Genomic DNA, 288358 nt, shown 5'->3' with positions numbered 1-288358 from the left:
TTGCTTTTTTGGTGGTTCCGTTGCTTTTCTGTGCACCCAGAAGAGAGCCTATTTGTAAAGTTCAAATGAAAGATATCGCTAAGCCCTAAGAATTGGTGAAAGGTCAAGGTCATTGCAAGATAGCGTGACGGTATGGTAACAAGCAGGTTTAGGGTTCGAGTCACGGAAATATGTTTATTCTCCATTTGAAATTCAGCGTAAATGCTCAATTGTAACGGTTTTTCAAGTTTGAATAGGAAAGTCAGTTTTGGCGGGAATGTTACAAATTTCGATAATATGCAAGATGCAACAATACACTACAACAATCAAAGCAAGAGAAGCTAATCGCAACGGTTAGAGTAAGTTTTTTAAAGCAAAAATGGCAAGCATGCCCGTTCCGTTGCTTTTTTGGTGGTTCCGTTGCTTTTTTGTGCACCCAGAAGAGAGCCTATTAGTAAGGTTCAAATGAAAGATATCGCTAAGCCCTAAGAATTGGTGAAAGGGGAAGGTCATTGCAAGATAGCGTGACGGTATGGTAACAAGCAGGTTTAGGGTTCGAGTCACGGAAATATGTTTATTCTCCATTTGAAATTCAGCGTAAATGCTCAATTGTAACGGTTTTTCAAGTTTGAATAGGAAAGTCACTTTTGGCGGGATTGTTTCAAATTTCGATAATATGCAAGATGCAACAATACACTACAACAATCAAAGCAAGAGAAGCTAATCGCAACGGTTAGAGTAAGTTTTTTAAAGCAAAAATGGCAAGCATGCCCGTTCCGTTGCTTTTTTGGTGGTTCCGTTGCTTTTCTGTGCACCCAGAAGAGAGCCTATTTGTAAAGTTCAAATGAAAGATATCGCTAAGCCCTAAGAATTGGTGAAAGGTCAAGGTCATTGCAAGATAGCGTGACGGTATGGTAACAAGCAGGTTTAGGGTTCGAGTCACGGAAATATGTTTATTCTCCATTTGAAATTCAGCGTAAATGCTCAATTGTAACGGTTTTTCAAGTTTGAATAGGAAAGTCAGTTTTGGCGGGAATGTTTCAAATTTCGATAATATGCAAGATGCAACAATACACTACAACAATCAAAGCAAGAGAAGCTAATCGCAACGGTTAGAGTAAGTTTTTTAAAGCAAAAATGGCAAGCATGCCCGTTCCGTTGCTTTTTTGGTGGTTCCGTTGCTTTTTTGTGCACCCAGAAGAGAGCCTATTAGTAAGGTTCAAATGAAAGATATCGCTAAGCCCTAAGAATTGGTGAAAGGGGAAGGTCATTGCAAGATAGCGTGACGGTATGGTAACAAGCAGGTTGAGGGTTCGAGTCACGGGAAATGTTTGATTCTCCATTCGAAATTCAGAGTAAATGCTCAATTGTAACTGTTTTTTCAAGTTTGAATTGATAAGTCAGTTTTGGCGGGAATGTTTCAAATTTCGATAATATGCAAGATGCAACAATACACTACAATAATCAAGGCAAGGGAAGCTAATCGCAACGGTTAGAGTCAGTTTTTTAAAGCAAAAATGGCAAGCATGCCCGTTCCGTTTCTTTTTTGGTGGTTCCGTTGCTTTTTCTTGCACTCATAAATCAACATTTTTGTCTGCTTCAAATGAAAGATATCGCTAAGCCCTAAGAATTGGTGAAAGGGGAAGGTCATTGCAAGATAGCGTGACGGTATGGTAAAAAGCAGGTTTAGGGTTCGAGTCACGGGAAATGTCTGATTCTCCATTTGAAATTCGGTGTAAATGCTCAATGTTAACGGTTTCTTCAAGTTTGAATTGAAAAGTCAGTTTTGGCGGGAATGTTTCAAAATTCGATAGGATTCAAGATGCAACAACGCACTACAATAATCAAAGCAAGAGAAGCTAATCGCAACGGTTAGAGTCAGTTTTTTAAAGCAAAAATGGCAAGCATGCCCGTTGCGTTTCTTTTTTGGTGGTTCCGTTGCTTTTTTTGCACCCAGAAAAGTGCCTATTTGTAAGGCTCAAATGAAAGATATCGCTAAGCCCTAAGAATTGGTGAAAGGGGAAGGTCATTGCAAGATAGCGTGACGGTATGGTAACAAGCAGGTTTAGGGTTCGAGTCACGGAAATATGTTTATTCTCCATTCGAAATTCAGAGTAAATGCTCATTTGTAACTGTTTTTTCAAGTTTGAATTGAAAAGTCAGTTTTGGCGGGAATGTTTCAAATTTCGATAATATGCAAGACGCAACAATACACTACAATAATCAAAGCAAGGGAAGCTAATCGCAACGGTTAGAGTAAGTTTTTGGAAGCAAAAATGGCAAGCATGCCCGTTCCGTTGCTTTTTTGGTGGTTCCGTTGCTTTTTTGTGCACCCAGAAAACAGCCTATTTGTAAGGTTCAAATGGAAGATAGCTCTAACCCCTGAGCCACGGTTACAGAGGAAGGTCATTGCAGGATAGCGTGACGGTATGGTAATAAGCAGGTTGAGGGTTCGAGTCACGGGAAATGTTTGATTCTCCATTCGAACTTCAGAGTAAATTCTCAATTTTAACGGTTTTTTCAAGTTTGAATTGAAAAGTCAGTTTTGGCGGGAATGTTTCAAATTTCGATAATATGCAAGATGCAACAATACACTACAATAATCAAAGCAAGAGAAGCTAATCGCAATGGTTAGAGTAAGTTTTTTCAAGCAAAAATGGCAAGGATGCCCGTTCCGTTGCTTTTTTGGTGGTTCCGTTGCTTTTTTGTGCACCCAGAAAAGTTCCTATTCGTAAGGTTCAAATGAAAGATATCGCTAAGCCCTAAGAATTGGTGAAAGGGGAAGGTCATTGCAAGATAGCGTGACGGTATGGTAACAAGCAGGTTTAGGGTTCGAGTCACGGGAAATGTTTGATTCTCCATTCGAAATTCAGAGTAAATGCTCAATTGTAACGGTTTTTTCAAGTTTGAATTGAAAAGTCAGTTTTGGCGGGAATGTTTCAAATTTCGATAATATGCAAGATGCAACAATGCACTACAATAATCAGAGCAAGGGAAGCTAATCGCAACGGTTAGAGTCAGTTTTTTAAAGCAAAAATGGCAAGCATGCCCGTTCCGTTGCTTTTGGTGGTTCCGTTGCTTTTTCTTGCACTCATAAATCAACATTTTTGTCTGTTTCAAATGAAAGATATCGCTAAGCCCTAAGAATTGGTGAAAGGGGAATGTCATTGCAAGATAGCGTGACGGTATGGTAACAAGCAGGTTTAGGGTTCGAGTCACGGGAAATGTTTGATTCTCCATTCGAAATTCAGTGTAAATGCTCAATTTTAACGGTTTATTCAAGTTTGAATTGAAAAGTCAGTTTTGGCGGGAATGTTTCAAAATTCGATAGGATTCAAGATGCAACAACACACTACAATAATCAAAGCAAGAGAAGCTAATCGCAACAGTTAGAGTAAGTTTTTTAAAGCAAAAATGGCAAGCATGCCCGTTCCGTTGCTTTTTTGGTGGTTCCGTTGCTTTTTCGTGCACTCATAAATCAACCTTTTTGTCTGCTTCAAATGAAAGATATCGCTAAGCCCTAAGAATTGGTGAAAAGGGAAGGTCCCTGGAAGATAAGTTAAACGTGACGTAATCGGGAGGTGTAGTGTTCGAGTCACTTTAATATTTTTATTCTCCATTGTAAATTCAGAGTCAATGCTAAATTGTAACGGTTTTTCAAGTTTGAATAGGAAAGTCATTTTTTTGCGGGAATGTTTCAAATTTAGATAATATGCAAGATGCAACAATACACTACAATAATCAAAGCAAGGAAAGCTAAGCGCAACGCTCTGAGTAAGTTTTTGGAAGCAAAAATAGCAAGCATGCCCGTTCCGTTGCTTTTAGGTGGTTACGTTGCTTATTTGTGCACCCAGAAAAGTGCCTATTTGTAAGGTTCAAATGAAAGATATCGCTAAGCCCTAAGAATTGGTGAAAGGGGAAGGTCATTGCAAAATAGCGTGACGGTATGGTAACAAGCAGGTTTAGGGTTCGAGTCACGGAAATATGTTTATTCTCCATTTGAAATTCAGCGTAAATGCTCAATTGTAACGGTTTTTCAAGTTTGAATAGGAAAGTCAGTTTTGGCGGAAATGTTTCAAATTTCGATAATATGCAAGATGCAACAATACTCTACAACAATCAAAGCAAGAGAAGCTAATCGCAACGGTTAGAGTAAGTTTTTGGAAGCAAAAATGGCAAGCATGCCCGTTCCGTTGCTTTTTTGGTGGTTTCGTTGCTTTTTTGTGCACCCAGAAAAGAGCCCATTTGTGAGGTTCAAATGAAAGATATCGCTAAGCCCTAAGAATTGGTGAAAGGGGAAGGTCATTGCAAGATAGCGTGACGGTATGGTAACAAGCAGGTTTAGGGTTCGAGTCACGGGAAATGTTTGATTCTCCATTCGAAATTCAGAGTAATTGCTCAATTGTAACTGTTTTTAAGTTTGAATTGAAAAGTCAGTTTTTGCGGGAATGTTTCAAATTTCGATAATATGCAAGATGCAACAATACACTACAACAATCAAAGCAAGAGAAGCTAATCGCAACGGTTAGAGTAAGTTTCTTAAAGCAAAAATGGCAAGCATGCCCGTTCCGTTGCTTTTTTGGTGGTTCCGTTGCTTTTTTGTGCACCCAGAAGAGAGCCTATTTGTAAAGTTCAAATGAAAGATATCGCTAAGCCCTAAGAATTGGGGAAAGGTCAAGGTCATTGCAAGATAGCGTGACGGTATGGTAACAAGCAGGTTTAGGGTTCGAGTCACGGAAATATGTTTATTCTCCATTTGAAATTCAGCGTAAATGCTCAATTGTAACGGTTTTTCAAGTTTGAATAGGAAAGTCAGTTTTGGCGGGAATGTTACAAATTTCGATAATATGCAAGATGCAACAATACACTACAACAATCAAAGCAAGAGAAGCTAATCGCAACGGTTAGAGTAAGTTTTTTAAAGCAAAAATGGCAAGCATGCCCGTTCCGTTGCTTTTTTGGTGGTTCCGTTGCTTTTTTGTGCACCCAGAAGAGAGCCTATTAGTAAGGTTCAAATGAAAGATATCGCTAAGCCCTAAGAATTGGTGAAAGGGGAAGGTCATTGCAAGATAGCGTGACGGTATGGTAACAAGCAGGTTTAGGGTTCGAGTCACGGAAATATGTTTATTCTCCATTTGAAATTCAGCGTAAATGCTCAATTGTAACGGTTTTTCAAGTTTGAATAGGAAAGTCACTTTTGGCGGGATTGTTTCAAATTTCGATAATATGCAAGATGCAACAATACACTACAACAATCAAAGCAAGAGAAGCTAATCGCAACGGTTAGAGTAAGTTTTTTAAAGCAAAAATGGCAAGCATGCCCGTTCCGTTGCTTTTTTGGTGGTTCCGTTGCTTTTTTGTGCACCCAGAAGAGAGCCTATTTGTAAAGTTCAAATGAAAGATATCGCTAAGCCCTAAGAATTGGTGAAAGGTCAAGGTCATTGCAAGATAGCGTGACGGTATGGTAACAAGCAGGTTTAGGGTTCGAGTCACGGAAATATGTTTATTCTCCATTTGAAATTCAGCGTAAATGCTCAATTGTAACGGTTTTTCAAGTTTGAATAGGAAAGTCAGTTTTGGCGGGAATGTTTCAAATTTCGATAATATGCAAGATGCAACAATACACTACAACAATCAATGCAAGAGAAGCTAATCGCAACGGTTAGAGTAAGTTTTTTAAAGCAAAAATGGCAAGCATGCCCGTTCCGTTGCTTTTTTGGTGGTTCCGTTGCTTTTTTGTGCACCCAGAAGAGAGCCTATTAGTAAGGTTCAAATGAAAGATATCGCTAAGCCCTAAGAATTGGTGAAAGGGGAAGGTCATTGCAAGATAGCGTGACGGTATGGTAACAAGCAGGTTGAGGGTTCGAGTCACGGGAAATGTTTGATTCTCCATTCGAAATTCAGAGTAAATGCTCAATTGTAACTGTTTTTTCAAGTTTGAATTGATAAGTCAGTTTTGGCGGGAATGTTTCAAATTTCGATAATATGCAAGATGCAACAATACACTACAATAATCAAGGCAAGGGAAGCTAATCGCAACGGTTAGAGTCAGTTTTTTAAAGCAAAAATGGCAAGCATGCCCGTTCCGTTTCTTTTTTGGTGGTTCCGTTGCTTTTTCTTGCACTCATAAATCAACATTTTTGTCTGCTTCAAATGAAAGATATCGCTAAGCCCTAAGAATTGGTGAAAGGGGAAGGTCATTGCAAGATAGCGTGACGGTATGGTAAAAAGCAGGTTTAGGGTTCGAGTCACGGGAAATGTCTGATTCTCCATTTGAAATTCGGTGTAAATGCTCAATGTTAACGGTTTCTTCAAGTTTGAATTGAAAAGTCAGTTTTGGCGGGAATGTTTCAAAATTCGATAGGATTCAAGATGCAACAACGCACTACAATAATCAAAGCAAGAGAAGCTAATCGCAACGGTTAGAGTCAGTTTTTTAAAGCAAAAATGGCAAGCATGCCCGTTGCGTTTCTTTTTTGGTGGTTCCGTTGCTTTTTTTGCACCCAGAAAAGTGCCTATTTGTAAGGCTCAAATGAAAGATATCGCTAAGCCCTAAGAATTGGTGAAAGGGGAAGGTCATTGCAAGATAGCGTGACGGTATGGTAACAAGCAGGTTTAGGGTTCGAGTCACGGAAATATGTTTATTCTCCATTCGAAATTCAGAGTAAATGCTCATTTGTAACTGTTTTTTCAAGTTTGAATTGAAAAGTCAGTTTTGGCGGGAATGTTTCAAATTTCGATAATATGCAAGACGCAACAATACACTACAATAATCAAAGCAAGGGAAGCTAATCGCAACGGTTAGAGTAAGTTTTTGGATGCAAAAATGGCAAGCATGCCCGTTCCGTTGCTTTTTTGGTGGTTCCGTTGCTTTTTTGTGCACCCAGAAAACAGCCTATTTGTAAGGTTCAAATGGAAGATAGCTCTAACCCCTGAGCCACGGTTACAGAGGAAGGTCATTGCAGGATAGCGTGACGGTATGGTAATAAGCAGGTTGAGGGTTCGAGTCACGGGAAATGTTTGATTCTCCATTCGAACTTCAGAGTAAATTCTCAATTTTAACGGTTTTTTCAAGTTTGAATTGAAAAGTCAGTTTTGGCGGGAATGTTTCAAATTTCGATAATATGCAAGATGCAACAATACACTACAATAATCAAAGCAAGAGAAGCTAATCGCAATGGTTAGAGTAAGTTTTTTCAAGCAAAAATGGCAAGGATGCCCGTTCCGTTGCTTTTTTGGTGGTTCCGTTGCTTTTTTGTGCACCCAGAAAAGTTCCTATTCGTAAGGTTCAAATGAAAGATATCGCTAAGCCCTAAGAATTGGTGAAAGGGGAAGGTCATTGCAAGATAGCGTGACGGTATGGTAACAAGCAGGTTTAGGGTTCGAGTCACGGGAAATGTTTGATTCTCCATTCGAAATTCAGAGTAAATGCTCAATTGTAACGGTTTTTTCAAGTTTGAATTGAAAAGTCAGTTTTGGCGGGAATGTTTCAAATTTCGATAATATGCAAGATGCAACAATGCACTACAATAATCAGAGCAAGGGAAGCTAATCGCAACGGTTAGAGTCAGTTTTTTAAAGCAAAAATGGCAAGCATGCCCGTTCCGTTGCTTTTGGTGGTTCCGTTGCTTTTTCTTGCACTCATAAATCAACATTTTTGTCTGTTTCAAATGAAAGATATCGCTAAGCCCTAAGAATTGGTGAAAGGGGAATGTCATTGCAAGATAGCGTGACGGTATGGTAACAAGCAGGTTTAGGGTTCGAGTCACGGAAATATGTTTATTCTCCATTTGAAATTCAGCGTAAATGCTCAATTGTAACGGTTTTTCAAGTTTGAATAGGAAAGTCAGTTTTGGCGGGAATGTTACAAATTTCGATAATATGCAAGATGCAACAATACACTACAACAATCAAAGCAAGAGAAGCTAATCGCAACGGTTAGAGTAAGTTTTTTAAAGCAAAAATGGCAAGCATGCCCGTTCCGTTGCTTTTTTGGTGGTTCCGTTGCTTTTTTGTGCACCCAGAAGAGAGCCTATTAGTAAGGTTCAAATGAAAGATATCGCTAAGCCCTAAGAATTGGTGAAAGGTCAAGGTCATTGCAAGATAGCGTGACGGTATGGTAACAAGCAGGTTTAGGGTTCGAGTCACGGAAATATGTTTATTCTCCATTTGAAATTCAGCGTAAATGCTCAATTGTAACGGTTTTTCAAGTTTGAATAGGAAAGTCAGTTTTGGCGGGAATGTTTCAAATTTCGATAATATGCAAGATGCAACAATACACTACAACAATCAAAGCAAGAGAAGCTAATCGCAACGGTTAGAGTAAGTTTTTTAAAGCAAAAATGGCAAGCATGCCCGTTCCGTTGCTTTTTTGGTGGTTCCGTTGCTTTTTTGTGCACCCAGAAGAGAGCCTATTAGTAAGGTTCAAATGAAAGATATCGCTAAGCCCTAAGAATTGGTGAAAGGGGAAGGTCATTGCAAGATAGCGTGACGGTATGGTAACAAGCAGGTTGAGGGTTCGAGTCACGGGAAATGTTTGATTCTCCATTCGAAATTCAGAGTAAATGCTCAATTGTAACTGTTTTTTCAAGTTTGAATTGATAAGTCAGTTTTGGCGGGAATGTTTCAAATTTCGATAATATGGAAGATGCAACAATACACTACAATAATCAAGGCAAGGGAAGCTAATCGCAACGGTTAGAGTCAGTTTTTTAAAGCAAAAATGGCAAGCATGCCCGTTCCGTTTCTTTTTTGGTGGTTCCGTTGCTTTTTCTTGCACTCATAAATCAACATTTTTGTCTGCTTCAAATGAAAGATATCGCTAAGCCCTAAGAATTGGTGAAAGGGGAAGGTCATTGCAAGATAGCGTGACGGTATGGTAAAAAGCAGGTTTAGGGTTCGAGTCACGGGAAATGTCTGATTCTCCATTTGAAATTCGGTGTAAATGCTCAATGTTAACGGTTTCTTCAAGTTTGAATTGAAAAGTCAGTTTTGGCGGGAATGTTTCAAAATTCGATAGGATTCAAGATGCAACAACGCACTACAATAATCAAAGCAAGAGAAGCTAATCGCAACGGTTAGAGTCAGTTTTTTAAAGCAAAAATGGCAAGCATGCCCGTTGCGTTTCATTTTTGGTGGTTCCGTTGCTTTTTTTGCACCCAGAAAAGTGCCTATTTGTAAGGCTCAAATGAAAGATATCGCTAAGCCCTAAGAATTGGTGAAAGGGGAAGGTCATTGCAAGATAGCGTGACGGTATGGTAACAAGCAGGTTTAGGGTTCGAGTCACGGAAATATGTTTATTCTCCATTCGAAATTCAGAGTAAATGCTCATTTGTAACTGTTTTTTCAAGTTTGAATTGAAAAGTCAGTTTTGGCGGGAATGTTTCAAATTTCGATAATATGCAAGACGCAACAATACACTACAATAATCAAAGCAAGGGAAGCTAATCGCAACGGTTAGAGTAAGTTTTTGGAAGCAAAAATGGCAAGCATGCCCGTTCCGTTGCTTTTTTGGTGGTTCCGTTGCTTTTTTGTGCACCCAGAAAACAGCCTATTTGTAAGGTTCAAATGGAAGATAGCTCTAACCCCTGAGCCACGGTTACAGAGGAAGGTCATTGCAGGATAGCGTGACGGTATGGTAATAAGCAGGTTGAGGGTTCGAGTCACGGGAAATGTTTGATTCTCCATTCGAACTTCAGAGTAAATTCTCAATTTTAACGGTTTTTTCAAGTTTGAATTGAAAAGTCAGTTTTGGCGGGAATGTTTCAAATTTCGATAATATGCAAGATGCAACAATACACTACAATAATCAAAGCAAGAGAAGCTAATCGCAATGGTTAGAGTAAGTTTTTTCAAGCAAAAATGGCAAGGATGCCCGTTCCGTTGCTTTTTTGGTGGTTCCGTTGCTTTTTTGTGCACCCAGAAAAGTTCCTATTCGTAAGGTTCAAATGAAAGATATCGCTAAGCCCTAAGAATTGGTGAAAGGGGAAGGTCATTGCAAGATAGCGTGACGGTATGGTAACAAGCAGGTTTAGGGTTCGAGTCACGGGAAATGTTTGATTCTCCATTCGAAATTCAGAGTAAATGCTCAATTGTAACGGTTTTTTCAAGTTTGAATTGAAAAGTCAGTTTTGGCGGGAATGTTTCAAATTTCGATAATATGCAAGATGCAACAATGCACTACAATAATCAGAGCAAGGGAAGCTAATCGCAACGGTTAGAGTCAGTTTTTTAAAGCAAAAATGGCAAGCATGCCCGTTCCGTTGCTTTTGGTGGTTCCGTTGCTTTTTCTTGCACTCATAAATCAACATTTTTGTCTGTTTCAAATGAAAGATATCGCTAAGCCCTAAGAATTGGTGAAAGGGGAATGTCATTGCAAGATAGCGTGACGGTATGGTAACAAGCAGGTTTAGGGTTCGAGTCACGGGAAATGTTTGATTCTCCATTCGAAATTCAGTGTAAATGCTCAATTTTAACGGTTTATTCAAGTTTGAATTGAAAAGTCAGTTTTGGCGGGAATGTTTCAAAATTCGATAGGATTCAAGATGCAACAACACACTACAATAATCAAAGCAAGAGAAGCTAATCGCAACAGTTAGAGTAAGTTTTTTAAAGCAAAAATGGCAAGCATGCCCGTTCCGTTGCTTTTTTGGTGGTTCCGTAGCTTTTTCGTGCACTCATAAATCAACCTTTTTGTCTGCTTCAAATGAAAGATATCGCTAAGCCCTAAGAATTGGTGAAAAGGGAAGGTCCCTGGAAGATAAGTTAAACGTGACGTAATCGGGAGGTGTAGTGTTCGAGTCACTTTAATATTTTTATTCTCCATTGTAAAATCAGAGTCAATGCTAAATTGTAACGGTTTTTGAAGTTTGAATAGGAAAGTCATTTTTTTGCGGGAATGTTTCAAATTTAGATAATATGCAAGATGCAACAATACACTACAATAATCAAAGCAAGGAAAGCTAAGCGCAACGCTCTGAGTAAGTTTTTGGAAGCAAAAATAGCAAGCATGCCCGTTCCGTTGCTTTTAGGTGGTTACGTTGCTTATTTGTGCACCCAGAAAAGTGCCTATTTGTAAGGTTCAAATGAAAGATATCGCTAAGCCCTAAGAATTGGTGAAAGGGGAAGGTCATTGCAAAATAGCGTGACGGTATGGTAACAAGCAGGTTTAGGGTTCGAGTCACGGAAATATGTTTATTCTCCATTTGAAATTCAGCGTAAATGCTCAATTGTAACGGTTTTTCAAGTTTGAATAGGAAAGTCAGTTTTGGCGGAAATGTTTCAAATTTCGATAATATGCAAGATGCAACAATACTCTACAACAATCAAAGCAAGAGAAGCTAATCGCAACGGTTAGAGTAAGTTTTTGGAAGCAAAAATGGCAAGCATGCCCGTTCCGTTGCTTTTTTGGTGGTTCCGTTGCTTTTTTGTGCACCCAGAAAAGAGCCCATTTGTGAGGTTCAAATGAAAGATATCGCTAAGCCCTAAGAATTGGTGAAAGGGGAAGGTCATTGCAAGATAGCGTGACGGTATGGTAACAAGCAGGTTTAGGGTTCGAGTCACGGGAAATGTTTGATTCTCCATTCGATATTCAGAGTAATTGCTCAATTGTAACTGTTTTTAAGTTTGAATTGAAAAGTCAGTTTTTGCGGGAATGTTTCAAATTTCGACAATATGCAAGATGCAACAATACACTACAACAATCAAAGCAAGAGAAGCTAATCGCAACGGTTAGAGTAAGTTTCTTAAAGCAAAAATGGCAAGCATGCCCGTTCCGTTGCTTTTTTGGTGGTTCCGTTGCTTTTTTGTGCACCCAGAAGAGAGCCTATTTGTAAAGTTCAAATGAAAGATATCGCTAAGCCCTAAGAATTGGGGAAAGGTCAAGGTCATTGCAAGATAGCGTGACGGTATGGTAACAAGCAGGTTTAGGGTTCGAGTCACGGAAATATGTTTATTCTCCATTTGAAATTCAGCGTAAATGCTCAATTGTAACGGTTTTTCAAGTTTGAATAGGAAAGTCAGTTTTGGCGGGAATGTTACAAATTTCGATAATATGCAAGATGCAACAATACACTACAACAATCAAAGCAAGAGAAGCTAATCGCAACGGTTAGAGTAAGTTTTTTAAAGCAAAAATGGCAAGCATGCCCGTTCCGTTGCTTTTTTGGTGGTTCCGTTGCTTTTTTGTGCACCCAGAAGAGAGCCTATTAGTAAGGTTCAAATGAAAGATATCGCTAAGCCCTAAGAATTGGTGAAAGGGGAAGGTCATTGCAAGATAGCGTGACGGTATGGTAACAAGCAGGTTTAGGGTTCGAGTCACGGAAATATGTTTATTCTCCATTTGAAATTCAGCGTAAATGCTCAATTGTAACGGTTTTTCAAGTTTGAATAGGAAAGTCACTTTTGGCGGGATTGTTTCAAATTTCGATAATATGCAAGATGCAACAATACACTACAACAATCAAAGCAAGAGAAGCTAATCGCAACGGTTAGAGTAAGTTTTTTAAAGCAAAAATGGCAAGCATGCCCGTTCCGTTGCTTTTTTGGTGGTTCCGTTGCTTTTTTGTGCACCCAGAAGAGAGCCTATTTGTAAAGTTCAAATGAAAGATATCGCTAAGCCCTAAGAATTGGTGAAAGGTCAAGGTCATTGCAAGATAGCGTGACGGTATGGTAACAAGCAGGTTTAGGGTTCGAGTCACGGAAATATGTTTATTCTCCATTTGAAATTCAGCGTAAATGCTCAATTGTAACGGTTTTTCAAGTTTGAATAGGAAAGTCAGTTTTGGCGGGAATGTTTCAAATTTCGATAATATGCAAGATGCAACAATACACTACAACAATCAATGCAAGAGAAGCTAATCGCAACGGTTAGAGTAAGTTTTTTAAAGCAAAAATGGCAAGCATGCCCGTTCCGTTGCTTTTTTGGTGGTTCCGTTGCTTTTTTGTGCACCCAGAAGAGAGCCTATTAGTAAGGTTCAAATGAAAGATATCGCTAAGCCCTAAGAATTGGTGAAAGGGGAAGGTCATTGCAAGATAGCGTGACGGTATGGTAACAAGCAGGTTGAGGGTTCGAGTCACGGCAAATGTTTGATTCTCCATTCGAAATTCAGAGTAAATGCTCAATTGTAACTGTTTTTTCAAGTTTGAATTGATAAGTCAGTTTTGGCGGGAATGTTTCAAATTTCGATAATATGCAAGATGCAACAATACACTACAATAATCAAGGCAAGGGAAGCTAATCGCAACGGTTAGAGTCAGTTTTTTAAAGCAAAAATGGCAAGCATGCCCGTTCCGTTTCTTTTTTGGTGGTTCCGTTGCTTTTTCTTGCACTCATAAATCAACATTTTTGTCTGCTTCAAATGAAAGATATCGCTAAGCCCTAAGAATTGGTGAAAGGGGAAGGTCATTGCAAGATAGCGTGACGGTATGGTAAAAAGCAGGTTTAGGGTTCGAGTCACGGGAAATGTTTGATTCTCCATTTGAAATTCGGTGTAAATGCTCAATGTTAACGGTTTCTTCAAGTTTGAATTGAAAAGTCAGTTTTGGCGGGAATGTTTCAAAATTCGATAGGATTCAAGATGCAACAACGCACTACAATAATCAAAGCAAGAGAAGCTAATCGCAACGGTTAGAGTAAGTTTTTTAAAGCAAAAATGGCAAGCATGCCCGTTCCGTTGCTTTATTGGTGGTTCCGTTGCTTTTTTGTGCACCCAGAAGAGAGCCTATTTGTAAGGTTCAAATGAAAGATATCGCTAAGCCCTAAGAAGTGGTGAAAGGGGAAGGTCATTGCAAGATAGCGTGACGGTATGGTAACAAGCAGGTTTAGGGTTCGAGTCACGGAAAAATGTTTATTCTCCATTTGAAATTCAGCGTAAATGCTCAATTGTAACAATTTTTCAAGTTTGAATAGGAAAGTCAGTTTTGGCGGGAATGTTTCAAATTTCGATAATATGCAAGATGCAACAATACACTACAATAATCAAAGCAAGGGAAGCTAATCGCAACGGTTAGAGTAAGTTTTTGGAAGCAAAAATGGCAAGCATGCCCGTTCCGTTGCTTTTTTGGTGGTTCCGTTGCTTTTTTGTGCACCCAGAAAACAGCCTATTTGTAAGGTTCAAATGGAAGATAGCTCTAACCCCTGAGCCACGGTTACAGAGGAAGGTCATTGCAGGATAGCGTGACGGTATGGTAATAAGCAGGTTGAGGGTTCGAGTCACGGGAAATGTTTGATTCTCCATTCGAACTTCAGAGTAAATTCTCAATTTTAACGGTTTTTTCAAGTTTGAATTGAAAAGTCAGTTTTGGCGGGAATGTTTCAAATTTCGATAATATGCAAGATGCAACAATACACTACAATAATCAAAGCAAGAGAAGCTAATCGCAATGGTTAGAGTAAGTTTTTTCAAGCAAAAATGGCAAGGATGCCCGTTCCGTTGCTTTTTTGGTGGTTCCGTTGCTTTTTTGTGCACCCAGAAAAGTTCCTATTCGTAAGGTTCAAATGAAAGATATCGCTAAGCCCTAAGAATTGGTGAAAGGGGAAGGTCATTGCAAGATAGCGTGACGGTATGGTAACAAGCAGGTTTAGGGTTCGAGTCACGGGAAATGTTTGATTCTCCATTCGAAATTCAGAGTAAATGCTCAATTGTAACGGTTTTTTCAAGTTTGAATTGAAAAGTCAGTTTTGGCGGGAATGTTTCAAATTTCGATAATATGCAAGATGCAACAATGCACTACAATAATCAGAGCAAGGGAAGCTAATCGCAACGGTTAGAGTCAGTTTTTTAAAGCAAAAATGGCAAGCATGCCCGTTCCGTTGCTTTTGGTGGTTCCGTTGCTTTTTCTTGCACTCATAAATCAACATTTTTGTCTGTTTCAAATGAAAGATATCGCTAAGCCCTAAGAATTGGTGAAAGGGGAATGTCATTGCAAGATAGCGTGACGGTATGGTAACAAGCAGGTTTAGGGTTCGAGTCACGGGAAATGTTTGATTCTCCATTCGAAATTCAGTGTAAATGCTCAATTTTAACGGTTTATTCAAGTTTGAATTGAAAAGTCAGTTTTGGCGGGAATGTTTCAAAATTCGATAGGATTCAAGATGCAACAACACACTACAATAATCAAAGCAAGAGAAGCTAATCGCAACAGTTAGAGTAAGTTTTTTAAAGCAAAAACGGCAAGCATGCCCGTTCCGTTGCTTTTTTGGTGGTTCCGTTGCTTTTTCGTGCACTCATAAATCAACCTTTTTGTCTGCTTCAAATGAAAGATATCGCTAAGCCCTAAGAATTGGTGAAAAGGGAAGGTCCCTGGAAGATAAGTTAAACGTGACGTAATCGGGAGGTGTAGTGTTCGAGTCACTTTAATATTTTTATTCTCCATTGTAAATTCAGAGTCAATGCTAAATTGTAACGGTTTTTCAAGTTTGAATAGGAAAGTCATTTTTTTGCGGGAATGTTTCAAATTTAGATAATATGCAAGATGCAACAATACACTACAATAATCAAAGCAAGGAAAGCTAAGCGCAACGCTCTGAGTAAGTTTTTGGAAGCAAAAATAGCAAGCATGCCCGTTCCGTTGCTTTTAGGTGGTTACGTTGCTTATTTGTGCACCCAGAAAAGTGCCTATTTGTAAGGTTCAAATGAAAGATATCGCTAAGCCCTAAGAATTGGTGAAAGGGGAAGGTCATTGCAAAATAGCGTGACGGTATGGTAACAAGCAGGTTTAGGGTTCGAGTCACGGAAATATGTTTATTCTCCATTTGAAATTCAGCGTAAATGCTCAATTGTAACGGTTTTTCAAGTTTGAATAGGAAAGTCAGTTTTGGCGGAAATGTTTCAAATTTCGATAATATGCAAGATGCAACAATACTCTACAACAATCAAAGCAAGAGAAGCTAATCGCAACGGTTAGAGTAAGTTTTTGGAAGCAAAAATGGCAAGCATGCCCGTTCCGTTGCTTTTTTGGTGGTTCCGTTGCTTTTTTGTGCACCCAGAAAAGAGCCCATTTGTGAGGTTCAAATGAAAGATATCGCTAAGCCCTAAGAATTGGTGAAAGGGGAAGGTCATTGCAAGATAGCGTGACGGTATGGTAACAAGCAGGTTTAGGGTTCGAGTCACGGGAAATGTTTGATTCTCCATTCGAAATTCAGAGTAATTGCTCAATTGTAACTGTTTTTAAGTTTGAATTGAAAAGTCAGTTTTTGCGGGAATGTTTCAAATTTCGATAATATGCAAGATGCAACAATACACTACAACAATCAAAGCAAGAGAAGCTAATCGCAACGGTTAGAGTAAGTTTCTTAAAGCAAAAATGGCAAGCATGCCCGTTCCGTTGCTTTTTTGGTGGTTCCGTTGCTTTTTTGTGCACCCAGAAGAGAGCCTATTTGTAAAGTTCAAATGAAAGATATCGCTAAGCTCTAAGAATTGGGGAAAGGTCAAGGTCATTGCAAGATAGCGTGACGGTATGGTAACAAGCAGGTTTAGGGTTCGAGTCACGGAAATATGTTTATTCTCCATTTGAAATTCAGCGTAAATGCTCAATTGTAACGGTTTTTCAAGTTTGAATAGGAAAGTCAGTTTTGGCGGGAATGTTTCAAATTTCGATAATATGCAAGATGCAACAATACACTACAACAATCAAAGCAAGAGAAGCTAATCGCAACGGTTAGAGTAAGTTTTTTAAAGCAAAAATGGCAAGCATGCCCGTTCCGTTGCTTTTTTGGTGGTTCCGTTGCTTTTTTGTGCACCCAGAAGAGAGCCTATTAGTAAGGTTCAAATGAAAGATATCGCTAAGCCCTAAGAATTGGTGAAAGGGGAAGGTCATTGCAAGATAGCGTGACGGTATGGTAACAAGCAGGTTTAGGGTTCGAGTCACGGAAATATGTTTATTCTCCATTTGAAATTCAGCGTAAATGCTCAATTGTAACGGTTTTTCAAGTTTGAATAGGAAAGTCAGTTTTGGCGGGAATGTTTCAAATTTCGATAATATGCAAGATGCAACAATACACTACAACAATCAATGCAAGAGAAGCTAATCGCAACGGTTAGAGTAAGTTTTTTAAAGCAAAAATGGCAAGCATGCCCGTTCCGTTGCTTTATTGGTGGTTCCGTTGCTTTTTTGTGCACCCAGAAGAGAGCCTATTTGTAAGGTTCAAATGAAAGATATCGCTAAGCCCTAAGAAGTGGTGAAAGGGGAAGGTCATTGAAAGATAGCGTGACGGTATGGTAACATGCAGGTTTAGGGTTCGAGTCACGGAAAAATGTTTATTCTCCATTTGAAATTCAGCGTAAATGCTCAATTGTAACAATTTTTCAAGTTTGAATAGGAAAGTCAGTTTTGGCGGGAATGTTTCAAATTTCGATAATATGCAAGATGCAACAATACACTACAATAATCAAAGCAAGGGAAGCTAATCGCAACGGTTAGAGTAAGTTTTTGGAAGCAAAAATGGCAAGCATGCCCGTTCCGTTGCTTTTTTGGTGGTTCCGTTGCTTTTTTGTGCACCCAGAAAACAGCCTATTTGTAAGGTTCAAATGGAAGATAGCTCTAACCCCTGAGCCACGGTTACAGACGAAGGTCATTGCAGGATAGCGTGACGGTATGGTAATAAGCAGGTTGAGGGTTCGAGTCACGGGAAATGTTTGATTCTCCATTCGAACTTCAGAGTAAATTCTCAATTTTAACGGTTTTTTCAAGTTTGAATTGAAAAGTCAGTTTTGGCGGGAAATTTTCAAATTTCGATAATATGCAAGATGCAACAATACACTACAATAATCAAAGCAAGAGAAGCTAATCGCAATGGTTAGAGTAAGTTTTTTCAAGCAAAAATGGCAAGGATGCCCGTTCCGTTGCTTTTTTGGTGGTTCCGTTGCTTTTTTGTGCACCCAGAAAAGTTCCTATTCGTAAGGTTCAAATGAAAGATATCGCTAAGCCCTAAGAATTGGTGAAAGGGGAAGGTCATTGCAAGATAGCGTGACGGTATGGTAACAAGCAGGTTTAGGGTTCGAGTCACGGGAAATGTTTGATTCTCCATTCGAAATTCAGAGTAAATGCTCAATTGTAACGGTTTTTTCAAGTTTGAATTGAAAAGTCAGTTTTGGCGGGAATGTTTCAAATTTCGATAATATGCAAGATGCAACAATGCACTACAATAATCAGAGCAAGGGAAGCTAATCGCAACGGTTAGAGTCAGTTTTTTAAAGCAAAAATGGCAAGCATGCCCGTTCCGTTGCTTTTGGTGGTTCCGTTGCTTTTTCTTGCACTCATAAATCAACATTTTTGTCTGTTTCAAATGAAAGATATCGCTAAGCCCTAAGAATTGGTGAAAGGGGAATGTCATTGCAAGATAGCGTGACGGTATGGTAACAAGCAGGTTTAGGGTTCGAGTCACGGGAAATGTTTGATTCTCCATTCGAAATTCAGTGTAAATGCTCAATTTTAACGGTTTATTCAAGTTTGAATTGAAAAGTCAGTTTTGGCGGGAATGTTTCAAAATTCGATAGGATTCAAGATGCAACAACACACTACAATAATCAAAGCAAGAGAAGCTAATCGCAACAGTTAGAGTAAGTTTTTTAAAGCAAAAATGGCAAGCATGCCCGTTCCGTTGCTTTTTTGGTGGTTCCGTTGCTTTTTCGTGCACTCATAAATCAACCTTTTTGTCTGCTTCAAATGAAAGATATCGCTAAGCCCTAAGAATTGGTGAAAAGGGAAGGTCCCTGGAAGATAAGTTAAACGTGACGTAATCGGGAGGTGTAGTGTTCGAGTCACTTTAATATTTTTATTCTCCATTGTAAATTCAGAGTCAATGCTAAATTGTAACGGTTTTTCAAGTTTGAATAGGAAAGTCATTTTTTTGCGGGAATGTTTCAAATTTAGATAATATGCAAGATGCAACAATACACTACAATAATCAAAGCAAGGAAAGCTAAGCGCAACGCTCTGAGTAAGTTTTTGGAAGCAAAAATAGCAAGCATGCCCGTTCCGTTGCTTTTAGGTGGTTACGTTGCTTATTTGTGCACCCAGAAAAGTGCCTATTTGTAAGGTTCAAATGAAAGATATCGCTAAGCCCTAAGAATTGGTGAAAGGGGAAGGTCATTGCAAAATAGCGTGACGGTATGGTAACAAGCAGGTTTAGGGTTCGAGTCACGGAAATATGTTTATTCTCCATTTGAAATTCAGCGTAAATGCTCAATTGTAACGGTTTTTCAAGTTTGAATAGGAAAGTCAGTTTTGGCGGAAATGTTTCAAATTTCGATAATATGCAAGATGCAACAATACTCTACAACAATCAAAGCAAGAGAAGCTAATCGCAACGGTTAGAGTAAGTTTTTGGAAGCAAAAATGGCAAGCATGCCCGTTCCGTTGCTTTTTTGGTGGTTCCGTTGCTTTTTTGTGCACCCAGAAAAGAGCCCATTTGTGAGGTTCAAATGAAAGATATCGCTAAGCCCTAAGAATTGGTGAAAGGGGAAGGTCATTGCAAGATAGCGTGACGGTATGGTAACAAGCAGGTTTAGGGTTCGAGTCACGGGAAATGTTTGATTCTCCATTCGAAATTCAGAGTAATTGCTCAATTGTAACTGTTTTAAGTTTGAATTGAAAAGTCAGTTTTTGCGGGAATGTTTCAAATTTCGATAATATGCAAGATGCAACAATACACTACAACAATCAAAGCAAGAGAAGCTAATCGCAACGGTTAGAGTAAGTTTCTTAAAGCAAAAATGGCAAGCATGCCCGTTCCGTTGCTTTTTTGGTGGTTCCGTTGCTTTTTTGTGCACCCAGAAGAGAGCCTATTTGTAAAGTTCAAATGAAAGATATCGCTAAGCCCTAAGAATTGGGGAAAGGTCAAGGTCATTACAAGATAGCGTGACGGTATGGTAACAAGCAGGTTTAGGGTTCGAGTCACGGAAATATGTTTATTCTCCATTTGAAATTCAGCGTAAATGCTCAATTGTAACGGTTTTTCAAGTTTGAATAGGAAAGTCAGTTTTGGCGGGAATGTTACAAATTTCGATAATATGCAAGATGCAACAATACACTACAACAATCAAAGCAAGAGAAGCTAATCGCAACGGCTAGAGTAAGTTTTTTAAAGCAAAAATGGCAAGCATGCCCGTTCCGTTGCTTTTTTGGTGGTTCCGTTGCTTTTTTGTGCACCCAGAAGAGAGCCTATTAGTAAGGTTCAAATGAAAGATATCGCTAAGCCCTAAGAATTGGTGAAAGGGGAAGGTCATTGCAAGATAGCGTGACGGTATGGTAACAAGCAGGTTTAGGGTTCGAGTCACGGAAATATGTTTATTCTCCATTTGAAATTCAGCGTAAATGCTCAATTCTAACGGTTTTTCAAGTTTGAATAGGAAAGTCACTTTTGGCGGGATTGTTTCAAATTTCGATAATATGCAAGATGCAACAATACACTACAACAATCAAAGCAAGAGAAGCTAATCGCAACGGTTAGAGTAAGTTTTTTAAAGCAAAAATGGCAAGCATGCCCGTTCCGTTGCTTTTTTGGTGGTTCCGTTGCTTTTTTGTGCACCCAGAAGAGAGCCTATTTGTAAAGTTCAAATGAAAGATATCGCTAAGCCCTAAGAATTGGTGAAAGGTCAAGGTCATTGCAAGATAGCGTGACGGTATGGTAACAAGCAGGTTTAGGGTTCGAGTCACGGAAATATGTTTATTCTCCATTTGAAATTCAGCGTAAATGCTCAATTGTAACGGTTTTTCAAGTTTGAATTGAAAAGTCAGTTTTGGCGGGAATGTTTCAAATTTCGATAATATGCAAGATGCAACAATACACTACAACAATCAATGCAAGAGAAGCTAATCGCAACGGTTAGAGTAAGTTTTTTAAAGCAAAAATGGCAAGCATGCCCGTTCCGTTGCTTTTTTGGTGGTTCCGTTGCTTTTTTGTGCACCCAGAAGAGAGCCTATTAGTAAGGTTCAAATGAAAGATATCGCTAAGCCCTAAGAATTGGTGAAAGGGGAAGGTCATTGCAAGATAGCGTGACGGTATGGTAACAAGCAGGTTGAGGGTTCGAGTCACGGGAAATGTTTGATTCTCCATTCGAAATTCAGAGTAAATGCTCAATTGTAACTGTTTTTTCAAGTTTGAATTGATAAGTCAGTTTTGGCGGGAATGTTTCAAATTTCGATAATATATAAGATGCAACAATACACTACAATAATCAAGGCAAGGGAAGCTAATCGCAACGGTTAGAGTCAGTTTTTTAAAGCAAAAATAGCAAGCATGCCCGTTCCGTTTCTTTTTTGGTGGTTCCGTTGCTTTTTCTTGCACTCATAAATCAACATTTTTGTCTGCTTCAAATGAAAGATATCGCTAAGCCCTAAGAATTGGTGAAAGGGGAAGGTCATTGCAAGATAGCGTGACTGTATGGTAAAAAGCAGGTTTAGGGTTCGAGTCACGGGAAATGTCTGATTCTCCATTTGAAATTCGGTGTAAATGCTCAATGTTAACGGTTTCTTCAAGTTTGAATTGAAAAGTCAGTTTTGGCGGGAATGTTTCAAAATTCGATAGGATTCAAGATGCAACAACGCACTACAATAATCAAAGCAAGAGAAGCTAATCGCAACGGTTAGAGTAAGTTTTTTAAAGCAAAAATGGCAAGCATGCCCGTTCCGTTGCTTTATTGGTGGTTCCGTTGCTTTTTTGTGCACCCAGAAGAGAGCCTATTTGTAAGGTTCAAATGAAAGATATCGCTAAGCCCTAAGAAGTGGTGAAAGGGGAAGGTCATTGCAAGATAGCGTGACGGTATGGTAACAAGCAGGTTTAGGGTTCGAGTCACGGAAAAATGTTTATTCTCCATTTGAAATTCAGAGTAAATGCTCAATTGTAACAATTTTTCAAGTTTGAATAGGAAAGTCAGTTTTGGCGGGAATGTTTCAAATTTCGATAATATGCAAGATGCAACAATACACTACAATAATCAAACCAAGAGAAGCTAATCGCAACGGTTAGAGTAAGTTTTTTAAAGCAAAAATGGCAAGCATGCCCGTTGCGTTTCTTTTTTGGTGGTTCCGTTGCTTTTTTTGCACCCAGAAAAGTGCCAATTTGTAAGGCTCAAATGAAAGATATCGCTAAGCCCTAAGAATTGGTGAAAGGGGAAGGTCATTGCAAGATAGCGTGACGGTATGGTAACAAGCAGGTTTAGGGTTCGAGTCACGGAAATATGTTTATTCTCCATTCGAAATTCAGAGTAAATGCTCATTTGTAACGGTTTTTCAAGTTTGAATAGGAAAGTCAGTTTTGGCGGGAATGTTTCAAATTTCGATAATATGCAAGATGCAACGATACACTACAATAATCAAAGCAAGAGAAGCTAATCGCAACGGTTAGAGTAAGTTTTTGGAAGCAAAAATGGCAAGCATGCCCGTTCCGTTGCTTTTTTGGTGGTTCCGTTGATTTTTTGTGCACCCAGAAAACAGCCTACTTGTAAGGTTCAAATGGAAGATAGCTCTAACCCCTGAGCCACGGTTACAGAGGAAGGTCATTGCAGGATAGCGTGACGGTATGGTAATAAGCAGGTTGAGGGTTCGAGTCACGGGAAATGTTTGATTCTCCATTCGAACTTCAGAGTAAATTCTCAATTTTAACGGTTTTTTCAAGTTTGAATTGAAAAGTCAGTTTTGGCGGGAATGTTTCAAATTTCGATAATATGCAAGATGCAACAATACACTACAATAATCAAAGCAAGAAAAGCTAATCGCAATGGTTAGAGTAAGTTTTTTCAAGCAAAAATGGCAAGGATGCCCGTTCCGTTGCTTTTTTGGTGGTTCCGTTGATTTTTTGTGCACCCAAAAAGTTCCTATTCGTAAGGTTCAAATGAAAGATATCGCTAAGCCCTAAGAATTGGTGAAAGGGGAAGGTCATTGCAAGATAGCGTGACGGTATGGTAACAAGCAGGTTTAGGGTTCGAGTCACGGGAAATGTTTGATTCTCCATTCGAAATTCAGAGTAAATGCTCAATTGTAACGGTTTTTTCAAGTTTGAATTGAAAAGTCAGTTTTGGCGGGAATGTTTCAAATTTCGATAATATGCAAGATGCAACAATGCACTACAATAATCAGAGCAAGGGAAGCTAATCGCAACGGTTAGAGTCAGTTTTTTAAAGCAAAAATGGCAAGCATGCTCGTTCCGTTGCTTTTGGTGGTTCCGTTGCTTTTTCTTGCACTCATAAATCAACATTTTTGTCTGTTTCAAATGAAAGATATCGCTAAGCCCTAAGAATTGGTGAAAGGGGAATGTCATTGCAAGATAGCGTGACGGTATGGTAACAAGCAGGTTTAGGGTTCGAGTCACGGGAAATGTTTGATTCTCCATTCGAAATTCAGTGTAAATGCTCAATTTTAACGGTTTCTTCAAGTTTGAATTGAAAAGTCAGTTTTGGCGGGAATGTTTCAAAATTCGATAGGATTCAAGATGCAACAACACACTACAATAATCAAAGCAAGAGAAGCTAATCGCAACAGTTAGAGTAAGTTTTTTAAAGCAAAAATGGCAAGCATGCCCGTTCCGTTGCTTTTTTGGTGGTTCCGTTGCTTTTTCGTGCACTCATAAATCAACCTTTTTGTCTGCTTCAAATGAAAGATATCGCTAAGCCCTAAGAATTGGTGAAAAGGGAAGGTCCCTGGAAGATAAGTTAAACGTGACGTAATCGGGAGGTGTAGTGTTCGAGTCACTTTAATATTTTTATTCTCCATTGTAAATTCAGAGTCAATGCTAAATTGTAACGGTTTTTCAAGTTTGAATAGGAAAGTCATTTTTTTGCGGGAATGTTTCAAATTTAGATAATATGCAAGATGCAACAATACACTACAATAATCAAAGCAAGGAAAGCTAAGCGCAACGCTCTGAGTAAGTTTTTGGTAGCAAAAATAGCAAGCATGCTCGTTCCGTTGCTTTTAGGTGGTTACGTTGCTTATTTGTGCACCCAGAAAAGTGCCTATTTGTAAGGTTCAAATGAAAGATATCGCTAAGCCCTAAGAATTGGTGAAAGGGGAAGGTCATTGCAAGATAGCGTGACGGTATGGTAACAAGCAGGTTTAGGGTTCGAGTCACGGAAATATGTTTATTCTCCATTTGAAATTCAGCGTAAATGCTCAATTGTAACGGTTTTTCAAGTTTGAATAGGAAAGTCAGTTTTGGCGGAAATGTTTCAAATTTCGATAATATGCAAGATGCAACAATACACTACAATAATCAAAGCAAGAGAAGCTAATCGCAACGGTTAGAGTAAGTTTTTGGAAGCAAAAATGGCAAGCATGCCCGTTCCGTTGCTTTTTTGGTGGTTCCGTTGCTTTTTTGTGCACCCAGAAAAGAGCCCATTTGTGAGGTTCAAATGAAAGATATCGCTAAGCCCTAAGAATTGGTGAAAGGGGAAGGTCATTGCAAGATAGCGTGACGGTATGGTAACAAGCAGGTTTAGGGTTCGAGTCACGGGAAATGTTTGATTCTCCATTCGAAATTCAGAGTAATTGCTCAATTGTAACTGTTTTAAGTTTGAATTGAAAAGTCAGTTTTTGCGGGAATGTTTCAAATTTCGATAATATGCAAGATGCAACAATACACTACAATAATCAAAGCAAGAGAAGCTAATCGCAACGGTTAGAGTAAGTTTTTTAAAGCAAAAATGGCAAGCATGCCCGTTCCGTTGCTTTTTAGGTGGTTCCGTTGCTTTTTTGTGCACTCATAAATCAACCTTTTTGTCTGCTTCAAATGAAAGATATCGCTAAGCCCTAAGAATTGGTGAAAGGGGAAGGTCATTGCAAGATAGCGTGACGGTATGGTAACAAGCAGGTTTAGGGTTCGAGTCACGGAAATATGTTTATTCTCCATTTGAAATTCAGCGTAAATGCTCAATTGTAACGGTTTTTCAAGTTTGAATAGGAAAGTCACTTTTGGCGGGATTGTTTCAAATTTCGATAATATGCAAGATGCAACAATACACTACAACAATCAAAGCAAGAGAAGCTAATCGCAACGGTTAGAGTAAGTTTTTTAAAGCAAAAATGGCAAGCATGCCCGTTCCGTTGCTTTTTTGGTGGTTCCGTTGCTTTTTTGTGCACCCAGAAGAGAGCCTATTTGTAAAGTTCAAATGAAAGATATCGCTAAGCCCTAAGAATTGGTGAAAGGTCAAGGTCATTGCAAGATAGCGTGACGGTATGGTAACAAGCAGGTTTAGGGTTCGAGTCACGGAAATATGTTTATTCTCCATTTGAAATTCAGCGTAAATGCTCAATTGTAAAGGTTTTTCAAGTTTGAATAGGAAAGTCAGTTTTGGCGGGAATGTTTCAAATTTCGATAATATGCAAGATGCAACAATACACTACAACAATCAAAGCAAGAGAAGCTAATCGCAACGGTTAGAGTAAGTTTTTTAAAGCAAAAATGGCAAGCATGCCCGTTCCGTTGCTTTTTTGGTGGTTCCGTTGCTTTTTTGTGCACCCAGAAGAGAGCCTATTTGTAAAGTTCAAATGAAAGATATCGCTAAGACCTAAGAATTGGTGAAAGGTCAAGGTCATTGCAAGATAGCGTGACGGTATGGTAACAAGCAGGTTTAGGGTTCGAGTCACGGAAATATGTTTATTCTCCATTTGAAATTCAGCGTAAATGCTCAATTGTAACGGTTTTTCAAGTTTGAATAGGAAAGTCAGTTTTGGCGGAAATGTTTCAAATTTCGACAATATGCAAGATGCAACAATACACTACAACAATCAAAGCAAGAGAAGCCAATCGCAACGGTTAGAGTAAGTTTTTTAAAGCAAAAATGGCAAGCATGCCCGTTCCGTTGCTTTTTTGGTGGTTCCGTTGCTTTTTTGTGCACCCAGAAGAGAGCCTATTAGTAAGGTTCAAATGAAAGATATCGCTAAGCCCTAAGAATTGGTGAAAGGGGAAGGTCATTGCAAGATAGCGTGACGGTATGGTAACAAGCAGGTTGAGGGTTCGAGTCACGGGAAATGTTTGATTCTCCATTCGAAATTCAGAGTAAATGCTCAATTGTAACTGTTTTTTCAAGTTTGAATTGATAAGTCAGTTTTGGCGGGAATGTTTCAAATTTCGATAATATGCAAGATGCAACAATACACTACAATAATCAAGGCAAGGGAAGCTAATCGCAACGGTTAGAGTCAGTTTTTTAAAGCAAAAATGGCAAGCATGCCCGTTCCGTTTCTTTTTTGGTGGTTCCGTTGCTTTTTCTTGCACTCATTAATCAACATTTTTGTCTGCTTCAAATGAAAGATATCGCTAAGCCCTAAGAATTGGTGAAAGGGGAAGGTCATTGCAAGATAGCGTGACGGTATGGTAAAAAGCAGGTTTAGGGTTCGAGTCACGGGAAATGTTTGATTCTCCATTTGAAATTCGGTGTAAATGCTCAATGTTAACGGTTTCTTCAAGTTTGAATTGAAAAGTCAGTTTTGGCGGGAATGTTTCAAAATTCGATAGGATTCAAGATGCAACAATACACTACAATAATCAAAGAAAGAGAAGCTAATCGCAACGGTTAGAGTAAGTTTTTTAAAGCAAAAATGGCAAGCATGCCCGTTCCGTTGCTTTATTGGTGGTTCCGTTGCTTTTTTGTGCACCCAGAAGAGAGCCTATTTGTAAGGTTCAAATGAAAGATATCGCTAAGCCCTAAGAATTGGTGAAAGGGGAAGGTCATTGCAAGATAGCGTGACGGTATGGTAACAAGCAGGTTTAGGGTTCGAGTCACGGAAAAATGTTTATTCTCCATTTGAAATTCAGCGTAAATGCTCAATTGTAACAATTTTTCAAGTTTGAATAGGAAAGTCAGTTTTGGCGGGAATGTTTCAAATTTCGATAATATGGAAGATGCAACAATACACTACAATAATCAAACCAAGAGAAGCTAATCGCAACGGTTAGAGTAAGTTTTTTAAAGCAAAAATGGCAAGCATGCCCGTTGCGTTTCTTTTTTGGTGGTTCCGTTGCTTTTTTTGCACCCAGAAAAGTGCCAATTTGTAAGGCTCAAATGAAAGATATCGCTAAGCCCTAAGAATTGGTGAAAGGGGAAGGTCATTGCAAGATAGCGTGACGGTATGGTAACAAGCAGGTTTAGGGTTCGAGTCACGGAAATATGTTTATTCTCCATTCGAAATTCAGAGTAAATGCTCATTTGTAACTGTTTTTTCGAGTTTGAATTGAAAAGTCAGTTTTGGCGGGAATGTTTCAAATTTCGATAATATGCAAGATGCAATAATACACTACAATAATCAAAGCAAGAGAAGCTAATCGCAATGGTTAGAGTAAGTTTTTTCAAGCAAAAATGGCAAGGATGCCCGTTCCGTTGCTTTTTTGGTGGTTCCGTTGCTTTTTTGTGCACCCAGAAAAGTTCCTATTCGTAAGGTTCAAATGAAAGATATCGCTAAGCCCTAAGAATTGGTGAAAGGGGAAGGTCATTGCAAGATAGCGTGATGGTATGGTAACAAGCAGGTTTAGGGTTCGAGTCACGGGAAATGTTTGATTCTCCATTTGAAATTCAGTGTAAATGCTCAATTTTAACGGTTTCTTCTCGTTTGAATTGAAAAGTCAGTTTTGGGCGGGAATGTTTCAAAATTCGATAGGTTGCAAGATGCAACAACACACTACAATAATCAAAGCAAGAGAAGCTAATCGCAACGGTTAGAGTAAGTTTTTTAAAGCAAAATTGGCAAGCATGCCCGTTCCGTTGCTTTTTTGGTGGTTCCGTTGCTTTTTCGTGCACTCTTAAATCTACCTTTTTGTCTGCTTCAAATGAAAGATATCGCTAAGCCCTAAGAATTGGTGAAAGGGGAAGGTCCCTGGAAGATAAGTTAAACGTGACGTAATCGGGAGGTGTAGTGTTCGAGTCACTTTAATATATTTATTCTCCATTTGAAATTCAGTGTAAATGCTTAATTTTAACGGTTTCTTCAAGTTTGAATTGAAAAGTCAGTTTTGGCGGGAATGTTTCAAATTTCGATAATATGCAAGATGCAACAATACACTACAACAATCAAAGCAAGAGAAGCTAATCGCAACGGTTAGAGTAAGTTTTTTAAAGCAAAAATGGCAAGCATGCCCGTTCCGTTGCTTTTTTGGTGGTTCCGTTGCTTTTTTGTGCACCCAGAAGAGAGCCTATTAGTAAGGTTCAAATGAAAGATATCGCTAAGCCCTAAGAATTGGTGAAAGGGGAAGGTCATTGCAAGATAGCGTGACGGTATGGTAACATGCAGGTTTAGGGTTCGAGTCACGGAAATATGTTTATTCTCCATTTGAAATTCAGCGTAAATGCTCAATTGTAACGGTTTTTCAAGTTTGAATAGGAAAGTCACTTTTGGCGGGATTGTTTCAAATTTCGATAATATGCAAGATGCAACAATACACTACAACAATCAAAGCAAGAGAAGCTAATCGCAACGGTTAGAGTAAGTTTTTTAAAGCAAAAATGGCAAGCATGCCCGTTCCGTTGCTTTTTTGGTGGTTCCGTTGCTTTTTTGTGCACCCAGAAGAGAGCCTATTTGTAAAGTTCAAATGAAAGATATCGCTAAGCCCTAAGAATTGGTGAAAGGTCAAGGTCATTGCAAGATAGCGTGACGGTATGGTAACAAGCAGGTTTAGGGTTCGAGTCACGGAAATATGTTTATTCTCCATTTGAAATTCAGCGTAAATGCTCAATTGTAACGGATTTTCAAGTTTGAATAGGAAAGTCAGTTTTGGCGGAAATGTTTCAAATTTCGATAATATGCAAGATGCAACAATACACTACAACAATCAAAGCAAGAGAAGCTAATCGCAACGGTTAGAGTAAGTTTTTTAAAGCAAAAATGGCAAGCATGCCCGTTCCGTTGCTTTTTTGGTGGTTCCGTTGCTTTTTTGTGCACCCAGAAGAGAGCCTATTAGTAAGGTTCAAATGAAAGATATCGCTAAGCCCTAAGAATAGGTGAAAGGGGAAGGTCATTGCAAGATAGCGTGACGGTATGGTAACAAGCAGGTTGAGGGTTCGAGTCACGGGAAATGTTTGATTCTCCATTCGAAATTCAGAGTAAATGCTCAATTGTAACTGTTTTTTCAAGTTTGAATTGATAAGTCAGTTTTGGCGGGAATGTTTCAAATTTCGATAATATGCAAGATGCAACAATACACTACAATAATCAAGGCAAGGGAAGCTAATCGCAACGGTTAGAGTAAGTTTTTTAAAGCAAAAATGGCAAGCATGCCCGTTCCGTTTCTTTTTTGGTGGTTCCGTTGCTTTTTCTTGCACTCATAAATCAACATTTTTGTCTGCTTCAAATGAAAGATATCGCTAAGCCCTAAGAATTGGTGAAAGGGGAAGGTCATTGCAAGATAGCGTGACGGTATGGTAAAAAGCAGGTTTAGGGTTCGAGTCACGGGAAATGTTTGATTCTCCATTTGAAATTCGGTGTAAATGCTCAATGTTAACGGTTTCTTCAAGTTTGAATTGAAAAGTCAGTTTTGGCGGGAATGTTTCAAAATTCGATAGGATTCAAGATGCAACAATACACTACAATAATCAAAGAAAGAGAAGCTAATCGCAACGGTTAGAGTAAGTTTTTTAAAGCAAAAATGGCAAGCATGCCCGTTCCGTTGCTTTATTGGTGGTTCCGTTGCTTTTTTGTGCACCCAGAAGAGAGCCTATTTGTAAGGTTCAAATGAAAGATATCGCTAAGCCCTAAGAATTGGTGAAAGGGGAAGGTCATTGCAAGATAGCGTGACGGTATGGTAACAAGCAGGTTTAGGGTTCGAGTCACGGAAAAATGTTTATTCTCCATTTGAAATTCAGCGTAAATGCTCAATTGTAACAATTTTTCAAGTTTGAATAGGAAAGTCAGTTTTGGCGGGAATGCTTCATATTTCGATAATATGGAAGATGCAACAATACACTACAATAATCAAACCAAGAGAAGCTAATCGCAACGGTTAGAGTAAGTTTTTTAAAGCAAAAATGGCAAGCATGCCCGTTGCGTTTCTTTTTTGGTGGTTCCGTTGCTTTTTTTGCACCCAGAAAAGTGCCAATTTGTAAGGCTCAAATGAAAGATATCGCTAAGCCCTAAGAATTGGTGAAAGGGGAAGGTCATTGCAAGATAGCGTGACGGTATGGTAACAAGCAGGTTTAGGGTTCGAGTCACGGAAAAATGTTTATTCTCCATTTGAAATTCAGCGTAAATGCTCAATTGTAACAATTTTTCAAGTTTGAATAGGAAAGTCAGTTTTGGCGGGAATGTTTCAAATTTCGATAATATGCAAGATGCAACAATACACTACAACAATCAAAGCAAGAGAAGCTAATCGCAACGGTTAGAGTAAGTTTTTTAAAGCAAAAATGGCAAGCATGCCCGTTCCGTTGCTTTTTTGGTGGTTCCGTTGCTTTTTTGTGCACCCAGAAGAGAGCCTATTTGTAAAGTTCAAATGAAAGATATCGCTAAGACCTAAGAATTGGTGAAAGGTCAAGGTCATTGCAAGATAGCGTGACGGTATGGTAACAAGCAGGTTTAGGGTTCGAGTCACGGAAATATGTTTATTCTCCATTTGAAATTCAGCGTAAATGCTCAATTGTAACGGTTTTTCAAGTTTGAATAGGAAAGTCAGTTTTGGCGGAAATGTTTCAAATTTCGACAATATGCAAGATGCAACAATACACTACAACAATCAAAGCAAGAGAAGCTAATCGCAACGGTTAGAGTAAGTTTTTTAAAGCAAAAATGGCAAGCATGCCCGTTCCGTTGCTTTTTTGGTGGTTCCGTTGCTTTTTTGTGCACCCAGAAGAGAGCCTATTAGTAAGGTTCAAATGAAAGATATCGCTAAGCCCTAAGAATTGGTGAAAGGGGAAGGTCATTGCAAGATAGCGTGACGGTATGGTAACAAGCAGGTTGAGGGTTCGAGTCACGGGAAATGTTTGATTCTCCATTCGAAATTCAGAGTAAATGCTCAATTGTAACTGTTTTTTCAAGTTTGAATTGATAAGTCAGTTTTGGCGGGAATGTTTCAAATTTCGATAATATGCAAGATGCAACAATACACTACAATAATCAAGGCAAGGGAAGCTAATCGCAACGGTTAGAGTCAGTTTTTTAAAGCAAAAATGGCAAGCATGCCCGTTCCGTTTCTTTTTTGGTGGTTCCGTTGCTTTTTCTTGCACTCATTAATCAACATTTTTGTCTGCTTCAAATGAAAGATATCGCTAAGCCCTAAGAATTGGTGAAAGGGGAAGGTCATTGCAAGATAGCGTGACGGTATGGTAAAAAGCAGGTTTAGGGTTCGAGTCACGGGAAATGTTTGATTCTCCATTTGAAATTCGGTGTAAATGCTCAATGTTAACGGTTTCTTCAAGTTTGAATTGAAAAGTCAGTTTTGGCGGGAATGTTTCAAAATTCGATAGGATTCAAGATGCAACAATACACTACAATAATCAAAGAAAGAGAAGCTAATCGCAACGGTTAGAGTAAGTTTTTTAAAGCAAAAATGGCAAGCATGCCCGTTCCGTTGCTTTATTGGTGGTTCCGTTGCTTTTTTGTGCACCCAGAAGAGAGCCTATTTGTAAGGTTCAAATGAAAGATATCGCTAAGCCCTAAGAATTGGTGAAAGGGGAAGGTCATTGCAAGATAGCGTGACGGTATGGTAACAAGCAGGTTTAGGGTTCGAGTCACGGAAAAATGTTTATTCTCCATTTGAAATTCAGCGTAAATGCTCAATTGTAACAATTTTTCAAGTTTGAATAGGAAAGTCAGTTTTGGCGGGAATGTTTCAAATTTCGATAATATGGAAGATGCAACAATACACTACAATAATCAAACCAAGAGAAGCTAATCGCAACGGTTAGAGTAAGTTTTTTAAAGCAAAAATGGCAAGCATGCCCGTTGCGTTTCTTTTTTGGTGGTTCCGTTGCTTTTTTTGCACCCAGAAAAGTGCCAATTTGTAAGGCTCAAATGAAAGATATCGCTAAGCCCTAAGAATTGGTGAAAGGGGAAGGTCATTGCAAGATAGCGTGACGGTATGGTAACAAGCAGGTTTAGGGTTCGAGTCACGGAAATATGTTTATTCTCCATTCGAAATTCAGAGTAAATGCTCATTTGTAACTGTTTTTTCGAGTTTGAATTGAAAAGTCAGTTTTGGCGGGAATGTTTCAAATTTCGATAATATGCAAGATGCAATAATACACTACAATAATCAAAGCAAGAGAAGCTAATCGCAATGGTTAGAGTAAGTTTTTTCAAGCAAAAATGGCAAGGATGCCCGTTCCGTTGCTTTTTTGGTGGTTCCGTTGCTTTTTTGTGCACCCAGAAAAGTTCCTATTCGTAAGGTTCAAATGAAAGATATCGCTAAGCCCTAAGAATTGGTGAAAGGGGAAGGTCATTGCAAGATAGCGTGATGGTATGGTAACAAGCAGGTTTAGGGTTCGAGTCACGGGAAATGTTTGATTCTCCATTTGAAATTCAGTGTAAATGCTCAATTTTAACGGTTTCTTCTCGTTTGAATTGAAAAGTCAGTTTTGGGCGGGAATGTTTCAAAATTCGATAGGTTGCAAGATGCAACAACACACTACAATAATCAAAGCAAGAGAAGCTAATCGCAACGGTTAGAGTAAGTTTTTTAAAGCAAAATTGGCAAGCATGCCCGTTCCGTTGCTTTTTTGGTGGTTCCGTTGCTTTTTCGTGCACTCTTAAATCTACCTTTTTGTCTGCTTCAAATGAAAGATATCGCTAAGCCCTAAGAATTGGTGAAAGGGGAAGGTCCCTGGAAGATAAGTTAAACGTGACGTAATCGGGAGGTGTAGTGTTCGAGTCACTTTAATATATTTATTCTCCATTTGAAATTCAGTGTAAATGCTTAATTTTAACGGTTTCTTCAAGTTTGAATTGAAAAGTCAGTTTTGGCGGGAATGTTTCAAATTTCGATAATATGCAAGATGCAACAATACACTACAACAATCAAAGCAAGAGAAGCTAATCGCAACGGTTAGAGTAAGTTTTTTAAAGCAAAAATGGCAAGCATGCCCGTTCCGTTGCTTTTTTGGTGGTTCCGTTGCTTTTTTGTGCACCCAGAAGAGAGCCTATTAGTAAGGTTCAAATGAAAGATATCGCTAAGCCCTAAGAATTGGTGAAAGGGGAAGGTCATTGCAAGATAGCGTGACGGTATGGTAACATGCAGGTTTAGGGTTCGAGTCACGGAAATATGTTTATTCTCCATTTGAAATTCAGCGTAAATGCTCAATTGTAACGGTTTTTCAAGTTTGAATAGGAAAGTCACTTTTGGCGGGATTGTTTCAAATTTCGATAATATGCAAGATGCAACAATACACTACAACAATCAAAGCAAGAGAAGCTAATCGCAACGGTTAGAGTAAGTTTTTTAAAGCAAAAATGGCAAGCATGCCCGTTCCGTTGCTTTTTTGGTGGTTCCGTTGCTTTTTTGTGCACCCAGAAGAGAGCCTATTTGTAAAGTTCAAATGAAAGATATCGCTAAGCCCTAAGAATTGGTGAAAGGTCAAGGTCATTGCAAGATAGCGTGACGGTATGGTAACAAGCAGGTTTAGGGTTCGAGTCACGGAAATATGTTTATTCTCCATTTGAAATTCAGCGTAAATGCTCAATTGTAACGGATTTTCAAGTTTGAATAGGAAAGTCAGTTTTGGCGGAAATGTTTCAAATTTCGATAATATGCAAGATGCAACAATACACTACAACAATCAAAGCAAGAGAAGCTAATCGCAACGGTTAGAGTAAGTTTTTTAAAGCAAAAATGGCAAGCATGCCCGTTCCGTTGCTTTTTTGGTGGTTCCGTTGCTTTTTTGTGCACCCAGAAGAGAGCCTATTAGTAAGGTTCAAATGAAAGATATCGCTAAGCCCTAAGAATAGGTGAAAGGGGAAGGTCATTGCAAGATAGCGTGACGGTATGGTAACAAGCAGGTTGAGGGTTCGAGTCACGGGAAATGTTTGATTCTCCATTCGAAATTCAGAGTAAATGCTCAATTGTAACTGTTTTTTCAAGTTTGAATTGATAAGTCAGTTTTGGCGGGAATGTTTCAAATTTCGATAATATGCAAGATGCAACAATACACTACAATAATCAAGGCAAGGGAAGCTAATCGCAACGGTTAGAGTAAGTTTTTTAAAGCAAAAATGGCAAGCATGCCCGTTCCGTTTCTTTTTTGGTGGTTCCGTTGCTTTTTCTTGCACTCATAAATCAACATTTTTGTCTGCTTCAAATGAAAGATATCGCTAAGCCCTAAGAATTGGTGAAAGGGGAAGGTCATTGCAAGATAGCGTGACGGTATGGTAAAAAGCAGGTTTAGGGTTCGAGTCACGGGAAATGTTTGATTCTCCATTTGAAATTCGGTGTAAATGCTCAATGTTAACGGTTTCTTCAAGTTTGAATTGAAAAGTCAGTTTTGGCGGGAATGTTTCAAAATTCGATAGGATTCAAGATGCAACAATACACTACAATAATCAAAGAAAGAGAAGCTAATCGCAACGGTTAGAGTAAGTTTTTTAAAGCAAAAATAGCAAGCATGCCCGTTCCGTTGCTTTATTGGTGGTTCCGTTGCTTTTTTGTGCACCCAGAAGAGAGCCTATTTGTAAGGTTCAAATGAAAGATATCGCTAAGCCCTAAGAATTGGTGAAAGGGGAAGGTCATTGCAAGATAGCGTGACGGTATGGTAACAAGCAGGTTTAGGGTTCGAGTCACGGAAAAATGTTTATTCTCCATTTGAAATTCAGCGTAAATGCTCAATTGTAACAATTTTTCAAGTTTGAATAGGAAAGTCAGTTTTGGCGGGAATGCTTCAAATTTCGATAATATGGAAGATGCAACAATACACTACAATAATCAAACCAAGAGAAGCTAATCGCAACGGTTAGAGTAAGTTTTTTAAAGCAAAAATGGCAAGCATGCCCGTTGCGTTTCTTTTTTGGTGGTTCCGTTGCTTTTTTTGCACCCAGAAAAGTGCCAATTTGTAAGGCTCAAATGAAAGATATCGCTAAGCCCTAAGAATTGGTGAAAGGGGAAGGTCATTGCAAGATAGCGTGACGGTATGGTAACAAGCAGGTTTAGGGTTCGAGTCACGGAAATATGTTTATTCTCCATTCGAAATTCAGAGTAAATGCTCATTTGTAACTGTTTTTTCAAGTTTGAATTGAAAAGTCAGTTTTGGCGGGAATGTTTCAAATTTCGATAATATGCAAGATGCAATAATACACTACAATAATCAAAGCAAGAGAAGCTAATCGCAATGGTTAGAGTAAGTTTTTTCAAGCAAAAATGGCAAGGATGCCCGTTCCGTTGCTTTTTTGGTGGTTCCGTTGCTTTTTTGTGCACCCAGAAAAGTTCCTATTCGTAAGGTTCAAATGAAAGATATCGCTAAGCCCTAAGAATTGGTGAAAGGGGAAGGTCATTGCAAGATAGCGTGATGGTATGGTAACAAGCAGGTTTAGGGTTCGAGTCACGGGAAATGTTTGATTCTCCATTTGAAATTCAGTGTAAATGCTCAATTTTAACGGTTTCTTCTCGTTTGAATTGAAAAGTCAGTTTTGGGCGGGAATGTTTCAAAATTCGATAGGTTGCAAGATGCAACAACACACTACAATAATCAAAGCAAGAGAAGCTAATCGCAACGGTTAGAGTAAGTTTTTTAAAGCAAAATTGGCAAGCATGCCCGTTCCGTTGCTTTTTTGGTGGTTCCGTTGCTTTTTCGTGCACTCTTAAATCTACCTTTTTGTCTGCTTCAAATGAAAGATATCGCTAAGCCCTAAGAATTGGTGAAAGGGGAAGGTCCCTGGAAGATAAGTTAAACGTGACGTAATCGGGAGGTGTAGTGTTCGAGTCACTTTAATATATTTATTCTCCATTTGAAATTCAGTGTAAATGCTTAATTTTAACGGTTTTTTCAAGTTTGAATTGAAAAGTCAGTTTTGGCGGGAATGTTTCAAATTTCGACAATATGCAAGATGCAACAATAGACTACAATAATCAAAGCGAGGAAAGCTAATCGCAACGGTTAGAGTAAGTTTTTGGAAGCAAAAATGGCAAGCATGCCCGTTCCGTTGCTTTATAGGTGGTTCCGTTGCTTTTTCTTGCACTCATAAATCAACTTTTTGTCTGCTTCAAATGAAAGATATCGCTAAGCCCTTAGAATTGGTGAAAGGGGAAGGTCATTGCAAGATAGCGTGACGGTATGGTAACCAGCAGGTTTAGGGTTCGAGTCACGGAAATATGTTTATTCTCCATTTGAAGTTCAGCGTAAATGCTCAATTGTAACGGTTTTTCAAGTTTGAATAGGAAAGTCCGTTTTGGCGGGAATGTTTCAAATTTCGATAATGTGCAAGATGCAACAATACACTACAACAATCAAAGCAAGAGAAGCTAATCGCAACGGTTAGAGTAAGTTTTTTAAACAAAAATGTCAAGCATGCCCGTTCCGTTGCTTTTTTGGTGGTTCCGTTGCTTTTTTGTGCACCCAGAAAAGAGCCCATTTGTGAGGTTCAAATGAAAGATATCGCTAAGCCCTAAGAATTGGTGAAAGGGGAAGGTCATTGCAAGATAGCGTGACGGTATGGTAACAAGCAGGTTTAGGGTTCGAGTCACGGAAATATGTTTATTCTCCATTTGAAGTTCAGCGTAAATGCTCAATTGTAACGGTTTTTCAAGTTTGAATAGGAAAGTCCGTTTTGGCGGGAATGTTTCAAATTTCGATAATGTGCAAGATGCAACAATACACTACAACAATCAAAGCAAGAGAAGCTAATCGCAACGGTTAGAGTAAGTTTTTTAAAGCAAAAATGGCAAGCATGCCCGTTCCGTTGCTTTTTAGGTGGTTCCGTTGCTTTTTTGTGCACTCATAAATGAACCTTTTTGTCTGCTTCAAATGAAAGATATCGCTAAGCCCTAAGAATTGGTGAAAGGGGAAGGTCATTGCAAGATAGCGTGACGGTATGGTAACAAGCAGGTTTAGGGTTCGAGTCACGGAAATATGTTTATTCTCCATTTGAAATTCAGCGTAAATGCTCAATTGTAACGGTTTTTCAAGTTTGAATGTTAAAGTCTGTTTTGGCGGGATTGTTTCAAATTTCGATAATATGCAAGATGCAACAATACACTACAACAATCAAAGCAAGAGAAGCTAATCGCAACGGTTAGAGTAAGTTTTTTAAAGCAAAAATGGCAAGCATGCCCGTTCCGTTGCTTTTTTGGTGGTTCCGTTGCTTTTTTGTGCACCCAGAAGAGAGCCTATTTGTAAAGTTCAAATGAAAGATATCGCTAAGCCCTAAGAATTGGTGAAAGGTCAAGGTCATTGCAAGATAGCGTGACGGTATGGTAACAAGCAGGTTTAGGGTTCGAGTCACGGAAATATGTTTATTCTCCATTTGAAATTCAGCGTAAATGCTCAATTGTAACGGTTTTTCAAGTTTGAATAGGAAAGTCAGTTTTGGCGGGAATGTTTCAAATTTCGATAATATGCAAGACGCAACAATACACTACAATAATCAAAGCAAGGGAAGCTAATCGCAACGGTTTGAGTAAGTTTTTGGAAGCAAAAATGGGAAGCATGCCCGTTCCGTTGCTTTTTTGGTGGTTCCGTTGCTTTTTTGTGCACCCAGAAAACAGCCTATTTGTAAGGTTCAAATGGAAGATAGCTCTAACCCCTGAGCCACGGTTACAGAGGAAGGTCATTGCAGGATAGCGTGTCGGTATGGTAATAAGCAGGTTGAGGGTTCGAGTCACGGGAAATGTTTGATTCTCCATTCGAACTTCAGAGCAAATTCTCAATTTTAACGGTTTTTTCAAGTTTGAATTGAAAAGTCAGTTTTGGCGGGAATGTTTCAAATTTCGATAATATGCAAGATGCAACAATACACTACAATAATCAAAGCAAGAGAAGCTAATCGCAATGGTTAGAGTAAGTTTTTTTAAGCAAAAATGGCAAGGATGCCCGTTCCGTTGCTTTTTTGGTGGTTCCGTTGCTTTTTTGTGCACCCAGAAAAGTTCCTATTCGTAAGGTTCAAATGAAAGATATCGCTAAGCCCTAAGAATTGGTGAAAGGGGAAGGTCATTGCAAGATAGCGTGATGGTATGGTAACAAGCAGGTTTAGGGTTCGAGTCACGGGAAATGTTTGATTCTCCATTTGAAATTCAGTGTAAATGCTCAATTTTAACGGTTTCTTCTCGTTTGAATTGAAAAGTCAGTTTTGGGCGGGAATGTTTTAAAATTCGATAGGTTGCAAGATGCAACAACACACTACAATAATCAAAGCAAGAGAAGCTAATCGCAACGGTTAGAGTAAGTTTTTTAAAGCAAAATTGGCAAGCATGCCCGTTCCGTTGCTTTTTTGGTGGTTCCGTTGCTTTTTCGTGCACTCTTAAATCTACCCTTTTGTCTGCTTCAAATGAAAGATATCGCTAAGCCCTAAGAATTGGTGAAAGGGGAAGGTCCCTGGAAGATAAGTTAAACGTGACGTAATCGGGAGGTGTAGTGTTCGAGTCACTTTAATATATTTATTCTCCATTGTAAATTCAGAGTCAATCCTAAATTGTAACGGTTTTTCAAGTTTGAATTGAAAAGTCAGTTTTGGCGGGAATGTTTCAATTTTCGATATTATGCAAGATGCAACAATACACTACAATAATCAAAGCAAGAGAAGCTAATCGCAACGGTTAGAGTAAGTTTTTTAAAGCAAAAATGGCAAGCATGCCCGTTCCGTTTCTTTTTTGGTGGTTCCGTTGCTTTTTTGTGCACCCAGAAAAGTGCCTATTTTTAATTTTCAAATGAAAGATATCGCTAATCCCTGAGAATTGGTGAAAGGGGAAGGTCATTGCAAGATAGCGTGACGGTATGGTAACAAGCAGGTTTAGGGTTCGAGTCACGTTAAATGTTTGATTCTCCATTTGAAATTCAGTGTAAATGCTTAATTTTAACGGTTTCTTCAAGTTTGAATTGAAAAGTCAGTTTTGGCGGGAATGTTTCAAATTTCGACAATATGCAAGATGCAACAATAGACTACAATAATCAAAGCGAGGAAAGCTAATCGCAACGGTTAGAGTAAGTTTTTTAAAGCAAAAATGGCAAGCATGCCCGTTCCGTTGCTTTTTAGGTGGTTCCGTTGCTTTTTCTTGCACTCATAAATCAACTTTTTGTCTGCTTCAAATGAAAGATATCGCTAAGCCCTTAGAATTGGTGAAAGGGGAAGGTCATTGCAAGATAGCGTGACGGTATGGTAACCAGCAGGTTTAGGGTTCGAGTCACGGAAATATGTTTATTCTCCATTTGAAGTTCAGCGTAAATGCTCAATTGTAACGGTTTTTCAAGTTTGAATAGGAAAGTCCGTTTTGGCGGGAATGTTTCAAATTTCGATAATGTGCAAGATGCAACAATACACTACAACAATCAAAGCAAGAGAAGCTAATCGCAACGGTTAGAGTAAGTTTTTTATAGCAAAAATGGCAAGCATGCCCGTTCCGTTGCTTTTTTGGTGGTTCCGTTGCTTTCTTGTGCACCCAGAAAAGAGCCTATTTGTAAGGTTCAAATGAAAGATATCGCTAAGCCCTAAGAATTGGTGAAAGGGGAAGGTCATTGCAAGATAGCGTGACGGTATGGTAACAAGCAGGTTGAGGGTTCGAGTCACGGGAAATGTTTGATTCTCTATTCGAAATTCAGAGTAAATGCTCAATTGTAACTGCTTTTTCAAGTTTGAATTGAAAAGTCAGTTTTGGCGGGAATGTTTCAAATTTCGATAATATGCAAGATGCAACAATACACTACAATAATCAAAGCAAGAGAAGCTAATCGCAACGGTTAGAGTAAGATTTTGGAAGCAAAAATGGCAAGCATGCCCGTTCCGTTGCTTTTTTGGTGGTTCCGTTGCTTTTTCGTGCACTCATAAATCAACCTTTTTTTCTGCTTCAAATGAAAGATATCGCTAAGCCCTAAGAATTGGTGAAAAGGGAAGGACCCTGGAAGATAAGTTAAACGTGAAGTAATCGGGAGGTGTAGTGTTCGAGTCACTTTAATATTTTTATTCTCCATTGTAAATTCAGAGTCAATGCTAAATTGTAACGGTTTTTCAAGTTTGAATAGGAAAGTCAGTTTTGGCGGGAATGTTTCAAATTTCGATAATATGCAAGATGCAACAATACACTACAACAATCAAAGCAAGAGAAGCTAATCGCAACGGTTAGAGTAAGTTTTTAAAGCAAAAATGGCAAGCATGCCCGTTCCGTTGCTTTTTTGGTGGTTCCGTTGCTTTTTTGTGCACCCAGAAGAGAGCCTATTAGTAAGGTTCAAATGAAAGATATTGCTAAGCCCTAAGAATTGGTGAAAGGAGAAGGTCATTGCAAGATAGCGTGACGGTATGGTAACAAGCAGGTTTAGGGTTCGAGTCACGGAAATATGTTTATTCTCCATTTGAAATTCAGCGTAAATGCTCAATTGTAACGGTTTTTCAAGTTTGAATAGGAAAGTCAGTTTTGGCGGGAATGTTTCAAATTTCGATAATATGCAAGATGCAACAATACACTACAATAATCAAAGCAAGGGAAGCTAATCGCAACGGTTAGAGTAAGTTTTTGGAAGCAAAAATGGCAAGCATGCCCGTTCCGTTGCTTTTTTGGTGGTTCCGTTGCTTTTTTGTGCACCCAGAAAACAGCCTATTTGTAAGGTTCAAATGGAAGATAGCTCTAACCCCTGAGCCACGGTAACAGAGGAAGATTCCTGGAAGATAAGTTAAACGTGACGTAATCGGGAGGTGTAGTGTTCGAGTCACTTTAATATTTTTATTCTATGCTAAATTGTAACGGTTTTTCAAGTTTGAATAGGAAAGTCAGTTTTGGCGGGAATGTTTCAAATTTCGATAATATGCAAGATGCAACAATACACTACAATAATCAAAGCAAGAGAAGCTAATCGCTACGGTTAGAGTAAGTTTTTTTAAGCAAAAATGGCAAGCATGCCCGTTCCGTTGCTTTTTTGGTGGTTCCGTTGCTTTTTCGTGCACTCATAAATCAACCTTTTTGTCTGCTTCAAATGAAAGATATCGCTAAGCCCTAAGAATTGTTGAAAGGGGAAGGTCATTGCAGGATAGCGTGACGGTATGGTAAGAAGCAGGTTGAGGGTTCAGTTACGGGAAATGTTTGATTCTCCATTCGAACTTCAGAGTACATGCTCAATTGTAACGGTTTTTTCAAGTTTGAATTGAAAAGTCAGTTTTGGCGGGAATGTTTCAAATTTCTATAATATGCAAGATGCAACAATACACTACAACAATCAAAGCAAGAGAAGCTAATCGCAACGGTTAGAGTAAGTTTTTGGAAGCAAAAATGGCAAGCATGCCCGTTCCGTTGCTTTTTTGGTGGTTCCGTTGCTTTTTTGTGCACCCAGAAAAGAGCCTATTTGTGAGGTTCAAATGAAAGATATCGCTAAGTCCTAAGAATTGGTGAAAGGGGAAGGTCATTGCAAGATAGCGTGACGGTATGGTAACAAGCAGGTTTAGGGTTCGAGTCACGGGAAATGTTTGATTCTCCATTCGAAATTCAGAGTAAATGCTCAATTGTAACTGTTTTTTCAAGTTTGAATTGAAAAGTCAGTTTTGGCGGGAATGTTTCAAATTTCGACAATATGCAAGATGCGACAATACACTACAATAATCAAAGCAAGGGAAGCTAATCGCAACGCTCTGAGTAAGTTTTTGGAAGCAAAAATAGCAAGCATGCCCGTTCCGTTACTTTTTTGGTGGTTCCGTTGCTTTTTTGTGCACCCAGAAAAGTGCCTATTTGTAAGGTTCAAATGAAAGATATCGCTAAGCCCTAAGAATTGGTGAAAGGGGAAGGTCATTGCAAGATAGCGTGACGGTATGGTAACAAGCAGGTTTAGGGTTCGAGTCACGGAAATATGTTTATTCTCCATTTGAAATTCAGCGTAAATGCTCAATTGTAACGGTTTTTCAAGTTTGAATAGGAAAGTCAGTTTTCGCGGGATTGTTTCAAATTTCGATAATATGCAAGATGCAACAATACACTACAACAATCAAAGCAAGAGAAGCTAATCGCAACGGTTAGAGTAAGTTTTTTAAAGCAAAAATGGCAAGCATGCCCGTTCCGTTGCTTTTTTGTGCACCCAGAAGAGAGCCTATTTGTAAGGTTCAAATGAAAGATATCGCTAAGCCCTAAGAATTGGTGAAAGGGGAAGGTCATTGCAAGATAGCGTGACGGTATGGTAACAAGCAGGTTTAGGGTTCGAGACACGGAAATATGTTTATTCTCCATTTGAAATTCAGCGTAAATGCTCAATTGTAACGGTTTTTCAAGTTTGAATAGGAAAGTCAGTTTTTCCGGGAATGTTTCAAATTTCGATAATATGCAAGATGCAACAATACACTACAACAATCAAAGCAAGAGAAGCTAATCGCAACGGTTAGAGTAAGTTTTTTAAAGCAAAAATGGCAAAAATGCCCGTTCCGTTGCTTTTTTGGTGGTTCCGTTGCTTTTTTGTGCACCCAGAAAAGAGCCTATTTGTAAGGTTCAAATGAAAGATATCGCTAAGCCCTAAGAATTGGTGAAAGGGGAAGGTCAGTGCAAGATAGCGTGACGGTATGGTAACAAGCAGGTTTAGGGTTCGAGTCACGGAAATATGTTTATTCTCCATTTGAAATTCAGCGTAAATGCTCAATTGTAACGGTTTTTCAAGTTTGAATAGGAAAGTCAGTTTTCGCGGGATTGTTTCAAATTTCGATAATATGCAAGATGCAACAATACACTACAACAATCAAAGCAAGAGAAGCTAATCGCAACGGTTAGAGTAAGTTTTTTAAAGCAAAAATGGCAAGCATGCCCGTTCCGTTGCTTTTTTGTGCACCCAGAAGAGAGCCTATTTGTAAGGTTCAAATGAAAGATATCGCTAAGCCCTAAGAATTGGTGAAAGGGGAAGGTCATTGCAAGATAGCGTGACGGTATGGTAACAAGCAGGTTTAGGGTTCGAGACACGGAAATATGTTTATTCTCCATTTGAAATTCAGCGTAAATGCTCAATTGTAACGGTTTTTCAAGTTTGAATAGGAAAGTCAGTTTTGGAGGGAATGTTTCAAATTTCGATAATATGCAAGATGCAACAATACACTACAACAATCAAAGCAAGAGAAGCTAATCGCAACGGTTAGAGTAAGTTTTTTAAAGCAAAAATGGCAAGCATGCCCGTTCCGTTGCTTTTTTGTGCACCCAGAAGAGAGCCTATTAGTAAGGTTCAAATGAAAGATATCGCTAAGCCCTAAGAATTGGTGAAAGGGGAAGGTCATTGCAAGATAGCGTGACGGTATGGTAACAAGCAGGTTTAGGGTTCGAGTTACGGAAATATGTTTATTCTCCATTTGAAATTCAGTGTAAATGCTCAATTGTAACGGTTTTTCAAGTTTGAATAGGTAAGTCAGTTTACGCGGGATTGTTTCAAATTTCGATAATATGCAAGATGCAACAATACACTACAACAATCAAAGCAAGAGAAGCTAATCGCAACAGTTAGAGTAAGTTTTTCAAAGCAAAAATAGCAAGCATGCCCGTTCCGTTGCTTTTTTGGTGGTTCCGTTGCTTTTTTGTGCACCCAGAAGAGAGCCTATTTGTAAGGTTCAAATGAAAGATATCGCCAAGCCCTAAGAAATGGTGAAAGGGGAAGGTCATTGCAAGATAGCGTGACGGTATGGTAACAAGCAGGTTTAGGGTTCGAGTCACGGAAATATGTTTATTCTCCATTTGAAATTCAGCGTAATTGCTCAATTGTAACGGTTTTTCAAGTTTGAATAGGAAAGTCAGTTTTGGCGGGAATGTTTCAAATTTCGATAATATGCAAGATGCAACAATACACTACAACAATCAAAGCAAGAGAAGCTAATCGCAACGGTTAGAGTAAGTTTTTTAAAGCAAAAATGGCAAGCATGCCCGCTAAGCGCTAAGAATTGGTGAAAGGGGAAGGTCATTGCAAGATAGCGTGACGGTATGGTAACAAGCAGGTTTAGGGTTCGAGTCACGGAAATATGTATATTCTCCATTTGAAATTCAGCGTAAATGCTCAATTGTAACGGTTTTTCAAGTTTGAATAGGAAAGTCAGTTTTGGCGGGAATGTTTCAAATTTCGATAATATGCAAGATGCAACAATACACTACAATAATCAAAGCAAGAGAAGCTAATCGCAACGGTTAGAGTAAGTTTTTTAAAGCAAAAATGGCAAGCATGCCCGTTCCGTTGCTTTTTTGGTGGTTCCGCTGCTTTTTCGTGCACTCATAAATCAACCTTCTTGTCTGCTTCAAATGAAAGATATCGCTAAGCCCTAAGAATTGTTGAAAGGGGAAGGTCATTGCAGGATAGCGTGACGGTATGGTAAGAAGCAGGTTGAGGGTTCGAGTCACGGGAAATGTTTGATTCTAAAATCGAACTTCAGAGTAAATGCTCAATTTTAACGGTTTTTTCAAGTTTGAATAGGAAAGTCAGTTTTGGCGGGAATGTTTCAAATTTCGATAATATGCAAGATGCAACAATACACTACAATAATCAAAGCAAGAGAAGCTAATCGCAACGGTTAGAGTAAGTTTTTGGAAGCAAAAATGCCAAGCATGCCGTTCCGTTGCTTTTTTGGTGGTTCCGTTGCTTTTTTGTGCACCCAGAAGAGAGCCTATTTGTGAGGTTTGAATGAAAGATATCGCTAAGCCCTAAGAATTGGTGAAAGGGGAAGGTCATTGCAAGATAGCGTGACGGTATGGTAACAAGCAGGTTGAGGGTTCGAGTCACGGGAAATGTTTGATTCTCCATTCGAAATTCAGAGTAAATGCTCAATTGTAACTGTTTTTTCAAGTTTGAATTGAAAAGTCAGTTTTGGCGGGAATGTTTCAAATTTCGATAATATGCAAGATGCAACAATACACTACAATAATCAAAGCAAGAGAAGCTAATCGCAACGGTTAGAGTAAGTTTTTGGAAGCAAAAATGCCAAGCATGCCGTTCCGTTGCTTTTTTGGTGGTTCCGTTGCTTTTTTGTGCACCCAGAATAGAGCCTATTTGTGAGGTTCAAATGAAAGATATCGCTAAGCCCTAAGAATTGGTGAAAGGGGAAGGTCATTGCAAGATAGCGTGACGGTATGGTAACAAGCAGGTTTAGGGTTCGAGTTACGGAAATATGTTAATTCTCCATTTGAAATTCAGCGTAAATGCTCAATTGTAACGGTTTTTCAAGTTTGAATAGGAAAGTCAGTTTTCGCGGGATTGTTTCAAATTTCGATAATATGCAAGATGCAACAATACACTACAACATTCAAAGCAAGAGAAGCTAATCGCAACGGTTAGAGTAAGTTTTTCAAAGCAAAAATGGCAAGCATGCCCGTTCCGTTGCTTTTTTGGTGGTTCCGTTGCTTTTTTGTGCACCCAGAAGAGAGCCTATTTGTAAGGTTCAAATGAAAGATATCGCTAAGCCCTAAGAATTGGTGAAAGGGGAAGTTCATTGCAAGATAGCGTGACGGTATGGTAACAAGCAGGTTTAGGGTTCGAGTCACGGAAATATGTTTATTCTCCATTTGAAATTCAGCGTAAATGCTCAATTGTAACGGTTTTTCAAGTTTGAATAGGAAAGTCAGTTTTGGCGGGAATGTTTCAAATTTCTATAATATGCAAGATGCAACAATACACTACAATAATCAAAGCAAGAGAAGCTAATCGCAACGGTTAGAGTAAGTTTTCTAAAGCAAAAATGGCAAGCATGCCCGTTCCGTTGCTTTTTTGGTGGTTCCGTTGCTTTTTCGTGCACTCATAAATCAACCATTTTGTCTGCTTCAAATGAAAGATATCGCTAAGCCCTAAGAATTCTTGAAAGGGGAAGGTCATTGCAGGATAGCGTGACGGTATGGTAAGAAGCAGGTTGAGGGTTCGAGTCACGGGAAATGTTTGATTCTCCATTCGAACTTCAGAGTAAATGCTCATTTTTAACGGTTTTTTCAAGTTTGAATTGAAAAGTCAGTTTTGGCGGGAATGTTTCAAATTTCGATAATATGCAAGATGCAACAATACACTACAACAATCAAAGCAAGAGAAGCTAATCGCAACGGTTAGAGTAAGTTTTTGGAAGCAAAAATGGCAAGCATGAACGTTCCGTTGCTTTTTTGGTGGTTCCGTTGCTTTTTTGTGCACCCAAAAAAGAGCCTATTTGTGAGGTTCAAATGAAAGACATCGCTAAGCCCTAAGAATTGGTGAAAGGGGAAGGTCATTGCAAGATAGCGTGACGGTATGGTAACAAGCAGGTTTAGGGTTCGAGTTACGGAAATATGTTTATTCTCCATTTGAAATTCAGCGTAAATGCTCAATTGTAACGGTTTTTCAAGTTTGAATAGGAAAGTCAGTTTTCGCGGGATTGTTTCAAATTTCGATAATATGCAAGATGCAACAATACACTACAACAATCAAAGCAAGAGAAGCTAATCGCAACGGTTAGAGTAAGTTTTTGGAAGCAAAAATGGCAAGCATGCCCGTTCCGTTGCTTTTTTGGTGGTTCCGTTGCTTTTTCGTGCACTCATAAATCAACCTTTTTGTCTGCTTCAAATGAAAGATATCGCTAAGCCCTAAGAATTGGTAAAAGGGGAAGGTCATTGCAAGATAGCGTGACGGTATGGTAACAAGCAGGTTTAGGGTTCGAGTCACGGGAAATGTTTGATTCTCAATTCGAAATTCAGAGTAAATGATAAATTATAACGGTTTCTTCAAGTTTGAATTGAAAAGTCTGTTTTGGCGGGAATGTTTCAAATTTCGATAATATGCAAGATGCAACAATACACTACAATAATCAAAGCAAGAGAAGCTAATCGCAACGGTTAGAGTAAGTTTTCTAAAGCAAAAATGGCAAGCATGCCCGTTCCGTTGCTTTTTTGGTGGTTCCGTTGCTTTTTCGTGCACTCATAAATCAACTTTTTTTCTGCTTCAAATGAAAGATATCGCTAAGCCCTAAGAATTGGTGAAAAGGGAAGGACCCTGGAAGATATGTTAAACGTGAAGTAATCGGGAGGTGTAGTGTTCGAGTCACTTTAATATTTTTATTCTCCATTGTAAATTCAGAGTCAATGCTAAATTGTAACGGTTCTTCAAGTTTGAATAGGAAAGTCAGTTTTGGCGGGAATGTTTCAAATTTCGATAATATGCAAGATGCAACAATACACTACAATAATCAAAGCAAGAGAAGCTAATCGCAACGGTTAGAGTATGTTTTCTAAAGCAAAAATGGCAAGCATGCCCGTTCCGTTGCTTTTTAGGTGGTTCCGTTGCTTTTTCTTGCACTCATAAATCAACCTTTTTGTCTGCTTCGAATGAAAGATATCGCTAAGCCCTAAGAATTGGTGAAAGGGGAAGGTCATTGCAAGATAGCGTGAGGGTATGGTAACAAGCAGGTTTAGGGTTCGAGTCACGGAAATATGTTTATTCTCCATTTGAAATTCAGCGTAAATGCTCAATTGTAACGGTTTTTCAAGTTTGAATAGGAAAGTCAGTTTTCGCGGGATTGTTTCAAATTTCGATAATATGCAAGATGCAACAATACACTACAACAATCAAAGCAAGAGAAGCTAATCGCAACGGTTACAGTAAGTTTTTTAAAGCAAAAATGGCAAGCATGCCCGTTCCGTTGCTTTTTTGGTGGTTCCGTTGCTTTTTTGTGCACCCAGAAAAGAGCCTATTTGTGAGGTTCAAATGAAAGACATCGCTAAGCCCTAAGAATTGGTGAAATGGGAAGATTATTGCAAGATAGCGTGACGGTAGGTTGAGGTTGAGGGTTCGAGTCACGGGAAATGTTTGATTCTCCATTCGAAATTCAGAGTAAATTCTCAATTGTAACTGTTTTTTCAAGTTTGAATTGAAAAGTCAGTTTTGGCGGGAATGTTTCAAATTTCGATAATATGCAAGATGCAACAATACACTACAATAATCAAAGCAAGAGAAGCTAATCGCAACGGTTAGAGTAAGTATTTTAAAGCAAAAATGGCAAGCATGCCCGTTCCGTTGCTTTTTTGGTGGTTCCGTTGCTTTTTCCTGCACTCATAAATCAACCTTTTTGTCTGCTGCAAATGAAAGATATCGCTAAGCCCTAAGAATTGTTGAAAGGAAAAGGTCATTGCAGGATATCGTGACGGTATGGTAAGAAGCAGGTTGAGGGTTCGAGTCACGGGAAATGTTTGATTCTCCATTCGAACTTCAGAGTAAATGCTCAATTTTAACGGTTTTTTCAAGTTTGAATTGAAAAGTCAGTTTTGGCGGGAATGTTTTAAATTTCGATAATATGCAAGATGCAACAATACACTACAACAATCAAAGCAAGAGAAGCTAATCGCAACGGTTAGAGTAAGTTTTTGGAAGCAAAAATGGCAAGCATGCCCGTTCCGTTGCTTTTTTGGTGGTTCCGTTGCTTTTTTGTGCACCCAGAAAAGAGCCTATTTGTGAGGTTCAAATGAAAGATATCGCTAAGCCCTAAGAATTGGTGAAAGGGGAAGGTCATTGCAAGATATGCGTGACGGTATGGTAACAAGCAGGTTGAGGGTTCGAGTCACGGGAAATGTTTGATTCTCCATTCGAAATTCAGAGTAAATGCTCAATTGTAACTGTTTTTTCAAGTTTGAATTGAAAAGTCAGTTTTGGCGGGAATGATTCAAATTTCGATAATATGCAAGATGCAACATTACACTACAATAATCAAAGCAAGAGAAGCTAATCGCAACGGTTAGAGTAAGTTTTTTAAAGCAAAAATGGCAAGCATGCCCGTTCCGTTGCTTTCTAGGTGGTTCCGTTGCTTTTTCGTGCACTCATAAATCAACCTTTTTGTCTGCTTCAAATGAAAGATATCGCTAAGCCCTAGGAATGGGTGAAAGGGGAAGGTCATTGCAAGATAGCGTGACGGTATGGTAATAAGCAGGTTGAGGGTTCGAGTCACGGGAAATGTTTGATTCTCCATTCGAACTTCAGAGTAAATGCTCATTTTTAACGGTTTTTTCAAGTTTGAATTGAAAAGTCAGTTTTGGCGGGAATGTTTCAAATTTCGATAATATGCAAGATGCAACAATACACTACAACAATCAAAGCAAGAGAAGCTAATCGCAACGGTTAGAGTAAGTTTTTGGAAGCAAAAATGGCAAGCATGAACGTTCCGTTGCTTTTTTGGTGGTTCCGTTGCTTTTTTGTGCACCCAAAAAAGAGCCTATTTGTGAGGTTCAAATGAAAGACATCGCTAAGCCCTAAGAATTGGTGAAAGGGGAAGGTCATTGCAAGATAGCGTGACGGTATGGTAACAAGCAGGTTTAGGGTTCGAGTTACGGAAATATGTTTATTCTCCATTTGAAATTCAGCGTAAATGCTCAATTGTAACGGTTTTTCAAGTTTGAATAGGAAAGTCAGTTTTCGCGGGATTGTTTCAAATTTCGATAATATGCAAGATGCAACAATACACTACAACAATCAAAGCAAGAGAAGCTAATCGCAACGGTTAGAGTAAGTTTTTGGAAGCAAAAATGGCAAGCATGCCCGTTCCGTTGCTTTTTTGGTGGTTCCGTTGCTTTTTCGTGCACTCATAAATCAACCTTTTTGTCTGCTTCAAATGAAAGATATCGCTAAGCCCTAAGAATTGGTGAAAGGGGAAGGTCATTGCAAGATAGCGTGACGGTATGGTAACAAGCAGGTTTAGGGTTCGAGTCACGGGAAATGTTTGATTCTCAATTCGAAATTCAGAGTAAATGATAAATTATAACGGTTTCTTCAAGTTTGAATTGAAAAGTCTGTTTTGGCGGGAATGTTTCAAATTTCGATAATATGCAAGATGCAACAATACACTACAATAATCAAAGCAAGAGAAGCTAATCGCAACGGTTAGAGTAAGTTTTCTAAAGCAAAAATGGCAAGCATGCCCGTTCCGTTGCTTTTTTGGTGGTTCCGTTGCTTTTTCGTGCACTCATAAATCAACTTTTTTTCTGCTTCAAATGAAAGATATCGCTAAGCCCTAAGAATTGGTGAAAAGGGAAGGACCCTGGAAGATATGTTAAACGTGAAGTAATCGGGAGGTGTAGTGTTCGAGTCACTTTAATATTTTTATTCTCCATTGTAAATTCAGAGTCAATGCTAAATTGTAACGGTTCTTCAAGTTTGAATAGGAAAGTCAGTTTTGGCGGGAATGTTTCAAATTTCGATAATATGCAAGATGCAACAATACACTACAATAATCAAAGCAAGAGAAGCTAATCGCAACGGTTAGAGTATGTTTTCTAAAGCAAAAATGGCAAGCATGCCCGTTCCGTTGCTTTTTAGGTGGTTCCGTTGCTTTTTCTTGCACTCATAAATCAACCTTTTTGTCTGCTTCGAATGAAAGATATCGCTAAGCCCTAAGAATTGGTGAAAGGGGAAGGTCATTGCAAGATAGCGTGAGGGTATGGTAACAAGCAGGTTTAGGGTTCGAGTCACGGAAATATGTTTATTCTCCATTTGAAATTCAGCGTAAATGCTCAATTGTAACGGTTTTTCAAGTTTGAATAGGAAAGTCAGTTTTCGCGGGATTGTTTCAAATTTCGATAATATGCAAGATGCAACAATACACTACAACAATCAAAGCAAGAGAAGCTAATCGCAACGGTTACAGTAAGTTTTTTAAAGCAAAAATGGCAAGCATGCCCGTTCCGTTGCTTTTTTGGTGGTTCCGTTGCTTTTTTGTGCACCCAGAAAAGAGCCTATTTGTGAGGTTCAAATGAAAGACATCGCTAAGCCCTAAGAATTGGTGAAATGGGAAGATTATTTCAAGATAGCGTGACGGTAGGTTGAGGTTGAGGGTTCGAGTCACGGGAAATGTTTGATTCTCCATTCGAAATTCAGAGTAAATTCTCAATTGTAACTGTTTTTTCAAGTTTGAATTGAAAAGTCAGTTTTGGCGGGAATGTTTCAAATTTCGATAATATGCAAGATGCAACAATACACTACAATAATCAAAGCAAGAGAAGCTAATCGCAACGGTTAGAGTAAGTATTTTAAAGCAAAAATGGCAAGCATGCCCGTTCCGTTGCTTTTTTGGTGGTTCCGTTGCTTTTTCCTGCACTCATAAATCAACCTTTTTGTCTGCTGCAAATGAAAGATATCGCTAAGCCCTAAGAATTGTTGAAAGGAAAAGGTCATTGCAGGATATCGTGACGGTATGGTAAGAAGCAGGTTGAGGGTTCGAGTCACGGGAAATGTTTGATTCTCCATTCGAACTTCAGAGTAAATGCTCAATTTTAACGGTTTTTTCAAGTTTGAATTGAAAAGTCAGTTTTGGCGGGAATGTTTTAAATTTCGATAATATGCAAGATGCAACAATACACTACAACAATCAAAGCAAGAGAAGCTAATCGCAACGGTTAGAGTAAGTTTTTGGAAGCAAAAATGGCAAGCATGCCCGTTCCGTTGCTTTTTTGGTGGTTCCGTTGCTTTTTTGTGCACCCAGAAAAGAGCCTATTTGTGAGGTTCAAATGAAAGATATCGCTAAGCCCTAAGAATTGGTGAAAGGGGAAGGTCATTGCAAGATATGCGTGACGGTATGGTAACAAGCAGGTTGAGGGTTCGAGTCACGGGAAATGTTTGATTCTCCATTCGAAATTCAGAGTAAATGCTCAATTGTAACTGTTTTTTCAAGTTTGAATTGAAAAGTCAGTTTTGGCGGGAATGTTTCAAATTTCGATCATATGCAAGATGCAACAACACACTACAATAATCAAAGCAAGAGAAGCTAATCGCAACGGTTAGAGTAAGTTTTTTAAAGCAAAAATGGCAAGCATGAACGTTCCGTTGCTTTTTAGGTGGTTCCGTTGCTTTTTCTTGCACTCATAAATCAACATTTTTGTCTGCTTCAAATGAAAGATATCGCTAAGCCCTAAGAATTGGTGAAAGGGGAAGGTCATTGCAAGATAGCGTGACGGTATGGTAACAAGCAGGTTTAGGGTTCGAGTCACGGAAATATGTTTATTCTCCATTTGAAATTCAGCGTAAATGCTCAATTGTAACGGTTTTTCAACTTTGAATAGGAAAGTCAGTTTTGGCGGGAATGTTTCAAATTTCGATAATATGCAAGATGCAACAATACACTACAACAATCAAAGCAAGAGAAGCTAATCGCAACGGTTAGAGTAAGTTTTTTAAAGCAAAAATTGCAAGCATGCCCGTTCCGTTGCTTTTTTGATGGTTCCGTTGCTTTTTTGTGCACCCAGAAAAGAGCCTATTTGTAAGGTTCAAATGAAAGATATCGCTAAGCCCTAAGAATTGGTGAAAGGGGAAGGTCATTGCAAGATAGCGTGACGGTATGGTAACAAATAGGTTTAGGGTTCGAGTCACGTTAAATGTTTGATTCTCCATTTGTAATTCAGTGTAAATACTTAATTTTAATGGTTTCTTCAAGTTTGAATTGAAAAGTCAGTTTTGGCGGGAATGTTTCAAATTTCGATAATATGCAAGATGCGACAATACACTACAATAATCAAAGCAAGAGAAGCTAATCGCAACGGTTAGAGTACGTTTTTTAAAGCAAAAATGGCAAGCATACCCGTTCCGTTGCTTTTTTGGTTGTTCCGTTGCTTTTTTGTGCACCCAGAAAAGTGCCTATTTGTAAGGTTCAAATGAAAGATATCGCTAAGCCCTAAGAATTGTTGAAAGGGGAAGGTCATTGCAGGATAGCGTGACGGTATGGTAAGAAGCAGGTTGAGGGTTCGAGTCACGGGAAATGTTTGATTCTCCATTCGAACTTCAGAGTAAATGCTCAATTTTAACGGTTTTTTCAAGTTTGAATTGAAAAGTCAGTTTTGGCGGGAATGTTTCAAATTTCGATAATATGCAAGATGCAACAATACACTACAATAATCAAAGCAAGAGAAGCTAATCGCAACGGTTAGAGTATGTTTTTTAAAGCAAAAATGGCAAGCATGCCCGTTCCGTTGCTTTTTTGGTGGTTCCGTTGCTTTTTCGTGCACTCATAAATCAACCTTTTTGTCTGCTTCAAATGAAAGATATCGCTAAGCCCTAAGAATTGTTGAAAGGGGAAGGTCATTGCAGGATAGCGTGACGGTATGGTAAGAAGCAGGTTGAGGGTTCGAGTCACGGGAAATGTTTGATTCTCCATTCGAACTTCAGAGTAAATGCTCAATTTTAACGGTTTCTTCAAGTTTGAATTGAAAAGTCAGTTTTGGCGGGAATGTTTCAAATTTCGATAATATGCAAGATGCAACAATACACTACAACAATCAAAGCAAGAGAAGCTAATCGCAACAGTTAGAGTAAGTTTTTGGAAGCAAAAATGGCAAGCATGCCCGTTCCGTTGCTTTTTTGGTGGTTCCGTTGCTTTTTTGTGCACCCAGAAAAGAGCCTATTTGTGAGGTTCAAATGAAAGATATCGCTAAGCCCTAAGAATTGGTGAAAGGGGAAGGTCATTGCAAGATAGCGTGACGGTATGGTAACAAGCAGGTTGAGGGTTCGAGTCACGGGAAATGTTTGATTCTCCATTCGAAATTCAGAGTAAATGCTCAATTGTAACTGTTTTTTCAAATTTGAATTGAAAAGTCAGTTTTGGCGGGAATGTTTCAAATTTCGATAATATGCAAGATGCAACAATACACTACAATAATCAAAGCAAGAGAAGCTAATCGCAACGGTTAGAGTAAGTTTTTTAAAGCAAAAATGGCAAGCATGCCCGTTCCGTTGCTTTTTTGGTGGTTCCGTTGCTTTTTTGGTGGTTCCGTTGCTTTTTTCTGCACCCAGAAAAGAGCCTATTTGTAAGGTTCAAATGAAAGATATCGCTAAGCCCTAAGAATTGGTGAAAGGGGAAGGTCATTGCAAGATAGCGTGACGGTATGGTAACAAGCAGGTTTAGGGTTCGAGTCACGGGAAATGTTTGATTCTCAATTCGAAATTCAGAGTAAATGATAAATTATAACGGTTTCTTCAAGTTTGAATTGAAAAGTCAGTTTTGGCGGGAATGTTTCAAATTTCGATAATATGCAAGATGCAACAATACACTACAATAATCAAACCAAGAGAAGCTAATCGCAACGGTTAGAGAAAGTTTTTTAAAGCAAAAATGGCAAGCATGCCCGTTCCGTTTCTTTTTTGGTGGTTCCGTTGCTTTTTGTGCACCCAGAAAAGCGCCTATTTGTAAGGTTCAAATGAAAGATATCGCTAAGCCCTAAGAATTGGTGAAAGGGGAAGATCATTGCAAGATAGCGTGACGGTATGGTAACAAGCAGGTTTAGGGTTCGAGTCACGGAAATATGTTTATTCTCCATTCGAAATTCAGAGTAAATGCTCAATTGTAACTGTTTTTTAAGTTTGAATTGAAAAGTCAGTTTTGGCGGGAATGTTTCAAATTTCGATAATATGCAAGATGCAACAATACACTACAATAATCAAAGCAAGGGAAGCTAATCGCAACGGTTAGAGTAAGTTTTTGGAAGCAAAAATGGCAAGCATGCCCGTTCCGTTGCTTTTTTGGTGGTTCCGTTGCTTTTTTGTGCACCCAGAAAAGAGCCTATTTGTGAGGTTCAAATGAAAGATATCGCTAAGCCCTAAGAATTGGTGAAAGGGGAAGGTCATTGCAGGATAGCGTGACGGTATGGTAAGAAGCAGGTTGAGGGTTCGAGTCACGGGAAATGTTTGATTCTCCATTCGAACTTCAGAGTAAATGCTCAATTTTAACGGTTTCTTCAAGTTTGAATTGAAACGTCAGTTTTGGCGGGAATGTTTCAAATTTCGATAATATGCAAGATGCAACAATACACTACAACAATCAAAGCAAGAGAAGCTAATCGCAACGGTTAGAGTAAGTTTTTGGAAGCAAAAATGGCAAGCATGCCCGTTCCGTTGCTTTTTTGGTGGTTCCGTTGCTTTTTTGTGCACCCAGAAAAGAGCCTATTTGTGAGGTTCAAATGAAAGATATCGCTAAGCCCTAAGAATTGGTGAAAGGGGAAGGTCATTGCAAGATAGCGTGACGGTATGGTAACAAGCAGGTTGAGGGTTCGAGTCACCGGAAATTTTTGATTCTCCATTCGAAATTCAGAGTAAATGCTCAATTGTAACTGTTTTTTCAAGTTTGAATTGAAAAGTCAGTTTTGGCGGGAATGTTTCAAATTTCGATAATATGCAAGATGCAACAATACACTACAATAATCAAAGCAAGAGAAGCTAATCGCAACGGTTAGAGTAAGTTTTTGGAAGCAAAAATGGCAAGCATGCCCGTTCCGTTGCTTTTTTGGTGGTTCCGTTGCTTTTTTGTGCACCCAGAAAAGAGCCTATTTGTGAGGTTCAAATGAAAGATATCGCTAAGCCCTAAGAATTGGTGAAAGGGGAAGGTCATTGCAAGATAGCGTGACGGTATGGTAACAAGCAGGTTTAGGGTTCGAGTCACGGAAATATGTTTATTCTCCATTTGAAATTCAGCGTAAATGCTCAATTGTAACGGTTTTTCAAATTTGAATAGGAAAGTCAGTTTTGGCGGGAATGTTTCAAATTTCGATAATATGCAAGACGCATCAAAACACTTCAACAATCAAAGCAAGAGAAGCTAATCGCAACGGTTAGAGTAAGTTTTTTAAAGCAAAAATGGCAAGCATGCCCGTTCCGTTGCTTTTTTGGTGGTTCCGTTGCTTTTTTGGTGGTTCCGTTGCTTTTTTGTGCACCCAGAAAAGAGCCTATTTGTAAGGTTCAAATGAAAGATATCGCTAAGCCCAAAGAATTGGTGAAAGGGGAAGGTCATGCAAGATAGCGTGACGGTATGGTAACAAGCAGGTTTAGGGTTTGAGTCACGGGAAATGTTTGATTCTCAATTCGAAATTCAGAGTAAATGATAAATTATAACGGTTTCTTCAAGTTTGAATTGAAAAGTCAGTTTTGGCGGGAATGTTTCAAATTTCGATAATATGCAAGATGCAACAATACACTACAATAATCAAACCAAGAGAAGCTAATCGCAACGGTTAGAGAAAGTTTTTTAAAGCAAAAATGGCAAGCATGCCCGTTCCGTTTCTTTTTTGGTGGTTCCGTTGCTTTTTGTGCACCCAGAAAAGCGCCTATTTGTAAGGTTCAAATGAAAGATATCGCTAAGCCCTAAGAATTGGTGAAAGGGGAAGATCATTGCAAGATAGCGTGACGGTATGGTAACAAGCAGGTTTAGGGTTCGAGTCACGGAAATATGTTTATTCTCCATTCGAAATTCAGAGTAAATGCTCAATTGTAACTGTTTTTTCAAGTTTGAATTGAAAAGTCAGTTTTGGCGGGAATGTTTCAAATTTCGATAATATGCAAGATGCAACAATACACTACAATAATCAAAGCAAGAGAAGCTAATCGCAACGGTTAGAGTAAGTTTTTGGAAGCAAAAATGGCAAGCATGCCCGTTCCGTTGCTTTTTTGGTGGTTCCGTTGCTTTTTTGTGCACCCAGAAAAGAGCCTATTTGTGAGGTTCAAATGAAAGATATCGCTAAGCCCTAAGAATTGGTGAAAGGGGAAGGTCATTGCAAGATAGCGTGACGGTATGGTAACAAGCAGGTTGAGGGTTCGAGTCACGGGAAATGTTTGATTCTCCATTCGAAATTCAGAGTAAATGCTCAATTGTAACTGTTTTTTCAAGTTTGAATTGAAAAGTCAGTTTTGGCGGGAATGTTTCAAATTTCGATAATATGCAAGATGCAACAATACACTACAATAATCAAAGCAAGAGAAGCTAATCGCAACGGTTGGAGTAAGTTTTTGGAAGCAAAAATGGCAAGCATGCCCGTTCCGTTGCTTTTTTGGTGGTTCCGTTGCTTTTTTGTTCACCCAGAAAAGAGCCTATTTGTAAGGTTCAAATGAAAGATATCGCTAAGCCCTAAGAATTGGTGAAAGGGGAAGGTCATTGCAAGATAGCGTGACGGTATGGTAACCAGCAGGTTTAGGGTTCGAGTCACGGGAAATGTTTGATTCTCCATTCGAACTTCAGAGTAAATGCTCAATTTTAAAGGTTTTTTCAAGTTTGAATTGAAAAGTCAGTTTTGGCGGGAATGTTTCAAATTTCGATAATATGCAAAATGCAAAAATACACTACAATAATCAATGCAAGGGAAGCTAATCGCAACGGTTAGAGTAAGTTTTTGGAAGCAAAAATGGCAAGCATGCCCGTTCCGTTGCTTTTTTGGTGGGTTCGTTGCTTTTTTGTGCACCCAGAAAACAGCCTATTTGTAAGGTTCAAATGAAAGATATCGCTAAGCCCTAAGAATTGTTGAAAGGGGAAGGTCATTGCAGGATAGCGTGACGGTATGGTAAGAAGCAGGTTGAGGGTTCGAGTCACGGGAAATGTTTGATTCTCCATTCGAACTTCAGAGTAAATGCTCAATTTTAACGGTTTTTTCAAGTTTGAATTGAAAAGTCAGTTTTGGCGGGAATGTTTCAAATTTCGATAATATGCAAGATGCCACAATACACTACAATAATCAAAGGAAGAGAAGCTAATCGCAACGGTTAGAGTAAGTTTTTTAAAGCAAAAATGGCAAGCATGCCCGTTCCGTTGCTTTTTTGGTGGTTCCGTTGCTTTTTCGTGCACTCATAAATCAACCTTTTTGTCTGCTTCAAATGAAAGATATCGCTAAGCCCTAAGAATTGTTGAAAGGGGAAGGTCATTGCAGGATAGCGTGACGGTATGGTAAGAAGCAGGTTGAGGGTTCGAGTCACGGGAAATGTTTGATTCTCCATTCGAACTTCAGAGTAAATGCTCAATTTTAACGGTTTCTTCAAGTTTGAATTGAAAAGTCAGTTTTGGCGGGAATGTTTCAAATTTCGATAATATGCAAGATGCAACAATACACTACAACAATCAAAGCAAGAGAAGCTAATCGCAACGGTTAGAGTAAGTTTTTGGAAGCAAAAATGGCAAGCATGCCCGTTCCGTTGCTTTTTTGGTGGTTCCGTTGCTTTTTTGTGCACCCAGAAAAGAGCCTATTTGTGAGGTTCAAATGAAAGATATCGCTACGCCCTAAGAATTGGTGAAAGGGGAAGGTCATTGCAAGATAGCGTGACGGTATGGTAACAAGCAGGTTGAGGGTTCGAGTCACGGGAAATGTTTGATTCTCCATTCGAAATTCAGAGTAAATGCTCAATTGTAACTGTTTTTTCAAGTTTGAATTGAAAAGTCAGTTTTGGCGGGAATGTTTCAAGTTTCGATAATATGCAAGATGCAACAATACACTACAATAATCAAAGCAAGAGAAGCTAATCGCAACGGTTAGAGTAAGTTTTTGGAAGCAAAAATGGCAAGCATGCCCGTTCCGTTTCTTTTTTGGTGGTTCCGTTGCTTTTTTGTGCACCCAGAAAAGTGCCTATTTTTAATTTTCAAATGAAAGATATCGCTAATCCCTGAGAATTGGTGAAAGGGGAAGGTCATTGCAAGATAGCGTGACGGTATGGTAACAAGCAGGTTTAGGGTTCGAGTCACGTTAAATGTTTGATTCTCCATTTGAAATTCAGTGTAAATGCTTAATTTTAACGGTTTCTTCAAGTTTGAATTGAAAAGTCAGTTTTGGCGGGAATGTTTCAAATTTCGACAATATGCAAGATGCAACAATAGACTACAATAATCAAAGCGAGGAAAGCTAATCGCAACGGTTAGAGTAAGTTTTTTAAAGGAAAAATGGCAAGCATGCCCGTTCCGTTGCTTTTTAGGTGGTTCCGTTGCTTTTTCTTGCACTCATAAATCAACTTTTTGTCTGCTTCAAATGAAAGATATCGCTAAGCCCTTAGAATTGGTGAAAGGGGAAGGTCATTGCAAGATAGCGTGACGGTATGGTAACCAGCAGGTTTAGGGTTCGAGTCACGGAAATATGTTTATTCTCCATTTGAAGTTCAGCGTAAATGCTCAATTGTAACGGTTTTTCAAGTTTGAATAGGAAAGTCCGTTTTGGCGGGAATGTTTCAAATTTCGATAATGTGCAAGATGCAACAATACACTACAACAATCAAAGCAAGAGAAGCTAATCGCAACGGTTAGAGTAAGTTTTTTATAGCAAAAATGGCAAGCATGCCCGTTCCGTTGCTTTTTTGGTGGTTCCGTTGCTTTCTTGTGCACCCAGAAAAGAGCCTATTTGTAAGGTTCAAATGAAAGATATCGCTAAGCCCTAAGAATTGGTGAAAGGGGAAGGTCATTGCAAGATAGCGTGACGGTATGGTAACAAGCAGGTTGAGGGTTCGAGTCACGGGAAATGTTTGATTCTCTATTCGAAATTCAGAGTAAATGCTCAATTGTAACTGCTTTTTCAAGTTTGAATTGAAAAGTCAGTTTTGGCGGGAATGTTTCAAATTTCGATAATATGCAAGATGCAACAATACACTACAATAATCAAAGCAAGAGAAGCTAATCGCAACGGTTAGAGTAAGATTTTGGAAGCAAAAATGGCAAGCATGCCCGTTCCGTTGCTTTTTTGGTGGTTCCGTTGCTTTTTCGTGCACTCATAAATCAACCTTTTTTTCTGCTTCAAATGAAAGATATCGCTAAGCCCTAAGAATTGGTGAAAAGGGAAGGACCCTGGAAGATAAGTTAAACGTGAAGTAATCGGGAGGTGTAGTGTTCGAGTCACTTTAATATTTTTATTCTCCATTGTAAATTCAGAGTCAATGCTAAATTGTAACGGTTTTTCAAGTTTGAATAGGAAAGTCAGTTTTGGCGGGAATGTTTCAAATTTCGATAATATGCAAGATGCAACAATACACTACAACAATCAAAGCAAGAGAAGCTAATCGCAACGGTTAGAGTAAGTTTTTAAAGCAAAAATGGCAAGCATGCCCGTTCCGTTGCTTTTTTGGTGGTTCCGTTGCTTTTTTGTGCACCCAGAAGAGAGCCTATTAGTAAGGTTCAAATGAAAGATATTGCTAAGCCCTAAGAATTGGTGAAAGGAGAAGGTCATTGCAAGATAGCGTGACGGTATGGTAACAAGCAGGTTTAGGGTTCGAGTCACGGAAATATGTTTATTCTCCATTTGAAATTCAGCGTAAATGCTCAATTGTAACGGTTTTTCAAGTTTGAATAGGAAAGTCAGTTTTGGCGGGAATGTTTCAAATTTCGATAATATGCAAGATGCAACAATACACTACAATAATCAAAGCAAGGGAAGCTAATCGCAACGGTTAGAGTAAGTTTTTGGAAGCAAAAATGGCAAGCATGCCCGTTCCGTTGCTTTTTTGGTGGTTCCGTTGCTTTTTTGTGCACCCAGAAAACAGCCTATTTGTAAGGTTCAAATGGAAGATAGCTCTAACCCCTGAGCCACGGTAACAGAGGAAGATTCCTGGAAGATAAGTTAAACGTGACGTAATCGGGAGGTGTAGTGTTCGAGTCACTTTAATATTTTTATTCTATGCTAAATTGTAACGGTTTTTCAAGTTTGAATAGGAAAGTCAGTTTTGGCGGGAATGTTTCAAATTTCGATAATATGCAAGATGCAACAATACACTACAATAATCAAAGCAAGAGAAGCTAATCGCTACGGTTAGAGTAAGTTTTTTTAAGCAAAAATGGCAAGCATGCCCGTTCCGTTGCTTTTTTGGTGGTTCCGTTGCTTTTTCGTGCACTCATAAATCAACCTTTTTGTCTGCTTCAAATGAAAGATATCGCTAAGCCCTAAGAATTGTTGAAAGGGGAAGGTCATTGCAGGATAGCGTGACGGTATGGTAAGAAGCAGGTTGAGGGTTCAGTTACGGGAAATGTTTGATTCTCCATTCGAACTTCAGAGTACATGCTCAATTGTAACGGTTTTTTCAAGTTTGAATTGAAAAGTCAGTTTTGGCGGGAATGTTTCAAATTTCTATAATATGCAAGATGCAACAATACACTACAACAATCAAAGCAAGAGAAGCTAATCGCAACGGTTAGAGTAAGTTTTTGGAAGCAAAAATGGCAAGCATGCCCGTTCCGTTGCTTTTTTGGTGGTTCCGTTGCTTTTTTGTGCACCCAGAAAAGAGCCTATTTGTAAGGTTCAAATGAAAGATATCGCTAAGTCCTAAGAATTGGTGAAAGGGGAAGGTCATTGCAAGATAGCGTGACGGTATGGTAACAAGCAGGTTTAGGGTTCGAGTCACGGGAAATGTTTGATTCTCCATTCGAAATTCAGAGTAAATGCTCAATTGTAACTGTTTTTTCAAGTTTGAATTGAAAAGTCAGTTTTGGCGGGAATGTTTCAAATTTCGACAATATGCAAGATGCGACAATACACTACAATAATCAAAGCAAGGGAAGCTAATCGCAACGCTCTGAGTAAGTTTTTGGAAGCAAAAATAGCAAGCATGCCCGTTCCGTTACTTTTTTGGTGGTTCCGTTGCTTTTTTGTGCACCCAGAAAAGTGCCTATTTGTAAGGTTCAAATGAAAGATATCGCTAAGCCCTAAGAATTGGTGAAAGGGGAAGGTCATTGCAAGATAGCGTGACGGTATGGTAACAAGCAGGTTTAGGGTTCGAGTCACGGAAATATGTTTATTCTCCATTTGAAATTCAGCGTAAATGCTCAATTGTAACGGTTTTTCAAGTTTGAATAGGAAAGTCAGTTTTCGCGGGATTGTTTCAAATTTCGATAATATGCAAGATGCAACAATACACTACAACAATCAAAGCAAGAGAAGCTAATCGCAACGGTTAGAGTAAGTTTTTTAAAGCAAAAATCGCAAGCATGCCCGTTCCGTTGCTTTTTTGTGCACCCAGAAGAGAGCCTATTTGTAAGGTTCAAATGAAAGATATCGCTAAGCCCTAAGAATTGGTGAAAGGGGAAGGTCATTGCAAGATAGCGTGACGGTATGGTAACAAGCAGGTTTAGGGTTCGAGACACGGAAATATGTTTATTCTCCATTTGAAATTCAGCGTAAATGCTCAATTGTAACGGTTTTTCAAGTTTGAATAGGAAAGTCAGTTTTTCCGGGAATGTTTCAAATTTCGATAATATGCAAGATGCAACAATACACTACAACAATCAAAGCAAGAGAAGCTAATCGCAACGGTTAGAGTAAGTTTTTTAAAGCAAAAATGGCAAAAATGCCCGTTCCGTTGCTTTTTTGGTGGTTCCGTTGCTTTTTTGTGCACCCAGAAAAGAGCCTATTTGTAAGGTTCAAATGAAAGATATCGCTAAGCCCTAAGAATTGGTGAAAGGGGAAGGTCAGTGCAAGATAGCGTGACGGTATGGTAACAAGCAGGTTTAGGGTTCGAGTCACGGAAATATGTTTATTCTCCATTTGAAATTCAGCGTAAATGCTCAATTGTAACGGTTTTTCAAGTTTGAATAGGAAAGTCAGTTTTCGCGGGATTGTTTCAAATTTCGATAATATGCAAGATGCAACAATACACTACAACAATCAAAGCAAGAGAAGCTAATCGCAACGGTTAGAGTAAGTTTTTTAAAGCAAAAATGGCAAGCATGCCCGTTCCGTTGCTTTTTTGTGCACCCAGAAGAGAGCCTATTTGTAAGGTTCAAATGAAAGATATCGCTAAGCCCTAAGAATTGGTGAAAGGGGAAGGTCATTGCAAGATAGCGTGACGGTATGGTAACAAGCAGGTTTAGGGTTCGAGACACGGAAATATGTTTATTCTCCATTTGAAATTCAGCGTAAATGCTCAATTGTAACGGTTTTTCAAGTTTGAATAGGAAAGTCAGTTTTGGAGGGAATGTTTCAAATTTCGATAATATGCAAGATGCAACAATACACTACAACAATCAAAGCAAGAGAAGCTAATCGCAACGGTTAGAGTAAGTTTTTTAAAGCAAAAATGGCAAGCATGCCCGTTCCGTTGCTTTTTTGTGCACCCAGAAGAGAGCCTATTAGTAAGGTTCAAATGAAAGATATCGCTAAGCCCTAAGAATTGGTGAAAGGGGAAGGTCATTGCAAGATAGCGTGACGGTATGGTAACAAGCAGGTTTAGGGTTCGAGTTACGGAAATATGTTTATTCTCCATTTGAAATTCAGTGTAAATGCTCAATTGTAACGGTTTTTCAAGTTTGAATAGGTAAGTCAGTTTACGCGGGATTGTTTCAAATTTCGATAATATGCAAGATGCAACAATACACTACAACAATCAAAGCAAGAGAAGCTAATCGCAACAGTTAGAGTAAGTTTTTCAAAGCAAAAATAGCAAGCATGCCCGTTCCGTTGCTTTTTTGGTGGTTCCGTTGCTTTTTTGTGCACCCAGAAGAGAGCCTATTTGTAAGGTTCAAATGAAAGATATCGCCAAGCCCTAAGAAATGGTGAAAGGGGAAGGTCATTGCAAGATAGCGTGACGGTATGGTAACAAGCAGGTTTAGGGTTCGAGTCACGGAAATATGTTTATTCTCCATTTGAAATTCAGCGTAATTGCTCAATTGTAACGGTTTTTCAAGTTTGAATAGGAAAGTCAGTTTTGGCGGGAATGTTTCAAATTTCGATAATATGCAAGATGCAACAATACACTACAACAATCAAAGCAAGAGAAGCTAATCGCAACGGTTAGAGTAAGTTTTTTAAAGCAAAAATGGCAAGCATGCCCGCTAAGCCCTAAGAATTGGTGAAAGGGGAAGGTCATTGCAAGATAGCGTGACGGTATGGTAACAAACAGGTTTAGGGTTCGAGTCACGGAAATATGTATATTCTCCATTTGAAATTCAGCGTAAATGCTCAATTGTAACGGTTTTTCAAGTTTGAATAGGAAAGTCAGTTTTGGCGGGAATGTTTCAAATTTCGATAATATGCAAGATGCAACAATACACTACAATAATCAAAGCAAGAGAAGCTAATCGCAACGGTTAGAGTAAGTTTTTTAAAGCAAAAATTGCAAGAATGCCCGTTCCGTTGCTTTTTTGGTGGTTCCGCTGCTTTTTCGTGCACTCATAAATCAACCTTCTTGTCTGCTTCAAATGAAAGATATCGCTAAGCCCTAAGAATTGTTGAAAGGGGAAGGTCATTGCAGGATAGCGTGACGGTATGGTAAGAAGCAGGTTGAGGGTTCGAGTCACGGGAAATGTTTGATTCTAAAATCGAACTTCAGAGTAAATGCTCAATTTTAACGGTTTTTTCAAGTTTGAATAGGAAAGTCAGTTTTGGCGGGAATGTTTCAAATTTCGATAATATGCAAGATGCAACAATACACTACAATAATCAAAGCAAGAGAAGCTAATCGCAACGGTTAGAGTAAGTTTTTGGAAGCAAAAATGCCAAGCATGCCGTTCCGTTGCTTTTTTGGTGGTTCCGTTGCTTTTTTGTGCACCCAGAAGAGAGCCTATTTGTGAGGTTTGAATGAAAGATATCGCTAAGCCCTAAGAATTGGTGAAAGGGGAAGGTCATTGCAAGATAGCGTGACGGTATGGTAACAAGCAGGTTGAGGGTTCGAGTCACGGGAAATGTTTGATTCTCCATTCGAAATTCAGAGTAAATGCTCAATTGTAACTGTTTTTTCAAGTTTGAATTGAAAAGTCAGTTTTGGCGGGAATGTTTCAAATTTCGATAATATGCAAGATGCAACAATACACTACAATAATCAAAGCAAGAGAAGCTAATCGCAACGGTTAGAGTAAGTTTTTGGAAGCAAAAATGCCAAGCATGCCGTTCCGTTGCTTTTTTGGTGGTTCCGTTGCTTTTTTGTGCACCCAGAATAGAGCCTATTTGTGAGGTTCAAATGAAAGATATCGCTAAGCCCTAAGAATTGGTGAAAGGGGAAGGTCATTGCAAGATAGCGTGACGGTATGGTAACAAGCAGGTTTAGGGTTCGAGTTACGGAAATATGTTAATTCTCCATTTGAAATTCAGCGTAAATGCTCAATTGTAACGGTTTTTCAAGTTTGAATAGGAAAGTCAGTTTTCGCGGGATTGTTTCAAATTTCGATAATATGCAAGATGCAACAATACACTACAACATTCAAAGCAAGAGAAGCTAATCGCAACGGTTAGAGTAAGTTTTTCAAAGCAAAAATGGCAAGCATGCCCGTTCCGTTGCTTTTTTGGTGGTTCCGTTGCTTTTTTGTGCACCCAGAAGAGAGCCTATTTGTAAGGTTCAAATGAAAGATATCGCTAAGCCCTAAGAATTGGTGAAAGGGGAAGTTCATTGCAAGATAGCGTGACGGTATGGTAACAAGCAGGTTTAGGGTTCGAGTCACGGAAATATGTTTATTCTCCATTTGAAATTCAGCGTAAATGCTCAATTGTAACGGTTTTTCAAGTTTGAATAGGAAAGTCAGTTTTGGCGGGAATGTTTCAAATTTCTATAATATGCAAGATGCAACAATACACTACAATAATCAAAGCAAGAGAAGCTAATCGCAACGGTTAGAGTAAGTTTTCTAAAGCAAAAATGGCAAGCATGCCCGTTCCGTTGCTTTTTTGGTGGTTCCGTTGCTTTTTCGTGCACTCATAAATCAACCATTTTGTCTGCTTCAAATGAAAGATATCGCTAAGCCCTAAGAATTCTTGAAAGGGGAAGGTCATTGCAGGATAGCGTGACGGTATGGTAAGAAGCAGGTTGAGGGTTCGAGTCACGGGAAATGTTTGATTCTCCATTCGAACTTCAGAGTAAATGCTCATTTTTAACGGTTTTTTCAAGTTTGAATTGAAAAGTCAGTTTTGGCGGGAATGTTTCAAATTTCGATAATATGCAAGATGCAACAATACACTACAACAATCAAAGCAAGAGAAGCTAATCGCAACGGTTAGAGTAAGTTTTTGGAAGCAAAAATGGCAAGCATGAACGTTCCGTTGCTTTTTTGGTGGTTCCGTTGCTTTTTTGTGCACCCAAAAAAGAGCCTATTTGTGAGGTTCAAATGAAAGACATCGCTAAGCCCTAAGAATTGGTGAAAGGGGAAGGTCATTGCAAGATAGCGTGACGGTATGGTAACAAGCAGGTTTAGGGTTCGAGTTACGGAAATATGTTTATTCTCCATTTGAAATTCAGCGTAAATGCTCAATTGTAACGGTTTTTCAAGTTTGAATAGGAAAGTCAGTTTTCGCGGGATTGTTTCAAATTTCGATAATATGCAAGATGCAACAATACACTACAACAATCAAAGCAAGAGAAGCTAATCGCAACGGTTAGAGTAAGTTTTTGGAAGCAAAAATGGCAAGCATGCCCGTTCCGTTGCTTTTTTGGTGGTTCCGTTGCTTTTTCGTGCACTCATAAATCAACCTTTTTGTCTGCTTCAAATGAAAGATATCGCTAAGCCCTAAGAATTGGTAAAAGGGGAAGGTCATTGCAAGATAGCGTGACGGTATGGTAACAAGCAGGTTTAGGGTTCGAGTCACGGGAAATGTTTGATTCTCAATTCGAAATTCAGAGTAAATGATAAATTATAACGGTTTCTTCAAGTTTGAATTGAAAAGTCTGTTTTGGCGGGAATGTTTCAAATTTCGATAATATGCAAGATGCAACAATACACTACAATAATCAAAGCAAGAGAAGCTAATCGCAACGGTTAGAGTAAGTTTTCTAAAGCAAAAATGGCAAGCATGCCCGTTCCGTTGCTTTTTTGGTGGTTCCGTTGCTTTTTCGTGCACTCATAAATCAACTTTTTTTCTGCTTCAAATGAAAGATATCGCTAAGCCCTAAGAATTGGTGAAAAGGGAAGGACCCTGGAAGATATGTTAAACGTGAAGTAATCGGGAGGTGTAGTGTTCGAGTCACTTTAATATTTTTATTCTCCATTGTAAATTCAGAGTCAATGCTAAATTGTAACGGTTCTTCAAGTTTGAATAGGAAAGTCAGTTTTGGCGGGAATGTTTCAAATTTCGATAATATGCAAGATGCAACAATACACTACAATAATCAAAGCAAGAGAAGCTAATCGCAACGGTTAGAGTATGTTTTCTAAAGCAAAAATGGCAAGCATGCCCGTTCCGTTGCTTTTTAGGTGGTTCCGTTGCTTTTTCTTGCACTCATAAATCAACCTTTTTGTCTGCTTCGAATGAAAGATATCGCTAAGCCCTAAGAATTGGTGAAAGGGGAAGGTCATTGCAAGATAGCGTGAGGGTATGGTAACAAGCAGGTTTAGGGTTCGAGTCACGGAAATATGTTTATTCTCCATTTGAAATTCAGCGTAAATGCTCAATTGTAACGGTTTTTCAAGTTTGAATAGGAAAGTCAGTTTTCGCGGGATTGTTTCAAATTTCGATAATATGCAAGATGCAACAATACACTACAACAATCAAAGCAAGAGAAGCTAATCGCAACGGTTACAGTAAGTTTTTTAAAGCAAAAATGGCAAGCATGCCCGTTCCGTTGCTTTTTTGGTGGTTCCGTTGCTTTTTTGTGCACCCAGAAAAGAGCCTATTTGTGAGGTTCAAATGAAAGACATCGCTAAGCCCTAAGAATTGGTGAAATGGGAAGATTATTGCAAGATAGCGTGACGGTAGGTTGAGGTTGAGGGTTCGAGTCACGGGAAATGTTTGATTCTCCATTCGAAATTCAGAGTAAATTCTCAATTGTAACTGTTTTTTCAAGTTTGAATTGAAAAGTCAGTTTTGGCGGGAATGTTTCAAATTTCGATAATATGCAAGATGCAACAATACACTACAATAATCAAAGCAAGAGAAGCTAATCGCAACGGTTAGAGTAAGTATTTTAAAGCAAAAATGGCAAGCATGCCCGTTCCGTTGCTTTTTTGGTGGTTCCGTTGCTTTTTCCTGCACTCATAAATCAACCTTTTTGTCTGCTGCAAATGAAAGATATCGCTAAGCCCTAAGAATTGTTGAAAGGAAAAGGTCATTGCAGGATATCGTGACGGTATGGTAAGAAGCAGGTTGAGGGTTCGAGTCACGGGAAATGTTTGATTCTCCATTCGAACTTCAGAGTAAATGCTCAATTTTAACGGTTTTTTCAAGTTTGAATTGAAAAGTCAGTTTTGGCGGGAATGTTTTAAATTTCGATAATATGCAAGATGCAACAATACACTACAACAATCAAAGCAAGAGAAGCTAATCGCAACGGTTAGAGTAAGTTTTTGGAAGCAAAAATGGCAAGCATGCCCGTTCCGTTGCTTTTTTGGTGGTTCCGTTGCTTTTTTGTGCACCCAGAAAAGAGCCTATTTGTGAGGTTCAAATGAAAGATATCGCTAAGCCCTAAGAATTGGTGAAAGGGGAAGGTCATTGCAAGATATGCGTGACGGTATGGTAACAAGCAGGTTGAGGGTTCGAGTCACGGGAAATGTTTGATTCTCCATTCGAAATTCAGAGTAAATGCTCAATTGTAACTGTTTTTTCAAGTTTGAATTGAAAAGTCAGTTTTGGCGGGAATGATTCAAATTTCGATAATATGCAAGATGCAACATTACACTACAATAATCAAAGCAAGAGAAGCTAATCGCAACGGTTAGAGTAAGTTTTTTAAAGCAAAAATGGCAAGCATGCCCGTTCCGTTGCTTTCTAGGTGGTTCCGTTGCTTTTTCGTGCACTCATAAATCAACCTTTTTGTCTGCTTCAAATGAAAGATATCGCTAAGCCCTAGGAATGGGTGAAAGGGGAAGGTCATTGCAAGATAGCGTGACGGTATGGTAATAAGCAGGTTGAGGGTTCGAGTCACGGGAAATGTTTGATTCTCCATTCGAACTTCAGAGTAAATGCTCATTTTTAACGGTTTTTTCAAGTTTGAATTGAAAAGTCAGTTTTGGCGGGAATGTTTCAAATTTCGATAATATGCAAGATGCAACAATACACTACAACAATCAAAGCAAGAGAAGCTAATCGCAACGGTTAGAGTAAGTTTTTGGAAGCAAAAATGGCAAGCATGAACGTTCCGTTGCTTTTTTGGTGGTTCCGTTGCTTTTTTGTGCACCCAAAAAAGAGCCTATTTGTGAGGTTCAAATGAAAGACATCGCTAAGCCCTAAGAATTGGTGAAAGGGGAAGGTCATTGCAAGATAGCGTGACGGTATGGTAACAAGCAGGTTTAGGGTTCGAGTTACGGAAATATGTTTATTCTCCATTTGAAATTCAGCGTAAATGCTCAATTGTAACGGTTTTTCAAGTTTGAATAGGAAAGTCAGTTTTCGCGGGATTGTTTCAAATTTCGATAATATGCAAGATGCAACAATACACTACAACAATCAAAGCAAGAGAAGCTAATCGCAACGGTTAGAGTAAGTTTTTGGAAGCAAAAATGGCAAGCATGCCCGTTCCGTTGCTTTTTTGGTGGTTCCGTTGCTTTTTCGTGCACTCATAAATCAACCTTTTTGTCTGCTTCAAATGAAAGATATCGCTAAGCCCTAAGAATTGGTGAAAGGGGAAGGTCATTGCAAGATAGCGTGACGGTATGGTAACAAGCAGGTTTAGGGTTCGAGTCACGGGAAATGTTTGATTCTCAATTCGAAATTCAGAGTAAATGATAAATTATAACGGTTTCTTCAAGTTTGAATTGAAAAGTCTGTTTTGGCGGGAATGTTTCAAATTTCGATAATATGCAAGATGCAACAATACACTACAATAATCAAAGCAAGAGAAGCTAATCGCAACGGTTAGAGTAAGTTTTCTAAAGCAAAAATGGCAAGCATGCCCGTTCCGTTGCTTTTTTGGTGGTTCCGTTGCTTTTTCGTGCACTCATAAATCAACTTTTTTTCTGCTTCAAATGAAAGATATCGCTAAGCCCTAAGAATTGGTGAAAAGGGAAGGACCCTGGAAGATATGTTAAACGTGAAGTAATCGGGAGGTGTAGTGTTCGAGTCACTTTAATATTTTTATTCTCCATTGTAAATTCAGAGTCAATGCTAAATTGTAACGGTTCTTCAAGTTTGAATAGGAAAGTCAGTTTTGGCGGGAATGTTTCAAATTTCGATAATATGCAAGATGCAACAATACACTACAATAATCAAAGCAAGAGAAGCTAATCGCAACGGTTAGAGTATGTTTTCTAAAGCAAAAATGGCAAGCATGCCCGTTCCGTTGCTTTTTAGGTGGTTCCGTTGCTTTTTCTTGCACTCATAAATCAACCTTTTTGTCTGCTTCGAATGAAAGATATCGCTAAGCCCTAAGAATTGGTGAAAGGGGAAGGTCATTGCAAGATAGCGTGAGGGTATGGTAACAAGCAGGTTTAGGGTTCGAGTCACGGAAATATGTTTATTCTCCATTTGAAATTCAGCGTAAATGCTCAATTGTAACGGTTTTTCAAGTTTGAATAGGAAAGTCAGTTTTCGCGGGATTGTTTCAAATTTCGATAATATGCAAGATGCAACAATACACTACAACAATCAAAGCAAGAGAAGCTAATCGCAACGGTTACAGTAAGTTTTTTAAAGCAAAAATGGCAAGCATGCCCGTTCCGTTGCTTTTTTGGTGGTTCCGTTGCTTTTTTGTGCACCCAGAAAAGAGCCTATTTGTGAGGTTCAAATGAAAGACATCGCTAAGCCCTAAGAATTGGTGAAATGGGAAGATTATTGCAAGATAGCGTGACGGTAGGTTGAGGTTGAGGGTTCGAGTCACGGGAAATGTTTGATTCTCCATTCGAAATTCAGAGTAAATTCTCAATTGTAACTGTTTTTTCAAGTTTGAATTGAAAAGTCAGTTTTGGCGGGAATGTTTCAAATTTCGATAATATGCAAGATGCAACAATACACTACAATAATCAAAGCAAGAGAAGCTAATCGCAACGGTTAGAGTAAGTATTTTAAAGCAAAAATGGCAAGCATGCCCGTTCCGTTGCTTTTTTGGTGGTTCCGTTGCTTTTTCCTGCACTCATAAATCAACCTTTTTGTCTGCTGCAAATGAAAGATATCGCTAAGCCCTAAGAATTGTTGAAAGGAAAAGGTCATTGCAGGATATCGTGACGGTATGGTAAGAAGCAGGTTGAGGGTTCGAGTCACGGGAAATGTTTGATTCTCCATTCGAACTTCAGAGTAAATGCTCAATTTTAACGGTTTTTTCAAGTTTGAATTGAAAAGTCAGTTTTGGCGGGAATGTTTTAAATTTCGATAATATGCAAGATGCAACAATACACTACAACAATCAAAGCAAGAGAAGCTAATCGCAACGGTTAGAGTAAGTTTTTGGAAGCAAAAATGGCAAGCATGCCCGTTCCGTTGCTTTTTTGGTGGTTCCGTTGCTTTTTTGTGCACCCAGAAAAGAGCCTATTTGTGAGGTTCAAATGAAAGATATCGCTAAGCCCTAAGAATTGGTGAAAGGGGAAGGTCATTGCAAGATATGCGTGACGGTATGGTAACAAGCAGGTTGAGGGTTCGAGTCACGGGAAATGTTTGATTCTCCATTCGAAATTCAGAGTAAATGCTCAATTGTAACTGTTTTTTCAAGTTTGAATTGAAAAGTCAGTTTTGGCGGGAATGTTTCAAATTTCGATCATATGCAAGATGCAACAACACACTACAATAATCAAAGCAAGAGAAGCTAATCGCAACGGTTAGAGTAAGTTTTTTAAAGCAAAAATGGCAAGCATGAACGTTCCGTTGCTTTTTAGGTGGTTCCGTTGCTTTTTCTTGCACTCATAAATCAACATTTTTGTCTGCTTCAAATGAAAGATATCGCTAAGCCCTAAGAATTGGTGAAAGGGGAAGGTCATTGCAAGATAGCGTGACGGTATGGTAACAAGCAGGTTTAGGGTTCGAGTCACGGAAATATGTTTATTCTCCATTTGAAATTCAGCGTAAATGCTCAATTGTAACGGTTTTTCAACTTTGAATAGGAAAGTCAGTTTTGGCGGGAATGTTTTAAATTTCGATAATATGCAAGATGCAACAATACACTACAACAATCAAAGCAAGAGAAGCTAATCGCAACGGTTAGAGTAAGTTTTTTAAAGCAAAAATTGCAAGCATGCCCGTTCCGTTGCTTTTTTGATGGTTCCGTTGCTTTTTTGTGCACCCAGAAAAGAGCCTATTTGTAAGGTTCAAATGAAAGATATCGCTAAGCCCTAAGAATTGGTGAAAGGGGAAGGTCATTGCAAGATAGCGTGACGGTATGGTAACAAATAGGTTTAGGGTTCGAGTCACGTTAAATGTTTGATTCTCCATTTGAAATTCAGTGTAAATACTTAATTTTAATGGTTTCTTCAAGTTTGAATTGAAAAGTCAGTTTTGGCGGGAATGTTTCAAATTTCGATAATATGCAAGATGCGACAATACACTACAATAATCAAAGCAAGAGAAGCTAATCGCAACGGTTAGAGTACGTTTTTTAAAGCAAAAATGGCAAGCATACCCGTTCCGTTGCTTTTTTGGTTGTTCCGTTGCTTTTTTGTGCACCCAGAAAAGTGCCTATTTGTAAGGTTCAAATGAAAGATATCGCTAAGCCCTAAGAATTGTTGAAAGGGGAAGGTCATTGCAGGATAGCGTGACGGTATGGTAAGAAGCAGGTTGAGGGTTCGAGTCACGGGAAATGTTTGATTCTCCATTCGAACTTCAGAGTAAATGCTCAATTTTAACGGTTTTTTCAAGTTTGAATTGAAAAGTCAGTTTTGGCGGGAATGTTTCAAATTTCGATAATATGCAAGATGCAACAATACACTACAATAATCAAAGCAAGAGAAGCTAATCGCAACGGTTAGAGTATGTTTTTTAAAGCAAAAATGGCAAGCATGCCCGTTCCGTTGCTTTTTTGGTGGTTCCGTTGCTTTTTCGTGCACTCATAAATCAACCTTTTTGTCTGCTTCAAATGAAAGATATCGCTAAGCCCTAAGAATTGTTGAAAGGGGAAGGTCATTGCAGGATAGCGTGACGGTATGGTAAGAAGCAGGTTGAGGGTTCGAGTCACGGGAAATGTTTGATTCTCCATTCGAACTTCAGAGTAAATGCTCAATTTTAACGGTTTCTTCAAGTTTGAATTGAAAAGTCAGTTTTGGCGGGAATGTTTCAAATTTCGATAATATGCAAGATGCAACAATACACTACAACAATCAAAGCAAGAGAAGCTAATCGCAACAGTTAGAGTAAGTTTTTGGAAGCAAAAATGGCAAGCATGCCCGTTCCGTTGCTTTTTTGGTGGTTCCGTTGCTTTTTTGTGCACCCAGAAAAGAGCCTATTTGTGAGGTTCAAATGAAAGATATCGCTAAGCCCTAAGAATTGGTGAAAGGGGAAGGTCATTGCAAGATAGCGTGACGGTATGGTAACAAGCAGGTTGAGGGTTCGAGTCACGGGAAATGTTTGATTCTCCATTCGAAATTCAGAGTAAATGCTCAATTGTAACTGTTTTTTCAAATTTGAATTGAAAAGTCAGTTTTGGCGGGAATGTTTCAAATTTCGATAATATGCAAGATGCAACAATACACTACAATAATCAAAGCAAGAGAAGCTAATCGCAACGGTTAGAGTAAGTTTTTTAAAGCAAAAATGGCAAGCATGCCCGTTCCGTTGCTTTTTTGGTGGTTCCGTTGCTTTTTTGGTGGTTCCGTTGCTTTTTTCTGCACCCAGAAAAGAGCCTATTTGTAAGGTTCAAATGAAAGATATCGCTAAGCCCTAAGAATTGGTGAAAGGGGAAGGTCATTGCAAGATAGCGTGACGGTATGGTAACAAGCAGGTTTAGGGTTCGAGTCACGGGAAATGTTTGATTCTCAATTCGAAATTCAGAGTAAATGATAAATTATAACGGTTTCTTCAAGTTTGAATTGAAAAGTCAGTTTTGGCGGGAATGTTTCAAATTTCGATAATATGCAAGATGCAACAATACACTACAATAATCAAACCAAGAGAAGCTAATCGCAACGGTTAGAGAAAGTTTTTTAAAGCAAAAATGGCAAGCATGCCCGTTCCGTTTCTTTTTTGGTGGTTCCGTTGCTTTTTGTGCACCCAGAAAAGCGCCTATTTGTAAGGTTCAAATGAAAGATATCGCTAAGCCCTAAGAATTGGTGAAAGGGGAAGATCATTGCAAGATAGCGTGACGGTATGGTAACAAGCAGGTTTAGGGTTCGAGTCACGGAAATATGTTTATTCTCCATTCGAAATTCAGAGTAAATGCTCAATTGTAACTGTTTTTTAAGTTTGAATTGAAAAGTCAGTTTTGGCGGGAATGTTTCAAATTTCGATAATATGCAAGATGCAACAATACACTACAATAATCAAAGCAAGGGAAGCTAATCGCAACGGTTAGAGTAAGTTTTTGGAAGCAAAAATGGCAAGCATGCCCGTTCCGTTGCTTTTTTGGTGGTTCCGTTGCTTTTTTGTGCACCCAGAAAAGAGCCTATTTGTGAGGTTCAAATGAAAGATATCGCTAAGCCCTAAGAATTGGTGAAAGGGGAAGGTCATTGCAGGATAGCGTGACGGTATGGTAAGAAGCAGGTTGAGGGTTCGAGTCACGGGAAATGTTTGATTCTCCATTCGAACTTCAGAGTAAATGCTCAATTTTAACGGTTTCTTCAAGTTTGAATTGAAAAGTCAGTTTTGGCGGGAATGTTTCAAATTTCGATAATATGCAAGATGCAACAATACACTACAACAATCAAAGCAAGAGAAGCTAATCGCAACGGTTAGAGTAAGTTTTTGGAAGCAAAAATGGCAAGCATGCCCGTTCCGTTGCTTTTTTGGTGGTTCCGTTGCTTTTTTGTGCACCCAGAAAAGAGCCTATTTGTGAGGTTCAAATGAAAGATATCGCTAAGCCCTAAGAATTGGTGAAAGGGGAAGGTCATTGCAAGATAGCGTGACGGTATGGTAACAAGCAGGTTGAGGGTTCGAGTCACGGGAAATGTTTGATTCTCCATTCGAAATTCAGAGTAAATGCTCAATTGTAACTGTTTTTTCAAGTTTGAATTGAAAAGTCAGTTTTGGCGGGAATGTTTCAAATTTCGATAATATGCAAGATGCAACAATACACTACAATAATCAAAGCAAGAGAAGCTAATCGCAACGGTTAGAGTAAGTTTTTGGAAGCAAAAATGGCAAGCATGCCCGTTCCGTTGCTTTTTTGGTGGTTCCGTTGCTTTTTTGTGCACCCAGAAAAGAGCCTATTTGTGAGGTTCAAATGAAAGATATCGCTAAGCCCTAAGAATTGGTGAAAGGGGAAGGTCATTGCAAGATAGCGTGACGGTATGGTAACAAGCAGGTTTAGGGTTCGAGTCACGGAAATATGTTTATTCTCCATTTGAAATTCAGCGTAAATGCTCAATTGTAACGGTTTTTCAAATTTGAATAGGAAAGTCAGTTTTGGCGGGAATGTTTCAAATTTCGATAATATGCAAGACGCATCAAAACACTTCAACAATCAAAGCAAGAGAAGCTAATCGCAACGGTTAGAGTAAGTTTTTTAAAGCAAAAATGGCAAGCATGCCCGTTCCGTTGCTTTTTTGGTGGTTCCGTTGCTTTTTTGGTGGTTCCGTTGCTTTTTTGTGCACCCAGAAAAGAGCCTATTTGTAAGGTTCAAATGAAAGATATCGCTAAGCCCAAAGAATTGGTGAAAGGGGAAGGTCATGCAAGATAGCGTGACGGTATGGTAACAAGCAGGTTTAGGGTTTGAGTCACGGGAAATGTTTGATTCTCAATTCGAAATTCAGAGTAAATGATAAATTATAACGGTTTCTTCAAGTTTGAATTGAAAAGTCAGTTTTGGCGGGAATGTTTCAAATTTCGATAATATGCAAGATGCAACAATACACTACAATAATCAAACCAAGAGAAGCTAATCGCAACGGTTAGAGAAAGTTTTTTAAAGCAAAAATGGCAAGCATGCCCGTTCCGTTTCTTTTTTGGTGGTTCCGTTGCTTTTTGTGCACCCAGAAAAGCGCCTATTTGTAAGGTTCAAATGAAAGATATCGCTAAGCCCTAAGAATTGGTGAAAGGGGAAGATCATTGCAAGATAGCGTGACGGTATGGTAACAAGCAGGTTTAGGGTTCGAGTCACGGAAATATGTTTATTCTCCATTCGAAATTCAGAGTAAATGCTCAATTGTAACTGTTTTTTCAAGTTTGAATTGAAAAGTCAGTTTTGGCGGGAATGTTTCAAATTTCGATAATATGCAAGATGCAACAATACACTACAATAATCAAAGCAAGAGAAGCTAATCGCAACGGTTAGAGTAAGTTTTTGGAAGCAAAAATGGCAAGCATGCCCGTTCCGTTGCTTTTTTGGTGGTTCCGTTGCTTTTTTGTGCACCCAGAAAAGAGCCTATTTGTGAGGTTCAAATGAAAGATATCGCTAAGCCCTAAGAATTGGTGAAAGGGGAAGGTCATTGCAAGATAGCGTGACGGTATGGTAACAAGCAGGTTGAGGGTTCGAGTCACGGGAAATGTTTGATTCTCCATTCGAAATTCAGAGTAAATGCTCAATTGTAACTGTTTTTTCAAGTTTGAATTGAAAAGTCAGTTTTGGCGGGAATGTTTCAAATTTCGATAATATGCAAGATGCAACAATACACTACAATAATCAAAGCAAGAGAAGCTAATCGCAACGGTTGGAGTAAGTTTTTGGAAGCAAAAATGGCAAGCATGCCCGTTCCGTTGCTTTTTTGGTGGTTCCGTTGCTTTTTTGTTCACCCAGAAAAGAGCCTATTTGTAAGGTTCAAATGAAAGATATCGCTAAGCCCTAAGAATTGGTGAAAGGGGAAGGTCATTGCAAGATAGCGTGACGGTATGGTAACCAGCAGGTTTAGGGTTCGAGTCACGGGAAATGTTTGATTCTCCATTCGAACTTCAGAGTAAATGCTCAATTTTAAAGGTTTTTTCAAGTTTGAATTGAAAAGTCAGTTTTGGCGGGAATGTTTCAAATTTCGATAATATGCAAAATGCAAAAATACACTACAATAATCAATGCAAGGGAAGCTAATCGCAACGGTTAGAGTAAGTTTTTGGAAGCAAAAATGGCAAGCATGCCCGTTCCGTTGCTTTTTTGGTGGGTTCGTTGCTTTTTTGTGCACCCAGAAAACAGCCTATTTGTAAGGTTCAAATGAAAGATATCGCTAAGCCCTAAGAATTGTTGAAAGGGGAAGGTCATTGCAGGATAGCGTGACGGTATGGTAAGAAGCAGGTTGAGGGTTCGAGTCACGGGAAATGTTTGATTCTCCATTCGAACTTCAGAGTAAATGCTCAATTTTAACGGTTTTTTCAAGTTTGAATTGAAAAGTCAGTTTTGGCGGGAATGTTTCAAATTTCGATAATATGCAAGATGCCACAATACACTACAATAATCAAAGGAAGAGAAGCTAATCGCAACGGTTAGAGTAAGTTTTTTAAAGCAAAAATGGCAAGCATGCCCGTTCCGTTGCTTTTTTGGTGGTTCCGTTGCTTTTTCGTGCACTCATAAATCAACCTTTTTGTCTGCTTCAAATGAAAGATATCGCTAAGCCCTAAGAATTGTTGAAAGGGGAAGGTCATTGCAGGATAGCGTGACGGTATGGTAAGAAGCAGGTTGAGGGTTCGAGTCACGGGAAATGTTTGATTCTCCATTCGAACTTCAGAGTAAATGCTCAATTTTAACGGTTTCTTCAAGTTTGAATTGAAAAGTCAGTTTTGGCGGGAATGTTTCAAATTTCGATAATATGCAAGATGCAACAATACACTACAACAATCAAAGCAAGAGAAGCTAATCGCAACGGTTAGAGTAAGTTTTTGGAAGCAAAAATGGCAAGCATGCCCGTTCCGTTGCTTTTTTGGTGGTTCCGTTGCTTTTTTGTGCACCCAGAAAAGAGCCTATTTGTGAGGTTCAAATGAAAGATATCGCTACGCCCTAAGAATTGGTGAAAGGGGAAGGTCATTGCAAGATAGCGTGACGGTATGGTAACAAGCAGGTTGAGGGTTCGAGTCACGGGAAATGTTTGATTCTCCATTCGAAATTCAGAGTAAATGCTCAATTGTAACTGTTTTTTCAAGTTTGAATTGAAAAGTCAGTTTTGGCGGGAATGTTTCAAGTTTCGATAATATGCAAGATGCAACAATACACTACAATAATCAAAGCAAGAGAAGCTAATCGCAACGGTTAGAGTAAGTTTTTGGAAGCAAAAATGGCAAGCATGCCCGTTCCGTTGCTTTTTTGGTGGTTCCGTTGCTTTTTTGTGCACCCAGAAAAGAGCCTATTTTTGAGGTTCAAATGAAAGATATCGCTAAGCCCTAAGAATTGGTGAAAGGGGAAGGTCATTGCAAGATAGCGTGACTGTATGGTAACAAGCAGGTTTAGGGTTCGAGTCACGGAAATATGTTTATTCTCCATTTGAAATTCAGCGTAAATGCTCAATTGTAACGGTTTTTCAAATTTGAATAGGAAAGTCAGTTTTGGCGGGAATGTTTCAAATTTCGATAATATGCAAGACGCAACAAAACACTACAACAATCAAAGCAAGAGAAGCTAATCGCAACGGTTAGAGTAAGTTTTTTAAAGCAAAAATGGCAAGCATGCCCGTTCCGTTGCTTTTTTGGTGGTTCCGTTGCTTTTTTGGTGGTTCCGTTGCTTTTTTGTGCACCCAGAAAAGAGCCTATTTGTAAGGTTCAAATGAAAGATATCGCTAAGCCCTAAGAATTGGTGAAAGGGGAAGGTCATGCAAGATAGCGTGACGGTATGGTAACAAGCAGGTTTAGGGTTCGAGTCACGGGAAATGTTTGATTCTCAATTCGAAATTCAGAGTAAATGATAAATTATAACGGTTTCTTCAAGTTTGAATTGAAAAGTCAGTTTTGGCGGGAATGTTTCAAATTTCGATAATATGCAAGATGCAACAATACACTACAATAATCAAACCAAGAGAAGCTAATCGCAACGGTTAGAGAAAGTTTTTTAAAGCAAAAATGGCAAGCATGCCCGTTCCGTTTCTTTTTGGTGGTTCCGTTGCTTTTTGTGCACCCAGAAAAGCGCCTATTTGTAAGGTTCAAATGAAAGATATCGCTAAGCCCTAAGAATTGGTGAAAGGGGAAGATCATTGCAAGATAGCGTGACGGTATGGTAACAAGCAGGTTTAGGGTTCGAGTCACGGAAATATGTTTATTCTCCATTCGAAATTCAGAGTAAATGCTCAATTGTAACTGTTTTTTCAAGTTTGAATTGAAAAGTCAGTTTTGGCGGGAATGTTTCAAATTTCGATAATATGCAAGATGCAACAATACACTACAATAATCAAAGCAAGGGAAGCTAATCGCAACGGTTAGAGTAAGTTTTTGGAAGCAAAAATGGCAAGCATGCCCGTTCCGTTGCTTTTTTGGTGGTTCCGTTGCTTTTTTGTGCACCCAGAAAAGAGCCTATTTGTGAGGTTCAAATGAAAGATATCGCTAAGCCCTAAGAATTGGTGAAAGGGGAAGGTCATTGCAAGATAGCGTGACGGTATGGTAACAAGCAGGTTGAGGGTTCGAGTCACGGGAAATGTTTGATTCTCCATTCGAAATTCAGAGTAAATGCTCAATTGTAACTGTTTTTTCAAGTTTGAATTGAAAAGTCAGTTTTGGCGGGAATGTTTCAAATTTCGATAATATGCAAGATGCAACAATACACTACAATAATCAAAGCAAGAGAAGCTAATCGCAACGGTTGGAGTAAGTTTTTGGAAGCAAAAATGGCAAGCATGCCCGTTCCGTTGCTTTTTTGGTGGTTCCGTTGCTTTTTTGTTCACCCAGAAAAGAGCCTATTTGTAAGGTTCAAATGAAAGATATCGCTAAGCCCTAAGAATTGGTGAAAGGGGAAGGTCATTGCAAGATAGCGTGACGGTATGGTAACCAGCAGGTTTAGGGTTCGAGTCACGGGAAATGTTTGATTCTCCATTCGAACTTCAGAGTAAATGCTCAATTTTAAAGGTTTTTTCAAGTTTGAATTGAAAAGTCAGTTTTGGCGGGAATGTTTCAAATTTCGATAATATGCAAAATGCAAAAATACACTACAATAATCAATGCAAGGGAAGCTAATCGCAACGGTTAGAGTAAGTTTTTGGAAGCAAAAATGGCAAGCATGCCCGTTCCGTTGCTTTTTTGGTGGGTTCGTTGCTTTTTTGTGCACCCAGAAAACAGCCTATTTGTAAGGTTCAAATGAAAGATATCGCTAAGCCCTAAGAATTGTTGAAAGGGGAAGGTCATTGCAGGATAGCGTGACGGTATGGTAAGAAGCAGGTTGAGGGTTCGAGTCACGGGAAATGTTTGATTCTCCATTCGAACTTCAGAGTAAATGCTCAATTTTAACGGTTTTTTCAAGTTTGAATTGAAAAGTCAGTTTTGGCGGGAATGTTTCAAATTTCGATAATATGCAAGATGCCACAATACACTACAATAATCAAAGCAAGAGAAGCTAATCGCAACGGTTAGAGTAAGTTTTTTAAAGCAAAAATGGCAAGCATGCCCGTTCCGTTGCTTTTTTGGTGGTTCCGTTGCTTTTTCGTGCACTCATAAATCAACCTTTTTGTCTGCTTCAAATGAAAGATATCGCTAAGCCCTAAGAATTGTTGAAAGGGGAAGGTCATTGCAGGATAGCGTGACGGTATGGTAAGAAGCAGGTTGAGGGTTCGAGTCACGGGAAATGTTTGATTCTCCATTCGAACTTCAGAGTAAATGCTCAATTTTAACGGTTTCTTCAAGTTTGAATTGAAAAGTCAGTTTTGGTGGGAATGTTTCAAATTTCGATAATATGCAAGATGCAACAATACACTACAACAATCAAAGCAAGAGAAGCTAATCGCAACGGTTAGAGTAAGTTTTTGGAAGCAAAAATGGCAAGCATGACCGTTCCCTTGCTTTTTTGGTGGTTCCGTTGCTTTTTTGTGCACCCAGAAAAGAGCCTATTTGTGAGGTTCAAATGAAAGATATCGCTAAGCCCTAAGAATTGGTGAAAGGGGAAGGTCATTGCAAGATAGCGTGACGGTATGGTAACAAGCAGGTTGAGGGTTCGAGTCACGGGAAATGTTTGATTCTCCATTCGAAATTCAGAGTAAATGCTCAATTGTAACTGTTTTTTCAAGTTTGTATTGAAAAGTCAGTTTTGGCGGGAATGTTTCAAATTTCGATAATATGCAAGATGCAACAATACACTACAATAATCAAAGCAAGAGAAGCTAATCGCAACGGTTAGAGTAAGTTTTTGGAAGCAAAAATGGCAAGCATGCCCGTTCCGTTGCTTTTTTGGTGGTTCCGTTGCTTTTTTGTGCACCCAGAAAAGAGCCTATTTTTGAGGTTCAAATGAAAGATATCGCTAAGCCCTAAGAATTGGTGAAAGGGGAAGGTCATTGCAAGATAGCGTGACGGTATGGTAACAAGCAGGTTTAGGGTTCGAGTCACGGAAATATGTTTATTCTCCATTTGAAATTCAGCGTAAATGCTCATTTTGTAACGGTTTTTCAAATTTGAATAGGAAAGTCAGTTTTGGCGGGAATGTTTCAAATTTCGATAATATGCAAGACGCAACAAAACACTACAACAATCAAAGCAAGAGAAGCTAATCGCAACGGTTAGAGTAAGTTTTTTAAAGCAAAAATGGCAAGCATGCCCGTTCCGTTGCTTTTTTGGTGGTTCCGTTGCTTTTTTGGTGGTTCCGTTGCTTTTTTGTTCACCCAGAAAGAGCCTATTTGTAAGGTTCAAATGAAAGATATCGCTAAGCCCTAAGAATTGGTGAAAGGGGAAGGTCATGCAAGATAGCGTGACGGTATGGTAACAAGCAGGTTTAGGGTTCGAGTCACGGGAAATGTTTGATTCTCAATTCGAAATTCAGAGTAAATGATAAATTATAACGGTTTCTTCAAGTTTGAATTGAAAAGTCAGTTTTGGCGGGAATGTTTCAAATTTCGATAATATGCAAGATGCAACAATACACTACAATAATCAAACCAAGAGAAGCTAATCGCAACGGTTAGAGAAAGTTTTTTAAAGCAAAAATGGCAAGCATGCCCGTTCCGTTTCTTTTTTGGTGGTTCCGTTGCATTTTTGTGCACCCAGAAAAGCGCCTATTTGTAAGGTTCAAATGAAAGATATCGCTAAGCCCTAAGAATTGGTGAAAGGGGAAGATCATTGCAAGATAGCGTGACGGTATGGTAACAAGCAGGTTTAGGGTTCGAGTCACGGAAATATGTTTATTCTCCATTCGAAATTCAGAGTAAATGCTCAATTGTAACTGTTTTTTCAAGTTTGAATTGAAAAGTCAGTTTTGGCGGGAATGTTTCAAATTTCGATAATATGCAAGATGCAACAATACACTACAATAATCAAAGCAAGGGAAGCTAATCGCAACGGTTAGAGTAAGTTTTTGGAAGCAAAAATGGCAAGCATGCCCGTTCCGTTGCTTTTTTGGTGGTTCCGTTGCTTTTATGTGCACCCAGAAAACAGCCTATTTTTAAGGTTCAAATGGAAGATAGCTCTAACCCCTGAGCCACGGTTACAGAGGAAGGTCCCTGGAAGATAAGTTAAACGTGACGTAATCAGGAGGTGTTGTGTTCGAGTCACTTTAATATTTTTATTCTCCATTGTAAATTCAGAGTCAATGCTAAATTGTAACGGTTTTTCAAGTTTGAATAGGAAAGTCATTTTTGGCGGGAATGTTTCAAATTTCGATAATATGCAAGATGCAACAATACACTACAATAATCAAAGCAAGAGAAGCTAATCGCCACGGTTAGAGTAAGTTTTTTAAAGCAAAAATGGCAAGCATGCCCGTTCCGTTGCTTTTTTGGTGGTTCCGTTGCTTTTTCGTGCACTCATAAATCAACCTTTTTGTCTGCTTCAAATGAAAGATATCGCTAAGCCCTAAGAATTGGTGAAAGGGGAAGGTCATTGCAAGATAGCGTGACGGTATGGTAACAAGCAGGTTGAGGGTTCGAGTCACGGGAAATGTTTGATTCTCCATTCGAAATTCAGAGTAAATGCTCAATTGTAACTGTTTTTTCAAGTTTGAATTGAAAAGTCAGTTTTGGCGGGAATGTTTCAAATTTCGATAATATGCAAGATGCAACAATACACTACAATAATCAAAGCAAGAGAAGCTAATCGCAACGGTTAGAGTAAGTTTTTGGAAGCAAAAATGGCAAGCATGCCCGTTCCGTTGCTTTTTTGGTGGTTCCGTTGCTTTTTTGTGCACCCAGAAAAGAGCCTATTTTTGAGGTTCAAATGAAAGATATCGCTAAGCCCTAAGAATTGGTGAAAGGGGAAGGTCATTGCAAGATAGCGTGACGGTATGGTAACAAGCAGGTTTAGGGTTCGAGTCACGGAAATATGTTTATTCTCCATTTGAAATTCAGCGTAAATGCTCAATTGTAACGGTTTTTCAAATTTGAATAGGAAAGTCAGTTTTGGCGGGAATGTTTCAAATTTCGATAATATGCAAGATGCAACAAAACACTACAACAATCAAAGCAAGAGAAGCTAATCGCAACGGTTAGAGTAAGTTTTTTAAAGCAAAAATGGCAAGCATGCCCGTTCCGTTGCTTTTTTGGTGGTTCCGTTGCTTTTTTGGTGGTTCCGTTGCTTTTTTGTGCACCCAGAAAAGAGCCTATTTGTAAGGTTCAAATGAAAGATATCGCTAAGCCCTAAGAATTGGTGAAAGGGGAAGGTCATGCAAGATAGCGTGACGGTATGGTAACAAGCAGGTTTAGGGTTCGAGTCACGGGAAATGTTTGATTCTCAATTCGAAATTCAGAGTAAATGATAAATTATAACGGTTTCTTCAAGTTTGAATTGAAAAGTCAGTTTTGGCGGGAATGTTTCAAATTTCGATAATATGCAAGATGCAACAATACACTACAATAATCAAACCAAGAGAAGCTAATCGCAACGGTTAGAGAAAGTTTTTTAAAGCAAAAATGGCAAGCATGCCCGTTCCGTTTCTTTTTTGGTGGTTCCGTTGCTTTTTTGTGCACCCAGAAAAGCGCCTATTTGTAAGGTTCAAATGAAAGATATCGCTAAGCCCTAAGAATTGGTGAAAGGGGAAGATCATTGCAAGATAGCGTGACGGTATGGTAACAAGCAGGTTTAGGGTTCGAGTCACGGAAATATGTTTATTCTCCATTCGAAATTCAGAGTAAATGCTCAATTGTAACTGTTTTTTCAAGTTTGAATTGAAAAGTCAGTTTTGGCGGGAATGTTTCAAATTTCGATAATATGCAAGATGCAACAATACACTACAATAATCAAAGCAAGGGAAGCTAATCGCAACGGTTAGAGTAAGTTTTTGGAAGCAAAAATGGCAAGCATGCCCGTTCCGTTGCTTTTTTGGTGGTTCCGTTGCTTTTATGTGCACCCAGAAAACAGCCTATTTTTAAGGTTCAAATGGAAGATAGCTCTAACCCCTGAGCCACGGTTACAGAGGAAGGTCCCTGGAAGATAAGTTAAACGTGACGTAATCAGGAGGTGTAGTGTTCGAGTCACTTTAATATTTTTATTCTCCATTGTAAATTCAGAGTCAATGCTAAATTGTAACGGTTTTTCAAGTTTGAATAGGAAAGTCATTTTTGGCGGGAATGTTTCAAATTTCGATAATATGCAAGATGAAACAATACACTACAATAATCAAAGCAAGGAAAGCTAAGCGCAACGCTCTGAGTAAGTTTTTGGAAACAAAAATAGCAAGCATGCCCGTTCCGTTGCTTTTAGGTGGTTACGTTGCTTTTTTGTGCACCCAGAAAAGTGCCTATTTGTAAGGTTCAAATGAAAGATATCGCTAAGCCCTAAGAATTGGTGAAAGGGGAAGGTCATTGCAAGATAGCGTGACGGTATGGTAACAAGCAGGTTTAAGGTTCGAGTCACGGAAATATGTTTATTCTCCATTTGAAATTCAGCGTAAATGCTCAATTGTAACGGTTTTTCAAGTTTCAATAGGAAAGTCAGTTTTGGCGGGAATGTTTCAAATTTCGATCATATGCAAGATGCAACAATACACTACAACAATCAAAGCAAGAGAAACTAATCGCAACGGTTAGAGTAAGTTTTTGGAAGCAAAAATGGCAAGCATGCCCGTTCCGTTGCTTTTTGGTGGTTCCGTTGCTTTTTTGTGCACCCAGAAAAGAGCCTATTTGTGAGGTTCAAATGAAAGATATCGGTAAGCCCTAAGAATTGGTGAAAGGGGAAGGTCATTGCAAGATAGAGTGACGGTATGGTAACAAGCAGGTTTAGGTTTCGAGTCACGGGAAATGTTTGATTCTCCATTCGAAATTCAGAGTAAATGCTCAATTGTAACTGTTTCTTCAAGTTTGAATTGAAAAGTCAGTTTTGGCGGGAATGTTTCAAATTTCGATAATATGCAAGATGCAACAATACACTACAATAATCAAAGCAAGAGAAGCTAATCGCAACGGTTAGAGTAAGTTTTTGGAAGCAAAAATGGCAAGCATGCCCGTTCCGTTGCTTTTTTGGTGGTTCCGTTGCTTTTTCGTGCACTCATAAATCAACCTTTTTTTCTGCTTCAAATGAAAGATATCGCTAAGCCCTAAGAATGGGTGAAAGGGGAAGGACCCTGGAAGATAAGTTAAACGTGAAGTAATCGGGAGGTGCAGTGTTCGAGTCACATTGATATTTTTATTCTCCATTGTAAATTCAGAGTCAATGCTAAATTATAACGGTTATTCAAGTTTGAATATGAAAGTCAGTTTTGGCGGGAATGTTTCAAATTTCGACAATATGCAAGATGCAACAATACACTACAATAATCAAAGCAAGAGAAGCTAATCGCAACGGTTAGAGTAAGTTTTTTAAAGCAAAAATGGCAAGCATGCCCGTTCCGTTGCTTTTTAGGTTTTTCCGTTGCTTTTTCTTGCACTCATAAATCAACCTTTTTGTCTGCTTCAAATGAAAATATCGCTAAGCCATAAGAATTGGTGAAAGGGGAAGGTCATTGCAAGATAGCGTGACGGTATGGTAACAAGCAGGTTTAGGGTTCGAGTCACGGAAATATGTTTATTCTCCATTTGAAATTCAGCGTAAATGCTCAATTGTAACGGTTTTTCAAGTTTGAATAGGAAAGTCAGTTTTGGCGGGATTGTTTCAAATTTCGATAATATGCAAGATGCAACAATACACTACAACAATCAAAGCAAGAGAAGCTAATCGCAACGGTTAGAGTAAGTTTTTTAAAGCAAAAATGGCAAGCATGCCCGTTCCGTTGCTTTTTTGGTGGTTCCGTTGCTTTTTTGTGCACCCAGAAGAGAGCCTATTTGTAAGGTTCAAATGAAAGATATCGCTAAGCCCTAAGAATTGGTGAAAGGGGAAGGTGATTGCAAGTTAGCGCGACGGTATGGTAACAAGCAGGTTTAGAGTTCGAGTCACGTTAAATGTTTGATTCTCCATTTGAAATTCAGTGTAAATGCTTAATTTTAACGGTTTCTTCAAGTTTGAATTGGAAAGTCAGTTTTGGCGGGAATGTTTCAAATTTCGATAATATGCAAGATGCAACAATACACTACAATAATGAAAGCAAGAGAAGCTAATCGCAACGGTTAGAGTAAGTTTTTGGAAGCAAAAATTGCAAGCATGCCCGTTCCGTTGCTTTTTAGGTGGTTCCGTTGCTTTTTTGTGCACCCAGAAAAGTGCCTATTTGTAAGGTTCAAATGAAAGATATCGCTAAGCCCTAAGAATTGGTGAAAGGGGAAGGTCTTTGCAAGATTGCGTGACGGTATGGTAACAAGCAGGTTGAGGGTTCGAGTCACGGGAAATGTTTCATTCTCCATTCGAAATTCAGAGTAAATGCTCAATTGTAACTGTTTTTTCAAGTTTGAATTGAAAAGTCAGTTTTGGCGGAAATGTTTCAAATTTCGATAATATGCAAGATGCAACAATACACTACAATAATCAAAGCAAGAGAAGCTAATCGCAACGGTTAGAGTAAGTTTTTTAAAGCAAAAATGGCAAGCATGCCCGTTCCGTTGCTTTTTTGGTGGTTCCGTTGCTTTTTTGTGCACCCAGAAAAGTGCCTATTTGTAAGGTTCAAATGAAAGATATCGCTAAGCCCTAAGAATTGGTGAAATGGGAAGGTCAATGCAAGATAGCGTGACGGTATGGTAACAAGCAGGTTGAGGGTTCGAGTCACGGGAAATGTTTGATTCTCCATTCGAAATTCAGAGTAAATGCTCAATTTTAACGGTTTTTTCAAGTTTGAATTGAAAAGTCAGTTTTGGCGGGAATGTTTCAAATTTCGATAATATGCAAGATGCAACAATACACTACAATAATCAAAGCAAGAGAAGCTAATCGCAACGGTTAGAGTAAGTTTTTTCAAGCAAAAATGGCAAGCATGCCTGTTCCGTTGCTTTTTTGGTGGTTCCGTTGCTTTTTCGTGCACTCATAAATCAACCTTTTTGTCTGCTTCAAATGAAAGATATCGCTAAGCCCTAGGAATGCGTGAAAGGGGAAGGTAATTGCATGATAGCGTGACGGTATGGTAATAAGCAGGTTGAGAGTTCGAGTCACGGGAAATGTTTGATTCTCCATTCGAAATTCAGAGTAAATGCTCAATTGTAACTGTTTTTTCAAGTTTGAATTGAAAAGTCAGTTTTGGCGGGAATGTTTCAAATTTCGATAATATGCAAGATGCAACAATACACTACAATAATCAAAGCAAGAGAAGCTAATCGCAACGGTTAGAGTAAGTTTTTGGAAGCAAAAATGGCAAGCATGCCCGTTCCGTTGCTTTTTTGGTGGTTCCGTTGCTTTTTTGTGCACCCAGAAAAGAGCCTATTTGTGAGGTTCAAATGAAAGATATCGCTAAGCCCTAAGAATTGGTGAAAGGGGAAGGTCATTGCAAGATAGCGCGACGGTATGGTAACAAGCAGGTTTAAGGTTCGAGTCACGTTAAATGTTTGATACTCCATTTGAAATTCAGTGTAAATGCTTAATTTTAACGGTTTCTTCAAGTATGAATTGAAAAGTCAGTTTTGGAGGGAATGTTTCAAATTTCGATAATATGCAAGATGCGACAATACACTACAATAATCAAAGCAAGAGAAGCTAATCGCAACGGTTAGAGTAAGTTTTTTAAAGCAAAAATTGCAAGAATGCCCGTTCCGTTGCTTTTTTGGTGGTTCCGTTGCTTTTTCGTGCACTCATAAATCAACCTTTTTTTCTGCTTCAAATGAAAGATATCGCTAAGCCCGAAGAATTGGTGAAAGGGGAAGGACCCTGGAAGATAAGTTAAACGTGAAGTAATCGGGAGGTGTAGTGTTCGAGTCACTTTAATATTTTTATTCTCCATTGTAAATTCAGAGTCAATGCTAAATTATAACGGTTATTCAAGTTTGAATAGGAAAGTCAGTTTTGGCGGGAATGTTTCAAATTTCGATAATATGCAAGATGCAACAATACACTACAATAATCAAAGCAAGGGAAGCTAATCGCAACGGTTAGAGTAAGTTTTTGGAAGCAAAAATGGCAAGCATGCCCGTTCCGTTGCTTTTTTGGTGGTTCCGTTGCTTTTTTGTGCACCCAGAAAAGTGCCTATTTGTAAGGTTCAAATGAAAGATATCGCTAAGCCCTAAGATTTGGTGAAAGGGGAAGGTCATTGCAAGATAGCGTGACGGTATGGTAACCAGCAGGTTGAGGGTTCGAGTCACGGGAAATGTTTGATTCTCCATTCGAACTTCAGAGTAAATGCTCAATTTTAACGGTTTTTTCAAGTTTGAATTGAAAAGTCAGTTTTGGCGGGAAAGTTTCAAATTTCAACAATATGCAAGATGCAAAAATACACTACAATAATCAAAGCAAGGGAAGCTAATCGCAACGGTTAGAGTAAGTTTTTGGAAGCAAAAATGGCAAGCATGCCCGTTCCGTTGCTTTTTTGGTGGTTCCGTTGCTTTTTTGTGCACCCAGAAAACAGCCTATTAGTAAGGTTCAAATGGAAGACAGCTCTAACCCGTGAGCCACGGTTACAGAGGAAGGTCCCTGGAAGATAAGTTAAACGTGACGTAATCGGGAGGTGTAGTGTTCGAGTCACTTTAATATTTTTATTCTGCATTGTAAATTCATAGTCAACGCTAAATTGTAACGGTTTTTCAAGTATGAATAGGAAAGTCAGTTTTGGCGGGAATGTTTCAAATTTCGATAATATGTAAGATGCAACAATACACTACAATAATCAAAGCAAGAGAAGCTAATCGCAACGGTTAGAGTAAGTTTTTTAAAGCAAATATGGCAAGCATGCCAATTCCGTTGCTTTTTTGGTGGTTCCGTTGCTTTTTCGTGCACTCATAAATCAACCTTTTTGTCTGCTTCAAATGAAAGATATCGCTAAGCCCTAGGAATGGGTGAAAGGGGAAGGTCATTGCATGATAGCGTGACGGTATGGTAATAAGCAGGTTGAGGGATCGAGTCACGGGAAATGTTTGATTCAAATTTCGATAATATGCAAGATGCAACAATACACTACAATAATCAAAGCAAGAGAAGCTAATCGCAACGGTTAGAGTAAGTTTTTTAAAGCAAAAAAGGCAAGCATGCCCGTTCCGTTGCTCTTTTGTGCACCCAGAAAAGTGCCTATTTGTAAGGTTCAAATGAAAGATATCGCTAAGCTCTAAGAATTGGTGAAACGGGAAGGTCATTGCAAGATAGCGCGACGGTATGGTAACAAGCAGGTTTAGGGTTCGAGTCACGTTAAATGTTTGATTCTCCATTTGAAATTCAGTGTAAATGCTTAATTTTAACGGTTTCTTCAAGTTTGAATTGAAAAGTCAGTTTTGGCGGGAATGTTTCAAATTTCGATAATATGCAAGATGCAACAATACACTACAATAATCAAAGCAAGGGAAGCTAATCGCAACGCTCTGAGTAAGTTTTTGGAAGCAAAAATGGCAAGCATGCCCGTTCCGTTACTTTTTTGGTGGTTCCGTTGCTTTTTTGTGCACCCAGAAAAGTGCCTATTTGTAAGGTTCAAATGAAAGATATCGCTAAGCCCTAAGAATTGGTGAAAGGGGAAGGTCTTTGCAAGATAGCGTGACGGTATGGTAACAAGCAGGTTGAGGCTTCGAGTCACGGGAAATATTTCATTCTCCATTCGAGATTCATAGTAAATGCTCAATTGTAACTGTTTTTTCAAGTTTGAATTGAAAAGTCAGTTTTGGCGGAAATGTTTCAAATTTCGATAATATGCAAGATGCAACAATACACTACAATAATCAAAGCAAGAGAAACTAATCGCAACGGTTAGAGTAAGTTTTTTAAAGCAAAAATGGCAAGCATGCCCGTTCCGTTGCTTTTTTGGTGGTTCCGTTGCTTTTTTGTGCACCCAGAAAAGTGCCTATTTGTAAGGTTCAAATGAAAGATATCGCTAAGCCCTAAGAATTGGTGAAAGGGGAAGGTCATTGCAAGATAGCGTGACGGTATGGTAACAAGCAGGTTTAGGGTTCGAGTAACGTTAAATGTTTGATTCTCCATTTGAAATTCAGTGTAAATGCTTAAGTGTAACGGTTTTTCAAGTTTGAATAGGAAAGTCAGTTTTGGCGGGAATGTTTCAAATTTCGATAATATGCAAGATGAAACAATACACTACAATAATCAAAGCAAGAGAAGCTAATCGCAAAGGTTAGAGTAAGTTTTTTAAAGCAAAAATGGCAAGCATGCCCGTTCCGTTGGTTTTTTGGTGGTTCCGTTGCTTTTTCGTGCACTCATAAATCAATCTTTTTGTCTGCTTCAAATGAAAGATATCGCTAAGCCCTAGGAATGGGTGAAAGGGGAAGGTCATTGCAGGATAGCGTGACGGTATGGTAATAAGCAGGTTGAGGGTTCGAGTCACAGGAAATGTTTGATTCTCCATTCGAACTTCAGAGTAAATGCTCAATTTTAACGGTTTTTTCAAGTTTGAATTGAAAAGTCAGTTTTGGCGGGAATGTTTCAAATTTCGATAATATGCAACATGGAACAATACACTACAATAATCAAAGCAAGAGAAGATAATCGCAACGGTTAGAGTAAGTTTTTTAAAGCAAAAATGGCAAGCATGCCCGTTACGTTGCTCTTTTGTGCACCCAGAAAAGTGCCTATTTGAAAGGTTCAAATGAAAGATATCGCTGAGCTCTAAGAATTGGTGAAAGGGGAAGGTCATTGCAAGATAGCGCGACGGTATGGTAACAAGGAGGTTTAGGGTTCGAGTCACGTTAAATGTTTGATTCTCCATTTGAAATTCAGTGTAAATGCTTAATTTTAACGGTTTCTTCAAGTTTGAATTGAAAAGTCAGTTTTGGCGGGAATGTTTCAAATTTCGATAATATGCAAGATGCGACAATACACTACAATAATCAAAGCAAGAGAAGCTAATCGCAACGGTTAGAGTAAGTTTTTTAAAGCAAAAATGGCAAGCATGCCCGTTCCGTTGCTTTTTTGGTTGTTCCGTTGCTTTTTTGTGCACCCAGAAAAGTGCCTATTTGTAAGGTTCAAATGAAAGATATCGCTAAGCCCTAAGAATTGGTGAAAGGGGAAGGTCATTGCAAGATAGCGTGACGGTATGGTAACCAGCAGGTTTAGGGTTCGAGTCACGGGAAATGTTTGATTCTCCATTCGAACTTCAGAGTAAATGCTCAATTTTAAAGGTTTTTTCAAGTTTGAATTGAAAAGTCAGTTTTGGCGGGAATGTTTCAAATTTCGATAATATGCAAAATGCAAAAATACACTACAATAATCAATGCAAGGGAAGCTAATCGCAACGGTTAGAGTAAGTTTTTGGAAGCAAAAATGGCAAGCATGCCCGTTCCGTTGCTTTTTTGGTGGGTTCGTTGCTTTTTTGTGCACCCAGAAAACAGCCTATTTGTAAGGTTCAAATGAAAGATATCGCTAAGCCCTAAGAATTGTTGAAAGGGGAAGGTCATTGCAGGATAGCGTGACGGTATGGTAAGAAGCAGGTTGAGGGTTCGAGTCACGGGAAATGTTTGATTCTCCATTCGAACTTCAGAGTAAATGCTCAATTTTAACGGTTTTTTCAAGTTTGAATTGAAAAGTCAGTTTTGGCGGGAATGTTTCAAATTTCGATAATATGCAAGATGCAACAATACACTACAATAATCAAAGCAAGAGAAGCTAATCGCAACGGTTAGAGTAAGTTTTTTAAAGCAAAAATGGCAAGCATGCCCGTTCCGTTGCTTTTTTGGTGGTTCCGTTGCTTTTTCGTGCACTCATAAATCAACCTTTTTGTCTGCTTCAAATGAAAGATATCGCTAAGCCCTAAGAATTGTTGAAAGGGGAAGGTCATTGCAGGATAGCGTGACGGTATGGTAAGAAGCAGGTTGAGGGTTCGAGTCACGGGAAATGTTTGATTCTCCATTCGAACTTCAGAGTAAATGCTCAATTTTAACGGTTTCTTCAAGTTTGAATTGAAAAGTCAGTTTTGGCGGGAATGTTTCAAATTTCGATAATATGCAAGATGCAACAATACACTACAACAATCAAAGCAAGAGAAGCTAATCGCAACGGTTAGAGTAAGTTTTTGGAAGCAAAAATGGCAAGCATGCCCGTTCCGTTGCTTTTTTGGTGGTTCCGTTGCTTTTTTGTGCACCCAGAAAAGAGCCTATTTGTGAGGTTCAAATGAAAGATATCGCTAAGCCCTAAGAATTGGTGAAAGGGGAAGGTCATTGCAAGATAGCGTGACGGTATGGTAACAAGCAGGTTGAGGGTTCGAGTCACGGGAAATGTTTGATTCTCCATTCGAAATTCAGAGTAAATGCTCAATTGTAACTGTTTTTTCAAGTTTGAATTGAAAAGTCAGTTTTGGCGGGAATGTTTCAAATTTCGATAATATGCAAGATGCAACAATACACTACAATAATCAAAGCAAGAGAAGCTAATCGCAACGGTTAGAGTAAGTTTTTGGAAGCAAAAATGGCAAGCATGCCCGTTCCGTTGCTTTTTTGGTGGTTCCGTTGCTTTTTTGTGCACCCAGAAAAGAGCCTATTTGTGAGGTTCAAATGAAAGATATCGCTAAGCCCTAAGAATTGGTGAAAGGGGAAGGTCATTGCAAGATAGCGTGACGGTATGGTAACAAGCAGGTTTAGGGTTCGAGTCACGGAAATATGTTTATTCTCCATTTGAAATTCAGCGTAAATGCTCAATTGTAACGGTTTTTCAAATTTGAATAGGAAAGTCAGTTTTGGCGGGAATGTTTCAAATTTCGATAATATGCAAGATGCAACAAAACACTACAACAATCAAAGCAAGAGAAGCTAATCGCAACGGTTAGAGTAAGTTTTTTAAAGCAAAAATGGCAAGCATGCCCGTTCCGTTGCTTTTTTGGTGGTTCCGTTGCTTTTTTGGTGGTTCCGTTGCTTTTTTGTGCACCCAGAAAAGAGCCTATTTGTAAGGTTCAAATGAAAGATATCGCTAAGCCCTAAGAATTGGTGAAAGGGGAAGGTCATGCAAGATAGCGTGACGGTATGGTAACAAGCAGGTTTAGGGTTCGAGTCACGGGAAATGTTTGATTCTCAATTCGAAATTCAGAGTAAATGATAAATTATAACGGTTTCTTCAAGTTTGAATTGAAAAGTCAGTTTTGGCGGGAATGTTTCAAATTTCGATAATATGCATGATGCAACAATACACTACAATAATCAAAGCAAGGGAAGCTAATCGCAACGGTTAGAGTAAGTTTTTGGAAGCAAAAATGGCAAGCATGCCCGTTCCGTTGCTTTTTTGGTGGTTCCGTTGCTTATATGTGCACCCTGAAAACAGCCTATTTTTAAGGTTCAAATGGAAGATAGCTCTAACCCCTGAGCCACGGTTACAGAGGAAGGTCCCTGGAAGATAAGTTAAACGTGACGTAATCAGGAGGTGTAGTGTTCGAGTCACTTTAATATTTTTATTCTCCATTGTAAATTCATAGTCAATGCTAAATTGTAACGGTTTTTCAAGTTTGAATAGGAAAGTCAGTTTTTGCAGGAATGTTTCAAATTTCGATAATATGCAAGATGCAACAATACACTACAATAATCAAAGCAAGAGAAGCTAATCGCAATGGTTAGAGTAAGTTTTTTCAAGCAAAAATGGCAAGCATGCCCGTTCCGTTGCTTTTTTTGGTGGTTCCGTTGCTTTTTTGTGCACCCAGAAAAGTGCCTATTTGTAAGGTTCAAATGAAAGATATCGCTAAGCCCTAAGAATTGGTGAAAGGGGAAGGTCATTGCAAGATAGCGTGACGGTATGGTAACAAGCAGGTTTAAGGTTCGAGTCACGGAAATATGTTTATCCTCCATTTGAAATTCAGCGTAAATGCTCAATTGTAACGGTTTTTCAAGTTTCAATAGGAAAGTCAGTTTTGGCGGGAATGTTTCAAATTTCGATCATATGCAAGATGCAACAATACACTACAACAATCAAAGCAAGAGAAACTAATCGCAACGGTTAGAGTAAGTTTTTGGAAGCAAAAATGGCAAGCATGCCCGTTCCGTTGCTTTTTTGGTGGTTCCGTTGCTTTTTCGTGCACTCATAAATCAACCTTTTTTTCTGCTTCAAATGAAAGATATCGCTAAGCCCTAAGAATGGGTGAAAGGGGAAGGACCCTGGAAGATAAGTTAAACGTGAAGTAATCGGGAGGTGCAGTGTTCGAGTCACATTGATATTTTTATTCTCCATTGTAAATTCAGAGTCAATGCTAAATTATAACGGTTATTCAAGTTTGAATATGAAAGTCAGTTTTGGCGGGAATGTTTCAAATTTCGACAATATGCAAGATGCAACAATACACTACAATAATCAAAGCAAGAGAAGCTAATCGCAACGGTTAGAGTAAGTTTTTTAAAGCAAAAATGGCAAGCATGCCCGTTCCGTTGCTTTTTAGGTTTTTCCGTTGCTTTTTCTTGCACTCATAAATCAACCTTTTTGTCTGCTTCAAATGAAAATATCGCTAAGCCATAAGAATTGGTGAAAGGGGAAGGTCATTGCAAGATAGACTGACGGTATGGTAACAAGCAGGTTTAGGGTTCGAGTCACGGAAATATGTTTATTCTCCATTTGAAATTCAGCGTAAATGCTCAATTGTAACGGTTTTTCAAGTTTAAATAGGAAAGTCAGTTTTGGCGGGAATGTTTCAAATTTCGATAATATGCAAGATGCAACAATACACTACAATAATCAAAGCAAGAGAAGCTAATCGCAACGGTTAGAGTAAGTTTTTGGAAGCAAAAATTGCAAGCATGCCCGTTCCGTTGCTTTTTTGGTGGTTCCGTTGCTTTTTTGTGCACCCAGAAAAGTGCCTATTTGTAAGGTTCAAATGAAAGATATCGCTAAGCCCTAAGAATTGGTGAACGGGGAAGGTCTTTGCAAGATAGCGTGACGGTATGGTAACAAGCAGGCTTAGGGTTCGAGTCACGGAAATATGTTTATTCTCCATTTGAAATTCAGCGTAAATGCTCAATTGTAACGGTTTTTCAAGTTTAAATAGGAAAGTCAGTTTTGGCGGGAATGTTTCAAATTTCGATAATATGCAAAAAGCAACAATACACTACAACAATTAAAGCAAGAGAAGCTAATCGCAACTGTTAGAGTAAGTTTTTTAAAGCAAAAATGGCAAGCATGCCCGTTCCGTTGCTTTTTTGGTGGTTCCGTTGCTTTTTTGTGCACCCAGAAGAGAGCCTATTTGTAAGGTTCAAATGAAAGATATCGCTAAGCCCTAAGAATTGGTGAAAGGGGAAGGTCATTGCAAGTTAGCGCGACGGTATGGTAACAAGCAGGTTTAGGGTTCGAGTCACGTTAAATGTTTGATTCTCCATTTGAAATTCAGTGTAAATGCTTAATTTTAACGGTTTCTTCAAGTTTGAATTGAAAAGTCAGTTTTGGCGGGAATGTTTCAAATTTCGATAATATGCAAGATGCAACAATACACTACAATAATGAAAGCAAGAGAAGCTAATCGCAACGGTTAGAGTAAGTTTTTGGAAGCAAAAATTGCAAGCATGCCCGTTCCGTTGCTTTTTTGGTGGTTCCGTTGCTTTTTTGTGCACCCAGAAAAGTGCCTATTTGTAAGGTTCAAATGAAAGATATCGCTAAGCCCTAAGAATTGGTGAAAGGGGAAGGTCTTTGCAAGATAGCGTGACGGTATGGTAACAAGCAGGTTGAGGGTTCGAGTCACGGGAAATGTTTCATTCTTCATTCGAAATTCAGAGTAAATGCTCAATTGTAACTGTTTTTTCAAGTTTGAATTGAAAAGTCAGTTTTGGCGGAAATGTTTCAAATTTCGATAATATGCAAGATGCAACAAAACACTACAACAATCAAAGCAAGAGAAGCTAATCGCAACGGTTAGAGTAAGTTTTTTAAAGCAAAAATGGCAAGCATGCCCGTTCCGTTGCTTTTTTGGTGGTTCCGTTGCTTTTTTGGTGGTTCCGTTGCTTTTTTGTGCACCCAGAAAAGAGCCTATTTGTAAGGTTCAAATGAAAGATATCGCTAAGCCCTAAGAATTGGTGAAAGGGGAAGGTCATGCAAGATAGCGTGACGGTATGGTAACAAGCAGGTTTAGGGTTCGAGTCACGGGAAATGTTTGATTCTCAATTCGAAATTCAGAGTAAATGATAAATTATAACGGTTTCTTCAAGTTTGAATTGAAAAGTCAGTTTTGGCGGGAATGTTTCAAATTTCGATAATATGCAAGATGCAACAATACACTACAATAATCAAAGCAAGAGAAGCTAATCGCAACGGTTAGAGTAAGTTTTTGGAAGCAAAAATGGCAAGCATGCCCGTTCCGTTGCTTTTTTGGTGGTTCCGTTGCTTTTTTGTGCACCCAGAAAAGAGCCTATTTGTGAGGTTCAAATGAAAGATATCGCTAAGCCCTAAGAATTGGTGAAAGGGGAAGGTCATTGCAAGATAGCGTGACGGTATGGTAACAAGCAGGTTTAGGGTTCGAGTCACGGAAATATGTTTATTCTCCATTTGAAATTCAGCGTAAATGCTCAATTGTAACGGTTTTTCAAATTTGAATAGGAAAGTCAGTTTTGGCGGGAATGTTTCAAATTTCGATAATATGCAAGATGCAACAAAACACTACAACAATCAAAGCAAGAGAAGCTAATCGCAACGGTTAGAGTAAGTTTTTTAAAGCAAAAATGGCAAGCATGCCCGTTCCGTTGCTTTTTTGGTGGTTCCGTTGCTTTTTTGGTGGTTCCGTTGCTTTTTTGTGCACCCAGAAAAGAGCCTATTTGTAAGGTTCAAATGAAAGATATCGCTAAGCCCTAAGAATTGGTGAAAGGGGAAGGTCATGCAAGATAGCGTGACGGTATGGTAACAAGCAGGTTTAGGGTTCGAGTCACGGGAAATGTTTGATTCTCAATTCGAAATTCAGAGTAAATGATAAATTATAACGGTTTCTTCAAGTTTGAATTGAAAAGTCAGTTTTGGCGGGAATGTTTCAAATTTCGATAATATGCATGATGCAACAATACACTACAATAATCAAAGCAAGGGAAGCTAATCGCAACGGTTAGAGTAAGTTTTTGGAAGCAAAAATGGCAAGCATGCCCGTTCCGTTGCTTTTTTGGTGGTTCCGTTGCTTATATGTGCACCCAGAAAACAGCCTATTTTTAAGGTTCAAATGGAAGATAGCTCTAACCCCTGAGCCACGGTTACAGAGGAAGGTCCCTGGAAGATAAGTTAAACGTGACGTAATCAGGAGGTGTAGTGTTCGAGTCACTTTAATATTTTTATTCTCCATTGTAAATTCATAGTCAATGCTAAATTGTAACGGTTTTTCAAGTTTGAATAGGAAAGTCAGTTTTTGCAGGAATGTTTCAAATTTCGATAATATGCAAGATGCAACAATACACTACAATAATCAAAGCAAGAGAAGCTAATCGCAATGGTTAGAGTAAGTTTTTTCAAGCAAAAATGGCAAGCATGCCCGTTCCGTTGCTTTTTTTGGTGGTTCCGTTGCTTTTTTGTGCACCCAGAAAAGTGCCTATTTGTAAGGTTCAAATGAAAGATATCGCTAAGCCCTAAGAATTGGTGAAAGGGGAAGGTCATTGCAAGATAGCGTGACGGTATGGTAACAAGCAGGTTTAAGGTTCGAGTCACGGAAATATGTTTATCCTCCATTTGAAATTCAGCGTAAATGCTCAATTGTAACGGTTTTTCAAGTTTCAATAGGAAAGTCAGTTTTGGCGGGAATGTTTCAAATTTCGATCATATGCAAGATGCAACAATACACTACAACAATCAAAGCAAGAGAAACTAATCGCAACGGTTAGAGTAAGTTTTTGGAAGCAAAAATGGCAAGCATGCCCGTTCCGTTGCTTTTTTGGTGGTTCCGTTGCTTTTTCGTGCACTCATAAATCAACCTTTTTTTCTGCTTCAAATGAAAGATATCGCTAAGCCCTAAGAATGGGTGAAAGGGGAAGGACCCTGGAAGATAAGTTAAACGTGAAGTAATCGGGAGGTGCAGTGTTCGAGTCACATTGATATTTTTATTCTCCATTGTAAATTCAGAGTCAATGCTAAATTATAACGGTTATTCAAGTTTGAATATGAAAGTCAGTTTTGGCGGGAATGTTTCAAATTTCGACAATATGCAAGATGCAACAATACACTACAATAATCAAAGCAAGAGAAGCTAATCGCAACGGTTAGAGTAAGTTTTTTAAAGCAAAAATGGCAAGCATGCCCGTTCCGTTGCTTTTTAGGTTTTTCCGTTGCTTTTTCTTGCACTCATAAATCAACCTTTTTGTCTGCTTCAAATGAAAATATCGCTAAGCCATAAGAATTGGTGAAAGGGGAAGGTCATTGCAAGATAGACTGACGGTATGGTAACAAGCAGGTTTAGGGTTCGAGTCACGGAAATATGTTTATTCTCCATTTGAAATTCAGCGTAAATGCTCAATTGTAACGGTTTTTCAAGTTTAAATAGGAAAGTCAGTTTTGGCGGGAATGTTTCAAATTTCGATAATATGCAAGATGCAACAATACACTACAATAATCAAAGCAAGAGAAGCTAATCGCAACGGTTAGAGTAAGTTTTTGGAAGCAAAAATTGCAAGCATGCCCGTTCCGTTGCTTTTTTGGTGGTTCCGTTGCTTTTTTGTGCACCCAGAAAAGTGCCTATTTGTAAGGTTCAAATGAAAGATATCGCTAAGCCCTAAGAATTGGTGAACGGGGAAGGTCTTTGCAAGATAGCGTGACGGTATGGTAACAAGCAGGCTTAGGGTTCGAGTCACGGAAATATGTTTATTCTCCATTTGAAATTCAGCGTAAATGCTCAATTGTAACGGTTTTTCAAGTTTAAATAGGAAAGTCAGTTTTGGCGGGAATGTTTCAAATTTCGATAATATGCAAAAAGCAACAATACACTACAACAATTAAAGCAAGAGAAGCTAATCGCAACTGTTAGAGTAAGTTTTTTAAAGCAAAAATGGCAAGCATGCCCGTTCCGTTGCTTTTTTGGTGGTTCCGTTGCTTTTTTGTGCACCCAGAAGAGAGCCTATTTGTAAGGTTCAAATGAAAGATATCGCTAAGCCCTAAGAATTGGTGAAAGGGGAAGGTCATTGCAAGTTAGCGCGACGGTATGGTAACAAGCAGGTTTAGGGTTCGAGTCACGTTAAATGTTTGATTCTCCATTTGAAATTCAGTGTAAATGCTTAATTTTAACGGCTTCTTCAAGTTTGAATTGAAAAGTCAGTTTTGGCGGGAATGTTTCAAATTTCGATAATATGCAAGATGCAACAATACACTACAATAATGAAAGCAAGAGAAGCTAATCGCAACGGTTAGAGTAAGTTTTTGGAAGCAAAAATTGCAAGCATGCCCGTTCCGTTGCTTTTTTGGTGGTTCCGTTGCTTTTTTGTGCACCCAGAAAAGTGCCTATTTGTAAGGTTCAAATGAAAGATATCGCTAAGCCCTAAGAATTGGTGAAAGGGGAAGGTCTTTGCAAGATAGCGTGACGGTATGGTAACAAGCAGGTTGAGGGTTCGAGTCACGGGAAATGTTTCATTCTTCATTCGAAATTCAGAGTAAATGCTCAATTGTAACTGTTTTTTCAAGTTTGAATTGAAAAGTCAGTTTTGGCGGAAATGTTTCAAATTTCGATAATATGCAAGATGCAACAATACACTACAATAATCAAAGCAAGAGAAGCTAATCGCAACGGTTAGAGTAAGTTTTTTAAAGCAAAAATAGCAAGCATGCCCGTTCCGTTGCTTTTTTGGTGGTTCCGTTGCTTTTTTGTGCACCCAGAAAAGTGCCTATTTGTAAGGTTCAAATGAAAGATATCGCTAAGCCCTAAGAATTGGTGAAAGGGGAAGGTCAATGCAAGATAGCGTGACGGTATGGTAACAAGAAGGTTGAGGGTTCGAGTCACGGGAAATGTTTGATTCTCCATTCGAACTTCTGAGTAAATGCTCAATTTGAACGGTTTTTTCAAGTTTGAATTGAAAAGTCAGTTTTGGCGGGAATGTTTCAAATTTCGATAATATGCAAGATGCAACAATACACTACAATAATCAAAGCAAGAGAAGCTAATCGCAACGGTTAGAGTAAGTTTTTTAAAGCAAGAATGGCAAGCATGCCCGTTCCGTTGCTTTTTTGGTGGTTCCGTTGCTTTTTCGTGCACTCATAAATCAACCTTTTTGTCTGCTTCAAATGAAAGATATCGCTAAGCCCTAGGAATGCGTGAAAGGGGAAGGTAATTGCATGATAGCGTGACGGTATGGTAATAAGCAGGTTGAGGGTTCGAGTCACGGGAAATGTTTGATTCTCCATTCGAACTTCAGAGTAAATGCTCAATTTTAACGGTTTTTTCAAGTTTGAATTGAAAAGTCAGTTTTGGCGGGAATGTTTCAAATTTCGATAATATGCAAGATGCAACAATACACTACAATAATCAAAGCAAGAGAAGCTAATCGCAACGGTTAGAGTAAGTTTTTTAAAGCAAAAATGGCAAGCATGCCCGTTCCGTTGCTCTTTTGTGCACCCAGAAAAGTGATTATTTGTAAGGTTGAAATGAAAGATATCGCTAAGCTCTAAGAATTGGTGAAAGGGGAAGGTCATTGCCAGATAGCGCGACGGTATGGTAACAAGCAGGTTTAAGGTTCGAGTCACGTTAAATGTTTGATACTCCATTTGAAATTCAGTGTAAATGCTTAATTTTAACGGTTTCTTCAAGTATGAATTGAAAAGTCAGTTTTGGCGGGAATGTTTCAAATTTCGATAATATGCAAGATGCGACAATACACTACAATAATCAAAGCAAGAGAAGCTAATCGCAACGGTTAGAGTAAGTTTTTTAAAGCAAAAATGGCAAGAATGCCCGTTCCGTTGCTTTTTTGGTGGTTCCGTTGCTTTTTCGTGCACTCATAAATCAACCTTTTTTTCTGCTTCAAATGAAAGATATCGCTAAGCCCTAAGAATTGGTGAAAGGGGAAGGACCCTGGAAGATAAGTTAAACGTGAAGTAATCGGGAGGTGTAGTGTTCGAGTCACTTTAATATTTTTATTCTCCATTGTAAATTCAGAGTCAATGCTAAATTATAACTGATATTCAAGTTTGAATAGGAAAGTCAGTTTTGGCGGGAATGTTTCAAATTTCGATAATATGCAAGATGCAACAATACACTACAATAATCAAAGCAAGGGAAGCTAATCGCAACGGTTAGAGTAAGTTTTTGGAAGCAAAAATGGCAAGCATGCCCGTTCCGTTGCTTTTTTGGTGGTTCCGTTGCTTTTTTGTGCACCCAGAAAAGTGCCTATTTGTAAGGTTCAAATGAAAGATATCGCTAAGCCCTAAGAATTGGTGAAAGGGGAAGGTCTTTGCAAGATAGCGTGACGGTATGGTAACAAGCAGGTTTAGGGTTCGAGTCACGGAAATATGTTTATTCTCCATTTGAAATTCAGCGTAAATGCTCAATTGTAACGGTTTTTCAAGTTTGAATAGGAAAGTCACTTTTGGCGGGATTGTTTCAAATTTCGATAATATGCAAGATGCAACAATACACTACAATAATCAAAGCAAGAGAAACTAATCGCAACGGTTAGAGTAAGTTTTTTAAAGCAAAAATGGCAAGCATGCCCGTTCCGTTGCTTTTTTGGTGGTTCCGTTGCTTTTTCGTGCACTCATAAATCAACCTTTTTGTCTGCTTCAAATGAAAGATATCGCTAAGCCCTAGGAATGGGTGAAAGGGGAAGGTCATTGCATGATAGCGTGACGGTATGGTAATAAGCAGGTTGAGGGTTCGAGTCACGGGAAATGTTTGATTCAAATTTCGATAATATGCAAGATGCAACAATACACTACAATAATCAAAGCAAGAGAAGCTAATCGCAACGGTTAGAGTAAGTCTTTTAAAGCAAAAATGGCAAGCATGCCCATTCCGTTGCTCTTTTGTGCACCCAGAAAAGTGCCTATTTGTAAGGTTCAAATGAAAGATATCGCTAAGCTCTAAGAATTGGTGAAAGGGGAAGGTCATTGCAAGATAGCGCGACGGTATGGTAACAAGCAGGTTTAGGGTTCGAGTCACGTTAAATGTTTGATTCTCCATTTGAAATTCAGTGTAAATGCTTAATTTTAACGGTTTCTTCAAGTTTGAATTGAAAAGTCAGTTTTGGCGGGAATGTTTCAAATTTCGATAATATGCAAGATGCAACAATTCACTTCAATAATCGAAGCAAGAGAAGCTAATCGCAACGGTTAGAGTAAGTTTTTGGAAGCAAAAATTGCAAGAATGCCCGTTCCGTTGCTTTTTTGGTGGTTCCGTTGCTTTTTCCTGCACTCATAAATCAACCTTTTTTTCTGCTTCAAATGAAAGATATCGCTAAGCCCTAAGAATTGGTGAAAGGGGAAGGTCATTGCAAGATAGCGTGACGGTATGGTAACAAGCAGGTTTATGGTTCGAGTCACGGAAATATGTTTATTCTCCATTCGAAATTCAGAGTAAATGCTCAATTGTAACTGTTTTTTCAAGTTTGAATTGAAAAGTCAGTTTTGGCGGGAATGTTTCAAATTTCGATAATATGCAAGATGCAACAATACACTACAATAATCAAAGCAAGGGAAGCTAATCGCAACGCTCTGAGTAAGTTTTTGGAAGCAAAAATGGCAAGCATGCCCGTTCCGTTACTTTTTTGGTGGTTCCGTTGCTTTTTTGTGCACCCAGAAAAGTGCCTATTTGTAAGGTTCAAATGAAAGATATCGCTAAGCCCTAAGAATTGGTGAAAGGGGAAGGTCTTTGCAAGATAGCGTGACGGTATGGTAACAAGCAGGTTGAAAGTTCGAGTCACGGGAAATATTTCATTCTCCATTCGAGATTCAGAGTAAATGCTCAATTGTAACTGTTTTTTCAAGTTTGAATTGAAAAGTCAGTTTTGGCGGAAATGTTTCAAATTTCGATAATATGCAAGATGCAACAATACACTACAATAATCAAAGCAAGAGAAATTAATCGCAACGGTTAGAGTAAGTTTTTTAAAGCAAAAATGGCAAGCATGCCCGTTCCGTTGCTTTTTTGGTGGTTCCGTTGCTTTTTTGTGCACCCAGAAAAGTGCCTATTTGTAAGGTTCAAATGAAAGATATCGCTAAGCCCTAAGAATTGGTGAAAGGGGAAGGTCATTGCAAGATAGCGTGACGGTATGGTAACAAGCAGGTTTAGGGTTCGAGTAACGTTAAATGTTTGATTCTCCATTTGAAATTCAGTGTAAATGCTTAAGTGTAACGGTTTTTCAAGTTTGAATAGGAAAGTCAGTTTTGGCGGGAATGTTTCAAATTTCGATAATATGCAAGATGCAACAATACACTACAATAATCAAAGCAAGAGAAGCTAATCGCAACGGTTAGAGTAAGTTTTTTAAAGCAAAAATGGCAAGCATGCCCGTTCCGTTGCTTTTTTGGTGGTTCCGTTGCTTTTTCGTGCACTCATAAATCAACCTTTTTGTCTGCTCCAAATGAAAGATATCGCTAAGCCCTAGGAATGGGTGAAAGGGGAAGGTCATTGCATGATAGCGTGACGGTATGGTAATAAGCAGGTTGAGGGTTCGAGTCACGGGAAATGTTTGATTCTCCATTCGAACTTCAGAGTAAATGCTCAATTTTAACGGTTTTTTCAAGTTTGAATTGAAAAGTCAGTTTTGGCGGGAATGTTTCAAATTTCGATAATATGCAAGATGCAACAATACACTACAATAATCAAAGCAAGAGAAGATAATCGCAACGGTTAGAGTAAGATTTTTAAAGCAAAAATGGCAAGCATGCCCGTTACGTTGCTCTTTTGTGCACCCAGAAAAGTGCCTATTTGAAAGGTTCAAATGAAAGATATCGCTAAGCTCTAAGAATTGGTGAAAGGGGAAGGTCATTGCAAGATAGCGCGACGGTATGGTAACAAGGAGGTTTAGGGTTCGAGTCACGTTAAATGTTTGATTCTCCATTTGAAATTCAGTGTAAATGCTTAATTTTAACGGTTTCTTCAAGTTTGAATTGAAAAGTCAGTTTTGGCGGGAATGCTTCAAATTTCGATAATATGCAAGATGCGACAATACACTACAATAATCAAAGCAAGAGAAGCTAATCGCAACGGTTAGAGTAAGTTTTTTAAAGCAAAAATGGCAAGCATGCCCGTTCCGTTGTTTTTTGGTTGTTCCGTTGCTTTTTTGTGCACCCAGAAAAGTGCCTATTTGTAAGGTTCAAATGAAAGATATCGCTAAGCCCTAAGAATTGGTGAAAGGGGAAGGTCATTGCAAGATAGCGTGACGGTATGGTAACCAGCAGGTTTAGGGTTCGAGTCACGGGAAATGTTTGATTCTCCATTCGAACTTCAGAGTAAATGCTCAATTTTAAAGGTTTTTTCAAGTTTGAATTGAAAAGTCAGTTTTGGCGGGAATGTTTCAAATTTCGATAATATGCAAAATGCAAAAATACACTACAATAATCAATGCAAGGGAAGCTAATCGCAACGCTTAGAGTAAGTTTTTGGAAGCAAAAATGGCAAGCATGCCCGTTCCGTTGCTTTTTTGGTGGGTTCGTTGCTTTTTTGTGCACCCAGAAAACAGCCTATTTGTAAGGTTCAAATGGAAGAGAGCTCTAACCCCTGAGCCACGGTTACAGAGGAAGGTCCCTGGAAGATAAGTTAAACGTGACGTAATCGGGAGGTGTGGTGTTCGAGTCACTTTAATATTTTTATTCTCCATTGTAAATTCATAGTCAATGCTAAATTGTAACGGTTTTTCAAGTTTGAATAGGAAAGTCAGTTTTCGCGGGAATGTTTCAAATTTCGATAATATGTAAGATGCAGCAATACACTACAATAATCAAAGCAAGAGAAGCTAATCGCAACGGATAGAGTAAGTTTTTTAAAGCAAAAATGGCAAGCATGCCCGTTCCGTTGCTTTTTTGGTGGTTCCGTTGCTTTTTCGTGCACTCATAAATCAACCTTTTTGTCTGCTTCAAATGAAAGATATCGCTAAGCCCTAGGAATGGGTGAAAGGGGAAGGTCATTGCATGATAGCGTGACGGTATGGTAATAAGCAGGTTGAGGGTTCGAGTCACGGGAAATGTTTGATTCAAATTTCGATAATATGCAAGATGCAACAATACACTACAATAATCAGAGCAAGAGAAGCTAATCGCAACGGTTAGAGTAAGTTTTTTAAAGCAAAAATGGTAAGCATGCCCGTCCCGTTGCTCTTTTGTGCACCCAGAAAGGTGCCTATTTGTAAGGTTCAAATGAAAGATATCGCTAAGCTCTAAGAATTGGTCGAAGGGGAAGGTCATTGCAAGATAGCGCGACGGTATGGTAACAAGCAGGTTTAGGGTTCGAGTCACGTTAAATGTTTGATTCTCCATTTGAAATTCAGTGTAAATGCTTAATTTTAACGGTTTCTTCAAGTTTGAATTGAAAAGTCAGTTTTGGCGGGAATGTTTCAAATTTCGATAATATGCAAGATGCGACAATACACTACAATAATCAAAGCAAGAGAAGCTAATCGCAACGGTTAGAGTAAGTTTTTTAAAGCAAAAATGGCAAGCATGTCCGTTAGGTGCCTTTTTTGGTTGTTCCGTTGCTATTTTGTGCACCCAGAAAAGTGCCTATTTGTAAGGTTCAAATGAAAGATATCGCTAATCCCTAAGAATTGGTGAAAGGGGAAGGTCATTGCAAGATAGACTGACGGTATGGTAACAAGCAGGTTTAGGGTTCGAGTCACGTTAAATGTTTGATTCTCCATTTGAAATTCAGTGTAAATGCTTAATTTTAACGGTTTCTTCAAGTTTGAATTGAAAAGTCAGTTTTGGCGGGAATGTTTCAAATTTCGATAATATGCAAGATGAAACAATAGACTACAATAATCAAAGCAAGGAAAGCTAATCGCAACGGTTAGAGTAAGTTTTTTCAAGCAAAAATGGCTAGCATGTCCGTTCCTTTGCTTTTTTGGTGGTTCCGTTGCTTTTTCGTGCACTCATAAATCAACCTTTTTGTCTGCTTCAAATGAAAGATATCGCTAAGCCCTAAGAATTGGTGAAAGGGGAAGGTCATTGCAAGATAGCGTGACGGTATGGTAACAAGCTGGTTTAGGGTTCGAGTCACGGGAAATGTTTGATTCTCCATTCGAAATTCAGAGTAAATGATAAATTATAACGGTTTCTTCAAGTTTGAATTGAAATGTCAGTTTTGGCGGGAATGTTTCAAATTTCGATAATATGCAAGATGCAACAATACACTACAATAATCAAAGCAAGAGAAGCTAATCGCAACGGTTAGAGTAAGTTTTTTCAAGCAAAAATGGCAAGCATGCCCGTTCCGTTGCTTTTTTGGTGGTTCCGTTGCTTTTTCGTGCACTCATAAATCAACCTTCTTGTCTGCTTCAAATGAAAGATATCGCTAAGCCCTAGGAATGGGTGAAAGGGGAAGGTCATTGCAAGATAGCGTGACGGTATGGTAACAAGCAGGTTGAGGGTTAGAGTCACGGGAGATGTTTGATTCTCCATTGTAAATTCAGTGTAAATGCTTAATTTTAACGGTTTCTTCAAGTTTGAATTGAAAAGTCAGTTTTGGCGGGAATGTTTCAAAATTCGATAATATGCAAGATGCAACAATACACTACAATAATCAAAGCAATTGAAGCTAATCGCAACGGTTAGAGTAAGTTTTTGGAAGCAAAAATGGCAAGCATGCCAATTCCGTTGCTTTTTTGGTGGTTCCGTTGCTTTTTCGTGCACTCATAAATCAACCTTTTTGTCTGCTTCAAATGAAAGATATCGCTAAGCCCTAGGAATGGGTGAAAGGGGAAGGTCATTGCATGATAGCGTGACGGTATGGTAATAAGCAGGTTGAGGGTTCGAGTCACGGGAAATGTTTGATTCAAATTTCGATAATATGCAAGATGCAACAATACACTACAATAATCAAAGCAAGAGAAGCTAATCGCAACGGTTAGAGTAAGTTTTTTAAAGCAAAAATGGCAAGCATGCCCGTTCCGTTGCTCTTTTGTGCACCCAGAAAAGTGCCTATTTGTAAGGTTCAAATGAAAGATATCGCTAAGCTCTAAGAATTGGTGAAAGGGGAAGGTCATTGCAAGATAGCGCGACGGTATGGTAACAAGCAGGTTTAGGGTTCGAGTCACGTTAAATGTTTGATTCTCCATTTGAAATTCAGTGTAAATGCTTAATTTTAACGGTTTCTTCAAGTTTGAATTGAAAAGTCAGTTTTGGCGGGAATGTTTCAAATTTCGATAATATGCAAGATGCGACAATACACTACAATAATCAAAGCAAGAGAAGCTAATCGCAACGGTTAGAGTAAGTTTTTGGAAGCAAAAATTGCAAGAATGCCCGTTCCGTTGCTTTTTTGGTGGTTCCGTTGCTTTTTCGTGCACTCATAAATCAACCTTTTTTTCTGCTTCAAATGAAAGATATCGCTAAGCCCTAAGAATTGGTGAAAGGGGAAGGTCATTGCAAGATAGCGTGACGGTATGGTAACAAGCAGGTTTAGGGTTCGGGTCACGGAAATATGTTTATTCTCCATTCGAAATTCAGAGTAAATGCTCATTTGTAACTGTTTTTTCAAGTTTGAATTGAAAAGTCAGTTTTGGCGGGAATGTTTCAAATTTCGATAATATGCAAGATGCAACAATACACTACAATAATCAAAGCAAGGGAAGCTAATCGCAACGCTCTGAGTAAGTTTTTGGAAGCAAAAATGGCAAGCATGCCCGTTCCGTTACTTTTTTGGTGGTTCCGTTGCTTTTTTGTGCACCCAGAAAAGTGCCTATTTGTAAGGTTCAAATGAAAGATATCGCTAAGCCCTAAGAATTGGTGAAAGGGGAAGGTCATTGCAAGATAGCGTGACGGTATGGTAACAAGCAGGTTGAGGGTTCGAGTCACGGGAAATATTTCATTCTCCATTCGAGATTCAGAGTAAATGCTCAATTGTAACTGTTTTTTCAAATTTGAATTGAAAAGTCAGTTTTGGCGGAAATGTTTCAAATTTCGATAATATGCAAGATGCAACAATACACTACAATAATCAAAGCAAGAGAAACTAATCGCAACGGTTAGAGTAAGTTTTTTAAAGCCAAAATGGCAAGCATGCCCGTTCCGTTGCTTTTTTGGTGGTTCCGTTGCTTTTTTGTGCACCCAGAAAAGTGCCTATTTGTAAGGTTCAAATGAAAGATATCGCTAAGCCCTAAGAATTGGTGAAAGGGGAAGGTCATTGCAAGATAGCGTGACGGTATGGTAACAAGCAGGTTTAGGGTTCGAGTAACGTTAAATGTTTGATTCTCCATTTGAAATTCAGTGTAAATGCTTAAGTGTAACGGTTTTTCAAGTTTGAATAGGAAAGTCAGTTTTGGCGGGAATGTTTCAAATTTCGATAATATGCAAGATGCAACAATACACTACAATAATCAAAGCAAGAGAAGCTAATCGCAACGGTTAGAGTAAGTTTTTTAAAGCAAAAATGGCAAGCATGCCCGTTCCGTTGCTTTTTTGGTGGTTCCGTTGCTTTTTCGTGCACTCATAAATCAACCTTTTTGTCTGCTTCAAATGAAAGATATCGCTAAGCCCTAGGAATGGGTGAAAGGGGAAGGTCATTGCATGATAGCGTGACGGTATGGTAATAAGCAGGTTGAGGGTTCGAGTCACGGGAAATGTTTGATTCTCCATTCGAACTTCAGAGTAAATGCTCAATTTTAACGGTTTCTTCAAGTTTGAATTGAAAAGTCAGTTTTGGCGGGAATGTTTCAAATTTCGATAATATGCAAGATGCAACAATACACTACAATAATCAAAGCAAGAGAAGATAATCGCAACGGTTAGAGTAAGTTTTTTAAAGCAAAAATAGCAAGCATGCCCGTTACGTTGCTCTTTTGTGCACCCAGAAAAGTGCCTATTTGAAAGGTTCAAATGAAAGATATCGCTAAGCTCTAAGAATTGGTGAAAGGGGAAGGTCATTGCAAGATAGCGCGAAGGTATGGTAACAAGGAGGTTTAGGGTTCGAGTCACGTTAAATGTTTGATTCTCCATTTGAAATTCAGTGTAAATGCTTAATTTTAACGGTTTCTTCAAGTTTGAATTGAAAAGTCAGTTTTGGCGGGAATGTTTCAAATTTCGATAATATGCAAGATGAAACAATAGACTACAATAATCAAAGCAAGGAAAGCTAATCGCAACGGTTAGAGTAAGTTTTTTCAAGCAAAAATGGCTAGCATGTCCGTTCCTTTGCTTTTTTGGTGGTTCCGTTGCTTTTTCGTGCACTCATAAATCAACCTTTTTGTCTGCTTCAAATGAAAGATATCGCTAAGCCCTAAGAATTGGTGAAAGGGGAAGGTCATTGCAAGATAGCGTGACGGTATGGTAACAAGCTGGTTTAGGGTTCGAGTCACGGGAAATGTTTGATTCTCCATTCGAAATTCAGAGTAAATGATAAATTATAACGGTTTCTTCAAGTTTGAATTGAAATGTCAGTTTTGGCGGGAATGTTTCAAATTTCGATAATATGCAAGATGCAACAATACGCTACAATAATCAAAGCAAGAGAAGCTAATCGCAACGGTTAGAGTAAGTTTTTTCAAGCAAAAATGGCAAGCATGCCCGTTCCGTTGCTTTTTTGGTGGTTCCGTTGCTTTTTCGTGCACTCATAAATCAACCTTTTTGTCTGCTTCAAATGAAAGATATCGCTAAGCCCTAGGAATGGGTGAAAGGGGAAGGTCATTGCAAGATAGCGTGACGGTATGGTAACAAGCAGGTTGAGGGTTAGAGTCACGGGAAATGTTTGATTCTCCATTGTAAATTCAGTGTAAATGCTTAATTTTAACGGTTTCTTCAAGTTTGAATTGAAAAGTCAGTTTTGGCGGGAATGTTTCAAAATTCGATAATATGCAAGACGCAACAATACACTACAATAATCAAAGCAATTGAAGCTAATCGCAACGGTTAGAGTAAGTTTTTGGAAGCAAAAATGGCAAGCATGCCAATTCCGTTGCTTTTTTGGTGGTTCCGTTGCTTTTTCGTGCACTCATAAATCAACCTTTTTGTCTGCTTCAAATGAAAGATATCGCTAAGCCCTAGGAATGGGTGAAAGGGGAAGGTCATTGCATGATAGCGTGACGGTATGGTAATAAGCAGGTTTAGGGTTCGAGTCACGTTAAATGTTTGATTCTCCATTTGAAATTCAGTGTAAATGCTTAATTTTAACGGTTTCTTCAAGTTTGAATTGAAAAGTCAGTTTTGGCGGGAATGTTTCAAATTTCGATAATATGCAAGATGCAACAATTCACTTCAATAATCGAAGCAAGAGAAGCTAATCGCAACGGTTAGAGTAAGTTTTTGGAAGCAAAAATTGCAAGAATGCCCGTTCCGTTGCTTTTTTGGTGGTTCCGTTGCTTTTTCGTGCACTCATAAATCAACCTTTTTTTCTGCTTCAAATGAAAGATATCGCTAAGCCCTAAGAATTGGTGAAAGGGGAAGGTCATTGCAAGATAGCGTGACGGTATGGTAACAAGCAGGTTTAGGGTTCGAGTCACGGAAATATGTTTATTCTCCATTCGAAATTCAGAGTAAATGCTCAATTGTAACTGTTTTTTCAAGTTTGAATTGAAAAGTCAGTTTTGGCGGGAATGTTTCAAATTTCGATAATATGCAAGATGCAACAATACACTACAATAATCAAAGCAAGGGAAGCTAATCGCAACGCTCTGAGTAAGTTTTTGGAAGCAAAAATGGCAAGCATGCCCGTTCCGTTACTTTTTTGGTGGTTCCGTTGCTTTTTTGTGCACCCAGAAAAGTGCCTATTTGTAAGGTTCAAATGAAAGATATCGCTAAGCCCTAAGAATTGGTGAAAGGGGAAGGTCTTTGCAAGATAGCGTGACGGTATGGTAACAAGCAGGTTGAGATTTCGAGTCACGGGAAATATTTCATTCTCCATTCGAGATTCAGAGTAAATGTTCAATTGTAACTGTTTTTTCAAGTTTGAATTGAAAAGTCAGTTTTGGCGGAAATGTTTCAAATTTCGATAATATGCAAGATGCAACAATACACTACAATAATCAAAGCAAGAGAAAGCAATCGCAACGGTTAGAGTAAGTTTTTTAAAGCAAAAATGGCAAGCATGCCCGTTCCGTTGCTTTTTTGGTGGTTCCGTTGCTTTTTTGTGCACCCAGAAAAGTGCCTATTTGTAAGGTTCAAATGAAAGATATCGCTAAGCCCTAAGAATTGGTGAAAGGGGAAGGTCATTGCAAGATAGCGTGACGGTATGGTAACAAGCAGGTTTAGGGTTCGAGTAACGTTAAATGTTTGATTCTCCATTTGAAATTCAGTGTAAATGCTTAAGTGTAACGGTTTTTCAAGTTTGAATAGGAAAGTCAGTTTTGGCGGGAATGTTTCAAATTTCGATAATATGCAAGATGCAACAATACACTACAATAATCAAAGCAAGAGAAGCTAATCGCAACGGTTAGAGTAAGTTTTTTAAAGCAAAAATGGCAAGCATGCCCGTTCCGTTGCTTTTTTGGTGGTTCCGTTGCTTTTTCGTGCACTCATAAATCAACCTTTTTGTCTGCTCCAAATGAAAGATATCGCTAAGCCCTAGGAATGGGTGAAAGGGGAAGGTCATTGCATGATAGCGTGACGGTATGGTAATAAGCAGGTTGAGGGTTCGAGTCACGGGAAATGTTTGATTCTCCATTCGAACTTCAGAGTAAATGCTCAATTTTAACGGTTTTTTCAAGTTTGAATTGAAAAGTCAGTTTTGGCGGGAATGTTTCAAATTTCGATAATATGCAAGATGCAACAATACACTACAATAATCAAAGCAAGAGAAGATAATCGCAACGGTTAGAGTAAGTTTTTTAAAGCAAAAATGGCAAGCATGCCCGTTACGTTGCTCTTTTGTGCACCCAGAAAAGTGCCTATTTGAAAGGTTCAAATGAAAGATATCGCTAAGCTCTAAGAATTGGTGAAAGGGGAAGGTCATTGCAAGATAGCGCGACGGTATGGTAACAAGGAGGTTTAGGGTTCGAGTCACGTTAAATGTTTGATTCTCCATTTGAAATTCAGTGTAAATGCTTAATTTTAACGGTTTCTTCAAGTTTGAATTGAAAAGTCAGTTTTGGCGGGAATGCTTCAAATTTCGATAATATGCAAGATGCGACAATACACTACAATAATCAAAGCAAGAGAAGCTAATCGCAACGGTTAGAGTAAGTTTTTTAAAGCAAAAATGGCAAGCATGCCCGTTCCGTTGTTTTTTGGTTGTTCCGTTGCTTTTTTGTGCACCCAGAAAAGTGCCTATTTGTAAGGTTCAAATGAAAGATATCGCTAAGCCCTAAGAATTGGTGAAAGGGGAAGGTCATTGCAAGATAGCGTGACGGTATGGTAACCAGCAGGTTTAGGGTTCGAGTCACGGGAAATGTTTGATTCTCCATTCGAACTTCAGAGTAAATGCTCAATTTTAAAGGTTTTTTCAAGTTTGAATTGAAAAGTCAGTTTTGGCGGGAATGTTTCAAATTTCGATAATATGCAAAATGCAAAAATACACTACAATAATCAATGCAAGGGAAGCTAATCGCAACGCTTAGAGTAAGTTTTTGGAAGCAAAAATGGCAAGCATGCCCGTTCCGTTGCTTTTTTGGTGGGTTCGTTGCTTTTTTGTGCACCCAGAAAACAGCCTATTTGTAAGGTTCAAATGGAAGAGAGCTCTAACCCCTGAGCCACGGTTACAGAGGAAGGTCCCTGGAAGATAAGTTAAACGTGACGTAATCGGGAGGTGTGGTGTTCGAGTCACTTTAATATTTTTATTCTCCATTGTAAATTCATAGTCAATGCTAAATTGTAACGGTTTTTCAAGTTTGAATAGGAAAGTCAGTTTTCGCGGGAATGTTTCAAATTTCGATAATATGTAAGATGCAACAATACACTACAATAATCAAAGCAAGAGAAGCTAATCGCAACGGATAGAGTAAGTTTTTTAAAGCAAAAATGGCAAGCATGCCCGTTCCGTTGCTTTTTTGGTGGTTCCGTTGCTTTTTCGTGCACTCATAAATCAACCTTTTTGTCTGCTTCAAATGAAAGATATCGCTAAGCCCTAGGAATGGGTGAAAGGGGAAGGTCATTGCATGATACCGTGACGGTATGGTAATAAGCAGGTTGAGGGTTCGAGTCACGGGAAATGTTTGATTCAAATTTCGATAATATGCAAGATGCAACAATACACTACAATAATCAGAGCAAGAGAAGCTAATCGCAACGGTTAGAGTAAGTTTTTTAAAGCAAAAATGGTAAGCATGCCCGTCCCGTTGCTCTTTTGTGCACCCAGAAAGGTGCCTATTTGTAAGGTTCAAATGAAAGATATCGCTAAGCTCTAAGAATTGGTCGAAGGGGAAGGTCATTGCAAGATAGCGCGACGGTATGGTAACAAGCAGGTTTAGGGTTCGAGTCACGTTAAATGTTTGATTCTCCATTTGAAATTCAGTGTAAATGCTTAATTTTAACGGTTTCTTCAAGTTTGAATTGAAAAGTTGAATGTTTCAAATTTCGATAATATGCAAGATGCGACAATACACTACAATAATCAAAGCAAGAGAAGCTAATCGCAACGGTTAGAGTAAGTTTTTTAAAGCAAAAATGGCAAGCATGTCCGTTAGGTGCCTTTTTTGGTTGTTCCGTTGCTTTTTTGTGCACCCAGAAAAGTGCCTATTTGTAAGGTTCAAATGAAAGATATCGCTAATCCCTAAGAATTGGTGAAAGGGGAAGGTCATTGCAAGATAGACTGACGGTATGGTAACAAGCAGGTTTAGGGTTCGAGTCACGTTAAATGTTTGATTCTCCATTTGAAATTCAGTGTAAATGCTTAATTTTAACGGTTTCTTCAAGTTTGAATTGAAAAGTCAGTTTTGGCGGGAATGTTTCAAATTTCGATAATATGCAAGATGAAACAATAGACTACAATAATCAAAGCAAGGAAAGCTAATCGCAACGGTTAGAGTAAGTTTTTTCAAGCAAAAATGGCTAGCATGACCGTTCCTTTGCTTTTTTGGTGGTTCCGTTGCTTTTTCGTGCACTCATAAATCAACCTTTTTGTCTGCTTCAAATGAAAGATATCGCTAAGCCCTAAGAATTGGTGAAAGGGGAAGGTCATTGCAAGATAGCGTGACGGTATGGTAACAAGCTGGTTTAGGGTTCGAGTCACGGGAAATGTTTGATTCTCCATTCGAAATTCAGAGTAAATGATAAATGATAAGTTTCTTCAAGTTTGAATTGAAATGTCAGTTTTGGCGGGAATGTTTCAAATTTCGATAATATGCAAGATGCAACAATACACTACAATAATCAAAGCAAGAGAAGCTAATCGCAACGGATAGAGTAAGTTTTTTCAAGCAAAAATGGCAAGCATGCCCGTTCCGTTGCTTTTTTGGTGGTTCCGTTGCTTTTTCGTGCACTCATAAATCAACCTTTTTGTCTGCTTCAAATGAAAGATATCGCTAAGCCCTAGGAATGGGTGAAAGGGGAAGGTCATTGCAAGATAGCGTGACGGTATGGTAACAAGCAGGTTGAGGGTTAGAGTCACGGGAGATGTTTGATTCTCCATTGTAAATTCAGTGTAAATGCTTAATTTTAACGGTTTCTTCAAGTTTGAATTGAAAAGTCAGTTTTGGCGGGAATGTTTCAAAATTCGATAATATGCAAGATGCAACAATACACTACAATAATCAAAGCAATTGAAGCTAATCGCAACGGTTAGAGTAAGTTTTTGGAAGCAAAAATGGCAAGCATGCCAATTCCGTTGCTTTTTTGGTGGTTCCGTTGCTTTTTCGTGCACTCATAAATCAACCTTTTTGTCTGCTTCAAATGAAAGATATCGCTAAGCCCTAGGAATGGGTGAAAGGGGAAGGTCATTGCATGATAGCGTGACGGTATGGTAATAAGCAGGTTGAGGGTTCGAGTCACGGGAAATGTTTGATTCAAATTTCGATAATATGCAAGATGCAACAATACACTACAATAATCAAAGCAAGAGAAGCTAATCGCAACGGTTAGAGTAAGTTTTTTAAAGCAAAAATGGCAAGCATGCCCGTTCCGTTGCTCTTTTGTGCACCCAGAAAAGTGCCTATTTGTAAGGTTCAAATGAAAGATATCGCTAAGCTCTAAGAATTGGTGAAAGGGGAAGGTCATTGCAAGATAGCGCGACGGTATGGTAACAAGCAGGTTTAGGGTTCGAGTCACGTTAAATGTTTGATTCTCCATTTGAAATTCAGTGTAAATGCTTAATTTTAACGGTTTCTTCAAGTTTGAATTGAAAAGTCAGTTTTGGCGGGAATGTTTCAAATTTCGATAATATGCAAGATGCAACAATTCACTTCAATAATCGAAGCAAGAGAAGCTAATCGCAACGGTTAGAGTAAGTTTTTGGAAGCAAAAATTGCAAGAATGCCCGTTCCGTTGCTTTTTTGGTGGTTCCGTTGCTTTTTCGTGCACTCATAAATCAACCTTTTTTTCTGCTTCAAATGAAAGATATCGCTAAGCCCTAAGAATTGGTGAAAGGGGAAGGTCATTGCAAGATAGCGTGACGGTATGGTAACAAGCAGGTTTAGGGTTCGAGTCACGGAAATATGTTTATTCTCCATTCGAAATTCAGAGTAAATGCTCAATTGTAACTGTTTTTTCAAGTTTGAATTGAAAAGTCAGTTTTGGCGGGAATGTTTCAAATTTCGATAATATGCAAGATGCAACAATACACTACAATAATCAAAGCAAGGGAAGCTAATCGCAACGCTCTGAGTAAGTTTTTGGAAGCAAAAATGGCAAGCATGCCCGTTCCGTTACTTTTTTGGTGGTTCCGTTGCTTTTTTGTGCACCCAGAAAAGTGCCTATTTGTAAGGTTCAAATGAAAGATATCGCTAAGCCCTAAGAATTGGTGAAAGGGGAAGGTCTTTGCAAGATAGCGTGACGGTATGGTAACAAGCAGGTTGAGATTTCGAGTCACGGGAAATATTTCATTCTCCATTCGAGATTCAGAGTAAATGTTCAATTGTAACTGTTTTTTCAAGTTTGAATTGAAAAGTCAGTTTTGGCGGAAATGTTTCAAATTTCGATAATATGCAAGATGCAACAATACACTACAATAATCAAAGCAAGAGAAACCAATCGCAACGGTTAGAGTAAGTTTTTTAAAGCAAAAATGGCAAGCATGCCCGTTCCGTTGCTTTTTTGGTGGTTCCGTTGCTTTTTTGTGCACCCAGAAAAGTGCCTATTTGTAAGGTTCAAATGAAAGATATCGCTAAGCCCTAAGAATGGGTGAAAGGGGAAGGTCATTGCATGATAGCGTGACGGTATGGTAATAAGCAGGTTGAGGGTTCGAGTCACGGGAAATGTTTGATTCTCCATTCGAACTTCAGAGTAAATGCTCAATTTTAACGGTTTCTTCAAGTTTGAATTGAAAAGTCAGTTTTGGCGGGAATGTTTCAAATTTCGATAATATGCAAGATGCAACAATACACTACAATAATCAAAGCAAGAGAAGATAATCGCAACGGTTAGAGTAAGTTTTTTAAAGCAAAAATGGCAAGCATGCCCGTTACGTTGCTCTTTTGTGCACCCAGAAAAGTGCCTATTTGAAAGGTTCAAATGAAAGATATCGCTAAGCTCTAAGAATTGGTGAAAGGGGAAGGTCATTGCAAGATAGCGCGAAGGTATGGTAACAAGGAGGTTTAGGGTTCGAGTCACGTTAAATGTTTGATTCTCCATTTGAAATTCAGTGTAAATGCTTAATTTTAACGGCTTCTTCAAGTTTGAATTGAAAAGTCAGTTTTGGCGGGAATGTTTCAAATTTCGATAATATGCAAGATGCGACAATACACTACAATAATCAAAGCAAGAGAAGCTAATCGCAACGGTTAGAGTAAGTTTTTTAAAGCAAAAATGGCAAGCATGCCCGTTCCGTTGCTTTTTTGGTTATTCCGTTGCTTTTTTGTGCACCCAGAAAAGTGCCTATTTGTAAGGTTCAAATGAAAGATATCGCTAAGCCCTAAGAATTGGTGAAAGGGGAAGGTCATTGCAAGATAGCGTGACGGTATGGTAACCAGCAGGTTTAGGGTTCGAGTCACGGGAAATGTTTGATTCTCCATTCGAACTTCAGAGTAAATGCTCAATTTTAAAGGTTTTTTCAAGTTTGAATTGAAAAGTCAGTTTTGGCGGGAATGTTTCAAATTTCGATAATATGCAAAATGCAAAAATACACTACAATAATCAATGCAAGGGAAGCTAATCGCAACGCTTAGAGTAAGTTTTTGGAAGCAAAAATGGCAAGCATGCCCGTTCCGTTGCTTTTTTGGTGGGTTCGTTGCTTTTTTGTGCACCCAGAAAACAGCCTATTTGTAAGGTTCAAATGGAAGAGAGCTCTAACCCCTGAGCCACGGTTACAGAGGAAGGTCCCTGGAAGATAAGTTAAACGTGACGTAATCGGGAGGTGTGGTGTTCGAGTCACTTTAATATTTTTATTCTCCATTGTAAATTCATAGTCAATGCTAAATTGTAACGGTTTTTCAAGTTTGAATAGGAAAGTCAGTTTTGGCGGGAATGTTTCAAATTTCGATAATATGTAAGATGCAACAATACACTACAATAATCAAAGCAAGAGAAGCTAATCGCAACGGATAGAGTAAGTTTTTTAAAGCAAAAATGGCAAGCATGCCCGTTCCGTTGCTTTTTTGGTGGTTCCGTTGCTTTTTCGTGCACTCATAAATCAACCTTTTTGTCTGCTTCAAATGAAAGATATCGCTAAGCCCTAGGAATGGGTGAAAGGGGAAGGTCATTGCATGATAGCGTGACGGTATGGTAATAAGCAGGTTGAGGGTTCGAGTCACGGGAAATGTTTGATTCAAATTTCGATAATATGCAAGATGCAACAATACACTACAATAATCAGAGCAAGAGAAGCTAATCGCAACGGTTAGAGTAAGTTTTTTAAAGCAAAAATGGCAAGCATGCCCGTTCCGTTGCTCTTTTGTGCACCCAGAAAGGTGCCTATTTGTAAGGTTCAAATGAAAGATATCGCTAAGCTCTAAGAATTGGTGAAAGGGGAAGGTCATTGCAAGATAGCGCGACGGTATGGTAACAAGCAGGTTTAGGGTTCGAGTCACGTTAAATGTTTGATTCTCCATTTGAAATTCAGTGTAAATGCTTAATTTTAACGGTTTCTTCAAGTTTGAATTGAAAAGTCAGTTTTGGCGGGAATGTTTCAAATTTCGATAATATGCAAGATGAAACAATAGACTACAATAATCAAAGCAAGGAAAGCTAATCGCAACGGTTAGAGTAAGTTTTTTCAAGCAAAAATGGCTAGCATGTCCGTTCCTTTGCTTTTTTGGTGGTTCCGTTGCTTTTTCGTGCACTCATAAATCAACCTTTTTGTCTGCTTCAAATGAAAGATATCGCTAAGCCCTAAGAATTGGTGAAAGGGGAAGGTCATTGCAAGATAGCGTGACGGTATGGTAACAAGCTGGTTTAGGGTTCGAGTCACGGGAAATGTTTGATTCTCCATTCGAAATTCAGAGTGAATGATAAATTATAACGGTTTCTTCAAGTTTGAATTGAAATGTCAGTTTTGGCGGGAATGTTTCAAATTTCGATAATATGCAAGATGCAACAATACACTACAATAATCAAAGCAAGAGAAGCTAATCGCAACGGTTAGAGTAAGTTTTTTCAAGCAAAAATGGCAAGCATGCCCGTTCCGTTGCTTTTTTGGTGGTTCCGTTGCTTTTTCGTGCACTCATAAATCAACCTTTTTGTCTGCTTCAAATGAAAGATATCGCTAAGCCCTAGGAATGGGTGAAAGGGGAAGGTCATTGCAAGATAGCGTGACGGTATGGTAACAAGCAGGTTGAGGGTTAGAGTCACGGGAAATGTTTGATTCTCCATTGTAAATTCAGTGTAAATGCTTAATTTTAACGGTTTCTTCAAGTTTGAATTGAAAAGTCAGTTTTGGCGGGAATGTTTCAAAATTCGATAATATGCAAGATGCAACAATACACTACAATAATCAAAGCAATTGAAGCTAATCGCAACGGTTAGAGTAAGTTTTTGGAAGCAAAAATGGCAAGCATGCCGGTTCCCTTGCTTTTTTGGTGGTTCCGTTGCTTTTTTGTGCACCCAGAAAAGTGCCTATTTGTAAGGTTCAAATGAAAGATATCGCTAAGCCCTAAGAATTGGTGAAAGGGGAAGGTCATTGCAAGATAGCGTGACGGTATGGTAACAAGCAGGTTTAGGGTTCGAGTCACGGAAATATGTTTATTCTCCATTCGAAATTCAGAGTAAATGCTCAATTTTAAAGGTTTCTTCAAGTTTGAATTGAAAAGTCAGTTTTGGCGGGAATGTTTCAAATTTCGATAATATGCAAAATGCAAAAATACACTACAATAATCAAAGCAAGGGAAGCTAATCGCAACGGTTAGAGTAAGTTTTTGGAAGCAAAAATGGCAAGCATGCCCGTTCCGTTGCTTTTTTGGTGGGTTCGTTGCTTTTTTGTGCACCCGGAAAACAGCCTATTTGTAAGGTTCAAATGGAAGAGAGCTCTAACCCCTGAGCCACGGTTACAGAGGAAGGTCCCTGGAAGATAAGTTAAACGTGACGTAATCGGGAGGTGTAGTGTTCGAGTCACTTTAATATTTTTATTCTCCATTGTAAATTCATAGTCAATGCTAAATTGTAACGGTTTTTCAAGTTTGAATAGGAAAGTCAGTTTTGGCGGGAATGTTTCAAATTTCGATAATATGTAAGATGCAACAATACACTACAATAATCAAAGCAAGAGAAGCTAATCGCAACGGATAGAGTAAGTTTTTTAAAGCAAAAATGGCAAGCATGCCCGTTCCGTTGCTTTTTTGGTGGTTCCGTTGCTTTTTCGTGCACTCATAAATCAACCTTTTTGTCTGCTTCAAATGAAAGATATCGCTAAGCCCTAGGAATGGGTGAAAGGGGAAGGTCATTGCATGATAGCGTGACGGTATGGTAATAAGCAGGTTGAGGGTTCGAGTCACGGGAAATGTTTGATTCAAATTTCGATAATATGCAAGATGCAACAATACACTACAATAATCAGAGCAAGAGAAGCTAATCGCAACGGTTAGAGTAAGTTTTTTGAAGCAAAAATGGCAAGCATGCCCGTTCCGTTGCTCTTTTGTGCACCCAGAAAGGTGCCTATTTGTAAGGTTCAAATGAAAGATATCGCTAAGCTCTAAGAATTGGTGAAAGGGGAAGGTCATTGCAAGATAGCGCGACGGTATGGTAACAAGCAGGTTTAGGGTTCGAGTCACGTTAAATGTTTGATTCCCCATTTGAAATTCAGTGTAAATGCTTAATTTTAACGGTCTCTTCAAGTTTGAATTGAAATGTCAGTTTTGGCGGGAATGTTTCAAATTTCGATAATATGCAAGATGCAACAATACACTACAATAATCAAAGCAAGAGAAGCTAATCGCAACGGTTAGAGTAAGTTTTTTCAAGCAAAAATGGCAAGCATGCCCGTTCCGTTGCTTTTTTGGTGGTTCCGTTGCTTTTTCGTGCACTCATAAATCAACCTTTTTGTCTGCTTCAAATGAAAGATATCGCTAAGCCCTAGGAATGGGTGAAAGGGGAAGGTCATTGCAAGATAGCGTGACGGTATGGTAACAAGCAGGTTGAGGGTTAGAGTCACGGGAAATGTTTGATTCTCCATTGTAAATTCAGTGTAAATGCTTAATTTTAACGGTTTCTTCAAGTTTGAATTGAAAAGTCAGTTTTGGCGGGAATGTTTCAAAATTCGATAATATGCAAGATGCAACAATACACTACAATAATCAAAGCAATTGAAGCTAATCGCAACGGTTAGAGTAAGTTTTTGGAAGCAAAAATGGCAAGCATGCCGGTTCCCTTGCTTTTTTGGTGGTTCCGTTGCTTTTTTGTGCACCCAGAAAAGTGCCTATTTGTAAGGTTCAAATGAAAGATATCGCTAAGCCCTAAGAATTGGTGAAAGGGGAAGGTCATTGCAAGATAGCGTGACGGTATGGTAACAAGCAGGTTTAGGGTTCGAGTCACGGAAATATGTTTATTCTCCATTCGAAATTCAGAGTAAATGCTCAATTTTAAAGGTTTCTTCAAGTTTGAATTGAAAAGTCAGTTTTGGCGGGAATGTTTCAAATTTCGATAATATGCAAAATGCAAAAATACACTACAATAATCAAAGCAAGGGAAGCTAATCGCAACGGTTAGAGTAAGTTTTTGGAAGCAAAAATGGCAAGCATGCCCGTTCCGTTGCTTTTTTGGTGGGTTCGTTGCTTTTTTGTGCACCCGGAAAACAGCCTATTTGTAAGGTTCAAATGGAAGAGAGCTCTAACCCCTGAGCCACGGTTACAGAGGAAGGTCCCTGGAAGATAAGTTAAACGTGACGTAATCGGGAGGTGTAGTGTTCGAGTCACTTTAATATTTTTATTCTCCATTGTAAATTCATAGTCAATGCTAAATTGTAACGGTTTTTCAAGTTTGAATAGGAAAGTCAGTTTTGGCGGGAATGTTTCAAATTTCGATAATATGTAAGATGCAACAATACACTACAATAATCAAAGCAAGAGAAGCTAATCGCAACGGATAGAGTAAGTTTTTTAAAGCAAAAATGGCAAGCATGCCCGTTCCGTTGCTTTTTTGGTGGTTCCGTTGCTTTTTCGTGCACTCATAAATCAACCTTTTTGTCTGCTTCAAATGAAAGATATCGCTAAGCCCTAGGAATGGGTGAAAGGGGAAGGTCATTGCATGATAGCGTGACGGTATGGTAATAAGCAGGTTGAGGGTTCGAGTCACGGGAAATGTTTGATTCAAATTTCGATAATATGCAAGATGCAACAATACACTACAATAATCAGAGCAAGAGAAGCTAATCGCAACGGTTAGAGTAAGTTTTTTGAAGCAAAAATGGCAAGCATGCCCGTTCCGTTGCTCTTTTGTGCACCCAGAAAGGTGCCTATTTGTAAGGTTCAAATGAAAGATATCGCTAAGCTCTAAGAATTGGTGAAAGGGGAAGGTCATTGCAAGATAGCGCGACGGTATGGTAACAAGCAGGTTTAGGGTTCGAGTCACGTTAAATGTTTGATTCCCCATTTGAAATTCAGTGTAAATGCTTAATTTTAACGGTCTCTTCAAGTTTGAATTGAAAAGTCAGTTTTGGCGGGAATGTTTCAAATTTCGATAATATGCAAGATGAAACAATAGACTACAATAATCAAAGCAAGGAAAGCTAATCGCAACGGTTAGAGTAAGTTTTTTCAAGCAAAAATGGCTAGCATGTCCGTTCCTTTTGCTTTTTTGGTGGTTCCTTTGCTTTTTCGTGCACTCATAAATCAACCTTTTTGTCTGCTTCAAATGAAAGATATCGCTAAGCCCTAAGAATTGGTGAAAGGGGAAGGTCATTGCAAGATAGCGTGACGGTATGGTAACAAGCTGGTTTAGGGTTCGAGTCACGGGAAATGTTTGATTCTCCATTCGAAATTCAGAGTAAATGATAAATTATAACGGTTTCTTCAAGTTTGAATTGAAATGTCAGTTTTGGCGGGAATGTTTCAAATTTCGATAATATGCAAGATGCAACAATACACTACAATAATCAAAGCAAGAGAAGCTAATCGCAACGGTTAGAGTAAGTTTTTTCAAGCAAAAATGGCAAGCATGCCCGTTCCGTTGCTTTTTTGGTGGTTCCGTTGCTTTTTCGTGCACTCATAAATCAACCTTTTTGTCTGCTTCAAATGAAAGATATCGCTAAGCCCTAGGAATGGGTGAAAGGGGAAGGTCATTGCAAGATAGCGTGACGGTATGGTAACAAGCAGGTTGAGGGTTAGAGTCACGGGAAATGTTTGATTCTCCATTGTAAATTCAGTGTAAATGCTTAATTTTAACGGTTTCTTCAAGTTTGAATTGAAAAGTCAGTTTTGGCGGGAATGTTTCAAAATTCGATAATATGCAAGATGTAACAATACACTACAATAATCAAAGCAATTGAAGCTAATCGCAACGGTTAGAGTAAGTTTTTGGAAGCAAAAATGGCAAGCATGCCGGTTCCCTTGCTTTTTTGGTGGTTCCGTTGCTTTTTTGTGCACCCAGAAAAGTGCCTATTTGTAAGGTTCAAATGAAAGATATCGCTAAGCCCTAGGAATGGGTGAAAGGGGAAGGTCATTGCTTGATAGCGTGACGGTATGGTAATAAGCAGGTTGAGGGTTCGAGTCACGGGAAATGTTTGATTCAAATTTCGATAATATGCAAGATGTAACAATACACTACAATAATCAGAGCAAGAGAAGCTAATCGCAACGGTTAGAGTAAGTTTTTTAAAGCAAAATTGCAAGCATGCCCGTTCCGTTGCTCTTTTGTGCACCCAGAAAAGTGCCTATTTGTAAGGTTCAAGTGAGAGATATCGCTAAGCTCTAAGAATTGGTGAAAGGGGAAGGTCATTGCAAGATAGCGTGACGGTATGGTAACAAGCAGGTTTAGGGTTCGAGTCACGGAAATATGTTTATTCTCCATTCGAAATTCAGAGTAAATGCTCAATTTTAAAGGTTTTTTCAAGTTTGAATTGAAAAGTCAGTTTTGGCGGGAATGTTTCAAATTTCGATAATATGCAAAATGCAAAAATACACTACAATAATCAAAGCAAGGGAAGCTAATCGCAACGGTTAGAGTAAGTTTTTGGAAGCAAAAATGGCAAGCATGCCCGTTCCGTTGCTTTTTTGGTGGGTTCGTTGCTTTTTTGTGCACCCGGAAAACAGCCTATTTGTAAGGTTCAAATGGAAGAGAGCTCTAACCCCTGAGCCACGGTTACAGAGGAAGGTCCCTGGAAGATAAGTTAAACGTGACGTAATCGGGAGGTGTAGTGTTCGAGTCACTTTAATATTTTTATTCTCCATTGTAAATTCATAGTCAATGCTAAATTGTAACGGTTTTTCAAGTTTGAATAGGAAAGTCAGTTTTGGCGGGAATGTTTCAAATTTCGATAATATGTAAGATGCAACAATACACTACAATAATCAAAGCAAGAGAAGCTAATCGCAACGGATAGAGTAAGTTTTTTAAAGCAAAAATGGCAAGCATGCCCGTTCCGTTGCTTTTTCGTGCACTCATAAATCAACCTTTTTGTCTGCTTCAAATGAAAGATATCGCTAAGCCCTAGGAATGGGTGAAAGGGGAAGGTCATTGCATGATAGCGTGACGGTATGGTAATAAGCAGGTTGAGGGTTCGAGTCACGGGAAATGTTTGATTCAAATTTCGATAATATGCAAGATGCAACAATACACTACAATAATCAGAGCAAGAGAAGCTAATCGCAACGGTTAGAGTAAGTTTTTTGAAGCAAAAATGGCAAGCATGCCCGTTCCGTTGCTCTTTTGTGCACCCAGAAAGGTGCCTATTTGTAAGGTTCAAATGAAAGATATCGCTAAGCTCTAAGAATTGGTGAAAGGGGAAGGTCATTGCAAGATAGCGCGACGGTATGGTAACAAGCAGGTTTAGGGTTCGAGTCACGTTAAATGTTTGATTCCCCATTTGAAATTCAGTGTAAATGCTTAATTTTAACGGTCTCTTCAAGTTTGAATTGAAATGTCAGTTTTGGCGGGAATGTTTCAAATTTCGATAATATGCAAGATGCAACAATACACTACAATAATCAAAGCAAGAGAAGCTAATCGCAACGGTTAGAGTAAGTTTTTTCAAGCAAAAATGGCAAGCATGCCCGTTCCGTTGCTTTTTTGGTGGTTCCGTTGCTTTTTCGTGCACTCATAAATCAACCTTTTTGTCTGCTTCAAATGAAAGATATCGCTAAGCCCTAGGAATGGGTGAAAGGGGAAGGTCATTGCAAGATAGCGTGACGGTATGGTAACAAGCAGGTTGAGGGTTAGAGTCACGGGAAATGTTTGATTCTCCATTGTAAATTCAGTGTAAATGCTTAATTTTAACGGTTTCTTCAAGTTTGAATTGAAAAGTCAGTTTTGGCGGGAATGTTTCAAAATTCGATAATATGCAAGATGCAACAATACACTACAATAATCAAAGCAATTGAAGCTAATCGCAACGGTTAGAGTAAGTTTTTGGAAGCAAAAATGGCAAGCATGCCGGTTCCCTTGCTTTTTTGGTGGTTCCGTTGCTTTTTTGTGCACCCAGAAAAGTGCCTATTTGTAAGGTTCAAATGAAAGATATCGCTAAGCCCTAAGAATTGGTGAAAGGGGAAGGTCATTGCAAGATAGCGTGACGGTATGGTAACAAGCAGGTTTAGGGTTCGAGTCACGGAAATATGTTTATTCTCCATTCGAAATTCAGAGTAAATGCTCAATTTTAAAGGTTTCTTCAAGTTTGAATTGAAAAGTCAGTTTTGGCGGGAATGTTTCAAATTTCGATAATATGCAAAATGCAAAAATACACTACAATAATCAAAGCAAGGGAAGCTAATCGCAACGGTTAGAGTAAGTTTTTGGAAGCAAAAATGGCAAGCATGCCCGTTCCGTTGCTTTTTTGGTGGGTTCGTTGCTTTTTTGTGCACCCGGAAAACAGCCTATTTGTAAGGTTCAAATGGAAGAGAGCTCTAACCCCTGAGCCACGGTTACAGAGGAAGGTCCCTGGAAGATAAGTTAAACGTGACGTAATCGGGAGGTGTAGTGTTCGAGTCACTTTAATATTTTTATTCTCCATTGTAAATTCATAGTCAATGCTAAATTGTAACGGTTTTTCAAGTTTGAATAGGAAAGTCAGTTTTGGCGGGAATGTTTCAAATTTCGATAATATGTAAGATGCAACAATACACTACAATAATCAAAGCAAGAGAAGCTAATCGCAACGGATAGAGTAAGTTTTTTAAAGCAAAAATGGCAAGCATGCCCGTTCCGTTGCTTTTTTGGTGGTTCCGTTGCTTTTTCGTGCACTCATAAATCAACCTTTTTGTCTGCTTCAAATGAAAGATATCGCTAAGCCCTAGGAATGGGTGAAAGGGGAAGGTCATTGCATGATAGCGTGACGGTATGGTAATAAGCAGGTTGAGGGTTCGAGTCACGGGAAATGTTTGATTCAAATTTCGATAATATGCAAGATGCAACAATACACTACAATAATCAGAGCAAGAGAAGCTAATCGCAACGGTTAGAGTAAGTTTTTTGAAGCAAAAATGGCAAGCATGCCCGTTCCGTTGCTCTTTTGTGCACCCAGAAAGGTGCCTATTTGTAAGGTTCAAATGAAAGATATCGCTAAGCTCTAAGAATTGGTGAAAGGGGAAGGTCATTGCAAGATAGCGCGACGGTATGGTAACAAGCAGGTTTAGGGTTCGAGTCACGTTAAATGTTTGATTCCCCATTTGAAATTCAGTGTAAATGCTTAATTTTAACGGTCTCTTCAAGTTTGAATTGAAAAGTCAGTTTTGGCGGGAATGTTTCAAATTTCGATAATATGCAAGATGAAACAATAGACTACAATAATCAAAGCAAGGAAAGCTAATCGCAACGGTTAGAGTAAGTTTTTTCAAGCAAAAATGGCTAGCATGTCCGTTCCTTTTGCTTTTTTGGTGGTTCCTTTGCTTTTTCGTGCACTCATAAATCAACCTTTTTGTCTGCTTCAAATGAAAGATATCGCTAAGCCCTAAGAATTGGTGAAAGGGGAAGGTCATTGCAAGATAGCGTGACGGTATGGTAACAAGCTGGTTTAGGGTTCGAGTCACGGGAAATGTTTGATTCTCCATTCGAAATTCAGAGTAAATGATAAATTATAACGGTTTCTTCAAGTTTGAATTGAAATGTCAGTTTTGGCGGGAATGTTTCAAATTTCGATAATATGCAAGATGCAACAATACACTACAATAATCAAAGCAAGAGAAGCTAATCGCAACGGTTAGAGTAAGTTTTTTCAAGCAAAAATGGCAAGCATGCCCGTTCCGTTGCTTTTTTGGTGGTTCCGTTGCTTTTTCGTGCACTCATAAATCAACCTTTTTGTCTGCTTCAAATGAAAGATATCGCTAAGCCCTAGGAATGGGTGAAAGGGGAAGGTCATTGCAAGATAGCGTGACGGTATGGTAACAAGCAGGTTGAGGGTTAGAGTCACGGGAAATGTTTGATTCTCCATTGTAAATTCAGTGTAAATGCTTAATTTTAACGGTTTCTTCAAGTTTGAATTGAAAAGTCAGTTTTGGCGGGAATGTTTCAAAATTCGATAATATGCAAGATGCAACAATACACTACAATAATCAAAGCAACTGAAGCTAATCGCAACGGTTAGAGTAAGTTTTTGGAAGCAAAAATGGCAAGCATGCCGGTTCCCTTGCTTTTTTGGTGGTTCCGTTGCTTTTTTGTGCACCCAGAAAAGTGCCTATTTGTAAGGTTCAAATGAAAGATATCGCTAAGCCCTAGGAATGGGTGAAAGGGGAAGGTCATTGCTTGATAGCGTGACGGTATGGTAATAAGCAGGTTGAGGGTTCGAGTCACGGGAAATGTTTGATTCAAATTTCGATAATATGCAAGATGTAACAATACACTACAATAATCAGAGCAAGAGAAGCTAATCGCAACGGTTAGAGTAAGTTTTTTAAAGCAAAATTGCAAGCATGTCCGTTCCGTTGCTCTTTTGTGCACCCAGAAAAGTGCCTATTTGTAAGGTTCAAGTGAGAGATATCGCTAAGCTCTAAGAATTGGTGAAAGGGGAAGGTCATTGCAAGATAGCGTGACGGTATGGTAACAAGCAGGTTTAGGGTTCGAGTCACGGAAATATGTTTATTCTCCATTCGAAATTCAGAGTAAATGCTCAATTTTAAAGGTTTTTTCAAGTTTGAATTGAAAAGTCAGTTTTGGCGGGAATGTTTCAAATTTCGATAATATGCAAAATGCAAAAATACACTACAATAATCAAAGCAAGGGAAGCTAATCGCAACGGTTAGAGTAAGTTTTTGGAAGCAAAAATGGCAAGCATGCCCGTTCCGTTGCTTTTTTGGTGGGTTCGTTGCTTTTTTGTGCACCCGGAAAACAGCCTATTTGTAAGGTTCAAATGGAAGAGAGCTCTAACCCCTGAGCCACGGTTACAGAGGAAGGTCCCTGGAAGATAAGTTAAACGTGACGTAATCGGGAGGTGTAGTGTTCGAGTCACTTTAATATTTTTATTCTCCATTGTAAATTCATAGTCAATGCTAAATTGTAACGGTTTTTCAAGTTTGAATAGGAAAGTCAGTTTTGGCGGGAATGTTTCAAATTTCGATAATATGTAAGATGCAACAATACACTACAATAATCAAAGCAAGAGAAGCTAATCGCAACGGTTAGAGTAAGTTTTTTAAAGCAAAAATGGCAAGCATGCCCGTTCCGTTGCTTTTTTGGTGGTTCCGTTGCTTTTTCGTGCACTCATAAATCAACCTTTTTGTCTGCTTCAAATGAAAGATATCGCTAAGCCCTAGGAATGGGTGAAAGGGGAAGGTCATTGCTTGATAGCGTGACGGTATGGTAATAAGCAGGTTGAGGGTTCGAGTCACGGGAAATGTTTGATTCAAATTTCGATAATATGCAAGATGCAACAATACACTACAATAATCAGAGCAAGAGAAGCTAATCGCAACGGTTAGAGTAAGTTTTTTAAAGCAAAAATGGCAAGCATGCCCGTTCCGTTGCTCTTTTGTGCACCCAGAAAAGTGCCTATTTGTAAGGTTCAAATGAAAGATATCGCTAAGCTCTAAGAATTGGTGAAAGGGGAAGGTCATTGCAAGAAAGCGCGACGGTATGGTAACAAGCAGGTTTAGGGTTCGAGTCACGTTAAATGTTTGATTCTCCATTTGAAATTCAGTGTAAATGCTTAATTTTAACGGTTTCTTCAAGTTTGAATTGAAAAGTCAGTTTTGGCGGGAATGTTTCAAATTTCGATAACATGCAAGATGCGACAATACACTACAATAATCAAAGCAAGAGAAGCTAATCGCAACGGTTAGAGTAAGTTTTTTAAAGCAAAAATGGCAAGCATGCCCGTTCCGTTGCTCTTTTAGTTGTTCCGTTGCTTTTTTGTGCACCCAGAAAAGTGCCTATTTGTAAGGTTCAAACGAAAGATATCGCTAATCCCTAAGAATTGGTGAAAGGGGAAGGTCATTGCAAGATAGCGTGACGGTATGGTAACAAGCAGGTTTAGGGTTCGAGTCACGTTAAATGTTTGATTCTCCATTTGAAATTCAGTGTAAATGTTTAATTTTAACGGTTTCTTCAAGTTTGAATTGAAAAGTCAGTTTTGGCGGGAATGTTTCAAATTTCGATAATATGCAAGATGAAACAATAGACTACAATAATCAAAGCAAGGAAAGCTAATCGCAACGGTTAGAGTAAGTTTTTTCAAGCAAAAATGGCTAGCATGTCCGTTCCTTTGCTTTTTTGGTGGTTCCGTTGCTTTTTCGTGCACTCATAAATCAACCTTTTTGTCTGCTTCAAATGAAAGATATCGCTAAGCCCTAAGAATTGGTGAAAGGGGAAGGTCATTGCAAGATAGCGTGACGGTATGGTAACAAGCTGGTTTAGGGTTCGAGTCACGGGAAATGTTTGATTCTCCATTCGAAATTCAGAGTGAATGATAAATTATAACGGTTTCTTCAAGTTTGAATTGAAATGTCAGTTTTGGCGGGAATGTTTCAAATTTCGATAATATGCAAGATGCAACAATACACTACAATAATCAAAGCAAGAGAAGCTAATCGCAACGGTTAGAGTAAGTTTTTTCAAGCAAAAATGGCAAGCATGCCCGTTCCGTTGCTTTTTTGGTGGTGCCGTTGCTTTTTCGTGCACTCATAAATCAACCTTTTTGTCTGCTTCAAATGAAAGATATCGCTAAGCCCTAGGAATGGGTGAAAGGGAAGGTCATTGCAAGATAACGTGACGGTATGGTAACAAGCAGGTTGAGGGTTCGAGTCACGGGAAATGTATGATTCTCCATTGTAAATTCAGTGTAAATGCTTAATTTTAACGGTTTCTTCAAGTTTGAATTGAAAAGTCAGTTTTGGCGGGAATGTTTCAAAATTCGATAATATGCAAGATGCAACAATACACTACAATAATCAAAGCAATTGAAGCTAATCGCAACGGTTAGAGTAAGTTTTTGGAAGCAAAAATTGCAAGCATGCCGGTTCCCTTGCTTTTTTGGTGGTTCCGTTGCTTTTTTGTCCACCCAGAAAAGTGCCTAATTGTAAGGTTCAAATGAAAGATATCGCTAAGCCCTAAGAATTGGTGAAAGGGGAAGGTCATTGCAAGATAGCGAGACGGTATGGTAACAAGCAGGTTTAGGGTTCGAGTCACGGAAATATGTTTATTCTCCATTCGAAATTCAGAGTAAATGCTCAATTTTAAAGGTTTTTTCAAGTTTGAATTGAAAAGTCAGTTTTGGCGGGAATGTTTCAAATTTCGATAATATGCAAAATGCAAAAATACACTACAATAATCAAAGCAAGGGAAGCTAATCGCAACGGTTAGAGTAAGTTTTTGGAAGCAAAAATGGCAAGCATGCCCGTTCCGTTGCTTTTTTGGTGGGTTCGTTGCTTTTTTGTGCACCCGGAAAACAGCCTATTTGTAAGGTTCAAATGGAAGAGAGCTCTAACCCCTGAGCCACGGTTACAGAGGAAGGTCCCTGGAAGATAAGTTAAACGTGACGTAATCGGGAGGTGTAGTGTTCGAGTCACTTTAATATTTTTATTCTCCATTGTAAATTCATAGTCAATGCTAAATTGTAACGGTTTTTCAAGTTTGAATAGGAAAGTCAGTTTTGGCGGGAATGTTTCAAATTTCGATAATATGCAAGATGAAACAATAGACTACAATAATCAAAGCAAGGAAAGCTAATCGCAACGGTTAGAGTAAGTTTTTTCAAGCAAAAATGGCTAGCATGTCCGTTCCTTTGCTTTTTTGGTGGTTCCTTTGCTTTTTCGTGCACTCATAAATCAACCTTTTTGTCTGCTTCAAATGAAAGATATCGCTAAGCCCTAAGAATTGGTGAAAGGGGAAGGTCATTGCAAGATAGCGTGACGGTATGGTAACAAGCTGGTTTAGGGTTCGAGTCACGGGAAATGTTTGATTCTCCATTCGAAATTCAGAGTAAATGATAAATTATAACGGTTTCTTCAAGTTTGAATTGAAATGTCAGTTTTGGCGGGAATGTTTCAAATTTCGATAATATGCAAGATGCAACAATACACTACAATAATCAAAGCAAGAGAAGCTAATCGCAACGGTTAGAGTAAGTTTTTTCAAGCAAAAATGGCAAGCATGCCCGTTCCGTTGCTTTTTTGGTGGTTCCGTTGCTTTTTCGTGCACTCATAAATCAACCTTTTTGTCTGCTTCAAATGAAAGATATCGCTAAGCCCTAGGAATGGGTGAAAGGGGAAGGTCATTGCAAGATAGCGTGACGGTATGGTAACAAGCAGGTTGAGGGTTAGAGTCACGGGAAATGTTTGATTCTCCATTGTAAATTCAGTGTAAATGCTTAATTTTAACGGTTTCTTCAAGTTTGAATTGAAAAGTCAGTTTTGGCGGGAATGTTTCAAAATTCGATAATATGCAAGATGCAACAATACACTACAATAATCAAAGCAAGAGAAGCTAATCGCAACGGTTAGAGTAAGTTTTTGGAAGCAAAAATGGCAAGCATGCCGGTTCCCTTGCTTTTTTGGTGGTTCCGTTTCTTTTTTGTGCACCCAGAAAAGTGCCTATTTATAAGGTTCAAATGAAAGATATCGCTAAGCCCTAAGAATTGGTGAAAGGGGAAGGTCATTGCAAGATAGCGTGACGGTATGGTAACAAGCAGGTTTAGGGTTCGAGTCACGGAAATATGTTTATTCTCCATTCGAAATTCAGAGTAAATGCTCAATTTTAAAGGTTTTTTCAAGTTTGAATTGAAAAGTCAGTTTTGGCGGGAATGTTTCAAATTTCGATAATATGCAAAATGCAAAAATACACTACAATAATCAAAGCAAGGGAAGCTAATCGCAACGGTTAGAGTAAGTTTTTGGAAGCAAAAATTGCAAGCATGCCCGTTCCGTTGCTTTTTTGGTGGGTTCGTTGCTTTTTTGTGCACCCGGAAAACTGCCTATTTGTGAGGTTCAAATGGAAGAGAGCTCTAACCCCTGAGCCACGGTTACAGAGGAAGGTCCCTGGAAGATAAGTTAAACGTGACGTAATCGGGAGGTGTAGTGTTCGAGTCACTTTAATATTTTTATTCTCCAATGTAAATTCATAGTCAATGCTAAATTGTAACGGTTTTTCAAGTTTGAATAGGAAAGTCAGTTTTGGCGGGAATGTTTCAAATTTCGATAATATGTAAGATGCAACAATACACTACAATAATCAAAGCAAGGAAAGCTAATCGCAACGGTTAGAGTAAGTTTTTTAAAGCAAAAATGGCAAGCATGCCCGTTCCGTTGCTTTTTTGGTGGTTCCGTTGCTTTTTCGTGCACTCATAAATCAACCTTTTTGTCTGCTTCAAATGAAAGATATCGCTAAGCCCTAGGAATGGGTGAAAGGGGAAGGTCATTGCTTGATAGCGTGACGGTATGGTAATAAGCAGGTTGAGGGTTCGGGTCACGGGAAATGTTTGATTCAAATTTCGATAATATGCAAGATGCAACAATACACTACAATAATCAGAGCAAGAGAAGCTAATCGCAACGGTTAGAGTAAGTTTTTTAAAGCAAAAATGGCAAGCATGCCCGTTCCGTTGCTCTTTTGTGCACCCAGAAAAGTGCCTATTTGTAAGGTTCAAATGAAAGATATCGCTAAGCTCTAAGAATTGGTGAAAGGGGAAGGTCATTGCAAGATAGCGCGACGGTATGGTAACAAGCAGGTTTAGGGTTCGAGTCACGTTAAATGTTTGATTCTCCATTTGAAATTCAGTGTAAATGCTTAATTTTAACGGTTTCTTCAAGTTTGAATTGAAAAGTCAGTTTTGGCGGGAATGTTTCAAATTTCGATAATATGCAAGATGAAACAATAGACTACAATAATCAAAGCAAGGAAAGCTAATCGCAACGGTTAGAGTAAGTTTTTTCAAGCAAAAATGGCTAGCATGTCCGTTCCTTTGCTTTTTTGGTGGTTCCGTTGCTTTTTCGTGCACTCATAAATCAACCTTTTTGTCTGCTTCAAATGAAAGATATCGCTAAGCCCTAAGAATTGGTGAAAGGGGAAGATCATTGCAAGATAGCGTGACGGTATGGTAACAAGCTGGTTTAGGGTTCGAGTCACGGGAAATGTTTGATTCTCCATTCGAAATTCAGAGTGAATGATAAATTATAACGGTTTCTTCAAGTTTGAATTGAAATGTCAGTTTTGGCGGGAATGTTTCAAATTTCGATAATATGCAAGATGCAACAATACACTACAATAATCAAAGCAAGAGAAGCTAATCGCAACGGTTAGAGTAAGTTTTTTCAAGCAAAAATGGCAAGCATGCCCGTTCCGTTGCTTTTTTGGTTGTTCCGTTGCTTTTTTGTGCACCCAGAAAAGTGCCTATTTGTAAGGTTCAAATGAAAGATATCGCTAATCCCTAAGAATTGGTGAAAGGGGAAGGTCATTGCAAGATAGCGTGACGGTATGGTAACAAGCAGGTTTAGGGTTCGAGTCACGTTAAATGTTTGATTCTCCATTTGAAATTCAGTGTAAATGCTTAATTTTAACGGTTTCTTCAAGTTTGAATTGAAAAGTCAGTTTTGGCGGGAATGTTTCAAATTTCGATAATATGCAAGATGAAACAATAGACTACAATAATCAAAGCAAGGAAAGCTAATCGCAACGGTTAGAGTAAGTTTTTTCAAGCAAAAATGGCTAGCATGTCCGTTCCTTTGCTTTTTTGGTGGTTCCGTTGCTTTTTCGTGCACTCATAAATCAACCTTTTTGTCTGTTTCAAATGAAAGATATCGCTAAGCCCTAAGAATTGGTGAAAGGGGAAGATCATTGCAAGATAGCGTGACGGTATGGTAACAAGCTGGTTTAGGGTTCGAGTCACGGGAAATGTTTGATTCTCCATTCGAAATTCAGAGTGAATGATAAATTATAACGGTTTCTTCAAGTTTGAATTGAAATGTCAGTTTTGGCGGGAATGTTTCAAATTTCGATAATATGCAAGATGCAACAATACACTACAATAATCAAAGCAAGAGAAGCTAATCGCAACGGTTAGAGTAAGTTTTTTCAAGCAAAAATGGCAAGCATGCCCGTTCCGTTGCTTTTTTGGTGGTTCCGTTGCTTTTTCGTGCACTCATAAATCAACCTTTTTGTCTGCTTCAAATGAAAGATATCGCTAAGCCCTAGAAATGGGTGAAAGGGAAGGTCATTGCAAGATAGCGTGACGGTATGGTAACAAGCAGGTTGAGGGTTCGAGTCACGGGAAATGTATGATTCTCCATTGTAAATTCAGTGTAAATGTTTAATTTTAACGGTTTCTTCAAGTTTGAATTGAAAAGTCAGTTTTGGCGGGAATGTTTCAAAATTCGATAATATGCAAGATGCAACAATACACTACAATAATCAAAGCAATTGAAGCTAATCGCAACGGTTAGAGTAAGTTTTTTGAAGCAAAAATTGCAAGCATGCCGGTTCCCTTGCTTTTTTGGTGGTTCCGTTGCTTTTTTGTCCACCCAGAAAAGTGCCTATTTGTAAGGTTCAAATGGAAGATAGCTCTAACCCCTGAGCCACGGTTACAGAGGAAGGTCCCTGGAAGATAAGTTAAACGTGACGTAATCGGGAGGTGTAGTGTTCGAGTCACTTTAATATTTTTATTCTCCATTGTAAATTCATAGTCAATGCTAAATAGTAACGGTTTTTCAAGTTTGAATTGAAAAGTCAGTTTTGGCGGGAATGTTTCAAATTTCGATAATATGCAAGATGCAAAAATACACTACAATAATCAAAGCAAGAGAAGCTAATCGCAACGGTTAGAGTAAGTTTTTTAAAGCAAAAATGGCAAGCATGCCCGTTCCGTTGCTTTTTTGGTGGTTCCGTTGCTTTTTGTGCACCCAGAAAAGAGCCTATTGTAAGGTTCAAATGAAAGATATCGCTAAGCCCTAAGAATTGGTGAAAGGGGAAGGTCATTGCAAGATAGCGTGATGGTATGGTAACAAGCAGGTTTAGGGTTCGAGTCACGGAAATATGTTTATTCTCCATTTGAAATTCAGCGTAAGTGCTCAATTGTAACGGTTTTTCAAGTTTGAATAGGAAAGTCAGTTTTGGCGGGAATGTTTCAAATTTCGATAATATGCAAGATGCAAAAATACACTACAATAATCAAAGCAAGAGAAGCTAATCGCAACGGTTAGAGTAAGTTTTTTAAAGCAAAAATGGCAAGCATGCCCGTTCCGTTGCTTTTTTGGTGGTTCCGATGCTTTTTTGTGCACCCAGAAAAGTGCCTATTTGTAAGGTTCAAATGAAAGATATCGCTAAGCCCTAAGAATTGGTGAAAGGGGAAGGTCATTGCAAGATAGCGTGACGGTATGGTAACAAGCAGGTTTAGGGTTCGAGTCACGGAAATATGTTTATTCTCCATTTGAAATTCAGCGTAAATGCTCAATTGTAACGGTTTTTCAAGTTTAAATAGGAAAGTCAGTTTTGGCGGGAATGTTTCAAATTTCGATAATATGCAAGATGCAACAATACACTACAACAATCAAAGCAAGAGAAGCTAATCGCAACGGTTAGAGTAAGTTTTTGGAAGCAGAAATAGCAAGCATGCCCGTTCCGTTGCTTTTTTGGTGGTTCCGTTGCTTTTTTGTGCACCCAGAAAAGAGCCTATTTGTGAGGTTCAAATGAAAGATATCGCTAAGCCCTAAGAATTGGTGAAAGGGGAAGGTCATTGCAAGATAGCGTGACGGTATGGTAACAAGCAGGTTGAGGGTTCGAGTCACGGGAATTGTTTGATTCTCCATTCGAAATTCAGAGTAAATGCTCAATTGTAACTGTTTTTTCAAGTTTGAATTGAAAAGTCAGTTTTGGCGGGAATGTTTCAAATTTCGATAATATGCAAGATGCAACAATACACTACAATAATCAAAGCAAGAGAAGCTAGTCGCAACGGTTAGAGTAAGTTTTTGGAAGCCAAAATTGCAAGCATGCCCGTTCCGTTGCTTTTTGGTTGTTCCGTTGCTTCTTTGTGCACCCAGAAAAGAGCCTATTTGTAAGGTTCAAATGAAAGATATCGCTAAGCCCTAAGAATTGGTGAAAGGGGAAGGTCATTGCAAGATAGCGTGACGGTATGGTAACAAGCAGGTTTAGGGTTCGAGTCACGGGAAATGTTTGATTCTCCATTCGAAATTCAGAGTAAATGCTCAATTGTAACTGTTTTTTCAAGTTTGAATTGAAAAGTCAGTTTTGGCGGGAATGTTTCAAATTTCGATAATATGCAAGATGCGACAATACACTACAATAATCAAAGCAAGGGAAGCTAATCGCAACGCTCTGAGTAAGTTTTTGGAAGCAAAAATGGCAAGCATGCCCGTTCCGTTACTTTTTTGGTGGTTCCGTTGCTTTTTTGTGCACCCATAAAAGTGCCTATTTGTAAGGTTCAAATGAAAGATATCGCTAAGCCCTAAGAATTGGTGAAAAAGGAAGGTCTTTGCAAGATAGCGTGACGGTATGGTAACAAGCAGGTTGAGGGTTCGAGTCACGGGAAATGTTTCATTCTCCATTCGAAATTCAGAGTAAATGCTCAATTGTAACTGTTTTTTCAAGTTTGAATTGAAAAGTCAGTTTTGGCGGAAATGTTTCAAATTTCGATAATATGCAAGATGCAACAATACACTACAATAATCAAAGCAAGAGAAGCTAATCGCAACGGTTAGAGTAAGTTTTTAAAGCAAAAATGGCAAGCATGCCCGTTCCGTTGCTTTTTTGGTGGTTCCGTTGCTTTTTTGTGCACCCAGAAAAGTGCCTATTTGTAAGGTTCAAATGAAAGATATCGCTAAGCCCTAAGAATTGGTGAAAGGGGAAGGTCATTGCAAGATTGCGTGACGGTATGTTAACAAGCAGGTTTAGGGTTCGAGTCACGTTAAATGTTTGATTCTCCATTTGAAATTCAGTGTAAATGCTTAAGTGTAACGGTTTTTCAAGTTTGAATAGGAAAGTCAGTTTTGGCGGGAATGTTTCAAATTTCGATAATATGCAAGATGCACCAATACACTACAATAATCAAAGCAAGAGAAGCTAATCGCAACGGTTAGAGTAAGTTTTTTAAAGCAAAAATGGCAAGCATGCCCGTTCCGTTGCTTTTTTGGTTGTTCCGTTGCTTTTTTGTGCACCCAGAAAAGTGCCTATTTGTAAGGTTCAAATGAAAGATATCGCTAATCCCTAAGAATTGGTGAAAGGGGAAGGTCATTGCAAGATAGCGTGACGGTATGGTAACAAGCAGGTTTAGGGTTCGAGTCACGTTAAATGTTTGATTCTCCATTTGAAATTCAGTGTAAATGCTTAATTTTAACGGTTTCTTCAAGTTTGAATTGAAAAGTCAGTTTTGGCGGGAATGTTTCAAATTTCGATAATATGCAAGATGAAACAATAGACTACAATAATCAAAGCAAGGAAAGCTAATCGCAACGGTTAGAGTAAGTTTTTTCAAGCAAAAATGGCTAGCATGTCCGTTCCTTTGTTTTTTGGTGGTTCCGTTGCTTTTTCGTGCACTCATAAATCAACCTTTTTGTCTGCTTCAAATGAAAGATATCGCTAAGCCCTAAGAATTGGTGAAAGGGGAAGGTCGTTGCAAGATATCGTGACTGTATGGTAACAAGCTGGTTTAGGGTTCGAGTCACGGGAAATGTTTGATTCTCCATTCGAAATTCAGAGTAAATGATAAATTATAACGGTTTCTTCAAGTTTGAATTGAAATGTCAGTTTTTGCGGGAATGTTTCAAATTTCGATAATATGCAAGATGCAACAATACACTACAATAATCAAAGCAAGAGAAGCTAATCGCAACGGTTAGAGTAAGTTTTTTCAAGCAAAAATGGCAAGCATGCCCGTTCCGTTGCTTTTTTGGTGGTTCCGTTGCTTTTTCGTGCACTCATAAATCAACCTTTTTGTCTGCTTCAAATGAAAGATATCGCTAAGCCCTAGGAATGGGTGAAAGGGAAGGTCATTGCAAGATAGCGTGACGGTATGGTAACAAGCAGGTTGAGGGTTCGAGTCACGGGAAATGTATGATTCTCCATTGTAAATTCAGTGTAAATGCTTAATTTTAACGGTTTCTTCAAGTTTGAATTGAAAAGTCAGTTTTGGCGGGAATGTTTCAAAATTCGATAATATGTAAGATGCAACAATACACTACAATAATCAAAGCAATTGAAGCTAATCGCAACGGTTAGAGTAAGTTTTTGGAAGCAAAAATGGAAAGCATGCCGGTTACCTTGCTTTTTTGGTGGTTCCGTTGCTTTTTTGTGCACCCAGAAAAGTGCCTATTTGTAAGGTTCAAATGAAAGATATCGCTAAGCCCTAAGAATTGGTGAAAGGGGAAGGTCATTGCAAGATAGCGAGACGGTATGGTAACAAGCAGGTTTAGGGTTCGAGTCACGGAAATATGTTTATTCTCCATTTGAAATTCAGCGTAAATGCTCAATTGTAACGGTTTTTCAAGTTTAAATAGGAAAGTCAGTTTTGGCGGGAATGTTTCAAATTTCGATAATATGCAAGATGCAACAATACACTACAACAATCAAAGCAAGAGAAGCTAATCGCAACGGTTAGAGTAAGTTTTTGGAAGCAAAAATTGCAAGCATGCCCGTTCCGTCGCATTTTTGGTGGTTCCGTTGCTTTTTTGTGCACCCAGAAAACAGCCTATTTGTAAGGTTCAAATGGAAGATAGCTCTAACCCCTGAGCCACGGTTACAGAGGAAGGTCCCTGGAAGATAAGTTAAACGTGACGTAATCGGGAGGTGTAGTGTTCGAGTCACTTTAATATTTTTATTCTCCATTGTAAATTCATAGTCAATGCTAAATTGTAACGGTTTTTCAAGTTTGAATAGGAAAGTCAGTTTTGGCGGGAATGTTTCAAATTTCGATAATATGCAAGATGCAAAAATACACTACAATAATCAAAGCAAGAGAAGCTAATCGCAACGGTTAGAGTAAGTTTTTTAAAGCAAAAATGGCAAGCATGCCCGTTCCGTTGCTTTTTTGGTGGTTCCGTTGCTTTTTGTGCACCCAGAAAAGAGCCTATTTGTAAGGTTCAAATGAGAGATATCGCTAAGCCCTAAGAATTGGTGAAAGGGGAAAGTCATTGCAAGATAGCGTGATGGTATGGTAACAAGCAGGTTTAGGGTTCGAGTCACGGAAATATGTTTATTCTCCATTTGAAATTCAGCGTAAGTGCTCAATTGTAACGGTTTTTCAAGTTTGAATAGGAAAGTCAGTTTTGGCGGGAATGTTTCAAATTTCGATAATATGCAAGATGCAAAAATACACTACAATAATCAAAGCAAGAGAAGCTAATCGCAACCGTTAGAGTAAGTTTTTTAAAGCAAAAATGGCAAGCATGCCCGTTCCGTTGCTTTTTTGGTGGTTCCGATGCTTTTTTGTGCACCCAGAAAAGTGCCTATTTGTAAGGTTCAAATGAAAGATATCGCTAAGCCCTAAGAATTGGTGAAAGGGGAAGGTCATTGCAAGATAGCGTGACGGTATGGTAACAAGCAGGTTTAGGGTTCGAGTCACGGAAATATGTTTATTCTCCATTTGAAATTCAGCGTAAATGCTCAATTGTAACGGTTTTTCAAGTTTAAATAGGAAAGTCAGTTTTGGCGGGAATGTTTCAAATTTCGATAATATGCAAGATGCGACAATACACTACAATAATCAAAGCAAGGGAAGCTAATCGCAAAGCTATGAGTAAGTTTTTGGAAGCAAAAATGGCAAGCATGCCCGTTCCGTTACTTTTTTGGTGGTTCCGTTGCTTTTTTGTGCACCCAGAAAAGAGCCTATTTGTGAGGTTCAAATGAAAGATATCGCTAAGCCCTAAGAATTGGTGAAAGGGGATGGTCATTGCAAGATAGCGTGACAGTATGGTAACAAGCAGGTTGAGGGTTCGAGTCACGGGAATTGTTTGATTCTCCATTCGAAATTCAGAGTAAATGCTCAATTGTAACTGTTTTTTCAAGTTTAAATTGAAAAGTCAGTTTTCGCGGGAATGTTTCAAATTTCGATAATATGCAAGATGCAACAATACACTACAATAATCAAAGCAAGAGAAGCTTGTCGCAACGGTTAGAGTAAGTTTTTGGAAGCCAAAATTGCAAGCATGCCCGTTCCGTTGCTTTTTGGTTGCAAATAGGCTCTTTTCTGGGTGCTTTTTTGTGCACCCAGAAAAGAGCCTATTTGTAAGGTTCAAATGAAAGATATCGCTAAGCCCTAAGAATTGGTGAAAGGGGAAGGTCATTGCAAGATAGCGTGACGGTATGGTAACAAGCAGGTTTAGGGTTCGAGTCACGGGAAATGTTTGATTCTCCATTCGAAATTCAGAGTAAATGCTCAATTGTAACTGTTTTTTCAAGTTTGAATTGAAAAGTCAGTTTTGGCGGGAATGTTTCAAATTTCGATAATATGCAAGATGCAACAATACACTACAATAATCAAAGCAAGGGAAGCTAATCGCAACGCTCTGAGTAAGTTTTTGGAAGCAAAAATGGCAAGCATGCCCGTTCCGTTACTTTTTTGGTGGTTCAGTTGCTTTTGTGTGCACCCAGAAAAGTGCCTATTTGTAAGGTTCAAATGAAAGATATCGCTAAGCCCTAAGAATTGGTGAAAGGGGAAGGTCATTGCAAGATAGCGTGACGGTATGGTAACAAGCAGGTTTAGGGTTCGAGTCACGGGAAATGTATGATTCTCCATTGTAAATTCAGTGTAAATGCTTAATTTTAACGGTTTCTTCAAGTTTGAATTGAAAAGTCAGTTTTGGCGGGAATGTTTCAAAATTCGATAATATGTAAGATGCAACAATACACTACAATAATCAAAGCAATTGAAGCTAATCGCAACGGTTAGAGTAAGTTTTTGGAAGCAAAAATGGAAAGCATGCCGGTTACCTTGCTTTTTTGGTGGTTCCGTTGCTTTTTTGTGCACCCAGAAAAGTGCCTATTTGTAAGGTTCAAATGAAAGATATCGCTAAGCCCTAAGAATTGGTGAAAGGGGAAGGTCATTGCAAGATTGCGAGACGGTATGGTAACAAGCAGGTTTAGGGTTCGAGTCACGGAAATATGTTTATTCTCCATTTGAAATTCAGCGTAAATGCTCAATTGTAACGGTTTTTCAAGTTTAAATAGGAAAGTCAGTTTTGGCGGGAATGTTTCAAATTTCGATAATATGCAAGATGCAACAATACACTACAACAATCAAAGCAAGAGAAGCTAATCGCAACGGTTAGAGTAAGTTTTTGGAAGCAAAAATTGCAAGCATGCCCGTTCCGTCGCATTTTTGGTGGTTCCGTTGCTTTTTTGTGCACCCAGAAAACAGCCTATTTGTAAGGTTCAAATGGAAGATAGCTCTAACCCCTGAGCCACGGTTACAGAGGAAGGTCCCTGGAAGATAAGTTAAACGTGACGTAATCGGGAGGTGTAGTGTTCGAGTCACTTTAATATTTTTATTCTCCATTGTAAATTCATAGTCAATGCTAAATTGTAACGGTTTTTCAAGTTTGAATAGGAAAGTCAGTTTTGGCGGGAATGTTTCAAATTTCGATAATATGCAAGATGCAAAAATACACTACAATAATCAAAGCAAGAGAAGCTAATCGCAACGGTTAGAGTAAGTTTTTTAAAGCAAAAATGGCAAGCATGCCCGTTCCGTTGCTTTTTTGGTGGTTCCGTTGCTTTTTGTGCACCCAGAAAAGAGCCTATTTGTAAGGTTAAAATGAGAGATATCGCTAAGCCCTAAGAATTGGTGAAAGGGGAAAGTCATTGCAAGATAGCGTGATGGTATGGTAACAAGCAGGTTTAGGGTTCGAGTCACGGAAATATGTTTATTCTCCATTTGAAATTCAGCGTAAGTGCTCAATTGTAACGGTTTTTCAAGTTTGAATAGGAAAGTCAGTTTTGGCGGGAATGTTTCAAATTTCGATAATATGCAAGATGCAAAAATACACTACAATAATCAAAGCAAGAGAAGCTAATCGCAACCGTTAGAGTAAGTTTTTTAAAGCAAAAATGGCAAGCATGCCCGTTCCGTTGCTTTTTTGGTGGTTCCGATGCTTTTTTGTGCACCCAGAAAAGTGCCTATTTGTAAGGTTCAAATGAAAGATATCGCTAAGCCCTAAGAATTGGTGAAAGGGGAAGGTCATTGCAAGATAGCGTGACGGTATGGTAACAAGCAGGTTTAGGGTTCGAGTCACGGAAATATGTTTATTCTCCATTTGAAATTCAGCGTAAATGCTCAATTGTAACTGTTTTTCAAGTTTAAATAGGAAAGTCAGTTTTGGCGGGAATGTTTCAAATTTCGATAATATGCAAGATGCGACAATACACTACAATAATCAAAGCAAGGGAAGCTAATCGCAAAGCTATGAGTAAGTTTTTGGAAGCAAAAATGGCAAGCATGCCCGTTCCGTTACTTTTTTGGTGGTTCCGTTGCTTTTTTGTGCACCCAGAAAAGAGCCTATTTGTGAGGTTCAAATGAAAGATATCGCTAAGCCCTAAGAATTGGTGAAAGGGGAAGGTCATTGCAAGATAGCGTGACAGTATGGTAACAAGCAGGTTGAGGGTTCGAGTCACGGGAATTGTTTGATTCTCCATTCGAAATTCAGAGTAAATGCTCAATTGTAACTGTTTTTTCAAGTTTAAATTGAAAAGTCAGTTTTCGCGGGAATGTTTCAAATTTCGATAATATGCAAGATGCAACAATACACTACAATAATCAAAGCAAGAGAAGCTTGTCGCAACGGTTAGAGTAACTTTTTGGAAGCCAAAATTGCAAGCATGCCCGTTCCGTTGCTTTTTGGTTGCAAATAGGCTCTTTTCTGGGTGCTTTTTTGTGCACCCAGAAAAGAGCCTATTTGTAAGGTTCAAATGAAAGATATCGCTAAGCCCTAAGAATTGGTGAAAGGGGAAGGTCATTGCAAGATAGCGTGACGGTATGGTAACAAGCAGGTTTAGGGTTCGAGTCACGGGAAATGTTTGATTCTCCATTCGAAATTCAGAGTAAATGCTCAATTGTAACTGTTTTTTCAAGTTTGAATTGAAAAGTCAGTTTTGGCGGGAATGTTTCAAATTTCGATAATATGCAAGATGCGACAATACACTACAATAATCAAAGCAAGGGAAGCTAATCGCAACGCTATGAGTAAGTTTTTGGAAGCAAAAATGGCAAGCATGCCCGTTCCGTTACTTTTTTGGTGGTTCCGTTGCTTTTTTGTGCACCCAGAAAAGTGCCTATTTGTAAGGTTCAAATGAAAGATATCGCTAAGCCCTAAGAATTGGTGAAAGGGGAAGGTCATTGCAAGATTGCGTGACGGTATGTTAACAAGCAGGTTTAGGGTTCGAGTCACGTTAAATGTTTGATTCTCCATTTGAAATTCAGTGTAAATGCTTAAGTGTAACGGTTTTTCAAGTTTGAATAGGAAAGTCAGTTTTGGCGGGAATGTTTCAAATTTCGATAATATGCAAGAAGAAACAATAGACTACAATAATCAAAGCAAGGAAAGCTAATCGCAACGGTTAGAGTAAGTTTTTTCAAGCAAAAATAGCTAGCATGTCCGTTCCTTTGTTTTTTGGTGGTTCCGTTGCTTTTTCGTGCACTCATAAATCAACCTTTTTGTCTGCTTCAAATGAAAGATATCGCTAAGCCCTAAGAATTGGTGAAAGGGGAAGGTCATTGCAAGATAGCGTGACGGTATGGTAACAAGCTGGTTTAGGGTTCGAGTCACGGGAAATGTTTGATTCTCCATTCGAAATTCAGAGTAAATGATAAATTATAACGGTTTCTTCAAGTTTGAATTGAAATGTCAGTTTTGGCGGGAATGTTTCAAATTTCGATAATATGCAAGATGCAACAATACACTACAATAATCAAAGCAAGAGAAGCTAATCGCAACGGTTAGAGTAAGTTTTTTCAAGCAAAAATGGCAAGCATGCCCGTTCCGTTGCTTTTTTGGTGGTTCCGTTGCTTTTTCGTGCACTCATAAATCAACTTTTGTCTGCTTCAAATGAAATATATCGCTAAGCCCTGGGAATGGGTGAAAGGGGAAGGTCATTGCAAGATAGCGTGACGGTATGGTAACAAGCAGGTTGAGGGTTCGAGTCACGGGAAATGTTTGATTCTCCATTGTAAATTCAGAGTCAATGCTAAATTGTAACGGTTTTTCAAGTTTGAATTGAAAAGTCAGTTTTGGCGGGAATGTTTCAATTTTCGATATTATGCAAGATGCAACAATACACTACAATAATCAAAGCAAGAGAAGCTAATCGCAACGGTTAGAGTAAGTTTTTTAAAGCAAAAATGGCAAGCATGCCCGTTCCGTTGCTTTTTTGGTGGTTCCGTTGCTTTTTTGTGCACCCAGAAGAGAGCCTATTAGTAAGGTTCAAATGAAAGATATCGCTAAGCCCTAAGAATTGGTGAAAGGGGAAGGTCATTGCAAGATAGCGTGACGGTATGGTAACAAGCAGGTTGAGGGTTCGAGTCACGGGAAATGTTTGATTCTCCATTCGAAATTCAGAGTAAATGCTCAATTGTAACTGTTTTTTCGAGTTTGAATTGATAAGTCAGTTTTGGCGGGAATGTTTCAAATTTCGATAATATGCAAGATGCAACAATACACTACAATAATCAAGGCAAGGGAAGCTAATCGCAACGGTTAGAGTCAGTTTTTTAAAGCAAAAATGGCAAGCATGCCCGTTCCGTTTCTTTTTTGGTGGTTCCGTTGCTTTTTCTTGCACTCATAAATCAACATTTTTGTCTGCTTCAAATGAAAGATATCGCTAAGCCCTAAGAATTGGTGAAAGGGGAAGGTCATTGCAAGATAGCGTGAAGGTATGGTAACAAGCAGGTTTAGGGTTCGAGTCACGGAAATATGTTTATTCTCCATTTGAAATTCAGCGTAAATGCTCAATTGTAACGGTTTTTCAAGTTTAAATAGGAAAGTCAGTTTTGGCGGGAATGTTTCAAATTTCGATAATATGCAAGATGCAACAATACACTACAACAATCAAAGCAAGAGAAGCTAATCGCAACGGTTAGAGTAAGTTTTTGGAAGCCAAAATGGCAAGCATGCCCGTTCCGTTGCTTTTTGATTGTTCCGTTGCTTTTTTGTGCACCCAGAAAAGAGCCTATTTGTAAGGTTCAAATGAAAGATATCGCTAAGCCCTAAGAATTGGTGAAAGGGGAAGGTCATTGCAAGATAGCGTGACGGTATGGTAACAAGCAGGTTGAGGGTTCGAGTCACGGGAATTGTTTGATTCTCCATTCGAAATTCAGAGTAAATGCTCAATTGTAACTGTTTTTTCAAGTTTGAATTGAAAAGTCAGTTTTGGCGGAAATGTTTCAAATTTCGATAATATGCAAGATGCAACAATACACTACAATAATCAAAGCAAGAGAAGCTAATCGCAACGGTTAGAGTAAGTTTTTAAAGCAAAAATGGCAAGCATGCCCGTTCCGTTGCTTTTTTGGTGGTTCCGTTGCTTTTTTGTGCACCCAGTTAAGTGCCTATTTGTAAGGTTCAAATGAAAGATATCGCTAAGCCCTAAGAATTGGTGAAAGGGGAAGGTCATTGCAAGATTGCGTGACGGTATGTTAACAAGCAGGTTTAGGGTTCGAGTCACGTTAAATGTTTGATTCTCCATTTGAAATTCAGTGTAAATGCTTAAGTGTAACGGTTTTTCAAGTTTGAATAGGAAAGTCAGTTTTGGCGGGAATGTTTCAAATTTCGATAATATGCAAGATGCAACAATACACTACAATAATCAAAGCAAGGAAAGCTAAGCGCAACTCTCTGAGTAAGTTTTTGGAAGTAAAATTAGCAAGCATGCCCGTTCCGTTGCTTTTAGGTGGTTACGTTGCTTTTTTGTGCACCCAGAAAACAGCCTATTTGTAAGGTTCAAATGAAATATATCGCTAAGCCCTAAGAATTGGTGAAAGGGAAGGTCATTGCAAGATAGCGTGACGGTATGGTAACAAGCAGGTTTAGGGTTCGAGTCACTGGAAATGTTTGATTCTCAATTCGAAATTCAGAGTAAATGATAAATTATAACGGTTTCTTCAAGTTTGAATTGAAAAGTCAGTTTTGGCGGGAATGTTTCAAATTTCGATAATATGCAAGATGCAACAATACACTACAATAATCAAAGCAAGAGAAGCTAATCGCAATGGTTAGAGTAAGTTTTTTCAAGAAAAAATGGCAAGCATGCCCGTTCCGTTGCTTTTTTGGTGGTTCCGTTGCTTTTTTGTGCATCCAGAAAAGTGCCTATTTGTAAGGTTCAAATTAAAGATATCGCTAAGCCCTAAGAATTGGTGAAAGGGGAAGGTCATTGCAAGATAGCGTGACGGTATGGTAACAAGCTGGTTTAGGGTTCGAGTCACGGGAAATGTTTGATTCTCCATTCGAAATTCAGAGTAAATGATAAATTATAACGGTTTCTTCAAGTTTGAATTGAAATGTCAGTTTTGGCGGGAATGTTTCAAATTTCGATAATATGCAAGATGCAACAATACACTACAATAATCAAAGCAAGAGGAGCTAATCGCAACGGTTAGAGTAAGTTTTTTCAAGCAAAAATGGCAAGCATGCCCGTTCCGTTGCTTTTTTGGTGGTTCCGTTGCTTTTTCGTGCACTCATAAATCAACCTTTTTGTCTGCTTCAAATGAAATATATCGCTAAGCCCTGGGAATGGGTGAAAGGGGAAGGTCATTGCAAGATAGCGTGACGGTATGGTAACAAGCAGGTTGAGGGTTCGAGTCACGGGAAATGTTTGATTCTCCATTGTAAATTCAGAGTCAATGCTAAATTGTAACGGTTTTTCAAGTTTGAATTGAAAAGTCAGTTTTGGCGGGAATGTTTCAATTTTCGATATTATGCAAGATGCAACAATACACTACAATAATCAAAGCAAGAGAAGCTAATCGCAACGGTTAGAGTAAGTTTTTTAAAGCAAAAATGGCAAGCATGCCCGTTCCGTTGCTTTTTTGGTGGTTCCGTTGCTTTTTTGTGCACCCAGAAGAGAGCCTATTAGTAAGGTTCAAATGAAAGATATCGCTAAGCCCTAAGAATTGGTGAAAGGGGAAGGTCATTGCAAGATAGCGTGACGGTATGGTAACAAGCAGGTTGAGGGTTCGAGTCACGGGAAATGTTTGATTCTCCATTCGAAATTCAGAGTAAATGCTCAATTGTAACTGTTTTTTCAAGTTTGAATTGAAAAGTCAGTTTTCGCGGGAATGTTTCAAATTTCGATAATATGCAAGATGCAACAATACACTACAATAATCAAAGCAAGAGAAGCTAATCGCAACGGTTAGAGTAAGTTTTTGGAAGCCAAAATTGCAAGCATGCCCGTTCCGTTGCTTTTTTGGTGGTTCCGTTGCTTTTTTGTGCACCCAGAAGAGAGCCTATTAGTAAGGTTCAAATGAAAGATATCGCTAAGCCCTAAGAATTGGTGAAAGGGGAAGGTCATTGCAAGATAGCGTGACGGTATGGTAACAAGCAGGTTGAGGGTTCGAGTCACGGGAAATGTTTGATTCTCCATTCGAAATTCAGAGTAAATGCTCAATTGTAACTGTTTTTTCGAGTTTGAATTGATAAGTCAGTTTTGGCGGGAATGTTTCAAATTTCGATAATATGCAAGATGCAACAATACACTACAATAATCAAGGCAAGGGAAGCTAATCGCAACGGTTAGAGTCAGTTTTTTAAGGCAAAAATGGCAAGCATGCCCGTTCCGTTTCTTTTTTGGTGGTTCCGTTGCTTTTTCTTGCACTCATAAATCAACATTTTTGTCTGCTTCAAATGAAAGATATCGCTAAGCCCTAAGAATTGGTGAAAGGGGAAGGTCATTGCAAGATAGCGTGAAGGTATGGTAACAAGCAGGTTTAGGGTTCGAGTCACGGAAATATGTTTATTCTCCATTTGAAATTCAGCGTAAATGCTCAATTGTAACGGTTTTTCAAGTTTAAATAGGAAAGTCAGTTTTGGCGGGAATGTTTCAAATTTCGATAATATGCAAGATGCAACAATACACTACAACAATCAAAGCAAGAGAAGCTAATCGCAACGGTTAGAGTAAGTTTTTGGAAGCCAAAATTGCAAGCATGCCCGTTCCGTTGCTTTTTGATTGTTCCGTTGCTTTTTTGTGCACCCAGAAAAGAGCCTATTTGTAAGGTTCAAATGAAAGATATCGCTAAGCCCTAAGAATTGGTGAAAGGGGAAGGTCATTGCAAGATAGCGTGACGGTATGGTAACAAGCAGGTTGAGGGTTCGAGTCACGGGAATTGTTTGATTCTCCATTCGAAATTCAGAGTAAATGCTCAATTGTAACTGTTTTTTCAAGTTTGAATTGAAAAGTCAGTTTTCGCGGAAATGTTTCAAATTTCGATAATATGCAAGATGCAACAATACACTACAATAATCAAAGCAAGAGAAGCTAATCGCAACGGTTAGAGTAAGTTTTTGGAAGCCAAAATTGCAAGCATGCCCGTTCCGTTGCTTTTTGGTTGTTCCGTTGCTTTTTTGTGCACCCAGAAAAGTGCCTATTTGTAAGGTTCAAATGAAAGATATCGCTAAGCCCTAAGAATTGGTGAAAGGGGAAGGTCATTGCAAGATAGCGTGACGGAATGGTAACAAGCAGGTTTAGGGTTCGAGTCACGGGAAATGTTTGATTCTCCATTCGAAATTCAGAGTAAATGCTCAATTGTAACTGTTTTTTCAAGTTTGAATTGAAAAGTCAGTTTTGGCGGGAATGTTTCAAATTTCGATAATATGCAAGATGCGACAATACACTACAATAATCAAAGCAAGGGAAGCTAATCGCAACGCTCTGAGTAAGTTTTTGGAAGCAAAAATGGCAAGCATGCCCGTTCCGTTACTTTTTTGGTGGTTCCTTTGCTTTTTTGTACACCCAGAAAAGTGCCTATTTGTAAGGTTCAAATGAAAGATATCGCTAAGCCCTAAGAATTGGTGAAAGGGGAAGGTCTTTGCAAGATAGCGTGACGGTATGGTAACAAGCAGGTTGAGGGTTCGAGTCACGGGAAATGTTTCATTCTCCATTCGAAATTCAGAGTAAATGCTCAATTGTAACTGTTTTTTCAAGTTTGAATTGAAAAGTCAGTTTTGGCGGAAATGTTTCAAATTTCGATAATATGCAAGATGCAACAATACACTACAATAATCAAAGCAAGAGAAGCTAATCGCAACGGTTAGAGTAAGTTTTTAAAGCAAAAATGGCAAGCATGCCCGTTCCGTTGCTTTTTTGGTGGTTCCGTTGCTTTTTTGTGCACCCAGTTAAGTGCCTATTTGTAAGGTTCAAATGAAAGATATCGCTAAGCCCTAAGAATTGGTGAAAGGGGAAGGTCATTGCAAGATTGCGTGACGGTATGTTAACAAGCAGGTTTAGGGTTCGAGTCACGTTAAATGTTTGATTCTCCATTTGAAATTCAGTGTAAATGCTTAAGTGTAACGGTTTTTCAAGTTTGAATAGGAAAGTCAGTTTTGGCGGGAATGTTTCAAATTTCGATAATATGCAAGATGCAACAATACACTACAATAATCAAAGCAAGGAAAGCTAAGCGCAACTCTCTGAGTAAGTTTTTGGAAGTAAAATTAGCAAGCATGCCCGTTCCGTTGCTTTTAGGTGGTTACGTTGCTTTTTTGTGCACCCAGAAAACAGCCTATTTGTAAGGTTCAAATGAAATATATCGCTAAGCCCTAAGAATTGGTGAAAGGGAAGGTCATTGCAAGATAGCGTGACGGTATGGTAACAAGCAGGTTTAGGGTTCGAGTCACTGGAAATGTTTGATTCTCAATTCGAAATTCAGAGTAAATGATAAATTATAACGGTTTCTTCAAGTTTGAATTGAAAAGTCAGTTTTGGCGGGAATGTTTCAAATTTCGATAATATGCAAGATGCAACAATACACTACAATAATCAAAGCAAGAGAAGCTAATCGCAATGGTTAGAGTAAGTTTTTTCAAGAAAAAATGGCAAGCATGCCCGTTCCGTTGCTTTTTTGGTGGTTCCGTTGCTTTTTTGTGCATCCAGAAAAGTGCCTATTTGTAAGGTTCAAATTAAAGATATCGCTAAGCCCTAAGAATTGGTGAAAGGGGAAGGTCATTGCAAGATAGCGTGACGGTATGGTAACAAGCTGGTTTAGGGTTCGAGTCACGGGAAATGTTTGATTCTCCATTCGAAATTCAGAGTAAATGATAAATTATAACGGTTTCTTCAAGTTTGAATTGAAATGTCAGTTTTGGCGGGAATGTTTCAAATTTCGATAATATGCAAGATGCAACAATACACTACAATAATCAAAGCAAGAGGAGCTAATCGCAACGGTTAGAGTAAGTTTTTTCAAGCAAAAATGGCAAGCATGCCCGTTCCGTTGCTTTTTTGGTGGTTCCGTTGCTTTTTCGTGCACTCATAAATCAACCTTTTTGTCTGCTTCAAATGAAATATATCGCTAAGCCCTGGGAATGGGTGAAAGGGGAAGGTCATTGCAAGATAGCGTGACGGTATGGTAACAAGCAGGTTGAGGGTTCGAGTCACGGGAAATGTTTGATTCTCCATTGTAAATTCAGAGTCAATGCTAAATTGTAACGGTTTTTCAAGTTTGAATTGAAAAGTCAGTTTTGGCGGGAATGTTTCAATTTTCGATATTATGCAAGATGCAACAATACACTACAATAATCAAAGCAAGAGAAGCTAATCGCAACGTTTAGAGTAAGTTTTTTAAAGCAAAAATGGCAAGCATGCCCGTTCCGTTGCTTTTTTGGTGGTTCCGTTGCTTTTTTGTGCACCCAGAAGAGAGCCTATTAGTAAGGTTCAAATGAAAGATATCGCTAAGCCCTAAGAATTGGTGAAAGGGGAAGGTCATTGCAAGATAGCGTGACGGTATGGTAACAAGCAGGTTGAGGGTTCGAGTCACGGGAAATGTTTGATTCTCCATTCGAAATTCAGAGTAAATGCTCAATTGTAACTGTTTTTTCAAGTTTGAATTGAAAAGTCAGTTTTCGCGGGAATGTTTCAAATTTCGATAATATGCAAGATGCAACAATACACTACAATAATCAAAGCAAGAGAAGCTAATCGCAAGGGTTAGAGTAAGTTTTTGGAAGCCAAAATTGCAAGCATGCCCGTTCCGTTGCTTTTTGGTTGTTCCGTTGCTTTTTTGTGCACCCAGAAAAGAGCCTATTTGTAAGGTTCAAATGAAAGATATCGCTAAGCCCTAAGAATTGGTGAAAGGGGAAGGTCTTTGCAAGATAGCGTGACGGTATGGTAACAAGCAGGTTGAGGGTTCGAGTCACGGGAAATGTTTCATTCTCCATTCGAAATTCAGAGTAAATGCTCAATTGTAACTGTTTTTTCAAGTTTGAATTGAAAAGTCAGTTTTGGCGGAAATGTTTCAAATTTCGATAATATGCAAGATGCAACAATACACTACAATAATCAAAGCAAGAGAAGCTAATCGCAACGGTTAGAGTAAGTTTTGAAAGCAAAAATGGCAAGCATGCCCGTTCCGTTGCTTTTTTGGTGGTTCCGTTGCTTTTTTGTGCACCCAGAAAAGTGATTATTTGTAAGGTTCAAATGAAAGATATCGCTAAGCCCTAAGAATTGGTGAAAGGGGAAGGTCATTGCAAGTTAGCGTGACGGTATGGTAACAAGCAGGTTGAGGGTTCGAGTCACGGGAATTGTTTGATTCTCCATTCGAAATTCAGAGTAAATGCTCAATTGTAACTGTTTTTTCAAGTTTGAATTGAAAAGTCAGTTTTCGCGGGAATGTTTCAAATTTCGATAATATGCAAGATGCAAGAATACACTACAATAATCAAAGCAAGAGAAGCTAATCGCAACGGTTAGAGTAAGTTTTTGGAAGCCAAAATTGCAAGCATGCCCGTTCCGTTGCTTTTTGGTTGTTCCGTTGCTTTTTTGTGCACCCAGAAAAGAGCCTATTTGTAAGGTTCAAATGAAAGATATCGCTAAGCCCTAAGAATTGGTGAAAGGGGAAGGTCTTTGCAAGATAGCGTGACGGTATGGTAACAAGCAGGTTGAGGGTTCGAGTCACGGGAAATGTTTCATTCTCCATTCGAAATTCAGAGTAAATGCTCAATTGTAACTGTTTTTTCAAGTTTGAATTGAAAAGTCAGTTTTGGCGGAAATGTTTCAAATTTCGATAATATGCAAGATGCAACAATACACTACAATAATCAAAGCAAGAGAAGCTAATCGCAACGGTTAGAGTAAGTTTTTAAAGCAAAAATGGCAAGCATGCCCGTTCCGTTGCTTTTTTGGTGGTTCCGTTGCTTTTTTGTGCACCCAGAAAAGTGCCTATTTGTAAGGTTCAAATGAAAGATATCGCTAAGCCCTAAGAATTGGTGAAAGGGGAAGGTCATTGCAAGATTGCGTGACGGTATGTTAACAAGCAGGTTTCGGGTTCGAGTCACGTTAAATGTTTGATTCTCCATTTGAAATTCAGTGTAAATGCTAAAGTGTAACGGTTTTTCAAGTTTGAATTGGAAAGTCAGTTTTGGCGGGAATGTTTCAAATTTCGATAATATGCAAGATGCAACAATACACTACAATAATCAAAACAAGAGAAGCTAATCGCAACGGTTAGAGTAAGTTTCTTAAAGCAAAAATGGCAAGCATGCCCGTTCCGTTCCTTTTTTGGTTGTTCCGTTGCTTTTTTGTGCACCCAGAAAAGTGCCTATTTGTAAGGTTCAAATGAAAGATATCGCTAAGCCCTAAGAATTGGTGAAAGGGGAAGGTCATTGCAAGATTGCGTGACGGTATGTTAACAAGCAGGTTTCGGGTTCGAGTCACGTTAAATGTTTGATTCTCCATTTGAAATTCAGTGTAAATGCTTAAGTGTAACGGTTTTTCAAGTTTGAATAGGAAAGTCAGTTTTGGCGGGAATGTTTCAAATTTCGATAATATGCAAGATGCAACAATACACTACAATAATCAAAGCAAGAGGAGCTAATCGCAACGGTTAGAGTAAGTTTTTTCAAGCAAAAATGGCAAGCATGCCCGTTCCGTTGCTTTTTTGGTGGTTCCGTTGCTTTTTCGTGCACTCATAAATCAACCTTTTTGTCTGCTTCAAATGAAATATATCGCTAAGCCCTGGGAATGGGTGAAAGGGGAAGGTCATTGCAAGATAGCGTGACGGTATGGTAACAAGCAGGTTGAGGGTTCGAGTCACGGGAAATGTTTGATTCTCCACTGTAAATTCAGAGTCAATGCTAAATTGTAACGGTTTTTCAAGTTTGAATTGAAAAGTCAGTTTTGGCGGGAATGTTTCAATTTTCGACATTATGCAAGATGCAACAATACACTACAATAATCAAAGCAAGAGAAGCTAATCGCAACGGTTAGAGTAAGTTTTTGGAAGCCAAAATTGCAAGCATGCCCGTTCCGTTGCTTTTTGGTTGTTCCGTTGCTTTTTTGTGCACCCAGAAAAGAGCCTATTTGTAAGGTTCAAATGAAAGATATCGCTAAGCCCTAAGAATTGGTGAAAGGGGAAGGTCTTTGCAAGATAGCGTGACGGTATGGTAACAAGCAGGTTGAGGGTTCGAGTCACGGGAAATGTTTCATTCTCCATTCGAAATTCAGAGTAAATGCTCAATTGTAACTGTTTTTTCAAGTTTGAATTGAAAAGTCAGTTTTGGCGGAAATGTTTCAAATTTCGATAATATGCAAGATGCAACAATACACTACAATAATCAAAGCAAGAGAAGCTAATCGCAACGGTTAGAGTAAGTTTTTTAAGCAAAAATGGCAAGCATGCCCGTTCCGTTGCTTTTTTGGTGGTTCCGTTGCTTTTTTGTGCACCCAGAAAAGTGCCTATTTGTAAGGTTCAAATGAAAGATATCGCTAAGCCCTAAGAATTGGTGAAAGGGGAAGGTCATTGCAAGATTGCGTGACGGTATGTTAACAAGCAGGTTTCGGGTTCGAGTCACGTTAAATGTTTGATTCTCCATTTGAAATTCAGTGTAAATGCTTAAGTGTAACGGTTTTTCAAGTTTGAATAGGAAAGTCAGTTTTGGCGGGAATGTTTCAAATTTCGATAATATGCAAGATGCAACAATACACTATAACAATCAAAGCAAGAGAAGCTAATCGCAACGGTTAGAGTAAGTTTTTTAAAGCAAAAATGGCAAGCATGACCGTTCCGTTTCTTTTTTGGTGGTTCCGTTGCTTTTTTGTGCACCCAGAAAAGTGCCTATTTGTAAGGTTCAAATGAAAGATATCGCTAAGCCCTAAGAATTGGTGAAAGGGGAAGGTCATTGCAAGATAGCGTGACGGTATGGTAACAAGCAAGTTTAGGGTTCGAGTCACGGAAATATGTTTATTCTCCATTCGAAATTCAGAGTAAATGCTCAATTGTAACTGTTTTTTCAAGTTTGAATTGAAAAGTCAGTTTTGGCGGGAATGTTTCAAATTTCGATATTATGCAAGATGCAACAATACACTACAATAATCAAAGCAAGGGAAGCTAATCGCAACGGTTAGAGTAAGTTTTTGGAAGCAAAAATGGCAAGCATGCCCGTTCCGTTGCTTTTTTATTGGTTCCGTTGCTTTTTTGTGCACCCAGAAAACAGCCTATTTGTAAGGTTCAAATGGAAGATAGCTCTAACCCCTGAGCCACTTTTACAGAGGAAGGTCCCTGGAAGATAAGTTAAACGTGACGTAATCAGGAGGTGTAGTGTTCGAGGCACTTTAATATTTTTATTCTCCATTGTAAATTCATAGTCAATGCTAAATTGTAACGGTTTTTCAAGTTTGAATAGGAAAGTCAGTTTTGGCAGGAATGTTTCAAATTTCGATAATATGCAAGATGCAACAATACACTACAATAATCAAAGCAAGAGAAGCTAATCGCAACGGTTAGAGTAAGTTTTTTAAAGCAAAAATGGCAAGCATGCCCGTTCCGTTGCTTTTTTGGTGGTTCCGTTGCTTTTTCGTGCTCTCATAAATCAACCTTTTTGTCTGCTTCAAATGAAAGATATCGCTAAGCCCTAAGAATAGTTGAAAGGGGAAGGTCATTGCAAGATAGCGTGACGGTATGGTAACAAGCAGGTTTAGGGTTCGAGTCACGGAAATATGTTTATTCTCAATTCGAAATTCAGAGTAAATGATAAATTATAACGGTTTCTTCAAGTTTGAATTGAAAAGTCAGTTTTGGAGGGAATGTTTCAAATTTCGATAATACGCAAGATGCAACAATACACTACAATAATCAAAGCAAGGGAAGCTAATCGCAACGGTTAGAGTAAGTTTTTTAAAGCAAAAATGGCAAGCATGCCCGTTCCGTTTCTTTTTTGGTGGTTCCGTTGCTTTTTTGTGCACCCAGAAAAGTGCCTATTTGTAAGGTTCAAATGAAAGATATCGCTAAGCCCTAAGAATTGGTGAAAGGGGAAGGTCATTGCAAGATAGCGTGACGGTATGGTAACAAGCAGGTTTAGGGTTCGAGTCACGGAAATATGTTTATTCTTCATTCGAAATTCAGAGTAAATGCTCAATTGTAACTGTTTTTTCAAGTTTGAATTGAAAAGTCAGTTTTGGCGGGAATGTTTCAAATTTCGATAATATGCAAGATGCAACAATACACTACAATAATCAAAGCAAGGGAAGCTAATCGCAACGGTTAGAGTAAGTTTTTGGAAGCAAAAATGGCAAGCATGCCCGTTCCGTTGCTTTTTTGGTGGTTCCGTTGCTTTTTTGTGCACCCAGTAAAGTGCCTATTTGTAAGGTTCAAATGAAAGATATCGCTAAGCCCTAAGAATTGGTGAAAGGGGAAGGTCATTGCAAGATAGCGTGACGGTATGGTAACAAGCAGGTTTAGGGTTCGAGTCACGGAAATATGTTTTTTCTCCATTCGAAATTCTGAGTAAATGCTCAATTGTAACTGTTTTTTCAAGTTTGAATTGAAAAGTCAGTTTTGGCGGGAATGTTTCAAATTTCGATAATATGCAAGATGCAACAATACACTACAATAATCAAAGCAAGAGAAGCTAATCGCAACGGTTAGAGTAAGTTTCTTAAACCAAAAATGGCAAGCATGCCCGTTCCGTTCCTTTTTTGGTTGTTCCGTTGCTTTTTTGTGCACCCAGAAAAGTGCCTATTTGTAAGGTTCAAATAAAAGATATCGCTAAGCCCTAAGAATTGGTGAAAGGGGAAGGTCATTGCAAGATTGCGTGACGGTATGTTAACAAGCAGGTTTCGGGTTCGAGTCACGTTAAATGTTTGATTCTCCATTTGAAATTCAGTGTAAATGCTTAAGTGTAACGGTTTTTCAAGTTTGAATAGGAAATTCAGTTTTGGCGGGAATGTTTCAAATTTCGATAATATGCAAGATGCAACAATACACTACAATAATCAAAGCAAGTGGAGCTAATCGCAACGGTTAGAGTAAGTTTTTTCAAGCAAAAATGGCAAGCATGCCCGTTCCGTTGCTTTTTTGGTGGTTCCGTTGCTTTTTCGTGCACTCATAAATCAACCTTTTTGTCTGCTTCAAATGAAATATATCGCTAAGCCCTGGGAATGGGTGAAAGGGGAAGGTCATTGCAAGATAGCGTGACGGTATGGTAACAAGCAGGTTGAGGGTTCGAGTCACGGGAAATGTTTGATTCTCCATTGTAAATTCAGAGTCAATGCTAAATTGTAACGGTTTTTCAAGTTTGAATTGAAAAGTCAATTTTGGCGGGAATGTTTCAATTTTCGATATTATGCAAGATGCAACAATACACTACAATAATCAAAGCAAGGGAAGCTAATCGCAACGGTTAGAGTAAGTTTTTGGAAGCAAAAATGGCAAGCATGCCCGTTCCGTTGCTTTTTTATTGGTTCCGTTGCTTTTTTGTGCACCCAGAAAAGTGCCTATTTGTAAGGTTCAAATGGAAGATAGCTCTAACCCCTGAGCCACTTTTACAGAGGAAGGTCCCTGGAAGATAAGTTAAACGTGACGTAATCAGGAGGTGTAGTGTTCGAGGCACTTTAATATTTTTATTCTCCATTGTAAATTCATAGTCAATGCTAAATTGTAACGGTTTTTCAAGTTTGAATAGGAAAGTCAGTTTTGGCAGGAATGTTTCAAATTTCGATAATATTCAAGATGCAACAATACACTACAATAATCAAAGCAAGAGAAGCTAATCGCAACGGTTAGAGTAAGTTTTTTAAAGCAAAAATGGCAAGCATGCCCGTTCCGTTGCTTTTTTGGTGGTTCCGTTGCTTTTTCGTGCTCTCATAAATCAACCTTTTTGTCTGCTTCAAATGAAAGATATCGCTAAGCCCTAAGAATAGTTGAAAGGGGAAGGTCATTGCAAGATAGCGTGACGGTATGGTAACAAGCAGGTTTAGGGTTCGAGTCACGGAAATATGTTTATTCTCAATTCGAAATTCAGAGTAAATGATAAATTATAACGGTTTCTTCAAGTTTGAATTGAAAAGTCAGTTTTGGAGGGAATGTTTCAAATTTCGATAATACGCAAGATGCAACAATACACTACAATAATCAAAGCAAGGGAAGCTAATCGCAACGGTTAGAGTAAGTTTTTTAAAGCAAAAATGGCAAGCATGCCCGTTCCGTTTCTTTTTTGGTGGTTCCGTTGCTTTTTTGTGCACCCAGAAAAGTGCCTATTTGTAAGGTTCAAATAAAAGATATCGCTAAGCCCTAAGAATTGGTGAAAGGGGAAGGTCATTGCAAGATAGCGTGACGGTATGGTAACAAGCAGGTTTAGGGTTCGAGTCACGGAAATATGTTTATTCTTCATTCGAAATTCAGAGTAAATGCTCAATTGTAACTGTTTTTTCAAGTTTGAATTGAAAAGTCAGTTTTGGCGGGAATGTTTCAAATTTCGATAATATGCAAGATGCAACAATACACTACAATAATCAAAGCAAGGGAAGCTAATCGCAACGGTTAGAGTAAGTTTTTGGAAGCAAAAATGGCAAGCATGCCCGTTCCGTTGCTTTTTTGGTGGTTCCGTTGCTTTTTTGTGCACCCAGTAAAGTGCCTATTTGTAAGGTTCAAATGAAAGATATCGCTAAGCCCTAAGAATTGGTGAAAGGGGAAGGTCATTGCAAGATAGCGTGACGGTATGGTAACAAGCAGGTTTAGGGTTCGAGTCACGGAAATATGTTTTTTCTCCATTCGAAATTCTGAGTAAATGCTCAATTGTAACTGTTTTTTCAAGTTTGAATTGAAAAGTCAGTTTTGGCGGGAATGTTTCAAATTTCGATAATATGCAAGATGCAACAATACACTACAATAATCAAAGCAAGAGAAGCTAATCGCAACGGTTAGAGTAAGTTTCTTAAACCAAAAATGGCAAGCATGCCCGTTCCGTTCCTTTTTTGGTTGTTCCGTTGCTTTTTTGTGCACCCAGAAAAGTGCCTATTTGTAAGGTTCAAATGAAAGATATCGCTAAGCCCTAAGAATTGGTGAAAGGGGAAGGTCATTGCAAGATTGCGTGACGGTATGTTAACAAGCAGGTTTCGGGTTCGAGTCACGTTAAATGTTTGATTCTCCATTTGAAATTCAGTGTAAATGCTTAAGTGTAACGGTTTTTCAAGTTTGAATAGGAAAGTCAGTTTTGGCGGGAATGTTTCAAATTTCGATAATATGCAAGATGCAACAATACACTATAACAATCAAAGCAACAGAAGCTAATCGCAACGGTTAGAGTAAGTTTTTTAAAGCAAAAATGGCAAGCATGACCGTTCCGTTTCTTTTTTGGTGGTTCCGTTGCTTTTTTGTGCACCCAGAAAAGTGCCTATTTGTAAGGTTCAAATGAAAGATATCGCTAAGCCCTAAGAATTGGTGAAAGGGGAAGGTCATTGCAAGAAAGCGTGACGGTATGGTAACAAGCAGGTTTAGGGTTCGAGTCACGGAAATATGTTTATTCTCCATTCGAAATTCAGAGTAAATGCTCAATTGTAACTGTTTTTTCAAGTTTGAATTGAAAAGTCAGTTTTGGCGGGAATGTTTCAAATTTCGATATTATGCAAGATGCAACAATACACTACAATAATCAAAGCAAGGGAAGCTAATCGCAACGGTTAGAGTAAGTTTTTGGAAGCAAAAATGGCAAGCATGCCCGTTCCGTTGCTTTTTTATTGGTTCCGTTGCTTTTTTGTGCACCCAGAAAACAGCCTATTTGTAAGGTTCAAATGGAAGATAGCTCTAACCCCTGAGCCACTTTTACAGAGGAAGGTCCCTGGAAGATAAGTTAAACGTGACGTAATCAGGAGGTGTAGTGTTCGAGGCACTTTAATATTTTTATTCTCCATTGTAAATTCATAGTCAATGCTAAATTGTAACGGTTTTTCAAGTTTGAATAGGAAAGTCAGTTTTGGCAGGAATGTTTCAAATTTCGATAATATGCAAGATGCAACAATACACTACAATAATCAAAGCAAGAGAAGCTAATCGCAACGGTTAGAGTAAGTTTTTTAAAGCAAAAATGGCAAGCATGCCCGTTCCGTTGCTTTTTTGGTGGTTCCGTTGCTTTTTCGTGCTCTCATAAATCAACCTTTTTGTCTGCTTCAAATGAAAGATATCGCTAAGCCCTAAGAATAGTTGAAAGGGGAAGGTCATTGCAAGATAGCGTGACGGTATGGTAACAAGCAGGTTTAGGGTTCGAGTCACGGAAATATGTTTATTCTCAATTCGAAATTCAGAGTAAATGATAAATTATAACGGTTTCTTCAAGTTTGAATTGAAAAGTCAGTTTTGGAGGGAATGTTTCAAATTTCGATAATACGCAAGATGCAACAATACACTACAATAATCAAAGCAAGGGAAGCTAATCGCAACGGTTAGAGTAAGTTTTTTAAAGCAAAAATGGCAAGCATGCCCGTTCCGTTTCTTTTTTGGTGGTTCCGTTGCTTTTTTGTGCACCCAGAAAAGTGCCTATTTGTAAGGTTCAAATGAAAGATATCGCTAAGCCCTAAGAATTGGTGAAAGGGGAAGGTCATTGCAAGATAGCGTGACGGTATGGTAACAAGCAGGTTTAGGGTTCGAGTCACGGAAATATGTTTATTCTTCATTCGAAATTCAGAGTAAATGCTCAATTGTAACTGTTTTTTCAAGTTTGAATTGAAAAGTCAGTTTTGGCGGGAATGTTTCAAATTTCGATAATATGCAAGATGCAACAATACACTACAATAATCAAAGCAAGGGAAGCTAATCGCAACGGTTAGAGTAAGTTTTTGGAAGCAAAAATGGCAAGCATGCCCGTTCCGTTGCTTTTTTGGTGGTTCCGTTGCTTTTTTGTGCACCCAGTAAAGTGCCTATTTGTAAGGTTCAAATGAAAGATATCGCTAAGCCCTAAGAATTGGTGAAAGGGGAAGGTCATTGCAAGATAGCGTGACGGTATGGTAACAAGCAGGTTTAGGGTTCGAGTCACGGAAATATGTTTTTTCTCCATTCGAAATTCTGAGTAAATGCTCAATTGTAACTGTTTTTTCAAGTTTGAATTGAAAAGTCAGTTTTGGCGGGAATGTTTCAAATTTCGATAATATGCAAGATGCAACAATACACTACAATAATCAAAGCAAGAGAAGCTAATCGCAACGGTTAGAGTAAGTTTCTTAAACCAAAAATGGCAAGCATGCCCGTTCCGTTCCTTTTTTGGTTGTTCCGTTGCTTTTTTGTGCACCCAGAAAAGTGCCTATTTGTAAGGTTCAAATAAAAGATATCGCTAAGCCCTAAGAATTGGTGAAAGGGGAAGGTCATTGCAAGATTGCGTGACGGTATGTTAACAAGCAGGTTTCGGGTTCGAGTCACGTTAAATGTTTGATTCTCCATTTGAAATTCAGTGTAAATGCTTAAGTGTAACGGTTTTTCAAGTTTGAATAGGAAATTCAGTTTTGGCGGGAATGTTTCAAATTTCGATAATATGCAAGATGCAACAATACACTACAATAATCAAAGCAAGTGGAGCTAATCGCAACGGTTAGAGTAAGTTTTTTCAAGCAAAAATGGCAAGCATGCCCGTTCCGTTGCTTTTTTGGTGGTTCCGTTGCTTTTTCGTGCACTCATAAATCAACCTTTTTGTCTGCTTCAAATGAAATATATCGCTAAGCCCTGGGAATGGGTGAAAGGGGAAGGTCATTGCAAGATAGCGTGACGGTATGGTAACAAGCAGGTTGAGGGTTCGAGTCACGGGAAATGTTTGATTCTCCATTGTAAATTCAGAGTCAATGCTAAATTGTAACGGTTTTTCAAGTTTGAATTGAAAAGTCAGTTTTGGCGGGAATGTTTCAATTTTCGATATTATGCAAGATGCAACAATACACTACAATAATCAAAGCAAGAGAAGCTAATCGCAACGGTTAGAGTAAGTTTTTTAAAGCAAAAATGGCAAGCATGCCCGTTCCGTTGCTTTTTTGGTGGTTCCGTTGCTTTTTTGTGCACCCAGATGAGAGCCTATTAGTAAGGTTCAAATGAAAGATATCGCTAAGCCCTAAGAATTGGTGAAAGGGGAAGGTCATTGCAAGATAGCGTGACGGTATGGTAACAAGCAGGTTGAGGGTTCGAGTCACGGGAAATGTTTGATTCTCCATTCGAAATTCAGAGTAAATGCTCAATTGTAACTGTTTTTTCAAGTTTGAATTGATAAGTCAGTTTTGGCGGGAATGTTTCAAATTTCGATAATATGCAAGATGCAACAATACACTACAATAATCAAGGCAAGGGAAGCTAATCGCAACGGTTAGAGTCAGTTTTTTAAAGCAAAAATGGCAAGCATGCCCGTTCCGTTTCTTTTTTGGTGGTTCCGTTGCTTTTTCTTGCACTCATAAATCAACATTTTTGTCTGCTTCAAATGAAAGATATCGCTAAGCCCTAAGAATTGGTGAAAGGGGAAGGTCATTGCAAGATAGCGTGACGGTATGGTAACAAGCAGGTTTAGGGTTCGAGTCACGGAAATATGTTTATTCTCCATTTGAAATTCAGCGTAAATGCTCAATTGTAACGGTTTTTCAAGTTTAAATAGGAAAGACAGTTTTGGCGGGAATGTTTCAAATTTCGATAATATGCAAGATGCAACAATACACTACAACAATCAAAGCAAGAGAAGCTAATCGCAACGGTTAGAGTAAGTTTTTGGAAGCCAAAATTGCAAGCATGCCCGTTCCGTTGCTTTTTGGTTGTTCCGTTGCTTTTTTGTGCACCCAGAAAAGAGCCTATTTGTAAGGTTCAAATGAAAGATATCGCTAAGCCCTAAGAATTGGTGAAAGGGGAAGGTCATTGCAAGATAGCGTGACGGTATGGTAACAAGCAGGTTGAGGGTTCGAGTCACGGGAATTGTTTGATTCTCCATTCGAAATTCAGAGTAAATGCTCAATTGTAACTGTTTTTTCAAGTTTGAATTGAAAAGTCAGTTTTCGCGGGAATGTTTCAAATTTCGATAATATGCAAGATGCAACAATACACTACAATAATCAAAGCAAGAGAAGCTAATCGCAAGGGTTAGAGTAAGTTTTTGGAAGCCAAAATTGCAAGCATGCCCGTTCCGTTGCTTTTTGGTTGTTCCGTTGCTTTTTTGTGCACCCAGAAAAGAGCCTATTTGTAAGGTTCAAATGAAAGATATCGCTAAGCCCTAAGAATTGGTGAAAGGGGAAGGTCTTTGCAAGATAGCGTGACGGTATGGTAACAAGCAGGTTGAGGGTTCGAGTCACGGGAAATGTTTCATTCTCCATTCGAAATTCAGAGTAAATGCTCAATTGTAACTGTTTTTTCAAGTTTGAATTGAAAAGTCAGTTTTGGCGGAAATGTTTCAAATTTCGATAATATGCAAGATGCAACAATACACTACAATAATCAAAGCAAGAGAAGCTAATCGCAACGGTTAGAGTAAGTTTTTAAAGCAAAAATGGCAAGCATGCCCGTTCCGTTGCTTTTTTGGTGGTTCCGTTGCTTTTTTGTGCACCCAGAAAAGTGCCTATTTGTAAGGTTCAAATGAAAGATATCGCTAAGCCCTAAGAATTGGTGAAAGGGGAAGGTCATTGCAAGATTGCGTGACGGTATGTTAACAAGCAGGTTTCGGGTTCGAGTCACGTTAAATGTTTGATTCTCCATTTGAAATTCAGTGTAAATGCTTAAGTGTAACGGTTTTTCAAGTTTGAATAGGAAAGTCAGTTTTGGCGGGAATGTTTCAAATTTCGATAATATGCAAGATGCAACAATACACTACAATAATCAAAGCAAGAGAAGCTAATCGCAACGGTTAGAGTAAGTTTCTTAAAGCAAAAATGGCAAGCATGCCCGTTCCGTTCCTTTTTTGGTTGTTCCGTTGCTTTTTTGTGCACCCAGAAAAGTGCCTATTTGTAAGGTTCAAATGAAAGATATCGCTAATCCCTAAGAATTGGTGAAAGGGGAAGGTCATTGCAAGATAGCGTGACGGTATGGTAACAAGCAGGTTTAGGGTTCGAGTCACGTTAAATGTTTGATTCTCCATTTGAAATTCAGTGTAAATGCTTAATTTTAACGGTTTCTTCAAGTTTGAATTGAAAAGTCAGTTTTGGCGGGAATGTTTCAAATTTCGATAATATGCAAGATGAAACAATAGACTACAATAATCAAAGCAAGGAAAGCTAATCGCAACGGTTAGAGTAGGTTTTTTCAAGCAAAAATGGCAAGCATGCCCGTTCCGTTGCTTTTTTGGTGGTTCCGTTGCTTTTTCGTGCACTCATAAATCAACCTTTTTGTCTGCTTCAAATGAAATATATCGCTAAGCCCTGGGAATGGGTGAAAGGGGAAGGTCATTGCAAGATAGCGTGACGGTATGGTAACAAGCTGGTTTAGGGTTCGAGTCACGGGAAATGTTTGATTCTCCATTCGAAATTCAGAGTAAATGATAAATTATAACGGTTTCTTCAAGTTTGAATTGAAATGTCAGTTTTGGCGGGAATGTTTCAAATTTCGATAATATGCAAGATGCAAAAATACACTACAATAATCAAAGCAAGAGAAGCTAATCGCAACGGTTAGAGTAGGTTTTTTAAAGCAAAAATGGCAAGCATGCCCGTTCCGTTGCTTTTTTGGTGGTTCCGTTGCTTTTTCGTGCACTCATAAATCAACCTTTTTGTCTGCTTCAAATGAAATATATCGCTAAGCCCTGGGAATGGGTGAAAGGGGAAGGTCATTGCAAGATAGCGTGACGGTATGGTAACAAGCAGGTTGAGGGTTCGAGTCACGGGAAATGTTTGATTCTCCATTGTAAATTCAGAGTCAATGCTAAATTGTAACGGTTTTTCAAGTTTGAATTGAAAAGTCAGTTTTGGCGGGAATGTTTCAATTTTCGATATTATGCAAGATGCAACAATACACTACAATAATCAAAGCAAGAGAAGCTAATCGCAACGGTTAGAGTAAGTTTTTGGAAGCAAAAATAGCAAGCATGCCCGTTCCGTTACTTTTTTGGTGGTTCCGTTGCTTTTTTTGCACCCAGATAAGAGCCTTTTTGTGAGGTTCAAATCAAAGATATCGCTAAGCCCTAAGAATTGGTGAAAGGGGAAGGTCATTGCAAGATAGCGTGACGGTATGGTAACAAGCAGGTTGAGGGTTCGAGTCACGGGAAATGTTTGATTCTCCATTCGAAATTCAGAGTAAATGCTCAATTGTAACTGTTTTTTAAGTTTGAATTGAAAAGTCAGTTTTGGCGGGAATGTTTCAAATTTCGATAATATGTAAGATGTAACAATACACTACAATAATCAAAGCAAGGGAAGCTAATCGCAACGGTTAGAGTAAGTTTTTGGAAGCAAAAATAGCAAGCATGAACGTTCCGTTGCTTTTTTGGTGGTTCCGTTGCTTTTTTGTGCACCCAGAAAACAGCCTATTTGTAAGGTTCAAATGGAAGATAGCTCTAACCCCTGAGCCACGGTTACAGAGGAAGGTCCCTGGAAGATAAGTTAAACGTGACGTAATCGGGAATTGTAGTGTTCGAGTCACTTTAATATTTTTATTCTATGCTAAATTGTAACGGTTTTTCAAGTTTGAATAGGAAAGTCAGTTTTGGCGGGAATGTTTCAAATTTCGATAATATGCAAGATGCAACAATACACTACAATAATCAAAGCAAGAGAATCTAATCGCAACGGTTAGAGTAAGTTTTTTAAAGCAAAAATGGCAAGCATGCCCGTTCCGTTGCTTTTTTCGTGGTTCCGTTGCTTTTTCGTGCACTCATAAATCAACCTTTTTGTCTGCTTCAAATGAAAGATATCGCTAAGCCCTAAGAATTGGTGAAAGGGCAAGGTCATTGCAGGATAGCGTGACGGTATGGTAATAAGCAGGTTGAGGGTTCGAGTCACGGGAAATGTTTGATTCTCCATTCGAACTTCAGAGTAAATGCTCAATTTTAACGGTTTTTTCAAGTTTGAATTGAAAAGTCAGTTTTGGCGGGAATGTTTCAAATTTCGATAATATGCAAGATGCAACAATACACTACAATAATCAAAGCAAGAGAATCTAATCGCAATGGTTAGAGTAAGTTTTTTTCAAGCAAAAATGGCAAGCATGCCCGTTTCCTTGCTTTTTTGGTGGTTCCGTTGCATTTTTGTGCACCCAGAAAAGAGCCTATTTGTGAGGTTCAAATGAAAGATATCGCTAAGCCCTAAGAATTGGTGAAAGGGGAAGGTCATTGCAAGATAGCGTGACGGTATGGTAACAAGCAGGTTGAGGGTTCGAGTCACGGGAAATGTTTGATTCTTCATTCGAAATTCAGAGTAAATGCTCAATTGTAACTGTTTTTTCAAGTTTGAATTGAAAAGTCAGTTTTGGCGGGAATGTTTCAAATCGATAATATGCAAGATGCAACAATACACTACAATAATCAAAGCAAGAGAAGCTAATCGCAACGGTTAGAGTAAGTTTTTGGAAGCAAAAATAGCAAGCATGCCCGTTCCGTTGCTTTTTTGGTGGTTCCGTTGCTCTTTTGTGCACCCAGAAAAGAGCCTATTTGTGAGGTTCAAATGAAAGATATCGCTAAGCCCTAAGAATTGGTGAAAGGGGAAGGTCATTGCAAGATAGCGTGACGGTATGGTAACAAGCAGGTTGAGGGTTCGAGTCACGTAAAATGTTTGATTCTCCATTCGAAATTCAGAGTAAATGCTCAATTGTAACTGTTTTTTCAAGTTTGAATTGAAAAGTCAGTTTTGGCGGGAATGTTTCAAATTTCGATAATATGCAAGATGCAACAATACACTACAATAATCAAAGCAAGAGAAGCTAATCGCAACGGTTAGAGTAAGTTTTTTAAAGCAAAAATGGCAAGCATGCCCGTTCCGTTGCTTTTTAGGTGGTTCCGTTGCTTTTTCTTGCACTCATAAATCAACCTTTTTGTCTGCTTCAAATGAAAGATATCGCTAAGCCCTAAGAATTGGTGAAAGGGGAAGGTCATTGCAAGATAGCGTGACGGTATGGTAACAAGCAGGTTTAGGGTTCGAGTCACGGAAATATGTTTATTCTCCATTTGAAATTCAGCGTAAATGCTCAATTGTAACGGTTTTTCAAGTTTGAATAGGAAAGTGAGTTTTCGCGGGATTGTTTCAAATTTCGATAATATGCAAGATGCAACAATACACTACAACAATCAAGCAAGAGAAGCTAATCGCAACGGTTAGAGTAAGTTTTTTAAAGCAAAAATGGCAAGCATGCCCGTTCCGTTGCTTTTTTGGTGGTTCCGTTGCTTTTTTGTGCACCCAGAAGAGAGCCTATTAGTAAGGTTCAAATGAAAGATATCGCTAAGCCCTAAGAATTGGTGAAAGGGGAAGGTCATTGCAAGATAGCGTGACGGTATGGTAACAAGCAGGTTGAGGGTTCGAGTCACGGGAAATGTTTGATTCTCCATTCGAAATTCAGAGTAAATGCTCAATTGTAACTGTTTTTTCAAGTTTGAATTGATAAGTCAGTTTTCGCGGGAATGTTTCAAATTTCGATAATATGCAAGATGCAACAATACACTACAATAATCAAACCAAGGGAAGCTAATCGCAACGGTTAGAGTCAGTTTTTTAAAGCAAAAATGGCAAGCATGCCCGTTCCGTTGCTTTTTTGGTGGTTCCGTTGCTTTTTTGTGCACCCAGAAAAGAGCCTATTTGTAAGGTTCAAATGAAAGATATCGCTAAGCCCTAAGAATTGGTGAAAGGGGAAGGTCATTGCAAGATAGCGTGAAGGTATGGTAACAAGCAGGTTTAGGGTTCGAGTCACGGGAAATGTTTGATTCTCCATTTGAAATTCAGTGTAAATGCTCAATTTTAACGGTTTCTTCAAGTTTGAATTGAAAAGTCAGTTTTGGCGGGAATGTTTCAAAATTCGATAGGATGCAAGATGCAACAACACACTACAATAATCAAAGCAAGAGAAGCTAATCGCAACGGTTAGAGTAAGTTTTTTAAAGCAAAAATGGCAAGCATGCCCGTTCGTTGCTTTTTTGGTGGTTCCGTTGCTTTTTCGTGCACTCATAAATCAACCTTTTTGTCTGCTTCAGATGAAAGATATCGCTAAGCCCTAAGAATTGGTGAAAGGGGAAGGTCCCTGGAAGATAAGTTAAACGTGACGTAATCGGGAGGTGTAGTGTTCGAGTCACTTTAATATTTTTATTCTCCATTGTAAATTCAGAGTCAATGCTAAATTGTAACGGTTTTTCAAGTTTGAATAGGAAAGTCATTTTTGGCGGGAATGTTTCAAATTTCGATAATATGCAAGATGCAACAATACACTACAATAATCAAAGCAAGGAAAGCTAAGCGCAACTCTCTGAGTAAGTTTTTGGAAGCAAAATTAGCAAGCATGAACGTTCCGTTGCTTTTAGGTGGTTACGTTGCTTTTCTGTGCACCCAGAAAACAGCCTATTTGTAAGGTTCAAGTGAAAGATATCGCTAAGCCCTAAGAATTGGTGAAAGGGAAGGTCATTGCAAGATAGCGTGACGGTATGGTAACAAGCAGGTTTAGGGTTCGAGTCACTGGAAATGTTTGATTCTCAATTCGAAATTCAGAGTAAATGATAAATTATAACGGTTTTTTCAAGTTTGAATTGAAAAGTCAGTTTTGGCGGGAATGTTTCAAATTTCGATAATATGCAAGATGCAACAATACACTACAATAATCAAAGCAAGAGAAGCTAATCGCAATGGTTAGAGTAAGTTTTTTCAAGCAAAAATGGCAAGCATGCCCGTTCCGTTGCTTTTTTGGTGGTTCCGTTGCTTTTTTGTGCATCCAGAAAAGTGCCTATTTGTAAGGTTCAAATTAAAGATATCGCTAAGCCCTAAGAATTGGTGAAAGGGGAAGGTCACTGCAAGATATCGTGACGGTATGGTAACAAGCAGGTTTAGGGTTCGAGTCACGGAAATATGTTTATTCTCCATTTGAAATTCAGCGTAAATGCTCAATTGTAACGGTTTTTCAAGTTTGAATAGGAAAGTCAGTTTTGGCGGAAATGTTTCAAATTTCGATAATATGCAAGATGCAACAATACACTACAACAATCAAAGCAAGAGAAGCTAATCGCAACGGTTAGAGTAAGTTTTTGGAAGCAAAAATGGCAAGCATGCCCGTTCCGTTGCTTTTTTGGTGGTTCCGTTGCTTTTTTGTGCAACCAGAAAACAGCCTATTTGTAAGGTTCAAATGGAAGATAGCTCTAACCCCTGAGCCACGGTTACAGAGGAAGGTCCCTGGAAGATAAGTTAAACGTGACGTAATCGGGAGGTGTAGTGTTCGAGTCACTTTAATATTTTTATTCTATGCTAAATTGTAACGGTTTTTCAAGTTTGAATAGGAAAGTCAGTTTTGGCGGGAATGTTTCAAATTTCGATAATATGCAAGATGCAACAATACACTACAATAATCAAAGCAAGAGAAGCTAATCGCAACGGTTAGAGTAAGTTTTTTAAAGCAAAAATGGCAAGCATGCCCGTTCCGTTGCTTTTTTGGTGGTTCCGTTGCTTTTTCGTGCACTCATAAATCAACCTTTTTGTCTGCTTCAAATGAAAGATATCGCTAAGCCCTAAGAATTGGTGAAAGGGCAAGGTCATTGCAGGATAGCGTGACGGTATGGTAATAAGCAGGTTGAGGGTTCGAGTCACGGGAAATGTTAGATTCTCCATTCGAACTTCAGAGTAAATGCTCAATTTTAACGGTTTTTTCAAGTTTGAATTGAAAAGTCAGTTTTGACGGGAATGTTTCAAATTTAGATAATATGCAAGATGCAACAATACACTACAATAATCAAAGCAAGAGAATCTAATCGCAATGGTTAGAGTAAGTTTTTTCAAGCAAAAATGGCAAGCATGCCCGTTCCGTTGCTTTTTTGGTGGTTCCGTTGCATTTTTGTGCACCCAGAAAAGAGCCTATTTGTGAGGTTCAAATGAAAGATATCGCTAAGCCCTAAGAATTGGTGAAAGGGGAAGGTCATTGCAAGATAGCGTGACGGTATGGTAACAAGCAGGTTGAGGGTTCGAGTCACGGGAAATGTTTGATTCTTCATTCGAAATTCAGAGTAAATGCTCAATTGTAACTGTTTTTTCAAGTTTGAATTGAAAAGTCAGTTTTGGCGGGAATGTTTCAAATCGATAATATGCAAGATGCAACAATACACTACAATAATCAAAGCAAGAGAAGCTAATCGCAACGGTTAGAGTAAGTTTTTGGAAGCAAAAATAGCAAGCATGCCCGTTCCGTTGCTTTTTTGGTGGTTCCGTTGCTTTTTTGTGCACCCAGAAAAGAGCCTATTTGTAAGGTTCAAATGAAAGATATCGCTAAGCCCTAAGAATTGGTGAAAGGGGAAGGTCATTGCAAGATAGCGTGAAGGTATGGTAACAAGCAGGTTTAGGGTTCGAGTCACGGGAAATGTTTGATTCTCCATTTGAAATTCAGTGTAAATGCTCAATTTTAACGGTTTCTTCAAGTTTGAATTGAAAAGTCAGTTTTGGCGGGAATGTTTCAAAATTCGATAGGATGCAAGATGCAACAACACACTACAATAATCAAAGCAAGAGAAGCTAATCGCAACGGTTAGAGTAAGTTTTTTAAAGCAAAAATGGCAAGCATGCCCGTTCGTTGCTTTTTTGGTGGTTCCGTTGCTTTTTCGTGCACTCATAAATCAACCTTTTTGTCTGCTTCAAATGAAAGATATCGCTAAGCCCTAAGAATTGGTGAAAGGGGAAGGTCCCTGGAAGATAAGTTAAACGTGACGTAATCGGGAGGTGTAGTGTTCGAGTCACTTTAATATTTTTATTCTCCATTGTAAATTCAGAGTAAATGCTAATTGTAACGGTTTTTCAAGTTTGAATAGGAAAGTCATTTTTGTCGGGAATGTTTCAAATTTCGATAATATGCAAGATGCAACAATACACTACAATAATCAAAGCAAGGAAAGCTAAGCGCAACTCTCTGAGTAAGTTTTTGGAAGCAAAATTAGCAAGCATGCCCGTTCCGTTGCTTTTAGGTGGTTACGTTGCTTTTTTGTGCACCCAGAAAACAGCCTATTTGTAAGGTTCAAATGAAAGATATCGCTAAGCCCTAAGAATTGGTGAAAGGGAAGGTCATTGCAAGATAGCGTGACGGTATGGTAACAAGCAGGTTTAGGGTTCGAGTCACTGGAAATGTTTGATTCTCAATTCGAAATTCAGAGTAAATGATAAATTATAACGGTTTATTCAAGTTTGAATTGAAAAGTCAGTTTTGGCGGGAATGTTTCAAATTTCGATAATATGCAAGATGCAACAATACACTACAATAATCAAAGCAAGAGAAGCTAATCGCAATGGTTAGAGTAAGTTTTTTCAAGCAAAAATGGCAAGCATGCCCGTTCCGTTGCTTTTTTGGTGGTTCCGTTGCTTTTTTGTGCATCCAGAAAAGTGCCTATTTGTAAGGTTCAAATTAAAGATATCGCTAAGCCCTAAGAATTGGTGAAAGGGGAAGGTCATTGCAAGATAGCGTGACGGTATGGTAACAAGCAGGTTTAGGGTTCGAGTCACGGAAATATGTTTATTCTCCATTTGAAATTCAGCGTAAATGCTCAATTGTAACGGTTTTTCAAGTTTGAATAGGAAAGTCAGTTTTGGCGGAAATGTTTCAAATTTCGATAATATGCAAGATGCAACAATACACTACAACAATCAAAGCAAGAGAAGCTAATCGCAACGGTTAGAGTAAGTTTTTGGAAGCAAAAATAGCAAGCATGCCCGTTCCGTTGCTTTTTTGGTGGTTCCGTTGCTTTTTTGTGCACCCAGAAAAGAGCTTTTTTGTGAGGTTCAAATGAAAGATATCGCTAAGCCCTAAGAATTGGTGAAAGGGAAGGTCATTGCAAGATAGCGTGACGGTATGGTAACAAGCAGGTTTAGGGTTCGAGTCACTGGAAATGTTTGATTCTCAATTCGAAATTCAGAGTAAATGATAAATTATAACGGTTTTTTCAAGTTTGAATTGAAAAGTCAGTTTTGGCGGGAATGTTTCAAATTTCGATAATATGCAAGATGCAACAATACACTACAATAATCAAAGCAAGAGAAGCTAATCGCAATGGTTAGAGTAAGTTTTTTCAAGCAAAAATGGCAAGCATGCCCGTTCCGTTGCTTTTTTGGTGGTTCCGTTGCTTTTTTGTGCATCCAGAAAAGTGCCTATTTGTAAGGTTCAAATTAAAGATATCGCTAAGCCCTAAGAATTGGTGAAAGGGGAAGGTCATTGCAAGATAGCGTGACGGTATGGTAACAAGCAGGTTTAGGGTTCGAGTCACGGAAATATGTTTATTCTCCATTTGAAATTCAGCGTAAATGCTCAATTGTAACGGTTTTTCAAGTTTGAATAGGAAAGTCAGTTTTGGCGGAAATGTTTCAAATTTCGATAATATGCAAGATGCAACAATACACTACAACAATCAAAGCAAGAGAAGCTAATCGCAACGGTTAGAGTAAGTTTTTGGAAGCAAAAATGGCAAGCATGCCCGTTCCGTTGCTTTTTTGGTGGTTCCGTTGCTTTTTTGTGCAACCAGAAAACAGCCTATTTGTAAGGTTCAAATGGAAGATAGCTCTAACCCCTGAGCCACGGTTACAGAGGAAGGTCCCTGGAAGATAAGTTAAACGTGACGTAATCGGGAGGTGTAGTGTTCGAGTCACTTTAATATTTTTATTCTATGCTAAATTGTAACGGTTTTTCAAGTTTGAATAGGAAAGTCAGTTTTGGCGGGAATGTTTCAAATTTCGATAATATGCAAGATGCAACAATATACTACAATAATCAAAGCAAGAGAAGCTAATCGCAACGGTTAGAGTAGGTTTTTTCAAGCAAAAATGGCAAGCATGCCCGTTCCGTTGCTTTTTTGGTGGTTCCGTTGCTTTTTCGTGCACTCATAAATCAACCTTTTTGTCTGCTTCAAATGAAATATATCGCTAAGCCCTGGGAATGGGTGAAAGGGGAAGGTCATTGCAAGATAGCGTGACGGTATGGTAACAAGCTGGTTTAGGGTTCGAGTCACGGGAAATGTTTGATTCTCCATTCGAAATTCAGAGTAAATGATAAATTATAACGGTTTCTTCAAGTTTGAATTGAAATGTCAGTTTTGGCGGGAATGTTTCAAATTTCGATAATATGCAAGATGCAAAAATACACTACAATAATCAAAGCAAGAGAAGCTAATCGCAACGGTTAGAGTAGGTTTTTTAAAGCAAAAATGGCAAGCATGCCCGTTCCGTTGCTTTTTTGGTGGTTCCGTTGCTTTTTCGTGCACTCATAAATCAACCTTTTTGTCTGCTTCAAATGAAATATATCGCTAAGCCCTGGGAATGGGTGAAAGGGGAAGGTCATTGCAAGATAGCGTGACGGTATGGTAACAAGCAGGTTGAGGGTTCGAGTCACGGGAAATGTTTGATTCTCCATTGTAAATTCAGAGTCAATGCTAAATTGTAACGGTTTTTCAAGTTTGAATTGAAAAGTCAGTTTTGGCGGGAATGTTTCAATTTTCGATATTATGCAAGATGCAACAATACACTACAATAATCAAAGCAAGAGAAGCTAATCGCAACGGTTAGAGTAAGTTTTTGGAAGCAAAAATAGCAAGCATGCCCGTTCCGTTACTTTTTTGGTGGTTCCGTTGCTTTTTTTGCACCCAGATAAGAGCCTTTTTGTGAGGTTCAAATCAAAGATATCGCTAAGCCCTAAGAATTGGTGAAAGGGGAAGGTCATTGCAAGATAGCGTGACGGTATGGTAACAAGCAGGTTGAGGGTTCGAGTCACGGGAAATGTTTGATTCTCCATTCGAAATTCAGAGTAAATGCTCAATTGTAACTGTTTTTTAAGTTTGAATTGAAAAGTCAGTTTTGGCGGGAATGTTTCAAATTTCGATAATATGTAAGATGCAACAATACACTACAATAATCAAAGCAAGGGAAGCTAATCGCAACGGTTAGAGTAAGTTTTTGGAAGCAAAAATAGCAAGCATGCCCGTTCCGTTGCTTTTTTGGTGGTTCCGTTGCTTTTTTGTGCACCCAGAAAACAGCCTATTTGTAAGGTTCAAATGGAAGATAGCTCTAACCCCTGAGCCACGGTTACAGAGGAAGGTCCCTGGAAGATAAGTTAAACGTGACGTAATCGGGAATTGTAGTGTTCGAGTCACTTTAATATTTTTATTCTATGCTAAATTGTAACGGTTTTTCAAGTTTGAATAGGAAAGTCAGTTTTGGCGGGAATGTTTCAAATTTCGATAATATGCAAGATGCAACAATACACTACAATAATCAAAGCAAGAGAATCTAATCGCAACGGTTAGAGTAAGTTTTTTAAAGCAAAAATGGCAAGCATGCCCGTTCCGTTGCTTTTTTGGTGGTTCCGTTGCTTTTTCGTGCACTCATAAATCAACCTTTTTGTCTGCTTCAAATGAAAGATATCGCTAAGCCCTAAGAATTGGTGAAAGGGCAAGGTCATTGCAGGATAGCGTGACGGTATGGTAATAAGCAGGTTGAGGGTTCGAGTCACGGGAAATGTTTGATTCTCCATTCGAACTTCAGAGTAAATGCTCAATTTTAACGGTTTTTTCAAGTTTGAATTGAAAAGTCAGTTTTGGCGGGAATGTTTCAAATTTCGATAATATGCAAGATGCAACAATACACTACAATAATCAAAGCAAGAGAATCTAATCGCAATGGTTAGAGTAAGTTTTTTTCAAGCAAAAATGGCAAGCATGCCCGTTTCCTTGCTTTTTTGGTGGTTCCGTTGCATTTTTGTGCACCCAGAAAAGAGCCTATTTGTGAGGTTCAAATGAAAGATATCGCTAAGCCCTAAGAATTGGTGAAAGGGGAAGGTCATTGCAAGATAGCGTGACGGTATGGTAACAAGCAGGTTGAGGGTTCGAGTCACGGGAAATGTTTGATTCTTCATTCGAAATTCAGAGTAAATGCTCAATTGTAACTGTTTTTTCAAGTTTGAATTGAAAAGTCAGTTTTGGCGGGAATGTTTCAAATCGATAATATGCAAGATGCAACAATACACTACAATAATCAAAGCAAGAGAAGCTAATCGCAACGGTTAGAGTAAGTTTTTGGAAGCAAAAATAGCAAGCATGCCCGTTCCGTTGCCTTTTTGGTGGTTCCGTTGCTCTTTTGTGCACCCAGAAAAGAGCCTATTTGTGAGGTTCAAATGAAAGATATCGCTAAGCCCTAAGAATTGGTGAAAGGGGAAGGTCATTGCAAGATAGCGTGACGGTATGGTAACAAGCAGGTTGAGGGTTCGAGTCACGTAAAATGTTTGATTCTCCATTCGAAATTCAGAGTAAATGCTCAATTGTAACTGTTTTTTCAAGTTTGAATTGAAAAGTCAGTTTTGGCGGGAATGTTTCAAATTTCGATAATATGCAAGATGCAACAATACACTACAATAATCAAAGCAAGAGAAGCTAATCGCAACGGTTAGAGTAAGTTTTTTAAAGCAAAAATGGCAAGCATGCCCGTTCCGTTGCTTTTTAGGTGGTTCCGTTGCTTTTTCTTGCACTCATAAATCAACCTTTTTGTCTGCTTCAAATGAAAGATATCGCTAAGCCCTAAGAATTGGTGAAAGGGGAAGGTCATTGCAAGATAGCGTGACGGTATGGTAACAAGCAGGTTTAGGGTTCGAGTCACGGAAATATGTTTATTCTCCATTTGAAATTCAGCGTAAATGCTCAATTGTAACGGTTTTTCAAGTTTGAATAGGAAAGTGAGTTTTCGCGGGATTGTTTCAAATTTCGATAATATGCAAGATGCAACAATACACTACAACAATCAAGCAAGAGAAGCTAATCGCAACGGTTAGAGTAAGTTTTTTAAAGCAAAAATGGCAAGCATGCCCGTTCCGTTGCTTTTTTGGTGGTTCCGTTGCTTTTTTGTGCACCCAGAAGAGAGCCTATTAGTAAGGTTCAAATGAAAGATATCGCTAAGCCCTAAGAATTGGTGAAAGGGGAAGGTCATTGCAAGATAGCGTGACGGTATGGTAACAAGCAGGTTGAGGGTTCGAGTCACGGGAAATGTTTGATTCTCCATTCGAAATTCAGAGTAAATGCTCAATTGTAACTGTTTTTTCAAGTTTGAATTGATAAGTCAGTTTTCGCGGGAATGTTTCAAATTTCGATAATATGCAAGATGCAACAATACACTACAATAATCAAACCAAGGGAAGCTAATCGCAACGGTTAGAGTCAGTTTTTTAAAGCAAAAATGGCAAGCATGCCCGTTCCGTTGCTTTTTTGGTGGTTCCGTTGCTTTTTTGTGCACCCAGAAAAGAGCCTATTTGTAAGGTTCAAATGAAAGATATCGCTAAGCCCTAAGAATTGGTGAAAGGGGAAGGTCATTGCAAGATAGCGTGAAGGTATGGTAACAAGCAGGTTTAGGGTTCGAGTCACGGGAAATGTTTGATTCTCCATTTGAAATTCAGTGTAAATGCTCAATTTTAACGGTTTCTTCAAGTTTGAATTGAAAAGTCAGTTTTGGCGGGAATGTTTCAAAATTCGATAGGATGCAAGATGCAACAACACACTACAATAATCAAAGCAAGAGAAGCTAATCGCAACGGTTAGAGTAAGTTTTTTAAAGCAAAAATGGCAAGCATGCCCGTTCGTTGCTTTTTTGGTGGTTCCGTTGCTTTTTCGTGCACTCATAAATCAACCTTTTTGTCTGCTTCAGATGAAAGATATCGCTAAGCCCTAAGAATTGGTGAAAGGGGAAGGTCCCTGGAAGATAAGTTAAACGTGACGTAATCGGGAGGTGTAGTGTTCGAGTCACTTTAATATTTTTATTCTCCATTGTAAATTCAGAGTCAATGCTAAATTGTAACGGTTTTTCAAGTTTGAATAGGAAAGTCATTTTTGGCGGGAATGTTTCAAATTTCGATAATATGCAAGATGCAACAATACACTACAATAATCAAAGCAAGGAAAGCTAAGCGCAACTCTCTGAGTAAGTTTTTGGAAGCAAAATTAGCAAGCATGAACGTTCCGTTGCTTTTAGGTGGTTACGTTGCTTTTCTGTGCACCCAGAAAACAGCCTATTTGTAAGGTTCAAGTGAAAGATATCGCTAAGCCCTAAGAATTGGTGAAAGGGAAGGTCATTGCAAGATAGCGTGACGGTATGGTAACAAGCAGGTTTAGGGTTCGAGTCACTGGAAATGTTTGATTCTCAATTCGAAATTCAGAGTAAATGATAAATTATAACGGTTTTTTCAAGTTTGAATTGAAAAGTCAGTTTTGGCGGGAATGTTTCAAATTTCGATAATATGCAAGATGCAACAATACACTACAATAATCAAAGCAAGAGAAGCTAATCGCAATGGTTAGAGTAAGTTTTTTCAAGCAAAAATGGCAAGCATGCCCGTTCCGTTGCTTTTTTGGTGGTTCCGTTGCTTTTTTGTGCATCCAGAAAAGTGCCTATTTGTAAGGTTCAAATTAAAGATATCGCTAAGCCCTAAGAATTGGTGAAAGGGGAAGGTCACTGCAAGATAGCGTGACGGTATGGTAACAAGCAGGTTTAGGGTTCGAGTCACGGAAATATGTTTATTCTCCATTTGAAATTCAGCGTAAATGCTCAATTGTAACGGTTTTTCAAGTTTGAATAGGAAAGTCAGTTTTGGCGGAAATGTTTCAAATTTCGATAATATGCAAGATGCAACAATACACTACAACAATCAAAGCAAGAGAAGCTAATCGCAACGGTTAGAGTAAGTTTTTGGAAGCAAAAATGGCAAACATGCCCGTTCCGTTGCTTTTTTGGTGGTTCCGTTGCTTTTTTGTGCAACCAGAAAACAGCCTATTTGTAAGGTTCAAATGGAAGATAGCTCTAACCCCTGAGCCACGGTTACAGAGGAAGGTCCCTGGAAGATAAGTTAAACGTGACGTAATCGGGAGGTGTAGTGTTCGAGTCACTTTAATATTTTTATTCTATGCTAAATTGTAACGGTTTTTCAAGTTTGAATAGGAAAGTCAGTTTTGGCGGGAATGTTTCAAATTTCGATAATATGCAAGATGCAACAATACACTACAATAATCAAAGCAAGAGAAGCTAATCGCAACGGTTAGAGTAAGTTTTTTAAAGCAAAAATGGCAAGCATGCCCGTTCCGTTGCTTTTTTGGTGGTTCCGTTGCTTTTTCGTGCACTCATAAATCAACCTTTTTGTCTGCTTCAAATGAAAGATATCGCTAAGCCCTAAGAATTGGTGAAAGGGCAAGGTCATTGCAGGATAGCGTGACGGTATGGTAATAAGCAGGTTGAGGGTTCGAGTCACGGGAAATGTTAGATTCTCCATTCGAACTTCAGAGTAAATGCTCAATTTTAACGGTTTTTTCAAGTTTGAATTGAAAAGTCAGTTTTGACGGGAATGTTTCAAATTTAGATAATATGCAAGATGCAACAATACACTACAATAATCAAAGCAAGAGAATCTAATCGCAATGGTTAGAGTAAGTTTTTTCAAGCAAAAATGGCAAGCATGCCCGTTCCGTTGCTTTTTTGGTGGTTCCGTTGCATTTTTGTGCACCCAGAAAAGAGCCTATTTGTGAGGTTCAAATGAAAGATATCGCTAAGCCCTAAGAATTGGTGAAAGGGGAAGGTCATTGCAAGATAGCGTGACGGTATGGTAACAAGCAGGTTGAGGGTTCGAGTCACGGGAAATGTTTGATTCTTCATTCGAAATTCAGAGTAAATGCTCAATTGTAACTGTTTTTTCAAGTGTGAATTGAAAAGTCAGTTTTGGCGGGAATGTTTCAAATCGATAATATGCAAGATGCAACAATACACTACAATAATCAAAGCAAGAGAAGCTAATCGCAACGGTTAGAGTAAGTTTTTGGAAGCAAAAATAGCAAGCATGCCCGTTCCGTTGCTTTTTTGGTGGTTCCGTTGCTTTTTTGTGCACCCAGAAAAGAGCCTATTTGTAAGGTTCAAATGAAAGATATCGCTAAGCCCTAAGAATTGGTGAAAGGGGAAGGTCATTGCAAGATAGCGTGAAGGTATGGTAACAAGCAGGTTTAGGGTTCGAGTCACGGGAAATGTTTGATTCTCCATTTGAAATTCAGTGTAAATGCTCAATTTTAACGGTTTCTTCAAGTTTGAATTGAAAAGTCAGTTTTGGCGGGAATGTTTCAAAATTCGATAGGATGCAAGATGCAACAACACACTACAATAATCAAAGCAAGAGAAGCTAATCGCAACGGTTAGAGTAAGTTTTTTAAAGCAAAAATGGCAAGCATGCCCGTTCGTTGCTTTTTTGGTGGTTCCGTTGCTTTTTCGTGCACTCATAAATCAACCTTTTTGTCTGCTTCAAATGAAAGATATCGCTAAGCCCTAAGAATTGGTGAAAGGGGAAGGTCCCTGGAAGATAAGTTAAACGTGACGTAATCGGGAGGTGTAGTGTTCGAGTCACTTTAATATTTTTATTCTCCATTGTAAATTCAGAGTAAATGCTAATTGTAACGGTTTTTCAAGTTTGAATAGGAAAGTCATTTTTGTCGGGAATGTTTCAAATTTCGATAATATGCAAGATGCAACAATACACTACAATAATCAAAGCAAGGAAAGCTAAGCGCAACTCTCTGAGTAAGTTTTTGGAAGCAAAATTAGCAAGCATGCCCGTTCCGTTGCTTTTAGGTGGTTACGTTGCTTTTTTGTGCACCCAGAAAACAGCCTATTTGTAAGGTTCAAATGAAAGATATCGCTAAGCCCTAAGAATTGGTGAAAGGGAAGGTCATTGCAAGATAGCGTGACGGTATGGTAACAAGCAGGTTTAGGGTTCGAGTCACTGGAAATGTTTGATTCTCAATTCGAAATTCAGAGTAAATGATAAATTATAACGGTTTATTCAAGTTTGAATTGAAAAGTCAGTTTTGGCGGGAATGTTTCAAATTTCGATAATATGCAAGATGCAACAATACACTACAATAATCAAAGCAAGAGAAGCTAATCGCAATGGTTAGAGTAAGTTTTTTCAAGCAAAAATGGCAAGCATGCCCGTTCCGTTGCTTTTTTGGTGGTTCCGTTGCTTTTTTGTGCATCCAGAAAAGTGCCTATTTGTAAGGTTCAAATGAAAGATATCGCTAAGCCCTAAGAATTGGTGAAAGGGGAAGGTCATTGCAAGATAGCGTGACGGTATGGTAACAAGCAGGTTTAGGGTTCGAGTCACGGAAATATGTTTATTCTCCATTTGAAATTCAGCGTAAATGCTCAATTGTAACGGTTTTTCAAGTTTGAATAGGAAAGTCAGTTTTGGCGGAAATGTTTCAAATTTCGATAATATGCAAGATGCAACAATACACTACAACAATCAAAGCAAGAGAAGCTAATCGCAACGGTTAGAGTAAGTTTTTGGAAGCAAAAATAGCAAGCATGCCCGTTCCGTTGCTTTTTTGGTGGTTCCGTTGCTTTTTTGTGCACCCAGAAAAGAGCTTTTTTGTGAGGTTCAAATGAAAGATATCGCTAAGCCCTAAGAATTGGTGAAAGGGAAGGTCATTGCAAGATAGCGTGACGGTATGGTAACAAGCAGGTTTAGGGTTCGAGTCACTGGAAATGTTTGATTCTCAATTCGAAATTCAGAGTAAATGATAAATTATAACGGTTTTTTCAAGTTTGAATTGAAAAGTCAGTTTTGGCGGGAATGTTTCAAATTTCGATAATATGCAAGATGCAGCAATACACTACAATAATCAAAGCAAGAGAAGCTAATCGCAATGGTTAGAGTAAGTTTTTTCAAGCAAAAATGGCAAGCATGCCCGTTCCGTTGCTTTTTTGGTGGTTCCGTTGCTTTTTTGTGCATCCAGAAAAGTGCCTATTTGTAAGGTTCAAATTAAAGATATCGCTAAGCCCTAAGAATTGGTGAAAGGGGAAGGTCATTGCAAGATAGCGTGACGGTATGGTAACAAGCAGGTTTAGGGTTCGAGTCACGGAAATATGTTTATTCTCCATTTGAAATTCAGCGTAAATGCTCAATTGTAACGATTTTTCAAGTTTGAATAGGAAAGTCAGTTTTGGGGGAAATGTTTCAAATTTCGATAATATGCAAGATGCTACAATACACTACAACAATCAAAGCAAGAGAAGCTAATCGCAACGGTTAGAGTAAGTTTTTGGAAGCAAAAATGGCAAGCATGCCCGTTCCGTTGCTTTTTTGGTGGTTCCGTTGCTTTTTTGTGCAACCAGAAAACAGCCTATTTGTAAGGTTCAAATGGAAGATAGCTCTAACCCCTGAGCCACGGTTACAGAGGAAGGTCCCTGGAAGATAAGTTAAACGTGACGTAATCGGGAGGTGTAGTGTTCGAGTCACTTTAATATTTTTATTCTATGCTAAATTGTAACGGTTTTTCAAGTTTGAATAGGAAAGTCAGTTTTGGCGGGAATGTTTCAAATTTCGATAATATGCAAGATGCAACAATACACTACAATAATCAAAGCAAGAGAATCTAATCGCAACGGTTAGAGTAAGTTTTTTAAAGCAAAAATGGCAAGCATGCCCGTTCCGTTGCTTTTTTGGTGGTTCCGTTGCTTTTTCGTGCACTCATAAATCAACCTTTTTGTCTGCTTCAAATGAAAGATATCGCTAAGCCCTAAGAATTGGTGAAAGGGCAAGGTCATTGCAGGATAGCGTGACGGTATGGTAATAAGCAGGTTGAGGGTTCGAGTCACGGGAAATGTTAGATTCTCCATTCGAACTTCAGAGTAAATGCTCAATTTTAACGGTTTTTTCAAGTTTGAATTGAAAAGTCAGTTTTGGCGGGAATGTTTCAAATTTAGATAATATGCAAGATGCAACAATACACTACAATAATCAAAGCAAGAGAATCTAATCGCAATGGTTAGAGTAAGTTTTTTCAAGCAAAAATGGCAAGCATGCCCGTTCCGTTGCTTTTTTGGTGGTTCCGTTGCATTTTTGTGCACCCAGAAAAGAGCCTATTTGTGAGGTTCAAATGAAAGATATCGCTAAGCCCTAAGAATTGGTGAAAGGGGAAGGTCATTGCAAGATAGCGTGACGGTATGGTAACAAGCAGGTTGAGGGTTCGAGTCACGGGAAATGTTTGATTCTTCATTCGAAATTCAGAGTAAATGCTCAACTGTAACTGTTTTTTCAAGTTTGAATTGAAAAGTCAGTTTTGGCGGGAATGTTTCAAATCGATAATATGCAAGATGCAACAATACACTACAATAATCAAAGCAAGAGAAGCTAATCGCAACGGTTAGAGTAAGTTTTTTAAAGCAAAAATGGCAAGCATGCCCGTTCGTTGCTTTTTTGGTGGTTCCGTTGCTTTTTCGTGCACTCATAAATCAACCTTTTTGTCTGCTTCAAATGAAAGATATCGCTAAGCCCTAAGAATTGGTGAAAGGGGAAGGTCCCTGGAAGATAAGTTAAACGTGACGTAATCGGGAGGTGTAGTGTTCGAGTCACTTTAATATTTTTATTCTCCATTGTAAATTCAGAGTAAATGCTAATTGTAACGGTTTTTCAAGTTTGAATAGGAAAGTCATTTTTGTCGGGAATGTTTCAAATTTCGATAATATGCAAGATGCAACAATACACTACAATAATCAAAGCAAGGAAAGCTAAGCGCAACTCTCTGAGTAAGTTTTTGGAAGCAAAATTAGCAAGCATGCCCGTTCCGTTGCTTTTAGGTGGTTCCGTTGCATTTTTGTGCACCCAGAAAAGAGCCTATTTGTGAGGTTCAAATGAAAGATATCGCTAAGCCCTAAGAATTGGTGAAAGGGGAAGGTCATTGCAAGATAGCGTGAAGGTATGGTAACAAGCAGGTTTAGGGTTCGAGTCACGGGAAATGTTTGATTCTCCATTTGAAATTCAGTGTAAATGCTCAATTTTAACGGTTTCTTCAAGTTTGAATTGAAAAGTCAGTTTTGGCGGGAATGTTTCAAAATTCGATAGGATGCAAGATGCAACAACACACTACAATAATCAAAGCAAGAGAAGCTAATCGCAACGGTTAGAGTAAGTTTTTTAAAGCAAAAATGGCAAGCATGCCCGTTCGTTGCTTTTTTGGTGGTTCCGTTGCTTTTTCGTGCACTCATAAATCAACCTTTTTGTCTGCTTCAAATGAAAGATATCGCTAAGCCCTAAGAATTGGTGAAAGGGGAAGGTCCCTGGAAGATAAGTTAAACGTGACGTAATCGGGAGGTGTAGTGTTCGAGTCACTTTAATATTTTTATTCTCCATTGTAAATTCAGAGTAAATGCTAATTGTAACGGTTTTTCAAGTTTGAATAGGAAAGTCATTTTTGTCGGGAATGTTTCAAATTTCGATAATATGCAAGATGCAACAATACACTACAATAATCAAAGCAAGGAAAGCTAAGCGCAACTCTCTGAGTAAGTTTTTGGAAGCAAAATTAGCAAGCATGCCCGTTCCGTTGCTTTTAGGTGGTTACGTTGCTTTTTTGTGCACCCAGAAAACAGCCTATTTGTAAGGTTCAAATGAAAGATATCGCTAAGCCCTAAGAATTGGTGAAAGGGAAGGTCATTGCAAGATAGCGTGACGGTATGGTAACAAGCAGGTTTAGGGTTCGAGTCACTGGAAATGTTTGATTCTCAATTCGAAATTCAGAGTAAATGATAAATTATAACGGTTTTTTCAAGTTTGAATTGAAAAGTCAGTTTTGGCGGGAATGTTTCAAATTTCGATAATATGCAAGATGCAACAATACACTACAATAATCAAAGCAAGAGAAGCTAATCGCAATGGTTAGAGTAAGTTTTTTCAAGCAAAAATGACAAGCATGCCCGTTCCGTTGCTTTTTTGGTGGTTCCGTTGCTTTTTTGTGCATCCAGAAAAGTGCCTATTTGTAAGGTTCAAATTAAAGATATCGCTAAGCCCTAAGAATTGGTGAAAGGGGAAGGTCATTGCAAGATAGCGTGAGGGTATGGTAACAAGCAGGTTTAGGGTTCGAGTCACGGAAATATGTTTATTCTCCATTTGAAATTCAGCGTAAATGCTCAATTGTAACGGTTTTTCAAGTTTGAATAGGAAAGTCAGTTTTGGCGGAAATGTTTCAAGTTTCGATAATATGCAAGATGCAACAATACACTACAACAATCAAAGCAAGAGAAGCTAATCGCAACGGTTAGAGTAAGTTTTTGGAAGCAAAAATAGCAAGCATGCCCGTTCCGTTGCTTTTTTGGTGGTTCCGTTGCTTTTTTGTGCACCCAGAAAAGAGCCTTTTTGTGAGGTTCAAATGAAAGATATCGCTAAGCCCTAAGAATTGGTGAAAGGGGAAGGTCATTGCAAGATAGCGTGACGGTATGGTAACAAGCAGGTTGAGATTTCGAGTCACGGGAAATGTTTGATTCTAAATTCGAAATTCAGACTAAATGCTCAATTGTAACTGTTCTTTCAAGTTTGAATTGAAAAGTCAGTTTTGGCGGGAATGTTTCAAATTTCGATAATATGCAAGATGCAACAATACACTACAATAATCAAAGCAAGGGAAGCTAATCGCAACGGTTAGAGTAAGTTTTTGGAAGCAAAAATGGCAAGCATGCCCGTTCCGTTGCTTTTTTGGTGGTTCCGTTGCTTTTTTGTGCACCCAGAAAACAGCCTATTTGTAAGGTTCAAATGGAAGATAGCTCTAACCCCTGAGCCACGGTTACAGAGGAAGGTCCCTGGAAGATAAGTTAAACGTGACGTAATCGGGAGGTGTAGTGTTCAAGTCACTTTAATATTTTTACTCTATGCTAAATTGTAACGGTTTTTCAAGTTTGAATAGGAAAGTCAGTTTTGGCGGGAATGTTTCAAATTTCGATAATATGCAAGATGCAACAATACACTACAATAATCAAAGCAAGAGAATCTAATCGCAACGGTTAGAGTAAGTTTTTTAAAGCAAAAATGGCAAGCATGCCCGTTCCGTTGCTTTTTTGGTGGTTCCGTTGCTTTTTCGTGCACTCATAAATCAACCTTTTTGTCTGCTTCAAATGAAAGATATCGCTAAGCCCTAAGAATTGGTGAAAGGGCAAGGTCATTGCAGGATAGCGTGACGGTATGGTAATAAGCAGGTTGAGGGTTCGAGTCACGGGAAATGTTTGATTCTCCATTCGAACTTCAGAGTAAATGCTCAATTTTAACGGTTTTTTCAAGTTTGAATTGAAAAGTCATTTTTGGCGGGAATGTTTCAAATTTCGATAATATGCAAGATGCAACAATACACTACAATAATCAAAGCAAGAGAAGCTAATCGCAATGGTTAGAGTAAGTTTTTTCAAGCAAAAATGGCAAGCATGCCCATTCCGTTGCTTTTTTGGTGGTTCCGATGCTTTTTTGTGCACCCAGAAAAGTGCCTATTTGTAAGGTTCAAATGAAAGATATCGCTAAGCCCTAAGAATTGGTGAAAGGGGAAGGTCATTGCAAGATAGCGTGACGGTATGGTAAAAAGCAGGTTTAGGGTTCGAGTCACGGAAATATGTTTATTCTCCATTTGAAATTCAGCGTAAATGCTCAATTGTAACGGTTTTTCAAGTTTAAATAGGAAAGTCAGTTTTGGCGGGAATGTTTCAAATTTCGATAATATGCAAGATGCAACAATACACTACAATAATCAAAGCAAGAGAAGCTAATCGCAACGGTTAGAGTAAGTTTTTGGAAGCAAAAATAGCAAGCATGCCCGTTCCGTTTCTTTTTTGGTGGTTCCGTTGCTTTTTTGTGCACCCAGAAAAGAGCCTATTTGTGAGGTTCAAATGAAAGATATCGATAAGCCCTAAGAATTGGTGGAAGGGGAAGGTCATTGCAAGATAGCGTGACGGTATGGTAACAAGGAGGTTGAGGGTTCGAGTCACGGGAATTGTTTGATTCTCCATTCGAAATTCAGAGTAAATGCTCAATTGTAACTGTTTTTTCAAGTTTGAATTGAAAAGTCAGTTTTCGCGGGAATGTTTCAAATTTCGATAATATGCAAGATGCAACAATACACTACAATAATCAAAGCAAGAGAAGCTAATCGCAACGGTTAGAGTAAGTTTTTGGAAGCAAAAATAGCAAGCATGCCCGTTCCGTTGCTTTTTTGGTGGTTCCGTTGCTTTTTTGTGCACCCAGAAAAGAGCCTATTTGTGAGGTTCAAATGAAAGATATCGCTAAGCCCTAAGAATTGGTGAAAGGGGAAGGTCATTGCAAGATAGCGTGACGGTATGGTAACAAGCAGGTTGAGGGTTCGAGTCACGTAAAATGTTTGATTCTCCATTCGAAATTCAGAGTAAATGCTCAATTGTAACTGTTTTTTCAAGTTTGAATTGAAAAGTCAGTTTTGGCGGGAATGTTTCAAATTTCGATAATATGTAAGATGCAACAATACACTACAATAATCAAAGCAAGAGAAGCTAATCGCAACGGTTAGAGTAAGTTTTTTAAAGCAAAAATGGCAAGCATGCCCGTTCCGTTGCTTTTTAGGTGGTTCCGTTGCTTTTTCTTGCACTCATAAATCAACCTTTTTGTCTGCTTCAAATGAAAGATATCGCTAAGCCCTAAGAATTGGTGAAAGGGGAAGATCATTGCAAGATAGCGTGACGGTATGGTAACAAGCAGGTTTAGGGTTCGAGTCACGGAAATATGTTTATTCTCCATTTGAAATTCAGCGTAAATGCTCAATTGTAACGATTTTTCAAGTTTGAATAGGAAAGTCAGATTTGGCGGGAATGTTTCAAATTTCGATAATATGCAAGATGCAACAATACACTACAACAATCAAAGCAAGAGAAGCTAATCGCAACGGTTAGAGTAAGTTTTTTAAAGCAAAAATGGCAAGCATGCCCGTTCCGTTGCTTTTTTGGTGGTTCCGTTGCTTTTTTGTGCACCCAGAAGAGAGTTTATTAGTAAGGTTCAAATGAAAGATATCGCTAAGCCCTAAGAATTGGTGAAAGGGGAAGGTCATTGCAAGATAGCGTGACGGTATGGTAACAAGCAGGTTGAGGGTTCGAGTCACGGGAAATGTTTGATTCTCCATTCGAAATTCAGAGTAAATGCTCAATTGTAACTGTTTTTTCAAGTTTGAATTGATAAGTCAGTTTTGGCGGGAATGTTTCAAATTTCGATAATATGCAAGATGCAACAATACACTACAACAATCAAAGCAAGAGAAGCTAATCGCAACGGTTAGAGTAAGTTTTTTAAAGCAAAAATTGCAAGCATGCCCGTTCCGTTGCTTTTTTGGTGGTGCCGTTGCTTTTTTGTGCACCCAGAAGAGAGCCTATTTGTAAGGTTCAGATGAAAGATATCGCTAAGCCCTAAGAATTGGTGAAAGGGGAAGGTCATTGCAAGATAGCGTGACGGTATGGTAACAAGCAGGTTTATGGTTCGAGTCACGGAAATATGTTTATTCTCCATTTGAAATTCAGCGTAAATGCTCAATTGTAACGATTTTTCAAGTTTGAATAGGAAAGTCAGATTTGGCGGGAATGTTTCAAATTTCGATAATATGCAAGATGCAACAATACACTACAACAATCAAAGCAAGAGAAGCTAATCGCAACGGTTAGAGTAAGTTTTTTAAAGCAAAAATGGCAAGCATGCCCGTTCCGTTGCTTTTTTGGTGGTTCCGTTGCTTTTTTGTGCACCCAGAAGAGAGTTTATTAGTAAGGTTCAAATGAAAGATATCGCTAAGCCCTAAGAATTGGTGAAAGGGGAAGGTCATTGCAAGATAGCGTGACGGTATGGTAACAAGCAGGTTGAGGGTTCGAGTCACGGGAAATGTTTGATTCTCCATTCGAAATTCAGAGTAAATGCTCAATTGTAACTGTTTTTTCAAGTTTGAATTGATAAGTCAGTTTTGGCGGGAATGTTTCAAATTTCGATAATATGCAAGATGCAACAATACACTACAATAATCAAAGCAAGGGAAGCTAATCGCAACGGTTAGAGTCAGTTTTTTAAAGCAAAAATGGCAAGCATGCCCGTTCCGTTGCTTTTTTGGTGGTTCCGTTGCTTTTTTGTGCACCCAGAAAAGAGCCTATTTGTAAGGTTCAAATGAAAGATATCGCTAAGCCCTAAGAATTGGTGAAAGGGGAAGGTCATTGCAAGATAGCGTGAAGGTATGGTAACAAGCAGGTTTAGGGTTCGAGTCACGGGAAATGTTTGATTCTCCATTTGAAATTCAGTGTAAATGCTCAATTTTAACGGTTTCTTCAAGTTTGAATTGAAAAGTCAGTTTTGGCGGGAATATTTCAAAATTCGATAGGATGCAAGATGCAACAACACACTACAATAATCAAAGCAAGAGAAGCTAATCGCAACGGTTAGAGTAAGTTTTTTAAAGCAAAAATGGCAAGCATGCCCGTTCCGTTGCTTTTTAGGTGGTTCCGTTGCTTTTTCTTGCACTCATAAATCAACCTTTTTGTCTGCTTCAAATGAAAGATATCGCTAAGCCCTAAGAATTGGTGAAAGGGGAAGGTCATTGCAAGATTGCGTGACGGTATGTTAACAAGCAGGTTTCGGGTTCGAGTCACGTTAAATGTTTGATTCTCCATTTGAAATTCAGTGTAAATGCTTAAGTGTAACGGTTTTTCAAGTTTGAATAGGAAAGTCAGTTTTGGCGGGAATGTTTCAAATTTCGATAATATGCAAGATGCAACAATGCACTACAATAATCAAAGCAAGTGGAGCTAATCGCAACGGTTAGAGTAAGTTTTTTCAAGCAAAAATGGCAAGCATGCCCGTTCCGTTGCTTTTTTGGTGGTTCCGTTGCTTTTTCGTGCACTCATAAATCAACCTTTTTGTCTGCTTCAAATGAAATATATCGCTAAGCCCTGGGAATGGGTGAAAGGGGAAGGTCATTGCAAGATAGCGTGACGGTATGGTAACAAGCAGGTTGAGGGTTCGAGTCACGGGAAATGTTTGATTCTCCATTGTAAATTCAGAGTCAATGCTAAATTGTAACGGTTTTTCAAGTTTGAATTGAAAAGTCAGTTTTGGCGGGAATGTTTCAATTTTCGATATTATGCAAGATGCAACAATACACTACAATAATCAAAGCAAGAGAAGCTAATCGCAACGGTTAGAGTAAGTTTTTTAAAGCAAAAATGGCAAGCATGCCCGTTCCGTTGCTTTTTTGGTGGTTCCGTTGCTTTTTTGTGCACCCAGAAGAGAGCCTATTAGTAAGGTTCAAATGAAAGATATCGCTAAGCCCTAAGAATTGGTGAAAGGGGAAGGTCATTGCAAGATAGCGTGACGGTATGGTAACAAGCAGGTTTAGGGTTCGAGTCACGGGAAATGTTTGATTCTCCATTCGAAATTCAGAGTAAATGCTCAATTGTAACTGTTTTTTCAAGTTTGAATTGATAAGTCAGTTTTGGCGGGAATGTTTCAAATTTCGATAATATGCAAGATGCAACAATACACTACAATAATCAAGGCAAGGGAAGCTAATCGCAACGGTTAGAGTCAGTTTTTTAAAGCAAAAATGGCAAGCATGCCCGTTCCGTTTCTTTTTTGGTGGTTCCGTTGCTTTTTTTTGCACTCATAAATCAACATTTTTGTCTGCTTCAAATGAAAGATATCGCTAAGCCCTAAGAATTGGTGAAAGGGGAAGGTCATTGCAAGATAGCGTGACGGTATGGTAACAAGCAGGTTTAGGGTTCGAGTCACGGAAATATGTTTATTCTCCATTTGAAATTCAGCGTAAATGCTCAATTGTAACGGTTTTTCAAGTTTAAATAGGAAAGACAGTTTTGGCGGGAATGTTTCAAATTTCGATAATATGCAAGATGCAACAATACACTACAACAATCAAAGCAAGAGAAGCTAATCGCAACGGTTAGAGTAAGTTTTTGGAAGCCAAAATTGCAAGCATGCCCGTTCCGTTGCTTTTTGGTTGTTCCGTTGCTTTTTTGTGCACCCAGAAAAGAGCCTATTTGTAAGGTTCAAATGAAAGATATCGCTAAGCCCTAAGAATTGGTGAAAGGGGAAGGTCATTGCAAGATAGCGTGACGGTATGGTAACAAGCAGGTTGAGGGTTCGAGTCACGGGAATTGTTTGATTCTCCATTCGAAATTCAGAGTAAATGCTCAATTGTAACTGTTTTTTCAAGTTTGAATTGAAAAGTCAGTTTTCGCGGGAATGTTTCAAATTTCGATAATATGCAAGATGCAACAATACACTACAATAATCAAAGCAAGAGAAGCTAATCGCAAAGGTTAGAGTAAGTTTTTGGAAGCCAAAATTGCAAGCATGCCCGTTCCGTTGCTTTTTGGTTGTTCCGTTGCTTTTTTGTGCACCCAGAAAAGAGCCTATTTGTAAGGTTCAAATGAAAGATATCGCTAAGCCCTAAGAATTGGTGAAAGGGGAAGGTCTTTGCAAGATAGCGTGACGGTATGGTAACAAGCAGGTTGAGGGTTCGAGTCACGGGAAATGTTTCATTCTCCATTCGAAATTCAGAGTAAATGCTCAATTGTAACTGTTTTTTCAAGTTTGAATTGAAAAGTCAGTTTTGGCGGAAATGTTTCAAATTTCGATAATATGCAAGATGCAACAATACACTACAATAATCAGAGCAAGAGAAGCTAATCGCAACGGTTAGAGTAAGTTTTTAAAGCAAAAATGGCAAGCATGCCCGTTCCGTTGCTTTTTTGGTGGTTCCGTTGCTTTTTTGTGCACCCAGAAAAGTGCCTATTTGTAAGGTTCAAATGAAAGATATCGCTAAGCCCTAAGAATTGGTGAAAGGGGAAGGTCATTGCAAGATTGCGTGACGGTATGTTAACAAGCAGGTTTCGGGTTCGAGTCACGTTAAATGTTTGATTCTCCATTTGAAATTCAGTGTAAATGCTTAAGTGTAACGGTTTTTCAAGTTTGAATAGGAAAGTCAGTTTTGGCGGGAATGTTTCAAATTTCGATAATATGCAAGATGCAACAATACACTACAATAATCAAAGCAAGAGAAGCTAATCGCAACGGTTAGAGTAAGTTTCTTAAAGCAAAAATGGCAAGCATGCCCGTTCCGTTCCTTTTTTGGTTGTTCCGTTGCTTTTTTGTGCACCCAGAAAAGTGCCTATTTGTAAGGTTCAAATGAAAGATATCGCTAATCCCTAAGAATTGGTGAAAGGGGAAGGTCATTGCAAGATAGCGTGACGGTATGGTAACAAGCAGGTTTAGGGTTCGAGTCACGTTAAATGTTTGATTCTCCATTTGAAATTCAGTGTAAATGCTTAATTTTAACGGTTTCTTCAAGTTTGAATTGAAAAGTCAGTTTTGGCGGGAATGTTTCAAATTTCGATAATATGCAAGATGAAACAATAGACTACAATAATCAAAGCAAGGAAAGCTAATCGCAACGGTTAGAGTAAGTTTTTTCAAGCAAAAATGGCTAGCATGTCCGTTCCTTTGTTTTTTGGTGGTTCCGTTGCTTTTTCGTGCACTCATAAATCAACCTTTTTGTCTGCTTCAAATGAAAGATATCGCTAAGCCCTAAGAATTGGTGAAAGGGGTAGGTCATTGCAAGATAGCGTGACGGTATGGTAACAAGCTGGTTTAGGGTTCGAGTCACGGGAAATGTTTGATTCTCCATTCGAAATTCAGAGTAAATGATAAATTATAACGGTTTCTTCAAGTTTGAATTGAAATGTCAGTTTTGGCGGGAATGTTTCAAATTTCGATAATATGCAAGATGCAAAAATACACTACAATAATCAAAGCAAGAGAAGCTAATCGCAACGGTTAGAGTAGGTTTTTTCAAGCAAAAATGGCAAGCATGTCCGTTCCTTTGTTTTTTGGTGGTTCCGTTGCTTTTTCGTGCACTCATAAATCAACCTTTTGTCTGCTTCAAATGAAATATATCGCTAAGCCCTGGGAATGGGTGAAAGGGGAAGGTCATTGCAAGATAGCGTGACGGTATGGTAACAAGCAGGTTGAGGGTTCGAGTCACGGGAAATGTTTGATTCTCCATTGTAAATTCAGAGTCAATGCTAAATTGTAACGGTTTTTCAAGTTTGAATTGAAAAGTCAGTTTTGGCGGGAATGTTTCAATTTTCGATATTATGCAAGATGCAACAATACACTACAATAATCAAAGCAAGAGAAGCTAATCGCAACGGTTAGAGTAAGATTTTGGAAGCAAAAATAGCAAGCATGCCCGTTCCGTTACTTTTTTGGTGGTTCCGTTGCTTTTTTTGCACCCAGATAAGAGCCTTTTTGTGAGGTTCAAATCAAAGATATCGCTAAGCCCTAAGAATTGGTGAAAGGGGAAGGTCATTGCAAGATAGCGTGACGGTATGGTAACAAGCAGGTTGAGGGTTCGAGTCACGGGAAATGTTTGATTCTCCATTCGAAATTCAGAGTAAATGCTCAATTGTAACTGTTTTTTAAGTTTGAATTGAAAAGTCAGTTTTGGCGGGAATGTTTCAAATTTCGATAATATGCAAGATGCAACAATACACTACAATAATCAAAGCAAGGGAAGCTAATCGCAACGGTTAGAGTAAGTTTTTGGAAGCAAAAATAGCAAGCATGCCCGTTCCGTTGCTTTTTTGGTGGTTCCGTTGCTTTTTTGTGCACCCAGAAAACAGCCTATTTGTAAGGTTCAAATGGAAGATAGCTCTAACCCCTGAGCCACGGTTACAGAGGAAGGTCCCTGGAAGATAAGTTAAACGTGACGTAATCGGGAATTGTAGTGTTCGAGTCACTTTAATATTTTTATTCTATGCTAAATTGTAACGGTTTTTCAAGTTTGAATAGGAAAGTCAGTTTTGGCGGGAATGTTTCAAATTTCGATAATATGCAAGATGCAACAATACACTACAATAATCAAAGCAAGAGAATCTAATCGCAACGGTTAGAGTAAGTTTTTTAAAGCAAAAATGGCAAGCATGCCCGTTCCGTTGCTTTTTTGGTGGTTCCGTTGCTTTTTCGTGCACTCATAAATCAACCTTTTTGTCTGCTTCAAATGAAAGATATCGCTAAGCCCTAAGAATTGGTGAAAGGGCAAGGTCATTGCAGGATAGCGTGACGGTATGGTAATAAGCAGGTTGAGGGTTCGAGTCACGGGAAATGTTTGATTCTCCATTCGAACTTCAGAGTAAATGCTCAATTTTAACGGTTTTTTCAAGTTTGAATTGAAAAGTCAGTTTTGGCGGGAATGTTTCAAATTTCGATAATATGCAAGATGCAACAATACACTACAATAATCAAAGCAAGAGAATCTAATCGCAATGGTTAGAGTAAGTTTTTTTCAAGCAAAAATGGCAAGCATGCCCGTTTCCTTGCTTTTTTGGTGGTTCCGTTGCATTTTTGTGCACCCAGAAAAGAGCCTATTTGTGAGGTTCAAATGAAAGATATCGCTAAGCCCTAAGAATTGGTGAAAGGGGAAGGTCATTGCAAGATAGCGTGACGGTATGGTAACAAGCAGGTTGAGGGTTCGAGTCACGGGAAATGTTTGATTCTTCATTCGAAATTCAGAGTAAATGCTCAATTGTAACTGTTTTTTCAAGTTTGAATTGAAAAGTCAGTTTTGGCGGGAATGTTTCAAATCGATAATATGCAAGATGCAACAATACACTACAATAATCAAAGCAAGAGAAGCTAATCGCAAAGGTTAGAGTAAGTTTTTGGAAGCAAAAATAGCAAGCATGCCCGTTCCGTTGCTTTTTTGGTGGTTCCGTTGCTCTTTTGTGCACCCAGAAAAGAGCCTATTTGTAAGGTTCAGATGAAAGATATCGCTAAGCCCTAAGAATTGGTGAAAGGGGTAGGTCATTGCAAGATAGCGTGACGGTATGGTAACAAGCAGGTTTATGGTTCGAGTCACGGAAATATGTTTATTCTCCATTTGAAATTCAGCGTAAATGCTCAATTGTAACGATTTTTCAAGTTTGAATAGGAAAGTCAGATTTGGCGGGAATGTTTCAAATTTCGATAATATGCAAGATGCAACAATACACTACAACAATCAAAGCAAGAGAAGCTAATCGCAACGGTTAGAGTAAGTTTTTTAAAGCAAAAATGGCAAGCATGCCCGTTCCGTTGCTTTTTTGGTGGTTCCGTTGCTTTTTTGGTGGTTCCGTTGCTTTTTTGTGCACCCAGAAAAGAGCCTATTAGTAAGGTTCAAATGAAAGATATCGCTAAGCCCTAAGAATTGGTGAAAGGGGAAGGTCATTGCAAGATAGCGTGACGGTATGGTAACAAGCAGGTTGAGGGTTCGAGTCACGGGAAATGTTTGATTCTCCATTCGAAATTCAGAGTAAATGCTCAATTGTAACTGTTTTTTCAAGTTTGAATTGATAAGTCAGTTTTCGCGGGAATGTTTCAAATTTCGATAATATGCAAGATGCAACAATACACTACAATAATCAAACCAAGGGAAGCTAATCGCAACGGTTAGAGTCAGTTTTTTAAAGCAAAAATGGCAAGCATGCCCGTTCCGTTGCTTTTTTGGTGGTTCCGTTGCTTTTTTGTGCACCCAGAAAAGAGCCTATTTGTAAGGTTCAAATGAAAGATATCGCTAAGCCCTAAGAATTGGTGAAAGGGGAAGGTCATTGCAAGATAGCGTGAAGGTATGGTAACAAGCAGGTTTAGGGTTCGAGTCACGGGAAATGTTTGATTCTCCATTTGAAATTCAGTGTAAATGCTCAATTTTAACGGTTTCTTCAAGTTTGAATTGAAAAGTCAGTTTTGGCGGGAATGTTTCAAAATTCGATAGGATGCAAGATGCAACAACACACTACAATAATCAAAGCAAGAGAAGCTAATCGCAACGGTTAGAGTAAGTTTTTTAAAGCAAAAATGGCAAGCATGCCCGTTCGTTGCTTTTTTGGTGGTTCCGTTGCTTTTTCGTGCACTCATAAATCAACCTTTTTGTCTGCTTCAGATGAAAGATATCGCTAAGCCCTAAGAATTGGTGAAAGGGGAAGGTCCCTGGAAGATAAGTTAAACGTGACGTAATCGGGAGGTGTAGTGTTCGAGTCACTTTAATATTTTTATTCTCCATTGTAAATTCAGAGTCAATGCTAAATTGTAACGGTTTTTCAAGTTTGAATAGGAAAGTCATTTTTGGCGGGAATGTTTCAAATTTCGATAATATGCAAGATGCAACAATACACTACAATAATCAAAGCAAGGAAAGCTAAGCGCAACTCTCTGAGTAAGTTTTTGGAAGCAAAATTAGCAAGCATGAACGTTCCGTTGCTTTTAGGTGGTTACGTTGCTTTTTTGTGCACCCAGAAAACAGCCTATTTGTAAGGTTCAAGTGAAAGATATCGCTAAGCCCTAAGAATTGGTGAAAGGGAAGGTCATTGCAAGATAGCGTGACGGTATGGTAACAAGCAGGTTTAGGGTTCGAGTCACTGGAAATGTTTGATTCTCAATTCGAAATTCAGAGTAAATGATAAATTATAACGGTTTTTTCAAGTTTGAATTGAAAAGTCAGTTTTGGCGGGAATGTTTCAAATTTCGATAATATGCAAGATGCAACAATACACTACAACAATCAAAGCAAGAGAAGCTAATCGCAACGGTTAGAGTAAGTTTTTGGAAGCAAAAATGGCAAGCATGCCCGTTCCGTTGCTTTTTTGGTGGTTCCGTTGCTTTTTTGTGCAACCAGAAAACAGCCTATTTGTAAGGTTCAAATGGAAGATAGCTCTAACCCCTGAGCCACGGTTACAGAGGAAGGTCCCTGGAAGATAAGTTAAACGTGACGTAATCGGGAGGTGTAGTGTTCGAGTCACTTTAATATTTTTATTCTATGCTAAATTGTAACGGTTTTTCAAGTTTGAATAGGAAAGTCAGTTTTGGCGGGAATGTTTCAAATTTCGATAATATGCAAGATGCAACAATACACTACAATAATCAAAGCAAGAGAATCTAATCGCAACGGTTAGAGTAAGTTTTTTAAAGCAAAAATGGCAAGCATGCCCGTTCCGTTGCTTTTTTGGTGGTTCCGTTGCTTTTTCGTGCACTCATAAATCAACCTTTTTGTCTGCTTCAAATGAAAGATATCGCTAAGCCCTAAGAATTGGTGAAAGGGCAAGGTCATTGCAGGATAGCGTGACGGTATGGTAATAAGCAGGTTGAGGGTTCGAGTCACGGGAAATGTTAGATTCTCCATTCGAACTTCAGAGTAAATGCTCAATTTTAACGGTTTTTTCAAGTTTGAATTGAAAAGTCAGTTTTGGCGGGAATGTTTCAAATTTCGATAATATGCAAGATGCAACAATACACTACAATAATCAAAGCAAGAGAATCTAATCGCAATGGTTAGAGTAAGTTTTTTCAAGCAAAAATGGCAAGCATGCCCGTTCCGTTGCTTTTTTGGTGGTTCCGTTGCATTTTTGTGCACCCAGAAAAGAGCCTATTTGTGAGGTTCAAATGAAAGATATCGCTAAGCCCTAAGAATTGGTGAAAGGGGAAGGTCATTGCAAGATAGCGTGACGGTATGGTAACAAGCAGGTTGAGGGTTCGAGTCACGGGAAATGTTTGATTCTTCATTCGAAATTCAGAGTAAATGCTCAATTGTAACTGTTTTTTCAAGTTTGAATTGAAAAGTCAGTTTTGGCGGGAATGTTTCAAATCGATAATATGCAAGATGCAACAATACACTACAATAATCAAAGCAAGAGAAGCTAATCGCAACGGTTAGAGTAAGTTTTTGGAAGCAAAAATAGCAAGCATGCCCGTTCCGTTGCTTTTTTGGTGGTTCCGTTGCTTTTTTGTGCACCCAGAAAAGAGCCTATTTGTAAGGTTCAAATGAAAGATATCGCTAACCCCTAAGAATTGGTGAAAGGGGAAGGTCATTGCAAGATAGCGTGAAGGTATGGTAACAAGCAGGTTTAGGGTTCGAGTCACGGGAAATGTTTGATTCTCCATTTGAAATTCAGTGTAAATGCTCAATTTTAACGGTTTCTTCAAGTTTGAATTGAAAAGTCAGTTTTGGCGGGAATGTTTCAAAATTCGACAGGATGCAAGATGCAACAACACACTACAATAATCAAAGCAAGAGAAGCTAATCGCAACGGTTAGAGTAAGTTTTTTAAAGCAAAAATGGCAAGCATGCCCGTTCGTTGCTTTTTTGGTGGTTCCGTTGCTTTTTCGTGCACTCATAAATCAACCTTTTTGTCTGCTTCAAATGAAAGATATCGCTAAGCCCTAAGAATTGGTGAAAGGGGAAGGTCCCTGGCAGATAAGTTAAACGTGACGTAATCGGGAGGTGTAGTGTTCGAGTCACTTTAATATTTTTATTCTCCATTGTAAATTCAGAGTAAATGCTAATTGTAACGGTTTTTCAAGTTTGAATAGGAAAGTCATTTTTGTCGGGAATGTTTCAAATTTCGATAATATGCAAGATGCAACAATACACTACAATAATCAAAGCAAGGAAAGCTAAGCGCAACTCTCTGAGTAAGTTTTTGGAAGCAAAATTAGCAAGCATGCCCGTTCCGTTGCTTTTAGGTGGTTACGTTGCTTTTTTGTGCACCCAGAAAACAGCCTATTTGTAAGGTTCAAATGAAAGATATCGCTAAGCCCTAAGAATTGGTGAAAGGGAAGGTCATTGCAAGATAGCGTGACGGTATGGTAACAAGCAGGTTTAGGGTTCGAGTCACTGGAAATGTTTGATTCTCAATTCGAAATTCAGAGTAAATGATAAATTATAACGGTTTTTTCAAGTTTGAATTGAAAAGTCAGTTTTGGCGGGAATGTTTCAAATTTCGATAATATGCAAGATGCAACAATACACTACAATAATCAAAGCAAGAGAAGCTAATCGCAATGGTTAGAGTAAGTTTTTTCAAGCAAAAATGGCAAGCATGCCCGTTCCGTTGCTTTTTTGGTGGTTCCGTTGCTTTTTTGTGCATCCAGAAAAGTGCCTATTTGTAAGGTTCAAATTAAAGATATCGCTAAGCCCTAAGAATTGGTGAAAGGGGAAGGTCATTGCAAGATAGCGTGACGGTATGGTAACAAGCAGGTTTAGGGTTCGAGTCACGGAAATATGTTTATTCTCCATTTGAAATTCAGCGTAAATGCTCAATTGTAACGGTTTTTCAAGTTTGAATAGGAAAGTCAGTTTTGGCGGAAATGTTTCAAATTTCGATAATATGCAAGATGCAACAATACACTACAACAATCAAAGCAAGAGAAGCTAATCGCAACGGTTAGAGTAAGTTTTTGGAAGCAAAAATAGCAAGCATGCCCGTTCCGTTGCTTTTTTGGTGGTTCCGTAGCTTTTTTGTGCACCCAGAAAAGAGCCTTTTTGTGAGGTTCAAATGAAAGATATCGCTAAGCCCTAAGAATTGGTGAAAGGGGAAGGTCATTGCAAGATAGCGTGACGGTATGGTAACAAGCAGGTTGAGATTTCGAGTCACGGGAAATGTTTGATTCTAAATTCGAAATTCAGATTAAATGCTCAATTTTAACTGTTCTTTCAAGTTTGAATTGAAAAGTCAGTTTTGGCGGGAATGTTTCAAATTTCGATAATATGCAAGATGCAACAATACACTACAATAATCAAAGCAAGGGAAGCTAATCGCAACGGTTAGAGTAAGTTTTTGGAAGCAAAAATGGCAAGCATGCCCGTTCCGTTGCTTTTTTGGTGGTTCCGTTGCTTTTTTGTGCACCCAGAAAACAGCCTATTTGTAAGGTTCAAATGGAAGATAGCTCTAACCCCTGAGCCACGGTTACAGAGGAAGGTCCCTGGAAGATAAGTTAAACGTGACGTAATCGGGAGGTGTAGTGTTCGAGTCACTTTAATATTTTTACTCTATGCTAAATTGTAACGGTTTTTCAAGTTTGAATAGGAAAGTCAGTTTTGGCGGGAATGTTTCAAATTTCGATAATATGCAAGATGCAACAATACACTACAATAATCAAAGCAAGAGAATCTAATCGCAACGGTTAGAGTAAGTTTTTTAAAGCAAAAATGGCAAGCATGCCCGTTCCGTTGCTTTTTTGGTGGTTCCGTTGCTTTTTCGTGCACTCATAAATCAACCTTTTTGTCTGCTTCAAATGAAAGATATCGCTAAGCCCTAAGAATTGGTGAAAGGGCAAGGTCATTGCAGGATAGCGTGACGGTATGGTAATAAGCAGGTTGAGGGTTCGAGTCACGGGAAATGTTTGATTCTCCATTCGAACTTCAGAGTAAATGCTCAATTTTAACGGTTTTTTCAAGTTTGAATTGAAAAGTCATTTTTGGCGGGAATGTTTCAAATTTCGATAATATGCAAGATGCAACAATACACTACAATAATCAAAGCAAGAGAAGCTAATCGCAATGGTTAGAGTAAGTTTTTTCAAGCAAAAATGGCAAGCATGCCCATTCCGTTGCTTTTTTGGTGGTTCCGATGCTTTTTTGTGCACCCAGAAAAGTGCCTATTTGTAAGGTTCAAATGAAAGATATCGCTAAGCCCTAAGAATTGGTGAAAGGGGAAGGTCATTGCAAGATAGCGTGACGGTATGGTAAAAAGCAGGTTTAGGGTTCGAGTCACGGAAATATGTTTATTCTCCATTTGAAATTCAGCGTAAATGCTCAATTGTAACGGTTTTTCAAGTTTAAATAGGAAAGTCAGTTTTGGCGGGAATGTTTCAAATTTCGATAATATGCAAGATGCAACAATACACTACAATAATCAAAGCAAGAGAAGCTAATCGCAACGGTTAGAGTAAGTTTTTGGAAGCAAAAATAGCAAGCATGCCCGTTCCGTTTCTTTTTTGGTGGTTCCGTTGCTTTTTTGTGCACCCAGAAAAGAGCCTATTTGTGAGGTTCAAATGAAAGATATCGATAAGCCCTAAGAATTGGTGGAAGGGGAAGGTCATTGCAAGATAGCGTGACGGTATGGTAACAAGGAGGTTGAGGGTTCGAGTCACGGGAATTGTTTGATTCTCCATTCGAAATTCAGAGTAAATGCTCAATTGTAACTGTTTTTTCAAGTTTGAATTGAAAAGTCAGTTTTCGCGGGAATGTTTCAAATTTCGATAATATGCAAGATGCAACAATACACTACAATAATCAAAGCAAGAGAACCTAATCGCAACGGTTAGAGTAAGTTTTTGGAAGCAAAAATAGCAAGCATGCCCGTTCCGTTGCTTTTTTGGTGGTTCCGTTGCTTTTTTGTGCACCCAGAAAAGAGCCTATTTGTGAGGTTCAAATGAAAGATATCGCTAAGCCCTAAGAATTGGTGAAAGGGGAAGGTCATTGCAAGATAGCGTGACGGTATGGTAACAAGCAGGTTGAGGGTTCGAGTCACGTAAAATGTTTGATTCTCCATTCGAAATTCAGAGTAAATGCTCAATTGTAACTGTTTTTTCAAGTTTGAATTGAAAAGTCAGTTTTGGCGGGAATGTTTCAAATTTCGATAATATGCAAGATGCAACAATACACTACAATAATCAAAGCAAGAGAAGCTAATCGCAACGGTTAGAGTAAGTTTTTTAAAGCAAAAATGGCAAGCATGCCCGTTCCGTTGCTTTTTAGGTGGTTCCGTTGCTTTTTCTTGCACTCATAAATCAACCTTTTTGTCTGCTTCAAATGAAAGATATCGCTAAGCCCTAAGAATTGGTGAAAGGGGAAGGTCATTGCAAGATAGCGTGACGGTATGGTAACAAGCAGGTTTAGGGTTCGAGTCACGGAAATATGTTTATTCTCCATTTGAAATTCAGCGTAAATGCTCAATTGTAACGGTTTTTCAAGTTTGAATAGGAAAGTGAGTTTTCGCGGGATTGTTTCAAATTTCAATAATATGCAAGATGCAACAATACACTACAACAATCAAAGCAAGAGAAGCTAATCGCAACGGTTAGAGTAAGTTTTTTAAAGCAAAAATTGCAAGCATGCCCGTTCCGTTGCTTTTTTGGTGGTGCCGTTGCTTTTTTGTGCAACCAGAAGAGAGCCTATTTGTAAGGTTCAGATGAAAGATATCGCTAAGCCCTAAGAATTGGTGAAAGGGGTAGGTCATTGCAAGATAGCGTGACGGTATGGTAACAAGCAGGTTTATGGTTCGAGTCACGGAAATATGTTTATTCTCCATTTGAAATTCAGCGTAAATGCTCAATTGTAACGATTTTTCAAGTTTGAATAGGAAAGTCAGATTTGGCGGGAATGTTTCAAATTTCGATAATATGCAAGATGCAACAATACACTACAACAATCAAAGCAAGAGAAGCTAATCGCAACAGTTAGAGTAAGTTTTTTAAAGCAAAAATGGCAAGCATGCCCGTTCCGTTGCTTTTTTGGTGGTTCCGTTGCTTTTTTGTGCACCCAGAAGAGAGTTTATTAGTAAGGTTCAAATGAAAGATATCGCTAAGCCCTAAGAATTGGTGAAAGGGGAAGGTCATTGCAAGATAGCGTGACGGTATGGTAACAAGCAGGTTGAGGGTTCGAGTCACGGGAAATGTTTGATTCTCCATTCGAAATTCAGAGTAAATGCTCAATTGTAACTGTTTCTTCAAGTTTGAATTGATAAGTCAGTTTTGGCGGGAATGTTTCAAATTTCGATAATATGCAAGATGCAACAATACACTACAATAATCAAAGCAAGGGAAGCTAATCGCAACGGTTAGAGTCAGTTTTTTAAAGCAAAAATGGCAAGCATGCCCGTTCCGTTGCTTTTTTGGTGGTTCCGTTGCTTTTTTGTGCACCCAGAAAAGAGCCTATTTGTAAGGTTCAAATGAAAGATATCGCTAAGCCCTAAGAATTGGTGAAAGGGGAAGGTCATTGCAAGATAGCGTGAAGGTATGGAAACAAGCAGGTTTAGGGTTCGAGTCACGGGAAATGTTTGATTCTCCATTTGAAATTCAGTGTAAATGCTCAATTTTAACGGTTTCTTCAAGTTTGAATTGAAAAGTCAGTTTTGGCGGGAATGTTTCAAAATTCGATAGGATGCAAGATGCAACAACACACTACAATAATCAAAGCAAGAGAAGCTAATCGCAACGGTTAGAGTAAGTTTTTTAAAGCAAAAATGGCAAGCATGCCCGTTCGTTGCTTTTTTGGTGGTTCCGTTGCTTTTTCGTGCACTCATAAATCAACCTTTTTGTCTGCTTCAAATGAAAGATATCGCTAAGCCCTAAGAATTGGTGAAAGGGGAAGGTCCCTGGAAGATAAGTTAAACGTGACGTAATCGGGAGGTGTAGTGTTCGAGTCACTTTAATATTTTTATTCTCCATTGTAAATTCAGAGTCAATGCTAAATTGTAACGGTTTTTCAAGTTTGAATAGGAAAGTCATTTTTGGCGGGAATGTTTCAAATTTCGATAATATGCAAGATGCAACAATACACTACAATAATCAAAGCAAGGAAAGCTAAGCGCAACTCTCTGAGTAAGTTTTTGGAAGTAAAATTAGCAAGCATGCCCGTTCCGTTGCTTTTAGGTGGTTACGTTGCTTTTTTGTGCACCCAGAAAACAGCCTATTTGTAAGGTTCAAATGAAAGATATCGCTAAGCCCTAAGAATTGGTGAAAGGGAAGGTCATTGCAAGATAGCGTGACGGTATGGTAACAAGCAGGTTTAGGGTTCGAGTCACTGGAAATGTTTGATTCTCAATTCGAAATTCAGAGTAAATGATAAATTATAACGGTTTTTTCAAGTTTGAATTGAAAAGTCAGTTTTGGCGGGAATGTTTCAAATTTCGATAATATGCAAGATGCAACAATACACTACAATAATCAAAGCAAGAGAAGCTAATCGCAATGGTTAGAGTAAGTTTTTTCAAGCAAAAATGGCAAGCATGCCCGTTCCGTTGCTTTTTTGGTGGTTCCGTTGCTTTTTTGTTCATCCAGAAAAGTGCCTATTTGTAAGGTTCAAATTAAAGATATCGCTAAGCCCTAAGAATTGGTGAAAGGGGAAGGTCATTGCAAGATAACGTGACGGTATGGTAACAAGCAGGTTTAGGGTTCGAGTCACGGAAATATGTTTATTCTCCATTTGAAATTCAGCGTAAATGCTCAATTGTAACGGTTTTTCAAGTTTGAATAGGAAAGTCAGTTTTGGCGGAAATGTTTCAAATTTCGATAATATGCAAGATGCAACAATACACTACAACAATCAAAGCAAGAGAAGCTAATCGCAACGGTTAGAGTAAGTTTTTGGAAGCAAAAATAGCAAGCATGCCCGTTCCGTTGCTTTTTTGTGCACCCAGAAAAGAGCCTTTTTGTGAGGTTCAAATGAAAGATATCGCTAAGCCCTAAGAATTGGTGAAAGGGGAAGGTCATTGCAAGATAGCGTGACGGTATGGTAACAAGCAGGTTGAGATTTCGAGTCACGGGAAATGTTTGATTCTAAATTCGAAATTCAGATTAAATGCTCAATTGTAACTGTTTTTTCAAGTTTGAATTGAAAAGTCAGTTTTGGCGGGAATGTTTCAAATTTCGATAATATGCAAGATGCAACAATACACTACAATAATCAAAGCAAGGGAAGCTAATCGCAACGGTTAGAGTAAGTTTTTGGAAGCAAAAATGGCAAGCATGCCCGTTCCGTTGCTTTTTTGGTGGTTCCGTTGCTTTTTTGTGCACCCAGAAAACAGCCTATTTGTAAGGTTCAAATGGAAGATAGCTCTAACCCCTGAGCCACGGTTACAGAGGAAGGTCCCTGGAAGATAAGTTAAACGTGACGTAATCGGGAGGTGTAGTGTTCGAGTCACTTTAATATTTTTACTCTATGCTAAATTGTAACGGTTTTTCAAGTTTGAATAGGAAAGTCAGTTTTGGCGGGAATGTTTCAAATTTCGATAATATGCAAGATGCAACAATACACTACAATAATCAAAGCAAGAGAATCTAATCGCAACGGTTAGAGTAAGTTTTTTCAAGCAAAAATGGCAAGCATGCCCGTTCCGTTGCTTTTTTGGTGGTTCCGTTGCTTTTTCGTGCACTCTTAAATCAACCTTTTTGTCTGCTTCAAATGAAAGATATCGCTAAGCCCTAAGAATTGGTGAAAGGGGAAGGTCATTGCAAGATAGCGTGACGGTATGGTAACAAGCAGGTTTAGGGTTCGAGTCACGGAAATATTTTTATTCTCCATTGTAAATTCAGAGTCAATGCTAAATTGTAACGGTTTTTCAAGTTTGAATAGGAAAGTCATTTTTGGCGGGAATGTTTCAAATTTCGATAATATGCAAGATGCAACAATACACTACAATAATCAAAGCAAGGAAAGCTAAGCGCAACTCTCTGAGTAAGTTTTTGGAAGTAAAATTAGCAAGCATGCCCGTTCCGTTGCTTTTAGGTGGTTACGTTGCTTTTTTGTGCACCCAGAAAACAGCCTATTTGTAAGGTTCAAATGAAAGATATCGCTAAGCCCTAAGAATTGGTGAAAGGGAAGGTCATTGCAAGATAGCGTGACGGTATGGTAACAAGCAGGTTTAGGGTTCGAGTCACTGGAAATGTTTGATTCTCAATTCGAAATTCAGAGTAAATGATAAATTATAACGGTTTTTTCAAGTTTGAATTGAAAAGTCAGTTTTGGCGGGAATGTTTCAAATTTCGATAATATGCAAGATGCAACAATACACTACAATAATCTAAGCAAGAGAAGCTAATCGCAATGGTTAGAGTAAGTTTTTTCAAGAAAAAATGGCAAGCATGCCCGTTCCGTTGCTTTTTTGGTGGTTCCGTTGCTTTTTTGTGCATCCAGAAAAGTGCCTATTTGTAAGGTTCAAATTAAAGATATCGCTAAGCCCTAAGAATTGGTGAAAGGGGAAGGTCATTGCAAGATAGCGTGACGGTATGGTAACAAGCAGGTTTAGGGTTCGAGTCACGGAAATATGTTTATTCTCCATTTGAAATTCAGCGTAAATGCTCAATTGTAACGGTTTTTCAAGTTTGAATAGGAAAGTCAGTTTTGGTGGAAATGTTTCAAATTTCGATAATATGCAAGATGCAACAATACACTACAACAATCAAAGCAAGAGAAGCTAATCGCAACGGTTAGAGTAAGTTTTTGGAAGCAAAAATAGCAAGCATGCCCGTTCCGTTGCTTTTTTGGTGGTTCCGTTGCTTTTTTGTGCACCCAGAAAAGAGCCTTTTTGTGAGGTTCAAATGAAAGATATCGCTAAGCCCTAAGAATTGGTGAAAGGGGAAGGTCATTGCAAGATAGCGTGACGGTATGGTAACAAGCAGGTTGAGATTTCGAGTCACGGGAAATGTTTGATTCTAAATTCGAAATTCAGATTAAATGCTCAATTGTAACTGTTCTTTCAAGTTTGAATTGAAAAGTCAGTTTTGGCGGGAATGTTTCAAATTTCGATAATATGCAAGATTCAACAATACACTACAATAATCAAAGCAAGGGAAGCTAATCGCAACGGTTAGAGTAAGTTTTTGGAAGCAAAAATGGCAAGCATGCCCGTTCCGTTGCTTTTTTGGTGGTTCCGTTGCTTTTTTGTGCACCCAGAAAACAGCCTATTTGTAAGGTTCAAATGGAAGATAGCTCTAACCCCTGAGCCACGGTTACAGAGGAAGGTCCCTGGAAGATAAGTTAAACGTGACGTAATCGGGAGGTGTAGTGTTCGAGTCACTTTAATATTTTTACTCTATGCTAAATTGTAACGGTTTTTCAAGTTTGAATAGGAAAGTCAGTTTTGGCGGGAATGTTTCAAATTTCGATAATATGCAAGATGCAACAATACACTACAATAATCAAAGCAAGAGAATCTAATCGCAACGGTTAGAGTAAGTTTTTTCAAGCAAAAATGGCAAGCATGCCCGTTCCGTTGCTTTTTTGATGGTTCCGTTGCTTTTTCGTGCACTCTTAAATCAACCTTTTTGTCTGCTTCAAATGAAAGATATCGCTAAGCCCTAAGAATTGGTGAAAGGGCAAGGTCATTGCAGGATAGCGTGACGGTATGGTAATAAGCAGGTTGAGGGTTCGAGTCACGGGAAATGTTTTATTCTCCATTCGAACTTCAGAGTAAATGCTCAATTTTAACGGTTTTTTCAAGTTTGAATTGAAAAGTCATTTTTGGCGGGAATGTTTCAAATTTCGATAATATGCAAGATGCAACAATACACTACAATAATCAAAGCAAGAGAAGCTAATCGCAATGGTTAGAGTAAGTTTTTTCAAGCAAAAATGGCAAGCATGCCCATTCCGTTGCTTTTTTGGTGGTTCCGATGCTTTTTTGTGCACCCAGAAAATTGCCTATTTGTAAGGTTCAAATGAAAGATATCGCTAAACCCTAAGAATTGGTGAAAGGGGAAGGTCATTGCAAGATAGCGTGACGGTATGGTAACAAGCAGGTTTAGGGTTCGAGTCACGGAAATATGTTTATTCTCCATTTGAAATTCAGCGTAAATGCTAAATTGTAACGGTTTTTCAAGTTTAAATAGGAAAGTCAGTTTTGGCGGGAATGTTTCAAATTTCGATAATATGCAAGATGCAACAATACACTACAATAATCAAAGCAAGAGAAGCTAATCGCAACGGTTAGAGTAAGTTTTTGGAAGCAAAAATAGCAAGCATGCCCGTTCCGTTTCTTTTTTGGTGGTTCCGTTGCTTTTTTGTGCACCCAGAAAAGAGCCTATTTGTGAGGTTCAAATGAAAGATATCGCTAAGCCCTAAGAATTGGTGAAAGGGGAAGGTCATTGCAAGATAGCGTGACGGTATGGTAACAAGCAGGTTGAGGGTTCGAGTCACGGGAATTGTTTGATTCTCCATTCGAAATTCAGAGTAAATGCTCAATTGTAACTGTTTTTTCAAGTTTGAATTGAAAAGTCAGTTTTCGCGGGAATGTTTCAAATTTCGATAATATGCAAGATGCAACAATACACTACAATAATCAAAGCAAGAGAAGCTAATCGCAATGGTTAGAGTAAGTTTTTTCAAGCAAAAATGGCAAGCATGCCCGTTCCGTTGCTTTTTTGGTGTTCCGTTGCTTTTTTGTGCACCCAGAAAAGAGCCTATTTGTGAGGTTCAAATGAAAGATATCGCTAAGCCCTAAGAATTGGTGAAAGGGGAAGGTCATTGCAAGATAGCGTGACGGTATGGTAACAAGCAGGTTGAGGGTTCGAGTCACGGGAAATGTTTGATTCTCCATTTGAAATTCAGTGTAAATGCTCAATTTTAACGGTTTCTTCAAGTTTGAATAGGAAAGTCATTTTTGGCGGGAATGTTTCAAATTTTGATAATATGCAAGATGCAACAATACACTACAATATTCAAAGCAAGGAAAGCTAAGCGCAACGCTCTGAGTAAGTTTTTGGAAGCAAAAATAGCAAGCATGCCCGTTCAGTTGCTTTTAAGTGGTTCCGTTGCTTTTTTGTGCACCCAGAAAACAGCCTATTTGTAAGGTTCAAATGAAAGATATCGCTAAGCCCTAAGAATTGGTGAAAGGGAAGGTCATTGCAAGATAGCGTGACGGTATGGTAACAAGCAGGTTTAGGGTTCGAGTCACGGGAAATGTTTGATTCTCAATTCGAAATTCAGAGTAAATGATAAATTATAACGGTTTCTTCAAATTTGAATTGAAAAGTCAGTTTTGGCGGGAATGTTTCAAATTTCGATAATATGCAAGATGCAACAATACACTACAATAATCAAAGCAAGAGAAGCTAATCGCAACGGTTAGAGTAAGTTTTTGGAAGCAAAATGTGCAAGCATGCCCGTTCCGTTGCTTTTTTGGTGGTTCCGTTGCTTTTTCGTGCACTCATAAATCAACCTTTTTTTCTGCTTCAAATGAAAGATATCGCTAAGCCCTAAGAATTGGTGAAAAGGGAAGGACCCTGGAAGATAAGTTAAACGTGAAGTTATCGGGAGGTGTAGTGTTCGAGTCACTTTAATATTTTTATTCTCCATTGTAAATTCAGAGTCAATGCAAAATTGTAACGGTTTTCAAGTTTGAATAGGAAAGTCAGTTTTGGCGGGAATGTTTCAAATTTCGATAATATGCAAGATGCCACAATACACTACAACAATCAAAGCAAGAGAAGCTAATCGCAACGGTTTTTGAAAGCAAAAATAGCAAGCATGCCCGTTCCGTTGCTTTTTTAATGGTTCCGTTGCTTTTTTGTGCACCCAGAAAAGAGCCTATTTGTAAGGTTCAAATGAAAGATATCGCTAAGCCCTAAGAATTGGTGAAAGGGGAAGGTCATTGCAAGATAGCGCGACGGTATGGTAACAAGCAGGTTGAGGGTTCGAGTCACGGGAAATGTTTGATTCTCCATTCGAAATTCAGAGTAAATGCTCAATTGTAACTGTTTTTTCAAGTTTGAAGTGAAAAGTCAGTTTTGGCGGGAATGTTTCAAATTTCGATAATATGGAAGATGCAACAATACACTACAATAATCAAAGCAAGAGAAGCTAATCGCAACGGTTAGAGTAAGTTTTTGGAAGAAAAAATGTCAAACATGCCCGTTCCGTTGCTTTTTAGGTGGTTCCGTTGCTTTTTCTTGCACTCATAAATCAACCTTTTTGTCTGCTTCAAATGAAAGATATCGCTAAGCCCTAAGAATTGGTGAAAGGGGAAGGTCATTGCAAGATAGCGTGACGGTATGGTAACAAGCAACTTTAGGGTTCGAGTCACGGAAATATGTTTATTCTCCATTTGAAATTCAGCGTAAATGCTCAATTGTAACGGTTTTTCAAGTTTGAATAGGAAAGTCAGTTTTCACGGGATTGTTTCAAATTTCGATAATATGCAAGATGCAACAATACACTACAACAATCAAAGCAAGAGAAGCTAATCGCAACCGCTAGAGTAAGTTTTTTAAAGCAAAAATGGCAAGCATGCCCGTTCCGTTGCTTTTTTGGTGGGTCCGTTGCTTTTCTGTGCACCCAGAAAAGAGCCTATTTGTAAGGTTCAAATGAAAGATATCGCTAAGCCCTAGGAATTGGTGAAAGGAAAGGTCATTGCAAGATAGCGTGACGGTATGGTAACAAGCAGGTTTAGGGTTCGAGTCACGGGAAATATTTGATTCTCAATTCGAAATTCAGAGTAAATGATAAATTATAACGGTTTTTTCAAGTTTGAATTGAAAAGTCAGTTTTGGCGGGAATGTTTCAAATTTCGATAATATGCAAGATGCAACAATACACTACAACAATCAAAGCAAGAGAAGCTAATCGCAACCGCTAGAGTAAGTTTTTTAAAGCAAAAATGGCAAGCATGCCCGTTCCGTTGCTTTTTTGGTGGGTCCGTTGCTTTTCTGTGCACCCAGAAAAGAGCCTATTTGTAAGGTTCAAATGAAAGATATCGCTAAGCCCTAAGAATTGGTGAAAGGGGAAGGTCATTGCAAGATAGCGTGACGGTATGGTAACAAGCAAGTTTAGGGTTCGAGTCACGGAAATATGTTTATTTTCCATTTGAAATTCAGCGTAAATGCTCAATTGTAACAGTTTTTCAAGTTTGAATAGGAAAGTCAGTTTTCGCGGGATTGTTTCAAATTTCGATAATATGCAAGATGCAACAATACACTACAACAATCAAAGCAAGAGAAGCTAATCGCAACGGCTAGAGTAAGTTTTTTAAAGCAAAAATGGCAAACATGCCCGTTCCGTTGCTTTTTAGGTGGTTCCGTTGCTTTTTCGTGCACTCATAAATCAAAATTTTTGTGTGTTTCAAATGATAGATATCGCTAAGCCCTAGGAATGGGTGAAAGGGGAAGGTCATTGCAAGATATCGTGATGGTATGGTAATAAGCAGGTTGAGGGTTCGAGTCACGGGAAATGTTTGATTCTCCATTCGAACTTCAGAGTAAATGCTCAATTTTAACGGTTTCTTCAAGTTTGAATTGAAAAGTCAGTTTTTGGCGGGAATGTTTCAAAATTCGACAGGATGCAAGATGCAACAATACACTACAATAATCAAAGCAATTGAAGCTAATCGCAACGGTTAGAGTAAGTGTTTGGAAGCAAAAATGGCAAGCATGCCCGTTCCGTTGCTTTTTTGGTGGTTCCGTTGCTTTTTTGTGCACCCAGAAAACAGCCTATTTGTAAGGTTCAAATGAAAGATATCGCTAAGCCCTAAGAATTGGTGAAAGGGGAAGGTCATTGCAAGATAGCGTGACGGTATGGTAACAAGCAGGTTTAGGGTTCGAGTCACGGGAAATGTTTGATTCTCCATTCGAAATTCAGAGTAAATGCTCAATTGTAACTGTTTTTTCAAGTTTGAATTGAAAAGTCAGTTTTGGCGGGAATGTTTCAAATTTCGATAATATGCAAGATGCAACAATACACTACAATAATCAAAGCAAGGGAAGCTAATCGCAACGGTTAGAGTAAGTTTTTGGAAGCAAAAATGGCAAGCATGCCAGTTCCGTTGCTTTTTTGGTGGTTCCGTTGCTTTTTCGTGCACTCATAAATCAACCTTTTTGTCTGCTTCAAATGAAAGATATCGCTAAGCCCTGAGAATTGGTGAAAGGGGAAGGTCATTGCAAGATAGCGTGACGGTATGGTAACAAGCAGGTTGAGGGTTCGAGTCACGGGAAATGTTTGATTCTCCATTCGAACTTCAGAGTAAATGCTCAATTTTAACGGTTTTTTCAAGTTTGAATAGGAAAGTCAGTTTTGGCGGGAATGTTTCAAATTTCGATAATATGAAAGATGCAACAATACACTACAACAATCAAAGCAAGAGAAGCTAATCGCAACGGTTAGAGTAAGTTTTTTAAAGCAAAAATGGCAAGCATGCCCGTTCCGTTGCTTTTTTGGTGGTTCCGTTGATTTTTTGTGCACCCAGAAAAGAGCCTATTTGTAAGGTTCAAATGAAAGATATCGCTAAGCCCTAAGAATTGGTGAAAGGGGAAGGTCATTGCAAGATAGCGTGAAGGTATGGTAACAAGCAGGTTGAGGGTTCGAGTCACGGGAAATGTTTGATTCTACATTCGAAATTCAGAGTAAATGCTCAATTGTAACTGTTTTTTCAAGTTTGAATTGAAAAGTCAGTTTTGGCGGGAATGTTTCAAATTTCGATAATATGCAAGATGCAACAATACACTACAATAATCAAAGTAAGGGAAGCTAATCGCAACGGTTAGAGTAAGTTTTTTAAAGCAAAAATGGCAAGCATGCCCGTTCCGTTGCTTTTTTGGTGTTTTCGTTGCCTTTTTGTGCACCCAGAAAAGAGCCTATTTGTAAGGTTCAAATGGAAGATATCGCTAAGCCCTAAGAATTGGTGAAAGGGGAAGGTCAATGCAAAATAGCGTGACGGTATGGTAACAAGCAGGTTGAGGGTTCGAGTCACGGGAAATGTTTGATTCTCAATTCGAAATTCAGAGTAAATGATAAATTATAACGGTTTTTTCAAGTTTGAATTGAAAAGTCAGTTTTGGCGGGAATGTTTCAAATTTCGATAATATGCAAGATGCAAAAATACACTAAAATAATCAAAGCAAGAGAAGCTAATCGCAACGGTTAGAGTAAGTTTTTGGAAGCAAAAGTGGCAAACATGCCCGTTCCGTTGCTTTTTAGGTGGTTCCGTTGCTTTTTCTTGCACTCATAAATCAACCTTTTTGTCTGCTTCAAATTAAAGATATCGCTAAGCCCTAAGAATTGGTGAAAGGGGAAGGTCATTGCAAGATAGCGTGACGGTATGGTAACAAGCAACTTTAGGGTTCGAGTCACGGAAATATGTTTATTCTCCATTTGAAATTCAGCGTAAATGCTCAATTGTAACAGTTTTTCAAGTTTGAATAGGAAAGTCAGTTTTCGCGGGATTGTTTCAAATTTCGATAATATGCAAGATGCAACAATACACTACAACAATCAAAGCAAGAGAAGCTAATCGCAACGGCTAGAGTAAGTTTTTTAAAGCAAAAATGGCAAACATGCCCGTTCCGTTGCTTTTTAGGTGGTTCCGTTGCTTTTTCGTGCACTCATAAATCAAAATTTTTGTCTGTTTCAAATGATAGATATCGCTAAGCCCTAGGAATGGGTGAAAGGGGAAGGTCATTGCAAGATATCGTGATGGTATGGTAATAAGCAGGTTGAGGGTTCGAGTCACGGGAAATGTTTGATTCTCCATTCGAACTTCAGAGTAAATGCTCAATTTTAACGGTTTCTTCAAGTTTGAATTGAAAAGTCAGTTTTTGACGGGAATGTTTCAAAATTCGACAGGATGCAAGATGCAACAATACACTACAATAATCAAAGCAATTGAAGCTAATCGCAACGGTTAGAGTAAGTGTTTGGAAGCAAAAATGGCAAGCATGCCCGTTCCGTTGCTTTTTTGGTGGTTCCGTTGCTTTTTTGTGCACCCAGAAAACAGCCTATTTGTAAGGTTCAAATGAAAGATATCGCTAAGCCCTAAGAATTGGTGAAAGGGGAAGGTCATTGCAAGATAGCGTGACGGTATGGTAACAAGCAGGTTGAGGGTTCGAGTCACGGGAAATGTTTGATTCTCCATTCGAACTTCAGAGTAAATGCTCAATTTTAACGGTTTTTTCAAGTTTGAATAGGAAAGTCAGTTTTGGCGGGAATATTTCAAATTTCGATAATATGAAAGATGCAACAATACACTACAACAATCAAAGCAAGAGAAGCTAATCGCAACGGTTAGAGTAAGTTTTTTAAAGCAAAAATGGCAAGCATGCCCGTTCCGTTGCTTTTTTGGTGGTTCCGTTGATTTTTTGTGCACCCAGAAAAGAGCCTATTTGTAAGGTTCAAATGAAAGATATCGCTAAGCCCTAAGAATTGGTGAAAGGGGAAGGTCATTGCAAGATAGCGTGAAGGTATGGTAACAAGCAGGTTGAGGGTTCGAGTCACGGGAAATGTTTGATTCTACATTCGAAATTCAGAGTAAATGCTCAATTGTAACTGTTTTTTCAAGTTTGAATTGAAAAGTCAGTTTTGGCGGGAATGTTTCAAATTTCGATAATATGCAAGATGCAAAAATACACTACAATAATCAAAGTAAGGGAAGCTAATCGCAACGGTTAGAGTAAGTTTTTTAAAGCAAAAATGGCAAGCATGCCCGTTCCGTTGCTTTTTTGGTGTTTTCGTTGCCTTTTTGTGCACCCAGAAAAGAGCCTATTTGTAAGGTTCAAATGGAAGATATCGCTAAGCCCTAAGAATTGGTGAAAGGGGAAGGTCAATGCAAAATAGCGTGACGGTATGGTAACAAGCAGGTTGAGGGTTCGAGTCACGGGAAATGTTTGATTCTCCATTGTAAATTCAGAGTCAATGCAAAATTGTAACGGTTTTCAAGTTTGAATAGGAAAGTCAGTTTTGGCGGGAATGTTTCAAATTTCGATAATATGCAAGATTCCACAATACACTACAACAATCAAAGCAAGAGAAGCTAATCGCAACGGTTTTTGAAAGCAAAAATAGCAAGCATGCCCGTTCCGTTGCTTTTTTAATGGTTCCGTTGCTTTTTTGTGCACCCAGAAAAGAGCCTATTTGTAAGGTTCAAATGGAAGATATCGCTAAGCCCTAAGAATTGGTGAAAGGGGAAGGTCATTGCAAGATAGCGCGACGGTATGGTAACAAGCAGGTTGAGGGTTCGAGTCACGGGAAATGTTTGATTCTCCATTCGAAATTCAGAGTAAATGCTCAATTGTAACTGTTTTTTCAAGTTTGAAGTGAAAAGTCAGTTTTGGCGGGAATGTTTCAAATTTCGATAATATGCAAGATGCAACAATACACTACAATAATCAAAGCAAGAGAAGCTAATCGCAACGGTTAGAGTAAGTTTTTGGAAGAAAAAATGTCAAACATGCCCGTTCCGTTGCTTTTTAGGTGGTTCCGTTGCTTTTTCTTGCACTCATAAATCAACCTTTTTGTCTGCTTCAAATGAAAGATATCGCTAAGCCCTAAGAATTGGTGAAAGGGGAAGGTCATTGCAAGATAGCGTGACGGTATGGTAACAAGCAGGTTGAGGGTTCGAGTCACGGAAATATGTTTATTCTCCATTTGAAATTCAGCGTAAATGCTCAATTGTAACGGTTTTTCAAGTTTGAATAGGAAAGTCAGTTTTCGCGGGATTGTTTCAAATTTCGATAATATGCAAGATGCAACAATACACTACAACAATCAAAGCAAGAGAAGCTAATCGCAACCGCTAGAGTAAGTTTTTTAAAGCAAAAATGGCAAGCATGCCCGTTCCGTTGCTTTTTTGGTGGGTCCGTTGCTTTTGTGTGCACCCAGAAAAGAGCCTATTTGTAAGGTTCAAATGAAAGATATCGCTAAGCCCTAGGAATTGGTGAAAGGAAAGGTCATTGCAAGATAGCGTGACGGTATGGTAACAAGCAGGTTTAGGGTTCGAGTCACGGGAAATATTTGATTCTCAATTCGAAATTCAGAGTAAATGATAAATTATAACGGTTTTTTCAAGTTTGAATTGAAAAGTCAGTTTTGGCGGGAATGTTTCAAATTTCGATAATATGCAAGATGCAACAATACACTACAATAATCAAAGCAAGAGAAGCTAATCGCAACGGTTAGAGTAAGTTTTTGGAAGCAAAAGTGGCAAACATGCCCGTTCCGTTGCTTTTTAGGTGGTTCCGTTGCTTTTTCTTGCACTCATAAATCAACCTTTTTGTCTGCTTCAAATTAAAGATATCGCTAAGCCCTAAGAATTGGTGAAAGGGGAAGGTCATTGCAAGATAGCGTGACGGTATGGTAACAAGCAACTTTAGGGTTCGAGTCACGGAAATATGTTTATTCTCCATTTGAAATTCAGCGTAAATGCTCAATTGTAACAGTTTTTCAAGTTTGAATAGGAAAGTCAGTTTTCGCGGGATTGTTTCAAATTTCGATAATATGCAAGATGCAACAATACACTACAACAATCAAAGCAAGAGAAGCTAATCGCAACGGCTAGAGTAAGTTTTTTAAAGCAAAAATGGCAAACATGCCCGTTCCGTTGCTTTTTAGGTGGTTCCGTTGCTTTTTCGTGCACTCATAAATCAAAATTTTTGTCTGTTTCAAATGATAGATATCGCTAAGCCCTAGGAATGGGTGAAAGGGGAAGGTCATTGCAAGATATCGTGATGGTATGGTAATAAGCAGGTTGAGGGTTCGAGTCACGGGAAATGTTTGGTTCTTCATTCGAACATCAGAGTAAATGCTCAATTTTAACGGTTTCTTCAAGTTTGAATTGAAAAGTCAGTTTTTGGCGGGAATGTTTCAAAATTCGACAGGATGCAAGATGCAACAATACACTACAATAATCAAAGCAATTGAAGCTAATCGCAACGGTTAGAGTAAGTGTTTGGAAGCAAAAATGGCAAGCATGCCCGTTCCGTTGCTTTTTTGGTGGTTCCGTTGCTTTTTTGTGCACCCAGAAAACAGCCTATTTGTAAGGTTCAAATGAAAGATATCGCTAAGCCCTAAGAATTGGTGAAAGGGGAAGGTCATTGCAAGATAGCGTGACGGTATGGTAACAAGCAGGTTTAGGGTTCGAGTCACGGGAAATGTTTGATTCTCCATTCGAAATTCAGAGTAAATGCTCAATTGTAACTGTTTTTTCAAGTTTGAATTGAAAAGTCAGTTTTGGCGGGAATGTTTCAAATTTCGATAATATGCAAGATGCAACAATACACTACAATAATCAAAGCAAGGGAAGCTAATCGCAACGGTTAGAGTAAGTTTTTGGAAGCAAAAATTGCAAGCATGCCAGTTCCGTTGCTTTTTTGGTGGTTCCGTTGCTTTTTCGTGCACTCATAAATCAACCTTTTTGTCTGCTTCAAATGAAAGATATCGCTAAGCCCTAAGAATTGGTGAAAGGGGAAGGTCATTGCAAGATAGCGTGACGGTATGGTAACAAGCAGGTTGAGGGTTCGAGTCACGGGAAATGTTTGATTCTCCATTCGAACTTCAGAGTAAATGCTCAATTTTAACGGTTTTTTCAAGTTTGAATAGGAAAGTCAGTTTTGGCGGGAATGTTTCAAATTTCGATAATATGAAAGATGCAACAATACACTACAACAATCAAAGCAAGAGAAGCTAATCGCAACGGTTAGAGTAAGTTTTTTAAAGCAAAAATGGCAAGCATGCCCGTTCCGTTGCTTTTTTGGTGGTTCCGTTGATTTTTTGTGCACCCAGAAAAGAGCCTATTTGTAAGGTTCAAATGAAAGATATCGCTAAGCCCTAAGAATTGGTGAAAGGGGAAGGTCATTGCAAGATAGCGTGAAGGTATGGTAACAAGCAGGTTGAGGGTTCGAGTCACGGGAAATGTTTGATTCTACATTCGAAATTCAGAGTAAATGCTCAATTGTAACTGTTTTTTCAAGTTTGAATTGAAAAGTCAGTTTTGGCGGGAATGTTTCAAATTTCGATAATATGCAAGATGCAACAATACACTACAATAATCAAAGTAAGGGAAGCTAATCGCAACGGTTAGAGTAAGTTTTTTAAAGCAAAAATGGCAAGCATGCCCGTTCCGTTGCTTTTTTGGTGTTTTCGTTGCCTTTTTGTGCACCCAGAAAAGAGCCTATTTGTAAGGTTCAAATGGAAGATATCGCTAAGCCCTAAGAATTGGTGAAAGGGGAAGGTCAATGCAAAATAGCGTGACGGTATGGTAACAAGCAGGTTGAGGGTTCGAGTCACGGGAAATGTTTGATTCTCAATTCGAAATTCAGAGTAAATGATAAATTATAACGGTTTTTTCAAGTTTGAATTGAAAAGTCAGTTTTGGCGGGAATGTTTCAAATTTCGATAATATGCAAGATGCAACAATACACTAAAATAATCAAAGCAAGAGAAGCTAATCGCAACGGTTAGAGTAAGTTTTTGGAAGCAAAAGTGGCAAACATGCCCGTTCCGTTGCTTTTTAGGTGGTTCCGTTGCTTTTTCTTGCACTCATAAATCAACCTTTTTGTCTGCTTCAAATTAAAGATATCGCTAAGCCCTAAGAATTGGTGAAAGGGGAAGGTCATTGCAAGATAGCGTGACGGTATGGTAACAAGCAAGTTTAGGGTTCGAGTCACGGAAATATGTTTATTCTCCATTTGAAATTCAGCGTAAATGCTCAATTGTAACAGTTTTTCAAGTTTGAATAGGAAAGTCAGTTTTCGCGGGATTGTTTCAAATTTCGATAATATGCAAGATGCAACAATACACTACAACAATCAAAGCAAGAGAAGCTAATCGCAACGGCTAGAGTAAGTTTTTTAAAGCAAAAATGGCAAACATGCCCGTTCCGTTGCTTTTTAGGTGGTTCCGTTGCTTTTTCGTGCACTCATAAATCAAAATTTTTGTCTGTTTCAAATGATAGATATCGCTAAGCCCTAGGAATGGGTGAAAGGGGAAGGTCATTGCAAGATATCGTGATGGTATGGTAATAAGCAGGTTGAGGGTTCGAGTCACGGGAAATGTTTGATTCTCCATTCGAACTTCAGAGTAAATGCTCAATTTTAACGGTTTCTTCAAGTTTGAATTGAAAAGTCAGTTTTTGGCGGGAATGTTTCAAAATTCGACAGGATGCAAGATGCAACAATACACTACAATAATCAAAGCAATTGAAGCTAATCGCAACGGTTAGAGTAAGTGTTTGGAAGCAAAAATGGCAAGCATGCCCGTTCCGTTGCTTTTTTGGTGGTTCCGTTGCTTTTTTGTGCACCCAGAAAACAGCCTATTTGTAAGGTTCAAATGAAAGATATCGCTAAGCCCTAAGAATTGGTGAAAGGGGAAGGTCATTGCAAGATAGCGTGACGGTATGGTAACAAGCAGGTTGAGGGTTCGAGTCACGGGAAATGTTTGATTCTCCATTCGAACTTCAGAGTAAATGCTCAATTTTAACGGTTTTTTCAAGTTTGAATAGGAAAGTCAGTTTTGGCGGGAATGTTTCAAATTTCGATAATATGAAAGATGCAACAATACACTACAACAATCAAAGCAAGAGAAGCTAATCGCAACGGTTAGAGTAAGTTTTTTAAAGCAAAAATGGCAAGCATGCCCGTTCCGTTGCTTTTTTGATGGTTCCGTTGATTTTTTGTGCACCCAGAAAAGAGCCTATTTGTAAGGTTCAAATGAAAGATATCGCTAAGCCCTAAGAATTGGTGAAAGGGGAAGGTCATTGCAAGATAGCGTGAAGGTATGGTAACAAGCAGGTTGAGGGTTCGAGTCACGGGAAATGTTTGATTCTACATTCGAAATTCAGAGTAAATGCTCAATTGTAACTGTTTTTTCAAGTTTGAATTGAAAAGTCAGTTTTGGCGGGAATGTTTCAAATTTCGATAATATGCAAGATGCAAAAATACACTACAATAATCAAAGTATGGGAAGCTAATCGCAACGGTTAGAGTAAGTTTTTTAAAGCAAAAATGGCAAGCATGCCCGTTCCGTTGCTTTTTTGGTGTTTTCGTTGCCTTTTTGTGCACCCAGAAAAGAGCCTATTTGTAAGGTTCAAATGGAAGATATCGCTAAGCCCTAAGAATTGGTGAAAGGGGAAGGTCAATGCAAAATAGCGTGACGGTATGGTAACAAGCAGGTTGAGGGTTCGAGTCACGGGAAATGTTTGATTCTCCATTGTAAATTCAGAGTCAATGCAAAATTGTAAAGGTTTTCAAGTTTGAATAGGAAAGTCAGTTTTGGCGGGAATGTTTCAAATTTCGATAATATGCAAGATGCCACAATACACTACAACAATCAAAGCAAGAGAAGCTAATCGCAACGGTTTTTGAAAGCAAAAATAGCAAGCATGCCCGTTCCGTTGCTTTTTTAATGGTTCCGTTGCTTTTTTGTGCACCCAGAAAAGAGCCTATTTGTAAGGTTCAAATGAAAGATATCGCTAAGCCCTAAGAATTGGTGAAAGGAGAAGGTCATTGCAAGATAGCGCGACGGTATGGTAACAAGCAGGTTGAGGGTTCGAGTCACGGGAAATGTTTGATTCTCCATTCGAAATTCAGAGTAAATGCTCAATTGTAACTGTTTTTTCAAGTTTGAAGTGAAAAGTCAGTTATGGCGGGAATGTTTCAAATTTCGATAATATGCAAGATGCAACAATACACTACAATAATCAAAGCAAGAGAAGCTAATCGCAACGGTTAGAGTAAGTTTTTGGAAGAAAAAATGTCAAACATGCCCGTTCCGTTGCTTTTTAGGTGGTTCCGTTGCTTTTTCTTGCACTCATAAATCAACCTTCTTGTCTGCTTCAAATGAAAGATATCGCTAAGCCCTAAGAATTGGTGAAAGGGGAAGGTCATTGCAAGATAGCGTGACGGTATGGTAACAAGCAGGTTGAGGGTTCGAGTCACGGAAATATGTTTATTCTCCATTTGAAATTCAGCGTAAATGCTCAATTGTAACGGTTTTTCAAGTTTGAATAGGAAAGTCAGTTTTCGCGGGATTGTTTCAAATTTCGATAATATGCAAGATGCAACAATACACTACAACAATCAAAGCAAGAGAAGCTAATCGCAACCGCTAGAGTAAGTTTTTTAAAGCAAAAATGGCAAGCATGCCCGTTCCGTTGCTTTTTTGGTGGGTCCGTTGCTTTTGTGTGCACCCAGAAAAGAGCCTATTTGTAAGGTTCAAATGAAAGATATCGCTAAGCCCTAGGAATTGGTGAAAGGAAAGGTCATTGCAAGATAGCGTGACGGTATGGTAACAAGCAGGTTTAGGGTTCGAGTCACGGGAAATATTTGATTCTCAATTCGAAATTCAGAGTAAATGATAAATTATAACGGTTTTTTCAAGTTTGAATTGAAAAGTCAGTTTTGGCGGGAATGTTTCAAATTTCGATAATATGCAAGATGCAACAATACACTACAATAATCAAAGCAAGAGAAGCTAATCGCAACGGTTAGAGTAAGTTTTTGGAAGCAAAAGTGGCAAACATGCCCGTTCCGTTGCTTTTTAGGTGGTTCCGTTGCTTTTTCTTGCACTCATAAATCAACCTTTTTGTCTGCTTCAAATTAAAGATATCGCTAAGCCCTAAGAATTGGTGAAAGGGGAAGGTCATTGCAAGATAGCGTGACGGTATGGTAACAAGCAAGTTTAGGGTTCGAGTCACGGAAATATGTTTATTCTCCATTTGAAATTCAGCGTAAATGCTCAATTGTAACAGTTTTTCAAGTTTGAATAGGAAAGTCAGTTTTCGCGGGATTGTTTCAAATTTCGATAATATGCAAGATGCAACAATACACTACAACAATCAAAGCAAGAGAAGCTAATCGCAACGGCTAGAGTAAGTTTTTTAAAGCAAAAATGGCAAACATGCCCGTTCCGTTGCTTTTTAAGTGGTTCCGTTGCTTTTTCGTGCACTCATAAATCAAAATTTTTGTCTGTTTCAAATGATAGATATCGCTAAGCCCTAGGAATGGGTGAAAGGGGAAGGTCATTGCAAGATATCGTGATGGTATGGTAATAAGCAGGTTGAGGGTTCGAGTCACGGGAAATGTTTGATTCTCCATTCGAACATCAGAGTAAATGCTCAATTTTAACGGTTTCTTCAAGTTTGAATTGAAAAGTCAGTTTTTGGCGGGAATGTTTCAAAATTCGACAGGATGCAAGATGCAACAATACACTACAATAATCAAAGCAATTGAAGCTAATCGCAACGGTTAGAGTAAGTGTTTGGAAGCAAAAATGGCAAGCATGCCCGTTCCGTTGCTTTTTTGGTGGTTCCGTTGCTTTTTTGTGCACCCAGAAAACAGCCTATTTGTAAGGTTCAAATGAAAGATATCGCTAAGCCCTAAGAATTGGTGAAAGGGGAAGGTCATTGCAAGATAGCGTGACGGTATGGTAACAAGCAGGTTTAGGGTTCGAGTCACGGGAAATGTTTGATTCTCCATTCGAAATTCAGAGTAAATGCTCAATTGTAACTGTTTTTTCAAGTTTGAATTGAAAAGTCAGTTTTGGCGGGAATGTTTCAAATTTCGATAATATGCAAGATGCAACAATACACTACAATAATCAAAGCAAGGGAAGCTAATCGCAACGGTTAGAGTAAGTTTTTGGAAGCAAAAATGGCAAGCATGCCAGTTCCGTTGCTTTTTTGGTGGTTCCGTTGCTTTTTCGTGCACTCATAAATCAACCTTTTTGTCTGCTTCAAATGAAAGATATCGCTAAGCCCTAAGAATTGGTGAAAGGGGAAGGTCATTGCAAGATAGCGTGACGGTATGGTAACAAGCAGGTTGAGGGTTCGAGTCACGGGAAATGTTTGATTCTCCATTCGAACTTCAGAGTAAATGCTCAATTTTAACGGTTTTTTCAAGTTTGAATAGGAAAGTCAGTTTTGGCGGGAATGTTTCAAATTTCGATAATATGCAAGATGCAACAATACACTACAATAATCAAAGTAAGGGAAGCTAATCGCAACGGTTAGAGTAAGTTTTTTAAAGCAAAAATGGCAAGCATGCCCGTTCCGTTGCTTTTTTGGTGTTTTCGTTGCCTTTTTGTGCACCCAGAAAAGAGCCTATTTGTAAGGTTCAAATGGAAGATATCGCTAAGCCCTAAGAATTGGTGAAAGGGGAAGGTCAATGCAAAATAGCGTGACGGTATGGTAACAAGCAGGTTGAGGGTTCGAGTCACGGGAAATGTTTGATTCTCAATTCGAAATTCAGAGTAAATGATAAATTATAACGGTTTTTTCAAGTTTGAATTGAAAAGTCAGTTTTGGCGGGAATGTTTCAAATTTCGATAATATGCAAGATGCAACAATACACTAAAATAATCAAAGCAAGAGAAGCTAATCGCAACGGTTAGAGTAAGTTTTTGGAAGCAAAAGTGGCAAACATGCCCGTTCCGTTGCTTTTTAGGTGGTTCCGTTGCTTTTTCTTGCACTCATAAATCAACCTTTTTGTCTGCTTCAAATTAAAGATATCGCTAAGCCCTAAGAATTGGTGAAAGGGGAAGGTCATTGCAAGATAGCGTGACGGTATGGTAACAAGCAAGTTTAGGGTTCGAGTCACGGAAATATGTTTATTCTCCATTTGAAATTCAGCGTAAATGCTCAATTGTAACAGTTTTTCAAGTTTGAATAGGAAAGTCAGTTTTCGCGGGATTGTTTCAAATTTCGATAATATGCAAGATGCAACAATACACTACAACAATCAAAGCAAGAGAAGCTAATCGCAACGGCTAGAGTAAGTTTTTTAAAGCAAAAATGGCAAACATGCCCGTTCCGTTGCTTTTTAGGTGGTTCCGTTGCTTTTTCGTGCACTCATAAATCAAAATTTTTGTCTGTTTCAAATGATAGATATCGCTAAGCCCTAGGAATGGGTGAAAGGGGAAGGTCATTGCAAGATATCGTGATGGTATGGTAATAAGCAGGTTGAGGGTTCGAGTCACGGGAAATGTTTGATTCTCCATTCGAACTTCAGAGTAAATGCTCAATTTTAACGGTTTCTTCAAGTTTGAATTGAAAAGTCAGTTTTTGGCGGGAATGTTTCAAAATTCGACAGGATGCAAGATGCAACAATACACTACAATAATCAAAGCAATTGAAGCTAATCGCAACGGTTAGAGTAAGTGTTTGGAAGCAAAAATGGCAAGCATGCCCGTTCCGTTGCTTTTTTGGTGGTTCCGTTGCTTTTTTGTGCACCCAGAAAACAGCCTATTTGTAAGGTTCAAATGAAAGATATCGCTAAGCCCTAAGAATTGGTGAAAGGGGAAGGTCATTGCAAGATAGCGTGACGGTATGGTAACAAGCAGGTTGAGGGTTCGAGTCACGGGAAATGTTTGATTCTCCATTCGAACTTCAGAGTAAATGCTCAATTTTAACGGTTTTTTCAAGTTTGAATAGGAAAGTCAGTTTTGGCGGGAATGTTTCAAATTTCGATAATATGAAAGATGCAACAATACACTACAACAATCAAAGCAAGAGAAGCTAATCGCAACGGTTAGAGTAAGTTTTTTAAAGCAAAAATGGCAAGCATGCCCGTTCCGTTGCTTTTTTGATGGTTCCGTTGATTTTTTGTGCACCCAGAAAAGAGCCTATTTGTAAGGTTCAAATGAAAGATATCGCTAAGCCCTAAGAATTGGTGAAAGGGGAAGGTCATTGCAAGATAGCGTGAAGGTATGGTAACAAGCAGGTTGAGGGTTCGAGTCACGGGAAATGTTTGATTCTACATTCGAAATTCAGAGTAAATGCTCAATTGTAACTGTTTTTTCAAGTTTGAATTGAAAAGTCAGTTTTGGCGGGAATGTTTCAAATTTCGATAATATGCAAGATGCAAAAATACACTACAATAATCAAAGTAAGGGAAGCTAATCGCAACGGTTAGAGTAAGTTTTTTAAAGCAAAAATGGCAAGCATGCCCGTTCCGTTGCTTTTTTGGTGTTTTCGTTGCCTTTTTGTGCACCCAGAAAAGAGCCTATTTGTAAGGTTCAAATGGAAGATATCGCTAAGCCCTAAGAATTGGTGAAAGGGGAAGGTCAATGCAAAATAGCGTGACGGTATGGTAACAAGCAGGTTGAGGGTTCGAGTCACGGGAAATGTTTGATTCTCCATTGTAAATTCAGAGTCAATGCAAAATTGTAACGGTTTTCAAGTTTGAATAGGAAAGTCAGTTTTGGCGGGAATGTTTCAAATTTCGATAATATGCAAGATGCCACAATACACTACAACAATCAAAGCAAGAGAAGCTAATCGCAACGGTTTTTGAAAGCAAAAATAGCAAGCATGCCCGTTCCGTTGCTTTTTTAATGGTTCCGTTGCTTTTTTGTGCACCCAGAAAAGAGCCTATTTGTAAGGTTCAAATGAAAGATATCGCTAAGCCCTAAGAATTGGTGAAAGGGGAAGGTCATTGCAAGATAGCGCGACGGTATGGTAACAAGCAGGTTGAGGGTTCGAGTCACGGGAAATGTTTGATTCTCCATTCGAAATTCAGAGTAAATGCTCAATTGTAACTGTTTTTTCAAGTTTGAAGTGAAAAGTCAGTTATGGCGGGAATGTTTCAAATTTCGATAATATGCAAGATGCAACAATACACTACAATAATCAAAGCAAGAGAAGCTAATCGCAACGGTTAGAGTAAGTTTTTGGAAGAAAAAATGTCAAACATGCCCGTTCCGTTGCTTTTTAGGTGGTTCCGTTGCTTTTTCTTGCACTCATAAATCAACCTTCTTGTCTGCTTCAAATGAAAGATATCGCTAAGCCCTAAGAATTGGTGAAAGGGGAAGGTCATTGCAAGATAGCGTGACGGTATGGTAACAAGCAGGTTGAGGGTTCGAGTCACGGAAATATGTTTATTCTCCATTTGAAATTCAGCGTAAATGCTCAATTGTAACGGTTTTTCAAGTTTGAATAGGAAAGTCAGTTTTCGCGGGATTGTTTCAAATTTCGATAATATGCAAGATGCAACAATACACTACAACAATCAAAGCAAGAGAAGCTAATCGCAACCGCTAGAGTAAGTTTTTTAAAGCAAAAATGGCAAGCATGCCCGTTCCGTTGCTTTTTTGGTGGGTCCGTTGCTTTTGTGTGCACCCAGAAAAGAACCTATTTGTAAGGTTCAAATGAAAGATATCGCTAAGCCCTAGGAATTGGTGAAAGGAAAGGTCATTGCAAGATAGCGTGACGGTATGGTAACAAGCAGGTTTAGGGTTCGAGTCACGGGAAATATTTGATTCTCAATTCGAAATTCAGAGTAAATGATAAATTATAACGGTTTTTTCAAGTTTGAATTGAAAAGTCAGTTTTGGCGGGAATGTTTCAAATTTCGATAATATGCAAGATGCAACAATACACTACAATAATCAAAGCAAGAGAAGCTAATCGCAACGGTTAGAGTAAGTTTTTGGAAGCAAAAGTGGCAAACATGCCCGTTCCGTTGCTTTTTAGGTGGTTCCGTTGCTTTTTCTTGCACTCATAAATCAACCTTTTTGTCTGCTTCAAATTAAAGATATCGCTAAGCCCTAAGAATTGGTGAAAGGGGAAGGTCATTGCAAGATAGCGTGACGGTATGGTAACAAGCAACTTTAGGGTTCGAGTCACGGAAATATGTTTATTCTCCATTTGAAATTCAGCGTAAATGCTCAATTGTAACAGTTTTTCAAGTTTGAATAGGAAAGTCAGTTTTCGCGGGATTGTTTCAAATTTCGATAATATGCAAGATGCAACAATACACTACAACAATCAAAGCAAGAGAAGCTAATCGCAACGGCTAGAGTAAGTTTTTTAAAGCAAAAATGGCAAACATGCCCGTTCCGTTGCTTTTTAGGTGGTTCCGTTGCTTTTTCGTGCACTCATAAATCAAAATTTTTGTCTGTTTCAAATGATAGATATCGCTAAGCCCTAGGAATGGGTGAAAGGGGAAGGTCATTGCAAGATATCGTGATGGTATGGTAATAAGCAGGTTGAGGGTTCGAGTCACGGGAAATGTTTGATTCTCCATTCGAACATCAGAGTAAATGCTCAATTTTAACGGTTTCTTCAAGTTTGAATTGAAAAGTCAGTTTTTGGCGGGAATGTTTCAAAATTCGACAGGATGCAAGATGCAACAATACACTACAATAATCAAAGCAATTGAAGCTAATCGCAACGGTTAGAGTAAGTGTTTGGAAGCAAAAATGGCAAGCATGCCCGTTCCGTTGCTTTTTTGGTGGTTCCGTTGCTTTTTTGTGCACCCAGAAAACAGCCTATTTGTAAGGTTCAAATGAAAGATATCGCTAAGCCCTAAGAATTGGTGAAAGGGGAAGGTCATTGCAAGATAGCGTGACGGTATGGTAACAAGCAGGTTTAGGGTTCGAGTCACGGGAAATGTTTGATTCTCCATTCGAAATTCAGAGTAAATGCTCAATTGTAACTGTTTTTTCAAGTTTGAATTGAAAAGTCAGTTTTGGCGGGAATGTTTCAAATTTCGATAATATGCAAGATGCAACAATACACTACAATAATCAAAGCAAGGGAAGCTAATCGCAACGGTTAGAGTAAGTTTTTGGAAGCAAAAATGGCAAGCATGCCAGTTCCGTTGCTTTTTTGGTGGTTCCGTTGCTTTTTCGTGCACTCATAAATCAACCTTTTTGTCTGCTTCAAATGAAAGATATCGCTAAGCCCTAAGAATTGGTGAAAGGGGAAGGTCATTGCAAGATAGCGTGACGGTATGGTAACAAGCAGGTTGAGGGTTCGAGTCACGGGAAATGTTTGATTCTCCATTCGAACTTCAGAGTAAATGCTCAATTTTAACGGTTTTTTCAAGTTTGAATAGGAAAGTCAGTTTTGGCGGGAATGTTTCAAATTTCGATAATATGAAAGATGCAACAATACACTACAACAATCAAAGCAAGAGAAGCTAATCGCAACGGTTAGAGTAAGTTTTTTAAAGCAAAAATGGCAAGCATGCCCGTTCCGTTGCTTTTTTGATGGTTCCGTTGATTTTTTGTGCACCCAGAAAAGAGCCTATTTGTAAGGTTCAAATGAAAGATATCGCTAAGCCCTAAGAATTGGTGAAAGGGGAAGGTCATTGCAAGATAGCGTGAAGGTATGGTAACAAGCAGGTTGAGGGTTCGAGTCACGGGAAATGTTTGATTCTACATTCGAAATTCAGAGTAAATGCTCAATTGTAACTGTTTTTTCAAGTTTGAATTGAAAAGTCAGTTTTGGCGGGAATGTTTCAAATTTCGATAATATGCAAGATGCAAAAATACACTACAATAATCAAAGTAAGGGAAGCTAATCGCAACGGTTAGAGTAAGTTTTTTAAAGCAAAAATGGCAAGCATGCCCGTTCCGTTGCTTTTTTGGTGTTTTCGTTGCCTTTTTGTGCACCCAGAAAAGAGCCTATTTGTAAGGTTCAAATGGAAGATATCGCTAAGCCCTAAGAATTGGTGAAAGGGGAAGGTCAATGCAAAATAGCGTGACGGTATGGTAACAAGCAGGTTGAGGGTTCGAGTCACGGGAAATGTTTGATTCTCCATTGTAAATTCAGAGTCAATGCAAAATTGTAACGGTTTTCAAGTTTGAATAGGAAAGTCAGTTTTGGCGGGAATGTTTCAAATTTCGATAATATGCAAGATGCCACAATACACTACAACAATCAAAGCAAGAGAAGCTAATCGCAACGGTTTTTGAAAGCAAAAATAGCAAGCATGCCCGTTCCGTTGCTTTTTTAATGGTTCCGTTGCTTTTTTGTGCACCCAGAAAAGAGCCTATTTGTAAGGTTCAAATGAAAGATATCGCTAAGCCCTAAGAATTGGTGAAAGGGGAAGGTCATTGCAAGATAGCGCGACGGTATGGTAACAAGCAGGTTGAGGGTTCGAGTCACGGGAAATGTTTGATTCTCCATTCGAAATTCAGAGTAAATGCTCAATTGTAACTGTTTTTTCAAGTTTGAAGTGAAAAGTCAGTTATGGCGGGAATGTTTCAAATTTCGATAATATGCAAGATGCAACAATACACTACAACAATCAAAGCAAGAGAAGCTAATCGCAACGGCTAGAGTAAGTTTTTTAAAGCAAAAATGGCAAACATGCCCGTTCCGTTGCTTTTTAGGTGGTTCCGTTGCTTTTTCGTGCACTCATAAATCAAAATTTTTGTCTGTTTCAAATGATAGATATCGCTAAGCCCTAGGAATGGGTGAAAGGGGAAGGTCATTGCAAGATATCGTGATGGTATGGTAATAAGCAGGTTGAGGGTTCGAGTCACGGGAAATGTTTGATTCTCCATTCGAACTTCAGAGTAAATGCTCAATTTTAACGGTTTCTTCAAGTTTGAATTGAAAAGTCAGTTTTTGGCGGGAATGTTTCAAAATTCGACAGGATGCAAGATGCAACAATACACTACAATAATCAAAGCAATTGAAGCTAATCGCAACGGTTAGAGTAAGTGTTTGGAAGCAAAAATGGCAAGCATGCCCGTTCCGTTGCTTTTTTGGTGGTTCCGTTGCTTTTTTGTGCACCCAGAAAACAGCCTATTTGTAAGGTTCAAATGAAAGATATCGCTAAGCCCTAAGAATTGGTGAAAGGGGAAGGTCATTGCAAGATAGCGTGACGGTATGGTAACAAGCAGGTTTAGGGTTCGAGTCACGGGAAATGTTTGATTCTCCATTCGAAATTCAGAGTAAATGCTCAATTGTAACTGTTTTTTCAAGTTTGAATTGAAAAGTCAGTTTTGGCGGGAATGTTTCAAATTTCGATAATATGCAAGATGCAACAATACACTACAATAATCAAAGCAAGGGAAGCTAATCGCAACGGTTAGAGTAAGTTTTTGGAAGCAAAAATAGCAAGCATGCCAGTTCCGTTGCTTTTTTGGTGGTTCCGTTGCTTTTTCGTGCACTCATAAATCAACCTTTTTGTCTGCTTCAAATGAAAGATATCGCTAAGCCCTAAGAATTGGTGAAAGGGGAAGGTCATTGCAAGATAGCGCGACGGTATGGTAACAAGCAGGTTGAGGGTTCGAGTCACGGGAAATGTTTGATTCTCCATTCGAACTTCAGAGTAAATGCTCAATTTTAACGGTTTTTTCAAGTTTGAATAGGAAAGTCAGTTTTGGCGGGAATGTTTCAAATTTCGATAATATGAAAGATGCAACAATACACTACAACAATCAAAGCAAGAGAAGCTAATCGCAACGGTTAGAGTAAGTTTTTTAAAGCAAAAATGGCAAGCATGCCCGTTCCGTTGCTTTTTTGGTGGTTCCGTTGATTTTTTGTGCACCCAGAAAAGAGCCTATTTGTAAGGTTCAAATGAAAGATATCGCTAAGCCCTAAGAATTGGTGAAAGGGGAAGGTCATTGCAAGATAGCGTGAAGGTATGGTAACAAGCAGGTTGAGGGTTCGAGTCACGGGAAATGTTTGATTCTACATTTGAAATTCAGAGTAAATGCTCAATTGTAACTGTTTTTTCAAGTTTGAATTGAAAAGTCAGTTTTGGCGGGAATGTTTCAAATTTCGATAATATGCAAGATGCAACAATACACTACAATAATCAAAGTAAGGGAAGCTAATCGCAACGGTTAGAGTAAGTTTTTTAAAGCAAAAATGGCAAGCATGCCCGTTCCGTTGCTTTTTTGGTGTTTTCGTTGCCTTTTTGTGCACCCAGAAAAGAGCCTATTTGTAAGGTTCAAATGGAAGATATCGCTAAGCCCTAAGAATTGGTGAAAGGGGAAGGTCAATGCAAAATAGCGTGACGGTATGGTAACAAGCAGGTTGAGGGTTCGAGTCACGGGAAATGTTTGATTCTCCATTCGAAATTCAGAGTAAATGCTCAATTGTAACAGTTTTTTCAAGTTTGAATTGAAAAGTCAGTTTTGGCGGGAATGTTTCAAATTTCGATATTATGCAAGATGCAACAATACACTACAACAATCAAAGCAAGAGAAGCTAATCGCAACGGTTAGAGTAAGTTTTTTAAAGAAAAATGGCAAGCATGCCCGTTCCGTTGCTTTTTAGGTGGTTCCGTTGCTTTTTCTTGCACTCATAAATCAACCTTTTTGTCTGCTTCAAATGAAAGATATCGCTAAGCCCTTAGAATTGGTGAAAGGGGAAGGTCATTGCAAGATAGCGTGACGGTATGGTAACCAGCAGGTTTAGGGTTCGAGTCACGGGAATATGTTTATTCTCCATTTGAAATTCAGCGTAAATGCTCAATTGTAACTTTTTTTCAAGTTTGAATAGGAAAGTCAGTTTTGGCGGGAATGTTTCAAATTTCGACAATATGCAAGATGCAACAATACACTACAATAATCAAAGCAAGAGAAGCTAATCGCAACGGTTAGAGTAAGTTTTTTAAAGCAAAAATGGCAAGCATGCCCGTTCCGTTTCTTTTTTGGTGGTTCCGTTGCTTTTTTGTGCACCCAGAAAAGATCCTATTTGTAAGGTTGAAATGAAATATATCGCTAAGCCATAAGAATTGGTGAAAGGGGAAGGTCATTGCAAGATAGCGTGACGGTATGGTAACAAGCAGGTTTAGGGTTCGAGTCACGGGAAATGTTTGATTCTCCATTTGAAATTCAGTGTAAATGCTCAATTTTAACGGTTTCTTCAAGTTTGAATTGAAAAGTCAGTTTTGGCGGGAAAATTTCAAAATTCGAAGGGATGCAAGATGCAACAACACACTACAATAATCAAAGCAAGAGAAGCTAATCGTAACGGTTAGAGTAAGTTTTTTAAAGCAAAAATGGCAAGCATGCCCGTTCCGTTGCTTTTTTGGTGGTTCCGTTGCTTTTTTGTGCACCCAGAAAACAGCCTATTTGTAAGGTTCAAATGAAAGATATCGCTAAACCCTAAGAATTGGTGAAAGGGGAAGGTCATTGCAAGATAGCGTGACGGTATGGTAACCAGCAGGTTTAGGGTTCGAGTCACGTTAAATGTTTGATTCTCCATTTGATATTCAGTGTAAATGCTTAATTTTAACGGTTTCTTCAAGTTTGAATTGAAAAGTCAGTTTTGGCGGGAATGTTTCAAATTTCGATAATATGCAAGATGCAACAATACACTACAATAATCAAAGCAAGGGAAGCTAATCGCAACGGTTAGAGTAAGTTTTTGGAAGCAAAAATGGCAAGCATGCCAGTTCCGTTGCTTTTTTGGTGGTTCCGTTGCTTTTTCGTGCACTCATAAATCAACCTTTTTGTCTGCTTCAAATGAAAGATATCGCTAAGCCCTAAGAATTGGTGAAAGGGGAAGGTCATTGCAAGATAGCGTGACGGTATGGTAACAAGCAGGTTGAGGGTTCGAGTCACGGGAAATGTTTGATTCTCCATTCGAACTTCAGAGTAAATGCTCAATTTTAACGGTTTTTTCAAGTTTGAATAGGAAAGTCAGTTTTGGCGGGAATGTTTCAAATTTCGATAATATGAAAGATGCAACAATACACTACAACAATCAAAGCAAGAGAAGCTAATCGCAACGGTTAGAGTAAGTTTTTTAAAGCAAAAATGGCAAGCATGCCCGTTCCGTTGCTTTTTTGGTGGTTCCGTTGATTTTTTGTGCACCCAGAAAAGAGCCTATTTGTAAGGTTCAAATGAAAGATATCGCTAAGCCCTAAGAATTGGTGAAAGGGGAAGGTCATTGCAAGATAGCGTGAAGGTATGGTAACAAGCAGGTTGAGGGTTCGAGTCACGGGAAATGTTTGATTCTACATTCGAAATTCAGAGTAAATGCTCAATTGTAACTGTTTTTTCAAGTTTGAATTGAAAAGTCAGTTTTGGCGGGAATGTTTCAAATTTCGATAATATGCAAGATGCAACAATACACTACAATAATCAAAGTAAGGGAAGCTAATCGCAACGGTTAGAGTAAGTTTTTTAAAGCAAAAATGGCAAGCATGCCCGTTCCGTTGCCTTTTTGGTGTTTTCGTTGCCTTTTTGTGCACCCAGAAAAGAGCCTATTTGTAAGGTTCAAATGGAAGATATCGCTAAGCCCTAAGAATTGGTGAAAGGGGAAGGTCAATGCAAAATAGCGTGACGGTATGGTAACAAGCAGGTTGAGGGTTCGAGTCACGGGAAATGTTTGATTCTCCATTCGAAATTCAGAGTAAATGCTCAATTGTAACAGTTTTTTCAAGTTTGAATTGAAAAGTCAGTTTTGGCGGGAATGTTTCAAATTTCGATATTATGCAAGATGCAACAATACACTACAACAATCAAAGCAAGAGAAGCTAATCGCAACGGTTAGAGTAAGTTTTTTAAAGAAAAATGGCAAGCATGCCCGTTCCGTTGCTTTTTAGGTGGTTCCGTTGCTTTTTCTTGCACTCATAAATCAACTTTTTTGTCTGCTTCAAATGAAAGATATCGCTAAGCCCTTAGAATTGGTGAAAGGGGAAGGTCATTGCAAGATAGCGTGACGGTATGGTAACCAGCAGGTTTAGGGTTCGAGTCACGGGAATATGTTTATTCTCCATTTGAAATTCAGCGTAAATGCTCAATTGTAACTTTTTTTCAAGTTTGAATAGGAAAGTCAGTTTTGGCGGGAATGTTTCAAATTTCGACAATATGCAAGATGCAACAATACACTACAATAATCAAAGCAAGAGAAGCTAATCGCAACGGTTAGAGTAAGTTTTTTAAAGCAAAAATGGCAAGCATGCCCGTTCCGTTTCTTTTTTGGTGGTTCCGTTGCTTTTTTGTGCACCCAGAAAAGATCCTATTTGTAAGGTTGAAATGAAATATATCGCTAAGCCATAAGAATTGGTGAAAGGGGAAGGTCATTGCAAGATAGCGTGACGGTATGGTAACAAGCAGGTTTAGGGTTCGAGTCACGGGAAATGTTTGATTCTCCATTTGAAATTCAGTGTAAATGCTCAATTTTAACGGTTTCTTCAAGTTTGAATTGAAAAGTCAGTTTTGGCGGGAAAATTTCAAAATTCGAAGGGATGCAAGATGCAACAACACACTACAATAATCAAAGCAAGAGAAGCTAATCGCAACGGTTAGAGTAAGTTTTTTAAAGCAAAAATGGCAAGCATGCCCGTTCCGTTGCTTTTTTGGTGGTTCCGTTGCTTTTTTGTGCACCCAGAAAAGTGCCTATTTGTAAGGTTCAAATGAAAGATATCGCTAAACCCTAAGAATTGGTGAAAGGGGAAGGTCATTGCAAGATAGCGTGACGGTATGGTAACCAGCAGGTTTAGGGTTCGAGTCACGTTAAATGTTTGATTCTCCATTTGATATTCAGTGTAAATGCTTAATTTTAACGGTTTCTTCAAGTTTGAATTGAAAAGTCAGTTTTGGCGGGAATGTTTCAAATTTCGATAATATGCAAGATGCAACAATACACTACAACAATCAAAGCAAGAGAAGCTAATCGCAACGGTTAGAGTAAGTTTTTTAAAGAAAAATGGCAAGCATGCCCGTTCCGTTGCTTTTAGGTGGTTCCGTTGCTTTTTGTTGCACTCATAAATCAACTTTTTGTCTGCTTCAAATGAAAGATATCGCTAAGCCCTTAGAATTGGTGAAAGGGGAAGGTCATTGCAAGATAGCGTGACGGTATGGTAAAAAGCAGGTTTAGGGTTCGAGTCACGGGAATATGTTTATTCTCCATTTGAAATTCAGAGTAAATGCTCAATTGTAACGGTTTTTCAAGTTTAAATAGGAAAGTCAGTTTTTGCGGGAATGTTTCAAATTTCGATAATATGCAAGATGCAACAATACACTACAATAATCAAAGCAAGACAAGCTAATCGCAACGGTTAGAGTAAGTTTTTTAAAGCAAAAATGGCAAGCATGCCCGTTCCGTTGCTTTTTTGGTGGTTCCGTTGCTTTTTTGTGCACCCAGAAAAGTGCCTATTTGTAAGGTTCAAATGAAAGATATCGCTAAGCCCTAAGAATTGTTGAAAGGGGAAGGTCATTGCAAGATAGCGTGACGGTATGGTACAAAGCAGGTTTAGGGTTCGAGTCACGGAAATATGTTTATTCTCCATTTGAAATTCAGCGTAAATGCTCAATTGTAACGGTTTTTCAAGTTTGAATAGGAAAGTCAGTTTTGACGGGAATGTTTCAAATTTCGATAATATGCAAGATGCAATAATACACTACAATAATCAAAGCAAGGGAAGCTAATCGCAACGGTTAGAGTAAGTTTTTTAAAGCAAAAATGGCAAGCATGCCCGTTCCGTTGCTTTTTTGGTGGTTCCGTTGCTTTTTTGTGCACCCAGAAAAGACCTTATTTGTAAGGTTCAAATGAAAGATATCGCTAAGCCCTAAGAATTGGTGAAAGGGGAAGGTCATTGCAAGATAGCGTGAAGGTATGGTAACAAGCAGGTTGAGGGTTCGAGTCACGGGAAATGTTTGATTCTACATTCGAAATTCAGAGTAAATGCTCAATTGTAACTGTTTTTTCAAGTTTGAATTGAAAAGTCAGTTTTCGCGGGAATGTTTCAAATTTCGATAATATGCAAGACGCAACAATACACTACAATAATCAAAGCAAGGGAAGCTAATCGCAACGGTTAGAGTAAGTTTTTTAAAGCAAAAATGGCAAGCATGCCCGTTAAGTTGCTTTTTTGGTGTTTTCGTTGCTTTTTTGTGCACCTAGAAAAGAGCCTATTTGTAAGGTTCAAATGGAAGATATCGCTAAGCCCTAAGAATTGGTGAAAGGGGAAGGTCATTGCAAGATAGCGTGAAGGTATGGTAACAAGCAGGTTGAGGGTTCGAGTCACGGGAAATGTTTGATTCTACATTCGAAATTCAGAGTAAATGCTCATTTGTAACTGTTTTTTCAAGTTTGAATTGAAAAGTCAGTTTTGGCGGGAATGTTTCAAATTTCGATAATATGCAAGATGCAACAATACACTACAATAATCAAAGTAAGGGAAGCTAATCGCAACGGTTAGAGTAAGTTTTTTAAAGCAAAAATGGCAAGCATGCCCGTTCCGTTGCTTTTTTGGTGTTTTCGTTGCCTTTTTGTGCACCCAGAAAAGAGCCTATTTGTAAGGTTCAAATGGAAGATATCGCTAAGCCCTAAGAATTGGTGAAAGGGGAAGGTCAATGCAAAATAGCGTGACGGTATGGTAACAAGCAGGTTGAGGGTTCGAGTCACGGGAAATGTTTGATTCTCCATTCGAAATTCAGAGTAAATGCTCAATTGTAACAGTTTTTTCAAGTTTGAATTGAAAAGTCAGTTTTGGCGGGAATGTTTCAAATTTCGATATTATGCAAGATGCAACAATACACTACAACAATCAAAGCAAGAGAAGCTAATCGCAACGGTTAGAGTAAGTTTTTTAAAGAAAAATGGCAAGCATGCCCGTTCCGTTGCTTTTTAGGTGGTTCCGTTGCTTTTTCTTGCACTCATAAATCAACCTTTTTGTCTGCTTCAAATGAAAGATATCGCTAAGCCCTTAGAATTGGTGAAAGGGGAAGGTCATTGCAAGATAGCGTGACGGTATGGTAACCAGCAGGTTTAGGGTTCGAGTCACGGGAATATGTTTATTCTCCATTTGAAATTCAGCGTAAATGCTCAATTGTAACTTTTTTTCAAGTTTGAATAGGAAAGTCAGTTTTGGCGGGAATGTTTCAAATTTCGACAATATGCAAGATGCAACAACACACTACAATAATCAAAGCAAGAGAAGCTAATCGCAACGGTTAGAGTAAGTTTTTTAAAGCAAAAATGGCAAGCATGCCCGTTCCGTTTCTTTTTTGGTGGTTCCGTTGCTTTTTTGTGCACCCAGAAAAGAGCCTATTTGTAAGGTTCAAATGAAATATATCGCTAAGCCATAAGAATTGGTGAAAGGGGAAGGTCATTGCAAGATAGCGTGACGGTATGGTAACAAGCAGGTTTAGGGTTCGAGTCACGGGAAATGTTTGATTCTCCATTTGAAATTCAGTGTAAATGCTCAATTTTAACGGTTTCTTCAAGTTTGAATTGAAAAGTCAGTTTTGGCGGGAAAATTTCAAAATTCGAAGGGATGCAAGATGCAACAACACACTACAATAATCAAAGCAAGAGAAGCTAATCGCAACGGTTAGAGTAAGTTTTTTAAAGCAAAAATGGCAAGCATGCCCGTTCCGTTGCTTTTTTGGTGGTTCCGTTGCTTTTTTGTGCACCCAGAAAAGTGCCTATTTGTAAGGTTCAAATGAAAGATATCGCTAAGCCCTAAGAATTGGTGAAAGGGGAAGGTCATTGCAAGATAGCGTGACGGTATGGTAACCAGCAGGTTTAGGGTTCGAGTCACGTTAAATGTTTGATTCTCCATTTGATATTCAGTGTAAATGCTTAATTTTAACGGTTTCTTCAAGTTTGAATTGAAAAGTCAGTTTTGGCGGGAATGTTTCAAATTTCGATAATATGCAAGATGCAACAATACACTACAACAATCAAAGCAAGAGAAGCTAATCGCAACGGTTAGAGTAAGTTTTTTAAAGAAAAATGGCAAGCATGCCCGTTCCGTTGCTTTTAGGTGGTTCCGTTGCTTTTTTGTGCACCCAGAAAAGACCTTATTTGTAAGGTTCAAATGAAAGATATCGCTAAGCCCTAAGAATTGGTGAAAGGGGAAGGTCATTGCAAGATAGCGTGAAGGTATGGTAACAAGCAGGTTGAGGGTTCGAGTCACGGGAAATGTTTGATTCTACATTCGAAATTCAGAGTAAATGCTCAATTGTAACTGTTTTTTCAAGTTTGAATTGAAAAGTCAGTTTTCGCGGGAATGTTTCAAATTTCGATAATATGCAAGATGCAACAATACACTACAATAATCAAAGCAAGGGAAGCTAATCGCAACAGTTAGAGTAAGTTTTTTAAAGCAAAAATTGCAAGCATGCCCGTTCCGTTGCTTTTTTGGTGTTTTCGTTGCTTTTTTGTGCACCTAGAAAAGAGCCTATTTGTAAGGTTCAAATGGAAGATATCGCTAAGCCCTAAGAATTGGTGAAAGGGGAAGGTCATTGCAAGATAGCGTGACGGTATGGTAACCAGCAGGTTTAGGGGTCGAGTCACGGGAATATGTTTATTCTCCATTTGAAATTCAGCGTAAATGCTCAATTGTAACGGTTTTTCAAGTTTGAATAGGAAAGTCTGTTTTGGCGGGAATGTTTCAAATTTCGGTAATATGCAAGATGCAACAACACACTACAATAATCAAAGCAAGAGAAGCTAATCGCAACGGTTAGAGTAAGTTTTTGGAAGCAAAAATGGCAAGCATGCCCGTTCCGTTGCTTTTTTGGTGGTTCCGTTGCTTTTTTGTGCACCCAGAAAAGAGCCTATTTGTAAGGTTCAAATGAAAGATGTCGCTAAGCCCTAAGAATTGGTGAAAGGGGAAGGTCATTGCAAGATAGCGTGACGGTATGGTAACAAGCAGGTTAAGGGTTCGAGTCACGGGAAATGTTTGATTCTGCATTCGAAATTCAGAGTAAATGCTCAATTGTAACTGTTTATTCAAGTTTGAATTGAAAAGTCAGTTTTGGCGGGAATGTTTCAAATTTCGATAATATGCAAGATGCAACAATACACTACAACAATCAAAGCAAGAGAAGCTAATCGCAACGGTTAGAGTAAGTTTTTTAAAGAAAAATGGCAAGCATGCCCGTTCCGTTGCTTTTTAGGTGGTTCCGTTGTTTTTTTTTCTTGCACTCATAAATCAACTTTTTGTCTGCTTCAAATGAAAGCTATCGCTAAGCCCTTAGAATTGGTGAAAGGGGAAGGTCATTGCAAGATAGCGTGACGGTATGGTAAAAAGCAGGTTTAGGGTTCGAGTCACGGGAATATGTTTATTCTCCATTTGAAATTCAGCGTAAATGCTCAATTGTAACGGTTTTTCAAGTTTAAATAGGAAAGTCAGTTTTTGCGGGAATGTTTCAAATTTCGATAATATGCAAGATGCAACAATACACTACAACAATCAAAGCAAGAGAAGCTAATCGCAACGGTTAGAGTAAGTTTTTTAAAGAAAAATGGCAAGCATGCCCGTTCCGTTGCTTTTAGGTGGTTCCGTTGCTTTTTTGTGCACCCAGAAAAGACCTTATTTGTAAGGTTCAAATGAAAGATATCGCTAAGCCCTAAGAATTGGTGAAAGGGGAAGGTCATTGCAAGATAGCGTGAAGGTATGGTAACAAGCAGGTTGAGGGTTCGAGTCACGGGAAATGTTTGATTCTACATTCGAAATTCAGAGTAAATGCTCAATTGTAACTGTTTTTTCAAGTTTGAATTGAAAAGTCAGTTTTCGCGGGAATGTTTCAAATTTCGATAATATGCAAGATGCAACAATACACTACAATAATCAAAGCAAGGGAAGCTAATCGCAACGGTTAGAGTAAGTTTTTTAAAGCAAAAATTGCAAGCATGCCCGTTCCGTTGCTTTTTTGGTGTTTTCGTTGCTTTTTTGTGCACCTAGAAAAGAGCCTATTTGTGAGGTTCAAATGGAAGATATCGCTAAGCCCTAAGAATTGGTGAAAGGGGAAGGTCATTGCAAGATAGCGTGACGGTATGGTAACCAGCAGGTTTAGGGGTCGAGTCACGGAATATGTTTATTCTCCATTTGAAATTCAGCGTAAATGCTCAATTGTAACGGTTTTTCAAGTTTGAATAGGAAAGTCTGTTTTGGCGGGAATGTTTCAAATTTCGATAATATGCAAGATGCAACAACACACTACAATAATCAAAGCAAGAGAAGCTAATCGCGACGGTTAGAGTAAGTTTTTGGAAGCAAAAATGGCAAGCATGCCCGTTCCGTTGCTTTTTTGGTGGTTCCGTTGCTTTTTTGTGCACCCAGAAAAGAGCCTATTTGTAAGGTTCAAATGAAAGATGTCGCTAAGCCCTAAGAATTGGTGAAAGGGGAAGGTCATTTCAAGATAGCGTGACGGTATGGTAACAAGCAGGTTGAGGGTTCGAGTCACGGGAAATGTTTGATTCTGCATTCGAAATTCAGAGTAAATGCTCAATTGTAACTGTTTTTTCAAGTTTGAATTGAAAAGTCAGTTTTGGCGGGAATGTTTCAAATTTCGATAATATGCAAGATGCAACAATACACTACAACAATCAAAGCAAGAGAAGCTAATCGCAACGGTTAGAGTAAGTTTTTTAAAGAAAAATGGCAAGCATGCCCGTTCCGTTGCTTTTTAGGTGGTTCCGTTGTTTTTTTTTCTTGCACTCATAAATCAACTTTTTGTCTGCTTCAAATGAAAGCTATCGCTAAGCCCTTAGAATTGGTGAAAGGGGAAGGTCATTGCAAGATAGCGTGACGGTATGGTAAAAAGCAGGTTTAGGGTTCGAGTCACGGGAATATGTTTATTCTCCATTTGAAATTCAGCGTAAATGCTCAATTGTAACGGTTTTTCAAGTTTAAATAGGAAAGTCAGTTTTTGCGGGAATGTTTCAAATTTCGATAATATGCAAGATGCAACAATACACTACAATAATCAAAGCAAGACAAGCTAATCGCAACGGTTAGAGTAAGTTTTTTAAAGCAAAAATGGCAAGCATGCCCGTTCCGTTGCTTTTTTGGTGGTTCCGTTGCTTTTTTGTGCACCCAGAAAAGTGCCTATTTGTAAGGTTCAAATGAAAGATATCGCTAAGCCCTAAGAATTGTTGAAAGGGGAAGGTCATTGCAAGATAGCGTGACGGTATGGTACAAAGCAGGTTTAGGGTTCGAGTCACGGAAATATGTTTATTCTCCATTTGAAATTCAGCGTAAATGCTCAATTGTAACGGTTTTTCAAGTTTGAATAGGAAAGTCAGTTTTGGCGGGAATGTTTCAAATTTCGATAATATGCAAGATGCAACAATACACTACAATAATCAAAGCAAGGGAAGCTAATCGCAACGGTTAGAGTAAGTTTTTTAAAGCAAAAATGACAAGCATGCCCGTTCCGTTGCTTTTTTGGTGGTTCCGTTGCTTTTTTGTGCACCCAGAAAAGACCTTATTTGTAAGGTTCAAATGAAAGATATCGCTAAGCCCTAAGAATTGGTGAAAGGGGAAGGTCAATGCAAGATAGCGTGAAGGTATGGTAACAAGCAGGTTGAGGGTTCGAGTCACGGGAAATGTTTGATTCTACATTCGAAATTCAGAGTAAATGCTCAATTGTAACTGTTTTTTCAAGTTTGAATTGAAAAGTCAGTTTTCGCGGGAATGTTTCAAATTTCGATAATATGCAAGATGCAACAATACACTACAATAATCAAAGCAAGGGAAGCTAATCGCAACGGTTAGAGTAAGTTTTATAAAGCAAAAATGGCAAGCATGCCCGTTCCGTTGCTTTTTTGGTGTTTTCGTTGCTTTTTTGTGCACCTAGAAAAGAGCCTATTTGTAAGGTTCAAATGGAAGATATCGCTAAGCCCTAAGAATTGGTGAAAGGGGAAGGTCATTGCAAGATAGCGTGACGGTATGGTAACCAGCAGGTTTAGGGGTCGAGTCACGGGAATATGTCTATTCTCCATTTGAAATTCAGCGTAAATGCTCAATTGTAACGGTTTTTCAAGTTTGAATAGGAAAGTCTGTTTTGGCGGGAATGTTTCAAATTTCGATAATATGCAAGATGCAACAACACACTACAATAATCAAAGCAAGAGAAGCTAATCGCAACGGTTAGAGTAAGTTTTTGGAAGCAAAAATGGCAAGCATGCCCGTTCCGTTGCTTTTTTGGTGGTTCCGTTGCTTTTTTGTGCACCCAGAAAAGAGCCTATTTGTAAGGTTCAAATGAAAGATGTCGCTAAGCCCTAAGAATTGGTGAAAGGGGAAGGTCATTGCAAGATAGCGTGAAGGTATGGTAACAAGCAGGTTGAGGGTTCGAGTCACGGGAAATGTTTGATTCTGCATTCGAAATTCAGAGTAAATGCTCAATTGTAACTGTTTTTTCAAGTTTGAATTGAAAAGTCAGTTTTTGCGGGAATGTTTCAAATTTCGATAATATGTAAGATGCAACAATACACTACAATAATCAAAGCAAGACAAGCTAATCGCAACGGTTAGAGTAAGTTTTTTAAAGCAAAAATGGCAAGCATGCCCGTTCCGTTGCTTTTTTGGTGGTTCCGTTGCTTTTTTGTGCACCCAGAAAAGTGCCTATTTGTAAGGTTCAAATGAAAGATATCGCTAAGCCCTAAGAATTGTTGAAAGGGGAAGGTCATTGCAAGATAGCGTGACGGTATGGTACAAAGCAGGTTTAGGGTTCGAGTCACGGAAATATGTTTATTCTCCATTTGAAATTCAGCGTAAATGCTCAATTGTAACGGTTTTTCAAGTTTGAATAGGAAAGTCTGTTTTGGCGGGAATGTTTCAAATTTCGATAATATGCAAGATGCAACAACACACTACAATAATCAAAGCAAGAGAAGCTAATCGCGACGGTTAGAGTAAGTTTTTGGAAGCAAAAATGGCAAGCATGCCCGTTCCGTTGCTTTTTTGGTGGTTCCGTTGCTTTTTTGTGCACCCAGAAAAGAGCCTATTTGTAAGGTTCAAATGAAAGATGTCGCTAAGCCCTAAGAATTGGTGAAAGGGGAAGGTCATTTCAAGATAGCGTGACGGTATGGTAACAAGCAGGTTGAGGGTTCGAGTCACGGGAAATGTTTGATTCTGCATTCGAAATTCAGAGTAAATGCTCAATTGTAACTGTTTTTTCAAGTTTGAATTGAAAAGTCAGTTTTGGCGGGAATGTTTCAAATTTCGATAATATGCAAGATGCAACAATACACTACAACAATCAAAGCAAGAGAAGCTAATCGCAACGGTTAGAGTAAGTTTTTTAAAGAAAAATGGCAAGCATGACCGTTCCGTTGCTTTTTAGGTGGTTCCGTTGTTTTTTTTTCTTGCACTCATAAATCAACTTTTTGTCTGCTTCAAATGAAAGCTATCGCTAAGCCCTTAGAATTGGTGAAAGGGGAAGGTCATTGCAAGATAGCGTGACGGTATGGTAAAAAGCAGGTTTAGGGTTCGAGTCACGGGAATATGTTTATTCTCCATTTGAAATTCAGCGTAAATGCTCAATTGTAACGGTTTTTCAAGTTTAAATAGGAAAGTCAGTTTTTGCGGGAATGTTTCAAATTTCGATAATATGCAAGATGCAACAATACACTACAATAATCAAAGCAAGACAAGCTAATCGCAACGGTTAGAGTAAGTTTTTTAAAGCAAAAATGGCAAGCATGCCCGTTCCGTTGCTTTTTTGGTGGTTCCGTTGCTTTTTTGTGCACCCAGAAAAGTGCCTATTTGTAAGGTTCAAATGAAAGATATCGCTAAGCCCTAAGAATTGTTGAAAGGGGAAGGTCATTGCAAGATAGCGTGACGGTATGGTACAAAGCAGGTTTAGGGTTCGAGTCACGGAAATATGTTTATTCTCCATTTGAAATTCAGCGTAAATGCTCAATTGTAACGGTTTTTCAAGTTTGAATAGGAAAGTCAGTTTTGGCGGGAATGTTTCAAATTTCGATAATATGCAAGATGCAACAATACACTACAATAATCAAAGCAAGGGAAGCTAATCGCAACGGTTAGAGTAAGTTTTTTAAAGCAAAAATGGCAAGCATGCCCGTTCCGTTGCTTTTTTGGTGGTTCCGTTGCTTTTTTGTGCACCCAGAAAAGACCTTATTTGTAAGGTTCAAATGAAAGATATCGCTAAGCCCTAAGAATTGGTGAAAGGGGAAGGTCAATGCAAGATAGCGTGAAGGTATGGTAACAAGCAGGTTGAGGGTTCGAGTCACGGGAAATGTTTGATTCTACATTCGAAATTCAGAGTAAATGCTCAATTGTAACTGTTTTTTCAAGTTTGAATTGAAAAGTCAGTTTTCGCGGGAATGTTTCAAATTTCGATAATATGCAAGATGCAACAATACACTACAATAATCAAAGCAAGGGAAGCTAATCGCAACGGTTAGAGTAAGTTTTATAAAGCAAAAATAGCAAGCATGCCCGTTCCGTTGCTTTTTTGGTGTTTTCGTTGCTTTTTTGTGCACCTAGAAAAGAGCCTATTTGTAAGGTTCAAATGGAAGATATCGCTAAGCCCTAAGAATTGGTGAAAGGGGAAGGTCATTGCAAGATAGCGTGACGGTATGGTAACCAGCAGGTTTAGGGGTCGAGTCACGGGAATATGTTTATTCTCCATTTGAAATTCAGCGTAAATGCTCAATTGTAACGGTTTTTCAAGTTTGAATAGGAAAGTCTGTTTTGGCGGGAATGTTTCAAATTTCGATAATATGCAAGATGCAACAACACACTACAATAATCAAAGCAAGAGAAGCTAATCGCAACGGTTAGAGTAAGTTTTTGGAAGCAAAAATGGCAAGCATGCCCGTTCCGTTGCTTTTTTGGTGGTTCCGTTGCTTTTTTGTGCACCCAGAAAAGAGCCTATTTGTAAGGTTCAAATGAAAGATGTCGCTAAGCCCTAAGAATTGGTGAAAGGGGAAGGTCATTGCAAGATAGCGTGACGGTATGGTAACAAGCAGGTTGAGGGTTCGAGTCACGGGAAATGTTTGATTCTGCATTCGAAATTCAGAGTAAATGCTCAATTGTAACTGTTTTTTCAAGTTTGAATTGAAAAGTCAGTTTTGGCGGGAATGTTTCAAATTTCGATAATATGCAAGATGCAACAAAACACTACAACAATCAAAACAAGAGAAGCTAATCGCAACGGTTAGAGTAAGTTTTTTAAAGAAAAATGGCAAGCATGCCCGTTCCGTTGCTTTTTAGGTGGTTCCGTTGTTTTTTTTTTCTTGCACTCATAAATCAACTTTTTGTCTGCTTCAAATGAAAGCTATCGCTAAGCCCTTAGAATTGGTGAAAGGGGAAAGTCATTGCAAGATAGCGTGACGGTATGGTAAAAAGCAGGTTTAGGGTTCGAGTCACGGGAATATGTTTATTCTCCATTTGTAATTCAGCGTAAATGCTCAATTGTAACGGTTTTTCAAGTTTGAATAGGAAAGTCAGTTTTGGCGGGAATGTTTCAAATTTCGATAATATGCAAGATGCAACGATACACTACAATAATCAAAGCAAGAGAAGCTAATCGCAACGGTTAGAGTAAGTTTTTTAAAGCAAAAATGGCAAGCATGCCCGTTCCGTTGCTTTTTTGGTGGTTCCGTTGCTTTTTTGTGCACCCAGAAAAGAGCCTATTTGTAAGGTTCAAATGAAATATATCTCTAAGCCCTAAGAATTGGTGAAAGGGGAAGGTCATTGCAAGATAGCGTGACGGTATGGTAACTAGCAGGTTTAGGGTTCGAGTCACGGGGAATATATTTGATTCTCCATTTGAAATTCAGTGTAAATGCTCAATTTTAACGGTTTCTTCAAGTTTGAATTGAAAAGTCAGTTTTGGCGGGAATGTTTCAAAATTCGAAAGGATGCAAGATGGGACAACGCACTACAATAATCAAAGCAAGATAAGCTAATCGCAACGGTTAGAGTAAGTTTTTTAAAGCAAAAATGGCAAGCATGCCCGTTCCGTTGCTTTTTTGGTGGTTCCGTTGCTTTTTTGTGCACCCAGAAAACAGCCTATTTGTAAGGTTCAAATGGAAGAGAGCTCTAACCCCTGAGCCACGGTTACAGAGGAAGGTCCCTGGAAGATAAGTTAAACGTGACGTAATCGGGAGGTGTAGTGTTCGAGTCACTTTAATATATTTATTCTCCATTGTAAATTCATAGTCAATGCTAAATTGTAACGGTTTTTCAAGTTTGAATAGGAAAGTCAGTTTTGGCGGGAATGTTTCAAATTTCGATAATATGTAAGATGCAACAATACACCACAATAATCAAAACAAGAGAAGCTAATCGCAACGGTTAGAGTAAGTTTTTTAAAGCAAAAATGGCAAGCATGCCCGTTCCGTTTCTTTTTTGGTGGTTCCGTTGCTTTTTTGTGCACCCAGAAAAGAGCCTATTTGTAAGGTTCAAATGAAATATATCGCTAAGCCATAAGAATTGGTGAAAGGGGAAGGTCATTGCAAGATAGCGTGAAGGTATGGTAACAAGCAGGTTGAGGGTTCGAGTCACGGGAAATGTTTGATTCTACATTCGAAATTCAGCGTAAATGCTCAATTGTAACGGTTTTTCAAGTTTGAATAGGAAAGTCAGTTTTGACGGGAATGTTTCAAATTTCGATAATATGCAAGATGCAATAATACACTACAATAATCAAAGCAAGGGAAGCTAATCGCAACGGTTAGAGTAAGTTTTTGGAAGCAAAAATGGCAAGCATGCCCGTTCCGTTGCTTTTTTGGTGGTTCCGTTGCTTTTTTGTGCACCCAGAAAAGACCTTATTTGTAAGGTTCAAATGAAAGATATCGCTAAGCCCTAAGAATTGGTGAAAGGGGAAGGTCATTGCAAGATAGCGTGAAGGTATGGTAACAAGCAGGTTGAGGGTTCGAGTCACGGGAAATGTTTGATTCTACATTCGAAATTCAGAGTAAATGCTCAATTGTAACTGTTTTTTCAAGTTTGAATTGAAAAGTCAGTTTTCGCGGGAATGTTTCAAATTTCGATAATATGCAAGATGCAACAATACACTACAATAATCAAAGCAAGGGAAGCTAATCGCAACGGTTAGAGTAAGTTTTTTAAAGCAAAAATGGCAAGCATGCCCGTTAAGTTGCTTTTTTGGTGTTTTCGTTGCTTTTTTGTGCACCTAGAAAAGAGCCTATTTGTAAGGTTCAAATGGAAGATATCGCTAAGCCCTAAGAATTGGTGAAAGGGGAAGGTCATTGCAAGATAGCGTGAAGGTATGGTAACAAGCAGGTTGAGGGTTCGAGTCACGGGAAATGTTTGATTCTACATTCGAAATTCAGAGTAAATGCTCATTTGTAACTGTTTTTTCAAGTTTGAATTGAAAAGTCAGTTTTGGCGGGAATGTTTCAAATTTCGATAATATGCAAGATGCAACAATACACTACAATAATCAAAGTAAGGGAAGCTAATCGCAACGGTTAGAGTAAGTTTTTTAAAGCAAAAATGGCAAGCATGCCCGTTCCGTTGCTTTTTTGGTGTTTTCGTTGCCTTTTTGTGCACCCAGAAAAGAGCCTATTTGTAAGGTTCAAATGGAAGATATCGCTAAGCCCTAAGAATTGGTGAAAGGGGAAGGTCAATGCAAAATAGCGTGACGGTATGGTAACAAGCAGGTTGAGGGTTCGAGTCACGGGAAATGTTTGATTCTCCATTCGAAATTCAGAGTAAATGCTCAATTGTAACAGTTTTTTCAAGTTTGAATTGAAAAGTCAGTTTTGGCGGGAATGTTTCAAATTTCGATATTATGCAAGATGCAACAATACACTACAACAATCAAAGCAAGAGAAGCTAATCGCAACGGTTAGAGTAAGTTTTTTAAAGAAAAATGGCAAGCATGCCCGTTCCGTTGCTTTTTAGGTGGTTCCGTTGCTTTTTCTTGCACTCATAAATCAACCTTTTTGTCTGCTTCAAATGAAAGATATCGCTAAGCCCTTAGAATTGGTGAAAGGGGAAGGTCATTGCAAGATAGCGTGACGGTATGGTAACCAGCAGGTTTAGGGTTCGAGTCACGGGAATATGTTTATTCTCCATTTGAAATTCAGCGTAAATGCTCAATTGTAACTTTTTTTCAAGTTTGAATAGGAAAGTCAGTTTTGGCGGGAATGTTTCAAATTTCGACAATATGCAAGATGCAACAATACACTACAATAATCAAAGCAAGAGAAGCTAATCGCAACGGTTAGAGTAAGTTTTTTAAAGCAAAAATGGCAAGCATGCCCGTTCCGTTTCTTTTTTGGTGGTTCCGTTGCTTTTTTGTGCACCCAGAAAAGAGCCTATTTGTAAGGTTCAAATGAAATATATCGCTAAGCCATAAGAATTGGTGAAAGGGGAAGGTCATTGCAAGATAGCGTGACGGTATGGTAACAAGCAGGTTTAGGGTTCGAGTCACGGGAAATGTTTGATTCTCCATTTGAAATTCAGTGTAAATGCTCAATTTTAACGGTTTCTTCAAGTTTGAATTGAAAAGTCAGTTTTGGCGGGAAAATTTCAAAATTCGAAGGGATGCAAGATGCAACAACACACTACAATAATCAAAGCAAGAGAAGCTAATCGCAACGGTTAGAGTAAGTTTTTTAAAGCAAAAATGGCAAGCATGCCCGTTCCGTTGCTTTTTTGGTGGTTCCGTTGCTTTTTTGTGCACCCAGAAAAGTGCCTATTTGTAAGGTTCAAATGAAAGATATCGCTAAGCCCTAAGAATTGGTGAAAGGGGAAGGTCATTGCAAGATAGCGTGACGGTATGGTAACCAGCAGGTTTAGGGTTCGAGTCACGTTAAATGTTTGATTCTCCATTTGATATTCAGTGTAAATGCTTAATTTTAACGGTTTCTTCAAGTTTGAATTGAAAAGTCAGTTTTGGCGGGAATGTTTCAAATTTCGATAATATGCAAGATGCAACAATACACTACAACAATCAAAGCAAGAGAAGCTAATCGCAACGGTTAGAGTAAGTTTTTTAAAGAAAAATGGCAAGCATGCCCGTTCCGTTGCTTTTAGGTGGTTCCGTTGCTTTTTTGTGCACCCAGAAAAGACCTTATTTGTAAGGTTCAAATGAAAGATATCGCTAAGCCCTAAGAATTGGTGAAAGGGGAAGGTCATTGCAAGATAGCGTGATGGTATGGTAACAAGCAGGTTGAGGGTTCGAGTCACGGGAAATGTTTGATTCTACATTCGAAATTCAGAGTAAATGCTCAATTGTAACTGTTTTTTCAAGTTTGAATTGAAAAGTCAGTTTTGGCGGGAATGTTTCAAAATTCGAAAGGATGCAAGATGGGACAACGCACTACAATAATCAAAGCAAGATAAGCTAATCGCAACGGTTAGAGTAAGTTTTTTAAAGCAAAAATGGCAAGCATGCCCGTTCCGTTGCTTTTTTGGTGGTTCCGTTGCTTTTTTGTGCACCCAGAAAAGTGCCTATTTGTAAGGTTCAAATGAAAGATATCGCTAAGCCCTAAGAATTGTTGAAAGGGGAAGGTCATTGCAAGATAGCGTGACGGTATGGTACAAAGCAGGTTTAGGGTTCGAGTCACGGAAATATGTTTATTCTCCATTTGAAATTCAGCGTAAATGCTCAATTGTAACGGTTTTTCAAGTTTGAATAGGAAAGTCAGTTTTGGCGGGAATGTTTCAAATTTCGATAATATGCAAGATGCAACAATACACTACAATAATCAAAGCAAGGGAAGCTAATCGCAACGGTTAGAGTAAGTTTTTTAAAGCAAAAATGGCAAGCATGCCCGTTCCGTTGCTTTTTTGGTGGTTCCGTTGCTTTTTTGTGCACCCAGAAAAGACCTTATTTGTAAGGTTCAAATGAAAGATATCGCTAAGCCCTAAGAATTGGTGAAAGGGGAAGGTCAATGCAAGATAGCGTGAAGGTATGGTAACAAGCAGGTTGAGGGTTCGAGTCACGGGAAATGTTTGATTCTACATTCGAAATTCAGAGTAAATGCTCAATTGTAACTGTTTTTTCAAGTTTGAATTGAAAAGTCAGTTTTCGCGGGAATGTTTCAAATTTCGATAATATGCAAGATGCAACAATACACTACAATAATCAAAGCAAGGGAAGCTAATCGCAACGGTTAGAGTAAGTTTTATAAAGCAAAAATGGCAAGCATGCCCGTTCCGTTGCTTTTTTGGTGTTTTCGTTGCTTTTTTGTGCACCTAGAAAAGAGCCTATTTGTAAGGTTCAAATGGAAGATATCGCTAAGCCCTAAGAATTGGTGAAAGGGGAAGGTCATTGCAAGATAGCGTGACGGTATGGTAACCAGCAGGTTTAGGGGTCGAGTCACGGGAATATGTTTATTCTCCATTTGAAATTCAGCGTAAATGCTCAATTGTAACGGTTTTTCAAGTTTGAATAGGAAAGTCTGTTTTGGCGGGAATGTTTCAAATTTCGATAATATGCAAGATGCAACAACACACTACAATAATCAAAGCAAGAGAAGCTAATCGCAACGGTTAGAGTAAGTTTTTGGAAGCAAAAATGGCAAGCATGCCCGTTCCGTTGCTTTTTTGGTGGTTCCGTTGCTTTTTTGTGCACCCAGAAAAGAGCCTATTTGTAAGGTTCAAATGAAAGATGTCGCTAAGCCCTAAGAATTGGTGAAAGGGGAAGGTCATTGCAAGATAGCGTGACGGTATGGTAACAAGCAGGTTGAGGGTTCGAGTCACGGGAAATGTTTGATTCTGCATTCGAAATTCAGAGTAAATGCTCAATTGTAACTGTTTTTTCAAGTTTGAATTGAAAAGTCAGTTTTGGCGGGAATGTTTCAAATTTCGATAATATGCAAGATGCAACAAAACACTACAACAATCAAAACAAGAGAAGCTAATCGCAACGGTTAGAGTAAGTTTTTTAAAGAAAAATGGCAAGCATGCCCGTTCCGTTGCTTTTTAGGTGGTTCCGTTGTTTTTTTTTTCTTGCACTCATAAATCAACTTTTTGTCTGCTTCAAATGAAAGCTATCGCTAAGCCCTTAGAATTGGTGAAAGGGGAAAGTCATTGCAAGATAGCGTGACGGTATGGTAAAAAGCAGGTTTAGGGTTCGAGTCACGGGAATATGTTTATTCTCCATTCGAAATTCAGAGTAAATGCTCAATTGTAACGGTTTTTCAAGTTTGAATAGGAAAGTCAGTTTTGGCGGGAATGTTTCAAATTTCGATAATATGCAAGATGCAACGATACACTACAATAATCAAAGCAAGAGAAGCTAATCGCAACGGTTAGAGTAAGTTTTTTAAAGCAAAAATGGCAAGCATGCCCGTTCCGTTGCTTTTTTGGTGGTTCCGTTGCTTTTTTGTGCACCCAGAAAAGAGCCTATTTGTAAGGTTCAAATGAAATATATCTCTAAGCCCTAAGAATTGGTGAAAGGGGAAGGTCATTGCAAGATAGCGTGACGGTATGGTAACTAGCAGGTTTAGGGTTCGAGTCACGGGGAATATATTTGATTCTCCATTTGAAATTCAGTGTAAATGCTCAATTTTAACGGTTTCTTCAAGTTTGAATTGAAAAGTCAGTTTTGGCGGGAATGTTTCAAAATTCGAAAGGATGCAAGATGGGACAACGCACTACAATAATCAAAGCAAGATAAGCTAATCGCAACGGTTAGAGTAAGTTTTTTAAAGCAAAAATGGCAAGCATGCCCGTTCCGTTGCTTTTTTGGTGGTTCCGTTGCTTTTTTGTGCACCCAGAAAACAGCCTATTTGTAAGGTTCAAATGGAAGAGAGCTCTAACCCCTGAGCCACGGTTACAGAGGAAGGTCCCTGGAAGATAAGTTAAACGTGACGTAATCGGGAGGTGTAGTGTTCGAGTCACTTTAATATATTTATTCTCCATTGTAAATTCATAGTCAATGCTAAATTGTAACGGTTTTTCAAGTTTGAATAGGAAAGTCAGTTTTGGCGGGAATGTTTCAAATTTCGATAATATGTAAGATGCAACAATACACCACAATAATCAAAACAAGAGAAGCTAATCGCAACGGTTAGAGTAAGTTTTTTAAAGCAAAAATGGCAAGCATGCCCGTTCCGTTTCTTTTTTGGTGGTTCCGTTGCTTTTTTGTGCACCCAGAAAAGAGCCTATTTGTAAGGTTCAAATGAAATATATCGCTAAGCCATAAGAATTGGTGAAAGGGGAAGGTCATTGCAAGATAGCGTGAAGGTATGGTAACAAGCAGGTTGAGGGTTCGAGTCACGGGAAATGTTTGATTCTACATTCGAAATTCAGCGTAAATGCTCAATTGTAACGGTTTTTCAAGTTTGAATAGGAAAGTCAGTTTTGACGGGAATGTTTCAAATTTCGATAATATGCAAGATGCAATAATACACTACAATAATCAAAGCAAGGGAAGCTAATCGCAACGGTTAGAGTAAGTTTTTGGAAGCAAAAATGGCAAGCATGCCCGTTCCGTTGCTTTTTTGGTGGTTCCGTTGCTTTTTTGTGCACCCAGAAAAGACCTTATTTGTAAGGTTCAAATGAAAGATATCGCTAAGCCCTAAGAATTGGTGAAAGGGGAAGGTCATTGCAAGATAGCGTGAAGGTATGGTAACAAGCAGGTTGAGGGTTCGAGTCACGGGAAATGTTTGATTCTACATTCGAAATTCAGAGTAAATGCTCAATTGTAACTGTTTTTTCAAGTTTGAATTGAAAAGTCAGTTTTCGCGGGAATGTTTCAAATTTCGATAATATGCAAGATGCAACAATACACTACAATAATCAAAGCAAGGGAAGCTAATCGCAACGGTTAGAGTAAGTTTTTTAAAGCAAAAATGGCAAGCATGCCCGTTAAGTTGCTTTTTTGGTGTTTTCGTTGCTTTTTTGTGCACCTAGAAAAGAGCCTATTTGTAAGGTTCAAATGGAAGATATCGCTAAGCCCTAAGAATTGGTGAAAGGGGAAGGTCAATGCAAAATAGCGTGACGGTATGGTAACAAGCAGGTTGAGGGTTCGAGTCACGGGAAATGTTTGATTCTCCATTCGAAATTCAGAGTAAATGCTCAATTGTAACAGTTTTTTCAAGTTTGAATTGAAAAGTCAGTTTTGGCGGGAATGTTTCAAATTTCGATATTATGCAAGATGCAACAATACACTACAACAATCAAAGCAAGAGAAGCTAATCGCAACGGTTAGAGTAAGTTTTTTAAAGAAAAATGGCAAGCATGCCCGTTCCGTTGCTTTTTAGGTGGTTCCGTTGCTTTTTCTTGCACTCATAAATCAACCTTTTTGTCTGCTTCAAATGAAAGATATCGCTAAGCCCTTAGAATTGGTGAAAGGGGAAGGTCATTGCAAGATAGCGTGACGGTATGGTAACCAGCAGGTTTAGGGTTCGAGTCACGGGAATATGTTTATTCTCCATTTGAAATTCAGCGTAAATGCTCAATTGTAACTTTTTTTCAAGTTTGAATAGGAAAGTCAGTTTTGGCGGGAATGTTTCAAATTTCGACAATATGCAAGATGCAACAATACACTACAATAATCAAAGCAAGAGAAGCTAATCGCAACGGTTAGAGTAAGTTTTTTAAAGCAAAAATGGCAAGCATGCCCGTTCCGTTTCTTTTTTGGTGGTTCCGTTGCTTTTTTGTGCACCCAGAAAAGAGCCTATTTGTAAGGTTCAAATGAAATATATCGCTAAGCCATAAGAATTGGTGAAAGGGGAAGGTCATTGCAAGATAGCGTGACGGTATGGTAACAAGCAGGTTTAGGGTTCGAGTCACGGGAAATGTTTGATTCTCCATTTGAAATTCAGTGTAAATGCTCAATTTTAACGGTTTCTTCAAGTTTGAATTGAAAAGTCAGTTTTGGCGGGAAAATTTCAAAATTCGAAGGGATGCAAGATGCAACAACACACTACAATAATCAAAGCAAGAGAAGCTAATCGCAACGGTTAGAGTAAGTTTTTTAAAGCAAAAATGGCAAGCATGCCCGTTCCGTTGCTTTTTTGGTGGTTCCGTTGCTTTTTTGTGCACCCAGAAAAGTGCCTATTTGTAAGGTTCAAATGAAAGATATCGCTAAGCCCTAAGAATTGGTGAAAGGGGAAGGTCATTGCAAGATAGCGTGACGGTATGGTAACCAGCAGGTTTAGGGTTCGAGTCACGTTAAATGTTTGATTCTCCATTTGATATTCAGTGTAAATGCTTAATTTTAACGGTTTCTTCAAGTTTGAATTGAAAAGTCAGTTTTGGCGGGAATGTTTCAAATTTCGATAATATGCAAGATGCAACAATACACTACAACAATCAAAGCAAGAGAAGCTAATCGCAACGGTTAGAGTAAGTTTTTTAAAGAAAAATGGCAAGCATGCCCGTTCCGTTGCTTTTAGGTGGTTCCGTTGCTTTTTTGTGCACCCAGAAAAGACCTTATTTGTAAGGTTCAAATGAAAGATATCGCTAAGCCCTAAGAATTGGTGAAAGGGGAAGGTCATTGCAAGATAGCGTGAAGGTATGGTAACAAGCAGGTTGAGGGTTCGAGTCACGGGAAATGTTTGATTCTACATTCGAAATTCAGAGTAAATGCTCAATTGTAACTGTTTTTTCAAGTTTGAATTGAAAAGTCAGTTTTGGCGGGAATGTTTCAAAATTCGAAAGGATGCAAGATGGGACAACGCACTACAATAATCAAAGCAAGATAAGCTAATCGCAACGGTTAGAGTAAGTTTTTTAAAGCAAAAATGGCAAGCATGCCCGTTCCGTTGCTTTTTTGGTGGTTCCGTTGCTTTTTTGTGCACCCAGAAAACAGCCTATTTGTAAGGTTCAAATGGAAGAGAGCTCTAACCCCTGAGCCACGGTTACAGAGGAAGGTCCCTGGAAGATAAGTTAAACGTGACGTAATCGGGAGGTGTAGTGTTCGAGTCACTTTAATATATTTATTCTCCATTGTAAATTCATAGTCAATGCTAAATTGTAACGGTTTTTCAAGTTTGAATAGGAAAGTCAGTTTTGGCGGGAATGTTTCAAATTTCGATAATATGTAAGATGCAACAATACACTACAATAATCAAAACAAGAGAAGCTAATCGCAACGGTTAGAGTAAGTTTTTTAAAGCAAAAATGGCAAGCATGCCCGTTCCGTTTCTTTTTTGGTGGTTCCATTGCTTTTTTGTGCACCCAGAAAAGAGCCTATTTGTAAGGTTCAAATGAAATATATCGCTAAGCCATAAGAATTGGTGAAAGGGGAAGGTCATTGCAAGATAGCGTGAAGGTATGGTAACAAGCAGGTTGAGGGTTCGAGTCACGGGAAATGTTTGATTCTACATTCGAAATTCAGCGTAAATGCTCAATTGTAACGGTTTTTCAAGTTTGAATAGGAAAGTCAGTTTTGACGGGAATGTTTCAAATTTCGATAATATGCAAGATGCAATAATACACTACAATAATCAAAGCAAGGGAAGCTAATCGCAACGGTTAGAGTAAGTTTTTTAAAGCAAAAATGGCAAGCATGCCCGTTCCGTTGCTTTTTTGGTGGTTCCGTTGCTTTTTTGTGCACCCAGAAAAGACCTTATTTGTAAGGTTCAAATGAAAGATATCGCTAAGCCCTAAGAATTGGTGAAAGGGGAAGGTCATTGCAAGATAGCGTGAAGGTATGGTAACAAGCAGGTTGAGGGTTCGAGTCACGGGAAATGTTTGATTCTACATTCGAAATTCAGAGTAAATGCTCAATTGTAACTGTTTTTTCAAGTTTGAATTGAAAAGTCAGTTTTCGCGGGAATGTTTCAAATTTCGATAATATGCAAGATGCAACAATACACTACAATAATCAAAGCAAGGGAAGCTAATCGCAACGGTTAGAGTAAGTTTTTTAAAGCAAAAATGGCAAGCATGCCCGTTAAGTTGCTTTTTTGGTGTTTTCGTTGCTTTTTTGTGCACCTAGAAAAGAGCCTATTTGTAAGGTTCAAATGGAAGATATCGCTAAGCCCTAAGAATTGGTGAAAGGGGAAGGTCATTGCAAGATAGCGTGAAGGTATGGTAACAAGCAGGTTGAGGGTTCGAGTCACGGGAAATGTTTGATTCTACATTCGAAATTCAGAGTAAATGTTCATTTGTAACTGTTTTTTCAAGTTTGAATTGAAAAGTCAGTTTTGGCGGGAATGTTTCAAATTTCGATAATATGCAAGATGCAACAATACACTACAATAATCAAAGTAAGGGAAGCTAATCGTAACGGTTAGAGTAAGTTTTTTAAAGCAAAAATGGCAAGCATGCCCGTTCCGTTGCTTTTTTGGTGTTTTCGTTGCCTTTTTGTGCACCCAGAAAAGAGCCTATTTGTAAGGTTCAAATGGAAGATATCGCTAAGCCCTAAGATTTGGTGAAAGGGGAAGGTCAATGCAAAATAGCGTGACGGTATGGTAACAAGCAGGTTGAGGGTTCGAGTCACGGGAAATGTTTGATTCTCCATTCGAAATTCAGAGTAAATGCTCAATTGTAACAGTTTTTTCAAGTTTGAATTGAAAAGTCAGTTTTGGCGGGAATGTTTCAAATTTCGATATTATGCAAGATGCAACAATACACTACAACAATCAAAGCAAGAGAAGCTAATCGCAACGGTTAGAGTAAGTTTTTTAAAGAAAAATGGCAAGCATGCCCGTTCCGTTGCTTTTTAGGTGGTTCCGTTGCTTTTTTGTGCACCCAGAAAAGACCTTATTTGTAAGGTTCAAATGAAAGATATCGCTAAGCCCTAAGAATTGGTGAAAGGGGAAGGTCATTGCAAGATAGCGTGAAGGTATGGTAACAAGCAGGTTGAGGGTTCGAGTCACGGGAAATGTTTGATTCTCCATTTGAAATTCAGTGTAAATGCTCAATTTTAACGGTTTCTTCAAGTTTGAATTGAAAAGTCAGTTTTGGCGGGAATGTTTCAAAATTCGAAAGGATGCAAGATGGGACAACGCACTACAATAATCAAAGAAAGATAAGCTAATCGCAACGGTTAGAGTAAGTTTTTTAAAGCAAAAATGGCAAGCATGCCCGTTCCGTTGCTTTTTTGGTGGTTCCGTTGCTTTTTTGTGCACCCAGAAAACAGCCTATTTGTAAGGTTCAAATGGAAGAGAGCTCTAACCCCTGAGCCACGGTTACAGAGGAAGGTCCCTGGAAGATAAGTTAAACGTGACGTAATCGGGAGGTGTAGTGTTCGAGTCACTTTAATATATTTATTCTCCATTGTAAATTCATAGTCAATGCTAAATTGTAACGGTTTTTCAAGTTTGAATAGGAAAGTCAGTTTTGGCGGGAATGTTTCAAATTTCGATAATATGTAAGATGCAACAATACACCACAATAATCAAAACAAGAGAAGCTAATCGCAACGGTTAGAGTAAGTTTTTTAAAGCAAAAATGGCAAGCATGCCCGTTCCGTTTCTTTTTTGGTGGTTCCGTTGCTTTTTTGTGCACCCAGAAAAGAGCCTATTTGTAAGGTTCAAATGAAATATATCGCTAAGCCATAAGAATTGGTGAAAGGGGAAGGTCATTGCAAGATAGCGTGAAGGTATGGTAACAAGCAGGTTGAGGGTTCGAGTCACGGGAAATGTTTGATTCTACATTCGAAATTCAGCGTAAATGCTCAATTGTAACGGTTTTTCAAGTTTGAATAGGAAAGTCAGTTTTGACGGGAATGTTTCAAATTTCGATAATATGCAAGATGCAATAATACACTACAATAATCAAAGCAAGGGAAGCTAATCGCAACGGTTAGAGTAAGTTTTTGGAAGCAAAAATGGCAAGCATGCCCGTTCCGTTGCTTTTTTGGTGGTTCCGTTGCTTTTTTGAGCACCCAGAAAAGACCTTATTTGTAAGGTACAAATGAAAGATATCGCTAAGCCCTAAGAATTGGTGAAAGGGGAAGGTCATTGCAAGATAGCGTGAAGGTATGGTAACAAGCAGGTTGAGGGTTCGAGTCACGGGAAATGTTTGATTCTACATTCGAAATTCAGAGTAAATGCTCAATTGTAACTGTTTTTTCAAGTTTGAATTGAAAAGTCAGTTTTCGCGGGAATGTTTCAAATTTCGATAATATGCAAGATGCAACAATACACTACAATAATCAAAGCAAGGGAAGCTAATCGCAACGGTTAGAGTAAGTTTTTTAAAGCAAAAATGGCAAGCATGCCCGTTAAGTTGCTTTTTTGGTGTTTTCGTTGCTTTTTTGTGCACCTAGAAAAGAGCCTATTTGTAAGGTTCAAATGGAAGATATCGCTAAGCCCTAAGAATTGGTGAAAGGGGAAGGTCAATGCAAAATAGCGTGACGGTATGGTAACAAGCAGGTTGAGGGTTCGAGTCACGGGAAATGTTTGATTCTCCATTCGAAATTCAGAGTAAATGCTCAATTGTAACAGTTTTTTCAAGTTTGAATTGAAAAGTCAGTTTTGGCGGGAATGTTTCAAATTTCGATATTATGCAAGATGCAACAATACACTACAACAATCAAAGCAAGAGAAGCTAATCGCAACGGTTAGAGTAAGTTTTTTAAAGAAAAATGGCAAGCATGCCCGTTCCGTTGCTTTTTAGGTGGTTCCGTTGCTTTTTCTTGCACTCATAAATCAACCTTTTTGTCTGCTTCAAATGAAAGATATCGCTAAGCCCTTAGAATTGGTGAAAGGGGAAGGTCATTGCAAGATAGCGTGACGGTATGGTAACCAGCAGGTTTAGGGTTCGAGTCACGGGAATATGTTTATTCTCCATTTGAAATTCAGCGTAAATGCTCAATTGTAACTTTTTTTCAAGTTTGAATAGGAAAGTCAGTTTTGGCGGGAATGTTTCAAATTTCGACAATATGCAAGATGCAACAATACACTACAATAATCAAAGCAAGAGAAGCTAATCGCAACGGTTAGAGTAAGTTTTTTAAAGCAAAAATGGCAAGCATGCCCGTTCCGTTTCTTTTTTGGTGGTTCCGTTGCTTTTTTGTGCACCCAGAAAAGAGCCTATTTGTAAGGTTCAAATGAAATATATCGCTAAGCCATAAGAATTGGTGAAAGGGGAAGGTCATTGCAAGATAGCGTGACGGTATGGTAACAAGCAGGTTTAGGGTTCGAGTCACGGGAAATGTTTGATTCTCCATTTGAAATTCAGTGTAAATGCTCAATTTTAACGGTTTCTTCAAGTTTGAATTGAAAAGTCAGTTTTGGCGGGAAAATTTCAAAATTCGAAGGGATGCAAGATGCAACAACACACTACAATAATCAAAGCAAGAGAAGCTAATCGCAACGGTTAGAGTAAGTTTTTTAAAGCAAAAATGGCAAGCATGCCCGTTCCGTTGCTTTTTTGGTGGTTCCGTTGCTTTTTTGTGCACCCAGAAAAGTGCCTATTTGTAAGGTTCAAATGAAAGATATCGCTAAGCCCTAAGAATTGGTGAAAGGGGAAGGTCATTGCAAGATAGCGTGACGGTATGGTAACCAGCAGGTTTAGGGTTCGAGTCACGTTAAATGTTTGATTCTCCATTTGATATTCAGTGTAAATGCTTAATTTTAACGGTTTCTTCAAGTTTGAATTGAAAAGTCAGTTTTGGCGGGAATGTTTCAAATTTCGATAATATGCAAGATGCAACAATACACTACAACAATCAAAGCAAGAGAAGCTAATCGCAACGGTTAGAGTAAGTTTTTTAAAGAAAAATGGCAAGCATGCCCGTTCCGTTGCTTTTAGGTGGTTCCGTTGCTTTTTTGTGCACCCAGAAAAGACCTTATTTGTAAGGTTCAAATGAAAGATATCGCTAAGCCCTAAGAATTGGTGAAAGGGGAAGGTCATTGCAAGATAGCGTGAAGGTATGGTAACAAGCAGGTTGAGGGTTCGAGTCACGGGAAATGTTTGATTCTACATTCGAAATTCAGAGTAAATGCTCAATTGTAACTGTTTTTTCAAGTTTGAATTGAAAAGTCAGTTTTGGCGGGAATGTTTCAAAATTCGAAAGGATGCAAGATGGGACAACGCACTACAATAATCAAAGCAAGATAAGCTAATCGCAACGGTTAGAGTAAGTTTTTTAAAGCAAAAATGGCAAGCATGCCCGTTCCGTTGCTTTTTTGGTGGTTCCGTTGCTTTTTTGTGCACCCAGAAAACAGCCTATTTGTAAGGTTCAAATGGAAGAGAGCTCTAACCCCTGAGCCACGGTTACAGAGGAAGGTCCCTGGAAGATAAGTTAAACGTGACGTAATCGGGAGGTGTAGTGTTCGAGTCACTTTAATATATTTATTCTCCATTGTAAATTCATAGTCAATGCTAAATTGTAACGGTTTTTCAAGTTTGAATAGGAAAGTCAGTTTTGGCGGGAATGTTTCAAATTTCGATAATATGTAAGATGCAACAATACACTACAATAATCAAAACAAGAGAAGCTAATCGCAACGGTTAGAGTAAGTTTTTTAAAGCAAAAATGGCAAGCATGCCCGTTCCGTTTCTTTTTTGGTGGTTCCATTGCTTTTTTGTGCACCCAGAAAAGAGCCTATTTGTAAGGTTCAAATGAAATATATCGCTAAGCCATAAGAATTGGTGAAAGGGGAAGGTCATTGCAAGATAGCGTGAAGGTATGGTAACAAGCAGGTTGAGGGTTCGAGTCACGGGAAATGTTTGATTCTACATTCGAAATTCAGCGTAAATGCTCAATTGTAACGGTTTTTCAAGTTTGAATAGGAAAGTCAGTTTTGACGGGAATGTTTCAAATTTCGATAATATGCAAGATGCAATAATACACTACAATAATCAAAGCAAGGGAAGCTAATCGCAACGGTTAGAGTAAGTTTTTTAAAGCAAAAATGGCAAGCATGCCCGTTCCGTTGCTTTTTTGGTGGTTCCGTTGCTTTTTTGTGCACCCAGAAAAGACCTTATTTGTAAGGTTCAAATGAAAGATATCGCTAAGCCCTAAGAATTGGTGAAAGGGGAAGGTCATTGCAAGATAGCGTGAAGGTATGGTAACAAGCAGGTTGAGGGTTCGAGTCACGGGAAATGTTTGATTCTACATTCGAAATTCAGAGTAAATGCTCAATTGTAACTGTTTTTTCAAGTTTGAATTGAAAAGTCAGTTTTCGCGGGAATGTTTCAAATTTCGATAATATGCAAGATGCAACAATACACTACAATAATCAAAGCAAGGGAAGCTAATCGCAACGGTTAGAGTAAGTTTTTTAAAGCAAAAATGGCAAGCATGCCCGTTAAGTTGCTTTTTTGGTGTTTTCGTTGCTTTTTTGTGCACCTAGAAAAGAGCCTATTTGTAAGGTTCAAATGGAAGATATCGCTAAGCCCTAAGAATTGGTGAAAGGGGAAGGTCATTGCAAGATAGCGTGAAGGTATGGTAACAAGCAGGTTGAGGGTTCGAGTCACGGGAAATGTTTGATTCTACATTCGAAATTCAGAGTAAATGCTCATTTGTAACTGTTTTTTCAAGTTTGAATTGAAAAGTCAGTTTTGGCGGGAATGTTTCAAATTTCGATAATATGCAAGATGCAACAATACACTACAATAATCAAAGTAAGGGAAGCTAATCGTAACGGTTAGAGTAAGTTTTTTAAAGCAAAAATGGCAAGCATGCCCGTTCCGTTGCTTTTTTGGTGTTTTCGTTGCCTTTTTGTGCACCCAGAAAAGAGCCTATTTGTAAGGTTCAAATGGAAGATATCGCTAAGCCCTAAGATTTGGTGAAAGCGGAAGGTCAATGCAAAATAGCGTGACGGTATGGTAACAAGCAGGTTGAGGGTTCGAGTCACGGGAAATGTTTGATTCTCCATTCGAAATTCAGAGTAAATGCTCAATTGTAACAGTTTTTTCAAGTTTGAATTGAAAAGTCAGTTTTGGCGGGAATGTTTCAAATTTCGATATTATGCAAGATGCAACAATACACTACAACAATCAAAGCAAGAGAAGCTAATCGCAACGGTTAGAGTAAGTTTTTTAAAGAAAAATGGCAAGCATGCCCGTTCCGTTGCTTTTTAGGTGGTTCCGTTGCTTTTTCTTGCACTCATAAATCAACCTTTTTGTCTGCTTCAAATGAAAGATATCGCTAAGCCCTTAGAATTGGTGAAAGGGGAAGGTCATTGCAAGATAGCGTGACGGTATGGTAACCAGCAGGTTTAGGGTTCGAGTCACGGGAATATGTTTATTCTCCATTTGAAATTCAGCGTAAATGCTCAATTGTAACTTTTTTTCAAGTTTGAATAGGAAAGTCAGTTTTGGCGGGAATGTTTCAAATTTTGACAATATGCAAGATGCAACAATACACTACAATAATCAAAGCAAGAGAAGCTAATCGCAACGGTTAGAGTAAGTTTTTTAAAGCAAAAATGGCAAGCATGCCCGTTCCGTTTCTTTTTTGGTGGTTCCGTTGCTTTTTTGTGCACCCAGAAAAGAGCCTATTTGTAAGGTTCAAATGAAATATATCGCTAAGCCATAAGAATTGGTGAAAGGGGAAGGTCATTGCAAGATAGCGTGACGGTATGGTAACAAGCAGGTTTAGGGTTCGAGTCACGGGAAATGTTTGATTCTCCATTTGAAATTCAGTGTAAATGCTCAATTTTAACGGTTTCTTCAAGTTTGAATTGAAAAGTCAGTTTTGGCGGGAAAATTTCAAAATTCGAAGGGATGCAAGATGCAACAACACACTACAATAATCAAAGCAAGAGAAGCTAATCGCAACGGTTAGAGTAAGTTTTTTAAAGCAAAAATGGCAAGCATGCCCGTTCCGTTGCTTTTTTGGTGGTTCCGTTGTTTTTTTTTTCTTGCACTCATAAATCAACTTTTTGTCTGCTTCAAATGAAAGCTATCGCTAAGCCCTTAGAATTGGTGAAAGGGGAAAGTCATTGCAAGATAGCGTGACGGTATGGTAAAAAGCAGGTTTAGGGTTCGAGTCACGGGAATATGTTTATTCTCCATTTGTAATTCAGCGTAAATGCTCAATTGTAACGGTTTTTCAAGTTTGAATAGGAAAGTCAGTTTTGGCGGGAATGTTTCAAATTTTGATAATATGCAAGATGCAACAATACACTACAACAATCAAAGCAAGAGAAGCTAATCGCAACGGTTAGAGTAAGTTTTTTAAAGAAAAATGGCAAGCATGCCCGTTCCGTTGCTTTTTAGGTGGTTCCGTTGTTTTTTTTTTCTTGCACTCATAAATCAACTTTTTGTCTGCTTCAAATGAAAGCTATCGCTAAGCCCTTAGAATTGGTGAAAGGGGAAAGTCATTGCAAGATAGCGTGACGGTATGGTAAAAAGCAGGTTTAGGGTTCGAGTCACGGGAATATGTTTATTCTCCATTTGTAATTCAGCGTAAATGCTCAATTGTAACGGTTTTTCAAGTTTGAATAGGAAAGTCAGTTTTGGCGGGAATGTTTCAAATTTCGATAATATGCAAGATGCAACGATACACTACAATAATCAAAGCAAGAGAAGCTAATCGCAACGGTTAGAGTAAGTTTTTTAAAGCAAAAATGGCAAGCATGCCCGTTCCGTTGCTTTTTTGGTGGTTCCGTTGCTTTTTTGTGCACCCAGAAAAGAGCCTATTTGTAAGGTTCAAATGAAATATATCTCTAAGCCCTAAGAATTGGTGAAAGGGGAAGGTCATTGCAAGATAGCGTGACGGTATGGTAACTAGCAGGTTTAGGGTTCGAGTCACGGGGAATATATTTGATTCTCCATTTGAAATTCAGTGTAAATGCTCAATTTTAACGGTTTCTTCAAGTTTGAATTGAAAAGTCAGTTTTGGCGGGAATGTTTCAAAATTCGAAAGGATGCAAGATGGGACAACGCACTACAATAATCAAAGCAAGATAAGCTAATCGCAACGGTTAGAGTAAGTTTTTTAAAGCAAAAATGGCAAGCATGCCCGTTCCGTTGCTTTTTTGGTGGTTCCGTTGCTTTTTTGTGCACCCAGAAAACAGCCTATTTGTAAGGTTCAAATGGAAGAGAGCTCTAACCCCTGAGCCACGGTTACAGAGGAAGGTCCCTGGAAGATAAGTTAAACGTGACGTAATCGGGAGGTGTAGTGTTCGAGTCACTTTAATATATTTATTCTCCATTGTAAATTCATAGTCAATGCTAAATTGTAACGGTTTTTCAAGTTTGAATAGGAAAGTCAGTTTTGGCGGGAATGTTTCAAATTTCGATAATATGTAAGATGCAACAATACACTACAATAATCAAAACAAGAGAAGCTAATCGCAACGGTTAGAGTAAGTTTTTTAAAGCAAAAATGTCAAGCATGCCCGTTCCGTTTCTTTTTTGGTGGTTCCGTTGCTTTTTTGTGCACCCAGAAAAGAGCCTATTTGTAAGGTTCAAATGAAATATATCGCTAAGCCATAAGAATTGGTGAAAGGGGAAGGTCATTGCAAGATAGCGTGAAGGTATGGTAACAAGCAGGTTGAGGGTTCGAGTCACGGGAAATGTTTGATTCTACATTCGAAATTCAGCGTAAATGCTCAATTGTAACGGATTTTCAAGTTTGAATAGGAAAGTCAGTTTTGACGGGAATGTTTCAAATTTCGATAATATGCAAGATGCAATAATACACTACAATAATCAAAGCAAGGGAAGCTAATCGCAACGGTTAGAGTAAGTTTTTGGAAGCAAAAATGGCAAGCATGCCCGTTCCGTTGCTTTTTTGGTGGTTCCGTTGCTTTTTTGTGCACCCAGAAAAGACCTTATTTGTAAGGTTCAAATGAAAGATATCGCTAAGCCCTAAGAATTGGTGAAAGGGGAAGGTCATTGCAAGATAGCGTGAAGGTATGGTAACAAGCAGGTTGAGGGTTCGAGTCACGGGAAATGTTTGATTCTACATTCGAAATTCAGAGTAAATGCTCAATTGTAACTGTTTTTTCAAGTTTGAATTGAAAAGTCAGTTTTCGCGGGAATGTTTCAAATTTCGATAATATGCAAGATGCAACAATACACTACAATAATCAAAGCAAGGGAAGCTAATCGCAACGGTTAGAGTAAGTTTTTTAAAGCAAAAATGGCAAGCATGCCCGTTAAGTTGCTTTTTTGGTGTTTTCGTTGCTTTTTTGTGCACCTAGAAAAGAGCCTATTTGTAAGGTTCAAATGGAAGATATCGCTAAGCCCTAAGAATTGGTGAAAGGGGAAGGTCATTGCAAGATAGCGTGAAGGTATGGTAACAAGCAGGTTGAGGGTTCGAGTCACGGGAAATGTTTGATTCTACATTCGAAATTCAGAGTAAATGCTCATTTGTAACTGTTTTTTCAAGTTTGAATTGAAAAGTCAGTTTTGGCGGGAATGTTTCAAATTTCGATAATATGCAAGATGCAACAATACACTACAATAATCAAAGTAAGGGAAGCTAATCGCAACGGTTAGAGTAAGTTTTTTAAAGCAAAAATGGCAAGCATGCCCGTTCCGTTGCTTTTTTGGTGTTTTCGTTGCCTTTTTGTGCACCCAGAAAAGAGCCTATTTGTAAGGTTCAAATGGAAGATATCGCTAAGCCCTAAGAATTGGTGAAAGGGGAAGGTCAATGCAAAATAGCGTGACGGTATGGTAACAAGCAGGTTGAGGGTTCGAGTCACGGGAAATGTTTGATTCTCCATTCGAAATTCAGAGTAAATGCTCAATTGTAACAGTTTTTTCAAGTTTGAATTGAAAAGTCAGTTTTGGCGGGAATGTTTCAAATTTCGATATTATGCAAGATGCAACAATACACTACAACAATCAAAGCAAGAGAAGCTAATCGCAACGGTTAGAGTAAGTTTTTTAAAGCAAAAATGGCAAGCATGCCCGTTCCGTTGCTTTTTAGGTGGTTCCGTTGCTTTTTCTTGCACTCATAAATCAACCTTTTTGTCTGCTTCAAATGAAAGATATCGCTAAGCCCTTAGAATTGGTGAAAGGGGAAGGTCATTGCAAGATAGCGTGACGGTATGGTAACCAGCAGGTTTAGGGTTCGAGTCACGGGAATATGTTTATTCTCCATTTGAAATTCAGCGTAAATGCTCAATTGTAACTTTTTTTCAAGTTTGAATAGGAAAGTCAGTTTTGGCGGGAATGTTTCAAATTTCGACAATATGCAAGATGCAACAATACACTACAATAATCAAAGCAAGAGAAGCTAATCGCAACGGTTAGAGTAAGTTTTTTAAAGCAAAAATGGCAAGCATGCCCGTTCCGTTTCTTTTTTGGTGGTTCCGTTGCTTTTTGTGCACCCAGAAAAGAGCCTATTTGTAAGGTTCAAATGAAATATATCGCTAAGCCATAAGAATTGGTGAAAGGGGAAGGTCATTGCAAGATAGCGTGACGGTATGGTAACAAGCAGGTTTAGGGTTCGAGTCACGGGAAATGTTTGATTCTCCATTTGAAATTCAGTGTAAATGCTCAATTTTAACGGTTTCTTCAAGTTTGAATTGAAAAGTCAGTTTTGGCGGGAAAATTTCAAAATTCGAAGGGATGCAAGATGCAACAACACACTACAATAATCAAAGCAAGAGAAGCTAATCGCAACGGTTAGAGTAAGTTTTTTAAAGCAAAAATGGCAAGCATGCCCGTTCCGTTGCTTTTTTGGTGGTTCCGTTGCTTTTTTGTGCACCCAGAAAAGTGCATATTTGTAAGGTTCAAATGAAAGATATCGCTAAGCCCTAAGAATTGGTGAAAGGGGAAGGTCATTGCAAGATAGCGTGACGGTATGGTAACCAGCAGGTTTAGGGTTCGAGTCACGTTAAATGTTTGATTCTCCATTTGATATTCAGTGTAAATGCTTAATTTTAACGGTTTCTTCAAGTTTGAATTGAAAAGTCAGTTTTGGCGGGAATGTTTCAAATTTCGATAATATGCAAGATGCAACAATACACTACAACAATCAAAGCAAGAGAAGCTAATCGCAACGGTTAGAGTAAGTTTTTTAAAGAAAAATGGCAAGCATGCCCGTTCCGTTGCTTTTAGGTGGTTCCGTTGCTTTTTTGTGCACCCAGAAAAGACCTTATTTGTAAGGTTCAAATGAAAGATATCGCTAAGCCCTAAGAATTGGTGAAAGGGGAAGGTCATTGCAAGATAGCGTGAAGGTATGGTAACAAGCAGGTTGAGGGTTCGAGTCACGGGAAATGTTTGATTCTACATTCGAAATTCAGAGTAAATGCTCAATTGTAACTGTTTTTTCAAGTTTGAATTGAAAAGTCAGTTTTGGCGGGAATGTTTCAAAATTCGAAAGGATGCAAGATGGGACAACGCACTACAATAATCAAAGCAAGATATGCTATTCGCAACGGTTAGAGTAAGTTTTTTAAAGCAAAAATGGCAAGCATGCCCGTTCCGTTGCTTTTTTGGTGGTTCCGTTGCTTTTTTGTGCACCCAGAAAACAGCCTATTTGTAAGGTTCAAATGGAAGAGAGCTCTAACCCCTGAGCCACGGTTACAGAGGAAGGTCCCTGGAAGATAAGTTAAACGTGACGTAATCGGGAGGTGTAGTGTTCGAGTCACTTTAATATATTTATTCTCCATTGTAAATTCATAGTTAATGCTAAATTGTAACGGTTTTTCAAGTTTGAATAGGAAAGTCAGTTTTGGCGGGAATGTTTCAAATTTCGATAATATGTAAGATGCAACAATACACTACAATAATCAAAACAAGAGAAGCTAATCGCAACGGTTAGAGTAAGTTTTTTAAAGCAAAAATGGCAAGCATGCCCGTTCCGTTTCTTTTTTGGTGGTTCCATTGCTTTTTTGTGCACCCAGAAAAGAGCCTATTTGTAAGGTTCAAATGAAATATATCGCTAAGCCATAAGAATTGGTGAAAGGGGAAGGTCATTGCAAGATAGCGTGAAGGTATGGTAACAAGCAGGTTGAGGGTTCGAGTCACGGGAAATGTTTGATTCTACATTCGAAATTCAGCGTAAATGCTCAATTGTAACGGTTTTTCAAGTTTGAATAGGAAAGTCAGTTTTGACGGGATTGTTTCAAATTTCGATAATATGCAAGATGCAATAATACACTACAATAATCAAAGCAAGGGAAGCTAATCGCAACGGTTAGAGTAAGTTTTTTAAAGCAAAAATGGCAAGCATGCCCGTTCCGTTGCTTTTTTGGTGGTTCCGTTGCTTTTTTGTGCACCCAGAAAAGACCTTATTTGTAAGGTTCAAATGAAAGATATCGCTAAGCCCTAAGAATTGGTGAAAGGGGAAGGTCATTGCAAGATAGCGTGAAGGTATGGTAACAAGCAGGTTGAGGGTTCGAGTCACGGGAAATGTTTGATTCTACATTCGAAATTCAGAGTAAATGCTCAATTGTAACTGTTTTTTCAAGTTTGAATTGAAAAGTCAGTTTTCGCGGGAATGTTTCAAATTTCGATAATATGCAAGATGCAACAATACACTACAATAATCAAAGCAAGGGAAGCTAATCGCAACGGTTAGAGTAAGTTTTTTAAAGCAAAAATGGCAAGCATGCCCGTTAAGTTGCTTTTTTGGTGTTTTCGTTGCTTTTTTGTGCACCTAGAAAAGAGCCTATTTGTAAGGTTCAAATGGAAGATATCGCTAAGCCCTAAGAATTGGTGAAAGGGGAAGGTCATTGCAAGATAGCGTGAAGGTATGGTAACAAGCAGCTTGAGGGTTCGAGTCACGGGAAATGTTTGATTCTACATTCGAAATTCAGAGTAAATGCTCATTTGTAACTGTTTTTTCAAGTTTGAATTGAAAAGTCAGTTTTGGCGGGAATGTTTCAAATTTCGATAATATGCAAGATGCAACAATACACTACAATAATCAAAGTAAGGGAAGCTAATCGCAACGGTTAGAGTAAGTTTTTTAAAGCAAAAATGGCAAGCATGCCCGTTCCGTTGCTTTTTTGGTGTTTTCGTTGCCTTTTTGTGCACCCAGAAAAGAGCCTATTTGTAAGGTTCAAATGGAAGATATCGCTAAGCCCTAAGAATTGGTGAAAGGGGAAGGTCAATGCAAAATAGCGTGACGGTATGGTAACAAGCAGGTTGAGGGTTCGAGTCACGGGAAATGTTTGATTCTCCATTCGAAATTCAGAGTAAATGCTCAATTGTAACAGTTTTTTCAAGTTTGAATTGAAAAGTCAGTTTTGGCGGGAATGTTTCAAATTTCGATATTATGCAAGATGCAACAATACACTACAACAATCAAAGCAAGAGAAGCTAATCGCAACGGTTAGAGTAAGTTTTTTAAAGAAAAATGGCAAGCATGCCCGTTCCGTTGCTTTTTAGGTGGTTCCGTTGCTTTTTCTTGCACTCATAAATCAACCTTTTTGTCTGCTTCAAATGAAAGATATCGCTAAGCCCTTAGAATTGGTGAAAGGGGAAGGTCATTGCAAGATAGCGTGACGGTATGGTAACCAGCAGGTTTAGGGTTCGAGTCACGGGAATATGTTTATTCTCCATTTGAAATTCAGCGTAAATGCTCAATTGTAACTTTTTTTCAAGTTTGAATAGGAAAGTCAGTTTTGGCGGGAATGTTTCAAATTTCGACAATATGCAAGATGCAACAATACACTACAATAATCAAAGCAAGAGAAGCTAATCGCAACGGTTAGAGTAAGTTTTTTAAAGCAAAAATGGCAAGCATGCCCGTTCCGTTTCTTTTTTGGTGGTTCCGTTGCTTTTTTGTGCACCCAGAAAAGAGCCTATTTGTAAGGTTCAAATGAAATATATCGCTAAGCCATAAGAATTGGTGAAAGGGGAAGGTCATTGCAAGATAGCGTGACGGTATGGTAACAAGCAGGTTTAGGGTTCGAGTCACGGGAAATGTTTGATTCTCCATTTGAAATTCAGTGTAAATGCTCAATTTTAACGGTTTCTTCAAGTTTGAATTGAAAAGTCAGTTTTGGCGGGAAAATTTCAAAATTCGAAGGGATGCAAGATGCAACAACACACTACAATAATCAAAGCAAGAGAAGCTAATCGCAACGGTTAGAGTAAGTTTTTTAAAGCAAAAATGGCAAGCATGCCCGTTCCGTTGCTTTTTTGGTGGTTCCGTTGCTTTTTTGTGCACCCAGAAAAGTGCCTATTTGTAAGGTTCAAATGAAAGATATCGCTAAGCCCTAAGAATTGGTGAAAGGGGAAGGTCATTGCAAGATAGCGTGACGGTATGGTAACCAGCAGGTTTAGGGTTCGAGTCACGTTAAATGTTTGATTCTCCATTTGATATTCAGTGTAAATGCTTAATTTTAACGGTTTCTTCAAGTTTGAATTGAAAAGTCAGTTTTGGCGGGAATGTTTCAAATTTCGATAATATGCAAGATGCAACAATACACTACAACAATCAAAGCAAGAGAAGCTAATCGCAACGGTTAGAGTAAGTTTTTTAAAGAAAAATGGCAAGCATGCCCGTTCCGTTGCTTTTAGGTGGTTCCGTTGCTTTTTTGTGCACCCAGAAAAGACCTTATTTGTAAGGTTCAAATGAAAGATATCGCTAAGCCCTAAGAATTGGTGAAAGGGGAAGGTCATTGCAAGATAGCGTGACGGTATGGTAACCAGCAGGTTTAGGGGTCGAGTCACGGGAATATGTTTATTCTCCATTTGAAATTCAGCGTAAATGCTCATTTGTAACTGTTTTTTCAAGTTTGAATTGAAAAGTCAGTTTTGGCGGGAATGTTTCAAATTTCGATAATATGCAAGATGCAACAATACACTACAATAATCAAAGTAAGGGAAGCTAATCGCAACGGTTAGAGTAAGTTTTTTAAAGCAAAAATGGCAAGCATGCCCGTTCCGTTGCTTTTTTGGTGTTTTCGTTGCCTTTTTGTGCACCCAGAAAAGAGCCTATTTGTAAGGTTCAAATGGAAGATATCGCTAAGCCCTAAGAATTGGTGAAAGGGGAAGGTCAATGCAAAATAGCGTGACGGTATGGTAACAAGCAGGTTGAGGGTTCGAGTCACGGGAAATTTTTGATTCTCCATTCGAAATTCAGAGTAAATGCTCAATTGTAACAGTTTTTTCAAGTTTGAATTGAAAAGTCAGTTTTGGCGGGAATGTTTCAAATTTCGACATTATGCAAGATGCAACAATACACTACAACAATCAAAGCAAGAGAAGCTAATCGCAACGGTTAGAGTAAGTTTTTTAAAGAAAAATGGCAAGCATGCCCGTTCCGTTGCTTTTTAGGTGGTTCCGTTGCTTTTTCTTGCACTCATAAATCAACCTTTTTGTCTGCTTCAAATGAAAGATATCGCTAAGCCCTTAGAATTGGTGAAAGGGGAAGGTCATTGCAAGATAGCGTGACGGTATGGTAACCAGCAGGTTTAGGGTTCGAGTCACGGGAATATGTTTATTCTCCATTTGAAATTCAGCGTAAATGCTCAATTGTAACTTTTTTTCAAGTTTGAATAGGAAAGTCAGTTTTGGCGGGAATGTTTCAAATTTCGACAATATGCAAGATGCAACAATACACTACAATAATCAAAGCAAGAGAAGCTAATCGCAACGGTTAGAGTAAGTTTTTTAAAGCAAAAATGGCAAGCATGCCCGTTCCGTTTCTTTTTTGGTGGTTCCGTTGCTTTTTTGTGCACCCAGAAAAGAGCCTATTTGTAAGGTTCAAATGAAATATATCGCTAAGCCATAAGAATTGGTGAAAGGGGAAGGTCATTGCAAGATAGCGTGACGGTATGGTAACAAGCAGGTTTAGGGTTCGAGTCACGGGAAATGTTTGATTCTCCATTTGAAATTCAGTGTAAATGCTCAATTTTAACGGTTTCTTCAAGTTTGAATTGAAAAGTCAGTTTTGGCGGGAATGTTTCAAATTTCGATAATATGCAAGATGCAACAATACACTACAATAATCAAAGTAAGGGAAGCTAATCGCAACGGTTAGAGTAAGTTTTTTAAAGCAAAAATGGCAAGCATGCCCGTTCCGTTGCTTTTTTGGTGTTTTCGTTGCCTTTTTGTGCACCCAGAAAAGAGCCTATTTGTAAGGTTCAAATGGAAGATATCGCTAAGCCCTAAGAATTGGTGAAAGGGGAAGGTCAATGCAAAATAGCGTGACGGTATGGTAACAAGCAGGTTGAGGGTTCGAGTCACGGGAAATGTTTGATTCTCCATTCGAAATTCAGAGTAAATGCTCAATTGTAACAGTTTTTTCAAGTTTGAATTGAAAAGTCAGTTTTGGCGGGAATGTTTCAAATTTCGATATTATGCAAGATGCAACAATACACTACAACAATCAAAGCAAGAGAAGCTAATCGCAACGGTTAGAGTAAGTTTTTTAAAGAAAAATGGCAAGCATGCCCGTTCCGTTGCTTTTTAGGTGGTTCCGTTGCTTTTTCTTGCACTCATAAATCAACCTTTTTGTCTGCTTCAAATGAAAGATATCGCTAAGCCCTTAGAATTGGTGAAAGGGGAAGGTCATTGCAAGATAGCGTGACGGTATGGTAACCAGCAGGTTTAGGGTTCGAGTCACGGGAATATGTTTATTCTCCATTTGAAATTCAGCGTAAATGCTCAATTGTAACTTTTTTTCAAGTTTGAATAGGAAAGTCAGTTTTGGCGGGAATGTTTCAAATTTCGACAATATGCAAGATGCAACAATACACTACAATAATCAAAGCAAGAGAAGCTAATCGCAACGGTTAGAGTAAGTTTTTTAAAGCAAAAATGGCAAGCATGCCCGTTCCGTTTCTTTTTTGGTGGTTCCGTTGCTTTTTTGTGCACCCAGAAAAGAGCCTATTTGTAAGGTTCAAATGAAATATATCGCTAAGCCATAAGAATTGGTGAAAGGGGAAGGTCATTGCAAGATAGCGTGACGGTATGGTAACAAGCAGGTTTAGGGTTCGAGTCACGGGAAATGTTTGATTCTCCATTTGAAATTCAGTGTAAATGCTCAATTTTAACGGTTTCTTCAAGTTTGAATTGAAAAGTCAGTTTTGGCGGGAAAATTTCAAAATTCGAAGGGATGCAAGATGCAACAACACACTACAATAATCAAAGCAAGAGAAGCTAATCGCAACGGTTAGAGTAAGTTTTTTAAAGCAAAAATGGCAAGCATGCCCGTTCCGTTGCTTTTTTGGTGGTTCCGTTGCTTTTTTGTGGACCCAGAAAAGTGCCTATTTGTAAGGTTCAAATGAAAGATATCGCTAAGCCCTAAGAATTGGTGAAAGGGGAAGGTCATTGCAAGATAGCGTGACGGTATGGTAACCAGCAGGTTTAGGGTTCGAGTCACGTTAAATGTTTGATTCTCCATTTGATATTCAGTGTAAATGCTTAATTTTAACGGTTTCTTCAAGTTTGAATTGAAAAGTCAGTTTTGGCGGGAATGTTTCAAATTTCGATAATATGCAAGATGCAACAATACACTACAACAATCAAAGCAAGAGAAGCTAATCGCAACGGTTAGAGTAAGTTTTTTAAAGAAAAATGGCAAGCATGCCCGTTCCGTTGCTTTTAGGTGGTTCCGTTGCTTTTTTGTGCACCCAGAAAAGACCTTATTTGTAAGGTTCAAATGAAAGATATCGCTAAGCCCTAAGAATTGGTGAAAGGGGAAGGTCATTGCAAGATAGCGTGACGGTATGGTAACCAGCAGGTTTAGGGGTCGAGTCACGGGAATATGTTTATTCTCCATTTGAAATTCAGCGTAAATGCTCAATTGTAACGGTTTTTCAAGTTTGAATAGGAAAGTCTGTTTTGGCGGGAATGTTTCAAATTTCGATAATATGCAAGATGCAACAACACACTACAATAATCAAAGCAAGAGAAGCTAATCGCAACGGTTAGAGTAAGTTTTTGGAAGCAAAAATGGCAAGCATGCCCGTTCCGTTGCTTTTTTGGTGGTTCCGTTGCTTTTTTGTGCACCCAGAAAAGAGCCTATTTGTAAGGTTCAAATGAAAGATGTCGCTAAGCCCTAAGAATTGGTGAAAGGGGAAGGTCATTGCAAGATAGCGTGACGGTATGGTAACAAGCAGGTTAAGGGTTCGAGTCACGGGAAATGTTTGATTCTGCATTCGAAATTCAGAGTAAATGCTCAATTGTAACTGTTTTTTCAAGTTTGAATTGAAAAGTCAGTTTTGGCGGGAATGTTTCAAATTTCGATAATATGCAAGATGCAACAATACACTACAACAATCAAAGCAAGAGAAGCTAATCGCAACGGTTAGAGTAAGTTTTTTAAGAAAAATGGCAAGCATGCCCGTTCCGTTGCTTTTTAGGTGGTTCCGTTGTTTTTTTTTCTTGCACTCATAAATCAACTTTTTGTCTGCTTCAAATGAAAGCTATCGCTAAGCCCTTAGAATTGGTGAAAGGGGAAGGTCATTGCAAGATAGCGTGACGGTATGGTAAAAAGCAGGTTTAGGGTTCGAGTCACGGGAATATGTTTATTCTCCATTTGAAATTCAGCGTAAATGCTCAATTGTAACGGTTTTTCAAGTTTAAATAGGAAAGTCAGTTTTTGCGGGAATGTTTCAAATTTCGATAATATGCAAGATGCAACAATACACTACAACAATCAAAGCAAGAGAAGCTAATCGCAACGGTTAGAGTAAGTTTTTTAAAGAAAAATGGCAAGCATGCCCGTTCCGTTGCTTTTAGGTGGTTCCGTTGCTTTTTTGTGCACCCAGAAAAGACCTTATTTGTAAGGTTCAAATGAAAGATATCGCTAAGCCCTAAGAATTGGTGAAAGGGGAAGGTCATTGCAAGATAGCGTGAAGGTATGGTAACAAGCAGGTTGAGGGTTCGAGTCACGGGAAATGTTTGATTCTACATTCGAAATTCAGAGTAAATGCTCAATTGTAACTGTTTTTTCAAGTTTGAATTGAAAAGTCAGTTTTCGCGGGAATGTTTCAAATTTCGATAATATGCAAGATGCAACAATACACTACAATAATCAAAGCAAGGGAAGCTAATCGCAACGGTTAGAGTAAGTTTTTTAAAGCAAAAATGGCAAGCATGCCCGTTCCGTTGCTTTTTTGGTGGTTCCGTTGCTTTTTTGTGCATCCAGAAAAGTGCCTATTTGTAAGGTTCAAATGAAAGATATCGCTAAGCCCTAGGAATGGGTGAAAGGGGAAGTTCATTGCAAGATAGCGTGACGGTATGGTAACAAGCAGGTTTAGGGTTCGAGTCACGGGAAATGTTTGATTCTCCATTTGAAATTCAGTGTAAATGCTCAATTTTAACGGTTTCTTCAAGTTTGAATAGGAAAGTCAGTTTTGGCGGGAATGTTTCAAATTTTGATAATATGCAAGATGCAACAATACACTACAATATTCAAAGCAAGGAAAGCTAAGCGCAACGCTCTGAGTAAGTTTTGGAAGCAAAAATAGCAAGCATGCCCGTTCAGTTGCTTTTAAGTGGTTCCGTTGCTTTTTTGTGCACCCAGAAAACAGCCTATTTGTAAGGTTCAAATGAAAGATATCGCTAAGCCCTAAGAATTGGTGAAAGGGAAGGTCATTGCAAGATAGCGTGACGGTATGGTAACAAGCAGGTTTAGGGTTCGAGTCACGGGAAATGTTTGATTCTCAATTCGAAATTCAGAGTAAATGATAAATTATAACGGTTTCTTCAAGTTTGAATTGAAAAGTCAGTTTTGGCGGGAATGTTTCAAATTTCGATAATATGCAAGATGCAACAATACACTACAATAATCAAAGCAAGAGAAGCTAATCGCAACGGATAGAGTAAGTTTTTGGAAGCAAAATGGGCAAGCATGCCCGTTCCGTTGCTTTTGTGGTGGTTCCGTTGCTTTTTCGTGCACTCATAAATCAACCTTTTTTTCTGCTTCAAATGAAAGATATCGCTAAGCCCTAAGAATTGGTGAAAAGGGAAGGACCCTGGAAGATAAGTTAAACGTGAAGTAATCGGGAGGTGTAGTGTTCGAGTCACTTTAATATTTTTATTCTCCATTGTAAATTCAGAGTCAATGCTAAATTGTAACGGTTTTCAAGTTTGAATAGGAAAGTCAATTTTGGCGGGAATGTTTCAAATTTCGATAATATGCAAGATGCCACAATACACTACAACAATCAAAGCAAGAGAAGCTAATCGCAACGGTTTTTGGAAGCAAAAATAGCAAGCATGCCCGTTCCGTTGCTTTTTTAATGGTTCCGTTGCTTTTTTGTGCACCCAGAAAAGAGCCTATTTGTAAGGTTCAAATGAAAGATATCGCTAAGCCCTAAGAATTGGTGAAAGGGGAAGGTCATTGCAAGATAGCGCGACGGTATGGTAACAAGCAGGTTGAGGGTTCGAGTCACGGGAAATGTTTGATTCTCCATTTGAAATTCAGAGTAAATGCTCAATTGTAACTGTTTTTTCAAGTTTGAAGTGAAAAGTCAGTTTTGGCGGGAATGTTTCAAATTTCGATAATATGCAAGATGCAACAATACACTACAATAATCAAAGCAAGAGAAGCTAATCGCAACGGTTAGAGTAAGTTTTTGGAAGCAAAAATGGCAAACATGCCCGTTCCGTTGCTTTTTAGGTGGTTCCGTTGCTTTTTCTTGCACTCATAAATCAACCTTTTTGTCTGCTTCAAATGAAAGATATCGCTAAGCCCTAAGAATTGGTGAAAGGGGAAGGTCATTGCAAGATAGCGTGACGGTATGGTAACAAGCAGGTTGAAAGTTCGAGTCACGGAAATATGTTTATTCTCCTTTTGAAATTCAGCGTAAATGCTCAATTGTAACGGTTTTTCAAGTTTTAATAGTAAAGTCAGTTTTCGCGGGATTGTTTCAAATTTCGATAATATGCAAGATGCAACAATACACTACAACAATCAAAGCAAGAGAAGCTAATCGCAACGGCTAGAGTAAGTTTTTGGAAGCAAAAATGGCAAGCATGCCCGTTCCGTTGCTTTTTTGGTGGGTCCGTTGCTTTTTTGTGCACCCAGAAAAGAGCCTATTTGTAAGGTTCAAATGAAAGATATCGCTAAGCCCTAGGTATTGGTGAAAGGGAAGGTCATTGCAAGATAGCGTGACGGTATGGTAACAAGCAATTTTAGGGTTCGAGTCACGGGAAATATTTGATTCTCAATTCGAAATTCAGAGTAAATGATAAATTATATCGGTTTTTTCAAGTTTGAATTGAAAAGTCAGTTTTGGCGGGAATGTTTCAAATTTCGATAATATGCAAGACGCAACAATACACTACAATAATCAAAGCAAGAGAAGCTAATCGTAACGGTTAGAGTCAGTTTTTTAAAGCAAAAATGGCAAGCATGCCCGTTCCGTTGCTTTTTTGGTGGTCTGTTGCTTTTTTGTGCACCCAGAAAAGAGCCTATTTGTAAGGTTCAAATGAAAGATATCGCTAAGCCCTAGGAATTGGTGAAAGGGAAGGTCATTGCAAGATAGCGTGACGGTATGGTAACAAGCAGGTTTAGGGTTCGAGTCACGGGAAATGTTTGATTCTCAATTCGAAATTCAGAGTAAATGATAAATTATAACGGTTTTTTCAAGTTTGAATTGAAAAGTCAGTTTTGGCGGGAATGTTTAAATTTCGATAATATGCAAGATGCAACAATACACTACAATAATCAAAGCAAGAGAAGCTAATCGCAACGGTTAGAGTAAGTTTTTGGAAGCAAAAATGGCAAACATGCCCGTTCCGTTGCTTTTTAGGTGGTTCCGTTGCTTTTTCTTGCACTCATAAATCAACCTTTTTGTCTGCTTCAAATGAAAGATATCGCTAAGCCCTAAGAATTGGTGAAAGGGGAAGGTCATTGCAAGATAGCGTGACGGTATGGTAACAAGCAGGTTTAGGGTTCGAGTCACGGAAATATGTTTATTCTCCATTTGAAATTCAGCGTAAATGCTCAATTGTAACAGTTTTTCAAGTTTGAATTGAAAAGTCAGTTTTTGGCGGGAATGTTTCAAAATTCGACAGGATGCAAGATGCAACAATACACTACAATAATCAAAGCAATTGAAGCTAATCGCAACGGTTAGAGTAAGTGTTTGGAAGCAAAAATGGCAAGCATGCCCGTTCCGTTGCTTTTTTGGTGGTTCCGTTGCTTTTTTGTGCACCCAGAAAACAGCCTATTTGTAAGGTTCAAATGAAAGATATCGCTAAGCCCTAAGAATTGGTGAAAGGGGAAGGTCATTGCAAGATAGCGTGACGGTATGATAACAAGCAGGTTTAGGGTTCGAGTCACGGAAATATGTTTATTCTCCATTTGAAATTCAGCGTAAATGCTCAATTGTAACGGTTTTTCAAGTTTAAATAGGAAAGTCAGTTTTGGCGGGAATGTTTCAAATTTTGATAATATGCAAGATGCAACAATACACTACAATATTCAAAGCAAGGAAAGCTAAGCGCAACGCTCTGAGTAAGTTTTTGGAAGCAAAAATAGCAAGCATGCCCGTTCAGTTGCTTTTAAGTGGTTCCGTTGCTTTTTTGTGCACCCAGAAAACAGCCTATTTGTAAGGTTCAAATGAAAGATATCGCTAAGCCCTAAGAATTGGTGAAAGGGAAGGTCATTGCAAGATAGCGTGACGGTATGGTAACAAGCAGGTTTAGGGTTCGAGTCACGGGAAATGTTTGATTCTCAATTCGAAATTCAGAGTAAATGATAAATTATAACGGTTTCTTCAAGTTTGAATTGAAAAGTCAGTTTTGGCGGGAATGTTTCAAATTTCGATAATATGCAAGATGCAACAATACACTACAATAATCAAAGCAAGAGAAGCTAATCGCAACGGATAGAGTAAGTTTTTGGAAGCAAAATGGGCAAGCATGCCCGTTCCGTTGCTTTTTTGGTGGTTCCGTTGCTTTTTCGTGCACTCATAAATCAACCTTTTTTTCTGCTTCAAATGAAAGATATCGCTAAGCCCTAAGAATTGGTGAAAAGGGAAGGACCCTGGAAGATAAGTTAAACGTGAAGTAATCGGGAGGTGTAGTGTTCGAGTCACTTTAATATTTTTATTCTCCATTGTAAATTCAGAGTCAATGCTAAATTGTAACGGTTTTCAAGTTTGAATAGGAAAGTCAATTTTGGCGGGAATGTTTCAAATTTCGATAATATGCAAGATGCCACAATACACTACAACAATCAAAGCAAGAGAAGCTAATCGCAACGGTTTTTGGAAGCAAAAATAGCAAGCATGCCCGTTCCGTTGCTTTTTTAATGGTTCCGTTGCTTTTTTGTGCACCCAGAAAAGAGCCTATTTGTAAGGTTCATATGAAAGATATCGCTAAGCCCTAAGAATTGGTGAAAGGGGAAGGTCATTGCAAGATAGCGCGACGGTATGGTAACAAGCAGGTTGAGGGTTCGAGTCACGGAAATATGTTTATTCTCCATTTGAAATTCAGCGTAAATGCTCAATTGTAACAGTTTTTCAAGTTTGAATTGAAAAGTCAGTTTTTGGCGGGAATGTTTCAAAATTCGACAGGATGCAAGATGCAACAATACACTACAATAATCAAAGCAATTGAAGCTAATCGCAACGGTTAGAGTAAGTGTTTGGAAGCAAAAATGGCAAGCATGCCCGTTCCGTTGCTTTTTTGGTGGTTCCGTTGCTTTTTTGTGCACCCAGAAAACAGCCTATTTGTAAGGTTCAAATGAAAGATATCGCTAAGCCCTAAGAATTGGTGAAAGGGAAGGTCATTGCAAGATAGCGTGACGGTATGGTAACAAGCAGGTTTAGGGTTCGAGTCACGGGAAATGTTTGATTCTCCATTCGAAATTCAGAGTAAATGCTCAATTGTAACTGTTTTTTCAAGTTTGAATTGAAAAGTCAGTTTTTGGCGGGAATGTTTCAAATTTCGATAATATGCAAGATGCAACATACACTACAATAATCAAAGCAAGAGAAGCTAATCGCAACGGATAGAGTAAGTTTTTGGAAGCAAAAATGGCAAACATGCCCGTTCCGTTGCTTTTTAGGTGGTTCCGTTGCTTTTTCTTGCACTCATAAATCAACATTTTTGTCTGCTTCAAATGAAAGATATCGCTAAGCCCTAAGAATTGGTGAAAGGGGAAGGTCATTGCAAGATAGCGTGACGGTATGGTAACAAGCAGGTTGAAAGTTCGAGTCACGGAAATATGTTTATTCTCCATTTGAAATTCAGCGTAAATGCTCAATTGTAACGGTTTTTCAAGTTTTAATAGTAAAGTCAGTTTTCGCGGGATTGTTTCAAATTTCGATAATATGCAAGATGCAACAATACACTACAACAATCAAAGCAAGAGAAGCTAATCGCAACGGCTAGAGTAAGTTTTTTAAAGCAAAAATGGCAAGCATGCCCGTTCCGTTGCTTTTTTGGTGGGTCCGTTGCTTTTTTGTGCACCCAGAAAAGAGCCTATTTGTAAGGTTCAAATGAAAGATATCGCTAAGCCCTAGGTATTGGTGAAAGGGAAGGTCATTGCAAGATAGCGTGACGGTATGGTAACAAGCAATTTTAGGGTTCGAGTCACGGGAAATATTTGATTCTCAATTCGAAATTCAGAGTAAATGATAAATTATAACGGTTTTTTCAAGTTTGAATTGAAAAGTCAGTTTTGGCGGGAATGTTTCAAATTTCGATAATATGCAAGACGCAACAATACACTACAATAATCAAAGCAAGAGAAGCTAATCGCAACGGTTAGAGTCAGTTTTTTAAAGCAAAAATGGCAAGCATGCCCGTTCCGTTGCTTTTTTGGTGGTTACGTTGCTTTTTTGTGCACCCAGAAAAGAGCCTATTTGTAAGGTTCAAATGAAAGATATCGCTAAGCCCTAGGAATTGGTGAAAGGGAAGGTCATTGCAAGATAGCGTGACGGTATGGTAACAAGCAGGTTTAGGGTTCGAGTCACGGGAAATGTTTGATTCTCAATTCGAAATTCAGAGTAAATGATAAATTATAACGGTTTTTTCAAGTTTGAATTGAAAAGTCAGTTTTGGCGGGAATGTTTAAATTTCGATAATATGCAAGATGCAACAATACACTACAATAATCAAAGCAAGAGAAGCTAATCGCAACGGTTAGAGTAAGTTTTTGGAAGCAAAAATGGCAAACATGCCCGTTCCGTTGCTTTTTAGGTGGTTCCGTTGCTTTTTCTTGCACTCATAAATCAACCTTTTTGTCTGCTTCAAATTAAATATATCGCTAAGCCCTAAGAATTGGTGAAAGGGGAAGGTCATTGCAAGATAGCGTGACGGTATGGTAACAAGCAGGTTTAGGGTTCGAGTCACGGAAATACGTTTATTCTCCATTTGAAATTCAGCGTAAATGCTCAATTGTAACGGTTTTTCAAGTTTGAATAGGAAAGTCAGTTTTGGCGGGAATGTTTCAAATTTCGATAATATGCAAGATGCAACAATACACTACAATAATCAAAGCAAGGGAAGCTAATCGCAACGGTTAGAGTAAGTTTTTTAAAGCAAAAATGGCAAGCATGCCAGTTCCGTTGCTTTTTTGGTGGTTCCGTTGCTCTTTCGTGCACTCATAAATCAACCTTTTTGTCTGCTTCAAATGAAAGATATCGCTAACCCCTAAGAATTGGTGAAAGGGGAAGGTCATTGCAAGATAGCGTGACGGTATGGTAATAAGCAGGTTGAGGGTTCGAGTCACGGGAAATGTTTGATTCTCCATTCGAACTTCAGAGTAAATGCTCAATTTTAACGGTTTTTTCAAGTTTGAATTGAGAAGTCAGTTTTGGCGGGAATGTTTCAAATTTCGATAATATGCAAGATACAACAATGCGCTACAATAATCAAAGCAAGGGAAGCTAATCGCAACGGTTGGAGTAAGTTTTTTAAAGCAAAAATGGCAAGCATGCCCGTTCCGTTGCTTTTTTGGTGTTTTCGTTGCTTTTTTGTGCACCCAGAAAAGAGCCTATTTGTAAGGTTCAAATGGAAGATATCGCTAAGCCCTAAGAATTGGTGAAAGGGGAAGGTCAATGCAAAATAGCGTGACGGTATGGTAACAAGCAGGTTGAGGGTTCGAGTCACGGGAAATGTTTGATTCTCCATTCGAAATTCAGAGTAAATGCTCAATTGTAACTGTTTTTTCAAGTTTGAATTGAAAAGTCAGTTTTGGCGGGAATGTTTCAAATTTCGATATTATGCAAGATGCAACAATACACTACAACAATCAAAGCAAGAGAAGCTAATCGCAACGGTTAGAGTAAGTTTTTTAAAGAAAAATGGCAAGCATGCCCGTTCCGTTGCTTTTTAGGTGGTTCCGTTGCTTTTTCTTGCACTCATAAATCAACCTTTTTGTCTGCTTCAAATGAAAGATATCGCTAAGCCCTTAGAATTGGTGAAAGGGGAAGGTCATTGCAAGATAGCGTGACGGTATGGTAACCAGCAGGTTTAGGGTTCGAGTCACGGGAATATGTTTATTCTCCATTTGAAATTCAGCGTAAATGCTCAATTGTAACTTTTTTTCAAGTTTGAATAGGAAAGTCAGTTTTGGCGGGAATGTTTCAAATTTCGACAATATGCAAGATGCAACAATACACTACAATAATCAAAGCAAGAGAAGCTAATCGCAACGGTTAGAGTAAGTTTTTTAAAGCAAAAATGGCAAGCATGCCCGTTCCGTTTCTTTTTTGGTGGTTCCGTTGCTTTTTTGTGCACCCAGAAAAGAGCCTATTTGTAAGGTTCAAATGAAATATATCGCTAAGCCCTAAGAATTGGTGAAAGGGGAAGGTCATTGCAAGATAGCGTGACGGTATGGTAACAAGCAGGTTTAGGGTTCGAGTCACGGGAAATGTTTGATTCTCCATTTGAAATTCAGTGTAAATGCTCAATTTTAACGGTTTCTTCAAGTTTGAATTGAAAAGTCAGTTTTGGCGGGAAAATTTCAAAATTCGAATGGATGCAAGATGCAACAACACACTACAATAATCAAAGCAAGAGAAGCTAATCGCAACGGTTAGAGTAAGTTTTTTAAAGCAAAAATGGCAAGCATGCCCGTTCCGTTGCTTTTTTGGTGGTTCCCTTGCTTTTTCGTGCACTCATAAAACAACCTTTTTGTCTGCTTCAAATGAAAGATATCGCTAAGCCCTAAGAATTGGTGAAAGGGGAGGGTCCCTGGAAGATATGTTAAGCGTGACGTAATCGGGAGGTGTAGTGTTCGAGTCACTTTAATATTTTTATTCTCCATTGTAAATTCAGAGTCAATGCTAAATTGTAACGGTTTTTCAAGTTTGAATTGAAAAGTCAGTTTTGGCGGAAATGTTTCAATTTTCGATAATATGCAAGATGCAACAACACACAACAATAATCAAAGCAAGAGAAGCTAATCGCAACGGTTAGAGTAAGTTTTTTAAAGAAAAAATGGCAAGCATGCCCGTTCCGTTTCTTTTTTGGTGGTTCCGTTGCTTTTTTGTGCACCCAGAAAACAGCCTATTTTTAAGGTTCAAATGAAAGATATCGCTAAGCCCTAAGAATTGGTGAAAGGGGAAGGTCATTGCAAGAGAGCGTGACGGTATGGTAAAAAGCAGGTTTAGGGTTCGAGTCACGTTAAATGTTTGATTCTCCATTTGAAATTCAGTGTAAATGCTTAATTTTAACGGTTTCTTCAAGTTTGAATTGAAAAGTCAGTTTTGGCGGGAATGTTTCAAATTTCGATAATATGCAAGATGCAACAATACACTACAACAATCAAAGCAAGAGAAGCTGATCGCAACGGTTAGAGTAAGTTTTTTAAAGAAAAATGGCAAGCATGCCCGTTCCGTTGCTTTTTAGGTGGTTCCGTTGTTTTTGTTGCACTCATAAATCAACTTTTTGTCTGCTTCAAATGAAAGATATCGCTAAGCCCTTAGAATTGGTGAAAGGGGAAGGTCATTGCAAGATAGCGTGACGGTATGGTAAAAAGCAGGTTTAGGGTTCGAGTCACGGGAATATGTTTATTCTCCATTTGAAATTCAGCGTAAATGCTCAATTGTAACGGTTTTTCAAGTTTAAATAGGAAAGTCAGTTTTTGCGGGAATGTTTCAAATTTCGATAATATGCAAGATGCAACAATACACTACAATAATCAAAGCAAGAGAAGCTAATCGCAACGGTTAGAGTAAGTTTTTTAAAACAAAAATGGCAAGCATGCCCGTTCCGTTGCTTTTTTGGTGGTTCCGTTGCTTTTTTGTGCACCCAGAAAAGTGCCTATTTGTAAGGTTCAAATGAAAGATATCGCTAAGCCCTAAGAATTGTTGAAAGGGGAAGGTCATTGCAAGATAGCGTGACGGTATGGTACAAAGCAGGTTTAGGGTTCGAGTCACGGAAATATGTTTATTCTCCATTTGAAATTCAGCGTAAATGCTCAATTGTAACGGTTTTTCAAGTTTGAATAGGAAAGTCAGTTTTGGCGGGAATGTTTCAAATTTCGATAATATGCAAGATGCAACAATACACTACAATAATCAAAGCAAGGGAAGCTAATCGCAACGGTTAGAGTAAGTTTTTTAAAGCAAAAATGGCAAGCATGCCCGTTCCGTTGCTTTTTTGGTGTTTTCGTTGCTTTTTTGTGCACCTAGAAAACAGCCTATTTGTAAGGTTCAAATGGAAGATATCGCTAAGCCCTAAGAATTGGTGAAAGGGGAAGGTCATTGCAAGATAACGTGACGGTATGGTAACAAGCAGGTTGAGGGTTCGAGTCACGGGAAATGTTTGATTCTCCATTCGAAATTCAGAGTAAATGCTCAATTGTAACTGTTTTTTCAAGTTTGAATTGAAAAGTCAGTTTTCGCGGGAATGTTTCAAATTTCGATAATATGCAAGATGCAACAATACACTACAATAATCAAAGCAAGGGAAGCTAATCGCAACGGTTAGAGTAAGTTTTTTAAAGAAAAATGGCAAGCATGCCCGTTCCGTTGCTTTTTAGGTGGTTCCGTTGCTTCTTCTTGCACTCATAAATCAACCTTTTTGTCTGCTTCAAATGAAAGATATCGCTAAGCCCTTAGAATTGGTGAAAGGGGAAGGTCATTGCAAGATAGCGTGACGGTATGGTAACCAGCAGGTTTAGGGTTCGAGTCACGGGAATATGTTTATTCTCCATTTGAAATTCAGCGTAAATGCTCAATTGTAACGGTTTTTCAAGTTTGAAAAGGAAAGTTTGTTTTGGCGGGAATGTTCCAAATTTCGATAATATGCAAGATGCAACAACACACTACAATAATCAAAGCAAGAGAAGCTAATCGCAACGGTTAGAGTAAGTTTTTGGAAGCAAAAATGGCAAGCATGCCCGTTCCGTTGCTTTTTTTGTGGTTCCGTTGCTTTTTTGTGCACCCAGAAAAGAGCCTATTTGTAAGGTTCAAATGAAAGATGTCGCTAAGCCCTAAGAATTGGTGAAAGGGGAAGGTCATTGCAAGATAGCGTGACGGTATGGTAACAAGCAGGTTGAGGGTTCGAGTCAAGGGAAATGTTTGATTCTGCATTCGAAATTCAGAGTAAATGCTCAATTGTAACTGTTTTTTCAAGTTTGAATTGAAAAGTCAGTTTTGGCGGGAATGTTTCAAATTTCGATAATATGCAAGATGCAACAATACACTACAACAATCAAAGCAAGAGAAGCTAATCGCAACGGTTAGAGTAAGTTTTTTAAAGAAAAATGGCAAACATGCCCGTTCCGTTGCTTTTTAGATGGTTCCGTTGTTTTTTTTTTCTTGCACTCATAAATCAACTTTTTGTCTGCTTCAAATGAAAGATATCGCTAAGCCCTTAGAATTGGTGAAAGGGGAAGGTCATTGCAAGATAGCGTGACGGTATGGTAAAAAGCAGGTTTAGGGTTCGAGTCACGGGAATATGTTTATTCTCCATTTGAAATTCAGCGTAAATGCTCAATTGTAACGGTTTTTCAAGTTTGAATAGGAAAGTCAGTTTTGGCGGGAATGTTTCAAATTTCGACAATATGCAAGATGCAACGATACACTACAATAATCAAAGCAAGAGAAGCTAATCGCAACGGTTAGAGTAAGTTTTTTAAAGCAAAAATGGCAAGCATGCCCGTTCCGTTGCTTTTTTGGTGGTTCCGTTGCTTTTTTGTGCACCCAGAAAAGAGCCTATTTGTAAGGTTCAAATGAAATATATCTCTAAGCCCTAAGAATTGGTGAAAGGGGAAGGTCATTGCAAGATAGCGTGACGGTATGGTAACAAGCAGGTTTAGGGTTCGAATCACGGGGAATATATTTGATTCTCCATTTGAAATTCAGTGTAAATGCTCAATTTTAACGGTTTCTTCAAGTTTGAATTGAAAAGTAAGTTTTGGCGGGAATGTTTCAAAATTCGAAAGGATGCAAGATGGGACAACGCACTACAATAATCAAAGCAAGATAAGCTAATCGCAACGGTTAGAGTAAGTTTTTTAAAGCAAAAATAGCAAGCATGCCCGTTCCGTTGCTTTTTTGGTGGTTCCGTTGCTTTTTCGTGCACTCATAAATCAACCTTTTTGTCTGCTTCAAATGAAAGATATCGGTAAGCCCTAAGAATTGGTGAAAGGGGAAGGTCCCTGGAAGATACGTTAAACGTGACGTAATCGGGAGGTGTAGTGTTCGAGTCACTTTAATATTTTTATTCTCCATTGTAAATTCAGAGTCAATGCTAAATTGTAACGGTTTTTCAAGTTTGAATTGAAAAGTCAGTTTTGGCGGGAATGTTTCAATTTTCGATAATATGCAAGATGCAACAATACACTACAATAATCAAAGCAAGAGAAGCTAATCGCAACGGTTAGAGTAAGTTTTTTAAAGCAAACATGGCAAGCATGCCCGTTCCGTTTCTTTTTTGGTGGTTCCGTTGCTTTTTTGTGTACCCAGAAAACAGCCTATTTTTAAGGTTGAATGAAATGAAAGATATCGCTAAGCCCTAAGAATTGGTGAAAGAGGAAGGTCATTGCAAGATAGCGTGACGGTATGGTAACAAGCAGGTTTAGGGTTCGAGTCACGGAAATATGTTTATTCTCCATTTGAAATTCAGCGTAAATGCTCAATTGTAACGGTTTTTCAAGTTTGAATATTAAAGTCAGTTTTCGCGGGATTGTTTCAAATTTCGATAATGTGCAAGTTGCGACAATACACTACAACAATCAAAGCAAGAGAAGCTAATCGCAACGGTTAGAGTAAGTTTTTTCAAGCAAAAATGGCAAGCATGCCCGTTCCGTTGCTTTTTTGGTGGTTCCGTTGCTTTTTCGTGCACTCATAAATCAACCTTTTTGTCTGCTTCAAATGAAAGATATCGCTAAGCCCTAGGAATGGGTGAAAGGGGAAGGTCATTGCAAGATAGCGTGACGGTATGGTAACAAGCCGGTTGAGGGTTCGAGTCACGGGAAATGTTTGATTCTCCATTTGAAATTCAGTGAAAATGCTTAATTTTAACGTTTTCTTCAAGTTTGAATTGAAAAGTCAGTTTTGGCGGGAATGTTTCAAAGTTCGATAGGATTCAAGATGCAACAACACACTACAATAATCAAAGCAAGAGAAGCTAATCGCAATGGTTAGAGTAAGTTTTTGGAAGCAAAAATAGCAAGCATGCCGGTTCACTTGCTTTTTTGGTGGTTCCGTTGTTTTTTTGCACCCAGAAAAGTGCCTATTTGTAAGGTTCAAATGAAAGATATCGCTAAGCCCTAAGAATTGGTGAAAGGGGAAGGTCATTGCAAGATAGCGTGACGGTATGGTAACAAGCAGGTTTAGGGTTCGAGTCACGGAAATATGTTTATTCTCCATTCGAAATTCAGAGTAAATGCTCAATTGTAACCGTTTTTCAAGTTTGAATAGGAAAGTCAGTTTTGGCGGGAATGTTTCAAATTTCGATAATATGCAAGATGCAACAATACACTACAATAATCAAAGCAAGAGAAGCTAATCGCAACGGTTAGAGTAATTTTTTTAAAGCAAAAATGGCAAGCATGCCCGTTCCGTTGCTTTTTTGGTGGTTCCGTTGTTTTTTTCGTGCACTCATAAATCAACCTTTTTGTCTGCTTCAAATGAAAGATATCGCTAAGCCCTAAGAATTGGTGAAAGGGGAAGGTCATTGCAGGATAGCGTGACGGTATGGTAATAAGCAGGTTGAGGGTTCGAGTCACGGGAAATGTTTGATTCTCCATTCGAACTTCAGAGTAAATGCTCAATTTTAACGGTTTTTTCAAGTTTGAATTGAAAAGTCAGTTTTGGCGGGAATGTTTCAAATTTCGATAATATGCAAGATGCAACAATACACTACAATAATCAAAGCAAGAGAAGCTAATCGCAATGGTTAGAGTAAGTTTTTTCAAGCAAAAATGGCAAGGATGCCCGTTCCGTTGCTTTTTTGGTGGTTCCGTTGCTTTTTTGTGCACCCAGAAAAGTTCCTATTTGTAAGGTTCAAATGAAAGATATCGCTAAGCCCTAAGAATTGGTGAAAGGGGAAGGTCATTGCAAGATAGCGTGACGGTATGGTAACAAGCAGGTTTAGGGTTCGAGTCACGGGAAATGTTTGATTCTCCATTCGAAATTCAGTGTAAATGCTCAATTTTAACGGTTTCTTCAAGTTTGAATTGAAAAGTCAGTTTTGGCGGGAATGTTTCAAAATTCGACAGGATTCAAGATGCAACAACACACTACAATAATCAAAGCAAGAGAAGCTAATCGCAACAGTTAGAGTAAGTTTTTTAAAGCAAAAATGGCAAGCATGCCCGTTCCGTTGCTTTTTTGGTGGTTCCGTTGTTTTTTCGTGCACTCATAAATCAACCTTTTTGTCTGCTTCAAATGAAAGATATCGCTAAGCCCTAAGAATTGGTGAAAGGGGAAGGTCCCTGGAAGATAAGTTAAACGTGACGTAATCGGGAGGTGTAGTGTTCGAGTCACTTTAATATTTTTATTCTCCATTGTAAAGTCAGAGTCAATGCTAAATTGTAACGGTTTTTCAAGTTTGAATAGGAAAGTCATTTTTGGCGGGAATGTTTCAAATTTCGATAATATGCAAGATGCAACAATACACTACAATAATCAAAGCAAGGAGAGCTAAGCGCAACGCTCTGAGTAAGTTTTTGGAAGCAAAAATTGCAAGCATGCCCGTTCCGTTGCTTTTAGGTGGTTACGTTGCTTTTTTGTGCACCCAGAAAAGTTCGTATTTGTAAGGTTCAAATGAAAGATATCGCTAAGCCCTAAGAATTGGTGAAAGGGGAAGGTCATTGCAAGATAGCGTGACGGTATGGTAACAAGCAGGTTTAGGGTTCGAGTCACGGAAATATTTTTATTCTCCATTGTAAATTCAGAGTCAATGCTAAATTGTAACGGTTTTCAAGTTTGAATAGGAAAGTCATTTTTGGCGGGAATGTTTCATATTTCGATAATATGCAAGATGCAACAATACACTACAATAATCAAAGCAAGAGAAGGTAATCGCAACGGTTAGAGTAAGTTTTTGGAAGCAAAAATGGCAAGCATGCCGGTTCCCTTGCTTTTTTGGTGGTTCCGTTGCTTTTTTGTGCACCCAGAAAAGTGCCTATTTGTAAGGTTCAAATGAAAGATATCGCTAAGCCCTAAGAATTGGTGAAAGGGGAAGGTCATTGCAAGATAGCGTGACGGTATGGTAACAAGCAGGTTTAGGGTTCGAGTCACGGAAATATGTTTATTCTCCATTCGAAATTCAGAATAAATGCTCAATTGTAACTGTTTTTTAAGTTTGAATTGAAAAGTCAGTTTTGGCGGGAATGTTTCAAATTTCTATAATATGCAAGATGCAACAATACACTACAATAATCAAAGCAAGGGAAGCTAATCGCAACGGTTAGAGTAAGTTTTTGGAAGCAAAAATGGCAAGCATGTCCGTTCCGTTGCTTTTTTGGTGGTTCCGTTGCTTTTTTGTGCACCCAGAAAAGTGCCTATTTGTAAGGTTCAAATGGAAGATAGCTCTAACCCCTGAGCCACGGTTACAGAGGATGGTCCCTGGAAGATAAGTTAAACGTGACGTAATCGGGAGGTGTAGTGTTCGAGTCACTTTAATATTTTAATTCTCCATTGTAAATTCATAGTCAATGCTAAATTGTAACGGTTTTTCAAGTTTGAATAGGAAAGTCAGTTTTGGCGGGAATGTTTCAAATTTCGATAATATGCAAGATGCAACAATACACTACAATAATCAAAGCAAGAGAAGCTAATCGCAACGGTTAGAGTAAGTTTTTTAAAGCAAAAATGGCAAGCATGCCCGTTCCGTTGCTTTTTTGGTGGTTCCGTTGTTTTTTCGTGCACTCATAAATCAACCTTTTTGTCTGCTTCAAATGAAACATATCGCTAAGCCCTAAGAATTGGTGAAAGGGGAAGGTCATTTCAGGATAGCGTGACGGTATGGTAATAAGCAGGTTGAGGGTTCGAGTCACGGGAAATGTTTGATTCTCCATTCGAACTTCAGAGTAAATGCTCAATTTTAACGGTTTTTTCAAGTTTGAATTTAAAAGTCAGTTTTGGCGGGAATGTTTCAAATTTCGATAATATGCAAGACGCAACAATACACTACAATAATCAAAGCAAGAGAAGCTAATCGCAATGGTTAGAGTAAGTTTTTTCAAGCAAAAATGGCAAGGATGCCCGTTCTGTTGCTTTTTTGGTGGTTCCGTTGCTTTTTTGTGCACCCAGAAAAGTTCCTATTTGTAAGGTTCAAATGAAAGATATCGCTAAGCCCTAAGAATTGGTGAAAGGGGAAGGTCATTGCAAGATAGCGTGACGGTATGGTAACAAGCAGGTTTAGGGTTCGAGTCACGGGAAATGTTGGATTCTAAATTCGAAATTCAGTGTAAATGCTCAATTTTAACGGTTTCTTCAAGTTTGAATTGAAAAGTCAGTTTTGGCGGGAATGTTTCAAAATTCGACAGGATTCAAGATGCAACAACACACTACAATAATCAAAGCAAGAGAAGCTAATCGCAATGGTTAGAGTAAGTTTTTTCAAGCAAAAATGGCAAGCATGCCCGTTCCGTTGCTTTTAGGTGGTTACGTTGCTTTTTTGTGCACCCAGAAAAGTGCCTATTTGTAAGGTTCAAATGAAAGATATCGCTAAGCCCTAAGAATTGGTGAAAGGGGAAGGTCATTGCAAGATAGCGTGACGGTATGGTAACAAGCAGGTTTAGGGTTCGAGTCACGGAAATATGTTTATTCTCCATTTGAAATTCAGCGTAAATGCTCAATTGTAACGGTTTTTCAAGTTTGAATATTAAAGTCAGTTTTCGCGGGATTGTTTCAAATTTCGATAATATGAAAGTT

Source organism: Lepisma saccharinum, unplaced genomic scaffold (assembly GCF_977018435.1).
Source record: "Lepisma saccharinum unplaced genomic scaffold, izLepSacc3.1 HAP1_SCAFFOLD_41, whole genome shotgun sequence".
NCBI classification, from domain to species: Eukaryota; Metazoa; Arthropoda; class Insecta; order Zygentoma; family Lepismatidae; genus Lepisma; species Lepisma saccharinum.
Note: the sequence above shows the minus strand (reverse complement) of the source record.